Raw genomic sequence first — 288358 nt, 5'->3', positions numbered from 1 at the left:
AATAACTTACATCCTCAATTGTTTATACGCAGTATGTTATGATTAATACGATTTTTAGGTCCTACATGTTCCTGTGCCATTAATCAATTCTCCGCATAAATTTCTCCATTTCGCGTGCTGTCTTTTGGAATTGCAACAGTCCTACAGTCAGTAGATTTGCCTCTGTGTAGCCTCAAATAACATACGACGTTAACGACTAAGTTGATCAAGATCTGTGTTTTCAAGAGATTCTTTTTGAATTTTCTTTCTGCAAAAACTTCGTAATGCGTGAACATAAAACATGTTCCATTATTCTACAACAGAATGTCGTGACAATACAGGCATATAATTATGCCGACGATCCGTCTCGAAAACAGGAATGACCTGCGCTTCTTTTCCAGACCGCCGGTACCCTCAGTTGCTCCGGCGATCTACAATAAAGTGGCACTTTCAGGGTCGCAAGTTCTTCGCTTAGTCTGTATAGAATGTCTCAGCGACTCATCTGCTCCCGATGCGCAATTTTAGTTGATTTTCTTTTTTGTGATAACTTGTCTCGAAACTGCTAATTATCCGTTAGTGCAACGATTGAAAGGAGGGAACCGTATTACGATCATCCATGGTGAAACATATTCTGAAAATCGAATTCATTATTTTGGTTTTCTCCTTATAATTTGCCATTTAGATTTCAATATCGTCAACCCAACTACCGAATATAAGATTTCAATCATTTAAGGAGATTTTTGATGAACTCACACGTCTCCAAAGGAGTAACACTTGCGGCAGTCTTAACATGAGCCTGTTGGGTTCCACCAAACTGCCGATTTGAGCATCGTATGCTATTTGTGCTAATTCACGTGAAACTAGTTTTACAAGTACACAGATGCAGTAATTGGGAGTACAAGCTGCTAAATTTTAACTCTTATGTCTCCGTCTCTGGTGTGTTCATGTTTCTCCCAACAGTAGTGAACCTACATAGTCTGTTAAATAGTTCATCCGTAGTTCTCCGACCTACCGCCATCAGAGATAAGTTTTTTGCCGTATGTGCTACGCAAACAGATTGCCTTATCTCCGCTGTCAATCAAATTAAACTTTTGAAAATCAGGAATGACTGAATGCGATCCAAAGGTTCTCGAATCACATGTAATGTGAATGTCTCACTGCAGTAGTAAAAAGAGCATGCCAAAAGTTTTTTTTTATTACTACGAATAATTTGTATTAAATCCACAAGAAGGTAGGAGTGAATAGAAAACACAAAATATCACTGCTTTAAATCATCATTCTTAACTCAAAATACCAGAATTTTGTGTTTCCGCTGTTTAGAAAAACTGGTTCAAATGACTCTGAGCACTATAGGACTTAACAGCTGAGGTCATCAGTCCCCTAGGACTTAGAACTACTTAAACCTAACTAACCTAAGGACATCCCACACATCCATGCCCGAGGCAGGATTCGAACCTGCGACCGTAGCGGTAGCGCGGTTCCAGACTAAAGCGCTTACAACCGCTCGGCCACCTCGGCCGGCTCCGCTGCTTAGAATCATATATCGTGGGAGACACAACTGAAGCGTTACGCAGTAACTACGTTCATACTGATGTCACGATCAGCTTAGCAATAAGATTGTCATTTACTTGAAGTGCTTCGAAATACAGACACTAAAAAAAAAGTTTCCATCACCGCGATTCCCAGAACTCCTGAAGATAGACGATGACTGTGGATGCTGTATCGCAGACACAGGCCGTTTGACTGTTCAGAGGTGTCACTAAATCCGCACAAAGATGTAAACAACCGGGCATGAGCAGCGCCAATTACATGGAGGGGGTCCGATAGCCGATCAGTTCCAGTCATTCCTCCAGGAAGGAGGTACACGGCTCGTGTTGTGTGTAGTTCAGCCATGCCTAGATGGTCAATACCACGGTTCGATCGCGTCCGCATTGTTACTTTGAGGCAGGAAGCGCTCTCAACAGGTGTCTCGGAGTGAACCAAAGCGATATTGTTCGGATATGGAGGAGATATGGAGAGACGGGAGCTGTCGATGACATGCCTCGTTCAGGTCGCCCAAGGGCTACTAGTGCTGTGGATGACCGCTACCTACGGATTATGGCTCGCAGGAACCATGACAGCAACGCCACCATGTTGAGTAACGCTTTTCGTGCAGCCACAGGACGTCGTGTTACGACTCAAACTGTGCAAAATAGGCTGAATGATGTGCAATTTCACTCCCGACGTCTATGGTGAGGTCCATCTTTGCAACCAGTACACCATGGAGAGCGGTACAGATGGGCCCAACAACATGCCGAATCGACCGCTCAGGATTGGCATCCAGTTCTCTTCACCGATGAGTGTCGCATAAGCCTTCAACCAGACAACCGTCGGAGACGTGTTTCGAGGCAACCCGGTCAGGCTGAACACCTTAGACACACTGTCCAACGATTGCAGCAAGGTGGTCTCCTGGTGTTTTGGGGTGGCATTATGTGGGGCCAACGTACGCCGCTGGTGGTCATGGAAGGCGCCGTAACGGCTGTACGATACGTGAATGCCGTCCTCCGATCGATTGTGCAACCATATCGGCAGCATATTGGCACATGGAGGACAATTCACGCCCCCATCGTGCACGTCTTGTGAATGACTTCCTTCAGGATAACGACATCGCTTGACAATTGTGGCCAGTATGTTCTCCAGACATCCAGACATGAACCCTATCGAACATGCGTGGGATAGATTGGAAAGGGCTGCTTATGTACGACGTGACCCACCAGCCACTCTGAGGGATCTACGTTGCTGAGGAGTGGGACAATCAGGACCAACAGTGCCTTGATGAACTTGTGGAGAGTATGCCACGACGAGTACAGGGATGCAACAATGCAAGAGGACGTGCTACTGGTACTGAAGTGTACAGCAGTTTCGACCACCACCTCTGAAGGTCTCGCTGTATGGTGGTAAAACAAGCAGTGTTTGGTTTTCATGAGCAATAAAAAGGGCGGAAATGATGTTTATGTTGATCTATATTCCAATTTTCTGTACAGGTTCCGGAACGCTCGGAACCGAGGTAAGGCAAAACTTTTTTTAATTTGTGTATTTTATACAGGTTGACATGCTCAGTGAAATAATTTAAATGTAATCTTCCTTTCATAGTATTTTCTAGCTAAGTACTACGAATAACTACACAGTTTAGATTTTCCTTTAGTTTTATGTTCCTGAAATTCGATATTTATTGATTTGTTCGGACACAACGAAGCATCAGTAACAAAACAGGTATATATGGAACACAATCAGTTAAATGCGTTTAAGTCTCTTGTACATGTATATTAAAAGATCTACGGCCATAAAAAGCGCGTGGCAACGCCACCGTATTCTGCTTCTGCAGCATTCCATGCTCAGGTGCACATTGTTTGTTCCCTATGTATTTATCGTTGAAAAATTAATCGAAATTTGTGAGTAATGTAGTGAAGGTAGCTGTTTAGCGTTTTGATAATAGAATACGTTCACTCTTTAGGGAGACGTCATAAACTGAAATAAAAGGGCGGAAATGGATGTTACCTGTGAAAGATTTATTGTATGCGGCATTACTAACATACTTCAGTCTACGTTTCCAATTAAAATACTTGGTGATTTTCGTAAGATTTAGGTACGAATTAGGAAGATTTAGACTTGATAACAAGGACGCAAAACTATCGATTAAGAATCCTAAATTTTGTCAGCAGATTAAAAGGATATCTAGAGCTGCGTTGGAACTTCAGCCTATGCGGTGAATCGCAAGGTAGCAGAAACTAAAAGATGGCATTGACATCTCGTTGACGATGAGATCGGACTAAGATGTGCCACAAAATGGATGATACGCGTCTCAGGTGCATCATTCTGAAATCCGCCTGAGGTGACTGAAGGAAGTGAAATAAATCTCAGTTGAGTTCGCTGAAGAGCTCGAATCATAAGAAACTCCAGCACGTTAACCTGTCAACACGTCCTGTTCTTCCTATTCGTCCACATTAAGAATATACGTCGTAGCTAATTAGTTCCAGGTAGTCCTCTCTTATGAAGTTTATTCCTTTATTAAGATCTGCGAGGTCTGCGAAGTCTAAACCACAGCGGAAATCCGGGGAAACCTTGGTCAGATGTCTGAGGCAGTGTCCCGGCTATGCGCGTCGATCGCATCATGTCGCTGCTTTTAGTTCTGAGCCCAGAGAGAGCATAAAAATGCATAGAAAATAGCGTCTCCCGTCAAGTATAAGTGCTTGCAGAGTGATCTCGTCTGATTACATGCTGCTCACCTAACGCAACTGTCAGGCATTTCCTATTTCATGACACTTCTAGCCACACACTGCAGGAGCAATGGAGATACTCCTGCAGTGTTTTCGATGGAAAGCGTTTGATCAGCCCCACTTCTCCCCCCCCCCCCCCCCACCTCCTAGGGCCCGAAATGGCTCCCTCTTAAGTTTCATTTCTGCTCACATCAACCGCTGTCCACGAAGGCCACATTCTGGTACAGACAACGACTGCAGATAAGAGTATAGAATTTTCGGGAAACGCAGGCAGTTGCCTTCTATGTCGAGGGTATTGGAAATTCAGTACAACGCTATGACAATTGACTAAGGCTGAACGAAGACTACGTAGACAAGTACCTGGAAGGTCTAGCCAACTGTTGCAAATAATTTATTTTTGAGTATCACCGTGGGTTTCATTTCATGACCCAACGGATCTTCATAAAAGAACAGTAATCGAATATTAAGCTGCCAAACAGGCTGAAAAGATCTGGGGCGGAGGGTGGGCAAATGTGGATTTATTTGAAAAAGGCGCGAATAGAACAGCCAACACGCACCGTGGCTTTACTTTGTATGAGTTTTATTACTAATGTTATTTGTCTTGGGTTTATTGAGTCATGCTGCTAAAAGCTTGGTACAAATGCAAAATAATACGTCCTGAGAAAGCAGATTGTAAGTAGTGGGTACAACGATATTAAATTATTTTACAATTTTCACTTACGGCGAATGTTTATAGATGTAGAATCTTCACCTACCAACTACGGACAGAATATACAAAACAGAACTCAGGAGAGAATGAGAAGCATACACACGATATTATCATGATTTCTTAACCACAGATAATCCACCAAGTTTCATAAAAACACGTTATTACCTCACGCAAATACAAAAAAAGTTGTATATCGTCTTCAGAGCTAAGTTTTGAGTTTGTGAGTGAAAATTTTATATTGGTGCCCAACGTTGTGTTCTGGGATGAAATAAGACTGAAATACTAAACTACAAAGATTCTTGTGATTAACCAAAATATTAGGAAGCTTAGGGTATACACTACATCAGGGCTCGCACACGTTTTTCATCCTAGTAACGACATGTTTCTGCGGACATGTTGCTGCAATTTATTTATAAACTGACGACTGAAATACATTGATTTATTTGTGTCTGTACCACAAAATATTAGCTTATTATCACATCTGAAAACAGGATGAGAAAATATTTCGTACCAGGAGCACTCAAAATGCAAGTTGCGTATTTTTATGATAGGTCAAGTAACTTTTATTGAAAGCTCCCTTACACTTCAAACTGACACAAGTACACGAGACAGTTTTGCTACATCCTCACAAAGTCTCTGTAAACAACCCTCGGAGCCTTCTCTCAGTCGTTCAATTACTCGATGATAGAAATCCCCTCGTTACCACAACCGCCATGTCAATGTCTTCATCACCGAAAAATTACGACTGCTTAGTAAGTCGATAGCCTGGATATTGGGGCGTGTGGCTGATGTCGACATCGATGGCCTTCCTTTTTAATGAGAGCTGCCTACGTCTGATCAGCACTGGTCAAATTGATGAAAACATTTCAATAAGGCGTGGCGCGACATCGCAATTTGTCTACATACCTCCAGAATTCAACGTCAGCTTGTGCGCAATTTAGGCGTCTTGCTCACACGGCTCGTACTGTTCCGCGCAGCTCAACTTTGGAGCACCTCTCCAGTGGGCGCGCCATTTCACTCTCACACTGTGACTCAGCTATTGTACTTTACGCAGCGGATCTGTGCCTGCAGGATAGCCAGAACATGCACTCTGCTCTGGCAATTCGGCACTGTTGTTGCGTAGTTGTCTTATCGTGGGACGACTAGTGTAGCTTCCTTTCTGAAGTCGATGCGTATACGGTGCACTCTGCTATTTTTTATGGAACTTCAAGAAGCAGGTCCTTTCTTCTGTGAACGAAATTTATTTAAATCACTGCATAATTTGAAACCCCTACATCCAAGTAACGCACATCTGAATCCATTTTTCCCGGTTTTATTCAGTATCTCAGGTGGACACGAAACATTGCATGGAACACCTTTACTGTTACTGTTGGCTCAGGGTTTGGTATTCTGGGGCATTTCCTCATTCGAAATGCACCACTTTTGTCATCACACTCCACCACTTCTTCCTCACTCTCTTCTCTATTCTAAATATGAATGTATAGGTCGTTGCCGAATGTGTACCCAATGCTAGGGGAGCTTGCAGAAACGTAATGACTCCGAAATTTTTATCTGAAACTCTTAAAGCTTCTTAAATAAGATGTACGTTATTAACGTTCTACATCTTTATTCTTCATGCCTACATATTTATTTCTCTTCATTGTCACTGTAGTGACGAACGTATTTATCGCAACGAGACATTTGTTTGTTGTTACCGTCACTGCAGAATATTTCGCTTTGCTGACGGAGCCACAACCTCACCTCTGCTTGCACCTTCCCATTACTATCAAAGTGAAGTTCTCGAAGGTAATATTTAAGTTTCGGAAACAGATGGAAATCTTATGGGACCCAGTCGTGACTGTAGGCAGACTGTTGCAGATATCGCATCGTTCTTCTGTGTTCCATCCTCTTTGAATAAGTACTTCACGTTTTCTGCGATCCTGTTTCTCAGGCATCGACATAGTTACTTTACACACAGCCATGTTACACGATAGAATTTAGAGTACTGTAGCGTCAGACTATTGCAACTTGTCAGTGAAGCGGAAAAGTCAACCGATATTGAGAACAGTATAAAAAATACGGAAGCATTACTTTTCAGAACGCTCTGGTACCTCGAAAAAATGTATCTTTTTATTGTTGTCAGCAAATAAACAATCTCTTATTCTATAGCTTAGGGCATATACACAAATACAAGCTGGAATTACTTTACTCCTCCATACCATGGTAACACTGCGATAAACAGCTTTCTTCAGTCAGGCACCGAAACTTACTGGGACATTTCAGAGACGGAAATGAGTGATGAACCGAAAATGCATGGTGTAAAGTACGTCCTAAAGTTAGGCACAGCTAGTTCGGTTAATTCCCATACCTGGAAAAAATAAATAAACCTTGGATGCAGAGGATATGCTTCGTGGCAATTGAGAAGGATATTTTAAGATTTTCATGATACAATAAAACCGGAGCACTTTAAGGAAGGGACACCTTCAAGATTTTCCAGTAAATGGTTAGGCTGTGTTTCGATGAAATTGTAGGAAAATAGCAAATTGCTTACATCTCCTGCTTCTATTTTCTGCCAGTCACTGGAAGGGTAACACTTGAACCTAGCCGACGTACGTTTGAATGCATTGAAAGATGGTTGATACGGTTATCGGCTTCATGCTTTCGTGAAATTTTCGAAACCAGATGAAGCTTGTCATTAGTGCTTGTATGGCGGTGTAGTATTGACCTCTATGGTATACTGAGAGGCCCCAAAGCCCTGTGAATTCTTCCTTGGCCAGTTTCCTCAAACGTAGCATGAAATCTGAGCCACCTGTTCTGCCTTGTCATTGTAAACTAATCCGAAATGATCTTGGGACCACAGGAAGGAGATTCTCGTACCTCTTCCCTTATGTTGTCACATAATTTCCAGTACCTCAATAGTCGTTCTACTGATCCGTAGTCAGTGTTGACTACGTCAGTATATGATTTTGGAGCGTGAAGCAACAGAACGTTCCGGAGCCCTGAAGGACGACCAGATTTGAGAGTCTCCCGAATCTATATCGTCTCCGCCCTAAAAATTGAAAAACATTGAGGCAGACGAAACTGGTTGCAATATTTCAGCTTCGGGACAAGAAATGCATGTCGTACTGCTGAAATCTCCTGGAATCACAAGCCATCAGTGTACACACGAACAATATGCGTCCAGTAAGGACACTTGAACTGATTGTAAAAAGCTATTTCTGTATAACTGTAATAGAGAATTTCGAGGTATACGAACTGGTATAGGTGTTCTATTTCAAATGGGCCTATGTATGTATCAGTTTGAATCCAACGGTAGATGACGCACACCGAGTCTAATGCTTAAACTAATAGAGAGCAAAAACGCCACATTTCGGATGCGGATATTAGAAGCAGAAGAATCTCTATTATTCTCCTGAGAAGGGTGATTAATCTACTGTTTTACTGCCTTCGCTCTATGCCAATAAATTTTCTCGCCAAGTACTTAGTGGTCAAGCACAACATCTAACAAGGTCTCCCTGATCCGAGTTCCAGTTACGATTTCTGAGTTTCCTTGTTGTTTGTCACACATCAGACATCATAATATCTCTATTTATCGTTTCACAATTATCTTGTTAAGTAGTTTTTACTTTTTTTACAACTCGTTAGTTCTAGGATCTGTCTTCCAGCAGTACAGATTGTCTATCCAAGGTAAGGAGACCTCGTATTGCTTAAGCGCTGGTCGACGTTGCGGAATCACTTGTAAACATTCCGTATTCTACCTTGTCACACAGTTGTCAAGCTGTAATGAAGAGACATGTCGATTTTGGAATAGAGAGGTCGGTCACATTCAATACCCTGAAGAACGTCTGGTGAGATAGTGCGCTAGACCCGACCCGATTGTATCACCACGGCTACTGTATTTTCCACTATTTTCTGAAAGGCTCTCTGTTTCCTTTGTTGGTGTTCCAGTGACTGTTAGGAAAGAATTTCACGTCTCTTGCTGTCGGTTTTTTGTGAGAACAATGGGGAAATGATCTGATCCTAAAGCGTAATGCAGTGTTAAGCAGAAACATTGGTATATGGTGACGAGCATACTGTGAGGGCCTCAACAGAGCCGCCTTTGTGGGGAAGAGACATCGGGATAGGACAGCCATAGTTGAGAGTTAAGAATATGTAAACAACAAAATCAGCAGCAGCGGTCGTATGAGGTTCGAAGTCATCTATTACGGCAAATCGATTTTAGTCACTGTGTGACCATCTTCAGTGGAAACATTAAACTCTTGAATATTCGTATGATAAGGGCACAATTACAACTTCAGCATGTCGTCATTATATAAGTACAAAGAAGTTAACGAACAGATTTGTTCGTTAAGAGCTATGTTCTTCTATATTGTTTACTCAGCACTACCATCGTCTTAGTGTCGCAATGCTAAATACGAGGTCAAAATACGAATATTACACACTTCGTCTTACAGAGACAAATGGAGTAAATCGTTTGGTCTATTTTGCGTTTGATTTGGTTTACGGTGAGCATTAAGGTGCTTATGGAGACACCATTAATTCATGGGTTGTTTGTCAGAAAACTCCCCAAAAATGTTTTTTCCACATTTTTTTTATATCAAACCCGAGCTGCGGATTCCAAGATGGATATGCACAGCAGATGACTGAATTCTTTAAGATATAGTCCCAAGATATGATCTCAGACAACTTTGCAAGGTGTTTTCATATCTCAATCATTTTCCGAGATACAGAGGCCCAAAGTCATCCTACTTGTACATGTAAGATTCGCATATGTAACACGGTGTGTGGCGAAAATGTTGTTTCTACAGCCGAGATTCAACAGCTTGCACTAGTAAGTTATTTGTCACAATCGATCGCACTGCTCCAAAGCATAGCCGCAGGCAACAGAACTGTACTAGGTCAAGTTCCCGAAGTGCACCTTTGGCTGTGTTGTGATAGAAGTAGTATCCATAATCGATGGCTGAGTGGAGGAGTCCTAGTACATGTTCAAGAGAATGCCGAGTCTGCACCGCACAAATTTCCAGCTACAGATCTCATTGTGCTAATGTTGTTTCCTGGTTACAACAGATATGTGATAGCCCATTTTAAGCGCCTTCCAAATATCACACGTAACAATCTCACTTCAGTCACATTCGCGAATGAGAGACTTCCTAATAAAATGACTAATTAGGCAGTCGTAATCCTCTGCGGTTGAAGAGAACTACCGAACAATTCTCAGTTGACACTGTTAGGTCATTGTATTAAACCAGCGTGTCAATGCTTAAACGGCTCTGTTTACTGTTAGCCACAGAGATTCAAGATCCTGGTGTATAGAAAAAAGGTATAAATCATCTGTAAAGCGGAGAGTTTCAACAACTGGTGGAATGAAGTTGTCTGTATTCGATATCTCGTGTGTGGTTTGAAACAGATGAAGGCTGGGTATATAAAACTAAGGCAGTCCTCATGAGGTTGTACGAGCAATGTGTTCTGAAATCCTACACACATAGTATTGTATTTTAGGAAGGTCTGAATACCAAACAAACTTCTTTGGAATACACATATCACTTAAATTTTGTAGTAGAAGCGGAATTTAGACACTGTCGTACGCACTATTAGTGTCGATAAATGCTGCTGCAAAATGATGCTTATTGTGGAACGCTAGAAAAATTTCAGGGTGTGTAATATAAACATTGTTAGTGTTTCTTTACCGTATGGAAACCCATACTAGTTTTCTGAAAGCAAATACTCCGATCGCAACCACCACCCTCAACGGGTTTTAAAAGAAATTACGATGGTTCTTGTGGCTCAAGCCGACGTTGTACTTCCGGTCATTGCTTTAGGACACGGGGCTGGAATCTTTGTTGAATTGTTCAATGAGGGAGAAAGGTCTCATCCAGATACCGTTGAAAGATCGTAGAGATGTGTCAGTGCACGATTTGGCGTGTTACACAGCGTAGGATAGTGAATATGATCCACTCCAAGGACAGTTTGTAACCTTTCCGTATAAAAATAAAAATGATAATTTTTTTTAATATCTTAACTCACGAAAACTGATAAATTTTGACGTAAGCAGCGCTACGCCATGGCCCTCTGAAATCAATCTGAATAAACTAAAAAATTATTACCTCATGATGGTGTCGCCGGATAACGCTGTCTATATATCTCCTGGAGAATGGAACAGCTCAGTGCAATGCTGGCCTATCTACTAATACTGGACAACTGGAGCTTGGATGGCGTGTACAGTTACAGCTGCTCATGCAGCTTCAACACGATACCACAGTTCATCAAGAGTAGTGACTGGCGTATTGTGACGAGCCAGCTGCTCGGCCACCATTGACCAGACGTCAATTCGTGAGAGATCTGGAGAATGTGCTGGCCAGGGCAGCCGGGTGATACGCCAGTTCAAATGGTTCAAATGGCTCTGAGCACTATGGGACTTAACATCTGTGGTCATCAGTCCCCTAGAACTTAGAACTACTTAAACCTAACTAACCTAAGGACATCACACACATCCATGCCCGAGGCAGGATTCGAACCTGCGACCGCAACAGTCGCGTGGTTCCAGACTGAGCGCCTAGAACCGCTAGACCACCGCGGCCGGCGATACGCCAGTATGGCGATGATGAATACACGCTTCCAGTGTGCGTTCACCGCGATGTCGCCAAACACGGATGCGACCATCATGATGCTGTAAACAGAACCTGGATTCATCCGAAAAAATGACGTTTTGCCATTCTTGCACCCAGGTTCGTTGTTGAGTACACCATCACAGGCGCTCCTGTCTGTGATGCAGCGTCGGGGGTAACCACAGCCATGGTCTCCGAGCTGATAGTCCATGCTGCTGCAAACGTCGTCGAACTGTTCGTGCAGATGGTTGTTGTCTTGCAAACGTCCCCATCTGTTGACTCAGGGATCGAGACGTGGCTGCTCGATCCGTTACAGACATGCAGATAAGATGCATGTCATACGAGGCCGTTCGGATCCAGCACGGCGTTCCGTATTACCCTCCTGAACACACCCATTCCATATTCTGCTAACAGTCATTGGATCTAGACCAACGCGAGCAGCAATGTCCCGATACAATAAACCGCAATCGCGATAGGCAACAATCCGATCTTTATCAAAGTCGGAAACGTGATGGTACGCATTTCTCCTCCTTACACGAGGCATCACAACAACGTCTCACCGGGCAACGCCGGTCAACTGCTGTTTGTGTATGATTGGTTCAAATGGCTCTGAGCACTATGGGACTTAACATCTGTGGTGATCAGTCCCCTAGAACTTAGAACTACTTAAACCTAACTAACCTAAGGACATCACACATATCCATGCCTGAGACAGGATTCGAACCTGCTACCGTAGCAGTTTGTGTATGATAAATCGATTGGAAACTTTCCTCATGTCAGCACGTTGTAGGTGTCGCCACCGGCGCCAACCTTGTGTGAATGCTCTGAAAAGCTGATCATTTGCTTATCACAGCATCTTCTTCCTGGCGGTTAAATTTCGCGTCTATAGCACGTCATCTTCTTGGTGTAGCAATTTTAATGGCCAGTAGTGTAAATGACTGGATCGGGACTGGTAATGACTTCAGGCAAAATTATTGCTTCCTTTTTTTGTTAACTGGTAAATATTATATTCTGAAAATCTTTTGCATTATTGATAAAGATCTGCAATCCTTTATATGAAAAATTGAATATTACAAATCTGGGCCAACTGGTGCTGACGAATCGCAAAAAGATTGAAACAAATTCATATTAACATCCCAGACAAGTGAATAACTACACGTATGATAATAAAAATAATAAAATTTACCTTACAATACGTGGCTATGAACTGCGCTGTACCAGCGACAGACTACAACTTCACTGTATCAGCCATCGACTGCAACTACTGCCGAGACTGCTCTGACCTGCCACTCTATTGTAGCAAAAATATTTTCTGTCGCAGGCAGCGCGTGAGCAATACATCGAAATTACATTTGCTCCAGCAGTGCGGTGAACCTCTTACAAGTTCATCGAAGATTTCAACATTTTCTCTTGCTCTTTCAGCTGAAACGTAGATCACAGGATATGGCCAGACTACTATAGCGGGACCGTAGTGGTAAGAAAAAATTAGTTGACAAGCACATCTAACATCTGGTCAGAGATCTAGTTACGATTTCTGAGTTTTCTTATTGTACTCGGCAAATCGGACATCTTAATATCTCTATTCATCTTCCAGCAGTGCATGCTGTCCTCTCAAGATAAGGAGATCTTACACTGCTTGGGCGCTAGTTGACGCTGCGCAGTCACTTGTGAGGACTACGTATTCCACTTCATCACAGAGTTGTTAATCTGTAACTAAGGTGCATAATTCGTTGTGAGCCGAAAACGTAGTTTGTAAAATGGCATAGGACGGATGAACATGCTGTAACGTGTCTTCATTAGCATCAGAGGAATTCTGGGAACCCCATGTTGTAGTACCGAAGCACACGGGAATTTTTGTGCACATTACATTCTGTTGAGGTGTAAAATCAGATGTGCGTTGTTTCAGTGTCATATAAGTAATCTACCAAAATATTACTGACATTAAAATAACTGACATTAAAATTCTCTTCATACGAATGACGTGCCCAGCTGTGGCAGGCGGAAATAGCGGAACATTGTTGATGGACAAAAATGGCGAACATGCTACTGTCTAAGATACTCGGACTCAAAAGTGGAGCTCCAGCTGCATCATTCTACCTTCCTCAGCACCTTCAAAAATTTTCCCAAAATTTTTCGACTGAGAACATATTCGCGCGCGCCTCTTTTATGCATAGAGAGAATGATACAGTGGGAAAGAAATAAATAAGTAATAAATACTGCAAGATAGTGAAATGTGGTTGTGGTATAGAAAGAGCGAAGGAGACAATTGTAGTGTGAGAGAAAGAGAGTGAAACAGAGGCACTGGAACATAGTTGACAGTGCTAGGAAAAGAATGAAGGAGTGGGGCAGGAGTAAAGTTGAAGTGGGTGATAGCCTGTGATAAAGAGAGACAGTTTCTATGACTATGACAACGAATAGGAGAGAGGTAGCGACAGTGAGAAGCGGCAGTAGCTGTCGAAAGGCATGAATGAGACGGTGGTAGTAAGAGAGAGCATGAAGGAGACAACGATAGTGAGGGAAAACAGTGGTAGCAAGGCAGAACGAAGGAGACTATGGCTGCGAGACGGGAGACAGTGGTAGAGAGACACAAAGAGATATTGACATTGAGTTGGGCTGTATCAATGAGTGAGAATGGGTAAGTGGAGCAGAAGTATATGAGTGCTTACGCCGATGGACTAGTGTATATGAGCGAGTTGCATTTAGTAGAGCGTGTGGAAATGTTAGATGAGTTGCATGTTAAAAATAGCGTAAATACGCTCGCATGCAAAATTCTTTGGGAAAATTTTAAAGATGCTCAGGAAAGTAGAATGAGGCACCTGGTACCCCAAAATTCAATTAGAGTCATTTAAAACAGGATCATATTTGACTTTTTGTGCACCGATAGGAGCTTTTTCTCTGGTACGAATTTCCCCAACTAGCGACGTGTGAGGGTTGAGATCCCCATAGAACACCAGAGGTTGTTCAAGTTGTACCAAGAGTCTATCGCACTCCAGTTCGCTTATGTAGCTTTGCGGAGAGTAATGCACTGATAACAGGGTAAACACAACGTAATATTATTCGTGCTTCCGATATCTACAATCTTACAACAGGGGAACTGATCTGTGCCTCCGAAAAGTTACTTCTTTCCATAATAGGACAGTGACACCGCCTTTCCACTCTGGTCTACTCGACCTGGTAACAAAGACCCTTCTACAGCTGATACGTCTGTCTAATGCGAACGTCGTTTCGGAAACACAATCTGCAGATATATTTGGATATAACTTCTCTTGGCAGGCTCTCTTTTTGTCTATAGTTGACCGAACGCTCCACCGGAGGACCTCGAAAACCGTGGTAGGTAGTAATGCTTGCAGTCCCATTTCTTAGATCTCTCGTCGCATCGATATTGAACTGTACCTCATTTGTTAAAATGATAATGCAGATGTCATGTGTGTATTTATTGCAGCTGTCATTCGTCGTGGACGGCCTGAACACAACTGGTGTTCCTTCCTTATGACAGTACAAGAATGACACCCTGTTCACCTGGGATAAAGGAAGCAGGGGTGCGGTCTGTGAGCCTCCATCACTCTCCATGTGACATTAACCGACAGATTTTGGGTACCTCCACTGTTCGACATTGTACTTATCCGTAGTCTCACCCAACATGCAGCATTACGCGCAGTTCATAATTTATTTACTTTACGTTCGGAAAATAAGTCATGTACTACGACATGTTTTATAGTTTTAGTGTATTTGTCCAACAAACTGAGAAATGGGTCAAGTCCTTGTTAGACACAGACCACAAAAAATTCCAAAGTCTCTGACTGCTCCGCAGTAAAAGGTTGAGCCGACATCATTTTCCCGTCTTAATGTGTAAACCCTGAATCACATGTGTTGTAATGTTCTTTTGTCTTCGCAGGTGCTATGTAGCATATTTTGCTGCCTGTGTCTACCCTGTAGGAAGAAGACACGTGATAGAAGGGACGAATCAAAGAAAAGACGTTCGAGGGATGTCTACGATGAAGGAGAAGTGGACATGGAGAAGGTGAGCATTGAGAAAATCCGAGGTGTACGACAAACGCCACAATGAGGATAACTACCAGTCACATCCAACTTAATACGGTCACTGCCATAACAACATACTGAATCCCACTGTATAAGCTTCTGGACTTGGCAAAACTGTCTTAACTACTCATTATTATAAACAAGCCATCATCAAACGATATCTCTGCGTTTAACGCACACTGACCGCACCGTTTTGTAATCGCATGTATAGCGACAGTGAAATAAATGTGGATCGAGACACGTTCCCAGCTTGCAAGCAGATGCCTCCGTATCCGTCAGCCCCATAAGCCCCATTAGGTTCCTTCATTTCCTTGTGGTCTTCAAATCAGCGTCATAACTATACCCGCTTACATAAGAACTCATAAAAATTGATAACAAACAGTAACAACACTAATGGTTGGAAGTAAGCTAGTAAACTGAAATGATGAAAACAGAATATTAACATTACGAAATAAATCACAGTATCGGAATACGGTTTGTCGTCAGCTGTATATTTTAGTAGAGACACATGAAAATCTGTGACCGATCAGGGCTCGATTCCAGATTTATCACTTATCGCGAGTGGCCGCCATAATAATCTCGGCTATACGTGTACGCAATCTGACCGACCAAAACTTCCATATATCAAGTAAAGTGCATATTTTCTATGTTCGTATTTTGTGATTCACGCAAAGGGAGACAAAAATTTCTGCAATCGACATGTTATCTCTTCGAGGCAAATATAACAATCATTTACATAATGTCTGTATTTACACAGTGTCTGTATATTACATTACAGTTTCCTTCAGACATGAACGCAGACATTAACGGTATGAGGAAAGAAGTTCGCTGTACTAGGAGGCAGTTTCTATACAGAATGTTACAATCGCTTACAACGACGTGGACAGCAGTATGCTGTCTTTGAGAAATAGTATAAGAAGGTACGTCAGAAGCCAACCGAAAATTACATTTAGTCCATATTGTTAAAGGTATTTGGGTCAAACCGTAAACATATCAGTCTACTAGGATTAAACGCCGCTCCTTTTGACAATATGTAGGAGTAGCAATTGACGAACGGCTCAGTTATTTAGGAAAATCTTATATCTTGTAACGGACACGTCCGTTTCCATTAGTGCGCGCAACCCAGACGAGTCACACCATTGCAAACTAAGCAGTCATAAAATAGGGGCGCAGTAGACTGTAATACGTCTACGCTTATTTACATCATCAGTAAACTTCCCAGCGTGGATCTGTGAAGAGTGTCACTTGTTTTACCATTTCTGAGACCATGACCTTAACCAGAGCTATGGGACAGAGCATTCAGTTCATGACGTCACTAATGAGGATCTGCGTTTACTGAACATTTAAACACAGATATGTGTTGTTCAAGGGTTGAGTGTGTTTCAGGGTAGCATTGGTGAACAACTGACAAAAACAGGGGAAAGTAATACAGCAGAAGAGGCATGGGTAGGTTTGAGAGATGAAAATAGTGAAGGCAGAAGAGGATGAACTGGATAAAAAGAGGAGGGCTAGTAGAGATCCTTGGGTAACACAAGAAATATTGAATTTTATTAATGAAAGGAGAAAATATAAACTGCAGCAACTGAAGCAGGCGAGAGGGAACACGAACGTCTAAAAAATGAGACTGACGCGAAGTGCTAAATGGCTAAGGAGGAATGGCTAAGGGACAAATGTATGGATGTAGAAGCATACATCCCTAAGAAATACACTCCTGGAAATTGAAATAAGAACACCGTGAATTCATTGTCCCAGGAAGGGGAAACTTTATTGACACATTCCTGGGGTCAGATACATCACATGATCACACTGACAGAACCACAGGCACATAGACACAGGCAACAGAGCATGCACAATGTCGGCACTAGTACAGTGTATATCCACCTTTCGCAGCAATGCAGGCTGCTATTCTCCCATGAAGACGATCGTAGAGATGCTGGATGTAGTCCTGTGGAACGACTTGCCATGCCATTTCCACCTGGCGCCTCAGTTGGACCAGCGTTCGTGCTGGACGTGCAGACCGCGTGAGACGACGCTTCATCCAGTCACAAACATGCTCAATGGGGGACAGATCCGGAGATCTTGCTGGCCAGGGTAATTGACTTACACCTTCTAGAGCACGTTGGGTGGCACGGGATACATGCGGACGTGCATTGTCCTGTTGGAACAGCAAGTTCCCTTGCCAGTCTAGGAATGGTAGAATGATGGGTTCGATGACGGTTTGGATGTACCGTGCACTATTCAGTGTCCCCTCGACGATCACCAGTGGTGTACGGCCAGTGTAGGAGATCGCTCCCCACACCATGATGCCGGGTGTTGGCCCTGTGTGCCTCGGTCGTATGCAGTCCTGATTGTGGCGCTCACCTGCACGGCGCCAAACACGCATACGACCATCATTGGCACCAAGGCAGAAGCGACTCTCATCGCTGAAGACGACACGTCTCCATTCGTCCCTCCATTCACGCCTGTCGCGACACCACTGGAGGCGGGCTGCACGATGTTGGGGCGTGAGCGGAAGACGGCCTAACGGTGTGCGAGACCGTAGCCCAGCTTCATGGAGACGGTTGCGAATGGTCCTCGCCGATACCCCAGGAGCAACAGTGTCCCTAATTTGCTGGGAAGTGGCGGTGCGGTCCCCTACGGCACTGCGTAGGATCCTACGGTCTTGGCGTGCATCCGTGCGTCGCTGCAGTCCGGTCCCAGGTCGACGGGCACGTGCACCTTCCGCCGACCACTGGCGACAACATCGATGTACTGTGGAGACCTCACGCCGCACGTGTTGAGCAATTCGGCGATACGTCCACCCGGCCTCCCGCATGCCCACTATACGCCCTCGCTCAAAGTCCGTCAACTGCACATACGGTTCACGTCCACGCTGTCGCGGCATGCTACCAGTGTTAAAGACTGCGATGGAGCTCCGTATGCCACGGCAAACTGGCTGACACTGACGGCGGCGGTGCACAAATGCTGCGCAGCTAGCTCCATTCGACGGCCAACACCGCGGTTCCTGGTGTGTCCGCTGTGCCGTGCGTGTGATCATTGCTTGTACAGGCCTCTCGCAGTGTCCGGAGCAAGTATGGTGGGTCTGACACACCGGTGTCAATGTGATCTTTTTTCCATTTCCAGGAGTGTAGATAGACGTCGCCTACAGGAAAATTAGAGAGATCTTTGGAGAAAAGAGAACGACCTGTATGAATATCAAGAGCTCAGATGGAAAACCAGTCCTAAACAAAGAAGAGAAAGCAGAAACTTAGGAGTATACAGTTGATCTATACAAGGGGGATGCACTTGAGGGTGATTTTATGGATATGGAAGAGGATGTAAATGAAGATGTGACGGGAAATCTGATACTGCGTGAAGAATTTGTCAGAGCACTGAAACACCTATGTCTAAAGAAGACTATAGGAGTAGACAACATTCCATTACAACTACTGATAGCCTTGATAGAGCAAATCGTGATAAAACTGTTCCATCTGGTGAGCAAGATGTATGACACAGACGAGACATCCTCAGACTTCAAGAAGAATATAATAATTACAATTGCAAAGAAAACAGGCGCTGACAGACGGGAAAATTTCCGAACTATCAGTTTAATAACTTTCGGTGGCAAAATACAAACACGAATTCATTACAGAAGAAAGGAAAAACTGGTAGAAGTCGACCTCGGGAAAGAGCAGTTAGGATTCCGGAGAAATATAGGAAGACGCAAGGCAATACTGACTATACGACTTCTCATAGAAAATAGGTTGAGGAAAGGCAAACCTACGTTTCTAGCATTTGTAGACTTAGGGAAAGCTTTCTCTCAAATTCTAAAGGCGATAGGGGTAAAATACAGGGATTGAGAAGCTATTTAAAGTTTGTGCAGAAAAAAGATGGCAGTTATAAGGGTCGAGGGGTATGAAAGGGAAGCAGCGGTTGACAAGGGATGAGACAGGGTTGTAGTCTATCCCCAACGTTATTCAATCTGTATATTGAGCAAGCAGTAAAGGAAACAAAAGAAAACATTGGAGTAGGAATTAAAATCGAGGGAGAAGAAGTAAAAACTTTGAGGTTTATCGATGACATTATAATTCTATCAGAGACAGCAAAGGATTTGGAAGACCAGTTGAACAGAATGGACAGTGTCCTGAAAGGAGGATCTAACATGAACTTCAACAAAAGCAAAACGAGGATAATGGAATGTACTCGAATTAAATCAAGTGATGCTGAGGGAATCAATTAGAAATTAGACACTTAAAGTAGCAGATGAGGTTTACTATTTGGGAAGCAAAATAATTGATGATGGTCGAAGCAGAGAGGATATAAAATGTAGACTGCCAACGGCAAGAAAACCGTTTCTGAAGAAGACGTATTTGTCAACATCGAGTATAGATTTATGTGTCAGGAAGTCTATTCCGAAAGTATTTGTATGAACCGTGGACAACAAACAATTTAGACATGAAGATAACAGAAGCTTTTGAAATGTGGTGCTACAGAGGATTGTTGAAGATTAGATACGTAGATCACGTAACTAATGAGGTGGTACTGAATAGAACTGGGGAGAAAAGAAGTTTGTGGCACAAACTGTGTAGAAGAAGGGATTAGTTGGCAGGACTCTTTTTGAGACATTTAGGGATCACCAAATTACTACTGGAGGGAAGCGTGGGGGAGACCAACAGATGAATACAGTAAGCAGATTCAGAAGGAAGTACGTTGCAGTAGTTACTCGGAGATGAAGAGGATGGAGTAGCATGGAGAGCTGCATCAAACCAATATGAGGACTGAAGACCACAACAGCAACAACAACATATTTTGCTTACATAATGTTTGACATAGCAGGCGTTTTCTGGCTTGCAATGTGTATGTTCCTAAAGAGCCTTCGGTTTCACCTCATTCGCCAATACCATACGGTATCACAGTGGGACGATGGCAGCAGAATCAATGTAGAAAATGTTGTGACGTAACAAGCTAGCTACGCCACACTGAGAAGGGAGCCGAAAGGCACGCGTACACACACGCCGACTGGCGTCAAGTCTGGAACAGGATAAGTATTGAATTCTCATAAGAAAAGTATGCAGCTCCTCGAATACTTATCTTTTAATATTCCTTGATGATACAAGCGTTCTTGATGAGACATTTCATATGATAGCTATCAAACTATGTAAGGCTAATGGCGCCTTGCTAGGTCGTAGCCATGGACTTAGCTGAAGGCTATTCTAACAGTCTCTCGGCAAATGAGAGAAAGGCTTCGTCAGTGTAATCGCTAGCAAAGTCGTCGTACAACTGGGGCGAGTGCTATCCCGTATCTCGAGACCTGCCTTGTGGTGGCGCTCGGTCTGCGATCACACAGTGGCGACACGTGGGTCCGACATGTACTAAATGGACCGCGGCCGATTTAAGCTACCATCTAGCAAGTGTGGTGTCTGGCGGTGACACCACAGAAAACTGTAAGGAAATTATAATCTTAAAGGGATGGTGTCCTCAAGGATTGATATGTGGGCTCATTTATCAGATTTTTGCGTAAAAGCGTCTCCTCACGATTACTGGCGACGATGACATCCGTTATACCCTGGGGGCATAGGCTGAGAACTGATAGTGATTTCTAGCTATTCAACTGTTGGGCGGGGGATGAAGCAAATACTTTCTTTGGTGAGGTGAAACTGAGGCAGTAAAGGGAAATGAACAATTAGCAAAATATCTTCCAAGCTCCTTACAGTCATCTTCTAAAGACTATACCACGCCACTGTTATCATTCTTCCCTATTTTGTGTTGTCCCTTTCATTTATTGATAACTTTGGCGCTTTATTATAACCTTTGAATTTTCGTCTACTTGATTTTTTTTTTTTACCTCCACTCGAATTTCTTTCCAGTTCGTTCCTTCCAACATGTTGAAAACTTGTTTTGTCTCATAAAATGACCTACAACATTTGGTTTTCTGTCTTGGGTAGTTGCTATGAGTTTTCTCTGGTCAGTGATTCTTTCAGAACATCTTGACTCATTTGTCTACCTGTCTAGCAGTTCATCAGTCTTCTACAGACATTTCCCCGTCACATCAGTTATAAATGCCTTCTGTATGTCTTCCAGAATAGAAAGCCTGAACAGCTGTATAGGAGCACACACTAGTGACCGCCTTAACAAAGAGTTTCTATTCCTTTTGTTCCTCTTCTATCCTAATCGGCTACAGAGGAACGCCTTGACTTAATTTTCTTTTCTCTTCGATAGTAAACAAGTTTTTTTCTAGAACTTGCTTTGTTCAGCGAATGTACTTTTTATCGAAAACCGTTCGTGGGATGCCTTCAGCTATTAAGATCACTAAATAACATTCATGCAATATATTTGTTTTCTTTATTTAATTTACGATGTGAGGCGTCCTCTCTTCTGGCTTGTCTTTTCAATATTTTCGCTTTTTGACTATTTATTCATCTTCAACCTCTCTTATAATTGTTGAAAAGTTAAAAAGTGTATTTTCCACATGGTTTTCACTACTTGCCTTTGATGAAATATCATCTGTAAATCCTCTGCAGGGCAGGAGTTCCCTCTACTTTAACTCAAGATGTTCTTCCCTTGACATTGCACAGAGTTTTGTGATGAAATGGTTAAATAATTACAGAAATAATGGTCACCTCTTCTTACCACATCTTGAATTTGGGATATACATCAATTTCCATTACTATCTGTCTTTGTTTTTTGTATATGTTTGATAATGATCATTTGACTTACATGTCCAAGTGTGTATCTTAAAAGATCTTGCAGAATTTGTTCCAGCTAACACTGTGAAGTGCCTTTTCTCGGCAAATAATGATTACACGAAAATTCCTACATCATTTAAACCTTCTCTGCAGGATGGCTCCTGACTACTATGATGGCTTCTCTTGTCCCTGTATTTGGCCTAAATTTTGTTTAATTTAAGACCTTGTTCTACTTCGTATTTTAGTCCATTTGTTTTAAATCATGTAGACGAATCTTTTTTCAGCGTTTGAAATTAGCTCCCCATTGACGTGGCAGTTGTTGTTGTTGTGGGCCTCTGTCCGACGACTGATTTCATGCAGCTCTCCGCGCTACTCTATCCTGCGCCAGCCTCTTCATCATCTAATCGCTGCTGCAACTTACTTCCATTTGAACCGTCTTACTGTATTCATCACTTGGTCTCCCTCTACCATTTTTACTCCTTCGCGCATCCCTACATTATAATACTGAGTATTCGTTGATTTCTTGGAATGTGTCCTATCAACCGATTCCTTCCAATAATCAAGTCGTACCGTAAATTTTTCTCTTCAAATTGGTTCACAACCTCACCATTAGTTATGCGATCTACTTACCTAATCTTCAGAATTCTTCTGTAACACCAAAATTTCAAAAGATAGTGCTCTATTCTTGTCTGAACTGCTTTTTGTTCCCATAACTGTGCCAGATATTATCTGGCAGCTCATCCGGTCCAGAAGCTGTATTTGGTCTGAGGTCGATCAGTACGTAGTAAATCTGGTTTCATCATTCGTGGACCTTCTTCGTCAGCTCGACAGCACTTCTTGTCTTTCTTCGGTGTGTTCTTCAACCTTGGTGAACTCTTTCCCTTCGTTGAGTTCGTCGAGATATTCCCTCCACCTGCTGCCCATCCACATCCCACTCTGTAACGTTTTCTTTGTCTATCTCTTATCAGAGATATTCTCTTCCCTGGTTTGAATGTAGTTTCTTAACATTTCTATATGCTTTTTCAGTTATTCCATTTTTTTACACCTGTTCCTAATTCGTACGTAATACTTATTCACGAATCCTTAGCCTCTCTGCATTTTTGTTTGACGGTGTTCTTTATGACTTGTATATTTGATACCAACAACGGAGAACAATGAGTTTTCTGTATCTACCCAGATTTATTTAACAATTGCGCACATGAATTAATGCACATCTGGAGATCAGTGTTTCAAAAAGGTTTGTATTTAGAGAATATGACTCTTTTAAATACACTCCTGGAAATGGAAAAAAGAACACATTGACACCGGTGTGTCAGACCCACCATACTTGCTCCGGACACTGCGAGAGGGCTGTACAAGCAATGATCACACGCACGGCACAGCGGACACACCAGGAACCGCGGTGTTGGCCGTCGAATGGCGCTAGCTGCGCAGCATTTGTGCACCGCCGCCGTCAGTGTCAGCCAGTTTGCCGTGGCATACGGAGCTCCATCGCAGTCTTTAACAGACGTAGCATGCCGCGACAGCGTGGACGTGAACCGTATGTGCAGTTGACGGACTTTGAGCGATGGCGTATAGTGGGCATGCGGGAGGCCGGGTGGACGTACCGCCGAATTGCTCAACACGTGGGGCGTGAGGTCTCCACAGTACATCGATGTTGTCGCCAGTGGTCGGCGGAAGGTGCACGTGCCCGTCGACCTGGGACCGGACCGCAGCGACGCACGGATGCACGCCAAGACCGTAGGATCCTACGCAGTGCCGTAGGGGACCGCACCGCCACTTCCCAGCAAATTAGGGACACTGTTGCTCCTGGGGTATCGGCGAGGACCATTCGCAACCGTCTCCATGAAGCTGGGATACGGTCCCGCACACCGTTAGGCCGTCTTCCGCTCACGCCCCAACATCGTGCAGCCCGCCTCCAGTGGTGTCGCGACAGGCGTGAATGGAGGGACGAATGGAGACGTGTCGTCTTCAGGGATGAGAGTCGCTTCTGCCTTGGTGCCAATGATGGTCGTATGCGTGTTTGGCGCCGTGCAGGTGAGCGCCACAATCAGGACTGCATACGACCGAGGCACACAGGGCCAACACCCGGCATCATGGTGTGGGGAGCGATCTCCTACACTGGCCGTACACCACTGGTGATCGTCGAGGGGACACTGAATAGTGCACGGTACATCCAAACCGTCATCGAACCCATCGTTCTACCATTCCTAGACCGGCAAGGGAACTTGCTGTCCCAACAGGACAATGCACGTCCGCATGTATCCCGTGCCAACCAACGTGCTCTAGAAGGTGTAAGTCAACTACCCTGGCCAGCAAGATCTCCGGATCTGTCCCCCATTGAGCATGTTTGGGACTGGATGAAGCGTCGTCTCACGCGGTCTGCACGTCCAGCACGAACGCTGGTCCAACTGAGGCGCCAGGTGGAAATGGCATGGCAAGCCGTTCCACAGGACTACATCCAGCATCTCTACGATCGCCTCCATGGGAGAATAGCAGCCTGCATTGCTGCGAAAGGTGGATATACACTGTACTAGTGCCGACATTGTGCATGCTCTGTTGCCTGTGTCTATGTGCCTGTGGTTCTGTCAGTGTGATCATGTGATGTATCTGACCCCAGGAATGTGTCAATAAAGTTTCCCCTTCCTGGGACAATGAATTCACGGTGTTCTTATTTCAATTTCCAGGAGTGTAACTTACTGCGAGCCGACGATGGAGTGATCCTAGGATATAAGGAAAATGACCTTCCGAAAGGAACTTACTTACTGAAACACGTGATTCCGATATTTGACATGGCGATCTCAACAGGAAAAGTGCGGCAGTGGCCTTAATGCGAAAAAATCCCATTAGAACCAAAGTAGTGATTGATCGGAAGATTTTTAGAACAAGTAAACTACTTCAACTACCTAGGACGTGAGGAGGCATACAGGTATAACAAACATACAGAAATTAAGCTTATTAAATTCAGGCGAATATGTGGAAAAATCGTGAGAAACATTTTAAAAAATCTAGGAAAGGCTTTGAAATTAAATTGTAGTAAAATGTAGTAGTCTCCACACTGCTCTACGGTTTCGAGACTTGGGCGATTACCAAAGAGCAAGGAATCCGTATTTATGCTCAAGAATTGAAGTTCAAATGGTTCAAATGGTTCTAAGCACTATGGGGCTTAACATCTGAGGTCATCAGTCCCCTAGACTTAGAACTAATTAAACCTAACTAACTGAAATACATCACACACATCCATGCCCGAGGCAGGATTCGAACCTGCGACCATAGTGGTCGCGCGGTTCCAGACTGAAGCGCCTAGAACCGCTCGGCCACTGCGGCCGAGGCATCTGCCCCTCAAGTTATTAGAGAGGGAAGTGCCTAAAATTTTTTGGTCTTGGTGATAAAATTTTAGATTATAGAAGAAAGTGGAACAAATACCTAGAAAGAAAGGAGAGTGGAAGACTCCCCTGAAATGCTAGAAATTATGAACGCGAAGGAAGAAGACTTGTAGGAAGACCAAGGCAAAGACGGGTTCACCAACACCAGTTTTGGCTAATACCCGAGGAGATGAGGAGGAAGTAATAAGAGCTAATGGTAGCAGACACGAACTGTATGGGGTAAATCGAGAGAGCTGCAGTCGGAAATCATTCGAGTGAATGAAATGTAGCGCTTGCTTCTTTGTACATGTTCTGGTCGAGTTAAAGTGTGGTCCAAACGAGATCCAATCCCTGTTCTGGCATCAGGAATACCGACGTTACTCAATTAAGAAAAATGGCCATCATATGGAGAAATCAGTATCGGATAGCAAACTGTAACGAGACGTATGGAATTTTCTTTCTCTGCTCACTACTGTAGGAAGCTGCCTTCGACACAGAATTGTTTAATGGGAGACTGTAGGTAGCATTAGGTGAATTCTCTTGTCAGGCTGAGACAGATCTGTGAGGCGACCCGGAAATCTGATGACGTTGCTTACAGTAGAGTTCCTTTTTTCGACATTAGTCAAGGGGAACGATGGGGCGATGATGACTCAAGGATGAAAATAAGCAGGAAACCTTGTGCAAATGGCGCTCATTCCTAACGACGCGCATCAAACAGTGAGGCACGAATTTCAAAGCACGAAGTCTGAAGACAGCGAATCAGCGCTGTGCAAGGTTTATAGGCGTTTACCCACGATGAACGGCTTAACTACGTCTCAGACAACCATTTCTTGTATGCCGTTTCGACATCAGCATCGTAAACAGTGCAAGTGTGTCATTTAACAATTTTGACGAAGCGGTCAGTTTTCAGAATTGCCGTATCTTACCTTAGGGTGGTAGACACGACACGAGTGTTTTATCGCAAATAAGACATTGACTGTTTCAATCAACATGTATCCCCACACCTACTTTGTGGATTTTGTATGATGGCATCGTCAACTCATCAGCAAATGGGGCCTTCGGGAGAAGTGGGTGAGTGAAATTGAATTACTGCCTAGCCTTAGAGTTTACCGATGGGGAGGACGGGAGGAGGGGGGGGGGGGGGGGGCAGAACATAGATTATACGAAATCCTATGGAAATTAAAAGTTTCTATTGGCTAACTGTTCGTAGCATATAGATAAGAACGCTCCTTCGGCTTATGAATAGGGATGATTTAGCAGAATGAACCGGCGCTTACCAATACGTGGAAGTTGTTTCATCTGATATAGCGGGTACATAGTTCGATGGACAAATACAGAATTTTTTCACTGAGGCTCAATAACTGGAACTATATCCAAACGTCCGCCTCCGTAGCGTAGCGATGGCGTTACTGTCTATCACGCAAGGGGCCCGGGTTTGATTCCCGGCAGGGGACTAGGTGTTGTGTGTCCATCATCATTTTCATCATCATTGACCCGCAAATCGCCGAAGTGGCGTCAACTAAAATGGACTTGCAATACGGCGGCCGAGCTCCCCCGAATGGCATCCCGGCCAACAATGCCATACGATCATTTCCATTTTTATAACGAAACAAGAAGAATCAACTTTGGAACAAAGATTTTACTCACAACCTGATAACGAGTTACTCGTGAGAAAGCAATTCTGTAACTGAGAGGAAAGTATGCATGCTTATGGAGGCACCAAGACTAAGGAAACGGCATATAACAGAACAGTCACTAAAAATATTAATAAAGTGTTAGGGATAAGAAAGCAGTTCTGTAACTAGCAGAAAAGTGCGCATGCTTAGGGAGGCACCAAGTCTAAAGAAACGACGCATCACAGAACAATTATAAAAATGACAATGTACATAGAGAGATAATATTAAGGGTCTGAACTGATAAACGAAAGCTGGAATCAATAAATTTGGAGCAACTACTCACTTTCAGATACCTATATAGAACGGCGTGTAATGAGTCTCAGTGTATCATATGTGGCTACATACAGATTGTACATAAAGTCTAGGAAAACTTACAGTTATTTATTGCACAAGAACCAAACACTGTACAGATATCATACATATGTCATTTTCTCCCAGGGGGCACACGGTCCTTTCGTGAGTACGTGTGTGGCGAGCAGGGGGCCCCGACCTATTGCAGCCTTCCTTCTTTCCCGGGCTGCATTTCCTTTCCCTTCCCCTCCTTTCCTGCCCTTGCTCCTTCCCCTTCGCCCTCTCCTCTACCTCTCTTGGTGTCCTTGTTTATGTTGGCCCCGCTATCCTCCTGGTTATGTTGGCTTTGCAGTTTGGTTTTGTTGCGTAATTACCTCATGCTTTTGGAGTTCTCTAGTCCCCCTCTGAGGTTTGACTTCCATTACTAAATTTCTATTCTGTAGTGTGAGCCATTTGGGAAGAGCACCTTACCTAGTGTCTCCAGCGTGTGCCCTCTTAGTTCCTTGCACCTTTTCGTTCCCAGCACGGTAGCCAGCCCGTGTAGTGGGGTCGCTATGTAACCTTTTGGTTGAGCCCCCTGAAAACACAGGGATCACACTTCTGATACCTGAGCTGTGACCTCTTCATGTAAGCCTAGGAGTGGCTGCTTGTCGTCGTGGAGCATCGGGACTCCCAGCAATAGCCACTGTACCAGACGGCCCTTGCTGTGGTTGGGTGGCGCCCTGGAGAGAGTCCCTGATCGGAGTGGGTGGTATCAGGGCGGATGCTATGCAAATGAAACGCTTACCGATCTAGAACTCCTACCATTCTTCTACGGCCGTCTCTTTGAATGAAAAGGATTCTTTTCGCGCTGCTTCCTCTGCCTCTCTGGCCTTCCCTTCCATGGCTATCCTCCTGGGAGGAGGGTCAGGCTCGTCAGCTAGGGGCGAAACCTTTCCCCCGCTATCTGGTTTGCACTAGGACTGATGTGGATACTTTTACCAATACCAAACCTTTGTTTTTTGTGGAAGACATTGAGGACAAGTTTGGCAAAGTGGACTCTATGAGCAAGATGCGGTCGGGTTTGTTGTTGATCAAAACTGCCTATGAGATGTTTGAAGTGCCTGCATTTTGGACACGTCTTCCCATTGTTCGCAGACCCTTCTCTGTGGTGACTGTGGACAACCCCTCCATGAGGGGAGGTCCTGTGTTCCCCCTCCTGTGTGTGTTAATTGTCATGACAATCATTCTCCACGTTCACCAGATTGCACAGTTTATAAGAAGGAAAAGGAGATAGAGGAGTATATGTCCCTTGATCGTCTGATCTACACTGAGCCTCATAAGAAGTACACGCATCTGCATCCTGTGTCAATGACATCAAGCTATGCTTTAGATACATCTTCACCCCTTCCTCCCCCTTTATTACCCCAGTCCTGCACCCCTCTCCTCCCCCTCCCCTGTGGTGCCCCCCCTCTGGGCGCCGCTCCCCCTCCCCTATGGAGAAGTGTCCCACTTCTTCGGTGTCTGCTGGTCAAGGGCGCCCCTCCAGGGACTCCAGCACCTTCCAGGCCAAAGGTCTGCTGTCACACGGCGACCACAAGAACCACAGTCGGGCCCCCAGGTCGCCCGCTCTCTTTCTGTTCCAGATCTTGCTGCAGCTGGCTCCTTTTTGCAGCATAGCCCTCCTCGATCTCAAACAGAAAAGAAGAAGAAACGTAAGTCCAGGGACGAGGAGCCACTGGTGTAGCCAGAGGTTCTGTCCCCATCTTCGCAACCTGTCTCTGACCTGCTTTTCATGGATGTCACCCCCTCCTTGTTGGTGACGGATGGTGACCCGGCGGCATGACTGCTTTAGCCTGTTATCCTCCAATTTGAATCATCGTTCTGTAGCTATCGAATGGAATTGTAATGGATATTACCCTCACATTCCGGAGTCGACATCCCGTATTTCGTTTTACTCTGCAGATTGTGTGGTTTTGCAGGAATATCATATTACTGATGATCGCTCACCGACCTGCCATGTGTTCCGTGATTTCAGTCGGAATCAGGTTGGCCCCTGCGGGCCTCTAGTGGAATTTGTACGTTGGTCTGTACGGACGTTGCTAGTACATGGATTCCTCTTCAAAATACAATGGAAGCAGTTCCTGTTAGGGTCCACCTGGACTCTTGGGTCATAATTTGCAATCTATATCTCCCTCATGACAAGACTCTTACACCTGCTGCCCTAACTGCCCTTCTTCAGCAACTTCCTCCTTCTCGGGGTTTTTAATGCTCATCATCCCTTGTGGGGCTGTGCATTTCCATCTAGTCGGGATCTTCTCATAGACCACTTTCTTGCAGACCACGACTTGTGCCTTCTTAATGATGGCTCCCCTACTCATTTCAGTGCCGGTCATGGTACCTTTTCTGCCATTGATCTTTCTCTTTCTTCTCCCTCTCTCCTCCCTTCATTACACTGGTCACCAGACGACGACTTTTGCGATAGTGACCATTTCCCGTTGATTTTCTCGCTCCCTTCCCGCTCGCTGATGGACAAGATACCTCATTGGTCTTTCCAAAGCGCCGATTGGCCTCTATATACTGCACAGGTCGTTTTTTCTCTCTCTTTGTCTGGCTGTATTGATGACGTCCTACGTGACGTGTCTGACGCGATTGTTTGTGCTGCTAGCCTTGCTATAACGCGCTGTTCTGGACCATTTCACCGCCGGCAAGTCCCGTGGTGGAGTACGGCCATTGCCTTTGCCATCCGTGATCGCCGTCGAGCGTTGCAACACCTTAAGAGGCACCCATCCGTTGCCTGTCTTATTATCTTTAAACGCCTTCACGCTAATGCCCGCTACTTAATCAAACAGAGCAAACGGATGTGTTGGGAACGCTTTGTTTCTTCCCTCGGTTCTACTGTCCCTCTGTCAAGGGTATGGGCTACACTTCGCTCTCTCCAAGGTTGCCATCAGCAGTCTACCGTTCCGGGCATTCACCTCCTGGATTGTCTTTACACGGACCCGTTGATTCTCGCGGAACATCTTGCGACACATTTTGCAACAGCATCATCATCAGCCTGCTATCCAGCTGGTTTCCTTCACCAGAAACAGTGGGCCGAAGCTTCCGCCTTACGTTTTACCCCTTGTCAGTCAGAATCTCACAACGAACCTTTTACTGAATGGGAACTTCTTTCCGCACTTTCTTCTTCTCGTGATACGGCCTCTGGCCGTATATATTTGTGCACATTTGCTTCACATGTTCTTAACTCTCTGCATACATACAATTTTTGCTTTCAAGTGCCATGTTACCTATTATAAGACGCCTTAGCAGTAGCCACATTTTCCATAAAAATCTTCTCCCACCTTGTCATTCTTGTAGCTCTCAGATCTCTACCTTTTTTGATGTCTTAATTTATAAATGCCATCTGTAGCACCATACTTCACACTCTTTAAACGCTACAGTTATGGACTGCTTATGTTATATAACATCTGTTCCAGGATGGTAAGTCAAGTGTCTAGACTATTCGCATGTTACATTTATGCTACAGAAACCAGATGGCAGTTATAAAAGTCGAGGGACATGAAAGGGAAGCAGTGGTTGGGAAGGGAGTAAGACAGGGTTGTAGCCTCTCCCCGATGTTATTCAATCTGTATATTGAGCAAGCAGTAAAGGAAACAAAAGAAAAATTCGGAGTAGGTATTAAAATCCATGGAGAAGAAATAAAAACTTTGAGGTTCGCCGATGACATTGTAATTCTGTCAGAGACATCAAAGGACTTGGAAGAGCAGTTGAACGGAATGGATGGTGTCTTGAAGGGAGGATATAAGATGAACATCAACAAAGGCAAAACGAGGATAATGGAATGTAGTCGAATTAAGTCGGGTGATGTTGAGGGTATTAGATTAGGAAATGAGACACTTAAAGTAGTAAAGGAGTTTTGCTATTTGGGGAGCAAAATAACTGATGATGGTCGAAGTAGAGAGGATATAAAATGTAGACTGGCAATGGCAAGGAAAGCGTTTCTGAAGAAGAGAAATTTGTTAACATCGAGTATAGATTTAAGTGTGAGGAAGTCATTTCTGAAAGTATTTGTATGGAGTGTAGCCATGTATGGAAGTGAAACATGGACGGTAAATAGTTTGGACAAGAAGAGAATAGAAGCTTTCGAAATGTGGTGCTACAGAAGAATGCTGAAGATTAGATGGGTAGATCACATAACTAATGAGGAGGTACTGAATAGGATTGGGGAGAAGAGGAGTTTGTGGCACAACTTGACCAGAAGAAGGGATCGGTTGGTAGGACATGTTCTGAGGCATCAAGGTATCACCAATTTAGTATTGGAGGGCAGCGTGGAGGGTAAAAATCGTAGGGGGAGACCAAGAGATGAATACACTAAGCAGATTCAGAAGGATGTAGGTTGCAGTAGGTACTGGGAGATGAAGAAGCTTGCACAGGATAGAACAGCATGGAGAGCTGCATCAAACCAGTCTCAGGACTGAAGACCACAACAACAACAACATTTATGCCATCCCACGTGAATCGTAATGGTAAAAATAAACCACCCCACATCTTCCGGTGTATGGTCGCTTGAGAAAGAGGAGGGTGAGAGATGTTCCGTCTGTCTTCGAGATATTTCCTTGCCAATGGACTCCTGAATCCGCCAGTCTCATCAAGTATGGAGGGAAGACTGTGGACTTTACGCCGAAGGACGGCTGTGCCGAGGTAAGACGTTATCGGTAGTACCACGTAAAGTAAGCACGAAAAAAGGGTAGGAAAGAGTGAGAGCGATGAACGACCAAATAAATTTCAAAATGTATGCTTTACATATCATTACCTCTGCCGGATAACCCTTTCATTTTTACTCGTACACGAAGGACTAATTAAGAAATGCATTTTATTACAATTCAGTAATAGTACCGTGCACTTGTCACAAGAACCTAAGCTAAATGCGAGGTGAAACGCAGTGATAGTACTAGGGTAGTAAGCTTCCCCTGTAAAATTGTCGGGGGGTTCGGAATATATCACTCGTCTGACGCGCAATACTTCTCTACGGCGTTCGTCCTTCGCCAAATAAAAAACCAAGGTTAAATTAGAATCAGTCCTCCAATTTCTCGCTTTCGAAGTGCTAGCTCAGTGTCCAGTACACAAGATACGGGCGTAGTGTTAGTTTGAATACCTATGCAAAAAACTAAGCACCTATAAACCGGCAAAAGCGCATGCCATCAGCTTAAAAAAGAAGACGAAATATGACTTTTAATTGGTATGCAGTAATTTGAGGAAGTAGTACGAATCCGCTGTGGAAAAATGTACAGGATGCCAGAGCGATGTGACGTAGATTACAGTTCCAGTGTGAGTGGCTCTTACCAAGACCCCATGCAGGAGAAGGTTTAGAAACTTGAAGAATAGCTGATAAGGAAATAAATAACTGGAACGAAGATTCTTAGTGTGACGAGTCTTAAACAAAAGACTGACCATGCTGTCGTAGAGTCCCTCTGCAGTATTCCAGAATCGGAATTAGAAGTTGACTGGGCGGCATCAAAGAACTTTAAACGTGAATTTTTACATTTTTGTTTGTAAATACTCTTCCTTGAACTTCCCTGCGTAATTTCTTATTACTTGCACTTCATATTTTGTTTCTGTACTGTGGTAAGTAATAAAAAAAAGCTCCACAGACGATACATACCAAACGAACTATAGACAATTCATCGCGTTTTTAGATCATAAGTTTCTTCTTGTGGTTTAGTCATGTCGTACGTCACACTATATCGACAGTAATCTACTTCATCTATTTTAAACTTAGCATATTTTCACAGTTATCTGTTTAATTGTTATAGGTCAGATATGTAAACTATTATATCTGACAGATACATGACTTCTTGCCTGAATCAGTGAAGGTAAAAATAAAACATACACAGGTACGCGTTGTCGGGCGTTTCGAGGTGAAAAATGTGGCCGAAGAAATTCCACCTTCTGCTGCCCACGACTGCAAGCTGAATGGAGCACCTCGCAATCGACGGAAGAGACGAGAGAAGAAACAGGAGGATATCCTTGACGTAAGTCCATATCATTAATACCTGGAAAAGTAAGCAGGAAGGAACAACCAGACAGGGCGAGAGGGAAGAACGCCTAGTTTGTATCTTAGATGGCTCACATTTCAGAATCAGCCATTATACAAACAATATTATCGAGAAACGCTCAAGCTCCATAAATGTTTTCAAGATAAGAGAGACCGCAATTGACACTCTTATTTACATGAAGGACAGTGAAAGGGATTCATTCTGTTACAGACCAATAATACTACCCTCTATTAGTTGCAAGACCCTAAGGTAAATCTAAGGTTGTACGCAAGCATATTACTGTGGAAAGGAAAGACTAGACATAAAGGAAGATGAATAACAATATGTGTATGACGAAGTGACTCTAATATAACTGGCTTAAATTAATCAAAAATACGGTATTAATAAGTTTAGAGGAATTGTACAACCTCTTATAATATAGTAGGAGAGCACGAAACGAGTATGAAGTAATAATATAACATTATATACAATACTGACTACACATAATGCATTATGTTTTCAGATCATCATACTGCTTAATGGTTTCATTCTTCTGCATGGCGTAATCGTTTTATATCATCATGTGCCCTACCCACTGCAAGGGCAATGATCTGCTTCTTTTATTCAAACCTGCCCATATCTGCACAATTTCAACATACATTAAAAGGACTGTACTTCCTGTTCATTACAGCCTACAATTAAGACTTGATTGCTTAATAAACTCAAACCTCTCACAGATTGACTTCAATTGGGACTTCGGTGAGGAAGATGTGGCTGAAGAGATTCCACTTGCTGAGGACCACACTTGCCAACTGAGTGTTCAACCTGAAATATTCCCGAAGAAACCAGAGATAGAATTGCTCGATGCGCCGCAGGAGGGCCGTACTGAGGTAAGTCAGTATCATTACTAACATGAGTAGCTAGCAAGTAGACACTGCCTCACAGGGAGACAGCGGAGAAAAGCCAGTTACACCTCTGATAACATGCATTGAACCCACTCTACGAGATTTATTTATTTATGTATTTTCGGGTCTCTCGCTCTCCAGACATGCCTTCAAGACCCTAAAATTCAGCTGACTGTCAGGTCTAACTGAAGAACTATACAAAAGATTCACTTTATTACAATCCAGTAATACTACGTCCATTGGTTACAAGACTGTAAGGTAAACTTAAGAACAAACGCAATAGTACTACTGAGAGACAATAAGCTTCAGTTGTAAAATTGCCATGAGTTCGTACTGCCACTAGCGCGACATGCGGCAGTCTAATAGCACTTGCGATGCACCGATCACAGACGATGGTCTTGTCGAGTCACAACTGAAGGAGCTTTATTTCTGGTCAGACCCTCATCTGCCCATCGGGGTCGTAAGTTCAGGGCGAACGTGTAAAATTAACAACTGACTTTAGGTCTGCGACGAAGGCGTTATACTCTAATCCGATTTAGAATTGCGGGCCGAGGGAGACTGAAACCGGTTGCCTCATTTTTAACGTAACTACGAAGATAACAGTGTTAAGATAACAGTGGAAGACTTACATCCGGGTGGCAAAAGTGAAATTAACAGAGTATGTACTGATTTGAGGTCCTTTGTCTTAACCAACTCACCACATCTCCACGTTGCAGCATCTTTCGAAATTAAATCTTTGTTTAGCTTGCCTCTTTCAGAAGGATCTAAGACTTTACTGAAGCATACGACTGCATCAAAGATAATTGTTTTGTTGCTTGCATGTGAGCTTAAGATGACCTGTGAATCGCTCCTTTAGGCATTTTCTGGCAAGAATAGGCGACGTCGGCTATATGTCTAACTGTATTGTAAATATAGCCCGCAGATGCACGAACTCATCTCAACAACACACACTAAACAGAGATATTATTGCGAAGACGTATCAGCATTAGAGGGAAAAACTGCGATGCACTTCTATAATTGTGTAAATGACGTTAGGTACATCTGTCATGTGAGCAGATCCCTTAAATCGGTTATAGAGATGTCAGGGGATGTGAAAGCAAGAGCTGGAAATAAATGATTATTAATACCATAAAGTAACATGTTTTGCAGCAGTTGAGGAGAGATATAGCAGACGGAAACAAATACAACACAACAACGATTGTCTGACTATACGGTGAACGTGCCACCGAACATACACGACAGAAGCGTAACGACTGTTACATGAGTTCAGTATGCTTGTAACGGATACGATAAACCATCGTACCCGTTACAAGCATACTGAACTCGTGCCTCGTAAAAATTCAGCAGGATAAATGTGACGTCAAAAAGGTTCCAAATGAAGTTATAAAACTTTCTATGAAATACTCAAAGGCATTCCACGGGAACGATTTCATCTACCTTCGAACATACCACATACACTAAATGCTTCAGTTACACTTTCGTGGAGTCTGTTTTGCCCTATTATGATACTGTCAAAGATGTTTTCATGTTGAGACTCACGTGATTTTGTAATTAGGTTCTTAATGCAGACTATGTGGACGAGTAGACTGCAAGAGTATAAAAGACTGTAAGAGCATAAGAGCAGTTGGCAAAGGCCACGTGTATTTAATGGCACAAGCCAGAAGGAAAGAGCGAATGAAGGATGGCGCAGACATCTCGGTACAGTTTCTGACAGTTACCAGGAGAACTGAATCAGATGCCATCCCATCTGTATGCCCACACCGGCATCGATCATTATTAATACCGAAAGTATGTTACGGTATCTTTATTGGATAGCAATTTATAAAAGAAATAAGACATAAATCACTACAGAACCTTCTGCATATTATGCTGCCTTTCGACAATTAGGCTGTTAGGTAGACGTCGGATAATACATTTTAGATTAACTACTCTCTGATTGATCGTGTTACATTGGTCATATGAACTCCTATAAGTAATTCTAAAACTTCATAGAATGAGGCGTTATGGGATAGTTCCGGTATATCTAAAAACGCTCCTCACACTTATCAGCTGGAATGACTTGACAATGACGCATATAAATGTATGCAAAATAGTTCCAGCTGACAACATAGGAATATTGCAAGATGAACAAGTACTAGAACTGGATTACTACAAAAATCGTGATATGAAATTAATTAGAAGACATTTATTACAAAAAAAATATTTATGAGATGTAAGTTATCGCAAGGTGAATACTAGTAATGCATTAGGAAGTAGTTCCGTTTCTTAGAGATGAAGCATAAGAGATCAGCCGTATAACAGAAAATCAATTAATAAGAACAACAACGTATGTAGGAAGAAGAGGATGTAAAGTTGTTGGAGTGAGTTAAGAAAAAAAAAAACATAAATAACTTCAGAGCAATAATACAAGTTCAGTACTATGATACGACAGCGTGAAAGGCGCATGAACGTTTTATATGTGACTAAATACTTATATTGTAAAGAATAATTAATTACCAGGGTAAATGACAAATGTCTCATAACTAACTCCAAACTATATAACGAATATTGTACGTCTCATGTAACTTTATCGCATGATTCAGAGTAGTAATAAAAACGTGAATCAATTTTTTTGATAGCAAGCTCCCTTGTTGACATTTGACTGCGTACTATAGTATGTATTTGCTGTACATCTATTTGTCCTATATTGTAGTAAACGAAAAACCATGACAATCATTACATATCAGATAGACCACTGACAATGCGTCACATTTTTTATCATCATTCTATTAACTGGTTTCATTCATGCGCGTGGTCCAATTATTTTGTATCATCGTGTGCACCAAGCACTGCATGAGCAATAACCGTTTACATTGTAACTCGAGCATATCTTAACAATTTTTAGTTTCTAGTGCCCGAATAATTATTCCTTGTTGTCTTCCCAGTAGTGACTTCAACCTACACATTATTCTGATGTTTGAGCCCCCTAAAAACTTTCTATGCCTATACATTTCTGTACCTCTCAGTTTTCTTGCTTATGTGATATCTCACTGTAACACCGTTCTTCACCTTTATTACAATCTATACCTAGGGATGCTTACTTCACATATAATATGTTTAAGAAAGTTAAGTCTATGTCTAAGGCTATCTATGTGTTAGAAAGATGCCTTTATAGCTGAGTCGGTAATGCTAAGGTCAAACCATTCACAGGTCACTGGGAGCCTAAACGTGGCAAATGTTCCGGAAGAAATTACCCCGTTTCTCGACGACTCCTGTGAACTGAAGTTCCAACGCGATTCTATTCCCAGGAATCCAGAGATGGAATTCGTTGATTCGCTGATACAGGATCCAGCTAGGTAAGTTAGTATTATTAGTAGAATGAAGGGCTAGCAGGAAGAAACAGCCACTCAGTTTAGAGCAAAGGCAGTTACATCTCAGATTGTCCGTATTGCAGGACCGGTCACTCTGCCGGTCGATAATTTTCTCGAACCTCTCACATTCCGGACTTCTTCCGTGAGTGTAAAATGTGGGCTACTGTCTTGATGACATTGAGGCCTAAAATAAGGATTGACTATTGTATCCTCTCCTCCTCTTGTCTTCTTCGTCGTCGCCGTCGGTAGTGGTTGTGGTTTGTTTGGTTCTCTCTTCTTTCTTCTTTACGCGCTCGGCAAATTCTCAGGGTCATATTTCGAGGAAGTGGGGAAGGGAAAAATCCTTTTATCTTTTCGAAATCATGATATAAAACAAAACATTAAGAACTTCCAATTTATATATGAAGGTAGTATCTGTTCCCGAAAGAATAGTTACCGTTGATGATCATGCAGCTTCGCTAGAATGAAATGATAATTAGGTGGACACCCTAGCGGCAAACAGGCGTTGATATACTCCATACGGGACATTTTGAAAATGTGTGCCCCGACCTGGACTCGAACACGGGATCTCCTGCTTACATGGCAAACGTCTATTAGGCGCACTACGAATGTTGGGAATGTGGGTCTCACGGGGAACGTGCAAGGGATAAGTCCCTGCAGGCGCACTATCCTCTGTGCCCTCGGTGGCTCATATGGATAGAACGTCTGCCATTTAAGCAGGAGATCCCGGGTTCGAATAGAGGTCGGGGCACACATTTTAAACATGTCCTCAAAGGAGTATATCAACGCTTGTTTGCAGCTAGGGTGTCCATATAATTAACATTTCACTTCCAATTTATAGCCCTCTTTCGAGTACGGCAGGAAACAAAAAAAAATGTCACTCTTTTGGAAAAAAGTGATAAAATCGATGTGAAACTGTAGTTTCTACAGTTGGTCTTCTACTGAAATGAGACGCAACACATGAATTGTCTTTTCATGTAACTTTTTTACTGAGCTCCCGATAAGGCAAAAAAAAAGATCACATTCATTCGGAACTCAATCATAATTAATGCCAATTTTTATAGTGTTTACCTGTATGTGTATGGGATTTTCAACTTATAACTCCGTTCCAGCTACACGTAACCCAAAACTGTTGATACGTTGCTATGCAACCATACAAACAAATCTAATTCCCGAAATTTGTCTTTTCTCACGCGAACTGATTATCTTTCGTAATAGTTAATTAAAAGTCAGTTCAGAATCATATGCTTTCTCAAAACAACTTCCGATCTAATTATTATCGGTAATAATTCTTCGTTTTAAACGAAGTCTACATTGATGCTGTAGCGCGACCCCTTGTAAAACATATCGCGCCTCGCTGATAGTCCGCAAGATGTGACCTTTATTTGGACAGCTAGCGTATTCCTTTTTGTTTCCCTCTCTCTCTTCCTTTTACCACTCAAAGGACGCAATAATTAATTAGAATTGCCCTCTACGCAATCAATTAGAAACAAAACACGAAATTCACTTTTGGCGCACCGGAGTAACTTGATAGAGTGCTAACATCTCCGTCTTTATCAAAGAAATAATATATTCCTTCATTGTAAAGTCTATTTCAAATCACTATTATATCACTCTGAATACGATATAATAGTCATATGATTCTTACACATATTATACACAATTATTTCAATAGCTTTTCAAATAAATAATCAAATTAAAAACCACAAATATTACTATCGGGGTATATAGAATACGTTTCGATATATCAAAAACATTTCGAGTCAGCGTGACGTCACGCATTAAAACTTGGTGTTACTTTACCAACCCAACTTGAAACTACGCATTTCCCGGAATCGTAACTTCGCTGTTAAATTACTTTCGGAGCATTTCCTACTTTTACCACGATTGACACCTTATGTAACATTACACTATACAGGGTGTTACAAAAAGGTACGGCAAAACTTTCAGGAAACATTCCTCACACACAAATAAAGAAAATATGTTATGTGGACATGTGTCCGGAAACGCTTACTTTCCATGTTAGAGCTCATTTTATTACTTCTCTTCAAATCACATTAATCATGGAATGGAAACACACAGCAACAGAACGTACCAGCGTGACTTCAAACACTTTGTTACAGGAAATGATCAAAATGTCCTCCGTTAGCGAAGATACATGCATCCACCCTCCGTCGCATGGAATCCCTGATGCGCTGATGCAGCCCTGGAGAATGGCGTATTGTATCACAGCCGTCCACAATACGAGCACGAAGAGACTCTACATTTGGTACCGGGGTTGCGTAGACAAGAGCTTTCAAATGCCACCATAAATGAAAGTCAAGAGGGTTGAGGTCAGGAGAGCGTGGAGTCCGAATCTGTTGTTGAGAAGCGTACGAACACTTCGACTGAAATGTGCAGGAGCTCCATCGTGCATGAACCACATGTTGTGTCGTGCTTGTAAAGGCACATGTTCTAGCAGCACAGGTAGAGTATCACGTATGAAATCATGATAACGTGCTCCATTGAGCGTAGGTGGAAGAACATGGGGCCCAATGAAAACATCACCAACAATGCCTGCCCAAACGTTCACAGAAAATCTGTGTTGATGACGTGATTGCACAATTGCGTGCGGATTCTCGTCAGCCCACACATGTTGATTGTGAAAATTTACAATTTGATCACGTTGGAATGAAGCCTCATCCGTAAAGAGAACATTTGCACTAAAATGAGGGTTGACACATTGTTGGATGAACCATTCGCAGAAGTGTACCCGTGGAGGCCAATCAGCTGCGGATAGTGCCTGCACACGCTGTACATGGTACGGAAACAACTGGTTCTCCCGTAGCACTCTCCATACAGTGACGTGGTCAACGTTACCTTGTACAGCAGCAACTTCTCTGACGCTGACGTTAGGGTTATCGTTAACTGCACGAAGAATTGCCTCGTTCATTGCAGGTGTCCTCATCGTTCTAGGTCTTCCCTAGTCGCGAGTCATAGGCCGGAATGTTCCGTGCTCCCTAAGACGCCGATCAATTCCGTGCTCCCTAAGACGCCGATCAATTGCTTCGAACGTCTTCCTGTCGGGACACCTTCGCTCTGGAAATCTGTCTCGATACAAACGTACCGCGTCACGGCTATTGCCCCGTGCTAATCCATACATCAAATGGGCATCTGCCAACTCCGCATTTGTAAACATTGCACTGACTGCAAAACCACGTTAGTGATGAACACTAACATATTGATGCTACGTACTGATGTGCTTGATGCTAGTACTGTAGAGCAATGAGTCGCATGTCAACACAAGCACCGAAGTCAACATTACCTTCCTTCAATTGGGCTAACTGGCGGTGAATCGAGGAAGTACAGTACATACTGACGAAACTAAAATGAGCTCTAACATGGAAATTAAGCGTTTCCGGACACATGTTCACATAACATCTTTTCTTTATTTGTGTGTGAGGAATGTTTCCTGAAAGTTTGGCCGTACCTATTTGTAACAGCCTGTAGATGATAGTCCTTGTGAGTCACAACTGGCAGTATACTACTGCTGGCTGGAATCATATCCATCCATTTACATGACAGGTTAGAGGTAATGGGATAAGGTGACCAATTATCATTTAGCTTGCGAAGAAGACGTTATCTACGCGGTGTGAGTTTTATTTGGAAAATGACATTACTCAAACCGGTTAGCTCATTTGCAACTATTGCGATAAATGTGTTATGCAATTTATGGAAACGTAAAATCTGAATCCGGATGGCCGATGTAAATTTAAATGAGCGCATATTGATTTCGGGTACTGTGCTTAGACTTCTGTGTAATACCATATATGTCTGGCTTCTCTCCTACAGAGATGTAAGACATCGTCGAAGCCGACTCCATTAGACCTTCGCTATTGCAAGTCACTTAAGTACCTCTCGCTTCAATGAGATTGTGTCCTTAGCCATTTGCTGGCAAGAAGAGAGTAATGTTATTATAGACCCCAGTAGCATAGGCTCGTCTGCTGAACTGCGCACTAAACAGAAATATTAATGCGAAGACGGTTTCACTATCAAACGAAAAGATTGCGATTCACTCACAAATATAAGCGACGTAAGGAAAACTATTAGCGGAACTGAACGACTGAGTGGAATATGCTGGTGTAATGGGATATTGAACCAAGAGCTAGAAGTAAATGTAGCTATTAATACTACCAATGAAAGTTATGAAGCAGAATGTCACGCATAAAGCAGCCAGCAACAATTACAACACTCCTAAGACTGATGCTCAGGAGAATGTAACGTCCAATTTAACACAGATGGTAGGAACTGACAGACTTACATGAATGCAGTACTCGTGGTAACGAGGACTTTGGCTTCATCCAAAGTTACGTGTGAGTCGGGCGTCAGATGGAAAATTCATTGATATGTTTATGACCGACCATGATACTGAGTCCTTCTGATATAATCTCCCATGCAGCTTCAGTTTCTTTCCTCTCATATTTGGTATTTGGCAGCTGCAACAGAGTGACAATCCTCTAAATGTTACCAAAAAACGGGTAACGTAACACGCTAAATTAGGGTAAACGCGTTATCATGTAATATACCTAAAAGGAATGACAATATGAATTTAAAGAAGAATGAGATGATGAAAGTGCATTGAGATAATGAAAGTGAAAAGCTTAATGAAGCTATTGTATGTGGAGTTTTAAGAAAGGCTCCTATAGCACTTAATTTCATTCGCCGATGGTACCAGAATAGAGCGTGACAGATTTTTTTTCTTACAAGGGTATGTCTGTTAAGCCTTACCCACTTTCTGGCTATGTATAGCATCAGCATGGCCTTAAGTAAGGACCAAGGAACTGTTAGAGAGTCAATCCGTGGTACTACTGTTGTTCTTGTCGCCTCTTGTCTAAAGAATGGTGTCATGCAGCTTCCCACAGTAGTCTTATGAGAGCTTTATTGTTTCTTCGTAACCACAAGAAGCGACATTCATTTGAGTCCACTTATTGTGATCATACCTTGATCTACCTGCACGATTTTATAATCCGCGCTCCACTTTAACACTCACTCATTCCTCTTTTACTTATCTGATGATGCCTTGACGATTCATGATGCATACTTTAACAGATCCCACCTTTTATTCGCTTTTTATTATAAAATTGTTATTCACTCCCCAGTTCGATTGAGTTCCCCTATGCAAGCCACGCACTCTCCTCGAGAACCAGAATTCAAAATCATCCATTCTCTACCGTCCAGAACTCTTAATCGTCCGCATTTCATTACTGTACAAGGCTAGGCTACAGACAAATAGCTTCAACTAAGACCACCTGGCAATAAAATTTATTTTCTTTGTTAGCAAATTTTTGCTTTTGGCTTTCTCAGTTTTATTTCTTCTGTTCTTCACCACCCATACTTTTCTGCTCAAACAGCAAAACTCACTTCTTACTTTCAGTGTCATTTCCTTATCCATTTCTCTCCGTAACTCTTGATTTAATTTTACTGCATTTTATTACCTTACTTTTACTTTTATTAATATTCACCTAACAGTGTCTTTTCAAGACATAGCCCATTTCGTTCAACTGACAGTCCAAATAAAGTGCCGTCTCTGACAGAACTGCACTGTCATCAAATAAACTTAAAGTTTTATTTTTTTCTCCCTCAACTAAAATCTCCATTCCAAGTTTCTCTTTCTTTTCCGTATTGCTTTCTGAATGCACACACTGAATAACATGTGGAATAGGCTAAAAACCTCCGATTCCCGTCTCGTATGTTATCCCTGATACCTACAGAAATTCAAATGCTATGAATGTACGTTTGCTTTGCTCCTGTCTGTCTCCTAAGTTGTAGTGTCAGTAATGGTTCGTGCGCCTCTACATTTCTCCTGAACCTAAGCTGATCTTCTGCCAGCCTTATCACTAATTCGTGTTAGTTATTTTCCAACCATTCACACTTCTTTGACATTTTCCCACTTTGGAAGAGGGATGATTATATGTTTCTTTAAGTCTGAGAGTATGTATCGGGCCTTGTACGTCTTACTTATCAGCTGAACAGTCGTTTTCATGCTTCTCACAATGATCCCAATAACTCTAAAGAAGTATTGTCTGCTCCAGGTGTCCTTTTTCGACGTATGTCTTTCATTGCACTGTGAAATACACAGTATAATGTGCCCTTGTTATCCTCATCTAATTCCTCTTTCCCTTCGATAATATTAAAGTTGATATCCTTTATTGAACACATCTATACCGTTTACACCGGTTTCAGTCGTTCCTCCTTTGCTTCATACTGTCTCGCAATCTAAATTCTAGATATTCATACTGACGGTTATATGGGTGTTGGATTCGTGTTTATCTGACTACATTACGTTCAATAAGTTGTTCTCCCACGTTCCTATTTTCTTAGTTATAATTACGCCACCTCCTGAGAAATTTCTTCTAGCTTTCAGCTGTTGAAAGAACCCATACAAAAAACTCTACTCCCTGATCACACTAATTCACATGTGCAGGAATACATGTTTCAGAGGGCAGTACCTAATCAGGACTCACCAGCCCACCTAGCTAGTCCCCCTCCAAGTGACATGGGGCTCTGTGGCTGAGGAGTGTGGCAGCTGCATACAGTGACGTAGATGTGTGTGGGCTTTTTTGGTTGCCACGTACATAATTTCATTACACCAGATTCCCTCACATTCTGATACCCAGCATAATAACACATATTTCCGCACTGGTTTTAAATGATGTTGGGCATCCTGACTGGACTGGACAATGTGTGCAAAATCTGGTCGCCGTCTTTTGACAAGCGGAAGGCATACGACACAACATGGCGACATCACATCCTCTCTACGTTTCATGGTTGGGGTCTTTGGGGTCGCTTCGTTCCTTCCGTGTGCAAGTTGCGGCCTCCCATAGTTCCTCCCGAGTTCAGGAGAACTGGATACTGTAAGGATCTGTCTTAAGTGTCTGCCTCTTTTTCATTGCAGTTAATGGGCTCGCTGCGGCGGTGGGAACGTCTGTCTCATCTTCCTTGTATGCTGACGACTTCTGCCTAATACTATAGCTCCACTGGCATTACAGCTGCTGAACGGCAACTGCAGGGCGCTATCCGAAAGGTGCAGTCTTGGGCTGTAGCGCATGGCTTCCAGTTTTCGACTGCCAAGACCTGCGTTATGCATTTCTGCCGGCGACGCACTGTTCACCCCGAGCCATGGCTTTATCTTGACGGCGAACCTCTTGCTGTGATGGAGATGCATCGGTTTTTGGGACTGGTTTTCGATACCTGGTTGACTTAGTTGCCTCATATTCGGCAGCATAAACAAACATGCTGGCGGCATCTTAACGCTCTTCGTTGCTTGTGTCACACCAGCTGGTGTACCGATTGGTCTACCTTTCTACAGCTGTACCAAGCGTTAATTCAGTCCCATCTAGATTGTGGGAGCCTGGCTTACGGTTTTGCATCCCCTTCCTCATTGCGGTTGCTGGACCCCATTCTTCACAGCGGGATCTGACTCGCCACTGGAGCTTTCCGGACAAGCCCTGTCAGCAGCATACTTGTGGAGGCAGGTGTCCCGTCATTGCGGTTCCGGCGCCAACGATTATTGGCAGCTTATGCTACACACGTTTGTAGCTTGCCCAGGCATCCCAATTTTCATCTTCTGTTCCCTCAGTTGGTCGTCCATCATCTGGAATAGCGACCCTGGTCAGGGCGTACGATCGCGTTTCGCGTCACAGCTCTTCTCTCTGGACTTGAGGTTTTCCATCATCCACCTCTTTTCTAGGCCCCTCTGCGTATACCCCCGTGGTGCGTGCCCCGCCCGTGCCTTCGGCTCGATTTGGCACAGGGCCCAAAGGACCCAGTCCCTCCTGAGGCCCACCGCCGCTGCTTTCTTTCAATCCTTGCCGCGTTTCAAGGCTCTGACAATGTCTTTAATGATGTTTCAATGGTTGCTGGTCGTGTCGGTTATGTTTTTAATCTAGGGGGTCATTATGAACAACACTCATTGCCAGCTGGCTGCAGTGTTTTCAATGCCGAGCTAGTCGCCATGTCTCGCGCCCTAGAGTATATCCGCTCCTGCTCAGGTGAGTCCTTCGTTATCTGTATCGACTCCCTGAGCGGTTTACGAGCTATCGATCAGTGTTTCCCTCGATCTCGTCTGGTGATGGCTATCCAGGATTACCTCCCTACTCTTTCCCATTGCGGCCGCTCTGTGGTCTTTGTGTGGACCCCACGTCATTTAGGCATCCCGGAAAATGAACGTGTTGACACGCTGACCAAACAGGCTGTCAGTGCACCAGCCTTGGAAATTGGCTTTTCGGAGAGTGACCTTAGTTCAGGTCTATGGCATAAGGTACTTCGCACCTGTGGTGAAGAATGACGCGCCCTTCCTTCACCCAACAAACTTCGTTCCATCAAGGAGGCTACCGGTGCGTGGCGCTCCTCCTTGCGGGTCTCTCACAAGGACTCTGTTGTCCTCTGCCGGCTGCGCATTGGCCACGCCTGAATAACGCACAGGTGTTTATTGCGCCGCGAGGACCCACCTTTATGCTCTGCGGGTCAGCTTTGAGTGTGGTCCACATCTTGCTCGACTGCCCGCTTTTAACTCCGCTCAGGCAGACGCTTGCGCTGCCTGATACGCTTCCTGCACTTTTATCGGATGACCTTGCGATGGCAGGCTTAGTTTTGAGTTTTATTCGTGCAGGGGGTTTTTATCGCTTGATCTAAGTGTTTGTCCTTTTTTTGTGTTGAGTCTGGCCTTTGGCCTACGATTTTAGACTGGGGTTTTTAGTGCGTTTCTTGTTGGTGGGCTTTTCCTTTTTTTGTTTCTATGTTCGGCCAACCAGTGTCACACTCGGTGTGATTTTAATTCCTTTCTTGTCCTGCGTCGTCTCTATTCATCTCCATTGTTTGCCTTTATTCCTTGTGGGTGTTTCAGGTCCATGGAAAACGGGACCGATGGCCCTAGTAGTCTGGTCCCTTCAGTCCCACAAACCAACGAACCAACCTAATTTACAACACACCAGAAATTATTTCATCGCGTTCTGGTTACAGCCTCATTACCAATAGGAATATCTTCTGCGGTATCACATTGTACCATATACCGTAACAGCAGCCTCTTCTTTTCAAACCAATTTTTTTTAAAAAAATTTAATGTTACTACGAAGTGCTGCATTCTTTAAAGGATGGACATACACTGCTGGAAATAGAAAAAAGAACACCGTGAATTCATTGTCCCAGGAAGGGGAAACTTTATTGACACATTCCTGGGGTCAGATACATCACATGATCACACTGACAGAACCACAGGCACATAGACACAGGCAACAGAGCATGCACAATGTCGGCACTAGTACAGTGTATATCCACCTTTCGCAGCAATGCAGGCTGCTATTGTCCCATGGAGACGATCGTAGAGATGCTGGATGTAGTCCTGTGGAACGGCTTGCCATGCCATTTCCACCTGGCGCCTCAGTTGGACCAGCGTTCGTGCTGGACGTGCAGACCGCGTGAGACGACGCTTCATCCAGTCCCAAACATGCTCAACGGGGGGACAGATCCGGAGATCTTGCTGGCCAGGGTGGTTGACTTACACCTTCTAGAGCACGTTGGGTGGCACGGGATACATGCGGACGTGCATTGTCCTGTTGGAACAGCAAGTTCCCTTGCCGGTCTAGGAATGGTAGAACGATGGGTTCGATGACGGTTTGGATGTACCGTGCACTATTCAGTGTCCCCTCGACGATCACCAGTGGTGTACGGTCAGTGTAGGAGATCGCTCCCCACATCATGGTGCCGGGTGTTGGCCCTGTGTGCCTCGGTCGTATGCAGTCCTGATTGTGGCGCTCACCTGCACGGCGCCAAACACGCATACGACCATCATTGGCACCAAGGCAGAAGCGACTCTCATCGCTGAATCACGGCAAATAGTGGGAAAAGCAGGCGCCAGGTTGAGATTCATAGGAAGAATTCTAAGAAAATGTGACTCATCGACGAAAGAAGTAGCTTACAAAACGCTTGTTCATCCGATTCTTGAGTATTGCTCATCAGTATGGGACCCTTACCAGGTTGGATTAATAGAAGAGATAGACATGATCCAGCGAAAAGCAGCGCGATTCGTCATGGGGACATTTAGTCAGCGCGAGAGCGTTACGGAGATGCTGAACAAGCTCCAGTGGCGGACACTTCAAAAAAGGCGTTACGCAATACGGAGAGGTTTATTATCGAAATTACGAGAGAGCACATTCCGGGAAGAGATGGGCAACATATTACTACCGCCCACATATATCTCGCGTAATGATCACAACGAAAAGATCCGAGAAATTAGAGCAAATATGGAGACTTACAAGCAGTCGTTCTTCCCACGCACAATTCGTGAATGGAACAGGGAAGGGGGGATCAGATAGTGGTACAATAAGTACCCTCCGCCACACACCGTAAGGTGGCTCGCGGAGTATAGATGTAGATGTAGATGTAGAAGACGACACGTCTCCATTCGTCCCTCCATTCACGCCTGTCGCGACACCACTGGAGGCGGGCTGCACGATGTTGGGGCGTGAGCGGAAGACGGCCTAACGGTGTGCGAGACCGTAGCCCAGCTTCATGGAGACGGTTGCGAATGGTCCTCGCCGATACCCCAGGAGCAACAGTGTCCCTAATTTGCTGGGAAGTGGCGGTGCGGTCCCCTACGGCACTGCGTAGGATCCTACGGTCTTGGCGTGCATCCGTGCGTCGCTGCGGTCCGGTCCCAGGTCAACGGGCACGTGCACCTTCCGCCGACCACTGGCGACAACATCGATGTACTGTGGAGACCTCACGCCCCACGTGTTGAGCAATTCGGCGGTACGTCCACCCGGCCTCCCGCATGCCCACTATACGCCATCGCTCAAAGTCCGTCAACTGCACATACGGTTCACGTCCACGCTGTCGCGGCATGCTACCACTGTTAAAGACTGCGATGGAGCTCCGTATGCCACGGCAAACTGGCTGACACTGACGGCGGCGGTGCACAAATGCTGCGCAGCTAGCGCCATTCGACGGCCAACACCGCGGTTCCTGGTGTGTCCGCTGTGCCGTGCGTGTGATCATTGCTTGTACAGCCCTCTCGCAGTGTCCGGAGCAAGTATGGTGGGTCTGACACACCGGTGTCAATGTGTTCTTTTTTCCATTTCCAGGAGTGTATTTTTGTTACGTCTCACGAACATTTTATCACTTGTCGTGCGTTAACGGACACTGGGATCTAGCCCTATTGCCGTGATCTGTATTGGTTATAGTTCATTGCCATAACTTAAAACCTTCTATCACTGCTCGTGGAACACTTAAGCGATGCCATCTTTTGGAATTGACTGTTCTTGTATATGACTTTAGGCTGGTCTAAGATTTTCAAATTTCTCAAGCGGTCTACAGCTATGTTGTTCAATCAACTCGCCTATCATGATTATATTAAGTTCATTATGCTGGTCTCTGTTTCTAGTCGTTCGGCGTTTTTTCAAAATGGGTCTCATTGTATGACTTGAAGTGTTTTTATATTTGTCTGTCATACTATGGCACAGGACGAACTTCTGTATGTCATGGCCTTAATCATGAGAGCTTTATAAAGTATTATTTTCGTGCTTACGTTGCATGAATTAGTATGATCGTAGCAATGGGTATAGGACATGAATAAGTCTGATCAATTTCTCTCTTTTCGCTTGTACGCGTGACATGAATATAAATTTACTGTCTAATAAGACACTTAGGTATCTGACCTGGATGGCCAACTGTTTCTCTGTGTTACTGATTCGCAGTCTGTGCCACAAGTGTGGTCTTCTTCTGGTAAACATGACTGAGCTGTTCTTATACTCAGGTAGATGTACCACGTTACATTCTGTCCAGTGCTCGTATGGTCTTCTTCTGGTAAACATGACTGAGCTATTCTTATACTCAGGTAGATGTACCACGTTACATTCTGTCCAGTGCTCTGTGGTAGTTAGTTTCCTCTGAAGGCGGTGTATCGCTGCGTTCAGTGTCCCAGAAACGACTTACTAAATGCTTTAGCTTTCATGTTTACGTTTTGCTAACAGTCCTGTAAAAGAGTCTGATTTATTAGCTACCAGGTATTGTGAATGTGGTTCAAGTTCTTTTTATTTTTTCTCTTTGTTACACCACACACAAAATAATGGCGATGGTAGTCACTATTAATTCTTTATTCATCACAGTGTGTGGATATAGTCAGCTACTATTATTTTATTATGTAAGATCTAGGCGACGAATGTTTTTGTCGCAACTACAGCAATTATGGTTGCCTAGGTGGACGCTGCCGTTGAGGACTGCGTCTATGCAGAAATGGAGGAGAGGGCAGCCGAGGGCCTCAGGAGCCGTGCCTTTACCTCTGCTTCCTCTTTATGAAGAGAGCGTCTCTTTGATATTTGAGTTATAGTTTTCATGTTTTTCGTACAGTTTTGTCTTATGTTCCAGTTGTATTTGTCAAGTTCTCTTTGTTCTTTTTCTCCAATTTTTATTTCAGTTCACAATTTAATTAACAGCATTTGGTCGCACAAAAAAAAATAAATCTTCGTTTTTCATCAACTGCTGTCACGTTTTTTGAATGTTGCTGAAAAATTACATGTTACTGAAAAATTACATTTGACGAATGTACTTGCTAAGATATTCCTATTCCTGTCTTTACAAGCAATCAACAACTGACGCTACACAGTTCCAAAAGTAATCTAAGGTAGCAATTCTAAATAAGATAGCCTCTGGCTACAAGGATAGTAGCTCTTATCCTCGTTACATGATCGATTTAGTAACTGCTAGTCCCACATACTTCCCCCATGAACCATGGACCTTGCCGTTGGTGGGGAGGCTTGCGTGCCTCAGCGATACAGATGGCCGTATCGTAGGTGCAACCACAACGGAGGGGTATCTGTTGAGAGGCCAGACAAACATGTGGTTCCTGAAGAGGGGCAGCAGCCTTTTCAGTAGTTGCAGGGGCAACAGTCTGGATGATTGACTTATCTGGCCTTGTAACATTAACCAAAACGGCCTTGCTGTGCTGGTACTGCGAACGGCTGAAAGCAAGGGGAAACTACGGCCGTAATTTTTCCCGAGGGCATGCAGCTTTAATGTATGATTAAATGATGATGGCGTCCTCTTGGATAAAATATTCCGGAGGTAAAATAGTCCCCCATTCGGATCTCCGGGCGAGGACTACTCAAGAGGACGTCGTTATCAGGAGAAAGAAAACTGGCATTGTACGGATCAGAGCGTGGAATGTCAGATCCCTTAATCGGGCAGGTAGGTTAGAAAATTTAAAAAGGGAAATGGATAGGTTAAAGTTAGATATAGTGGGAATTAGTGAAGTTCGGTGGCAGGAGGAACAAGACTTTTGGTCAGGTGATTACAGGGTTATAAATACAAAATCAAATAGAGGTAATGCAGGAGTAGGTTTAATAATGAATAAAAAAATAGGAGTGCGGGTTAGCTACTACAAACAGCATAGTGAACGCATTATTGTGGCCAAGATAGACACAAAGCCCATGCCTACTACAGTAGTACAAGTTTATATGCCAACTAGCTCTGCAGATGATGAAGAAATTGATGAAATGTATGACGAGATAAAAGAAATTATTCAGGTAGTGAAGGGAGACGAAAATTTAATAGTCATGGGTGACTGGAATTCGTCAGTAGGAAAAGGGAGAGAGGGAAACATAGTAGGTGAATATGGATTGGGGGGAAGAAATGAAAGAGGAAGCCGCCTTGTAGAATTTTGCAGAGAGCATAACTTAATCATAGCTAACACTTGGTTCAAGAATCATAAAAGAAGGTTGTATACCTGGAAGAATCCTGGAGATACTAATAGGTATCAGATAGATTATATAATGGTAAGACAGAGATTTAGGAACCAGGTTTTAAATTGTAAGACATTTCCAGGGGCAGATGTGGATTCTGACCACAATCTATTGGTTATGAACTGCAGATTGAAACTGAAGAAACTGCAAAAAGGTGGGAATTTAAGGAGATGGGACCTGGATAAACTGAAAGAACCAGAGGTCGTAGAGAGTTTCAGGGAGAGCATAAGGGAACAATTGACAGGAATGGGGGAAAGAAATACAGTAGAAGAAGAATGGGTAGCTCTGAGGGATGAAGTAGTGAAGGCAGCAGAGGATCAAGTAGGTAAAAAGACGAGGGCTAATAGAAATCCTTGGGTAACAGAAGAAATATTGAATTCAATTGATGAAAGGAGAAAATATAAAAATGCAGTAAATGAAGCAGGCAAAAGGGAATACAAACGTCTCAAAAATGAGATCGACAGAAAGTGCAAAATGGCTAAGCAGGGATGGCTAGAGGACAAATGTAAGGATGTAGAGGCTTGTCTCACTAGGGGTAAGATAGATACTGCCTACAGGAAAATTAAAGAGACCTTTGGAGAGAAGAGAATCACTTGTATGAATATCAAGAGCTCAGATGGCAACCCAGTTCTAACCAAAGAAGGGAAGGCAGAAAGGTGGAAGGAGTATATAGAGGGTTTGTACAAGGGCGATGTACTTGAGGACAGTATTATGGAAATGGAAGAGGATGTAGATGAAGATGAAATGGGAGTGAAGAGTTTCACAGAGCACTGAAAGACCTGATTCGAAACAAGGCCCCGGGAGTAGACAAAATTCCATTAGAACTACTGATGGCCTTGGGAGAGCCAGTCATGACAAAACTCTACCATCTGGTGAGCAGGATGTATGAGACAGGCGAAATACCCACAGACTTCAAGAAGAATATAATAATTCCAATACCAAAGAAAGCAGGTGTTGACAGATGTGAAAATTACCGAACTATCTGTTTAATAAGTCACAGCTGCAAAATACTAACGCGAATTCTTTACAGACGAATGGAAAAACTGGTAGAAGCGGACCTCGGGGAAGATCAGTTTGGATTCCGTAGAAATGTTGGAACACGTGAGGCAATACTAACCTTACGACTTACCTTAGAAGAAAGATTAAGAAAAGGCAAACCTACGTTTCTAGCATTTGTAGACTTAGAGAAAGCTTTTGACAATGTTAACTGGAATACTCTCTTTCAAATTCTGAAGGTGGCAGGGGTAAAATACAGGGAGCGAAAGGCTATTTACAATTTGTACAGAAACCAGATGGCAGTTATAAGAGTCGAGGGACATGAAAGGGAAGCAGTGGTTGGGAAAGGAGTGAGACAGGGTTGTAGCCTCTCCCCGATGTTATTCAATCTGTATATTGAGCAAGCAGTAAAGGAAACAATAGAAAAATTCGGAGTAGGTATTAAAATTAATGGAGAAGAAGTAAAAACTTTGAGGTTCGCCGATGACATTGTAATTCTGTCAGAGACAGCAAAGGACTTGGAAGAGCAGTTGAACGGAATGGACAGTGTCTTGAAAGGAGGATATAAGATGAACATCAACAAAAGCAAAACGAGGATAATGGAATGTAGTCAAATTAAATCGCGTGATGCTGAGGGGATTAGATTAGGAAAGGAGACATAAAGTAGTAAAGGAGTTTTGCTATTTAGGGAGTAAAATAACTGATGATGGTCGAAGTAGAGAGGATATAAAATGTAGACTGGCAATGGCAATGAAATCGTTTCTGAAGAAGAGAAATTTGTTAACATCGAGTATAGATTTAAGTGTCAGGAAGTCATTTCTGAAAGTATTTGTATGGAGTGTAGCCATGTATGAAGTGAAACATGGACGATAACTAGTTTGGACAAGAAGAGAATAGAAGCTTTCGAAATGTGGTGCTACAGCAGAATGCTGAAGATAAGGTGGGTAGATCGCGTAACTAATGAGGAGGTATTGAATAGGATTGGGGAGAAGAGAAGTTTGTGGCACAACTTGACTAGAAGAAGGGATCGGTTGGTAGGACATGTTTTGAGGCATCAAGGGATCACAAATTTAGCATTGGAGGGCAGCGTGGAGGGTAAAAATCGTAGAGGGAGACCAAGAGATCAATACACTAAGCAGATTCAGAAGGATGTAGGTTGCAGTAGGTACTGGGAGATGAAGAAGCTTGCACAGGATAGAGTAGCATGGAGAGCTGCATCAAACCAGTCTCAGGACTGAAGACCACAACAACAACAACAGTCCCACATACACCTAAAGTACACATCTAATCGATGTTAGGCATTACTTTTTCACATCACAGCTGGCCGTCAACCGAATTGCAAACATGCAATCCCCGCGTCTCCAGCGATACACGCAACGACACCTCACTGGTGGGACATTTTGCGTGGTGTTGTGGATGTGTGTCTTGTGCACTTGTCATTCTGTTGACAGCCAGCCGCGATTCAGAAAAATAATACCCAACATCGATTCGATGTGTACTTGAGGCGCTGTCATAAAATCGATCATGTAATGGAAAATATAGATATATTCACACTGGACACTGGTGTCGAAAATTAAAGCAACAAACCGCTGCTTCACCGTCCTGTGTCTGATTCACGATATAATCATACAAACTGTCAACCAGATGTCTGTACGATCTTTTTTTTGCACGGAAGATGACATTCCTGTCAATGGACAACCATGCCACCGACTTCGTCAGGGCACGCATGAAACGGAGTAATGTTTGCCGGGTAGCCCCACATCCGCAATCGCTATGTACACAGTCACAGACAGTGCAGTATGGCACAGAGAAGATGTCTACCAGACTCTCTGTGCGGTGGAGAGCCGTAGAAAGAAAGGAAGCAGAACAGTAACAAACTGATTTGCCTCGATGGCTTAATGTCAATCGTTCTATTGTTTCTCGGATGTGGCGACAGTCTATACACTGATCCCAAAGACCAGGCCAGGCCAGACCACGTGTGACGTCAGAGGAAAGGACCGTAGTATGGCTGTAAGCGGACGACACTACCGTCTTAGTACTGCAAAGCAACTGGCGTGTGAGCTCGCAGCATTCACTGACGTGTTGTATCGAGGCAAACAGTGCCCAGAAGGCTTCGGCAGAGTGGCCTTTACTGTCGGAGACATGCTGTATGTCTATCTCTGACCCGTCTTCACAGAAGGGAACGTCTAGAGTGGAGTCATCAACTTGCCACCTGGACAGTCTAACAGTAGACCAATGTCGTTTCCTCAGATGAGTCCCGATTTAGTCTGGAGAGTGATTCTCGACGGATTCGCATCTGGAGAGAACGTGGAAAGGTCGACGAGGATCCCTAACTAAGTGGGCAGCTATTATGTTTGCCGCACGAACCCCTATTCATGAAATAGTACAGGTGAATAGGCAAAGTTTAACAGCTGTCATTTATCGTGACGAGTTTGAGACCTCATCTGCAGTTGCTGAGAGGTCTTTTGGGCCCAGACGTCGTAGTGATGGATGATAATGCCCGGCCCCGTATAGCATGGATGTTTGATGTTTTCTTGGAAACGGAAGATATTGCGCGCATGGCGTGGCCTGCTCGCTCTCCCGATTTGAATTCCTTAAGAGTTGTCTGGAATGCACTAGTTAGATGGCTTGCATTACGTCAGCATTCACCAACCACTAGCCAGCAGTGCGAGCAGTTCTGCAGGAAGAATTGGTGTTACTGCCTCAACATGAGACTGACATCATTCAAAGCATGCCCCGTCATTGTCAGACATGTAATGCTGCCAGAGGTGGTTACACCTCATACTGAATAAAATAACCACTGGTGGGAATGTGTGTGCACATCCGTTAAGTTGGAAAAAAAAACGAAGAACATTTTTGTCTACCGTTATGCATCTCGCAGTTGTTTGCGTTCTGTATGTTTTACATTGTTTCTGCTTTACTTTGACCTGTTTATAATGTTTTGTGATGTAATATTAGTAATTTTCTCCTCACAAACATTAATATACGCTCAATATTAAACGCCTGATGGCCTAAAGTTATCGAACAACTCTAAAGTAAAAGAAATGAACCATCGCATAGCAGCGACAGAGTCTATTATTCTTTATCTTTGCCGTTCTTGCGCGGTGCCTGTAAATCTCTATGCACATGTATTGATTAATGGTATAAAAAAGAATTCTGTTGATTCAAGACAAATGAGGCTTTTGGCGCCTCACCTTTTACTGTTTGTATTCTATGAAAGGCGGACGCGGACTTGCTGCGTTCCGCAACCGTATTTTATATTTTATGTGAAAATATTGAGTGAATATGCTAATTGTTATATTTTTTTCAATCAGAGAACATGTAGTTTCTTGTAACTGATTACGAACAGACAGCATCAAGAGGACATTTTGACTGTTATGTATAAAGTATTTAACCTCAATGGTCATCTATTGTAATTTAATATGAAAAGGTACGTAGCATTAATTCATCACCAGAAATTACGATCACGCTGATAGGGCGAACGCAGCATGAGGCAGAAGGAACATTATCGTTTTCCTGTTATTTCTGAGCCAATTTTTTTTCAATTGTGTAGTGATGCATTTCTTTTAAAGTCCATAAATCTTCCGGTCCCTTAGCGTTATTTCGGGTATGACTACATCGCGAATATAAAAAACCACAGCAACGATAATGTTTCTCTTATTCAGGTATTTAATGCTCAACGTATGTTATTATAATAGTGTAATCAATCCCTGATTCTGTTGCCAAGTGGCCCACGAAAATATTCGCTTTTTCGACATTTTTTCAAAAAAAAAATAAAAAAAAAATAACAAATCTTTTTTTTTTGCCCCCCCCCTCCAAGAGCAACGCTACAGTGACTAAATAATCGCAAACTTGCAAAATTTCCTTTTATTGCTTTAATTATGGACACCAGTATATGTATATTTTAGCCACAGGGTACACTATTATAATTAATCACCATATACAGTTGCCTTCCCGACATCCGCAACTACACTCCTGGAAATTGAAATAAGAACACCGTGAATTCATTGTCCCAGGAAGGGGAAACTTTATTGACACATTCCTGGGGTCAGATACATCACATGATCACACTGACAGAACCACAGGCACATAGACACAGGCAACAGAGCATGCACAATGTCGGCACTAGTACAGTGTATATCCACCTTTCGCAGCAATGCAGGCTGCTATTCTCCCATGGAGACGATCGTAGAGATGCTGGATGTAGTCCTGTGGAACGGCTTGCCATGCCATTTCCACCTGGCGCCTCAGTTGGACCAGCGTTCGTGCTGGACGTGCAGACCGCGTGAGACGACGCTTCATCCAGTCCCAAACATGCTCAATGGGGGACAGATCCGGAGATCTTGCTGGCCAGGGTAGTTGACTTACACCTTCTACAGCACGTTGGGTGGCACGGGATACATGCGGACGTGCATTGTCCTGTTGGAACAGCAAGTTCCCTTGCCGGTCTAGGAATGGTAGAACGATGGGTTCGATGACGGTTTGGATGTACCGTGCACTATTCAGTGTCCCCTCGACGATCACCAGTGGTGTACGGCCAGTGTAGGAGATCGCTCCCCACACCATGATGCCGGGTGTTGGCCCTGTGTGCCTCGGTCGTATGCAGTCCTGATTGTGGCGCTCACCTGCACGGCGCCAAACACGCATACGACCATCATTGGCACCAAGGCAGAAGCGACTCTCATCGCTGAAGACGACACGTCTCCATTCGTCCCTCCATTCACGCCTGTCGCGACACCACTGGAGGCGGGCTGCCCGATGTTGGGGCGTGAGCGGAAGACGGCCTAACGGTGTGCGGGACCGTAGCCCAGCTTCATGGAGACGGTTGCGAATGGTCCTCGCCGATACCCCAGGAGCAACAGTGTCCCTAATTTGCTGGGAAGTGGCGGTGCGGTCCCCTACGGCACTGCGTAGGATCCTACGGTCTTGGCGTGCATCCGTGCGTCGCTGCGGTCCGGTCCCAGGTCGACGGGCACGTGCACCTTCCGCCGACCACTGGCGACAACATCGATGTACTGTGGAGGCCTCACGCCCCACGTGTTGAGCAATTCGGCGGTACGTCCACCCGGCCTCCCGCATGCCCACTATACGCCCTCGCTCAAAGTCCGTCAACTGCACATACGGTTCACGTCCACGCTGTCGCGGCATGCTACCACTGTTAAAGACTGCGATGGAGCTCCGTATGCCACGGCAAACTGGCTGACACTGACGGCGGCGGTGCACAAATGCTGCGCAGCTAGCGCCATTCGACGGCCAACACCGCGGTTCCTGGTGTGTCCGCTGTGCCGTGCGTGTGATCATTGCTTGTACAGCCCTCTCGCAGTGTCCGGAGCAAGTATGGTGGGTCTGACACACCGGTGTCAATGTGTTCTTTTTTCCATTTCCAGGAGTGTATTTACGAGCAAGATAGGCTAAGGAACATGGAATCTTCATTACAATGGCTTAGAGATGGTTACCAGAGATCCTGTCTGTGGCACATAGTTGAGGTTATGTGCAATTCATGAACTATGTGATCAAAAGTATTCGGACACATGGCTGAAAATGACTTACAAGTTCGTGGCGCCTTCCATCGGTAGTGCTGGAATTCAACAATATGGTGTTGCCCCCCCCCCCCCTTAGCCTTGATGACAACTTCCACTCTCGTAGGCCTACAATCAATCAAGTGCTAGAAGATTTCTAGGCGAATGATAGCCCTTTCTTCATGGAGTGCTGCATTGAGGAGAGGCATCGATGTCGGTTGGTGAGGCTTAGCACGAAGTCGGCGTTCCGAAACATCCTAAAGGTGTTCCATAGGATTCAGGTCAGGACTCTGTGCAGGCAAGTCCATTGCAGGGATGTTACTGTCATGTAACCACTCCGCCACAGACCGTGCACTATGAACAGGTGCTCGATCGTGTTGAAAGATGCAATCGTCATCCCAGAATTGCTCTTCAACAGTGGGAAACAAGAAGGTGCTTAAAACATCAATGTAGGCCTGTGCTGTGTTAGTGCCACGCAATTCCATGAAGAACTCGACCACACCATAACACCACCGCCTCCGAATTTTACTGTTAGCACTACACACGCTGGCAGATGACGTTCACCAGGCATTCGCCATACCCACACCCTGCCATCGGATCGCCAAATTGTGTACCGTGTTTCGTTACTCCACACAACGTTTTTGCACTGTTCAATCGTCCAATGTTTACGCTCCTTACACCAAGCGAGGTGTCGTTTGGCAATTACCGGCGTGATGTGTGGCTTATGAGCAGCCGCTTGACCATGAAATCCAAGTTTTCTCACATACCGCCTAACTGTCATAGTACTTGCAGTGAATCCTTGTGCAGTTTGGAATTTCTGTGTGATAGTCTGAATAGATGTCTGCCTATTACACGTTACGACCCTCTTCAACTGTCGGCGGTCTCTGTCAGTCAACAGAGGAGGTCGGCCTGTAAGCTTTTGTGCTGTACATGTCTCTTGACGGCCGGCCGGTGTGGCCGAGCGGTTCTAGGCGCGCCAGTCTGGAACCGCGAAACCGCTACGAGCACAGGTTCGAATCCTGCCTCGGGCATGGATGTGTGTGATGTCCTTAGGTTAGTTAGGTTTAAGTAGTTCTAAGTTCTAGGGGACTGATGACCTCAGATGTTACGTCCCATAGTGCTCAGAGCCATTTTTTTGTCCCTTGACGTTTCCACTTCACTATCACGTAGGAAACAGTGGACCTAGGGATGTTTAGGAGTGTGGAAGTCTTGCGTACAGACGTATGACACAAGTGACACCCAATCACCTGACCACGTTCGATGTCCATGAGTTCCGCAGAGCGCCCCATTCTGCTCTAATGTCTAATGACTACTGAGTTTGCTGGTATGGGGTACCCGGCAGTAGGTGGCAGCACAATGCACCTAATATGAAAAACGTATGTTTCTGGGGGTGTCCGGCTACTTTTGATCACATAGTGCACCTCATTCACTTCAAAATTGCAAAATACATATAATACTGTGGTGCTCAACTTAACTTTATAGTTCTTATACTGCATTAGGTATGAAGTGACATGAAGCCCAATACCTGGAATGAATTTGGATAAAATTATAGCTTGAAGATTTGTTCATACTTGTGAACAATTTGTGTGACTTAATGACCATTAGACTTTTATTAGTGCGTTGGATAAAGTATCGATGGAAATTTGAGAAAGACTCCCGTAATCTTTCTCTTCCCATGAAGCTTCTTTCTATCTAGTACATGCGTACATATTTGTAAACTGTGCACTCTCTACCCATATAAATCAGCGAGCTTGTATATGAGGATAGGTTTGAAACATATTTCTTGTGATGTTCCCAGAGTCTCATTGAGTATCGTTATTTGTTTGGGAATATTGTTATGCAGTACTGTATTGTATTGTATTGAACTGGGAACCTAGAAATGACGCAGAGGCTTCGTCCCCGCCGTAGCCTCAGTGGTACACAACAACACAACAGGCTACTGCAGTCCACTCTCCCCCCGCCACCGCTCCACACCTAACCCAGGGGTATTGTGCTGTTGGGCCTCCAGTGGACCCCCACCCCCCACCCCCCGTGTGAACGTCTCACACCAGACGAGCGTAACCTCAATGTTTGCGTGGTAGAGTAATTTTGGTGTACGCGTACGCGAAGCAATCGCTGACATAGTGTAACCGAGGCGGAATAAGGGGAACCAGCCCGCATTCTCCGGGGGAGTTGGAAATCCGCCTTGAAAACCATCCACAGACTGGCCGGCACACCGTACCTCGACTCTAATCCGCAAGGCGAATTCGTGCCGGGGACCGGCACGCCTTCCTGACGGGAAAGCAGTGCGTTAGACGGCACGGCTAACCAGGCGGGCTCGTCACGCAGTATTAGAATTTCTCAAGCCTAACCTCTCTTGGCGCACGGGGTGGCTAGGTTGAGGAACGAAAATTACAACGAATTAAAACCGCGAATGGCAGTCAGCTTGCCACGAAAGGTATTTGTTGTTCTTGTGGTCTTCAGTCCTGAGACTGGTTTGATGCAGCTCTCCATGATACTCTATCCTGTGCAAGCTTCTTCAACTCCCAGTACCTACTGCAACCTACATCCTTCTGAATCTGCTTGGTGTATTCAGCTCTCGGTCTCCCTCTACGATTTTTACCCTCCATGCTGCCCTCCAATACTAAATTGGTGATCCCTTGATACCTCAGAACATGTCCTACCAACCGATCCCTTCTTCTAGTCAAATTGTGCCACAAACTTCTCTTCTCCCAAATCCTATTCAATACCTCCTCATTAGTTATGTGATCTACCCATCTAATCTAGAGCATTCTTCTGTAGCACCACATTTAGAAAGCTTCTATTCTCTTCTTGTGAAACTATTTATCGTCCATGTTTCAATTCCATACATGGCTACACTCCATACAAATACTTTTAGAAATGACTTCCTGACACTTAAATCTATACTCGATGTTAACAAATTTCTCTTCTTCAGAAACGCTTTCCTTGCCATTGCCAGTCTACATTTTATATACTCTCTATTTCGACCATCATCAGTTATTTTGCTCCCCAAATAGCAAAACTCATTTACTACTTTAAGTGTCTCATTTTCACTATGCTGTTTGTAGTAGGTTACCCGCACTCCTATTTTTTATTCATTATTAAACCGACTCCTGCATTACCCCTAATTGATTTTGTATTTATAACCCTGTATTCGCCTGACCAAAAGTCTTGTTCCTCCTGCCACCGAACTTCACTAAATCCCACTATATCTAACTTTAACCTATCCATTTCCCTTTTTAAATTTTCTAACCTCTCTGCCCGGTTAAGGGATCTGACATTGCACGCTCCGATCCGTAGAACGCCAGTTTTCTTTCTCCTGATAACGACGTCCTCTAGAGTAGTCCCCGCCCGGAGATCCGAATGGGGGACTATTTTACCTCCGGAATATTTTACCCAAGAGGACGCCATCATCATTTATCCATACAGTAAAGCTGCATGCCCTCGGGAAAAATTACGGCCTTAGTTTCCCATTGCTTTCAGCCGTTCGCAGTACCAGCACAGCAAGGCCGTTTTGTTAAGTGTTACAAGGCCAGATCAGTCAATCATCCAGACTGTTGCCCCTGTAACTACTGAAAAGGCTGCTGCCCCTCTTCAGGAACCACGCGTTTGTCTGACCTCTCAACAGATACCCCTCTGTTGTGGTTGCACCTACGGTACGGCTATCTGTATCGTTGAGGCACGCGAGCCCCCCACCGACGGCAAGGTCCATGGTTCATGGGGGGGGGGGGGGGGGGGGGAGGAGGAGGAGGTGTTTATCTCGCATTATTTTCAGGTATGGATAGCTGCATGATTCAGTGTGGATAATACATATCGATTAATGTAAAATTGCTACGTTTATCCCATCTAAACTTTGAAAGTTTTGGCTCTTTAAAGTCGTTTTGACTGACGTACCTCCTCTTTCCGAGATTATTCCCAAATAGTGATTTTAAACCTCTGTATACAGCCGCAGGTGTCGCGGAAATGCAGGATTGGACCACAGGCCAACACAAAATGATTTATCTATGTTATGCCTGGCTCTGATAATTTTTTTGGTATTCACTGAGTATGGCAGCTGTACTAATCCGATTTTGTTCATAATTTTAAATTAGACTGAGGCCATTTGCATACATCTCTTCTGCAATCTTGACGCAACAGATACACCATATACTGAATGCGATCAGAAACTCTAGGAGTACAAGTTGCTTGGCACAAATGGCATCCGACCACCGCCAACCCAAGAGACCCAAATAGGGGGAAGTAGTGGCTAACTCCGTTTTGGCGTTCGCCCAACTGCCGCGGAAAATACGAATGGACGATAGCACAATCCAAAGTTCACAGAAATATATCTGTCATTGAATCAAAAATACAAGATGAAATGGGGAGAAAAACTGTAGTAAATGTTCTTTGAACTACTGGTACTTTGCTAGGCTAACAACACATCTCCCTTGTGCTACTCAGAGTACACGGATGGCATAAACTGAAGCCTCTTCTGATGTAAAGCTTGTTCAGGGAACAAAGTACTACTTTAAGAAGAACACAGACTACACATTTAGTAGTTGTAAGATTTATCTTCCACGTCAAGTGTAAAAAAGAAACACATTACGCTAGATAAGACAAAATCGTAAGCAGCTGTCCGTTACTAACGATCAAGTGTTTGAAGCGACTAGGTAATATGGTAATAACATATCCATGAAAAATCATTCATAGAATCTTCTTGGATAACTTACGAGCTTTCTGAAAGCTCATAATGCTTAACCACAATAACAAAATTAAAAAAAAACAACAAATATGAAAAGTAAACTGTCTTACTTTAGTCAAGAAACTTCAGGTACGGTATGTAATGGGACTATTAGGCGATTTGTTCTTACAGTGAACAGTGCTTCAGCAACCAACTGCAAAAAGGAAAATAACTGTGCCAACATCCGCGCCAACAGGTAGTGGTAATATTGGCACCGAATCAAACTGGCCTCTTCTGCAACATAAAAAAAGAGACAAACATCATATTTTCGGACAACCACGGCAAATAAATTGTCGGAACGTTACAAATAAATATTACAAACAATTCCTGGTGGTCGTATGTATTTAATTTCAAAGAAATGTAATGTGTTAAAGGAAAAACAGTACTTTGCAGTACTTGGTGGAGTGTACGATGTTAACAGGAATAAATTAAAACAGTCATCCAAAACTCTGAGAGTCAATATGAATAAAGTGAAGCAAACAATTTTAGTGAGAGACATTCCTTAAAGTTATCATCTACTAGATTCTTTCTGTGTAGAAGACATTCAAAAAGCATCGCAATATCTACAGAAATATCTTCCAGTCAACTGCAAATGTAGTTTTTCCTGCATGTTTTGTATCTCTTGTGTTTACTACAAAAGCCCAATGATTTCTTCTGTCATAATTACGTGGTAATACTGTAATGGAGGTCCACTCTGCCACGAAACGCACCGCATTTTCAGTGATTGACTACATATGTAATGATCTTGGTATATAATTTGTACAGAACTAATTCTGTATTTAGTTTGCATTAAAGTGTAAATAATATCTGATGTAATTTACTTGCAAAGTTTTGAGTAATTTGGACTATATGTAGTTTATATGTATAGAAAACGCTTAGGTATAGCAAGAAAGTTTCATCTGCGTAAAATTTTGTTGAGGAGGAAGCGCCAAAAAACGAGGTTACTCTATGATGGGACTCTCTAATGCAATTACTAACAGACAGCATGCGTCGTTTGATTAGTAAAAAGATAATAATTCCAGGATAAGGAAGAGTTTCCTGGTGGTGAAAGTCAGGAGATTTTATGTAGAAAGAATGACTGTAACGAGGAAAGTAAGAAGTACCGATTGAAACTTCCTGGAAGATTAACCTTTTTTCTTTTCACATGAATAAAGTAAATGACAATCCTAGTCACGGGCGGCAGTGAAAACGAAGTTATCATCTGCATCACAATCCCCGCAGCACGCGGTGTCGCATCATGAATCTGGCATCAAACCATGTAATCTTCATCATATCTGCCATTGTGGGCGGCATGTATTTCTTCTTCGTCGACCATTCGAAGGACCATTATCTGAGGCGGTTTCGGTGTTTACCATCGTCTTTTTTATTTTTTTATTTCTCTTATTTTTTTATATCACGTTAACATAATCCAGCCATAACTGGCGCCAAGAGGTGGGGGCCAGTTGTCTTCTCAGTGTGCAATATGTCAATGTGTTTGAACCGTGCAGTACTGCCTCTAGTCCTTCTGGTGCAGGAGTCTTCCCATTTCGGGAACACCCCAGCTGTCGGTCGTATTGTGAAAAACACTTCCTAAAAAATTCGAAAAGTAAGTCCTGTATTCGTATTACTCTGTATGAGCTGGTGTTGTTCTTGTAAATACATCCAATAATCCATCATGGACTTAATATCGTACGAAAACAAATATTTCGTCGCATGTCCAGCGATCCAGTTGACCGCATACGTCTTTCGTTTGGGAATAAAGTCTTGTTCCGTAGAAAAAGTACATACGATGTGATTTCTGTGTAGTTAGTGCGCCGAAGGAAGGCCAGTATTCGACGCGTCAGCATCCAGACGTCCCTCGCTGCGCCACACACTAAACCATGTTCTTCCGTTGCTAACAGTCCACAGTTTGCGCAAAGAGGAGTATCGACCATATTGATTGTATGTAATCGACTTTTGGCCACAAGTTTACGGTCTATAAAAATATACCACATCGACCTCGCTGCTGTTGACAGTAATGGAGTATGCACTGCACACCAAATGTGCTTCCAAGTTCTCGTCGGGTATTTGAATTCCATTATGTTGTGGCCATCGTGATCCATAAAGCACCGATAGATCTCCCGAGTCGTGGGTATTCTCGTAGAAGGTACTTTCAGACAAACATAACTATAATCAACAAGAAATGAGGCAATGTCTGCAAGAGAAGGCGAAATGTTGCCCACCGCTATCGGGGGGTTCGTACGAAGGCGGAACAAGCACTTCTATCAGAGCTGATATTATGGTATGCTTTCGTTGATGCCAATTTCGTATCATCGCTCGCATGTAAAGCGCCAAAGCTTTGTTTCGCACGTTTGTGCGGTTGAGGCCACCGTTTCGGAACTATAGGGTTAACGTGTCATATTTGACCTTAAATAAAATCCCAGTACTAAGATAATAACCAAAGGCAGCCATGAGACGGTCTGCAATACCCTTCGGTAATGGTAGGATCTGCGCTAAATGGGGCAGTCGTGACGCTAGGTGAACGTTGGTGTACGCCACACATTGGATCATTTCAAAGGCTCTCGGTGAGTTGTTGCGTATCGTCAAACGAACATTCTGCAGAAGCAGCCGACAACTCGCCGCATCTGACCGCCGTAGTGAACGGGTAACTGTGATCCGCAGACATCTCAGCGATTCCACCGTCTGAAACGGTCCCGGTACGTCTTCTAGACCTCATCCAATGTGCATAATTTCGAAGTTCGTCATGTTCACGACACTGCCTGCCACTGTCCCGTAAGAGTCTAGATGTTCGACAGCCTGACGCACTTCATGTCCTGATCTGACAAGAAGGATCAGGTCACCCGCATATGCGCGACAAACGAAAGAGTTATCATTAAGCTATATCCCAGTAAGTGAACCCCTCATAACACAAATCAACGGCTCGAGTGCTATCGCAAACAGCATCATGGAGAGTGGGCACCCTTGTCGAACTGAACTGTTAATGGGAAACGAGCCCGCTTCCCGACCGTTTACAATCACATTCGATGTAGCCCCTCGAATAAGACTCATAACGATGGAGATGAAAACAGGTGGAACCGCCATTCTGCTCATGACTGACGCTAAGAAGTCATGGTTTATCCTGTCGAACGCACGATCGAAGTCCAAAGATACCATCGCTGCTCGCATTCTACACGTTTCCGCAAGGGCGATAACGTCACGGTATTCACTTAACGCCGAGGAGATGTTGCTTCGCACCCCTAGGCAAGCCTGATCCAGGGATATTGTCCTGGATATCGCCAGTCTGAGACAAGACGCTAGTAGTCGTGCAAAGATTTTATATTCGGTGTTTAGTATAGTGAGAGGCCGATATTGATTAACACTGCGACTCCCCGCCATCTTCGGGATGGGGAAAAGAAAGCCCGTCACAAAATCCGACGGTAGGCGCATGTCAGAACGCATCGCCTCATTGTACATCGGTACCCACTGTGGCATCATCATGTCTCGATAAAACTCTAACGTAATCCCATCTGGCTCTGGTGATTTATGGGCCGCTCCTTTTTTTGAGTTCCACCTTTATATCGTCTTCTGTGAGTGGCTCCATAAGTGCTGCCTTATCCGCCTCTGTCAGTGTCGTTTGAAGATGTTGCAATATGTGATCCCCCACTCGACGGGCCGTCGGTGTACCGGCATAGAGGTGGCGGAAATGCTCTAAACATTCATTTGCAATGTCCTGTTGTGTTGTCAGTTGACGGCCATCTAAACCATGGAGCACTGTTACCAATGCCCGGCGGTAACGCTTATGTTCCCGCGACACATGGTGCATCGAGGTACGTTCCCCAGTGATGGTGTCGAGACATCTTGCCCGTATTGGGATGCCACCCAGTCGTCGTCGCGTGATCGAGAGTATTTGTGCCTTGACACGATGAACTTCTGCATGATGTTCTGCAGACGGCACCTGGCATGACAGCTCACAAAGCATGGTGTAATAATAATCAAAATTGTCTCTTTGTGATCTCGTCTTATCCCGACCATACTGTATTAGAGCTCTTCTTATTGCTGGCTTAGTACACTCGAGCCACCATTGAAGCACGGAGGCATATGATGGTAGACGGCGTTGACAAGTGGGCCATACCTCCTCGGCTCTCTCTGACGTCATTCGGGGTCCACCAAAAGTGACGAATTGGGCTTCCATTTCCCGCGGCTTCTCCACACACTTTGCCGAGGGGGTGATCAGTAAATGCCGCAGCCATCGTTCCGCGTCGACCACCTTATCCCGTAGGCCAACCAAAACATGTATTCGATCAAGTCTGCTCGCCGAGTGACTGGTGAAAAAAGTATATCCCTCATGGTTCCTATGAATCCTGTCCCGGGTGTCGCATAACTCCAGGTCCCGGCATAGCACTTCCAGTTCACGACAGGTATTGTAATGTGGAGTCTGGTCTTTTTGGGCTAAAACACAATTGAAGTCACCACCACTTAAAATGAAATGATCGAATCTGCTGGTAAATAAGGGCACAATCTCTTCCGAATAATATCTCGCACGCGCCTGTCTGTTGTCTGTGCCTGAAGGGGCAAAAACATTGAGAATACAAATTCCATTATCAGTTATCGCCAGTCCTCGTGCCGAAGGGAGATAAACCAGGTCGCGAACCGGAATCCCGTCCCGGAACAATATCGCCGTTCCACTGTCGTTGTGCGAGTGAGGCGAGGTGTAAGAGATTTACAGTGTGTAAACTTTTAGGTGGCAGACCTCTCCCTAGTCCTGAATCGGTAGAAGTCGGTAAACGTCGGGACTGCTGCCAACATTACGTAGCTGACTGTGTTGTACAAGGTAGCCATTGTCGTCTGCTTCGTTATTGTTTTGCGCTGTACTGTTCTGCGTGTTTTTATTGTGCAGTTATGCTAAACATTATCAAAATGAGTGAAGAGGCAGCTGCTGGTCCATCTCGGGAGTCGCCAGCAACCCCTACCGGTAGGCCTACGGTTAGAAGGAAACCAGTATTACGTAGCGGTGCTCGCAAAATTATATTGCGTGTGATTGAATGCTGCGAAAGGGAAAGGGAGCAGAAAAAATTGCTTCACCCCATTTACAAATCTTCAGTGAGAGCTGCTACATACTCAGGACAAAGCATGCGTAGCATTGGAAGACTCAAACAGTTTTCCAAGAATCATCCTGGCGTATCACCACAAACGCCTGGCAAGAAAAGGTGAGTTTCCATTTCAGATATTTTGTTCGCGATCACTTTGTAGGAGCCCCCTATTTCGCCCGAATTACCTTATATTTCATTTTTCCTTGCTACCGTATTGCTTTGTATGGAAACACCACTCTTTACTGTATTATTTCGAAACACATTCATATTACAGTACATTTCCAAATTCAAAAAAATACTTGCAGTGCAGAAGGCATTTTCTTATAAATCTTTCTCTCTCTTTTAACTTAAGAAAAGAAGTGGAGAAATCGATGATTTCAACCAGGGTGTCATTCGCGACACGATAGCGGAATTTTATTCAGTGCGGAAGATTGCGCCGAGCCTGCGAACACTGCTTCCAGTTTTGCACGACAAAATAGGCTGGAAGTGGAGTATTGTCTCGCTGAGAAAAGTACTTTTGTCTATGGGATTCATATGGCGTAAAGTGGAAAACAAGAGGAACGTGTTGTTAGAACGTCCAGACATTGTGCACTGAAAAAAAACAAAATTGCGAGCAGTGGGAATCGAACCCGCGTCCGGTGTATGACAAGCCTTTACCTAATCAATTGCCCTACGGATCCTACAGTGACCTAACTGTCGAAACATTGTCCATTACTCTTTTCGGGAGTTCGGAGAACAACTCACCAAAGTTTCATTGCAATCGGATGAATGGTTTGTGAGCGTATAGTAGAAGGATTTTAATGTACATGACGATTTCAGCTTCGTTTACGAACAACATTTAAAGCGAGTTTTACTTCCAAGCCTTTCGTCTGCTTTCGTGTAAGCATGACGCGCAATTTGTAGTGCCAGCACTGAAACTGGTAGGCGTGCCTTGTCCCCCCCAACGGCTCCTCTCCCCTCGCCAGCCAATGCTTGCTTCCTCCTCTCCCCGCACTCCCCTCACAACTCTGCTGTCTTACAGTTAACACACTGGGGTGACCATGTACTTCCTGGAACTCAGGAATGTAAATTTCCTGCACCATCAATATATCCACATCCGACGTTGTAGTGTCCCTTTTGCAATATTCACCATTATCGAGGTGAAACATAAATAAAAATGACTGTATGTGATTTCAAAATGAACTGCAAACATCGATTTATCTGCGAAAGGTAATGACACTAACTGTAAAAATATACAATATAGATCGATAGATGCAGAAAAGACATTATTTTTATTGTATGTGATTGTAATGTGTAAGTAATTAAAAGAAGTATTATTATCTTTGTAAGAGTATAAAACACAATGCAATGCTCATTCTTCTGTCTAGTCTGTTTTGTTCTGTTCGTTCTGGTGTTATCTGGAATAAGGTACGCAAGCTATTGGGCTGCGCTAGCACTTGTTTCTGTCGTAACGTAATTGCAAATATTTAATGGTGTAAACTGTGTCCTAGTAACAATATATTAGTATAAAGCGATCTCCGTGTGTTATTTCAAGAACCTACGCCACATTTATCTTATGAAAAGAATATTTAATGAAAATTATTTAGCATGTTTCCAGCTGCCGCGGAGCGCGTAACAGTGATCTCTGACTGCTAACAAGTAGCCGCCATTACGCGGTAAATTTAAAAATATTTTTTCACAGCACAATGTTTGATAGCCGGAGCGGAAGAAATTATGTAAAAATATTCAGTGAGATTAATTGAAGGAATCCAGTGAAATAACTTTATTAAAACTTGTCTATTTTCTGTGATAGTAATAATTTCAGATCAGTGAACTGGAGCTGAGTAATACTACGCTATTGCATTTACAGTAATTTGTAGGGAGCCTGGCGCTCGATAAAACCAGATATAATACGTAATTGGCAACCTACGAAATTCATTATTTTGCTTATTATATCTCTTTTGTATCTTTTTGAAAGCTAAACGTAAAAACTAACTTCACTAAAAATCAGTAACAGATCACGATAAATCAAAGGACAAACAAATTTACTAGGAGAGTGCTTCCTCTAAAAATATATTAGTTACACATTTTTTAAGAGATATAATAACGCGTATATTCTGTCAAACAATTGCTATTTCATGGGCGATTTAATGGTATTTACGTTAACTGTCCCTATTCTGTATGCCTAGGTTCGAGTAACTGTCATCTCTGCACGATGTTAAAAAGACGAAATTTCACCGTATCAACTGTCCCTTTTCACGTCCACGAGGGTCGCCCGACGGACATCGCCCTGCGGCATTAGGTTTCTTGAGATGCGGACGGATGCGAGTTCCCACCAATGGAAGCCCCTGTTCGGTGATTTCTTCGTCCTGCGCATCCCAGTTGATATTATTGGGGTGCTCCAAACTGCCCTGTGCGGCACTGATGTGTGGCATCTGTGGATCTTTCGCAGCTTTAGACTCCGCCGCAGAATGGGTGTCGGGCCCCTTAGCATCAGCGGATGCGTCGTCTGAACTACATGATATCTTTTCACCGTCCGAATTCATATGGTCAGGGACATCCGAAGCTTGTGGTTCCACGCCAGACAGGTCCATAGTGTTAGACTCATCAGGGCTCCCAAGAAGAGAAGGGAGCGTCTCCGCAGAGTTTAGTCGGCGCTTCTTGCGGCGCTGTGCCGAGCGCTGTTTTCGGGCCCTAACCTCGGCCTCTGGTGTCGGCGAATCTTGCATCTCCTGCGTTCTCGCCGCCGCCATAACGCCCTGGTGCCGTTCCACTGCAGCTTCCATGCCTTGCGTGATGCTGTCATCCTCTTTCTCCACCACCTGCAGTGTGTGGAATTGGAGGTTGGTCGGAGCCATGCGTTCTTCAGCGGTGCCCGAAGGCATCTCAATCAACGGCGCCGTTGGTTCGATAGTGCGCTCCGACCTCGGCGTCACCTCCCCGCGAAGCGCCGTCACGTAAGTCAGCGGCAGTGACGTTGGTGTAGCCGGATTGTTGAAGTAGCCGATGGTTATGTACGATGGCACATGTTTCGTACAGGCAATTCGCACCTGACTGGCACCACTGAGCACTGGATACGTGCTAAAACTTGCCCAACGTTCGGCCGTATGACGTGATTCAGTGACCAATTATTCGGGTACCTCGAAAGGCAGCTCGAAGATTCGAATCGTACCCACGCCCAGGCTTGAATGAGCTATTAAAGTTAGCCAATATGACCATCGGAGTGTCGTAACTGGAATCCTCATTTGGCGGCTTCAATGATTCTATCGCATGCTGCGTCGTCAATCATCTTTACGTAAAGAGTGCTGCTCACGATTGATAAGTTAATTCCAATAATCTCTGTGTAATTAAGATACACTTCGTTCCGTAAGAAACGTTCGATTTCGAAAACCTTCGGTCTTGTATACTCGTTACAGAACGTGAACTGTGTCGTGGTTTTTCGGAAATTGTGTGCCGTTGCGTTCGATTCAAACAGTAACACACGCGAGTAAGGACGGTGTTAACACACGCGAATATCGACGGTGTAAACAAAGCTTCTTTCGCGAACGTTCGCAGCTGGGACATAAACAATTCCGAGCTACAACGCTGCCAAAGGCAGACTGCCACCTCAGCTACCCAAGCACGACTCACGCCCCGTCCTCACAGCTTTACTTCTGCCAGTATCTCGTCTCCTACCTTCCAAACTTTACAGAAGCTCTCGTGCGAAGCAGTCTGATTATTCACAGAATGCAGAGTACAGAAGTTTGCATAAAGCTATCACAGCCATATTGTTGCAGTAAAATACTAAGTTTCAAGGAGAGACGCAGGTGTTAGTGTTATCAGCGAAAAAACAGGCGATACAATATATCGAGACTGCAAGCAAGATGACAGCAAGAAAGAAGATAGCAAGAAAGAATTTTGAAGACCGTAAAATTTTACAGTAAATCGATGCAGAAGAATAGAATAAGCAAGACATCGAAAGTAAAAAGCTTCACAAAACAATAGTATACAGTGAATTCGCTGAGGCTGAGTGTTCTGCACAATTAGCAGATTTATTTTGATTGAGGAGAGACTGTGAAATTCAACAGTAAGATGGACGGTGTTAGGGAAAATAATATTTTGCGGCCTCTCGGATTTAGAGACTCTGCACTGTGAAACGACTGTCCATTAAAAAATTACATGTGGTGAAGACGAGAGCACTCATTATTTGAAGAGTGAAAGTACAGATAAAATTGTAAATATTCCTTTGCAGACATTAACTATAGTAAGAAAAATTTAAAAGAAAGACCAGTAGTTGTGCTATATACGTTTTCACTTTCATTCAGGCGTAGAAGTACTCTTATTTTTGTTTCCACTCGGACATAGGTTTGTTCTGAAATTAAATTATCTGACGCTATTAAAGCCTGTACAGTGTATGTATGGTGAAGATATACCTCGTACCTAAAAGTGCAATACTTGGACCGGCCGCTGTGGCCGAGTGTTTGCTGGCACGGTGACTCAGCGTGTTCGGTCAGAGGGTTAGCTGCCATCTGTAGTATAAAAAACTGAGTTAATGGATCAACGACGAACTGAAACAGGTGTCTTGCGACGTGCGCACCGAGCAGATGAAACGAATGAAAAACGAACAAAATGAGATAAAAAAAAACGGTTCTAGGCGCTTCAGTCCGGAACCGCGGGGCTGCTACGATCGCAGGTTCGAATCCTGCCTCGGGCAGTTAGTTAGGTTTAAGTAGTTCTAAATCCAGGGGACTGATGACCTCAGATGTTAAGTCCCATAGTGCTTAGAGCCATTTGAACCACTTTTTTGCAACACTTGGTGGTGATTACGTACTACATAAAGTTTGCTCTTCCTACACAATTGAAAAAAAACTCAGTTGATATAACAGAGATTTACAATACTGTTATTTTTCTCAGTCCCAAATACTTAAATGCTGCAACAGTTTAACTGAAACAATTTAATATTTTCCCACTGCTTAGTTTTTGTTTAAATGAAACCAGATTGAATCTTCGTAGCATCGAGCTTTCATCTCATTAGTACGTTTTAGGTTCAAGTCGGTAAAATTACACATAACACGATTAACTTTTACTGTGGCGAGCTCCTAAAACCAGAAAACATATAATCACAGTATACGAGAAACGTTTTGTAGTTACTAATATATATATTATCTCACAAGAATTTTACTTTTTTTAACTCAATCTGTGATTGGTATAGATTTCACATAAAACGTATAAGATTTATAATTTCAACTGTTATTGTGCCTCATTCACCGACAGAAAAATCTCAACACCAAAAAATGATTAATGTAGAGTAAGAAAATAACAGGAATATATTTGTCTAGATAACATATTTATGCGATTAACTTTGCAAGATCACAAGTCAGTGCAAGCACGAGGAAAGCCATTGAAAATATGAAATGCTGGTACGTTAATAACAGGTGTAGCTGCCAGAATGTTGAATGCAAACCTGCAAACGTCCATGCATTGTGTTGTACAGCTGCTGTATGTCAGTTTGTGGTTCCACGCCTGTTGCACTTGGTCGGTCAGCACAGGGACGGCTAACGCTGTTTGTGGATGGCGCATGAGTTGTCGTCCAACGATGTCACAAATATGATCAACTAGAGACAGATTAAATTAGAATTATATATTAATACCGTCAGCTGCTGACGGGCGTTGATATATATCAACGGGGACAGGTGAAAATGTGTGCCCTAGACTCGAACCCGGGACCTCCTGCTTAGATGGCAGACGCTCTATCCATCTGAGCCATCGAGGGCACAGAGGATAGTGCGACTGCAGGGACTATGTCGCGCACCCCTCCCGCGAGACCCACATTCTCACCATATATGTCCACACACTACATACGTGGTGCCCTACCCAACACACTCATTACTCGTGGAAGACAACCTTACCAAGTCCCGCAAGAATTCGGGTAATATGTGTACATCTGCACAGAAGAAGAAGGTCATGGCTGGTATTGCTGGAACTATATACTTATATGGATATGATGTCTGTTCTTCCGGACATGTCCGAATGAACAGACGCCATATCCATATAAGTATAGAGACAGATTAGGTGATCGAGCAGGCCAAGACTAATCTCAACATTCTGTAGAGTATGTTTGATTACAACAGCGGTATGTGAGCGAGCTTTCCTGGAATGCTGTTCATGAATGGCAGCACAACACATCAAATCACGATTGACGTATAAATTTGCAGTCAGAGTGCGTGGGATAGCCATGAGAGTGCTCTTGCTGTCATACGAAATCACAACCCAAACAATAGCTCCGGCAGTAGGTCCGATGTTTCGAGCACACAGACAGGTTGTTTTCAGCCCCAACAAGCCTCCTTCTATTCAACACGCGGCCCTCGCTGGCGCCGAGGCAGATGGTGCGCCTCGGTACCAGAAATGGCCGTGTGTTGAATAGAAAATACAACATACTTCCACCCTACCCTCCATTCAGCTCTCGCTCGACACCATCGAAGTCGCAAACGGCGGTGGTTTGGGGTCAGTGGAGTGAACACTACAGGGTATCAGGCTCGGAGCTGTCCTTGAAGTAATGATTTGTAACAGCTGATTCTGTCACTGTGGTGCCAACTACTGCTCAGATTGCTCCTGCAGATGCAGTACGATGCTCCAGAGTCAGACGCCGAACGCGATGGTCTTCCCTCTCGGTAGTGCCACGTGGCCGTCCGAAGTACGGTCTTCTTTCGACCATAAATTCTTGGGACCACCGCTGTCAGCAGTCATGTATAGTGACTGCATTGGTGCCTAGTCTTTCTGCAGTATCGCAGGTGGAACATTCAGCTTCTCATAGGCCTGCTACACGACCTCGTTCAAACTTAGTGAGGTGTTAATAAAGGCGTCTTTGTCGCCTTAAAGGCATTCTACACCTACATTTACATTCACGTCTACATCTATATCTACATACATGCTCTGAAGATCACACATAATTGCCTGCCAGAGAGTTCGTCGAATCACATTCACACTAATTCTCTACTATTCCACACTCGAACAGCGCGCGGAAGAAACGAACACCTATACCTTTCCGTGCGAGCTACGATTTCCCTTATTTTGTTATGATGATCGTTTCTCCGTATTTAGATCGGCGTCAACAAAATGTTTTCGCATTCGGAAGAGAAAGTCGATGATTGAAATTTCGTGAGGTGACCCCGCCGCAACGAGGAATGCATTTGTTTAATGAGGTCCACCCCGAATACTGTATCATGTTCGTGACACATTCTCCTCTATTTCCCGATGATACAAAACGTGCTGCTCTTATTTCATGTATTCCGTTAATCCTATCTGGTAAGGTTCCCAGACCGCGCAGCAGTACTCCAAAAGGTCTCTTGCACCTGCTAAGTGTTCTGCCAATAATTGCAGTCTTTGGGTCGCCTTCCCCCCACTACATTTTCTATTATCTTTCCAGTTTAAGTTGTTCGTAATTCTAATCGTAGGTGTTTAGTGTAATATATGGCCTTCAGCTGTGATTGACGTATCGTGCAACCGAAATTAACCGGATTCCTTTTAGCACTCATGTGGAAGATCTCACACTTTTCATTATTTAGGGTCAATTTCTAGTTTTCGCACTATCGAGATGTTTTATCTAGATCGTTTTTCAATTGGTTTTTGTCTTACGATGACTTTACTAGACGATAACCGACAGTCTCCTAACTATATAGCTAAGAAACAGCAGAGGGCCTGTAACACTACCGCTGGACGGGGTGGCCGAGCGATTCTAGGCGCTACAGTTTGGAACCACGCGACCGCTACGGTAGCAGGTTCGAATCCTGCCTCGGGCATGGATGTATGTGATGTCCTTAGGTTACTTAGGTTTAAGTAATTCTAAGTTCTAGGGGACTGATGACCTTGGAAGTTAAGCCCCATAGTGCTCAGAGCCATTTTTTTGTAACACTACCTTGGGGAACGCCAGAAATCACTTTTGTTTCACTTAATGACCTTCTGTCAATTACTATGAACTGTGACCTCTCTGACAGCAAATGACGATCCAGTGGCATAACTGCTGTAATATAACAAAAAAATAATTAAAAAATTAAAAGGAAAGGCATGGAAGAAATTGATTGGTAATTGTCCTTTCGCTTGCAATGAAGAGAAAATGTTAGTACAATTGCATTGTTATGAAATGTTCTGCGTGTACAAAACTATGCTATTGTTCATTCACTTTACCTTGCGTCTTTTCTTTTTCTGTGTCCATCACTATATGCATATTAATTATATTTCTCGTCTTCTGAAAGCATCTTCTTCTGTTAATTTTACGAAAATATGACCATGGACTTCTTTTCCTCCATTTCAATTGTAGACTCAGACAGCCGACTCCAGGGAACACCAGTGACTCCCAAGATGATGCACTCCTGGAAATTGAAATACGAACACCGTGAATTCATTGTCCCAGGAAGGGGAAACTTTATTGACACATTCCTGGGGTCAGATACATCACATGATCACACTGACAGAACCACAGGCACATAGACACAGGCAACAGAGCATGCACAATGTCTGCACTAGTATAGTGTATATCCACCTTTCGCAGCAATGCAGGCTGCTATTCTCCCATGAAGACGATCGTAGAGATGCTGGATGTAGTCCTGTAGAACGGCTTGCCATGCCATTTCCACCTGGCGCCTCAGTTGGACCAGCGTTCGTGCTGGACGTGCAGACCGCGTGAGACGACGCTTCATCCAGTCCCAAACATGCTCAATGGGGGACAGATCCGGGGATCTTGCTGGCCAGGGTAGTTGACTTACACCTTCTAGAGCACGTTGGGTGGCACGGGATACATGCGGACGTGCATTGTCCTGTTGGAACAGCAAGTTCCCTTGCCGGTCTAGGAATGGTAGAACGATGGGTTCGATGACGGTTTGGATGTACCGTGCACTATTCAGTGTCCCCTCGACGATCACCAGTGGTGTACGGCCAGTGTAGGAGATCGCTCCCAACACCATGATGCCGGGTGTTGGCCCTGTGTGCCTCGGTCGTATGCAGTCCTGATTGTGGCGCTCACCTGCACGGCGCCAAACACGCATACGACCATCATTGGCACCAAGGCAGAAGCGACTCTCATCGCTGAAGACGACACGTCTCCATTCGTCCCTCCATTCACGCCTGTCGCGACACCACTGGAGGCGGGCTGCACGATGTTGGGGCGTGAGCGGAAGACGGCCTAACGGTGTGCGGGACCGTAGCCCAGCTTCATGGAGACGGTTGCGAATGGTCCTCGCCGATACCCCAGGAGCAACAGTGTCCCTAATTTGCTGGGAAGTGGCGGTGCGGTCCCCTACGGCACTGCGTAGGATCCTACGGTCTTGGCGTGCATCCGTGCGTCGCTGCGGTCCGGTCCCAGGTCGACGGGCACGTGCACCTTCCGCCGACCACTGGCGACAACATCGATGTACTGTGGAGACCTCACGCCCCACGTGTTGAGCAATTCGGCGGTACGTCCACCCGGCCTCCCGCATGCCCACTATACGCCCTCGCTCAAAGTCCGTCAACTGCACATACGGTTCACGTCCACGCTGTCGCGGCATGCTACCAGTGTTAAAGACTGCGATGGAGCTCCGTATGCCACGGCAAACTGGCTGACACTGACGGCGGCGGTGCACAAATGCTGCGCAGCTAGCGCCATTCGACGGCCAACACCGCGGTTCCTGGTGTGTCCGCTGTGCCGTGCGTGTGATCATTGCTTGTACAGCCCTCTCGCAGTGTCCGGAGCAAGTATGGTGGGTCTGACACACCGGTGTCAATGTGTTCTTTTTTCCATTTCCAGGAGTGTATGAAAGGAGTTTCTTGACTTGGTTCTATTTCACTTTAATAAATATGCTTAACACTGTTATTATGTCTTCTCTTCTTTGGAAAGACATATGGTACAAAAGACTCGTATCCCGTCATACTCCAAGCAGTACAGCGTAACAAAACTTCTACATACGAGAGAGCCCGACCGAGACTGTCTAAAACAAAATAGTGTAAAAATAATTGAATGAAAGTCCTTTCATTTGTCTGCGCCCCACCGCGTATTCACATTTAACGTCTTTGCCAATGCTTAAGATCGATCGGTGTTTCAAATTTTTTAAAATAAACATTAATTTTACGGTATCCTGGGGGTCTTTCATCATGTACCTACACACTGTGACGATATTCCGGAAGCACGCAATTTGATTACATGTCGCTTGTGTGGTAAAGTGTCGAACGCCTTCAGAAATTCTAGGAATACAAATAAATTTTAAAACTTTGTCAATAGCCCTCATCACTTCGAGTGAGTAAAGAACTATTTTCTAATTCCGTGTTGACCATGTGTCAGTAGATCATTCTCTTCGACGTGATTCATAATGTTCAAACAATACTCATTCCAATATCCTGCTGCATATCGACATTAATGATCTGAGGCTGTAACTTATTGGATTACTCCTATTGTCTCTCTTGACCTGTGACCTGAGCAACTTTCCAGTCTTTGGTTACGAATCTTTCGTCGAGCCAGCTGTTTTATATGATTTTTAAGTATGGAGCTATTGTATCGACATACTCTGAAAGCAGCCTAATTTGTATACAGTCTAGAACGGAAAACTCGCTTTACTAAGTGATTTAAGTTGCTTCACTGATTCAAGGATATCTATTCTACGTTACTCGTGTTGACAGCTATGCATCATTGGAATTCTGTAATTTTTCGTCGTCTTCTTTGATAAAGTGTATCGAAAGGGTATGTTTAGTAACTGTGGTTCACAGCACTGTCAGCGATAATACTTCCCTTGCTAACATGCAGAGAAGGCATTGACTGTGTCGTGCCGCTAGCATACTTCACATACGACCTTAATCTCTTTGGTTTTTCTGACAGGTTTCGAGACAAAATTTCTTTGTGGACACTGCTATAAGCATCTCGCATTTCAGTCCGCGTTAAATTTCGAGCTTCTGTAAAAGATCGCAAATCTTGTGAATTTTGCACTCGATTAAATTTGGCATTCTTTTTTGTTGTTTCTGCAACTGTGTTCTCACGTGGTTTTAGTACCAAAAAGGATCAGCTCCGATGTTTATAAAATTATTGGGTATAAATCTCTCAATTGCTGTCGAATTAATGCCTCATCCGGTCTACAGCTACATCCTTTATTTCAAACGAGTGGAGATTGTCTCTGAGGGAGGCATCAAACGAAATTTTATCTGCTATTTTGAATAGATATATTTTTCGTCTATTTTTGGAGGATTTTGGAGTTACGATATTCAGCTTCCCTACTACAACTCTGTGTTCGCTAATCCCTAACCTTTTACAGTTCGAGTGGGCTCATGAAGTAATTACTCGAAATAATTTTCAGAGAATGTGTTAAGCACTATTTGGATGATGTGTTATCCGTACCTCCGGATTTAAACAAGTATTTTCGCTAACTTGTCGAGGGTAAATTGAAGTCACCACCAACTATAACAGTATGATTTGGTTACGTGTTTGAAAATAGATTCAAGTTTTCTTTGAACCTTTCAGCAATTGTATCATGTGAGATGGGACGTCGGTAAAAGGATCCGATAATTATATTATTCCTGTTGCCAAGAATAACTTCTCCATACTACCTCACAGCAACTATCTACTTCCGTTTCGCTACGAGTTAAACTACTGCTAGCAGCAACAAACACTCCACCGCCAACTGTATTTAGCTAATCGTTTCTGAACAACGTTACGTTCTTCGCAAAAATGTCGGCTGAACTTATCTCCAGCTTTAGCCAGTTTTCAGTGCCTACAACGATTTGAGCATCAGTGCTTAATACACTACTGGCCATTAAAATTGCATTACCAAGAAGAAATGCAGATGATAAACGGGTATTCATTGGACAAATGTATTATACTAGAACCGACATGTGATTACATTTGATCAAATTGTTTGGATGCATAGATGCTGAGAAATAAGTACCCAGAACAACACCCTCTGCCCGTCATCACGGACTTGATAGCCTGGGAATTGAGTCAAACAGAGCTAGGATGGCGTGTACAGGTACAGCTGCCCATGCAGCTTCAACACGATGCCACAGTTCATCAAGAGTAGTGACTGGCGTATTGTGACGAGCCAGTTGCTCGGCCACCGTTGACCAGACGCTTTCAATTGGTGAGAGATCTGGAGAATGTGCTGGCCGGGGCAACAGTCGAACATTTTCTGTATCCAGAAAGGCCCGTACAGGACCTGCAACATGGGGTCGTGCATTATCCTGCTAAAATGCAGGGTTTGGCAGGGATCGAATGAAGGGTAGAACCACGGGTCGTAACACATCTGAAATGTAACGTCCACTGTACAAAGTGCCGTCAATGCGAACAAGAGGTGACCGAGACGTGTGACCAATGGCACCCCATACCATCACGGCGGGTGATACGCCAGTATGGCGATGACGAAACAAGCTTCCAATGTGCGTTCACCGCGATGTTGCCAAACACGGATGCGACCATTATGATGCTGTAAACAGAACCTGGATTCACCGAAAAAATGACGTTTTGCCATTCGTGCACTCAGGTTCGTCGTTGAGTACACCATCGCAGGCGCTTCTGTCTGTGACGCAGCGTCAAGGGTAACCGCAGCCATGGTCTCCGAGCTGATAGTCCATGCTGCTGCAAACGTCGTCGAACTGTTCGTGCAGATGGTTGTTGTCTTGCAAACGTCCCCATCTGTTGACACAGGGATCGAGACGTGGCTGTACGATCCGTTACAACCACGCGGATAAGATGCCTGTCATCTCGACTGCTAGTAATACGAGGCCGTTGGCATCCAGCTCGGCGTTCCGTATTACCATCCTGAGCCCACCGATTCCATATTCTGCTAACAGTTATTGGATCTCGACCAACGCGAGCAACAAGGTTGCGATACGATAAACCGAAATCGCGATAGGCTACAATCCGACCTTTATCAATGTCAGAAACGTGATGGTACGCATTTCTCCTCGTTACACGAGGCTTCACAACAACGTTTCACCAGGCAACGCCGGTCAACTGCTTTTTGTGCATGAGAAATCGGTTGGAAACTTTCGTCATCTCAGCACGTTGTAGGTGTCGCCACCGGCGCCAACCTTGTGTGAATGTTCTGAAAAGCTACTCATTTGCTTATCACAGCATATTCTTCCTGTCGGTTAAATTTCGCGTCTGCAGCAAGTCATCTTCGTGGTGTAGCAATTTCAATGGCCAGTAGTGTATTAGCGATTGGAGCTCTGGTACTTTCCCAACACAGATACGAAAATTTATAGCTGTTATACCGATGGTTACTAGGTCTTCGTTCTTCCTGTCTTCGACCTGCCCCTTCTAAGACTGAAGCCCTTTTTGTCTTCTCTTCCAATCGAATGCGACACTCATCATTGGTACCGAGGTGAGTCACCATCTGCAATTTGCTGCACTCTATGCTCTTAATGACATGTGGAAGGACCCGCTCCACCCCTCGAATGAGTCCACCCATTACGCACATGGAGTGCAAACTGACTTTCACTCCTGGGCAGCCATCTTGTAAGGGGCCCCATAACGCGCCTAGCATTGGAGCTCCCAACTACCAATAATCCCACCCTCTGTGACTGCCCGGATCTTGCAGGCTGAGAGACTTCCTCTGAAACAGGGGAAACGACTGCATCTCGCTGAAGGACAGTGTCAACCACAGACAGCACCTGTTTGTCGGACTAACTGATGAGGCCATACGTGCGGCCCCCTGGGAAGTCTTTCGCAGCCTGCCACCCCCCGAGGCGACCTCTCACTCGAGCACGGGTGAGGGGTCAATCTCATTACGAATAATAACTCGTCTGGCCACCTGTGCGGACAGATCTGAGGACTCAGATGTGCTGGACGTCCATTGGATCTCCACGGCCGACCCACAACAGTGATGCCCGTCCGCTGCAGCTTCAAAGTGTGTAACCGAAACCGTCACAGCCTGGAGCTGAGAGGGAAGCGTCAGCAACTCGCATTTCGTCTCGCATCCGCACACAACAATCACACTCCTCATCCACACTAAAGACCGTGGGAAGCTACTCAACTAAGACAAGCGGACTATCGACACGTGCTGTGGAACTCTGCTGTAGACCCTGAAGAAAATGCAAGAACTGTGTCTCAGGAATTACATTAATATTCAAAAACCGAACTACCGTAGCTCTCAGCTGAAACTATATAATTCGCTCCTGATTCGGAACTGGTAATATGTCGTAAAATCGGTTTACTTTCCGACGCAAACAAAAAGGCGAGTACTGTGTCTATTACATATATGAAGTTAACACGCAGAAACTGAATAAAATAGACTATCGAAGCACACAGATGAGGTTATATAATTCACTCCTGATTAAGAACTCCTAATAGTCTATTCTATAAGTTAACGATTTACCTGTCAAGGTAAAGGAAACGCAGTTTTGTTTGTAATAGGGTACTATTCACCTGCAATGATCCACAGTCTTTCTTTAAATTTGTAGAACCTGATGCAGCTGTAGTACAAGCCACCACGCCGTCAGTAAACAAAATACAGCAAGTAATAAGGAAATTAAAGAATAAAAAGGCTTTCGGTGGAGACTTCATATACACTGTGCTATTAAAAAGTGGAGAACTACAACTGGAATTAGAACTACAGTCTTCAATAGAAACAAACTGCAAGACGAAATCAATACCTGCAGAATGGAAAACTGCAATTATACACTGATGAGCCAAACCTTATGACCACCTGCATAATAGCTTCTCTGTCCATCTTTGGAACGAAGTACATCACTGATTCTGCGTACCAGGAATGTGGCGGGTTGTTGATACGTTTGTGGAGGTATGTGGCATTAAATGTCTACCCACAGGTCATGTAATTCGTGTAAATAATGGGCATAATGGGCCGCCGATTTGAGTACGCGGTGATGGCGCCCGATAGTGACCCAGATGGGATCCTTAAGATTTACGTCAGGCGAATTTGGTCACCGAGACATCAACATGAGTTCACTGTAACGCTCTTCAAACCACTGTAGCACGGTTGATACTCCGAGACACGGACAATCATACTACTGAAAGATGACATCACCGTTGGGGTAGACATCAAGCATGAAGAAATGCGTGAAGTTCGCAGCTCTCAGCGTGTCTTCGGTTACTACAACAGGTCCGATTCAAGCTCAATATAATGTCTCCCATAGTATAATACTGCTCCCACCAATCTGCATCCGTGGTGCACTGAACGTTTCAAGCCGCCGTTAACTCGATGACGGCGTTCGTGGAGACGACCATCGAACTATTGCTGCAAAAATGTGGTTCATCCGAATAGCCGACACGTTTCTATTGATCGACGGCCGAATCCTGATGGTCCCATGCCCACTGAAATCGTAACTGACGATGTCGTTCGCTCAACATGTGAACACATAGGGGGGATCTGCTGCGGAGCTCTATGTTAAACAATGTACGATGAACGGCTTGCTCCAAAACTCTTGTGTGTGCACTAGCATTGTGCTCTTTCGGCAGATACAACAGTCCACCATCTATCCAACTTTACGGACCAAACAAGCCTCCGAACCCCACGTTCTGTGAAGAGTCGTCGATATAGAACCATTTAGTGCCTAGTGGTAGTTTCACTGTCCTTTTACCTCTTTCCGTAGATTCTCATGGCAGTAGAAGTGAACATTTGGCCAACTTCGCCATGTTCGAGATACTAGTTCACAGGCTCTCCGTAATAATAATCTCCCTTCCTTAAAGTCGCTTATCTCAATGAATTACCCCATTTGCAGCCTATATCATCGCTAGGGTGATTCCCACCTCCGCGTCTGCTCCGCTTATAAACACTACTGGCCATTAAAATTGCTACGCCACGAAGATGACGTGCTACAGACGCGAAATTTAACCAACAAGAAGAAGATGCTGTGATATGCAAATGAGTAGCTTTTCAGAGCATTCACACAAGGTTGGCGCCAGTGGCGACACCTACAGCGTGCTGACATGAGGAAAGTTTCCAACCGATTTCTCATACACAAACAGCAGTTGACCGGCGTTGCCTGGTGAAACGTTGTTGTGATGGCTCCTATAAGGAGGAGAAATGCGTACCATCACGTTTCCGACTTTGATAAAGGTCTGATTGTAGCCTATCGCGATTGCGGTTTATCGTATCGCGACATGGCTGCTCGCACTGACCGAGGTCCAATGACTGTTAGCAGAATATGGAATCGGTGGGTTCAGGAGGGTAACACGGAACGCCGTGCTGGCTCCCAACTGCCTCGTATCACTAGCAATCGAGATGACAGGCATCTTACCGCATGGCTGTAACGAATCGTGCAGCCACGTCTCGATCCCTGAGTCAACAGATGGGGACGTTTGCAAGACAACAACCATCTGCACTAACAGTTCGGCGACGTTTGCAGCAGCATGGACTATCGGCTCGGAGACCATGGCTGCGGTTACTCTTGACGCTGCATCACAGAGAGGAGCACCTGCGATGGTGTACTCAACGACGAACCTGGGTGCACGAATGGCAACACGTCATTTTTCCGTATGAATCCAGGTTCTGTTTACAGCATCATGATGGTCGCATCCGTGTTTGGCAACATCGCGGTGAACGCACATTGGAAGCGTGTATTCGTCATCGCCATACTGGCGTAGCACCCGGCGTGATGGTATGGGGTGCCATTGGTTACACGTCTCGGTCACCTCTTATTCGCATTGACGGCACTTTGAACAGTGGACGTTACATTTCAGGTGTGTTACGACCCGTGGCCCTACCCTTCATTCGATCCCTGCGAAACCCTACATTTCAGCAGGATAATTTAATACCCCATGTTGCAGGTCCTGTACGGGCCTTTCTGGATACAGAAAATGTTCGACTGCTGCCCTGGCCAGTACATTCTCCAGATCTCTCACCAATTGAAAACGTCAATCGTGGCCGAGTAACTGGCTCGTCACAATTCGCCAGTCACTACTGTTGATGAACTGTGGTATCGTGTTGAAGCTGCATGGGCGGCTGTGCCTGTACACGCCATCCAAGCTCTGTTTGACTCAATTCCCAGGCGTATCAAGGCCGTGATGACGGGCAGAGGTGGTTGTTCTGGCTACTGATTTCTCAGGATGTATGCACCCTAATTGCGTGAAAATGTAATCACATGTCAGTTGTAGTATAATATATTTGTCGAATGAATGCCCGTTTATCATGTGCATTTCTTCTTGGTGTAGCAGTTTTAATGTCCAGTAGTGTACTTTTGCTACCTCGTCGCTACCCCGCTACCCCGCTACACCACCAGGCGGCATCCACGTCGCGGTGGGCAGTGGTCACAATGTTTCGGCTGATCAGTGTACGTACCACATTTAAGAAGCATGATCCCCTTTTGTGCGAGAACTATAAAACAATTGCTTTACTAGATGTCACTTATGAAGTCCTTTCGATCTGTGTATTAAATAGGCTCATCCCCATAGCTGAGGGACTAATTGGGTTTATCAAGCCTGTTTCCACAGAAACAGATCCACATTAGATCATTACAAATATTTTAACTTCAGTGCTTTTCACGGGATGACTAGTAACCTATTATATATTTGGCAACTACCGATATGCCGTAGTAGCCAGTCTAAAACCGTCTACTTGTTCCTTATAACTTGCGGAAACTTCAAACATATTAGTGTTAAATTATTCGCTCACACGATGTTCTTTGTCTGGTCAGATTTATTTATCCTGTTGCTAACTTCTTGTTTTAAACCACATAGCTTTACTTTTGGAGAAAAGCATGTTTGTGCCACCAGCTGTGCAATTTTATGTTCATTATCTGCCGATTTCAGCTATCACAGTCATCTTAAAGGAGAAAAACAGTGTACATCAGTGTATCAACAGACAGTTCCGTCATGTATGAGCCATACATGTGTAGAAAATACGTAACTGTCGTAATAGTCTCTCTCAACACAGTCCATATTAACGCACTGTACCTTGTCACAATTACTATAGTGCACACTTAATTCACAGGTGAACACAGTCGGGTGTTCGACTTCGGGTCATATACCTATGGGCCAAAATTCTGATGGGAGTTTTTACATATTACAAAAGATAAGTTCTTCCAGTCTGACTCCTACAGTATGTTCTGATTATTCTAGGCCTATATTCACATTTTCTACAAATTTTTGTTGGACCAGGGTGGCACGCCAAGTTCGTCATGTCGCCTGTATTGAACCAAAGTAAAATGAGGGATTTTAAGTTTGTAAATCGTTTCCTTTGTCATATGGGTTTCTAGTAACAAACATATAAATAAAAATTCTCCTCCCTTCACTTCACTTTGCTTGTTAAATTAAGAAAATAAAACAGTTACCTCACGAACTTAATACAACTTGGTCAGTACTGGTAAAATGAAGCTTCAGAACGCAAATCATCATAAAAGCTCACTTTATGTCATCCACTAGGTCATCATGATAAATTGCAACCGAGGAAAGGCTCGTGTTACTTAACGCTGCGTAACAATATGGTGATAAATCAGTCACACGCAGGGCTTTCTGCTGCTAAATGCAAACACTCGACTGTGGTCTATTTTCTTTGCGTATCTGCGTGACATGTTTGGAAAGTTTGTAACATCGACCACATGTACGCTTATCGCAATGACGTGCGACTTGCACATTTTCAGGTGCGGCAGTTACAAGTTTAATCGTTTATCTCTCCTCGACCTTAACGATGTTGTCTAAACAACATGGCAAAAAATCCCGCTCCCTTCAGACCAAAATCCTTTCAGTCCCTCTCCAACGTTCAGCCGCTTTTTCTTTCTCAGTAGCAGGAACCCGACTCAGGAATAACCTCCAACATCACATCAGAGAAGTGAATAACATCTCTAGAATCTGAAGACAGTTAATGACATATATAATGAAACAACAATAATGCCTACCATTGTTCCTTTACATACTCGTTACTCCTGTACATCCTTGTTTCCAACCAGATCTTCCTCATACACCATTATTCTTACCTCGCACATTTCCCCAGAACTCGGTGTATCAGAAAACATCTACCTTGTACACCTAAAATTATTTTCATATCTTCAGCTATCATTGTTGTTATTATTGTCTTTATTATTATTATTATACTATTAGTGGCAGCAGCTGTAGCAGCACAAGCACTGCCGGTATTAACTACATTAGTTCATACTATTATTTATTCACATTATCTCTGGACACTCAAGTCATTTTAATACCATTGACCATATTAATATGGCCACTTCTTAGGTAACTATTATGTGAAAAAGATACTGTATATCTGAAACCCTGACCCGATGTGAGAAAGGGCTTGATGGCACTAAATAGATCATTAAATGAAACAACAAGTTTACTGTTACCAGTCACTGTTTATTTGTCTCTACGACGCGTTTCAAAGGTTTTAACCTCCATCATCAGGTAGATTCCACCAGTCACTGTTTATTTATCTACACGACGCGTTTCAAAGGTTTAAACCTCCATCATCACCTGATGATGGAGGTTTAAACCTTTGAAACGCGTCGTGGAGATGAATAATCAGTGACTGGTAACAGTAAACGTGTTGTTTCATTTAGTGTCAGTAACAGTCACGGTAAAGCCTAACCCAAAATGTTCGCATTTAAAGCTAAACAGATCAGTTTGAGCAAATAATTAAAATAAAACGAAGAGAGGAATATATTGAGGACATTAATGAACATATTGTTATACATTTCATTACTCATATCACAGCATTCTAGGTACTATATGAGCGACAGTGAACCTTTAAATCCTTCGGTCCACTTTTGTATCTTTGTTAGTAATAAAATATTCTAGACGCCCACTCGTTTCGCAGCAATGGTGATTTATAAAGTAGGGGAGTGTCTTTAGAAGCCCTGTGTCAAGCACTTAATTGTGAATTACAGATTGATCTTGTAGATTTAGACGTAGATGCAGATATAGATGAATTTCAGCCGTAAACAAGATCAAAACCAACTCACAAAACGATAGGATGTTTCCACAACTTGGCCAAGACGTAATGAAGACTTTATCAGGTTACATTTGCACTACCGAGATATTCGCTAAGTGAAGAACTGCACGTGATTCCGGCGAATACGCTAAAACAGTCTGTGGTGACGTGCCTCTCGCATAATGGACGTTTTGCAATATGCCCCTTCCGACAGTTTGCTTTCTGCACAGGGCGCTCTGTATTCGTCGGCAAGTTAGCTGAAGACACATGGAGTGAGAGAAAACTTTCCCACCCTATTGTCGTGAAAGCTACAACTCGAGTGTTCTAAAAAAGACCGTTAAGAAATGGAGAGTACTGACCGGTTTCCAAACTTTTTTGAGAGGAGATCAGAGACTGGTAGTTAAAGACACTAGACTCTAACATAGGCCTGCTTCCCTGTGGTTATCGGAATGGTGCGAGTGGGAGAACGAACCATCAGAGGACGATTTTAAGGCAGTCCACTGTGGGAGGATTTAAATACATAAAAATTACGTGATTGGCTAGCGCCACGCGATGAAGTTCGTGCTCATTGGTGGGAGATATTTTTGCGATGAAAACTCTGGGCAAAGCCAAAACGGGAGAGGTATTCCCTGATGATTCTGGTAGCATTCGGATTCTCACGCAAGTAGCTCTCTGGCATTCACTCACGTGGCATCCTGGTGTTCTTTGTAGTGGCATTCACTCTCGGGGCAGTCCCGCGGCAGGTTTCATTCGAGTAGTAGCTTTTCTCTCTGGTGGTGCACTTCAGCTCTGGTAGCAGGTGACTCGAGGATGGCAGACACAGAAGTAGAGAGACGGAGTTCGCTCGAAGAGCAGACTGGGACAGGACATCCATCTGCAACACTCAGTTTGCATGACCACACACACATAATGATGAGAATATCTAGCAGCATTGGCTGGTTAGGGCGAAACGGAAATAAATATTTTCTAACGTGTCAGTAAATTCACGCTGGATCTTCTGACTCGGTGGACAGGCAAGTTGCATGTAATTTCGCGTCCTCTTACCTGCCCGACCGTACAATCACTAGCTTCACTTCGTATCTGTGTTGTACAATATTAAAAGGTCAAGAAGTTGATTTGTAAGAGCCAAGTTTCTCTGTCAAATTATCTTTCGTGACTGTACTATTGCTTATTATAATTTAATCAAACGAAAATCGTATTGGATCTAGGGACATTTCCAAGTCTCAAGCATCTATGATGTTTATTTGTATACTGAAGTGACGGATAGAACTTTGTACCAAGGGTAGGATTCGAACCCCAGTGCCCTGCTCAGTAGACAGATGCACTAACCACTACGCAACCATGGCCCAACTGCATGGATTAGCCTACCACATCTCCCTCCGCAGTCCAAATCAACTTCACGCCTCATCCCACTTTGTATTCCCACTAAACTCCAGTAGCATTACAGAGGCGCTCAAAATGTAATAGAATACCACATCCGCATTGGAAGAAATGAGGAATCCCGCCTAACACATGCATTCGTACAAATTTTCATTCATTGTTCTGTCTGCATATATACACTACTGGCCATTAAAATTGCTACAACACGAACATGACGCGCTACATACGCGAAATTTAACCGACAGGAATAAGGTGCTGTGATATGCAAAGGATTAGCTTTTCCGAGCATTCACACAAGGTTGGCGCCGGTGGCGACACCTACAACGTGCTGACATGAGGAAAGTTTCCAACCGATTTCTCATACACAAACAGCAGTTTACCGGCGTTGCCTGGTGAAACGATGTTGTGATGCCACGTGTAAGGAAGAGAAATGCGTACCATCACGTTTCCGACTTCGATAAAGGTCGGATTGTAGCCTATCGCGATTGTGGTTTATCGTATCGCAACATTGCTGCTCGCGTTGGTCGAGATCCAATGACTGTTAGCAGAATGTGGAATCGGTGGGTTCAGGAGCGTAATACGGAACGCCGTACTGGATCCCAACGGCCTCGTATCACTAGCAGTCGAGAAGACAGGCATCTTATCCGCATGGCTGTAACGGATCGTGCAGCCACGTCTCGACCCCTGAGTCAACAGATGGGGACGTTTGCAAGACGACAACCATCTGCACAAAAAGTTCAATGACATTTGCAGCAGCATGGACTATCAGCTTGGAGACCATGGCTGCGGTTACCCTTGACGCTGCATCACAGACAGGAGCGCCTATGACGGTGCACTCAATGACGAACCTGGGTGCACGAATGGCAAAACGTCATTTTTTCGGATGAATCTAGGTTCTGTTTACAGCATCATGATGGTCGCATCCGTGTTTGGCAACATCGCGATGAACGCACATTGGAAGCGTGTATTCGTCATCGCCATACTGGCGTATCATCCGGCGTGATGGTATGGAGTGCCATTGGTTACACGTCTCGGTCACCTCTTGTTCGCATTGACGGCACTTTGAACAGTGGACGTTACATTTCAGGTGTGTTACGACCCGTGGCTCTACTCGTCATTCGATCCCGGCGAAACCCTACATTTCAGCAGGACAATGCACGACCCCATGTTGCAGGTCCTGTACGGGCCTTTCTGGATACAGAAAATGTTCGACTGCTGCCGTGGCCAGCACATTCGCGAGATCTCTCACCAATTGAAAACGTCTGGTCAACGGTGGCCGAGCAAATCGGTTCGTCACAGTAAGTCACTACTCTTGATGAACTGTGGTATCGTGTTGAAGCTGCATGGGCAGCTGTACCTGTACACGCCATCCAAACTCTGTTTGACTTAATGCCCAGGCGTACCAAGGCTGTTTTTACGGCCAGAGGTGGTTGTTCTGGCTACTGATTTCTCATTATGTGTGCACCCAAAATGCGTGAAAATGTAATCACATGTCACTTCTAGTATAATATATTTGTCCAATGAATACCCGTTTATCATGTGCATTTATTATTGGTGTAGCAATTTTAATGGCCAGTAGTGTGCATCGCGGGCGTTTGAGACATGAAAAGGTCTCTTGAAGCATATTTTTTTCATTTGATTAAAAGCACCTATGGCTAGGTTCCGGGCAGAACGTCCTTTAATTCGATACTGGCGTGCTATTCCAATACAGTTGGAGAGTCTCTACAATATCGTTCGAGTTTAGAAGGAATACCAAGAGGTCTGATTGGAGATTGGGAATTTGGGTTGAGGAGGGAGTTGTACTAGGGCATTCCATGCAAGTGTGCAAAGCTACAGTGCCAGTGGGGTGCAGTGGTTAGCGCATGTGAACTGTGGACACGAAACGCAGGTTCGAATCACGACCTTGGTGCAAATTTTCGTCGCCGCTTCAGTGTGCATAGATTGCAGTTTAACTGCATGTCTCATTTATGATGTTGTTGCCGTGTTCTCTATTAGAAATCTTGTAATGTCCTTTCTGAATTTGTGCACACTTAGAAGTTTAGTAAATATTCGGGTTTACTTGAACCAAGCTTTTAGTATGTAATTAGTAAATACCTTCCAAGAAGTTGGTTAACAGTAAATTATAGAAATACCAGCATCTGGAATTTAGTTCTAGGGCCACCCTTTTGCATTAGTTATGTTAGTCGGATACGTTGCACAGTTTATATTAAGCATTGAGTTTTGGTGCTCAGCAAAAACAAATGGTTCAAATGGCTCTGAGCACTATGGGACTTAACATCTGAGGTCATCTCTCCCCTAGACTTACAACTAGTTAAACCTAACTAACCTAAGGACATCACTCACATCCATGCCTGAGGCAGGAGTCGAACCTGCGACCGCAGCAGCAGCGCGGTTCCGGACTGAAGCGCCTAACACCGCTCGGCCACAGCGGCCGGCGCTGCTTAGCAGGCCGGAACTGATGCAGATCGACTGCAGACTCACAGCATTATTTAGCACTGTCTCTGCTTGCTAAATTGTACAAACTGACTAACGTAACTTAGACGTCGTTACAGAACAATTTACACCACTTTTAAATAAAACAAAAATGACATAATTAATTGTGATGTATTCTTTCTTTGACGGTTTAACGACACTCGGTTTTGTTATACAGTGAAGGTGTGTTACAATGACTCAGATTGATGAGCTGGATTTTTGCCCAACTAGCATTATTACTTAGCTGTTCACTGAAGTTCGTTGTGTATGCCTGGTAAAAGTTCTAAGCTAATGTGATGTAACAGTCATACTTGTTATCGATGCTGCTGAGAGGATGGTGCCTCCCTCTGCGACGATGCTTCATCAGCTCTTGTTATTACGAGAACAATCTGGTTAATTGTGGTTGATTGCTGACGATGTTAGGACAGGATCTTGATGTTGTTTGGGGCTTAAATCATCTGCCAACATACTTCGCTCCCATTGTAGCTCGTAAAATATGACTTGGTCTCAAATATGATTTGGCCTCACGGTGGATTAGTTTCTTTTCTTGCATGAGATAGGCGCGCGGTCGCACGCACACACACACACACACACACACACACACACACACACACACATCCGCTCAGTACCGTTGCAGCTACTGGAGGGCGAAGCGCATGCACTGTGATGTAATAAGGCAAGGCCCAGAAGCGTCGCTACCGTTACAGCTTACTCTCTGAAAAACATAAGAAACACGCAACATTTGCCGACCTCGGTGGCGGAGCAGTTCTAGGCGCTTCAGTCCGGAACCGCGCTGCTGCTGAGGTCGCAGATTTGTATCCTGCCTCGGGCATGGATGTGTGTGCTGTCCTTAGGTTAGTTAGGTTTAAGCAGTTCTAAGTTCTAGGGGGCTGATGACCTCAGCTGTTAAGTCCCATAGTGCTCAGAGCCATTTGAACCATTTTTGAACGAAACGTTTCATAACATTTCGCCACTGACAGTGGTCCAGTGTAATAATAATTTAGATAAAATTGCAAAGATTGTTTAAATTCGTGTTACTAAATGCAGATAAAATACAAAAAAGAGGGTTCTGTAGGTAGGCGGTTTATACATCCCGGAAATCAAGAATATCTACGGTTTTTTGCCCTGTATCGACACTGATATTAGTAAGATGTCGGTCCTGGGAATTGTAAGAGTTTCGACAATGTTTTAATTTAAGTTTGAAGTCGGATAACAAATGACAAAAAGAAATACTTTTTCGTATTCTGTAATTACAAATTAACAGGTGTCGAATTTTTTCCTTTAATTGTACTGTGAAACCTCGCTTCTTGCCAAATTTCATGATTCTAGGCCAATGAAAAGTACCCTATAGGTTTTGCTGAGTGAATTTGCGAGTATCTAAATATGTGTCATACATGGTCGTACCTTTTGACCACACTGACTTAGAATCTTCAGCTTTTTACACCGCCAAGTGGCCTTAGGTGTTAGTATTATGAGACAAATTACAATTTCATTTGTCTACTTGTTCCTGAGAAAAAGGGTTTTTAGCAGTCGGACAGACAACAAAATGATCTCCTAAGAGTTCCGTTTTTACCAATTGAGATAAAAAAAAATATTTTGCTCTAGTGACAGATGAAGTTTCGAAGCTACGAATACACCATATTTTTACCACTACAAAATTAGATAATATTTACGGAAATTAGTGACGAAAACACGCCTGTGCCTTAGTGTTATATGGTCTCCATGACAGTGAGGATTTCTTCGTCTCAGGCGTCATATCTTGCGTCAACGTGGTTTCCTTCCCTGTGTTAATACGACGTAGGAAGGGAACATTCTCCGACTGATTACGCAGTAGGTGACAGGGAGACGAGCACATTCGCTTGGCTTTATTCTCGTCTGAGAATTGCCGCGGTGAACAACGAGTACACGTCTCCCGACGGTCCGCTGCATTGCGCACGGCATCCACTACGCAAACAACTGAGATGCTGGTCCGTGTGCATTGCGTACCATGTATATGCGGCGGTCGACTTCGATGCAGCATATATTTCCATCTGATGTGGACATTCTTGGCCACCGTAACCATTTCCTTGCCTCCCACACGTTCAGTTTTTATCAGGTTCCTGTGTTTTCGTCACATTACACTCCAGATACGTTGTCAGTAAATGGTTCAAATGGCTCTGAGCACTATGGGTCTTAACTGCTGAGATCACCAGTCCCCTAGAACTTAGAACTACTTAAACCTAACTAACCTAAGGACATCATACACATCCATGCCCGAGGCAGGATTCGAACCTGCGACCGTAGTGGTCGCGCGGTTCGAGACTGTAGCGCCTAGAACCACTCGGCCACTCCGGCCGGCCATTGTCAGTAAAAAACACCAGTAAGCGGAAGAGGTAACGAGGTGAAACTTCGTGACAGGTTGTCAGGGTATGTGATGTTATATCATTGATTACGAACACGAGCCAGATTTATAAAGAACTTGGTAGTATGAGCCCACTTGTTAATAAACGTTGCACCCCCTGTGGCATGCACTGATTCTGTTGTGACCTCTCCCCAGGCAACCTGGTCCATAACAGTTGTACCTCATCCTAGATATCCCGGATACTGGCACTCCGACGGAGCTGACATCGAACCTCTTACTGCACATGTTCTGTCGGAGACATATGTGGGGATCCTGTTGGCCATGGAAGCACCTCATTATCCAGCAGACTGTTCATAGAGACACCCACAATTTATGTACGAGTATTGAGAGCCAACGGCCTTGCCGCAGTGGTAACACCGATTCCCGTCATATCACCGAAATTAAGCGCTGTTGGGCTGGGCTAGCACGTGGATGGGTGACCATCCGGTCTGCAGAGCGCTGTTGGCAAGCGGGGTGTGCTCAGCCCTTGTGAGGCGAACTGAGGAGCTATTTGATTGAGAAGTAGCAGCTCCAGTCTCGTAAACTTACATACGGCCGGGAGAGCGGTGTGCTGACCACATGCCCCTCCATATCCGCATCCAGTGACGCCTGTGGGCTGAGGATTACACGGCGGCCGGTCGGTACCGTTGGACCTTCATGGCCTGTTCGGACGGAGTTTAGTTTAGTTTTATTGATATATTGTAAAATAGCACCACGTTACTGTCGCTTGGGAGTTAACACATGAGGACGCAGGGTGTTGATGACGAACCATTGTGCTCCCAGATCTCCCGCAATTACTGCAAGGTGCGACACAACGTCGATAAGAGAACATCCACTGTGCCCCTCCAAAACATTGGAAGAACGGAACCTCTCCCCATTGGCCGCTATGCCCACTGAGAGTTCAAAACCACGGTTCATTCTAAAACAGTCCGACGCCATTTATCCGGAGTCCATGCTTTCTGGACGTGACAGCTCCAAAGCCAATCGTCTCAGTTGTGGTGTTAACGGTAGTCTATGCATGGGACGGGTACGTCTCTAGTCTGGCCGCTGCTAATCTGTTGAGTATACCTGGCATCACGTTCCCATGCAGTTCGACATCAGGTCAGTGTCACAACCTAATGCCCCACAAACATATGTATTGTACGATTCGACCAGCTGCCCAAATGGAGACCCACAACGAAGCCCGTTTTAATCGATGTGAAAGGCTGATAACGCTGTTTAACACTGGTAAATGGCATCTCCGTTTATTTCTTGAGTACAACTTTAACAAAATATTCAATGTATTATGGAAGTAAAATGCCTTCAAGTCAGAAATTAAACGAACTCCTTCCGCAAATGAATAATAAACAATCGTTATCCAATGGCAAACAAAATTAAAGTTCCTGATCCAAAAAATAATTAAGTTCTCAGAAATGAATATAATCTGTTGACGAGAACACAACACTCCTGACGTTTCATTAAAGTTCAACATAAAACAAGTTCCTCAATTCCTTGGTATGAAAATAAAGTCCACATTCTAACGTAACTCTTTGGGGGGCAGGTAAACGCCATAAAAATTTACACTAGAGGGGCACGATAATAACGTACATATTTCAGATTTGATCCACTTTTGACGCTATAGTGGTATTGTGGTACGTTTTCCTACAGTAAACGCCATAAAAATTTACACTAGAGGGGCACGACAATAACGTGCATATTTCAGACTTGATTCACTTTTGACACTATGGCTTTATTATTGTGGTACGTTTTCCTACAGTATCTTTGTAAAAACTCTCCTCGCCAACAACAAATTATTGGCATTAAATGTGGTCACTGCAGTTAACCACCACCCCATTATGGTATACAAGTTCGATAGGTGGTAGTTCAACTTCGGTATAACTTTATTTTAATTGTCGCGGTATCTCTTGGAACTGTTGTTGCCTGCTCTCAGGCACTGCACACATCTACACAGTTCGTACCGGGTTCTTTTCCTTTTTTTTAACTCCAAGCTTCAATCTTCTATTGGAGAAGTGCTTCATCTCAATCTCCTTGTGCATACTGAATGCATTAATTACACGATAGTCCATAAAGTGAAGGAACAATTTTATCCATTATTTCTTGCTTTTTCTGTCTGTAGCATAGGCTGACTTCAGTCGATCAAAATTATCCACATAGTTGATACTGGAATTTTAATCTTTCAGCACAACAGGGCAAGTGGGATTTGTTATTGTTCCGTCTTTCATCATGCGACTTATCGTGGACGCATCTGATGGCATGACGAGAAATGATGTTAACTGGCCTGTTATCTTTCCATCTGTTGATAAGTACTTCATCATTGCTAATTCTGTAATAGAGTTATAGTCTCTCAACTTATTTTTCCTTTGTAAGTATTGACATTTTCCCTTTCGGGATTTATTGTTTCACAAGCATGAAGACCATCGAACAATAGGTTCTTGAACAGATCATATAATGTAATATAATGCACCATAAAATAATGTTTCTTTCCATGAAGGTCAGTGGTTGTATTTATAACCAATCTGGGCCCTAATCTTCTTACTGGAGGCTGTAAAACTTTTTCTGTATAAATAGCAAATTCAAAGTTGCATGACGATTCATCACGTAACATCTATAGTTAGTACCCTCTCTTTATGAGTTTGTCTCTCATGTGCTGCTTGAGAGATGTTCGGCATTAGAACTTAACGAGTGCTTCATCAGTATCGAGATTCAGATGTAGTGTGTAGCAAACCTGAAATTTCCTGTTCAACTGATCTAGCAACGAATGTAGTTGGTGTAGTTTTTCATAATTCTCACTGTTTCTGTCAGCAGCCACAGATTTGTCACTGAGGTGCAACTTACTCAGTAACTAACTAACTCCTTTTACTGGCATTAGTATCGATGTTCAACTTTCATCAAGATCTGGCTCCGTACTGCAGTAATCTCTGTAACTAGATTTTTAAGTGATTCCCATGTAATGATTTACTCCGATAGAAGTTTTTATTTCATATTCGTTGGTGGGGACGAAAGGTCTGGCTGTCTGTGTTACATAGAAATTGGATTTAAACACTATGTGGTTCATAAGCGTTTCATCAAAAAACTCGCAAAATAAGCCAATTAGCTTTAGGTTTAGTTTGTTCTTTATTCCTGCAGCAACACCACCTTTCCCAATAAATAGGGATACTTGATCAGCACTTGTTTCTTGGCTCCAGTTTGTCGTGACTGTCGATGTAACAGCGAAAAGCACCGCGTTGCTTCCACTTGTCTCACATCACTTTCATTGTTACCCTCAGATCACTACTGCTCAGACGACTGTAAACAAACCTAGAAGTTGCAAAATTTGAAGTGAAAGGCGGATCATTGTCATGTCTTTCATCATTGTCAACACAGTGGTCAGTAGAAGGAATTACGTCAAATAATATGCGGTAACATTCTTCCTCTGATATTCTTTTTCGGCGAGACATACTGGGTGGAGGAGAGAATGTACTGGATTGAGAAGAAAGGTGTGGTTAGTGCCACTGACCACACAGAAATCCGTCTGCGAAGTATAGAAAGTTCTATTTGACTAAAAAGTAATACTACTTGCAGATTTGTGGAAGGTCTAAAGAGTTACTTACAAAGAATAGCAAAACAAAGAAGAGTTAGAGAGAGAAATGCACAACACATCCACGTACATGTATGAAATATCAGCTTGTGTCTTAGATACGCGGCAGAAATACTTCATTGTGATTTACATGTCTCTAATCAAACTTTAATCAACAATTAGTTGGGTAATTGACAACAGAGCTCTTGAGTAGTGAGCTGAAAAATTAATGTCATAGGCCATAGTGAAGCCCGCCCTTCAAAGCGTTAAACCGTGGAAGCAAACACTTCCAAAATATCTTATAGTCGTATTTCACAAGAGAAGTTCCTACGGTCAAATCGTGTAGGAACTTTCTTAGACCACGAGAACAGATGGACAAAGTAAAGTCTTGGGGCCGGCCGGTGTGGCCGTGCGGTCTAGGCGCTTCAGTCTGGAACCGCGTGACCGCTCCGGTCGCAGGTTCGAATCCTGCCTCGGGCATGGATGTGTGTGATGTCCTTAGGTTAGGTAGGTTTAAGTAGTTCTAAGTTCTAGGGGACTGATGACCACAGATGTTTAGTCCCATAGTGCTCAGAGCCAAAGTCTTGGGGCAGTATCTTGTCAGAAGTAAAACCAGTGCGAATCGTACAAAGTCCCAGCTAGCACGTAGCTGATCACAGAGTCAAGATGGAGGAGGCGCAATGCTGTCCCGAAAGATAGTAGCAGAGTCCATAGCAAGGCGTTGCTGAAATATTCTTGTCGGTTAGTCGCAGCCTCGCTGTAGGATACATGCGGGCTTATTTTTGGCTCGAGACACCGCAGAAGCAGGAAGAGGTGCATTACACAACCGACCTCTATCATTGCCGTGCATGAACTCAGTCTTTCCCCAGTGTTCGTTTCGTAGGAGAGAACCTCATTGTAAGCCTACATACTTGGACGTTGTGCATGGTGCAGTCGGTGCCTGATGTCTCCCCCTCTCCCTTGGGCAAGGGAGGAGATATCGAGGCAGACGTCAGCATCTTCAGCGATGTCGGAGGCCAACGACCTGTGGAGGGGAGGGAGGAGGTGGGGGTGGGGTCGAAGCTGGGTATGGGTTTACATTCATGCGTTTATCATGATGTCACGCCTGAAATCGTGCTGATGTGCGTCGTCCAGAGGAGGCACTGGATAGGTGGCACCTCCAGGAGGGTCCATGATGGTAGCATTTATGGAACACAGAGTAGTGTAAGATATCCTGAAGGAGGCGTCGGATCCCACCGTAGCCGAACTTGATTTACATGGTTCCTGCACTGGGTGCCATCCTGTAATTCATCTTCAAGCATGGGTTGGTCAAGGAGGTGTGTGACTGTAGCAGGGAGCCACCATGGACGATCCCGGGAGAAGGTGAGGGCCCAGCAGGGTCTTGGAAGGAAGCGCGATATTAGCGAGCCTGCTGAGGGTGTGGTGAGCCTACTTGAATTTGTATAATGGAGAACTGTGAACGGTGTGGACCCTTCGCAGTTTTTCTGCAAAGCGAGGAGCCAGCTTGCAGAGTGGCTTGCTAGGGAGATAGAAAAACGGTGAGAGCATCGTCGACTGAATAATGTGGTAGGGTTTCACCATGTGTGTTTCTAAAGTTCAGTCAAATCTCTCGACTAACAAGCGGAATGAAAATGTGCTGTGTGTGAAAATGACATGCCGTTGGTGCGTCAAACGGAGGTTTGTGGGCATAAATTGGATCTATTGTCAGTGGCGAAGAGCTATATAGCACAGGCAGAAGATGCGGAAGTCATCTTGATGGCAAAGGAGAGGACAACAAGTCATTATTAGCATGGTGTGTTGTGAACCTGTATTTTACATCAGTTCAAGTGTGAACTGCCACAAGCCATATGGCCTCTAAAAAGCAACTGGCAAATTCTAAGTGACCATGGAGACGAAGCCGTTGGCCAGGGAAAGTAATGCCTAGCTGGGGCAGAGCTGGATGTGGACATATTTGTTATGTCTGAGTCCATAACTCACCATTAGGCACGACAGCTTCTTTGTAAGTACCATGCTCCAGTTGGCCTAGTGAAGCAGTTCGAGGACTCAGAACTGCAGTGCATTGGAGAATGAGAACTCTTGTCCGCTCATTGTCTCCTTGTACTAGGATGAACCTCTGTAGAGTGCAATGCTACTGCCGTTGGGACTAGAAAGCCTGGAAATCTGATTGACTCAAGGCCTATTTATTGGAGGGCAAGCGCTGATGGATATAGCACAGCATATCCAACAGCACTGGATATCCAGCAATTTGATGCCAGACAAGATGAACGCCAAGTGGAGCTTGGCGGTAGATTCTTCTACATCTGAGTGCATGCGGAAACATACTTCAGAGTCTGCGCTGAAACCTGGGTCCTGACCTAGGGGCAGCCGTGACAACAAGTCATCATTAGCATGGTGTGTTGTGAACCTGTATTTTACATCATAACCACAGCTGGAAAGCAACAATGACAGCACTGAAGCCAACACGCCATTTTGGTTGGGACGGACGCAGAGGACTCTTAACATTGGCAGCAGAGGCTTGTGGTCTCTTAGCGGTGTGAAATTTCAGCCATATACATACTCTTGAAATTTCTTGATGGTTAAGATAATGGCAAGAGCTTCCGTTTCTATTTGGCTGCAATTTCTTTGAGCTGCATTTAGAATCTTTGGCATGAAGACAGTGGTACATTCCACGCCATCAACCAAGTGAGACAACACCGCACCTGAACTTTAGCGCAATGCATCGGTGGCAACGTGAGACGCTTTTTGGTGTCATGGCCAGTCAGACATGTGGTTCATCCAGAGCTGCAGCATGTGGTATGAACCAACGATAGTAGCTGAATAGCCCAAGGATGGAGTTCAGGTGAGGACTATCTTTAGGTCCTGGGCGTTTCTGAATGGCTGCAACATATTGTGGAAAGAGGTGAATAGTAGAGGCACTGAGGGTGTGTGCAAGGTATTCCGCTTGATACACAAAGAATTCTCATTTATTGCATTTTAAGTTGGCGCATCCAAAGATGGAGAATGGTATATCTAGATTTTTGGTGAGGTCTGTGGTGTCTTTGCTGGCCGTCAGAGTGTGCTCAAGGTAGTGCGCCGTTCTGAGAACATCCAAGATAAATGTTCAAGCTGCTGCTGGAAGATCGTTAGGGCACTTATGATTCGAAATGGAACTCTGTTACACCATTAAGGTCCAAATTAGTATTAATGACTAAGGAAAGCAACATGAAAATCCTACTGCCTTGAATACGTTACCCCCGCTAGCTTCTACATAATTTTCTTCACTTTAAGAATAGGATAAGTGTCTGTCACTAACTGAGCATTAACCGTTGCTTTGAAATCACCACAAATTCTGATTAGACCTGTAGGTTCTTTGACCACTACGTGGACATCACTCATCAGATGTTGAAGACAAGTGTCAAGAACCCTTTATCTTGGAGACAAAACTCGTCTTGAAGACCAAATAGCAAATTTAGTACTTTACAAAATTTAGGGACAACTGTGGGCAACAGTGTGACATGTGCCTTGAAACTCTGGTGGAGGGCTGAGAATATACGAATGGAAACTGAAAAGAGATTTGACGTATATGAGCGATTGCGGTTTATCGTATCGCGACATTGCTGCTCGCATTGGTCGAGATCCAATGACTGTTAGCAGAATATGGAATCGGTGGGTTCAGGATGGTAATACGGAACGCCGTGCTGGATCCCAACGGCCTCATATCACTAGCAGTTGAGATGACAGGCATCTTATCCGCATGGCTGTAACGGATCGTGCAGCCACGTCTCGATCCCTGAGTCAACAGATGGGGACGTTTGCAAGACAACAACCATCTGCACGAACAGTTCGACGACGTTTGCAGCAGCATGGACTATCAGCTCGGAGACCATGGCTGCGGTTATCCTTGACGCTGCGTCACAGGAGCGCCTGCGATGGTGTACTCAACTACGAACCTCGGTGCACGAATGGCAAAATGTCATTTTTTCGGATGAATCCAAGTTCTGTTTACAGCATCATGATGGTCTCATCCGTGTTTGGCGACATCACGGTAAACGCACATTGGAAGCGTGTATTCGTCATCGCCATACTGGCGTATCACCTGGCGTGATGGTATGGGGTGCCATTTGTTACACGTCTCGGTCACCTCTTGTTCGCATTGACGGCACTTTGAACAGTGGACGTTACATTTCAGATGCGTTACGGCCCGTGGCTCTACCCTTCATTCGATCCCTGTGAGACCCTACATTTCAGCAGGATAATGCACGACCGTATGTTTCAGGTCCTGTGCGGGCCTCTCTGGATACAGAAAATGTTCGACTGCTGCCGTGGCCAGCACATTCTCCAGATCTCTCACCAATTGAAGTCGTCTGGTCAATGGTGGCCGAGCAACTGGCTCGTCACAATACGCCAGTCACTACTCTTGATGAACTGTGGTATCGTGTTGAAGCTGCATGAGCAGCTCTACCTGTACTCGCCATCCAAACTCTGTTTGACTCAATGCCCAGGCGTATCAAGGCCGTTATTATGGCCAGAGGTGGTTGTTCTGGGTATTGATTTCTCAGGATCTATGCACCCAGATTGCGTGAAAATGTTATCTGATGTCAGTTCTAGTATAATATATTTGTCCAATGGATACCCGTTTATCATCTGCATTTCTTCTTGGTGTAGCAATTTTAATTGCCAGTAGTGTATTTCGCGTGAAGCGCTGTTGCGACACAGCCAAAGATCAATTGTGGAAACTAAGCAACTGAATATTACAAATAATGTTATTAAAGAATACGGCCGACCGACTACATCAATTAAGAGGGCACGTATCTTCACGAATGAGTGGTCAAAAATAAAATAAGCGTCAATACTGTGTTGAAAATGAGTCTTAAATATAGTTACGCTTGTACACACTGAATTGTATGCAAACACACGAACGGGATAGAGGCACGTACATTTCGAGTGCAATCATCCCCCATGGCCTGGATAAAAAGAATTACAGTTAAATGCCTTTATTCATCTTAGAACGTAAATGCGTGGACTTCTAAATTAAGTGAAAAGAAAGACTGCAGGTTATGAATTTCGCGGCAAATGTAATAAAATTGATGGTAGCGGCCACGAAAGGAAAAAGATGAACACATTCACGTACCTCTACTGTTGAGCAGCGCCGCCCTGAAGAGCGTCGTCTCCATCTAAATTCTCTGCATAAAATTAAAATAATAGTAAAAATTTTCCAGAATTTCAGGATCTGGGACCCATGGTATCACAAAAGATGAAATCGCTCTGCTTCAAAATCACTTTCATTATTTAACCCAATTTTATCAGTAAGAAATGGCACAAGTCTTAACACAAGGACAGGATAACAGCGAAAGGTAACTTATTCTAAAACTATTAAACGAAGAGCGTAAAGCTTCTTTTGTGCAGCAAATGCTTTACGCATTAATCTCTGGTAGTTGAACTAATGTCTATATATTCATAAAAAAAATTTTTAATGTAATTCCTTTACAGCGTGAAGCAGACAGTGATTGCTGTGAGATTATTGATGGGCATGTCAAATGGTTGCAGCAGAGGTGATCCTACCTTTTGCTACGTGTGCTGGTCTATATAGTTTGTTCGATGTATTTGAACACTGAAACAAATGATATAGTTTATATTATGGGTCATCGAAAATTTTCAGCCGGTAATGTAAATTAAATAACAATCCGCAGATGCCTCTCCACAGGTGAGGCATCTGGCACGAAGCACAATTTTTTGTTTATTTGTTATTCAATTTTACAACGATGGTTTTGGGAGGATAGGATAGGTGGTTGGCTGTGGCCTTGCCGAAGGAACCATCCTGACATTTTTCTGAAATGCTTTAAAAAGCAAACTTCATTCTCCCGAATACGCAGTCAGTGTCCTAGCAACTGCACTGCCTCATCAGGTTGGTCCCAATGTACAATGCTCTTTTGAACACAAACAATTTTCAACAGATAACTCATAATACTGCACTGTATCACAGGATCCACTGTCGACACTGGCTGGCGTTATCTAACGTTTTGATTGCTTGGGTCTGCGTACAAAACAGAAGCGGTTCCTTCCGTGCAAAAGACATGGCATAACGACTGTGAACTAACCGAACAAAACACGCTCGGAGGAACGTAAAACAATAAACTAGTGAAGGAAGTATGATGGCCAGTTAATTTGGTAGCGGTTGGAGCGTTAGGTAAGTAAGTAAAAGACAATGGCAGGCTCTGTTTAAACATAGTCTATCACGATTTTTGTACGCACTGTGACGTAAAGAGAAAAAGCATACCTTCAACAACTTGTGACGCGCACTGGAATGTGTCTTATCTATCAAATGCAAGCGTACAAATTCTCGTAGCACCGTGAGTTGCGGCTCCTTGTGGTGGGGACACTGATTAAGAGAGGGAGCAGCCGGCAGGGGAGGCGCGCAGCAGCAGTTGAGGTCTGGACGGCGGCCCGGAGCCATGCGGATGTAGCCGTGGGCAGCTGACGGACGAACCAGGGCAGCCAGCCGCACTTCGACACCGCAGTGGCCGTCCAGGTATGGACAGCAACGCCGTACGGACTTCCCGTCACTAAAAGTTGGTCAGGCGCTAGTCGGACTCGCGCTCCGGGGGTTATGTAAAAACTTAATTCTGTATACAGGGTGGTCCATTGATTGTGGCCGGGCCTAATATCTCACGAAATAAGAGTCAAACGAAAAAACTACAAAGAACGAAACTCGTCTAGCTTGAAGGGGGAAACCAGATGGCGCTATGTTTGGCCCGCTAGATGGCGCTGCCATAGGTCAAACGGAGATCAACTGCGTTTTTTCAAATAGGAACCCCCATTTTTTGTTACTTATTCGTGTAGTACGTAAAGAAATACGAATGTTTCACTTGTACCGCTTTTTTCGCTTTGTGACAGATGGCGCTGTAATTGTTACAAACATATGGCTCACAATTTTAGACGAACAGTTGGTAATAGGTAGGTTTTTTTAAATTAAAATACAGAACGTAGGTACGTTTGAACATTTTATTTCGGTTCTTCCAATGTGATACATGCACCTTTGTGAACTTATCATTTCTTAGAACGCATGCTTTTACAGCGTTATTACCTGTAAATTCCACATTAATGCAATAAATGCTCAAAATGATGTCCGTCAAATGCATTTGGTAATACGTGTAACGACATTCCTCTCAACAGCGAGTAGTTGGCCTTCCGCAATGATCGCACATGCATTGACAATGCGCTGACGTATGTTGTCAGGCGCTGTCGGTGGATCACGATAGCAAATGTCCTTCAACTTTCCCCACAGAAAGAAATCCGGGGACGTCAGATCCGGTGAACTTGCGGGCCATGGTATGGTGCTTCGACGACCAATCCACCTGTCATGAAATATGCTATTCAATACCGCTTCAACTGCACGCGAGCTATGTGCCGGACATCCATCATGTTGGAAGTACATCGCCATTCTGTCATGGCAGCGAAACATCTTGTAGTAACATCGGTAGAACATTACGTATGAAATCAGCATACATTGCAACATTTAGATTGCCATCGATAAAATGGGGGCCAATTATCCTTCCTCCCATAATGCCTTCCCGGGTTCGATTCCCGGCGGGGTCAGGGATTTTCTCTGCTTCGTGATGACTGGGTGTTGTGTGGTGTCCTTAGGTTAGTTAGGTTTAAGTAGTTCTAAGTTCTAGGGGACTGATGACCATAGCTGTTAAGTCCCATAGTGCTCAGAGCCATTTGAACATTTGAACCCATAATGCCGCACCATACATTAACCCGCCAAGGTCGCTGATGTTCCACTTGTCGCAGCCATCGTCGATTTTCCGTTGCCCAATAGTGCATATTATGCCGGTTTACGTTACCGCTGTTGGTGAATGACGCTTCGTCGCTAAATAGAACGCGTGCAAAAATTTTGTCATCGTCCCGTAATTTCTCTTGTGCCCAGTGGCAGAACTGTACACTACATTCAAAGTCGTCGCCGTGCAATTCCTGGTGCATAGAAATATGGTACGAGTGCAATCGATGTTGATGGAGCATTCTCAACACCGACGTTTTTGAGATTCCCGATTCTCGCGCAATTTGTCTGCTACTGATGTGCGGATCAGCCGCGACAGCAGCTGAAACACTTACCTGGGCATCATCATTTGTTGGAGGTCGTGGTTAACGTTTCACATATGGCTGAAAAATTCCTGGCTCCTTAAATAACGCAACTATCCGGCGAACGGTCTGGACACTTGGATGATGTCGTCCAGGATACCGAGCAGCATACATAGCACACGCCCGTTGGGCATTTTCATCACAATAGCCATACATCAACAAGATATCGACCTTTTCCGCAATTGGTAAATGGTCCATTTTAACACGGGTAATGTATCACGAAGCAAATACCGTCCGCACTGGCGGAATGTTACGTGATACCACGTACTCATACGTTTGCGACTATTACAGCGACATCTATCACAACGCGAAAAAAGTGGTCCAACTAAAACATTCATATTTCTTTACGTGCTACACGAATATGTAATAAAAATGGGGGTTGATGGCCAACCATAGCGACATCTGGTTTCCCCCTTCAAGCTAGACAAGTTTCGTTCTTTGTAGTTTTTTCGTTTCATGCTTATTTCGTGAGATATTTGGCCCGGTCGCTATCAATGAACCACCCTGTAAAAACAGTGCATCCATTCCAGGAATCGAGAATCTCGACGATTTTTGTCCATTATCGCCATTGATACTGGTAAGATATCAGTCCCAGCGACTCCACGACTTCCGAGAATGTGCTAATTTCAAGTCTGAAATCGGATAGCAAATGACAAAAGAAAACTTTTCTCGTGTGTGATGTAATTAAACATTCACAGTTGTCGAATATTTTCATTTATTTTTACTTCTAAACCTTCCTTCCTGCCAAATTTCTTGAGACTAGGTCAACGAGAATTTCCCTACAGGTCTTAATGTGCAAGTTTGCAAGTATCAAAATCTATGAGATAAAAGGCCGCACTTTTTGATAGCTTCGACTTAGAAGATTATACAGGGTAAGTCACCTAACATTACCACTGGAAACACCTCCCAAACCACAACAAACACTCAATAACCAATACCGCAGTCAGAAAGTGAGGAGAGGGACTGGTGTAACTGGTTAATACAAACCATTGAGAAATACACAGAAGTATGATTTTCAACGCATACTTACATTTTTTAAGTGGAAACCTGTTATTATTTTTAGCACAACTGAAAATAGAAAAAAATACTTAATCAATCCCGTTTCTTACATCGTAAAATGTTAATACATCTAGAGTAATGTGTAACGTAAAGTTGAGGCTTGAGTAACTTATAACGTAGGTACAGATGAGCCATGTTACGTCCACATGTTAACATTTTTATCAGTGTTTTTCTCTGAAGAACACTGTATGTCACTGATTCGTTGGAAGAAAATATGCATTAACATGAGAAAGTAGTTAAACTTACAAATTTGTTTTTTCTTTTCAATTACAGAATGTAAAAGAGTGTGTCCGAACATTTCAGGCCAATAAATGTTCAAAGTGGTGTCCATCATTTGCTGCACAGATTTGCAATCTACCGCGTGATGAATGTCTTACACGACGCAGTACATCTGGTCTAATGCTGCCTCAATACGATGTTTCATATCCTCTGTGGTTGGAGGCACATCACGGTACACGTTCTCCTTTAACATACCGCACAGAAAGAAGTCAAAAGGTGTAAGATAAGAAGAACGGGCTGGCCAATTTATGCGTTCACGTCCTATTACAGGCCCGTCGACCATTCTATCAATGGTCAGCCTAGTGTTCGTTGCAGACTGTGCATGAGCACCACCATGTTGATGCCACACACGTCTACACGTTTCCAGCCGGACATTTTCTAGCAATGTTGGCAGATCATTTTGTGGAAACTCGATGTATTTTATAGCTGTTTGGGTGCCTTCAATGAAGTGAGGACCAATCAAATGGTAGACAATTACTCCGCACCATACATTTACATTCCACGGTCGCTGTCGCTCTACCTGTCGAAGCCAGCGATCTTGTCCATCGACCAGTAATGCATGTTTCGTAAATTCACTGCACTGTGGTTCGTGGTTTGTGAAACCTGCTTCATCGGTAAAGAGGTAGAACTGCAACGCATTCTCTGTTAATGCCCATTGAGAGATATTCACTCGATTATTAAACTGATCTCTATGTAATGGCTGGTGCAGCGACACATGATACGGGTGAAATTTGTGACGAAGTATGCGCATTACACTACTTTGACTCATTGCACTTCCTCTAGCGATGTCACGTGAACTCATGTGTGAGTTCACGGCAACAGCAGCTAACAAATCAACTGCACATACCTCTCCTGCGATGGGTTTGTTACGGAACCGTCTGCATGTTACGACCATACCTATTGTTTGTAGATGTTTTCAAATGTGCGACGCGTTGGATGGTCTCTGTCCGGGTACCTTTCTGCATACAACCTTCAGGCTGCAGCTGCATTTTGGCTACACTCGCCATAGATGAGTTTCATCTCTGCCTTTTCAGAGTTAGAATAAAACATTTTCACAGTTCTTACAACACTGTACACACTGTTATAATTGCGACCTTCTCACATTCCTACTGTGCATACGTCTGTTCCTACTTGTGTACGGTATAATATCACAGACATCCGGCAACACAGTGTATTACAGTTATTCTGAGTACAAGGACTAATTCAGCAAGCGCTACATGCAGACACTGAGAAAGCCAAACTCGTGAACATTGTAGTCCTCGTAAACATACCCCTGCACATCATGCTTGTTACAACACGTGACTGAACGTTTGAGGTTTCAAGCGTCAACTTTACGTTACAAAGTACTCCGTATGTACTTAACATTTTACAATGTAACAAACGACACTGATTAAGTATTTGTTTCTATTTTCAATTGTCCTAAAAATAATAACAGGTTTCCATCTAAAAAACCATTAGTAAGTGACAAAAATCATACTACCGCACATTTCCCTCTCCTCACTTTCGGTCTGTGGTATTGGTAATTCAGTGTTTGTTGTGGTTTGGGAGGTGTTTCCAGTGGTAATGTTAGATAACTCACACTGAATTTATTACAGAACCAATGAACCATAGATTCCTGTATGTAACATAAATGTCAACTTGATACGTCTACGCGTTCTTGAGAAAAAGGGGTCTTTACAGACATACAGTCAGATAAAAAATGATTTTTTTCATGTCATATAATTATAATTTAAAATTGGAAATTTTCTCTTTTACTGTGAAACTTTTCTTCTTGGCAAATTTCATTATTCTAGGCCTACGGGAAGTACCCCTTAGGATTTGACGAGTGAGTTTGCTAGTATTAAAATATGTAACAAATAGCCGTGTCATTTGACTGCTTAGAAGCTTCAGTTTCTTACACCACCAAGGGACCACAGATCTTAACACGTCACATAAATTTCAGCATGATAAATCTAACCATTCCTGAAAAAGTCGGATAGAGAGACAGATGGACAACAAAGTGATCCCATAAGGGTTCCGTTTTTACCGACTGAAGTACGGAGCATCGTAAAAATCACTATAATAATCGTGCAATTATGCAATCACTCGACGAGCGCTAGCACAAAGTTGTAATTATCATGTCCAAAAAATGCGTCAGGACGATGATATTTGGTGATGCTGTTACCTATTCTCTACAGTGCGTCGGATATTTCCCAACGATGGATGCCTTGCTGCAGACCTTCCACTAAGAAAATAAAATGTCCTCATTATAGAAATGCCAGTCCATTTGTGCCATGTTAGCAGAAGACGGATCGGGGGGGGGGGGGGGGGGGGGGGAGAGCAGGAGAGGAACAGGGGAGGGGGGGGGAGGGTGCTCGCGTTCCGCATTCTAAAAATAAAATTAAAGATTGAATCTCGACCGCTGAAGTTCATATACAAGTTATTCGGAAAGTAAGATCCAATTATTTATAAAACATACCACCATCACAATCTTATTCAAACCCCTTTTTTTAATATTTAATTTCTCATATGTTCCTCCGTTTTTACAGACTTTCCAAACCTGTTTAAACATTTGTCACAACGCTCTACAAGCTTATTTATGGATTCTTCCGTCGCTTCTTGTTAGAACAATTCCATATTGAGGATTGAATAACACTTTGGCGGTTTTTTTGTTCTACTGATTTTTATTTGTATGAATTAGTTTTCGGCTATTAGGCCATCTTCAGATAACTACTGGCTATTGTGCACAAGGAGTTTGTGTTCTTACGAACCAAAAATTCTGCACTAAGATACAACTCACTTACATACGATCTTTAGTTGTGGTATTGTCTTTGGAATTGTCAAACGGGTCTTTTGACTTTTTTTCTGTAAAACTGTTCCTCAACATAATAAATCACATTTTATGGTTTGTCAGTACCATGCATGATAACAATTAGAATTATTTAGAATACACATTATTACAAAATTACAATTTTTTGTATTTGTTGTGAACAGTTTGCACTGGACACTAATTGTTGGTTGTACAACAGCGATGTTTTCTTTGGGAGTTACATTTTGTTATTAGAAAAATTGTGCATTAGTATATATCAAATATTACATTGTTACAGTTGAGTTACAGTTAGGAATGTAAAGACATAAGGGATATTACATTATATTGGGGTGTGAATTTGTTTACTATTGGGACGCTTTGTGGTTAGTAGCAGGTTTACTGTACAGCGTAAATTTTAAGAGTTGTGATGTGCTCAGTTGCAATTGGTCATTTAGAACCAGCTGGGGATTTAGGGCTAAGTGTTTGTTAATTTCAAGTGCTTCTAGTAGGCTGAGTTTTCTGCCTTTGTTGGGTATATGTAGCACTTCTGTGTGTGTTAGATACTTGTTTCCTTCTTTGAGCACATGTTCAGCAATGGTGAAGTCTGATTTATTTAATCTTCACCTGCGTTCATGTTCAGTCAGCCTTGTTGATATGGACCGGCCCGTTTGACCAATGTACAGTTTATTGCAGTCAGTGCAGGTTATTTTGTAGACCCCACTGTTGCTTAGTTCATCTGTTTTGTCCTTTCTGCTGAGTAGGAGATTAGCTGTAGTGCCTCTTACATAAAATGATGTTTAATAGTTTTGGGATTTCAGTGTTTTGGCTAGTTTGTCTGATAGCTTACCTAGATATGGAATAGTACACCAGTTGATTTTTGGTGTGGTTTTTATTGCAGAGGTGGCATAAATGTAGGGCAAGATTTTCCTTCTTTGTTTCTTGTGTAGGAGTTTGTCAACTAATTCAGGGTTATAGCCATTGTTATGGCTTTTGTATCCCTACGCATAGACGTCTGCTGCCTGTGACGGTAATCAGTTTATAATTGCTTCTGTTGCGATGTGCTCGCGGCCGAGAAACTATTTTAGAAAAACTGCTCGGTGCCAAGTCAGGAATCTACGGTGGGTGGACAATATGTTTCCATCCAAAAGATGTGATCAGATTCTGGGTTTAAGGCAGAAAGGTTTCTGGCATTTCATGCAGCAACAAAACTCCACACATCAGGAGGCCACATCGCTTTTTCCATATTACAGGACGAAGTTCAGTCAGCGTAGCGCAGTAAGCGGCTGCGTTTATTTCAGTCTCTTGCTGCGTAAACTCGACTAACAAGACCCCATGAATGTCCCAAAACACGGTTTCCATTACCTTGCGTGTTGACGTTGTCTGCTTGGTCTTCATTTTGACTGCTGATGTCGTCTGACGTCATTCCATCGACTGACGTTTCAACTCTGGGGTCAGAAACCCACATCTCGTCCCCTGTTACAGTGTTCTCTAAAAACCGATCACGTTCCTTACGGCATCTATCCAAAAAATCAAGAACGCAAGCCACTGCTTCCATTTCGTATTTCTCAGTAAGTAGCTTGGCAACACAATGTGTGCATAGTTTGCGAATTTACAAATTTTTAGAGACAATTTTGTGCCGAGTTGTTCTACTCACAATCCGAAATTTCTATGCTAAAGCCGAAATGGTGTGCCGCCGGTCTTCACGAATCATTTCGTACACGGCTTTGATCAAATCTTCTAAGATCACTGATTGTCGCCCTGATCGCGGTTCATCACGGACATTTTCATGTCCACCCATTTACGTAAGCACTTCGCTGTCACTCATAGCACGCCATACACCTCATTTATCTGGCGATGAATTTGCGCTGTTTGAGTGTTCCTTGGTGTCAAAAACCTAACCATTTATCGTATTTCACAGTCGTCGGGCTGATCGAATGTTTCAAATATTTTGGACACTGTAAACCGCACCCTACGACAAAACCAACGTAAACGGCGTCTTTGGCATACCGGGTGTCTGTGCACTTGCACGTTTCTATGTTTGTGTAACATTCGATTAGTTACGGCGATTCTGACTTTACTTTCCGAATAACCCTCGTAATTTGGGTTGTCTTTCCCGGGCGTATCACCGCTGTGACGAGCCTAAAATAAAAATCCCCCGAAAAAAGTAATTTTCCAGTACAAAAAATCGTATAAAGCGGTCATAGAATTCGTATCTGACTGCCTTCAATGACGTTTCGCCGCTTCGAGCGACGATAATCGCCAAAGAAGTGGGGTGAGTCTTTGGATCACTGTTTTAGAATTTCAGCTCTAGCTAGCTCTGTAACAGAAGTACACTTTTATTTCGTGATGATGTTACAACGTTTCAAGAATGATGGAGAAGGGAAATGTGTCAATTTAAGGTAAGGGACCCTGGACCGGAAGCGACCGAGACGAAACTTATAACCGAAAACCGTTCTGATACCTCTGACAATGGAAATACATGTATTGGTACTATTATTACTACGAGTGTAGGGATATAATATGGACAAAAACAACAAGAATGTCTAATTAACATCGACTCTCAACCGCCTAACTTACTAAACATGCGCACTTGTTCATCTTCGATACTGTAAAACACATCTCATCTACTGCAAGATATTTGGTTTTCATGTATTTGGAGAAGCCTAAAAGAAGAAACAAACGTCTAGTAAACGTGGGTTCAAAAATGAATACATTAAGAACTACGAGCGCCTGTTCATCTTCGCTGCTGTGTAACAGCTCTTCTATTGTATAAGTTCTAATAGCTCTTGGTGTTTGCATTTTCGACTCCATGTTTACTGGACATCTTTCCTTCTTTTGGTCCAAGCTACCTCCTCCAAATACGTGAAAACCTAAGAGTCTGCAGTAGAGAACATGTGGTTTATAGTATCGAAGAGGAAAAAGTGCTCATAGTTCTTAATGTATGGAATTTAGGCCTATGTTTACTAGACTTTTTCTTGTTTTCGTCCACACTGCCATTTCAACAAGTTTCCTACCCTACAATCTTAACAACATCAGTATCAGTACATGAATTCCACTGCCAGAGACATCAGGACGATTTTCGCTAATAACTTCCGATTCTGTAGGGTCTGAACCAGGGTCCCTTACATCCAATTGATACATTTTCACTTCTCCACCATCCCTGAAAGTTTGTAACATCATCAAGAAATTACCAAGTATTTTCTTATCCAATACGAAACGATAGCGCTAGCATTATTTGTGCTGCAGTCTTTTTCCAAAACTGTAAGTTACTCCAGGAAAGTATGGTTTTTCCAGATGTGAAAAACTGTTAAATTATTATGTCATTAGAAAAGTGGTGCGGTCGAGAAAATCTTATCAGTACTGTATTTAACGGTGTCTGTGCTACACTATTACTTTACTGTACACCAATAATCTGCAAGCTAAATCAAATTAATAAGAAGTACTATCAAAAACCAGTTACAAGTTAAAATGATTCTGAAGTAATAGCTATTGGCAATTAACGCAAATTTCTATTTTCACGACAGGTAAAGTTGTTAAGATAATGTAGAAACTAAGTTCATTTGCAAATATCACGTGTTGCACTGTAGGATCTCTCTTTCAAGGTATAAGATGGTGCGCGCCTGACGAGCTTTAACATCTACACATTATGTAACTAGTTTTAACAATATACACAGTTTTACTCACCATGAAACTCTGTAACTGAAGAATTAACAACATACTCCAAATAGTTTTAATATATTATACAGCAGTTAAACATGTAGAGCTCGTAATGTTTACAAAATCCGCACAAAACATAATCTCATTTCTCACAGCGACAGAAACAGCAGAAAACTGCCGGAAACTGCTTATGGTGATCTGTAGAGTGCTTTCCTTCACATGATTCTAAAATCGGTTATTATACTGAAACACTAGTCGGGAAAAGCCATGTGTTCCTCGGTGCAGTAAGCTCCAGCAGTTAATCACTTCACCTACTAAATGACAGACAAAGAATAAATAATGGTCCCAGCTCCACGCAGCAATTAAAAAACTTCACATTCGGCAATTGATTGAATATTAGTACCCACAGAGTCATACATATTCACTAAGTAAAGTAAACGATTAATCACTAAACTATAAACTCTCAGTATATTCTGCAAATAATAATACAGATGCCCCTCAAAATAATAACTGCATGTGAGTCTTTGAAAATAATCATACAAAACTGCAGTATCTCTACACAAGTATATGCCAGTCAAGAATAGATACAATTATACATTAACTTGGTTTTGCACTGCCGGGAACTCTGCTTGTGCACGTCACAACTTTATGTTGTTGATTGTGTCCCAGTATCTCACAATGGTTGACAGTGACTACGGCCATGGAGTTTCAACGGTAATAAATAATATTTTAACAGCCTAAAGTGTAATGACTTCACGAATAAACGTCACTAAGGTTGTGGACCGAAACCTCATCAAAATTCTGTATCTGAAATTATTATTTCCACATCTTAAGGCTCTAAGCAATATGGCACTTAACATCTGAGGTCATCAGTCCTATATCTTACGTTTGCAATTAATATTTAGTGGGGAATAAGTGCGTAACTCGAGCTTTATAAGGGAGACGCAAATTTTGATAGCCAAAATAAGCAGCATGCTTGATTGTGTCGTTTGCAGAATGAGCTAGGGCGTTGTATCGGAGCAAAAAGACCCGCTTGGACAGCACCCCATGCAGCTTCGCCTTGACAGCATCCAGTAACCTTTTCAGAGGAATTTGGTGGTATGCTCCTGTGACAATTTGGATACGAACATATTCTGTTAGAACCACTTCACGGAAGTCCCACTAACATCGAATTGCCTAATCCAGGGTTGGTACATCCACATTTTTCCACTGCTTGCTCCTTGCTCATTTCTCTGTGGGTCACAGTGCTACACCCAACAATCGTTCATTGTGAGGCAGTGGCTGAAGAAGTCATCTGGCCCGGTCTTACGCAGCCACAACATTTCCTTTACCCCTTCGGTTCGATGGTGTTTTTAAATGCATGTAACTGAGGCGCCTTGCCACGGTTCGCGCGGAGGTTCGAGTCCTCCCTCGGGCAAGGGGGCTATGTTGTCATTAGCGTAAGTTAGTTGAAGTTAGGTTAAAGAAGTGTGTAAGCCTAGGGACCGATGACCTCAGCAGTTTGGTCCCATAGGAACTTACTACAACATTTGAAACATCCCCTTAGAAAAATTTATGAATTACTGTGCTGGTAAACCTCTTACGTTATTTGATTCTCAAGCAGCTGAGCAAAACTGAACGTACTCACACATTTCTCTCTTTACTTATTCTGATCATCACTAAACTGACACACAATATTTTTAGAGCAATGCAAACTGTCTTTCAATAATCCCTACAAAAGAATGGCCGTGGCTAACTATAACCTATACCTTTCATGAATCACTTACCTCACAAAAATTTTCGTTACTCGAACTACAGCAATACAGCGAGCGCCAATACTGGCAGCTAAATAAAAGATTCTAACTACTGAAGGGACTAACTACTGATAGGCATAGTTAACAAATGAAAGATTTGGATAGAGAACAAACAATGTATTTACCTCAATAGTGTTCAAGAGTCACTGCACTTGGTCGTTAAGTGAAGGCCCGTGGCCTCTGCGTTGTCCATGATGAGGGTTAATGCCTAAAATTTGACATCCAGTCTTACAAATTTCGTTTTCCTGGCGGACACACGTCCAGATCATCCGCTCTCAAAACTCCGCCATCTCTCTCCCCACATCCACCACTGCTGGCGGCTCACCTCTAACTGCGCAATGCTACGCGCTGTTCACATCCAACTGCCCAACACTGCAATAGCAAATATTCCAACAATGCAAATCAGCCACAGACTGCACACGGCGCAGTCAGTGATTTTCATACAGAACGCTACGTGGCGTTACCAACATAAAAACCTAAACAGCCTACTTACACATTCTAAAATTTAAATTTTGAATGCATATAAACAGCCGAGGAACTTAGCGGGCGGTGATCTTTGCCGTGTTCAAAATGTCGTGCAGTCTGTTGACAACTGATACATGGCTGATTTTCATTACGTCTCTAGTGTAATACGCCAGTCTGGGAGGAGCAGTGACTCTACTTCTCTAGTGGTTCCGGCTCTTCACCGGGACATGATCTGCCGCTTCGTCCTTAGTCATTTAGACTTGTTTGAGCACACGGGAAGCTACTCATAATCTAACCACTGTGTCATACAGTGAGATGACAAAAATCATGGGACACCTCCTAATATCGTGTCGAACCTCTTTTCACCGGCCAAGCAATGATTGGTTCAGTTGCGCTAGAGGACCCACACCATTCCACACAAACACAGCTCACACAATTATGAAGCCACCAACAGCTTGAACAGTGCCTTGTTGAAAACTTGGTTCCACGGCTGTGTGTAGTCCACAACACACTCGAACCCTGCCGTTAGCTCTTACCACATGAAATCGAGACTCATGTGACGAGACTACGGTTTTACAGAAATCTAGGGCCCAACTGATCTGGTCACGAACTGATATGGTCACGAGCCCAGGAGAGGCGCTGCAGGCGGTGTCGTGCTGTTAGAAAAGGCACCCGTATCGGTCGTCTGCTGCCATAGCCCACTAGCGCCAAATTTCATAACTGAAACTTTCATCGTACTCCCAGTTTAATTGCTGCGGTTATTTCACTCAGTGTTGGTTGTCTCTCAGTACTGACAATTCTACGCAAACGGCGCCGCTCTTGGTCGTTAAGTGAAGGCCCGTGGCCTCTGCGTTGTCCATGATGAGGGGCAATGCCTGAAATTTGATACTCTCGGCACGCTCTTGACGCTGTGGACCTCGGAATATTGAATTCCTTTACGATTTCCGAACTAGAATATCCTATGCGTGTAGCTCCAACTACAATTCTGAGTTGAAAGTCTTTTAATTACCGTCGTGTCGCTATAATCACGACGGACACATTTTCAGATGACCCACCTGAGTACAAATGACAGCTCCGCCAACGTACGGTCAATTTATACCTTGTGGACGTGATACTACCGCCATATGTATGTGTACATATCGCTATCTTATGACTTTTGTCAACTCATTGTATGATGGTGCGTTGCAGTCCTACACTTCCTCTAACTTAGCAACAAGTGTTGCAATGTTGCTTCCCTTCAAATGCTGAAAGTGAATTACCGCACTTCATCAACGGACTACGTCGTTTTGCTTTGGCTCCTCAAGCGATGTGTTACGATGCCGTGTCGAGGGTCTTCAGTGTGGGCTGTGACTACAAACATGTAGCTGTAAACAGACAAAAAATACGAGTTTTTTTTTTTTTTTTTTTTTTTTTTGGAGTGGTCATTAAAACTTTGAGCAACCCTCGCCTATCATTTTAAGTTTAGAAGTGCCATTGGATTGTGTCCATACACTTTCAAATTGCGCTGCTATATGGGGCTTTGGAGAGTGGATACTATGAAACTGTTTGTGGTAGTGTTTTCCTTTGTGTCAATCTCTATATTATCACGTAAGAATCGTTTTACGTCTTTTATTAGGAACTTTAGTGGGCCCATGGTTAAATTTTGAGCTAGGGAGTGAGGCGAATTTGATCTTTCGAAATATGTGACTGATTAATTCTGAATTTGTAATTTAGATAAATCTTTTGCAATGTTGACTGGAAGTTGTAAGAAATTTTGAAGGTGGCAGGGATAAAATACAGTGAGTGAAAGGTTATCTACAACTTGTACAGAAACCAGACTGTAGTTGTGTTGAATTTTTTTCTGTTAAGAGCGACGTGTTGAGTTGCAGCTGCAAGGAAGTCTTTAATCCAGTCGCAAATCTGGTCCGATACTGGGTATGCTCGTATTTCTTTCCCTAAAGGACAGTGCGGGAGTGTCAAATGCCTTCCTGGAGGCAAGTAACACGGCTTCACCCAATGAAATGGAAGCAGTACTTGAGGAGGAAGTGAGATTGGGTTGTAGCGTATCCCCGATGTTATTCAATCTCTACACTGCGCAGGCTACGAAAGACATCAGCGAGAAACTTGAAAAGGTAATTAAACTGTAGAAAGAAGAAACTAAAACTTTGAACTTTTCCGGTAACATTTTATCCTATCAGAGAGCGGAATAGACCATGTCTTGAAAAGAGGTTAGAAAAGTAACACGAACAAAATTAAGGCAACGTAATGGAATGTATTCGAATTAAATCAGGTGGTAGTGATGGAATTAGACTAGGAAATGAGACCACTAAAAGCAGCAGATCAGCATTGTCATCTGTGCATCAAGAAGTAGAGAGTATATAAAATGCAAACTGCCAAAAAATGGTTCAAATCACTCTGAGCACTAAGGGACATAACTGCTGAGGTCATCAGTCGCCTATAACTTAGAACTACTTAAACATAACTAACCTAAGGACATCACACACATCCATGCCCGAAGCAGGATTCGAAGCTGCGACCGTAGCGGTCGCGCGGTTCCAGACTGTAGCGCCTGGAACCGCTCGGCCACACCGACCGGCTGCAAACTGCCAACAGCAAGGAAAACATTTATGAAAAAAGAGATATTTGCTAACATAAATGTTATAAAGTTTTTTCTGAAGGCCTATAGAGAGCTTAACACCGAACTTCTTGGTGCTCCTGTCTAAAGAGGTGGTGAAAGCGTATCGTTTCCACGAAAAAACTGCCGTTTCTTGGTGATAAGCAGTAAAATGCCAGAGATATGTACTAATGTTATGAAGATATCAATACTCCCATCGTCTTGATCTATGGCAATCCACGTTCAGTTGTCAGAAGAGGGTAAAACTTAATGCTTAAACTATATGCGAGAAATTTTAAACTCAGGTTTACTATCACATCATAAATTAATTCTTTCTTAATTTTGGCAACAGCTGCCTCCCATTCTTTTCATCGGTTCCCATTACCGCACCAATAAACGTCAAAGAACTTGGGTACAATTGAATGAGCAGTTGAAATGATAAAAAATACTGTGCTGTGTAGGACATACTGTAGGTACATATTTCAAAATTTTCCCTTTCCCTCTTTGCACTCTAAAACTTTCGGATCACATTTGCACAGGATGTGAAACATGAACGTCTGAAACCATATGTTCCTGCCGAACCTTCACTTCTGTGATGCAAACTAATACGCCACAGGTAACAAAAACTGTAGACGGTTAGAATTAATCGTGAATGCTTGTGTGCATTACCTCTGCAACGTCCTTATATTTGACCATGTCAGTGTTCCACACGCCCAGTTAGATGGGTTGCAAACCAGACACGTTACGTGGCACTACCTCTACTTCATCAGCCCCTCAGTTCACTGGCACTCCAGTGCCTTGCATCACAGCCGATTCCTGTCATGTCATCACAATCGAAACACATATTTGTTACAACAGTGGTATGTGGGCGAATGTTATCCAGTTGGAAAACATCCCTGGGATGCTGCTCATGAATGGCATCAGACTGATGTACAGATTTGTTGGCAGGGTGCTTGGGATAGTGACGAGAGTGCTCTTGCTGTCATACGAAATCGCACCGCACACCGTAACTCCAGATGTAGGTCCGGTGTGTCTAGGCACGCAGACAGACTGCTTGCAGGTCCTCATCTGTCCTTATAACCAACACCACGGCCACCACTGTCACCGAGGCAGAGCCAGATTCCATCAGAAAACACAATAGACCTCCACCCTGCCCTCCAATGAGCTCTCGTTTGACACCATTGAAGTCGCAAATGGCGGTGGTTTGGCCTCAGTGGGACGCACGCTACAGGGGGTCTGGCTCGGAGCCGTCCTTGAAGTAACCGATTTCTAACAGTCCGTTGTGCCACTGTGGCTGCTCAGACTGCTGCTTCAGATGCAGTGTGATGCGCCAGAGCCTTACGCTGAACACGGTTGTCTTTCCTCTAGGCCGTGCCAGGTGGCCGTCCGAAGCCCGTTCTTCTTGCGACCGTACATTCTCGCGACAATAGCAGCCAGCAATCATGGACTGTGGCTACATTCCTGCCAAGTCTTTCTACATTACGTAGAAGGAGCATCCAGCCTCTCGTAGCTTTATTACACGACCTCGTTCAAACTCGATGAGGTGCTGATAATGGCTTCTTTGTCGCCTTAAAGGCATTCTTTACTAATACTCACCACGTCCAATCTCTAAGGGTAACTAACACTCACGCTGTTGCAGCGTGTATTTAAAGCAAATCTGCTGTGCATCCTCATACGATGCCACAACTGCCGCTGTTATGCGACTGGGGTGATATCTGAATAGACATCATTGTCAGATGTATAAACACGCCTACCAATTTTTGTTTACGTCGCATAACTCCTTCTTGGTGATGCGACTTTTTTCCGTCAGTGTATAATATAAGAACAGTCCATCATCCATAAATTATCTTTACTCTTGTACAGAAAAGAACAAAGTATTCAGCCATAATAGTATCTGATTATCTCTCTTGTGAATTAAAGATGCTGGCAGGCAATGACAGTTTTAGAAATACATTGAAATCCTTTCTGAGGAAGAGCTGCTTCCAGTTCATAGATGATTTCCTGTATAGACAGTAAGTATGTGGTTGGACGGCATTTAACAAATTTTGTTGTAGGCTACAATTTAAAAAAAAAGGCAGAGAAAAATCGAGATATGTAATTGACTAGTGTACAGTCATTTTTCCACAAAGAAAATATATCTTACTCAGCACGACTCGGTCTATTGCTCATGAAAGATACCTATATTGCTAGTCGCTCTGTGGTAGAACTTGTTCTGATTTCCGTTATCTGGCCAGGCTACTTGATAATCTAATTCTCACTGAATACTGCTGTGCCTCTATAAAAAGGTGTTTTTCTTTCCTCTATCACTTCTTTAAAGTTCATTCATATTAATTTGCACATCTCCATTACTTTATCTTTCCTCAGTAAATTGTGGATTGTGCAAGTAAATTGTATTACACTGAGGTGATAGCAGTAATGAGATACCGATCTGCACATATACAGATGGCGTTGGTATCGCAAAAGGTACAAAAGAGCAGAGCATTGTCGGAGACGTCATTTGTCCTCAGGTGACTAACGTGAAAAGTTTCCGACGTGGTTGTGGCGTCACGACTTTCAACGCGGGTTGGTAGTTGGAGCATTTGGGAAACCTTTAGTGAATTCGGAATTCCGAGCTCCAAAGTGTCAAGAGTTTGCCGAGAATACGAAATATCAGGCATTCACTTAACGAATGATAGAAGCGTTGTTTGCATACAGTTGTCATTGCAAACAGAGTCATTCCATGTCAAATCAACACACTTTAAATAAAAGTTTTACCTCACCCTCTTAGATTTTGCTGAAAGTTGGCATACTTATAGTGGGTGTTGAAACTAAGAAAAATACCAAATTTCAACTTTTTACCTCAAACCATTCCTGAAATATGGTAATGTAAACTTTTCAAAAACTGGCCAAAAATGTGTGAACGGACTTTTTTTAAACTGCCCTAGGAGCTGCCCTAATCGAGCTAGAGAACTGAGAAAGGAGTCATTTTGCACCATTTTTCATGCTCTTTCCAGTGATAGACAAAAAACATAGCTTCTAATTAATAACCTTTTTCAAAATAGTAATTAATATTTTGATTTAATTTTTTTTGAAAAAGTACATAATTGAAAATTTTCAAAATATTTCCATAACTACTTCGTACTGTCGTACATCACATGGCAAAATATAAATGTGGGATGATGATGGGTTCATTGTTAAAAAAAAAATTCTGGACTCTTGTTTTTTCACTAATGGCCCTATTTTGACCAAACTGACCTTTAAGGTAGTATGTCAGTAGAGGACCATATACATAGGCCTTGATGGCTGTACAATAATTCAGAGACTAGAGCCATTGTTGAGATGATGTAGTCTGCATTGTTACCTTCTAAGGCTTTGTGTGCCTACAGCATTATTGTGCACTGCGGTTTTAGTGCAAATCAGTTGTTACCTCTGTGTTGACCAGCCTGTATCTATTATATTTAATAGTTCATTTTCAAGTAAATCTACACATTGAAGGGCAGTTTATAAGTGGTTTTTGTATAAATATGGAACCAAGTAAAAAGTGCAGTGGTGTAAGAGTGCAGTATTGTAATCCATTGAAGAAGTCAAATCATTTTATTAGAGACAGAAAAAATTGAGAAATGTCACAACATGGATGCCCAAATAATTTCCTTAAATACCAAGTGGTGCCAAGATTTGCGATAAATGTAGGAAAGATGTAACCAAATTGAAAAAAACACCAGAGCCCATCAGTTATGAAAGTGTTGAAGAAGAATCTTCTGGATCAGAGATAATCATCCGAGACCAAGACCCTGAATTCACTCCAACTTCAGTACCTGTTAAAACATTTAACACAACACTTCAAGAACTAGGTGAGTCCCCAATTGACAAGAGAAAACTAACATCTAGGCATTACGCCAAATCAAAAGTGAAGAAAATCTCATCAGTGACATGTAAACTTCTTCTTGCTCCTGAAACTTCTTCGTCAGATACTGATAATGATGAACCCGTTCTTGAAAATCTTAAAAGAAACTTTAAACATTCTATAAGTAGAGCAAAAAAACCAATGATTCTTACAAGTTTACCTGAAAAGTGGAGTGTCAGGGAAATAATGAGGGAATTTAATGCCCCTAATTACATTGTTCAGCAGTCCAGAAAGATTTTGAAAGAGAGAGGATTTATGGAAGGTCCAAACCAAAACCAGGGAAGTGTTTACCAACAGAAACTGTCAAAACCGTACATTCATTTTATGAAAATGATGATGTTAGCAGGGCAATGCCAGGTATTAAAGATTGTGTGACAGTTACAGAAACAAGTGGAAATAAAACAAAAACATCAAAAAGACTTATTTTGTGTAACCTTAAAGAAGCTTACAAACATTTTAAAGACAAGTTTCCTGACACAAAAATAGGATTCTCTAAATTTGCTGCGTTGAGACCAAAACATAGTGTATTAGCTGACCAGAGTGGCGCACACACACTATCTGTGTGTGCACAACTCACCAAAACATAACATTAATGATAGAGAATGCCAAACTAAATACAGTAACAAACAGCACCTTAAACAATTATAAGCAGTGCATTGCAAAAATGCTTTGCAACCCATCATCAATTGATTGCAACATGGGAAACTGTGAATATTGCCCAGGAGAAACTGTCATACGTAAAATTTTAAAAGACTCTTTTCGTGAAAACTTAATTGAAGAAGTTCAGTTCTGACAGAAGATGTCAGTTGACCGATGTAATCTGGAAATTGTTCAGAAAACTTCTGAAGAATTCATAGATTTATTTTGTAGTAAGATGTCAACTTTGATTCGGCATGACTTCATTGCCAAGCAACAACGAACATTCTTTAACTCCACAAGAGAAAACCTTATGGAATCTGAATTTGTTGTCATATGTGATTTTTCAGAAAATTATAGTATAGTTCTGCAGGATGAAGCTCAGAGTTTCCACTGGACAAGACAACAGATTACCATTCATCCTTTTGTTATATATTACAAAAAATTGAGCATATGAGCATTGTCATTGTTTCTGATTGCCTGGAGCACAATACAACTGCGGTTTACACCTTTCAAAAGAAGCTAATTTCATATCTAACAAATAACATTTCAAAAGATTCCAAAAAAGAAATACTATTATTCTGACGGTTCTGCCGCTCAGTATAAAAATAAGAAAAACTTCCTGACCCTTTGCCTTCACGAGGAAGACTTCAACATAAAAGCAAAGTGGCACTTTTCAGCCACAGTACATGGGAAAGGGCCTTGTGATGGAGTAGGGGGTTCAGTAAAGAGACTGGCATCTCGTGCAAGATTGCAAAGGCCATACCAAAATCAGATCCAAACCGCACGAGATCTATTTGAGTGGGCAGTGGATAATATCACAAATGTTGATTTTCCATATTCCTCTCAAGAAGACTACGCTGCTTCAGAAATATTCTTAAAAAGCCGACTTGAAGAGGCATTGACAATCAAAGGAACACAACAATTTCACGCTTTCATTCCCAACACTACATCAAAATTAATAGTAAAATACTTCTCAGGTGATATGCAGAGTTGGGAGAGGGAAGTAACTACATCACCAGACAAACTGAAGTTACAAGATGTATCAGGCTATGTCACCACCGTATGTGGCAGAAACTGGTGGCTTGGATACATTTTAGAAAAAAACGAAGAACTTGATGAAGTGAAAATAACTTTTCTTCATCCATGTGGACCAGCTAAGTCATTCTCTTATCCTGCACATGCAAATGTCCTGTGGGTGTCAGTTGTGGATGTTCTCACAAAAGTGAATCCATTTACTCCGACAGGGATAACATACATTCTTCATGAAAGTGATGTAAACCAAACCCAGTCAGCTTTATTAGAATGTAATATGTGAAGTTCCAAGACAATTTATTGGGAAACTGCTTTCAACTCAAAACTTAATTTTTGTCTCAGGTTAGTGTTAATGTATATTTTATAGAAAGTTGTTTCAAAATTATTGTTAGTACCTATCGTGTTAAATTTAGCTATGTACAGATACCTGTTACTCAAAAACAAGCATTACGTATTTAATTTGTTTAATAGTTCCATTTCAAACATCATGGACCAGAACTATTATGTAAATACTTGTACTTATTCATACTTTATTTCAGTTTGTAGTTAAAGGCTCAATTTCTTGTTTTTGTTATATCGGTTAATATACTCTTAGTGAAGTTGTATGAAATTAAAATAAGCAATCAACTTAATTATAAAATATGCTGATTAGGTTTGGTTTTCTAATACTTTTTTTTACTTACCTTTCAGTATATTTTAAAGAAATTCCTGTTTGTTAAAGGTCAATTTGGTCAAACTAGGGCCGTTAGTGAAAAACAAGAGTCCGGAATAATTTTTTTAAACAATGAACCCATCATCATCCCACATTTATATTTTGCCATGTGATTTACGATGGTATGAAGCATTTATGGAAATATTTTGAAAATTTTAAATTATGCACTTTTTGTAAAAAAATTAAATCAAAGTATTAATCAGTATTTTGAAAAAGGTTATTAATTAGAAGCTATGTTTTGTTGTATATCCCTGGAAAGAGCATGCAAAATGCTGCAAAATGACACCTTTCCCAGTTCTCTAGTTCAATTAGGGCAGCTCCTAGGACAATTTTAAAAAAAGTCCATTCACACAGTTTTGGCTGGTTTTTGAAAAGTTTACATAGCCATATTTCTGGAATGGTTTGAGATAAAAAATTGAAATTTGGTATTTTTCTTAGGTTCAGTGCCCACTATAAGTATACCAACTTTCAACAAAATCTAAGAGGGTGAGGTAAAATAGGTGTGTTGATTTGACATGGACTGACTCAACAGACAACCAACACTGCGTGAAATAACCCCAGCAATCAACAAGAGTCGTACGAAATTCGGCGTTAATTGGCTATGGCAGCAAACAATCGACTTGAATACCTTTGCTAACAGAACGGCATCGCCTACAGCGCCTCTCCTGGGCTCTAGACTATATCGACTGGACCCTAGAAGACGGGAAAACCGTGGCCTGGTGAGATGACTAACGATTTCACCCGGTAACAGCTAGGATAGGATTCTAGTGTTGCAAGTTGTCAACAAGGCACTGTGCAAGGTGGTAGTCGTTGCATAATGGTGGGGCTGTTTTTACATGGAATGGATTTGGACCTATGGTCCAACTGAACTGTTCATTGACTGAAAATTGTTATGTTCGGCTAGTTGGAGACCATTTGAAGTCATTCATGGACTTCATGATCCCAAACAACGATGTCGTGACACCGGGCCGCAATTGTTCGCGATTGGTTGGAAGAACATTCTCGACAATTCGAGCGAATCATTTGGTACCCAGATCGCCCGACATGAATCCCATCAAAAATTTATGAGACATAATCGAAAGGTCAGTTCGTGCACAAAATCCTGCACCGGCAATACTTTTGCAACAGCTGCTGGTGCACGCACAGCGGTTTCGGAGCATACCGTTCATCGTACGTTTTTGAACATGGAGCACCGCAGCAGACCACCACTATGTGCTCGAAAAGTTCAGTGCGCCACGGACAAAGGCTGGTGTGAGCACTGTTATGCTATGGGAGACATTCTCTGCGACTGCATGGGATCTGAGGCAGTAATGGAAGACACACTGATAGCTGCGAACTACCTGCATGCCTTCATGATTGATGTCTTGCCCGACAGCAATGCCATCTTTCAGCAATATAATTGCCCGTGTCTCGGAGCCAGAACCAAGCTGTAGTGGTTTGAGGAGCATTACAGTGAACTCACGTTGATGTCTCGGCGACCAAATGCGCCTGATGTAAATCCTGTGGAAGGCAAAACAGTGGCCCGTTATTTACGCGAATTACGTGACCTCTCCGTAGAAGTCTAATCCCACATATCTCCACAAACATACCAACAACCTGTCGGGTCACTGCCACGCAGAATCGTAGAATCAGTGATGTATTGGAACAATAGCACAGCGGTCAATGCCGTCACGGGACGCTCAAGTTACACGCACCTTCAGACGACACGTGTATTGTTGCCCACAGGCGAGAGCCGACCGAAAACAATGGCTCTAAGCACTATTCGACTTGTCATCAGTCCCCTAGACTTAGAACTACTTAAACCTAACTAACCTAAGGACATCACACACATCCATGCCCGAGGCAGGATTCGAACCTGCGACCGTAGCAGCAGCTCGGTTCCGGACTTAAGGGCCTATAATCGCTCGGTCACAACGGCCGGCAGAACCGACTCAGACGCTGTATTTGGGATGCAGGCAGTTAATCCGCATTCATTTGCCAAAATGCGTTCGATAACCTAAACCTGCAAGTTACCGATACTTGGCCTTTGGCAGAATATGCATTCGAATCTTCTATGGCGCCCACGCCTCGTCGATTTGTGCGTTTCAAGCGAAATAGCGCATACAAAAACTTTCATTCTAGGCTCAATCCTTTCTAGAAATTGCATAGCTTCACGAAAAATGCGACGGTGCGCAAGAATGTGTAGATATATCAAAATACCAAACACACAGTGGACGCACCCCTCTGCAGAGAAGATGATATTCCTGTAAACCATCTAATGTAGCGGATCACTACTGGAAAACAGTCGACAGCGCACTGCTGATTCGAATTTCTCTGTCTCTGCCATCCTTTCCCTCTAATCTCGGATGTATTGTCAGTGGATGCGTTTTAGCTAAACACTCAACCACTACGTTAATTGGCTGGTCGGTGTGGCCGAGAGGTTCTAGGCGCTTCAATATGGAACCGCGCGACCGCTACGGTAGCATGTTCGAATCTTGCCTCGGGCATGGATGTGTGTAATGTCCTTAGGTTAGTTAGGTTTAAGTAGTTCTAAGTTCTAGGGGACTGATGACCTCAGCTGTTAAGTCCCATAGCGCTCAGAGTCATTTGAACCATTTGAAATACGCTCATTAATCTAGCTGTTGAGAAGCCGAATAATGACGCTATACGTGGCTCTTGGCACATCGAATAGATCGGAACCAGCACCGATCACGAACGATCAATGGATGGGAAAGGGTCAGCGGTATTGAAAGAATTTCTTGCAACGTACATGCTTGCAAACCAGCGACGAGTAGCTCGCCTCCTTCGAGAATCCGCTATCGTTCTACCCAACAACTTTCACAGAGCCGAGAGGCGTTTAGATGCCTTACAGATAAAACTATGCAGAATGATCACCAAAGATGCGTTTACGGCCATTTAATTTTGGAATCTATTGAAAACGACCACGTGGAATTGACTCCTGCAGAGGAATCCGCATCCATTTTACTTGAGTTGCCTCATCACTTGGTCATTAGAGACAGACTGGGGAACACATAGCGGGAAAACATCAGGCTTCGCTACAAATTAGTGTTACAATTAATTTAATCACCTTTGCTGTAACTAAAGCTGTCCACTTGGAACTAATCGCCAACTCAAAAACCGACCGATTCCTGCTAGCCCTTCAAAGGGCGTCGCGTTCCACACATTATTTACAGTGATAACTCCAAAACTTTCCATGCAGGTGACGGGTTGGTAACAGAAGTATGGTGCGCTATCTCTACTGACAAGACACGCCAGTTCGTCGCACAACAGATTATCACATGGAAATTTATAACACCACGAGCGTCTTGATGGGGAAGCTGTCGCAAACGGATGATTGACTCGACAAAACGATGCCTCCACAAAGCGCTAGGGCGCAGCAGCATGGATGAGGAATGTCTACAAACAATACTCGAGCACACAGACGCCGCCCTTAATTCAAGACCTGTCACACAAACTGACGACAAAGTGCTCACCCCAGCACACTCGTTGGAGGAAGGCTGACCACCTTACTCACGGTCGCTGAGCCACCAAAAGCAACAGAGTTGGTAAGGCAATTTAGGCTTCAGCAGAAGATATCCGAAGACTTTTGGAGGTGCTGGAGCAAAGAATGCTTATTGATCTTTCGGACTTTCTGTCAAGTCAAGAACACTGGCAAAGCACTGAAGGTCTGGGTTGGCGATATTGTACTTCTAAAAGGGGACGTTCTTCCCTCACATGTGGAAGAGAGCGAGAGGAAAAGAAGTACGAGCAGGTACAGCCGCACTATCTCTGTCATCCTCGTTACCCCAACTGGAAGGCATGTTACCAGCCCAGTCCATCTGGTCGCCCCACTGGAAGTCGACCACAGTGTGGAGGACGTGGAATATCAGCGACACTGTACATCGTTGTCCTGAATATTTTCTCTTTGTATATAAGTCATGTAATATCGCTTCTGTTATGTTGATACAGCTCAGTTAATAAACATTTTAGATCAAGTGTACGGTCTTCTACTTCCTTCTATTCAATAGTTGTCAGCGACGTGTCCCTTATACAGAAGTTCTCATTACAGGCATCGCTGGCAACATACATACTTCAACAGAGATTTTTATCAACCACTGTAATCACTAATTACGGAAACTTTTCTGAAAAAAAAAATCCGCTGCTAGAAAGTGCCAGTGGTTCAAATCAAAATGGTCCAAATGGCTCTGAGCACTATGGGACTTAACTTCTGTGGTCATCAGTCCCCTAGAACTTAGAACTACTTAAACCTAACTAACCTAAGGACATCACACACATCCATGCCCGAGGCAGGATTCGAACCTACGACCATAACAGAAACGCGGTTCCGGATTGAAGTGCCTAGAACCGCTCGGCCACAGTGGCCGGCAGTGCTAGCGGTGGCCTAGAAACATCGTATTTGGTAATTTAAATAAATCTACCTCTTGATGGAGGTAGAATACAAGGTACCTCGCTGAGGAAGGCGTTTCCAAAAGCATGACCTGTTTTCAAAACTCCATGTTTATTGATAAAAACATACTACAAACATGGAATATATTGCAATATACTCAAAAACATAATGTTTTAGCAATGCTATTACAAATTTTCTACAAGACCACTAACAGCAGCACGAACATCTTTCTACATTTTTATCACTGGTAATTTTCAGGGATGAAACAACATTTCATGCTAGCGGTAGCGTGCAAATATGGGGACTCCACAATCCTCATGACGTTATTGAGCACGAAAGAGACTCACTTAAAGCGAACGTATTTTGTTCCATTTGTCGTGAAAAAGTGTACAGTCTCTTCTTTTTTCAGGAAAACATAGTGATTGGAATGAGCTATCTTCAAATGCTGCAGAATTGGCTTTTTCCATAACTTCATGACCACTCCGATGACTTCATTTTCCAGAAGAATGGAGCTCCACCACGCTGGCAGAACATATGTCAGTTTCTCAATGACACCCTGCCTCAACACTGCATAGGGCCCACGGGACTCCTAGATTCTGCCTTGCTTTCTTGGCCTCCAAGATAGCCAGATACGTTCCCATGCGATTGTTTTTTGTGGGTATATGTGAAGGATAGTGTTTTCATTTCCCCTTTACCTCGAACCATAGAAGAAATGAAGAACAGGATAGCAGCCGCTATAGCTTCTGTAATAGCAGATACCTTGTCTAAAGTTTGTAACAAATTTAGCTGTCGTCTAGATGTTGTTCCTGCAGCAGTTAGTGGACACACAGAGCATTTGTAACAACACTGCTAAACGTTTAAGATTTTTGGGTATTATGCATTTCATTCCATGTTTGTAGTATGTTTGTATCAATAATTACCGAGTTTTAAGATCAGGTAGTTCTTTTTGAAACATGCTGTATAATAAATGTGCCTAATTATAGTTATATCGGTGCAGTTCAGTTAAAACGTACATATTGTACCGGAATCTTAAGTTTCAGTTAAATGTGGCTTTCTTTTTGTCTCAAAAGACAGGTTGTGGGACACGGAAAAGGAGGGGAGGGGGGGGGGAGGGGGGGGGGGGGAGGGCAGCAAGGGTGTGAGCGCATACACCATTATATACAAAATTCTCGTGTTACAGTGTTAGTTGCCATACTCCTCCGAAACGGCTCGATCGATTCTGATGAAGTTTTACATGTATATTCGGTACGACTGAGAATCGGTTGTAATCCATTTTTCATACCCCTAAGTGATAAGGGTGGTCCACCGCAAAATTTTTTCTTATTTTTTGGACAGAACTTTTTTTATGATGTGGCATTAAAAAATACACGCAACCCTAAATTTTCACCCTTCTACCACCATCCCATATTTTTAATACCGATTTTAGTAATTTAATAATTTTCAACCCTGGTCGATAACTGATCAATTATCACTTGATCAACGGCTCGATCGATTCTGATGAAATTTTACATGTATATTCGGTACGTCTGATAATCGGTCGTAATCTATTTTTCCTATCCCTAAGTAATAAGGGTGGTGCATCCCAAAAATTTTTTTCTTTTTTGTTTTGGACAGAACTTTTTATTTTTATTTATGATGTGGCATTACAAAATACACGCAATTCTAAATTTTCACCCTTCTACCACCAACCTCTATTTTTTAATATCGTTTTTAGTAATTTAATAAGTTTCAATCCCAATCGATAACTGATCAATTATCACTTGATCAGTTATCCCCGTCAGTTGTCTATTCGATATATAAGTAATTGAAGAAAACGTGCCAGAAGCAACGACTCGAATATCCCTCTTTGAATCGACTAACTAGACCGAGAAGTTTAAGTAGGTAGCATGCGAAATTCGCCAAACCGACATTTAAGCCTAGTGAACACGCATCGATTTTTACCGTGCGGAAATATATCGTACGATCAAATTCCTTTAGTGGACCAAAGAAGTTCCTATGCTCTCCTTTGTTCCTCTAAAAGAATTTAATCGTACAATATTTTACGTACGATAAAAATCGATGTGTGTGAATTTGGCCTTATTCATAATGCTGGCGAACACGTTTCGACACGAAATAGCCGCTATGTTTGTATGCTCATTGACGAGCCGTGTATCGGCTGCAGTTGTTAAATCCGCGCGATCTACCGTAGAAACGCTAGAACTAATAGTGGCCGATACTGCCAGACTTCCCCCTAACCCTTTTCTCACACCCTACACAGTTTTCGGCCATTGTTATTGTTTGTGTCACGAGCTCCCGCCAACAACGGCTCTTGTGTTACAAAAAAAAAAAATGGTTCTGAGCACTATGGGACTTAACATCTTAGGTCATCAGTCCCCCAGAACTTAGAACTACTTAAACCTAACTAACCTAAAGACATCACACACATCCATGCCCGAGGCAGGATTCGAACCTGCGACCGTAGCAGTCGCACGGTTCCGGACTGAGCGCCTAGAACCGCGAGACCACCGCGGCCGGCTCTTGTGTTACATATATACATTGTGTTACTCGTATACATTATTCTTATAGACTAGAGATAATTTATATGGCAGAACAACGTTTGCCGGGTCAGCTATAACATATAAGGACTTTCAGAGGTGGAACGAAGTTCGCCGGGTATGCTAGTTAGAAATAAAGTTCTGGCCACTAGCTACTGCCATTTGGAGAACTCGTTGAATGGCGGATGGCGTGCCGATAGCACGTACGTGTCCTTAAGTGGCGCTCCTGCGTCGACATCGTGGTGCCTCATTAGGTCTCCATTATCCAATAGACGCCACGTTAGCCTACTGAATTGCCACAAGGTCGCACCAGTAGCTGCACAAGAACGGGCGTGCGGAATCTGCCTCAGACACGAACAGTTCCGCTTAAGATGTGATGCATTTTGAATCGAACTGACGGATATCGTGAATGTTAGGCTCCTCTGGGCCAAGGTGGCACTAAGCATGATTCACTCTGAGGTGAGAAAAGTCATGGGAGAGCTGCGTTTGCCCGACGTAGTGCAGCAACACGGCGTAACATGGACTCAACAAATTGTTGGAAGTGCCTTGCAGAAATATTCAGGCATTGTGCCTCAATAACAGTCCATAATTACGGAAGTGCTGCCGATGTAGGATTTTGTGGTGTAGGTTTTCCAGTGTGTAGGCTCTAACAGTCTAATCGATACTGTCACGAGCCCAGGAGAGGGTTCAAATGGTTCAAATGGCTCTGAGCACTATGGGACTTAACACCTGAGATCATCAGTCCCCTAGTACTTAGAACTATTTAAACCTAACTAACGTGAGGACATCATACACATCCATGCCCGAGGCAGGATTCGAACCAGCGACCGTAGCGGTCGCGCGGTTCCAGACTGAAGCGCCTAGAACCTCTCGGCCACCAAGGTCGGCCCAGGAGAGGGGCTGCAGGGGATGTCGCGCGATTAGCAAAGGCACACGCGTCGGTCGTCTGCTGTCATAGTCCAATAACGCCAAATTTTGCCGCACTCTTCGTCCCACATTGACTACTGCGGTTATGTTGATTCTCTGTTAGCACTGTCAATTTAACGCAAACCCAGCTGCCCTCGGTCTTAAAGCGAAGGCCGTCGGCCACTGGGTTATCCGTGGTGAAAAATAATGCCTGAAATTGTATATTACCGTCACACTCTACACTGTGACTCTGGGAATATTGATTTCTCTAACGATTTCCGAAATGGAATGTCCCATGCGTCTAGCCCCAACTACCATTCCGCGTTCAAAATCTGTTACTTCCCGTCGTCCGGCCGTAATCACATCTGAAACCATTTCACATGAATCATCAGAGTACAAATGACATTTCCGCCAATGCACTTTCCTTTTATACCTTGTGTACGCGGTACAATCCATCTGTATACGTGCGTGTCGCTATCCTATGACTTTTGCTACCTCAGTGTAAAGTACTCGGCTGCTAAGCCGCGTCAATTCAGTGATTTTTCCTGATATCGGACTGTCCGCCACGGAAACTACGCCGGCCGAAATTGGTCGAGCGGTTCTAGGCGCTTCAACCACGAGACCGCTACGGTCGCAGGTTCGAATCCTGCCACTGGCATAGATGTGTGCGATGTCCTTAGGTTAGTGAGATTTGAGTAGTTCTAAGTTCTAGGGGACTGATGACCTCACAAGTTAAGTCCCATAGTGCTCAGAGCCATTTGAACCATTTGAACGGAAACTACATGCTCATACTGCCCCTGATTTATGTATACAATACCCTACTTCCCGTACAGAGACGTATGACTATGAAAGATAGCTACGAGAGACTGAGTTTGATGGGGCTGCGCGCGGTGTGTACGCGCGGTTCGAGGCGCCATGTTGCGGATTGCGCGGCACCTCCCGCTGGAGGCTCGAGTCCTCCCTCAGGCATGGCTGTGTGTGTTGTTCTTAGCCAGAGTTAATTTAAGTAGTGTGTAAGTCTAGCGACCGATGACCTTAGCAGTTTGGTCCCTTAGGAATTCACACATATTTGAGCATTTTGATGGGGCTGCACAAATATTATTTCACATCTTATACTGTAGTTCCCATCAACAAAAGCAAAACAAGGATAATGGAATGTAGTCGAATTACGTCGGGTGATGCTGAAGGAATTAGATTAGGAAATGAGACACTTAAAGTACTAAAGGAGTTTTGCTATTTGGGGAGCAAATTAACTGATGATGGTCGAAGTAGAGAGGATATAAAATGCAGACTGGCAATGGCAAGGAAAGCGTTTCTGAAGAAGAGAAATTTGTTAAAATCGAGTATAGATTTAAGTGTCAGGAAGTCATTTCTGAAAGTATTTGTATGGAGTGTAGACATGTACGGAAGTGAAACATGGACGATAAATAGTTTGGACAAGAAGAGAATAGAAGCTTTCGAAATGTGCTGCTACAGAAGAATGTTGAAGATTAGATGGGTAGATCACATAAGTAATGAGGAGGTATTGAATAGGACTGGGGAGAAGAGAAGTTTGTGGCACAACTTGACTAGAAGGAGGGATCGGTTGGTAGGACATGTTCTGAGGCATCAAGGGATCACAAATTTAGCATTGGAGGGCAGCGTGGAGGGTAAAAATCGTAGAGGGAGACCAAGAGATGAATACACTAAGCAGATTCAGAAGGATGTAGGTTGCGGTAGGTACTGGGAGATGAAGAAGCTTGCACAGTATAGAGTAGCGTGGAGAGCAACATCAAACCAGTCTCAGGACTGAAGACCACAACAACAACAACTGTAGTTCCATACTTGTGTTTGATTTAGAAGCAGTCACAAGACGCAACGTTTCTTTTTATAATGAAATATGTTACTTGACTTTCATTAACGTTAATTACCTACAAATTTATTCCAACAAGGGTAAGAATTATCGAAAGTAGCAGTTTGTTTGTCAACCCGAGAATGAAAGCAACAACATAGAAAATAGCACACTTTTTTTGCAAAAAATTATTTAATGGTTTTACATAAATAGCCAAACATCAAGCTTAATAAACTGTTAATCTTTTTTTGAACTATAAGAAATACCCCTCCTGCATTGATGTGGTGTGCCAGTAACTAAAAATAAACCGTGTACATCGATGAAATCAAATTGGAAATATAAAATTATAAAACTAGTAACTAAGTTCAAAATAATTCTTAACTTACGAGTCACAGACATTAGTACGAGAGTGAATCAAATGAAAACCTTAAATATTTTTTAAAATATTATTTATTGTGCAGGAGTGGTACAAAGCTGTATTGCTTTTCAACATAATCTCCCCCACGCTCAATGTAAGTCCCCCATCGCTTACAAAGTGCGTAAATTCTTTCAGAAAAAAATTCTTTTGATAGTCTGCGCATCCACTCGCGCACCGCGCGGCGCACCTCTTCATCAGAACGGAACTTCTTTCCTCCCATTGCGTTTTTGAGTGGTCCAAACATGGAAATCACTTGAGGCGAGGTCTGGTGAGTATGGTGGATGAGGAAGACACTCAAAATGCAAGTCTGTAATTGTTGCAACTGTTGTACGGGCAGTGTGGGGCCTTGCATTGTCATGTTGCAGAAGGACGCATGCTGACGGCAATCCACGTCGCTTTGATTTGATTGCAGGCCGCAGATGATTTTTTAGTAGATCTGTGTAAGATGCACTGGTGACAGTGGTCCCTCTAGGCATGTAATGCTCCAACATGGCGTTTTTTTTTTGTCCCAAAAGAGAGTCAGAATAACCTTCCCTGCTGATGGCTCTGTCCGAAACGTCTTTGGTTTTGGTGCTGAGGAATGGCGCCATTACTTGCTCGCTCTCTTCATTTCCGATTGGTGGAAGTGAACCCACGTTTCGTCCCCAGTAACGATTCTTGCAAGGAAGCCTTATGGCATTCTCGTTCAAAGCGCCGAAGAAGTTCTCCATAAACAGCAACACGTCGTTCTCTCATTTCAGGAGTCAGCTGTCGTGGCACCCATCTTGCAGACACTTTGTGAAACTGGAGCAGATCATGCACAATGTGGTGTGCTGACCCATGACTAATCTGTAAACATGAGCTGCAATGTCATTCACTGTCACTAGGCGGTTTTCCTTCACTATGGCTTCAACTGCTGCAATGTTCTGTGGAGTCACAACTCGTTGTGCCTGACCTGGACGAGGAGCATCTTCCACTGAAGCCACACCATTTGCGAACTTCCTACTCGATTCGTAGACTTGCTGTTGTGACAAACATGCATCACCGTACTGAACCTTCATTCGTCGATGAATTTCAATAGGTTTCACACCTTCACTACGCAAAAACGGAATAACAGAACACTGTTCTTCCCTGGTGCAAGTCGCAAGTGGGGCGGCCATCTTAATACTGATACTGCGACGGCATGTGTGCATCTGCACTATGCTGCCACCTACAGGCCATTCTGCGCACTGTTTGTAGCACTCTTACAACTTACAGGATAAGGGCGCGAAATTTCGATTTGTTATTACAAATTTAAGGTTTTCATTTGACTCAACCTCGTAATATATTTTCATTTTTTTGGTATCCTACCAAGGCAATCCTATTAGGACAAAACCTTACTTTGGCATAAAATAATCTTGAAGAAAAGTAAACTTAATAGAATTTTGTGTGAGATTTCTTTATTTCCGTCTTACAGACATATGCTTAAAGAGTTGTCAGAATTAATTAGATACTAACAATTCCTTAGGTTTCTTACTACAAATCTGAGTTTAACATTAACTTTCCCACAGCTACCTTTATGCAGTTGTCCTACCTTAAATCGCTCCGGGCAGATATTCTTAGATAGGAAAGAATTGTGGTGGATTGCAGTGACTAATCATTAATATATGCTCATCGGTTGCATTACATTTTCCTGTGTCACATTTTACTGTTCACCCCAAAGATAGGGCCACAGTTACTACATATCGATAACGCCGCTGCTGCCACTAGCGGACAGGCAACGCTTGCGGAACCAAGTGGCGCCAGTCAACACAAGAAGAATACAAACAACGGAAACCATGTCAACTAAACGATACAGTCTCGCCACCAACAGAGGACCGAAACCTACAACAGCACCAACGCGAGCTGCAGCACGGCTCAAAAGCTTTGTGTCGGAATGAGACAGTAACTCGGGGCCTTATCCTTTCGCGGGCAAAAGCTCTGCCGACTGAGCTAACCAAGCACGCCTCACGACCACACCTCACAGCTTTACTTCCGCCAGTACTTCATCTCCCACCTTCCAAACTTAACAGAAGCTCTCCGGTTTTGCAGGAGACCACGAAGTAGGCAAAGTGGAGGATTTTTGCTGCCTTAAAAGCAAAAGAAGACATGAAGACATGACGAAAGAAGCAAGGAGTAATGTGCCATGGACTAAGGGGAAAATGAAAAATAATATCCATGCAGCTGAGATATGATCGTATAGCAGTATTTCTAATATTAGATGGTCTGACAAGATAAGCAATGAGGATGTTCCCCGTAGAATCAACGAGGAAAGTAGCAGGCTACGTGACAAGGTGCTAGAGGGACCAGTAGAGGTTACAACTGTGAGGGTAGACATAGATATGACAATATCCCGCCAATACCTGAGGACGCTGAGTGCAAATGATACCCTGGGGTGAACAGGTTGCAACAGAATACGAAGTCAAAAGGCTGATGATCGTCCCAAAATTCGTCTTTCGCGAGGTTTAAAACTCCGATAACGTGTCTGGCCAAGTTTTTAGCAGGTCTCCACACAGTGCTGTTCGTCCTTATTAAAATCAACACGTGCGTTGCAGCTAAGGAGACTATCCTGACAGAGATCCAGGCATCAGCTTGCTCTCGTACTCTCAGGCTGCTACGGCACAGATTAGTAAAGGGGTGGTAAATCTCATTCAAATTGCCTCAAGCAAACACAAGTCATGCCAGAGAAAGAGGTCAAGGCAGGAAGCGAGCCAGTCTGTCGCAAGTGGGACACATTACGACACCGTATGCCGAGGAGGATACGAATTCAGTAGAAAGGAGACTGCGGCAGAAAACCAAAGAAGCGAGACAAGCATATTCGTTGGCTCGTGAGATGTTGCAAGAGACTGACACCAGTTAATAGCCTGTTAAGTGAATATAGCAGAATAAGAGGAGACATGCGGTTATTACGAATCGATTCTCGCGCCATGGCGCCCAGCTCGTGACTTCTTAAGGCTTCTTGCCATGTTTCATCGTAAGTAAAGCGGCCTACACTGCTGTTCCTCAGCTGCCTATGTGTTTTCTTCCTTCTCTTTTCTGAACTGTCCTCTTGGTGTCACTAGTGAGGTCTTCTTCTTTGCTGCTGGTGCGTAGTCACTACTCGGGCAGCAGGTCCGGCTATCGTGTGGTTCAAATGGTTCAATTGGCTCTGAGCACTATGGGACTTAACATCTTAGGTCATCAGTCCCCTAGAACTTAGAACTACTCAAACCTAACTAACTAAGGACATCACACACATCCATGCCCGAGGCAGGATTCGAACCTGCGACCGACCGTAGCAGTCCCGCGGTTCCGGACTGTAGCGCCTAGAACCGCACGGCCACCGCGGCCGGCTATCGTGTGGTCGGTCGCCAGTGGACTTGGTTCCCAAGTCCTCGCATGATAGCCGGCCGCGGTGGCCAAACGGTTTTAGGCGCTTCAGTCCTGAACCTCGCGACTGCTACGGTCGCAGGTTCGAATCTTGCCTCGGGCATGGATGTTTGTGATGTCAAAAAATGGCTCTGAGCACTATGGGACTTAACTGCTGTGGACATCACACACATCCATGCCCGAGGCAGGATTCGAACCTGCGAGCGTATCGGTCGCGCGGCTCCAGACTGTGGCGCCTAGAACCGCTCGATGTCCTTAGATTAGTAAGGTTTAAGTAGTTCTAAGTTCTAGGGGGCTGATGACCTCAGATGTTCCATAGTGCTCCGAGCCATTTGAACCATTCCTCGCATGATAGCCTCACGTTAGCTCCCTTTAAATACTCCACCTCTGCAGCTCTCGTAGTGAGTTGATCATTGGGATCGATGGCATTCACAGTAATAGCACACTCGATTCCGTGATTGCAATGCTGTAGTGAGTCTAGGTCTTAGATGCTCCAGCACAGTCTACGAACTAGACGAAGATGTACTCTAGATAATGGCCTTCACCTGATGAACTTCATGCTGCTTGCAGCCTGCCATCTACCGATGAAGAAAGTGATTGTTTTCCGACAACACAACATCGCAGAGTGCTGCCTGTACGTGTCAATGCAAAAGCTAGCAACAAGACAGCTTCGGGTCCACTTCCCTGTTCTACACATAGGCACCTTCTGGTGCTGACACCCTTCCAGGGGTAGGGAGGAGATCAACCGAAGACGCGACTACCAACACCACGTACATCGCGAATGGGTCATCAAGTGTCGTAGAATTCGGAGTGAGCAGACCTCAGCAGCCCATCCGAGACCACTTCGCGCTGGGCAACGGCAGCGCTTGCTCGCCGACAGTCAGCCGCGGTGCCAATGTCGCTGACATCTCCTGGGCGTGCTACCACTGAGCTGACTCAACAGATGACAGCTGGAATCCAACACGCAGCTGAATAATCAACAAATGAAGTTTGTGCGGAGAACGACGACTTGTAAACACAGAATAAAAGACTGAACTCTAATAATATTATACAGCTATCCTGACTTCACGTAGAAGCGCCTCCGCTCGGCCCTCTGTAAGACATAATTAAGCATAGCTTCTCGTTCAGTCACTCTGATTATGATCAAACAAGTAACAGAAACAAAACAGAAATGGGAAGATCACAAAGCTACTTAAACGACAAAAGAAGGACGCGCAAGTAACGTTGAAATATACATGAACATGAAAGCGGGTGAGAAAGAGAGATTTCGTCAGATGATGACACGGCAGTAATAGATGTGCAGATGCAGCCTATCGCCATCTTAAGCACTTCGAGCAAAGGAGAATCATTGGTATGAGGGAGACGGGAGCATTATACGACCCGCCAGGATAGCCGAGAGCGCTAACGCACTGCTTCCTGGACTCGGGTAGGCGCACCGGCCCCGGATCGAATCCGCTCGGCGGATTAACGACGAGTGCCGGTGTGCCGGTGTGCCGGCCAGCCTGGATGTGGTTTTTAGGCGGTTTTCCACATCCCGTTAGGTGAATACAGTGCTGGTCCCCATGTTCCGCCTCAGTTACACGAGTCGCCGACATCTGAACACGTTCGCACTATTCCATGAATTACACTAGACGCAGACAGCTGGGGTTCACTAATTCTGTCCCGGGGGGTACGGGGTGGCGGCAGGAAGGGCATCCAGCCACCCCTTCATCCTAACCTTACCAAATCCGTTCCTAACAATACCGATCCTGCGTCAGTGCGGGACATGGCACCAGTGAAAGAAAGAAAGAAACACGGGAGCATTATACATCAGTGAAGCTGCACAGTTAGTGCTGACGAGATACTCTCAGTGTAGCGAGCAGAGCAGGCGCGAGACCTTCCGGAAGGACTACACCACGAGAAGCTCGTGCCACTGTTCGGCTGGCTCATGTGAATAGCCGGATGACAATCCAGACGGAGTTGACAACAGAGTGTTACCAAGAACCATCCGGAACAGATTATTGAAAGCCTACTAGGGATCTCATCGTAATGCGTCGTTTAAAAGAGAAGTCACATCATAGATAACAGAGAGTTTGAAAGTTGTAGAGGGAAACTGACTTGGGCACTGAATGGCATTATGAGGCGTTCTTTGATGAGTCTCTCTTCCGTTTATTATGGTCAGATCGACACTAATGTGTCCGTGGATGATCTGGTAAAGGTCACAGGAAGCAACGATTCTGTCTGAGAGTAGTGCCTCAGGGTTGTCAACTGTCAAAAAATAATCAGCTTGTATAGTCTAATAAGAGATTCTCTCGTCGCATTTCTTAAATACAGCCAGAATTATTTGCTAAACACGTCATGCAGTGCTACCACATAGTGGTAGCCAACCTTCTGTCCAGGAAGAGACCCATAAATGTTCACTGCGAGAAGTTATAATGGATTCGTTGCGTGGTGTAATAATTCCCCAACGTAACATTTGGTTTATTTATTTCGTAACAGCGGATCTCTTTGCCCGTAGGATGCAGTATAACAGCAGACTGGTTGGCAACGTACACCTTAGACTTCAGGCCTTTCCTAAAAATGACGCTGTATTTAGTCAGGACTCCATGCAGATTGACTCACTAATGTTCACTAGCAGCACTCGATTCAGATACTTCATTCTCAATGGCTGTCATTGCACCACTGAAACTGCAAGTGTTTAAGGTGTTAACAAGAAGACCTGTGGACGGAATTGGCCTTTGCCTTACCTCTAAGGTACGGTCACCTAATCGTAAAACTAATGTTCCCAAAGAAATGTCGATCATTGCGTACTTCCCTGCAAGATAATCGGCATCTAGGATGCAATCAGTCACCAGGACAATATAGAAGGTGCGACACACTACTGGTTTTACTTCAAGATAGGTCTGCAGCTTAACATCTTGCCTCCGTGTGCCTACAACACCTAGGATTCCACATGTGCTAACAGATAATATTGGCATCTTCTTGATTTCAGAAATTATTCTGAACAGGGTTGTAGAGATAAATGTTATTTTAGCCCTTTTATAAATAAGTGCCACTGTATCAATTCTTTCAGTTTCAACGGTGATAACTCAACGTTTCTCTGTAGGTTATAAGTTGGGATGGCTTTCAAGGATAGCTTGTAATTCATCCCTAATGTCCACGCCATCATTTTAGCACATGTGGACATTAAGATCTGCACCTCTCAAACACCCATCGACCAGCATACTGGGGATAATTTGTCTGGTCAGAATTAGGCATTACCATTACTTGATCTACGTGAGATCAGTTCATCATTATTATGGCACTTTCCATGAGTGTTTTCAGGCATCAGTGGAGCCTGTAACTCTCGTGAATTCTCATGCAAGCATAGCCCATTCTGTTTGTTCATGTGTCCCCAGTTGTTATTGAAAAACCATTGTTCGTGTTGCTATGCCTGTTTTCCACTAGCAGATCGATGTTATCGATTGTGGATAAAAATTCGTGCACTTTATCGTCAGAAACAGTCACAAATTTTTCCTGGATGTTGAACGGGAGTTTTCCCTTTAATGTTTTTAATACATTAGCCGTTGCAATCTCTTCCCGCTAGTACATTGTATTATTTAAATATTTCTCGACGTAAGAACACAGAATTAAACACATCTTAACGCAATGCTTCTTAATGTTCTTTTGACCAGTACTTCGAAAAAATGCTTTGTTGAAGTCATCATAAGGTGAGTATCTCGTAGCCCATATCGCAGAGTTTACCTGCATGTATCCGGCCATTAACTTAATTTTCTGTGTGTGATTCTAGCTATTAGAAATGACACCTCAGAATGATTTTACGAAGACAATATGATGGATCTCTCATTATCCCAGTGAAAATGCATAAATTTCCATTGTCTGAACTTATTTTCCTCCATGAAATATGCACCGCCCCCCTCCCTCCTGACGTTGCTTTTGTTTCATTAGGAGCACACATATTGCCTTGTTACCTCTGTTGATGTGGCCACCTACACTAGATTAATCGAAAATAGACTCACCGACTTTCAAAAATTTCAAGTTATTTTTTAATTCTGTTATTTTGTGATTCACTAATTTCATTTCTCGACCAAGATTGTTCATTTGATCGGTGTGGCTGACATTAAAGTTTTTTAATCCCCTTTATGTGACCTCGGAAATGCACAGCCCATGTCTCGTAGATCATTTTGGAGTGCTGTAATGACTTTGCTTTTAACATTTAACAAGTTTGCTTTGATCGCAGAAAATATATGGGTTCCTATCTTTACTTTTTTGTGCAGACTAATTGGACATTTATTTTCGTAGTGAGGAATCTTGCTCTTCAAGCTTACTTCCAACGTGCTTTTCTATCTCGTCGGAAATGTTGTTCGCTCAGCAAGACAGTTATTTATCGGTTTCTTTAATTGTAGCTTCCTCACTATTTAAGCAGATTTGCTCAGCTATGAGTAGGTAAGTCTTTTGTAGTTCTGACTCTGTTGTGTTCATGTGTTCCACAATTGAATCTATTGTGTTGACTTTTTCTGCAATTGAATCTATTCTATTGACTTTTTCTGTTATTCGTTTTTTTTTGTTCATACAGATTTGTTCTTTGCCCATGCTGGTTTATTATGTTGAAATGTTGTTGAAAATGCCTAGAGTTGGTTCATTTTTCCGTAGGTAATCTGCACAGTTGTACTATCACACGAAGCTTCAGATTCGGTAACTGACGAGTCATCATCCATCCTGCACGCAATACGACTATGTATTCCATGTTAAAATCAGTATATGACTCATGTCAAAAAAATTGAAAATAATCACTTTACTCTGTATCACAAACTTATTTAGGGTGACTCCAATTAAGCTGGGGCTCATAGGTTAATAGTGTACAACAATGGCTGACCAAATTATGGAAACAATTTCATTGTGTTATGTCGAACAATGGAACATATAAAGAACAAAACACTATCAAACTTATCTAAATTTAATAAAAAATCCAAATTACTTCTACACATCACAGGCATTCCTATTTCTCAGTTTTATTGTTATGAAACCTGAACAGCTATGTCTCAGTAGAGAATTTGGTACTACAAAGTTCAAGATACGCATAAAAAAATTTCAACTTACACTTTTGTAGCCATACAAGGTTATTTTTTTATTTTTAGCTCGTTGAAGTGGATGTTTGTTCCTCTTGTCCCGGACCGTATCAGTATAGTCCATGTAACAAAATTTGCAAACCGAATTAGTTAATTTTGACAAATATTTACTCACATAAAATTCAAATAACAAAATTACTTCATTAGTTCAGTTCAGTTTCATAACATCCATCAGTCGTGAGTTTACAATTGTTCATCAGTTCAAAGCTCGCTAATACTTTTGACTTACCGTAATAAAAATGTTTTAGTAATTAACTGTGTTGCTTACCTCATGGGTCTGAGAATGTCATAAAATAGATCATTCATACTTTGGTCCTCTTTGTGCAGGACTGTGGGAACACGAAAATCCCTTGTGATTAGTAAAATACAGAAGACACAAAAGTAACTTTGTTTATTCAAGTTCGAGCATAGTATTATTTCCCCAAGAACGTACTCTTTATATTTTTCTTCGTGAAATTATTCATAACAATTACTCCACGCTAGTTAATGCTAGTTACACCACATATAATGGCATATATCAGTTAACGGCGGACTTCATCACAAAAATCGTCTGTTTCTTACTGCTGATGGACATGGACTGGTATCGCCTCCCCTTTCGAAAAGAGGGAGACAAAAGAAAACGCGAAGAGTAATGTAAACCTTACCCTATTTCATCGTAGGTGATAAAATCAATTCAATATTACGTAGTGATATGAGTTTTTATTACGATGTATGTACAAAATAAAATTGAGATACTACACGTCTACCAGTTTGGAGAGGCGTAGCAGTGTTACGTCTTGTGCTATGGTGTGGTGAACCATCCGGTACGAATTTGGATAAGTCGTGGCTGGTAGTCATTGAGGGTACTACGAGACAACAGACCGTCACGGACACCCCACATGCTCATATGTTACCTCTCATGCGAAAAAGTCATAGAGCCATTTTTCAATAGAACAACGCTCATTCACACTTGGCACTTGTCTGTGTGATCTGTCGGCGTGATACTGAGGCCAGCAAGATTCCCAGATCTCCCTCCAATACAATATCTGTCTGACATCAACGCCCTCCCAGCTACAGTATTAAGAATACCGAGGACCAGTTGTAGTAGTTGTAGGCGAGCTTGTCACTGAAGAGGATACATGGGCTTTGTAAACTCTTAACGTAATCAGTACCTGCATCCAGGGCAGAAGGGTTGCCACGTCATACTGATAAGTGGGCTCATACTGCTCACTTCTTCGTAAATCTGATTCGAGTATGTAATTACTGGAATAACATGGGGTAACCTCTCAGTCTGCGAAGTTTCACTTCGATCTTCCTTCCCTTCTAATTTCTCTACTTTTCTCCAGGCAATACATATCATTCATCTTTGCAGTTCTGCCAGAAGAAAATTGAACCACTACTCATAGAATTTCCTGTTTAAAGGAACATTTGAAACAGAGTTCTACATTTGTGCTTTTGATCTTTTTTTGTCACAGCACTGCCTGACACGTAGGGGTCGCCGCCACGACTGGAGCCCAGGATGGACTCATCCACGGGAGCTGCGCCACTGATGGGCGCGGTGGACTACGCCGTGTTCGCTGGCATGCTGGGAGTGAGCGCCGCCATCGGCGTCTACTACGGCTTCTGCGCGCCAGCTGCCAATGTCGAGGAATACCTCATGGGGGGCCGCTCCATGAGCACCATTCCCATATCCATGTCTCTAATTTCCAGGTGAGTGCGCTGCTCCTTTCTGCAGTTTCTATGTGACCACTGCCTACACTGGAGGGTCGAGTCATCATCATCTACACTACTGGCCATTAAAATTGCTACACCAAGACGAAATGCAGATGATAAACGGATATTCATTGGACAAATATATTATAGTAGAACTGACATGTGATTATATTTTCACTCAGTTTGGGTGCATAGATCCTGAGAAATCAGTACTCAGAACAACCACGTCTGGCCGTAATAACGGCTTGGATACGCCTGGACATTGAGTCAAGTGCAGTTTGGATGGTGTGTACAGGTACAGCTGCCCATGCAGCTTCAACACGATACCACAGTTCACCAAGAGTAGTGACTGGCGTATTGCGATGACCCAGTTGCTCGGCCACCATTGACCAGAGATCTGGAGAATGTGCTGGCCAGGGCAGCAGTCGAACATTTTCTGTATCCAGAAAGGCCCGTACAGAACCTGCAACATGCGGTCGTGCATTATCCTGCTGAAACTTAGGGTTTCGCAGGGATCGAATGAAGGGTAGAGGCCAGCCGGAATGGCCGAGCTGTTCTAGGCGCTACAGTCTGCAACCGCGCGACCGCTACGGTCGCAGGTTCGAATCCTGCCTTGGGCATGGGTGTGTGTGATGTCCTTAGGTTAGTTAGGATTAAGTAGTTCTAAGTTCTAGGGGACTGATGACCTCAGAAGTTAAGTTCCATAGTTCTCAGAGCCATTTGAATCATTCTTTGAAGGGTTGAGCCACGAATCGTAACACATCTGAAATGTAACGTCCACTGTTCAAAGTGCCGTCAATGCGAACAAGAGGTGACCGAGACGTGTAACCATTGGACCCCATACCATCACGCCGGGTGATACGCCAGTATGGCGATGACGAATACACGCTTCCAATGTGCGTTCACCGCGATGTCGCTAAACACGGATGCGACCATCTTGATGGTGTAAACAGAACCTGGATTCGTCCGAAAAATTGACATTGTGCCATTCGTGCACCCAGGTTCGTCGTTGAGTACACCATCGCAGGCGCTCCTGTCTGTGATGCAGCGTCAAGGGTAGCCGCAGCCACCGTCTCCGAGCTGATAGTCCATGCTGCTGCATGCGTCGTCGAACTGTTCGTGCAGATCGTTGTTGTCTTGCAAACGTCCCATCTGTTGACTCAGGGATCGAGACGTGGCTGCACGATACGTTACAGCTATGCGGATAAGATGTCTGTTATCTCGACTGCTATTGATACGAGGCCGGTAGGACACAGCACGGCGATCCGTATTACCCTCCGGAACCCACCCATTCCATATTCTGCTAACAGTCATTGGATGTCGAGCAACGCGAGCAGAAATGTCGCGATACGATAAACCGCAATCGCGATAGGCTACAACCCGACCTTTATCAAAGCCGGAAACGTGATGGTACGCATTTCTCCTCCTTACACGAGGCATCACAGCAACGTTTCACCAGGCAACGCCGGTCAACTGCTGTTTGTGTATGAGAAATCGGTTGGAAACTTTCCTCATGTCCGCAGGTTGTAGGTGTCGCCACCGGCGCCAATCTTGTGTGAATGCTCTGAAAAGCTAATCATTTGCATATCACAGCATCTTCTTCCTGTCGGTTAAATTTCGCGTCTGTAGCACGTCGTCTTCGTGGTGTAGCAATTTTAATGGTCAGTAGTGTATATCTACGAGGAGCGTTCAATAAGTAATGCAACAAATTTTTTTCTCGATCTATTTCGGATCAGAAAGTGGGGAATTTGTTGTGCGACATCATGAAATATTACCACTTCGGCCACTGTAATTTCATTAAGTTCCGGAGGGTGGCAGCCTTATACGTAGCCTTCAAAATGTCGTCTGCAACAGAGGTGCGTTCCAACCAAAGAACTGTCACTGAGTTTCTTTCGTCGCATAACTAGAACATCGCAGATATTCATAGACACTGGCAGAATATCTGCGGAGATCTGGCAGTGAACTTAAACATTGTGAGTTGAAACTTATTGTCAAATTAAAACTGTGTACCGGACCGAGACTCGAACTCGGAACCTTTCGCAGGCAAGTGCTCTGCCATCTGAGCTACCCAAGCACGACTCACGACAGGTCGTCACAGCTTCAGTTCCACCATTACCTGGTCTCCTACATTCCAAACATTACGGAAGCTCTCCTGCAGACCTTCCAGAACTGGGGGATGTTTGCAGGATGATATTTTCACTCTGCAGCCGGGTGTGCGCTGATATGCCTGACACATTTCAGCGCACACTCCGCTGCAGAATGCAAATTTCATTCTGGAAACGTAGTGCGTTGTTGGGCGAGGCGTCTGTCATCATCGCAACAGGGTCAAGCAAACCTGTTCGATCTCCCGCAAGGCGGCCAGCCGCACACAGCTCTGGCTCGCCCAGTGTTGGAACGCTTGGACACTGCCATTTGAGGTCAAATACCTCGTTGTTCAGCTGGGAGTCTTCGTTGGTAGTGCTGACACACTCGTCCACCAACTGGGGAGTTCAAAGGTGTGTGCCCACTGGATTCTCCGCAGCATAACATAAGACTGTAAAGAGAAACGAAGGACCATCTGCGCAAGGTTTCTTGCGCGTTACTAGGATGATCACGATAACTGTTTGTCAAACATCGTCACAGGTGATGAAAAATGGATTGTGCTACCCTCAGAAAATCTAAGAAATGGCTTCAGCGAGTTAGTCGACACAAAAATGTAAACGAACTTCCCCCTCTCCATGATAACGCAAGGCTTACACAAGCCTGCCCACCCGAGAGCAGCACACAAAACTTCGTTGGACTGTTCTGCTTCTTCATCCACCCTACAGCCCAGATCTCACACCTTCCGACTTCCATCTTTTTAGCCCAATGACGGATGCATTCTACAGGAAGCAGTACGTGGGTGTAGGGGAGGTTGTTGATGCAGCAAGACACTGGCTCCGACCTCAGCCAGTAGAGTAGTATCATACAGAAATACAGGCCCTTCCAGTAAGATGGTGTACGGCTGTCTCATTGAGTGGAGATTATGTTGAAAAACTGGATTTTGTAGTCTCGTGTACTGGACTCCAGTAAGACAAACGTGCTTCCAGGTAAAAAGTGTTGCATGACTTATTGAACGCTTCTCAGACATTTACAGCTAGATGATAACTTTGCAGCTCGCACTTAGTTGTTGGGAAGAGGCCGCATAGGACAACTTTCAAACTACACTACCGCCCATTAAAATTGCTACACCACAAAGATGACGTGTTACAGATGCGAAATTTAACTGACAGGAAGAAGATGCTGTGATATGCAAATGATTAGCTTTTCAGAGCATTCACACAAGGTTGGCGCCGGTGGCGACACCTACAACGTGCTAACATAAGGAAAGTTACCAACCGATTTCTCGTACACAAACAGCAGTTGACCAACGTTGCCTGGTGAAACGTTGTTGTGATGCCTCGTGTAAGGAGGAGAAATACGTACCATCACGTTTCCAACTTTGATAAAGGTCGGATTGTAGCCTATCGCGACTGCGGTTTATCGTATCGCGACATTGCTGCTCGCGTTGGTCGAGATCCAATACGCAACGCCGTGCTGGATCCCAACGGCCACGTATCACTAGCAGTCGAGATGACAGGCATCTTATCCGTATGGCTGTAACGGATCGTGCAGCAACGTCTCGATCCCTGAGTCAACAGGTGGGGACGTTTGCAAGACAACAACCATCTACCATCTGCACGAACAGTTCGACGACGTTTGCAGCAGCATGGTCTATCAGCTCGGAGACGATGGCTGTGGTTACCCTTGACGCTGCATCACAGACAGGAGCGCCTGCGATGGTGTATTCAACGACGAACCTGAGTGGACGAATGGCAAAACGTCATTTTTTTGGACGAATCCAGGTTCTGTTTACAGCATCATGATGGTCGCATTCGCGTTTGGCGACATCGCGGTGAACGCACATTGGAAAGTGTGTATTCGTCATCGCCATACTGGCGTATCACCCGGCGTGATGGTATGGGGTGCCATTGGTTACACGTCTCGGTCTCCTCTTGTCTCCATTGAAGGCACTTTGATCAGTGAACGTTACATTTCAGATGTGTTACGACCCGTGGCTCTAGCCTTCTTTCGATCCCTTCGAAGCCCTACATTTCAGCAGGATAATGCACGACCGCATGTTGCAGGTCCCGTACGGGCCTTTCTGGATACTGAAAATGTTCGACTGCTGTCCTGGCCAGCACATTATCCAGATCTCTCACCAATTGAAAACGTCTGGACAATGGTGGCCGAGCAACTGGCTCGTCACAATACGCCAGTCACTGCTCTTGATGAACTGTGGTGTGATGTTGAAGCTGCATGGACAGCTGTACCTGTACACGCCATCCAAGCTCTGTTTGACTCAATGCCCAGGCGTATCAAGGCCGTTATTGCGGCCAGAGGTGGTTGTTCAGGGTACTGATTTCTCAGGATCTGTGCACCCAAATTGCGTGAATATGTAACCACATGTCAGACCTAGTATAATATATTTGTTCAATGAATACCTGTTTATCATTTGCATTTCTTCTTGGTGTAGCAATTTTAATGGCCAGTAGTGTACGTCCGTACAGTGCTTGGGGAAAACGAACTCCTGAAATTTTCCGTGTTAGTCCCGATTTCCTTGATCATGATAGTCATTCCTCCCTATGTAGGTGGCAGTCGACAAAATATTTTAGAATTCATAGGAGAAAGTTTTCCTTTTTATTTTTACATCTTCTGTCTTGCCAATAAAACGCAGTACTTGTTTCGCCCAACCCACATTTTCTGAGCGATGGTTGCAGTTCAAACGGAAGTCCGCTTGCTTAGCTGAGCGGTAACGTGCTTGCCTCCCATGCAGCAGGCCGGGATTAGTTTCCCGGCCGGGTCGGAGATTTTTGCGTTCGTGGACTGTGTGTTGTGTTGTCCTCATCATCATTTCATCCTCATCATCGACACCCAAGTCGTCCAAAGTGGCATCGACTGAAATAATACTTGCACTTGGCGGCTGAACCCGAATGGGAGCTCCCGGCCAACAAAGCCATACGATCATTTCATTTCGAGTTCAAGTGCTTCGTTTTTGTAACCGCCAGATATTTAGCTAAACCGGCACTCTTTAAGTTTTTGTGATTAATCGTGTAACTTAAAGTTCACAGAACTTTTTTAGTACTCGTGTGAAGGACCTCACACTTCTTATTCTTCAGGATCAACTCTCATTTTTCACAGTTAGCAGGTCTTTTCTAAATCATTTCGTAATTTAATCCTTTGATGACTTCCCTCAGCTGTAAAAGATAGCATCATTTGTAAGAAAAATCTTAGAGGACTTCTCAGATTGTTACCTAAATCGTTAATATAGGTTGTGAACAGGAGAGAGCCTATTGCACTTCCCCGTTGAACTACAGACATAGCCTTCGATTCGCTAGATGATTTCCTGTCAACTACTAAGCGCTGTAGAGCTCGAAATACTATCCGTACTATTGTTGTACACTTGATAAACATGTGGGAAAGCTTGGTAACCAATGAACGGTGTGTCCAAAGAGATGACCTTCACTTGTAAATCAAAATAATTTCGAAACTTTGAAATAACTGAAGCGATTTACATTAACTGCTTAAACTAAAAGAAATGCTTGGAGTGGATAAACATTTGGAATCACCAAAAACACAACACATTACTATGCCCATTACGGTTGAAACCTTCCCGTCTCCTCTATATCTCTTTTTTGTTGCACAACCTTCCCTTTTACAATAATCTATGAAACTTTTCCTTAGGATTTCTATCTCTTGCTTAATAACAACAAACGAAATCTTCCCTTTGAAATTAATTCTCTTTCTCAATCTTCGCATACAAATTTAAATGCTGCTTATTAAAAGTTATTTTCTGATTATTTCGACGGAACATAGAATGTGTCGTCGTCGTGGTCCTCAGTCGTTACCTGCAATAACCGAAAACTGTTCCTTACCTTTTTTACTGTTACTGGATCGCCATCTCACTGATACATCGAACTGCGACATGAATATACTTACTCTATTTTACTATACTCTATTAGCTGCTGGTGGGCTTTCATAATAAGTGGCTGTATTTATTACCAAAGCTGAGGTTATTCTTTAATAGGAAAGCTGACGTTATTCTTTAATTAATTGACTGAAGTTACGTAACTCATAGTTAAACTTTTTTTCTTGACAACAATAAAATTTTGCAAAGTTTTGCATTGATGGTTTTTGGGATGGATCATAATCAGTAATGCAATATTTCTGGCAAAAATTTATTACATTCTGAAAACGTTTCTTCTGGTTTCTGCTGGTAATGAAGTAATTTTACAAACGTTCAAATGGGACTTACTTTTTACAGTAATCTTACAACTAGCATTGCGCAAACATACCTTCAGTAACTTCCTGGCAGATTAAAACTGTGTGCCCGACCGAGACTCGAACTCGGGACCCTTGCCTTTCGCGGGCAAGTGCTCTACCATCTGAGCTACCGAAGCACGAATCCCGCCCGGTCTCACAATTGTACTTCTGCCAGTATCTCGTCTCCTACCTTCCAAACTTTACAGAAGCTCTCCTGCAGAGTGAAAATCTCATTCTGGAAACATCCCCCAGGCTGTGGCTAAGCCATGTCTCCGCAATATCCTTTCTTTCAGGAGTGCTAGTCCTGTTAGGTTCGCAGGAGAGCTTCTGTAAAGTTTGGAAGGTAGGAGACGAGATACTGGCAGAAGTAAAGCTGAGAGACCGGGCGTGAGTCGTGCTTCGGTAGCTCAGATGGTAGAGCACTTGCCCGCGAAAGGCAAGGGTCCCGAGTTCGAGTCTCGGTCGGGCACACAGTTTTAATTTGCCAGGAAGTTTCATATCAGCGCACACTCCGCTGCAGAGTGAAAATCTCATTCTGGATACCTTCAGTAGTCTTAAGTTGCGCAAAGAAAATAATTCAATAATATTAGTTCCTCTAATGATAATAATTAGCTAATGTCTCTCTACATCCGTTTATAATCTCTTGTAAATCATAGCTGGTGGCTGGCAAGCACACTGCTCCTCTCAACGTCTCGCTTCAGACCTGCTACCAACTCGCTTCACATCTCGCTTACTACTGACTTCCTACGAACGCTAAAGTGCGGTCTCTCCTGCCAACAATGCTTTCTGGTGCAGACAATGCCTGCTACCATTACAAAATGTATCAATGCGCGGTCTTTCCCGCTCTTTTCTTAAAATGTATCCATACGCGGTCTCTCCCGCCCTTTTTAAAATTATATCAATGTGCGGTCTCTCTTGCCAACAATACTTTGGTGAAGACATTCCCTGCTACCACAATTATTTCCAACATGACAAATATTAATTATTGCTACTTAATCCTATTAATAAAATATAAACATCTTTCATAAATTGTGGATTGACAATAGACAATTGAAATACACACGTCTTACACGGTGCAAGGAAACCTTTAGCATTCAAAACAACTTCAGTCGTCTCGGATTTGCCAAGTACAGGTCCTGTACGGTTTTCAAGAGAATCTTACACCATTCTTCCTGCAAAATGATGACAAGTTCAGATAACGATGATTGAGGTGGATAGCGATCACGCACTGTTCTTTGCAAGTAGACCACAAATATTCAATATGGCGGCGATATGGTGACTTTGGTGGCCAGAGGAGATGAAACAATTCATCCTCGTGTTCACAAAACCACTCCTTGACGATGCGAGCTGTCTCAGCAGGGGCCTCGTCTTGGAACACAGCACCAGTATCGAGGAACAACTACTGTACCATGGGATGGACTTGATTGGCCAAAATGGTCACGTAATTCTCGGCAGTAATACTACCTTGATAGTCCCCATGATGCCAGAAAAATAAAACGATGTGGCTGGCCAAATCATCATCGATACTTCGGCATGTTTGACTCTTCGAACGTTAACTCGGACAGAAGTTGCAGCTGGCCGCTGTGGCCAAGCGGTTCTAGGCGCTTCAGTCCAGAACCGCGCTGTTGCTACGGTCGCTGGTTCGAATCCTGCCTCGGACATGGATGTGTTTGATGTCCGTAGGTTAGTTAGGTTTAAGTAGTTCTACGTCTGATGACTTCAGAATTTAAGTCCCATAGTGCTTAGAACCATTTTCACAGAAGTTTCAAACAGTGTGCAACAATACTCACCCGATCAAATTACTTCCTCGCCTCTCTCCATAGTCAAGGTTCTATAGCTTCGGCTCTACGTTTTCCTGTTTTGGGCATTTGCATCACTGATGAGTGATTTTCGAATTCCAGCTCGGTCTGCAGTTCCATGCTTATGGGGCTCCCATCGTGTTGTTTTAGTGCTGACAGCATTCACGAGTGCGACCTTTAGTTATGTATCTTATTTTTCGTCACGATCTTCTTTAATGCCCGGCTGTCACATTCACTCGACACTCTATTTCGTCCGCGTTGTGACTTAGAGGATGATGTTTTTCCCCTTTCTTTGTGTGACGTATAAATCTTCGATACAGTACTCCTTGAAACACTATACGCTTCGACTATCTTTGTTACGGAAGCACCCACCAAAGGAGCACCAACAATTTTCCCACGTTCAAATTCATTTAACTCCGACGTAATCCTCCAACAGCTCGTCAGGACACATTTCTGACCACGTATTGAGGCCACTGCACTGGTGCTGTTTATGATCAAATTGAAAAGAGCAACCTGCAGGCTCGGCTAGCATCTGCATTTACGTCCAAGCATGCATTTCTCGCGGTGTTTCCATGTTTTTGTCCAACCCCTGCATGAATTATAAGAGGCGAAGGCCATGAAGTCCAGAATCGATATGCCAATCGCCTGGATCATTCCACCAATGCACGAGGTTGAAGATATCCGTTTGGTAAAACATCATGTCCTGCTGCGTGAAGAGGTCCGTAACTACCTGCTACACATCCTCGTCCGTCAGGAATCGTCGACCGTTCAAGAGCTTCTTTGACGAGACAAAAGGCGTGATAATCACGTGCAGAGGAATCAGAACTATAGGGCGGGTGCTCGAGTGTCACCCACTTGGACTGTTGTGACTTCTGCGTTACGGCATTTGCGTTATCACGAAGCAGCAGCACCCCTTGTCGCAGTTCTCCTGGACGGTGGTTTTCGGCAGACGTGCTGCCCCGCACACAATCTTCATTCTCCAATGAATGTTTAACTGTGGCCGAGCGGTTCTAGGCGCTACATTCGGGAACCGGGCGACCGCTACGTCGCAAGTTCGAATCCTGCCTCGGGCATGGATTTGTATGATGTCCTTAGGTTAGTTAGGTTTAAGTAGTTCTACGTTCTAGGGGACTGATGACCTCCGAAGTTTAAGTCCCATAGCGGTCAGTGCCATTTGAACCATTTGAATGTGTAACGGCGCCTGCCCTTTGGCAGCCAAGAAAAGAATAACAATACATTGGTCCTGTTTGGACGCATTCGGTAATGACGTCACCGTAGTTCACGTTTCCGTATATATCACACGCCATTCGGAAAGACACGGATGCTTCACTAACCCTTTACCTACATGTCAGTCCTTGTATAAACTCTTCAGAGTCGCGCTACGTTGCGTATATGCTGCAGCAACACCCTCAATTCAAAACTTTTTGATCGCCTCCTATAAATGTAACTGAATACAGCCGTTTTTTCGGAAAGCCCAAGTGAAAACGCATGTGATTAAATTATTTACCAACAAAAGTTAGCCTTCGCTAACTCAATTGAAATAATGAATCTTAGAAAGAAATGATTAGTTAGTACTGCAGGGGGAAAAAGCGGAACTTAGGATGTGCAAAGATTATGAAATTTTAAAGTAATACAATCGCCTTATTTTTAGACGCTCTTTCGTGCAGTGCACATGTTTATGAAACAGCTCTAAAACTGACGTACAGTGTGCAAGAACTGTGTTCACAATAAAATAGATTTTCTCTCAACACTTACTGAGAGTTGGTCTGTAGCGTGTGGTGTTTGTACTGCCGCATTTATCACCAGTCTGAAATAGGAGTACTAAACAAAAAGACTAAGGAACACGTAATATGTAAAAATATTTCTAGCATAGTGGAATCTGTAAGATATCTATGTGGAATGTCTCTTGCAGCGGTCTCTCCGCGATATTATCAGAAATTTTATAAATTATATTACTCAGTACATATCTCGAAATATCTCTTCTTATCTTACCGATTCCTAAACTTTAATATACGATGATTATCAATGCAAAGTAGTTTCAAGCCCTATTATTCCTTGGAGCGTCCATTTACTCCATGGAATAGCTTCTCTGCTATCTATGTTTTTCTTATGAAAGAATGAAGGAGTGTCTTGCCGATTAGCCGTGAAAAGAAGGAGGATGTTTATGTATGTATTGTTGAGCTAGTCGCCATCTTGATGAGATTCTGTATGAGAAGGAATTTAATACATGAACTAAACTAAAGTAAGTGTGTTCGCGTATTATTTAACTGATTATTATTGGCAGTGTCTGCTTACTACGCTGTGTTGCACGGGATCAGTGGGGAACGTCTGATTTACACTGGACGAACCTGCCGTTTTGTATGCTCAAGATATCCAGTTACTTCAAATAAATAGGCTAACACGGTCTTACCAGCAGATCTCCGGTCTTCCCCATGTGATCACCGAAAGTTAATAATTATTACAAATGTTTTCAGGAGATCGACTGACAATTTTCGTCGCACCGAGACTTCGAAATTGCTTCACTGACTTATGGAATTTAAGTTAAGCTCAATTTAATCAGGATAGAACAGTATTGAACTGTGTGAATGTGATAAGCCTGCTTTGTGAATGAAAATTCCCTTAACATACGCATGTTTTTACTATCCTGATCAGTGGAGCTAAATCAGGCCGGTGTGAGAGAGGTTTTTAAATTTTTTTAATACCACAAAAAAATATTAAATGTGTGTGGTGGTGCTGTTGAAGAAGGCTAGGAATCATTGTGTGGCCTGCATCCCGTAATGTTGCGTAAGCAGGTGGCTATGGAAAAAGAGAAGATTTGGAAAAAATTGGTGACATTGACACCGTATTTCTTAATAACTTGCTACATTAGAAAATCATTTACAAACTGTGCTGACGTTCCTTTAACCTCGTTATTCAAGACCCACCGAAATTCAAAGAGACCATACAAGAAGTGAATCACTTTACAGAATACACTCATATATTTATATCAGATAATCGAATAGACTTGTTACTCAAAGAGAGATGGGGGGGAGGGGGCTTCCAAAGTGTGGCGTACAGAACACCGACCCCGAGTACAGACAATTACGCACGAATTGGCCCGCCACTAACATATACAACAACAAATAGACAAACATGTAAAAACCAGATAATAAAGAAATATAAAGAAATAACAAATAATGTCACGTAAGGTCTTTATTTACTGAATTTATCTTGTCTTTTCCATTATGTTGCAGTAGGTGCTGAAAATGACCTCCCTCTGCTTCAATACAATTTTAGCGCGCCATAACATATTAATATACACATTGCACAACTCTGTCGCATCGTCTTCCAAAATTTCATTACGAATATTGCCCTTCAAATCTTCTAGCGTTATTGAGTTATTTGCGTACACTTTTCTCTTTAGACTGCCCCACACAAAACTCACGAACGGTTAGGTCCGGCTAACGCGGTGGCCACAGTCCTTTGCTAACGGTCCTTTCTTCTGTTAATCTTTCAAGATTTCATGAGATTTACTCGAGTGAAGTGTGACAGGCCGCTTCATCCTGTTCAAAGACAACATACGTATCGGGTATCAACGGTGCGTAAAATTCCTCAACGATTCGCATAAAGACAGCAGTGCTTACTGTTGTTTCAAAAAATATGGAACCCACAATCCGACTTGCTGACGCGGTGCACTACACTCTGATTTTTTCAGCGTGAAGATATTCCTCAGTAAATGAATAAGATTGTTTGTTGACCAGGCTTCATCAGGCATGTAATACTGCAGTGGATCCAACATTCCATTCTCAGCTGTTTGAAATAGCGACGTACAGTCAGTCACAAGTATTGCTTTATTTTTCTCATTCAGATATTAGACACATTGAATTTTGTAGGACTTCATCCCCATGTGGTGTAAAACATCTTGTGAAGACCTATGCGAAACGTTCAGTTGTTGCGACAATTTAGGTATCAGTTTGTTTGGACTATCGGACATCTGTGCTCGAATATTGGCGATCACAGGACTTGTACGAACGAATGGGTCTCGATTCTATTTGGGTTTTCTACTGACCCTGTAGTACACCACTTTGTCAAAAAAATCCTGTATACTGCTCTTTACTGGTATGGAAACACTAGGAAACTTCTTTGCAAGAATGTCCCACGGTTCCTTAAATAAACCTGTAGGCACCTCCACTATTGCGATTCTTTCTTGAAGAGGATAATGATTTCTCGCTGAGATATTTATTTCACACGTCTTAATCAATCCGCAATGGCTTCGTACTGACAATACAAAATGTAATCGTAACAGCTTAGAAACAATAGATAACAACTGACAGGCAACAGTGAGCAGTCTGGTACTCGGAACAAGTTTTTCGTGCGCCATCCTGTAGTGTCTAGCATGATGGGGACAGTATATTTAGATATTCCGCCGAATGTTCTTTGTGAACGTGTTCCAGTCGTGTATCTCGAACCTGTTCACAAAGAACTCACTTCAGTTTTCAATCAGAATGCCGAGTAACGACAGGAAGTTTACCTGCTTAACCATGAAGTCAGAAAAAAGCAAGCTATTCCTTCACTAATACAGCTAATTACATTTGCAGTCCGTTGCTTAGGCCAGTATCATGTGGCAGCCGCATCAACGGACTTGCAGCAATGTGCTGTGACCTCGTGACCGAGTAGAACCAAGAACAGAATAAGGGTATGTAAGACTTACGAGTAACTGGGACCCACATCACTCGAGTGCTCAATGAATTCTCGCAACAGGCTGTCTGCTGGGAAACCTAGAAACAATAATACGCATTGACTACACACGGACTATAAGACCCCACGGACTATGAGACACACTGTAATTTTAAAGCATTTTTTTTTAAAGAAACGTCTTTCTTGGTGATTCTCATTTGATGTTTGTTCTGTGCGCAGGTGAAGTTTCGAACCGTTCTGGCAGATGGCAGAGACCTAGTACAATGTCAAAAGGGCCTCTACATACCACTTAGGTTACAAGCAGAGTGCTGTTATTGCATTTTTGTGTGCAGAAATAGAAACCGTCGTGAACATCCATAACCGTTTGTGTGCAGTGTATGGCGATGCTGCAGTTGATGGGAGTACAGTTGGGCGATGGGTAAAGAAAGTTACAGTCTCAGGAAATACAGAAAAAGGGCTCCATGGCCGGCTGCTGTGGCCGAGCGGTTCTAGGCGCTTCAGTCTGCAACCTCGTGCTGCTACGGTCGCAGGTTCGAATCCTGCCTCGGGCATGGATGTGTGTGATGTCCTTAGGTTAGTTAGGTTTAAGTAAAAAATGGTTCAAATGGCTCTGACCACTATGGGACTTAACTTGTGAGGTCATCAGTCCCCTAGAACTTAGAACTACTTAAACCTAACTAACCTAAAGACAGGACACACATCCATGCTCGACGCATGATTCGAACCTGTGACCGTAGCGGTCGCTCGGTTCCAGACTGTATCGCCTAGAACCGCTCCGCCACTCCGGCCAGCTATGTTTAGGTAGTTCTAAGTCTAGGGGACTGATGACCTCAGATGTTAAGTCCCATAGCGCTTAGAGCCATTTGAACCATTTTGAGAGCTCCATGATCAGCCACGCTCGTGACGTGAGGATGCCAATATTCGTGCCGACCGGCGTATTACAACTCGCCAATTGGCTCTACAGTTGTCGGTCAGCATTGGAAGAGCACCTGCAATGAACGAGACTCTCGGATATTCAAAGAGGTGCTCATGATGGGTTCCACGAATGCTCACTGCGGACCACAAGATGCAAAGAAACGCCGTTTCATCTGAATTGTTGGAGCGTTTTGAGACCGAGCGAGAAGCCTTTCTGTCAGAGATAGTTACGGAGGACGAATGCTGGGTGCACCACTTTGCGCCGGAAACAAAAAGGCTGTCCATGGAGTGGCTTCATCCTCATTCACCACAAAAGAAGAAATTCAAGACAACACCCTCTGTCGGAAAAGTCATGGGGACAGTCTTGTGGGATTGTGATGGCGTGGATGTGATGCCAAGACGGTCAACCATCAATTCTGAGGTATGCGTGAAGACTCTGAATAAACTCAAGAACCGTTTCCGGCTTGTTCTATCGGACAAGAATCTAGCAGAAATCTTGCTCCAAGACGGTCATGCACGCCCACACACAAGTCTGAGAACACATCGCCAAATTGCGTTCGACATCATTGCCTGATCCACCCTACGGTCCAGACCTGGCACCCTCAGACCTCCATCTCTTTGGGGCGCTTAAAGATTCTCTACGGGGAACACACTTTGAGGATGACGAGAGTGTCAATCATGCAGTGGAAACATGGCTGCGCCTACAGGACAAGAGCTTTTACCGGCCGGGAATACATGCCCTTACACAACGCTGGCGTACTGCCATAGAACGTGATGGAGACTACGTAGAAAAATAGGACATGGACAAGACATTTTGGTGTTCATTGTCACCAAATTCTAACTCTTAACAATACATATGTCTTGAAAAAAAATGTCGGATATTACTTATTGAACGACCCTCGTACTTGAGAAATATTCTAGGATGGGTCATATGAGTGTTTGATTATATAACTTCTTTATAGACTGATGGTATTTCCCTAGTATTCTACAACAATAAACCAACGTCTGTCTACTGTAAAAATTTTTTGTAAAAATGTTTCATGTACGACTCTGCCAATGTGATCGTTCCATTTCATATCCCTACAGATTATGACATCCATGCATTTGTGTGATTTAACAGATATCGCCTGTGACTGAGCCGGCCGCGGTGGTCTAGCGGTTGAGGCGCTCAGTCCGGAACCGCGCGACTACTACGGTCGCAGGTTCGAATCCTGCCTCGGGCATGGGTGTGTGTGATGTCCTTAGGTTAGTTAGGTTTAAGTAGTTCTAAGTTCTAGGGGACTCATGACCACACATGTTAAGTCCCATAGTGCTCAGAGCCATTTGAACCATTTGAGCCTGCGACTGAAACAGTCTGTTATGTTAATTAGAAACCACTTTTATCTTGTAGATTTATCGATTTGATGTGAATTCAGAGACATCAATCGAAATTGACGAAAAGAGCGGAGAAGCCAGCAGAATTATATCACAGACTCTTGCTTTTCGCGAATAGACCTTGTAATGTCTAAGTACTATTACGAGTGACTGTGCTCAGCCCAGTTAAGATGATTGAGGGCTGTGTTTGCGCCCACAGCTTCATATCCGGCATCACGCTCCTGGGCATGGCCACGGAGGCGTACCTGTACGGCGCCGAGTACGGCTACATCGCCATCGGTGTGCTAGTCAGCGCCATCATTAATGCGGTCGCCTTCCTGCCCGTCTTCTACGATCTGCAGATCACCTCCACGTACGAGGTATGTTCGTAAATATCTCTCTTAGAGGTCCGACATAGTTTTACTGACTGAATCGAGTGTCATGGTAATGGTCATAAATTAAGGATGATTTCAGAATGTGGTGCCACACAACGTGGCACTACACAAAACTGGAGCTAATAGCATTGTCACATAGGGAACACTCACGACACAGATCTCTAAGTCCACGGTATTGGTGTTGAGAAAACCGTCCCGAAACACATGTGCTACAAAACGCCACTGCTTCCTACGCATGCACTCCAACATCAATGTGGGATATGATCACCATGCACACATACACAGGCAGCACAACGGGTTGGCATACTCTGGATTAGATGGTCGAGCAGCTGCTGGGGTATAGCCTTCCATTCTTGCACCAGTACCTGTCGGAGCTCCTGAATTGTCCAAGGGATTTGAGGACGTGCAGAGATACGTCGACCTAGAGCATCCCAGACGTGCTCTGGAGAACAGGTCACTCCATTCGCCTGATATCTTCTGTTTCAAGGTACTCCTCCACGATGGCACCTCGGTGGGGCCGTGCGTTGTAATCCATCAGGAGGAAGGTGGGACCCACTGCACCGCTGAAAAGGCGGACATACTGGTTGCTAATGACATCCCGGTACACCTGACGTGTTACAGTTCCTCTGTCAAAGGCATGCAGGGTTGTACGTGCACCAGTCATAGTCCCACCCCACACCATCAAACCACGACCTCCATACAGGTTCCTTTCAAAGAAACTGTTGGTATCTGGTTCATGCCAGATGAAAACCCGGCGAGAATCACTGTTCAGATTATACCTGGACTCGTCCGTGAACATAGCCTGGGACCAAAGTTCCAGTGACCATGTACTGTGTTCTTGACACTAGGCTCTACGGGCTCTCCTGTGACCAGGGGTCAGTGGAATGCACCTTGCAGCTGTCCGGGAGAATAAACCATGTCTGTCCAGTCGTCTGTAGACTGTGTGTCTGGAGACAACTGTTCCAGTGGCTGCGGTAAGGTCCCGAGCAAGGCTACCTGCAGTACTCTGTAGCCGCCTGCTGGCACTGATGGTGAGATATCGGTGTTCTTGTGGTATTTTACACTGTGGACGTCCCGTACTGTAGCGCCTGGACACGTTTCCTGTCTGCTGGAATCGTTGCCATAATCTTGAGATCACACTTTGTGGTACACAGAGGGCCCGTGCTACGACCTGCTGTGTTTGACCAGCCTACAATCGCCCTAGTATTCTAGCCCTCATAATGTCAACAATATGTGTTCTTTGAGCCATTTTCAACACACAGTCACCATTAGCACGTCTGGAAACGTCTGCACACTTACTCGCTGCACTGTACTCTGACATGCACCAACACACCTCTGCGTATGTGGACTGCTGCCAGCGCCACCGTGCGACGACCGCAGGTTAAATGCACCGCATGGTCATACCCCGAGGTGATTTAAACCCGCAATCCGCCCACGAGAGCATTGTTTCACCATGTATCAGCAGTATCCTTAATTTATGAGCATGAGTGTAGGTAAAATTCGACTGCTAGAATTTGACGACACACACTGTTCTGTCACATTAATGTGACCAGCTGTCAGTAGTCTGAATAACCACCTTTTGTAGCACGGACAGCTGTGACACCTGCAGGAAGAAAGTCATTGAGGCTCTGGAAGGAACCGACAGTTAAGTGGAGCCATGCCGACTGCGGTTCGGAGACCGTTTGCGCTACGTGTTTCGGTGGAGTACAGCCCTACGAAGGTGATCGAACGAATTCTCTATTGGCTTTAAATACGGGAAATTTGGTGTCTGGGAAGAACGGTAGATTCATTCTGGTGCTCTTAGAACCACACACGTACAATGCAAGCTGTGTGACACGTTGCATTGTCCTGCTGGTAGATTCCATCATGCTGAGGAAAAAAAAAACCTGCATGTAGGGGTAGACATGGTCCCGAACGATAGATGTGTACTTTTGTCGATCCACTGTGCCTTTCACAATGATAAAAAGACTCTAAAGTCCATAACACTGCCTCCTCCTGCCTGGACCTTTCCAGCGATTGTAACAGGGTCTTTGCTTTCAGGAGTTTCACCCCGTACACACCAACGGCCATGTGACCAATGGAACACAAAATGTGATCTCAACAGGCCATATGTCACCACTCAGTGGACATCTGTTTGCGATACTGGCGTGCAAATTCCACCCTCCATCTCTGACGAACAGCAGTCAGCATGGGTGCCTGAGTAAGCGCCTACTGCGCGGGCCCATGTGCAGCAACGTTCACTTAACGATCGTTGAGGAGGCAATGTTGTAGCCCATTGGTTTATCAGGGTTGTCAATCGCACAACAGTAGCTTATCTATTCTCCTGTACACATCTTCGAAGCCGTCATTCATCCCTGTGATGTGTGGCCTGTGGTGCTCCACAGTTTCCTCAAATCCGGTTTTGGAAAGCGCCATTTTGCCACGCGCCGTATACTTTAATCACAGCAACACACGAATAGTTTAGAAAATTAGCTATTTCAGAAATGTGGCATTTGGCTGCGATCATTACCATTGTGGCGCACGGTCAATCAATGGACATCTACAGTTAAGTGGGCCTCAGGCCCTTGATGAAGAGTTCCAGAGGCATGCCGATGAGTGCTCGGCATCCTGTGTGGCAATTGATGAAGATTATTTATTTTTATCAAATACGTTACAGGAGTTTTAGCAACGTACTTGGATCCAACTGAATCTGGTAAGCTTGAACTTCTAAGACTTCAGTTATACATGAATGATTCGCTAAAGACCCATTACGGCTTATGGCTGGGCTTTGGGTAAATGAAATAAAAGTAACAGTGCCTTTGATATATGTGCCTTTTTTAATATGGTGCTAATCTTATTTTAGATAAGCTGTTTTAACGTCTTATTCTCCAGAAGCCTGTAGTTTTGTTTAGGGCCACAGGACCACTCCCCCTTTGGTACGATTTTTTTCCCGGGTATTTACCTTTTAATATACATAACGATACACATGTAACATGCTGGATATTGTTTCGGCTGTATTATTTTTGGCACAATTTCTCATTTTTATCGGTAATCCGTTTGGTGTAATCATGTATATTATTTGTGCAACTCCGCTCTCTTAATGTGAGAACAGAAAGAAAGCTGATAGTCTTCGTGCCAACTCACTGCACTGTCCAGAGCAACTATCCGTGCCTGCGGGTGCACACAGAGAACACTGGATAGTCTCCTAGTCAAGGTGCGACAGTGCCACTACATACAGAACGTCATGCGCGCTCCATTAGCTCTGTAATCTTTCTCTTATGATTGCACAGAAACTGTTAATCAAAAAGATTTGGTTTTTATGTTGCGTACAGCTTTAAATGTGAGCTTCATGGTGAAGTGTCTCTCGAATGGTCATACCTTTGGTGGCGTTCGCATCTAAGTAATAGTAATACATCACGTGAAATTCGAAAAAGTTTGCAATGAAAAATATGGGTCCCTATTTTTTTTGCATTTGGTGCATTTTACACCGTATGTCACTGCAAATGAAATTTAGCTAAGATAATGAATTTTTCTTTATAATTGGGAGGAGGTCTCTATCTGTTTCCAGTCTCGAGAAAATGGAATTTATGTAGCACATTGACTTACGAAAGCAAGCGTACGAGAATGAACTGCTGAACCGTTCGAGATAGCGAAACTAGACTTTTTTCAAATGATAGCACACATATGGAACAATCTTATCTGCATCGATATAGCAGAAGCTACAGTTTGTATTTAACTCTTTGAATCCAGCACTTTAATTTTTAAAAACTCGTTGATAGCTACCTAAAAAACTGCTGCTTTCAAAATAAACGTGAAATCTCTTATGTAATAGGTTTTCTGTAAGACATTTACCTGTCTGGTCTCCTGTTGCTTGTTTAATAACACACTCCATTTCTAGATTCTGCTGTAATAGGTATTACAAGATGAGTTTGCGCAATTTATACTGTGTTTCTGCAAAAAAAGTAAAATTTAATGTGGCGGTGACATAAATGTATGTGTTACTCAAAACTCATCACTGATGACACTTCTCTGAAGAAAAATGTTTAACAATTCACATGAAAGTAAATCGCTTATTCTGTAGCAATTTAAGGGGAATCCTGTAACCCAATATATGATTAATAATGAACAGCAAGGCCTTAAAGGGATTTAGAACGGAATAAAAACTTTTTCAAATTTTTCGCTTGTATCTCATTGTAAAATTTGCAATTTTCCGAATAAAATAATATATCACTCATAAACTCACATGGGAAGGATTTTATTTTAGTTTTTTAAATATAATCTACACGAGTTGAAATTGTTAAAATTTTTACTTGTATTATTTCAAGATCTAATAAGATCGGTAGTTTTTTATATAGCAGGCTTTGGATTGCTGTTTTATAAAGGTCATGTCCAGAAGAGGATGGGCACGACGTTGACGAACTTGAAACAAAGTTTGAGAGACAAGAAACTTTCTGATGGTAAAACCACATGAGACAAGCTGACAGACAAAATGATTGACGAACTACAGCATTATTATGGAATGAACGTTAGAAATAATACTGAAGATTCGTTGAAAATGAAGCAGGCAGTATGGGCTAACTTCTTGCACAGACTGTCAACTGATGAAAAACCAGTACACTACCTTTGCCCTCCTGGAACTGGTACATGGTGCAATTACCGCAATGCCCAGTGCTCAAACAGTCATACAGCCATAAACATTCCTTCCCAGCAGCAGTCATGGATTCATAAAACTTATTTATAGAGACCTGACAAATCCTGAATTATTGAATAAGTGTCTGCATGGTTAGACTCAAAATCCCAATGAATCGTTCAATAATCTTATATGAACTCGCTTACCAAAAAAGTTTCTGTTGGAATGAAGGCACTAAAGTGGGGGTCAGTGATGCTGTTATTGCTTTTAATGATGGCAACATTGGTAGGGTGAAAGTGACAAGCATATGAGAATTAATTCTGGTGTAAACTGCATTAGAGAACTTGAACCGATGGACAAGGTTCGCACTGATAAAGCAGAGTATGCAGCACAGTTGGCCACTAAGGAGTCCAGAAAGAAGACAAGACGTAAAAACTTGGAAAAAGATCAAGAGGATGATATACAGTATGAAACAGGGTGCTTCTGAGTGACTAAAAATAAAAAATTAAGCATACATTAAGTGAGTTACAGTCTTTTGAAACTTAAGAAGCCGTTTCTGAAAATTTACATTTTCTGTTGCATTTTTCCCTAAATCTCAGAAACCCCTTCGAGCAGAGTATTCAGATTTTCAGGGAGTAATAACATACATATCTTCAGTCTACTGAACTAAAGGAAGAACGTAATGTATTTTGCATGCTATCACTTGCCAAAATCTCATATCCATATCTCGAGCAGTTTAGGATATGTGAAGAATGCTATGAAATTTTAATTCTCGTATGCATTTGGTCATCAGTGAACATACTACAAAAATTCCATTTTATTGACAGTGGAGGCGGATAGAGACCTCCTCCCAAGTCGAAACAAAAATTCATTGTTCATAATTTCAGGTAACATTATTGGGAAACAGCAATCCATCAGTTAAGTAAAATTAGTTAAAAGCATTCTCGATCACACAGTCATTTATTAAAAATATGACCGGTTCCGGCCACTATTACGTAGAAGGCCATCTTCAGGTAATACACCACCCCGCTATGCTGACCCGACCTGTTCCACGTGTCATCAGTGTCAATCAGATGCAGCATTATGTGAAAATGGCCTACTACTAAAGGCTAAAACTGGTCATATTTGTAGCAAATTACCCTGCTATCACGATTATTTTTAACTAATTTATCTTAGCTATATTTCGTTCGCTGCAACATATGGTATAATATGCACCAAACGCAAAATCGTATCGACCTCCATTTTCATTGCAAATTTCTATAATATTACGCAAAGTCACACTAAAACGCGAATATCACATTAGATATTACCATTATCGAAATTTTGGTCACTTCACCATGAAGATGACATATGAAGCTAACAGGAATGTCGTGTTAATTTTTTTTTTTTTTTTTTTTTGCCGATTAGTTTCTACAAAATCGTTTGAAAAAGACTGAAGGGCGTGCGCCTCGATTCTGTCAGTACAGCGCATTGCCAACCGGCGCGTCGAAAGTGGGCAAGGAATGTCTCGTTCATTCTTTCCCGCAAGGAGGCATGGGGCTACGTCAGTCAGCGTCGCCAGCCGGCTGCCATTGTGTGCTGCCTCATTAGATAATATGGGGATATTTTCCGAGCTGCGTCCAACCACCATTGACTGGGTGTGCAGGTAGCTCTCTTTCCTTCTTTGCGCTCTCTTATGTTGTAGTACAGTAGGCTGCCAGTGTGGTTTTCGTAACTGAACAAGTAGAAGGTTGTTGTGAATGAGCTATCAAGTACTGCGCGCCGTGTTTACCACAGAGACTGTTTAGAAATTTGTTTCCATTTACAAATTCTAAAGCTTGTAAAAGGGCAATTTGAAATTATTCATATGGGTGATTATTTCTTAATTTGTGCAAAATCTCCTTTCTTAATACTTCTAGGAATAATATAAAATTTGTGACAGAATTTTATAATTTGTGGCCTATTTCGCATGCTTCCTGTGTTGTTAACATTTCATTATTGTTTCGATGTCAAACAATTTGTGGATTCATTAGTGTAAGTTCTACTCCCAACTTCTTTGCCCTGAAACTATAAGATTCACCGTAGTATTTTTGTAACGAATAGTTCTTTATAACTATTAAACTCTCATTTATTTAAAATTAAGTTGTGCAGCTGATTGAGGACGTTCTTGCCTGTACCCTTGGTTTGCGATTGTATTCTTATTTTGTTGGCATCTTTCCCTGTTTTACTACCGGCATTCTTTAGAAAATATCAACGCCACTTGTATGTTCCAACGTTATCCTTCCGTTCCATAAATTTTTTCATCATTATTGGGCTTTACAAGCCATGAAGACTCTTCGCTGGCAAATAAATGATACTAAACCACGCTTCCCTGCTCTCGCAAGTAATTCTGCAGTCCTCCACTGTATAGTAAGGTCACAGGGAAAGATGGCCCAGACACCAATTATGACAAGAGGTGGCTGGATGTGGTCGGTTGTTCTCTGCCAAAGAGGGTACACCTGCAGTAACAGATGGTTCCGGTGAGATTACAGAAACCTTCCTTACTGCTGTTTCTTTAGAATCATGGGACTTGGGAACAGCAAATAACACTGGTGAGCAAGGTGGATACAACCTCCAGTATGACAGCTTGTGGCTGCTGATCATGTGACCCACTGCTGCTGCTACTGCATTGCTAGAAGCTCTTATACCCCAATCGAATTATGAGTGGCACGGCAACGGTAGAGGAGTGTAGATGTAGCTACATCACACTCCATTACCTCAGAGCATGCAAGTCCTCTGTTGACACCGTAGAGGAGGCAGGGAATATTTGTGTTGTACTTCCAAAAAGGCTGGTAGGTATGGCGGCGTTATCAGCACGTTGCTGACTGTCCTAGAATGGGCGTCAGCCCCAGTTATCCAATGATGATGAGCTGGATCAGTAAGCCATTAAGGTTTAAATCCTGCTGCTACAGCTAACTTCACAGCAGTGGCTGCGTATGTGCATCACGCCAAATGATCTGGATCAGAGGCAATGAACAGCTTTTGTAACTGTGATTGCATCAGGCTGTAGCACTTCCTGGCAACCGGACTGGTGTCAGCCCGTGTGGTCTGGCGACACTGGTGGCTGAGTGCATCAACCTCAGTCAGAAAACAAGATAACCAGGGTTCCGTGACAATGGTTAAAGGAAAGCACGTTTAAAATATATCTGCAGTGCACCAATGTTAATCATGTCAGTAAGCCGTCATCAGCTGACCGCAGTTAACTCTGTGTATTGTACTGGAAGGCACTCTGGAGATGCAGAGCTGTTAATAGAGATATAAATTTGCACACGGCCGCCTATATGCATACGTTTTATAGACAATCGCTGGTGAGTGACGTCATTGTCACATCCTCGAACTTCTGTCAACAAGTAGAAGTGTGGTTACATCTCTATTCTAGTCCATTTTTTATGTTTGACAAAATGAAAAACAAAAGGACACTAAATTTTTGAGATAGGAGATGGATGCACTTCTCGAATTGGTCGGTGCTTATGCATGAGCTTTTGAAAATACAAGAACTGATGGCTGTAGTACAAAAGGAGAAATGTACAGAGTCTTGTGTTGGTCATTGTTTCTAAATACATAAACTGCATGGTAATTAACACATCTAATTGTCATTTTTATTAAAAGTGTGCGTCTTCTTATTTCTAAACACGTATTTCTCACAAAAATACATTTTACAGTGCAAACAAAAATCCCTAATTACCGACTTTTTAAAAAAACATTGTTAATAAAGCTCGTGTGGGTAAAAAAACTACAAACTATTTTTTTTATCTTTTTGCATTTTATGCTTCATGTAAATGCTCATACAACATGCAACTTTGTTCAGAAATTTGTGTCCACCTGGAAATGAACCAACACTCCCCATGCAATGAGCGTGTGCCCTGCCACACAACCAAGCTACTTCTCGAAAAGAATTCTACTTGATTGTAGTATATAATGCTTGGTAGAAAACATAGAAGTCGGTTTTCTCATGAATTTTTTAAGTTCCACCGACTGCTTTGGGAGAGGTATTTTTGTGATTCGAACTTCAGTTTATATATATATATATATATATATATATATATATATATATATATATATATATATATATATATATATAAGGGGTAGGGATGGATTTGAAAAAGAAGCGTACCCGCCGCAAGTACGACTTTATTCATCCAGTATTTCAGACTGAAAGCACTTACTAACTTGTAGTAAACTTAACGAATATTTTTTTCTCTCGCTGAGAGCTTCTACAAAATGATGAAACAAAAAAGATTGGTTTGTTGGTTTAGAGGGATTCCACAGCTATTTTTAAATTTCATGATTTTATTCAACTGCACTCACTTATTAATTTAGGCCATACAGTGTCTGGATATTCTTAAAACTGTAGAAAATTATGAGAAAATCATTATTTTTGTCTGTTAGAGACTTTTTCGTTCAAATATGCACCAGGCCACTTAATGGACGGTACAGTCGTCAAAATAATAGTTTCGTTCAAATCTGTAGAATTCCAGGGAAAAGTCAGCATCACAATACTTTAATGAGTTCTTCTTTCTTTCCACAGTACTTGGAAATGAGATTCGGCAAAAGCGTGAGAATTCTGGGCTCTTTCTTCTTCATAATTGGTGTGGTAAGTAATAGTTTTGTAAATTGATCTTATGTATCTTAGCATGATGACAGTCTAGTGTGTGACTGTGTTTCATTTGAAATGTGAGGAAAAGGGAAGGGCTAAGGATTTTCTTTCCTAGCAAATTATGTTGTTTCACGTTAACTGTGTATGTTGTCTTATCTATAAGAGCAGAAGGGGGAAGGTGCGTTCTTAAGGACAGTGAAACAAGAAATTCTTCGCATATCCATGTAATTTTAAGCTTTTCTTAGAAAAGTTATTGAATGTATGAGTTCCTAAAAAAACAATGACGTATGTAGAACACCTAATATAAAGGAGTGTCTACATTACAAGAATAAGAAATGGAACATCTGATAACCCTATGGATATTGAATTCTTCATTTTCACTTCAAGTTTGGTTGTCATGGGTATGCTGGCATGGGTATGCTGGCGTTGACATTCCTCTCCTGGGGCAAGCTCGGCCACAACTGTTGTAACTGATCCTTGATGTCCTTGATATTCACAGTGAAGCCATGACCTTGATGCCACTGAATGCAGTCCATGAGGGTGTTGCATTTGAGTCAAATTTTCATAGAACTTAGTAGTATGAGCTCACTTATTAGTATGACCCGGCCTGGCCTGGATGGATACACTGAGTTGGTTTGGAAGTATGTCGTAAAAAAGGTGTGTCACAGATTCCAGCTTCCTCATGTGTCACTTCCTATGCAACAGTATCGTAATGCCATTTTTCCACAGGACAACGCTTCCTCACACATGCCAAGTGCCTCTATGAACTGTTTGCATGATGTTCTGGAACTTCCATGGCCAGCAAGATCCATAACCTGTCGCCAGTAGGACATTTGTGGGACCAGCTCAGACATGGTCTTCCCACCGTGAATATCAGGGACATCAAGGATCAGTTACAACAGTTGGCCCAGTTCGCCCCATGAGAGGCCACAAGAGTGGAATACTGTTACATGAGAGGCGACACATGAGGGTGCAGGATGTCTGTGACACACCCCTGTGCTTCAGAATTCCCTCAGTACGAACCATGACCTGAAGTCATATCTAGTGACTCCAGCGATGGTGGTCTGGCTTAGTGCTTAACCCTGATTGATTGCTGGAGAGGGTGTGACACGATTCATTGGCACTCCATGCTTGCTGACCACCCTACCACTAACAACTCAGTCATTTGTGTTGCAGTGTTTGCGGTAGCCTACGCTTGGGGTAGTCTGGCTGCTGCAAGACTACGATCAGTGGTATGGGACGATAGAGAGTTTTGAGGCTGTTCATAACTTGTTCTTGTACATCAGGCACAATGTTAAGGGGATACGATGCGATGGTGTACATTACAGCGATTCTCCATTCTGTTGGTTGGGTGGTCTACCAAAAACTTGAAGATGGGTATGCTGGCGTTGACATTCCAGTTCACTTCAACAAAGGATACTGCCACATTGAATGCTCCACGAATCTTTATACTGCATGATTCAACCTGCTAGCCAAATGGAGATCTACAACAAGGTCCTTTTCATATTCACTCAGGTGCCGATAACACTATCTCACTCGAGTACATGGTGCATATGTATATCATGGGGGAACATGCAAGACCTTTGTCTTAGTATCTTCAATGGAACACTAATGCGCAATGCCCAAGTTCCAAATATTTCTTTGTATCTTGAATGTTTCATCTAAAAATGTCTGTGTGTTGGATTGTCTCTGTTTCAGATATGCTGGATTCCCCTGGTCATTTTCATGCCTGCCATAGCTTTAAACCAAGGTGAGAATTACCTGTTCATTTATGCTCCAGTTCTTTTTCTATAAAGAGAAAAGTATAATGAACATGCTCAATTCGACAAAACTTTATGATGGAAATTATAATTTTATTAATGTAATTAAGTCCTAGGTATCCTACAATTATCCATAACTATATTCAGACTGCACATTTTGAAAAAGAATTAATTATGTATGAGATTTACAACAGATGTCCTAAACACATGATATATCTGCCTAATATAATTTATTATCTAATACAGACAATCGAGGAGTAGCAAGTGATACAGTCAGTGATGTATTTTGTAGCACATTTTGAGCCACGTTAAGCCCTGTTTTTCTGACAAATACCAATAATTTTGTCCTTGTTAAGATTGAAGGATTTAGTGTACTAACGTTCGTTTGTCTACAGATTCTCGACAAAGTTCATGGCTGCTTGCACGAAATTTACTCAGAATTGTACACCTTCTTTACGTAAACGGTTTTATAGGCTAAATTTAGTTATGAATATTACGTGACGAATTAGAGGTCGGAATACTCGTCAATACTACAGCCAGAGCGGAAAAATGTGATTCGCAAATTCGTTCAGAGTGGTCTACTTGCAAGTCACTTGTAAATGTAACAGTGACATGAAAATGATATATTTGGCGGAAAATATGGAGTTTCTGATCACCTACAACGTCATGAATCGTTCACATGTTTTCGAAGACCCAAATACATTTCATGAAAATGATCCTTCGCAGCGAGATGACAAAACTGAAACATTACTGATAGAATGATAACTTGAAACTGTTTGACAGCCTGCAAAATAATATCCAAGACTCCGGTATTTTCATATTTTTAATTTGATGAGATCAGATTAAAGTCTTCGTTCCCACTCACACATAGGACATGATTTTACACATGCAAAACTTTTTGCCTTACAATTTAATTAAATAATAATGGTGATGCTCACACATTGAAGATGTCATAACCCAAATCTGAATATCTGTAGTGAAGCGTACATGTTGAATAAAGTGTATGCACACTGTAGTTTGCAACTATTTTACGTTTTTCCATATAGTTCAACAATTTTCACTCTGACGAAGAGAAGGCTCAGGATGGTGGCTCGATACCGAAGAACGGCCTGAATAACGTGGTGTACAACCTTGTGGTTTAATGGAGATGAATTTACACCGCCAAGACAACTGCGTTTGTGTGATGATAGACTGGTACGCTTAGCTGTCTTCTGTTCGTTACAAGACATGTAAAATTTTTATTTTTCTATCTTCTTTGACGTCAAAATGTGTCGTTGTTGAAATGGTCTTCACTCTGAAGATTGTTTTGATGCAGCTCTTTCAATGTTACCCCATCTCGTGTAAGTCTCTTCATCTCCGAATAACTACTGAAACGTACATTCTTGTGACCCAGCATGCTGTATTCATCTCTTGGTTTACACTTACCACTTTTATCACTAAATGATAATTAATCGAAACCCTCAGCTGCCGACAGGTGTCGTTGATAGACCTCAGTTGGGACAGCTGAAAATGTGTGCCCCTACCGGTACTCGAACCCGGGGGTCTCTTGCTTACATAGCAGACGCTCTATCCATCCGAGCCACCGAGGACACATATGAACAGCGTGACTGCAGGGACTTATCCCTTGCACCCTTCCCGTGAGACCACATTCCCAACAGCCCACAATCTACATACGTAATGTTCCTAATAGATATTGGAGAAGTTGCACGGCCATCAATGGTTTCTGTTCTTTCGAGAACAGTTACTATCTTCATATATACATAAAGGCTACCTGGCCATTGACCTTCGTCTGTGCGAATGCGGACAGGTTGCCCGAACTCTTACGGGAGTCGTCACCTTAGTGCGCGCGAGTAATGAGTGGATGGGCAAATATCTATTGGGAACAGTACGTATGTAGATTGTGGACAGTTGGGAATGTGGGTCTCACGGGAAGCGTGCAAGGGATAAGTCCCTGCACTCGCGCTATTCGTCTGTGCCGTCGGTTGCTCAGCTGGATAGAGCGTCTGCCTTGTAAGCAGGAGATCTCGAGTTCGCGTCCCAGTCGGGACACACATTTTCAGCTGTCCCCATTGATGTATATCAACAACACCTTTCGGCAGATGAGGGTTTAGATAAAGAATCATTTATTCTAGAGTAGCTGCACGGTCATCAATGGTTTCTGTTCTTTCGAGAACAGTTACTATCACTTCCCTACAGTACTAAACTGGTGATCAATTGACGTCTCAGAATGTGTCCTTGCAATCGATCCATTCTTTTTGTCAAACTGTGTCACAAATTTATTATCTGTCAAGTTCCGTTCCATACTTCCTCGTTAGTTGCACGACCTTCGCATCTAATCTTCAGCGTTCTTCTGTGGCACCACAATCAAAAAGATTCTATTCTCTTCTTGCCTCAACTGTCTCACTTCCAGACAGACCTACACTCCAGACAAATACCTTCAAAAAAGACTTCCTAACGCTTAAATCTACACTCCTGGAAATGGAAAAAAGAACACATTGACACCGGTGTGTCAGACCCACCATACTTGCTCTGGACACTGCGAGAGGGCTGTACAAGCAATGATCACACACACGGCACAGCAGACACACCAGGAACCGCGGTGTTGGCCGTCGAATGGCGCTAGCTGCGCAGCATTTGTGCACCGCCGCCGTCAGTGTCAGCCAGTTTGCCGTGGCATACGGAGCTCCATCGCAGTCTTTAACATTGGTAGCATGCCGCGACAGCGTGGACGTGAACCGTATGTGCAGTTGACGGACTTTGAGTGAGGGCGTATAGTGGGCATGCGGGAGGCCGGGTGGACGTACCGCCGAATTGCTCAACACGTGGGGCGTGAGGTCTCCACAGTACATCGATGTTGTCGCCAGTGGTCGGCGGAAGGTGCACGTGCCCGTCGACCTGGGACCGGACCGCAGCGACGCACGGATGCACGCCAAGACCGTAGGATCCTACGCAGTGCCGTAGGGGACCGCACCGCCACTTCCCAGCAAATTAGGGACACTGTTGCTCCTGGGGTATCGGCGAGGACCATTCGCAACCGTCTCCATGAAGCTGGGCTACGGTCCCGCACACCGTTAGGCCGTCTTCCGCTCACGCCCCAACATCGTGCAGCCCGCCTCCAGTGGTGTCGCGACAGGCGTGAATGGAGGGACGAATGGAGACGTGTCGTCTTCAGCGATGAGAGTCGCTTCTGCCTTGGTGCCAGTGATGGTCGTATGCGTGTTTGGCGCCGTGCAGGTGAGCGCCACAATCAGGACTGCATACGACCGAGGCACACAGGGCCAAGACCCGGCATCATGGTGTGGGGAGCGATCTCCTACAGTGGTCGTACACCACTGGTGATCGTCGAGGGGACACTGAATAGTGCATGGTACATCCAAACCGTCATCGAACCCATCGTTCTACCATTCCTAGACCGGCAAGGGAACTTGCTGTTCCAACAGGACAATGCACGTCCGCATGTATCCCGTGCCACCCAACGTGCTCTAGAAGGTGTAAGTCAACTACCCTGGCCAGCAAGATCTCCGGATCTGTCCCCCATTGAGCATGTTTGGGACTGGATGAAGCGTCGTCTCACGCGGTCTGCACGTCCAGCACGAACGCTGGTCCAACTGAGGCTCCAGGTGGAAATGGCATGGCAAGCCGTTCCACAGGACTACATCCAGCATCTCTACGATCGTCTCCATGGGAGAATAGCAGCCTGCATTGCTGCGAAAGGTGGATATACACTGTACTAGTGCCGACATTGTGCATGCTCTGTTGCCTGTGTCTATGTGCCTGTGGTTCTGTCAGTGTGATCATGTGATGTATCTGACCCCAGGAATGTGTCAATAAAGTTTCCCCTTCCTGGGACAATGAATTCATGGTGTTCTTATTTCAATTTCCAGGAGTGTATATTCGATGTTAACTAATTTCTCTTTTTCAGAAACGCTTTTCTTGTCATTCCCAATCTACATCTTACACCCTCTGTACTTCAGCCCAAATAGCAAAACATAACTACTACTTAAAGGTTATCTTTCCTAGTCTAATGACCTTAACATCGGCTGTTGTAATTCGACTTAATTCCATTACCCTTGTTTCGCTTTTGTTGATCCTCACCTTACATAGTCTGTTGAAGACACAGTACATTCCGTTTAACTACTCTTCCAGGTCCTTTGCTGTCTCTGAGAGAATTACATTGTCACTGAAAACCTTCAAAATTTTTATTTTTTCCATAAATTTTAATTTCTTCAAATTTTTTTCCTTGATTTCCTTTACTGCTTGCTCTATGTACAGATTTAATAACTTCCTTCTCAACCACTGCTTCTCTTTCATGCCCCTCGACTCTTATAAATACTGTATAGTTTCTGTACAATTTGTAAATAGGATTTTGCTCTTTGTAATACCCTCAGGCTTCAAGAAGGATGTAATAATGCCGTTTCAAAGTAGGCAGGTGCTGACATGTGTGAATATTACCGAAATAACAGTTTAACAAATTATGTTTACAAAATACTGACCCTAATTCTTTACAGAAGACTGCCACCTTCAGAATTACAAAGGTTGTATTCAAGTTAACGTTGTAAAAAGTTTTCTTGAAGTTTATAAATGCTTTAAACGTGGGTTTGCCTTTGCTTAACCTATCAGATAAGGTAAGTTGCAGGGACAGTATTGCTTCATGTCTTCGAACACATCTCCAGAATCCAAACTGATCTTCCCCAAGTTCAGCTTCTTTCCAGTTTCTCCAGTCTTCTGTAAAGAATTAGGGTCAGTATTTTGTAAACATAATTTGTTAAACTGTTATTTCGGTAATATTCACACATGTCAGCACCTGCCTACTTTGAAACGGCATTATTACATCCTTCTTGAAGCCTGAGGGTATTTCCCCTGACTCATACATCTTGCACACCAGGCGAAATACTTCTGTCACAGTAGGCTCTTCCAAGAATATCAATAATTCTGACGGAATGTCGTCTACTCTAGTGGCCTTGTTTCGACTTAGGCCTTTCAGTGTTCTGTCAAATTCAATATAATTAAAACAGTTGCTCATTATAATGGATATAAACCCATAATAAAACAACCCCACAACAAAATGCAGACAAAAACCATAGATCCACTTCACAGCCGTCACTTCAAGCCAAATCGGTGTACCACAGAAGCCAAACCTAAATATGTTACTCTCCCATACATAGGCCCACTATCATACCAAATAGCAGACTTATATAAAAAGAAAAAATATCACAATCAGCTTTACCACAAATAATAAATTATATTAAAAAGCAGTCCATGATGTAAATACCACCAAGAGTCCCTACCATAAATCAGGAATATACGAACTCAACTGCGATACATGCCCAAAATTCTACATTGGACAGACAGGCAGAAGCTTTGAAATTAGATACAAAGAACACATTGATGCTTTAAGACTTGGAAACTTGAACAAATCTGCATCTGCAGCCCATATTGCTGAAGAAAACCATTCAGTGGGAAACATTGAGAACAACTGTCTTCCATTTTCCTGTTTCAGTCAATCGTTGCCTAGTCCTCACTCTGACTCCATCCAAAGTCTCGTATTTCACATAAGCGTCTGTTCCCTTTGGGTAACTATCCAACCAACAGTCACAAAACACGTTGTGATACACGTTTCATCATCACATAAGCTGAACGCTAAATACTTGCAGAAATAGGGCCAACACACTCCAAAACCGATGACGTTCAGCTGTGATATACTCGATGACTCAACAATAGCAATTTAATATCTGCTCACCAACGGCTACATTGCAAGACGCCACAGAAGCGACCTCATTCTATGACTCACAAAGTGGGACTGTAATCTATTCTTCGCCCATAGGTAATTCTCCTCACTGACGTAACTGCTATCCCTATAGCCGTTACTATCTCAAATGGTTCAAATGGCTCTGAGTACTATGGGACTTAACATCTGACGTCATCAGTCCCCCTAGAACTTAGAACTACTTAAACCTAACTAAGGACATCACACACATCCATGCCCGAGGCAGGATTCGAACCTGCGATCGTAGCGGTCGCGCGGTTCCAGACTGTAGCGCCTAGAACGGCTCGGCCACTCCGGCCGGCTCGTTACTATCTCATCATTAATAATGGTATATTTACAATTACATTTACTTATTTATTTCACACACAACAACATTTAAGTATTTAACATATTAATGATGAACAAAAAGTCTTTAAAAACCTTGTAAAGTAAGTAGTTGATTATTTACAATCTTTGTCGCTACGTAGAGGCACGTTACCGTATCGTACATTCGCAGCTTATCACCTTTCGTTAACGCTTACTATTGTCGCTAAATGGTTTAAGCGTCTACAAAACGAACAGTCGTACTAACGTCTGTATCAAGACAGAACCTCGAGCTACTGATACGTATAGCCAACACAACGAAAAGAAACTTGACCTTTAAGAACTTATGTAACGGTTAACACGAGCATCGTTAAATCCCTCCCCCCACCCTCCTTCACCCTGCATCTCCCGACAAGTCAAGCGCCCAAAGACAGTTAATTGTGCTTGCAGAGCAACTGACAAATTGCTGATTCCAATCATGCTACAAGGACAGAACAAGTGACACTGTTAGAGCTCCTGGCTGTTTCGTAAGTGTAGTGTGTTATATACAGGGTGTTACAAAAAGGTACGGCCAAACTTTCAGGAAACATTCTCACACACAAATAAAGAAAAGATGTTATGTGGACATGTGTCCAGAAACGCTTAATTTCCATGTTAGAGCTCATTTTAGTTTCGTCAGTATGTACTGTGCTTCCTCGATTCACCGCCATGATTTCATACGGAATACTCTACCTGTGCTGCTAGAACATGTGCCTTTACAAGTACGACACAGCATGTGGTTCATGCACGATGGAGCTCCTGCACATTTCAGTCGAAGTGTTGGTACGCTTCTCAACAACAGATTCGGTGACCGATGGATTGGTAGAGGCGGACCAATTCCATGTCCTCCACGCTCTCCTGACCTCAACCCTCTTGTCTTTCATTTATGGGGGCATTTCAAAGCTCTTGTCTACGCAACCCCGGTACCAAATGTAGAGACTCTTCGTGCTCGTATTGTGGACAGCTGTGATACAATACGCCATTCTCCAGGGCTGCATCAGCGGATCAGGGATTCCATGCGACGGAGGGTGGATGCATGTATCCTCGCTAACGGAGGACATTTTGAACATTTCCTGTAACAAAGTGTTTGAAGTCACGATGGTATGGCAGGTACGTTCTGTTGCTGTTTCCATTCCGTGATTAATGTGATTTGAAGAGAAGTAATTAAATGAGTTCTAACATGGAAAGTAAGCGTTTCCACCTAACATACACTCCTGGAAATTGAAATAAGAACACCGTGAATTCATTGTCCCAGGAAGGGGAAACTTTATTGACACATTCCTGGGGTCAGATACATCACATGATCACACTGACAGAACCACAGGCACATAGACACAGGCAACAGAGCATGCACAATGTCGGCACTAGTACAGTGTATATCCACCTTTCGCAGCAATGCAGGCTGCTATTCTCCCATGGAGACGATCGTAGAGATGCTGGATGTAGTCCTGTGGAACGGCTTGCCATGCCATTTCCACCTGGCGCCTCAGTTGGACCAGCGTTCGTGCTGGACGTGCAGACCGCGTGAGACGACGCTTCATCCAGTCCCAAACATGCTCAATGGGGGACAGATCCGGAGATCTTGCTGGCCAGGGTAGTTGACTTACACCTTCTAGAGCACGTTGGGTGGCATGGGATACATGCGGACGTGCATTGTCCTGTTGGAACAGCAAGTTCCCTTGCCGGTCTAGAAATGGTAGAATGATGGGTTCGATGACGGTTTGGATGTACCGTGCACTATTCAGTGTCCCCTCGACGATCACCAGTGGTGTACGGCCAGTGTAGGAGATCGCTCCCCACACCATGATGCCGGTTGTTGGCCCTGTGTGCCTCGGTCGTATGCAGTCCTGATTGTGGCGCTCACCTGCACGGCGCCAAACACGCATACGACCATCATTGGCACCAAGGCAGAAGCGACTCTCATCGCTGAAGACGACACGTCTCCATTCGTCCCTCCATTCACGCCTGTCGCGACACCACTGGAGGCGGGCTGCACGATGTTGGGGCGTGAGCGGAAGACGGCCTAACGGTGTGCGGGACCGTAGCCCAGCTTCATGGAGACGGTTACGAATGGTCCTCGCCGATACCCCAGGAGCAACAGTGTCCCTAATTTGCTGGGAAGTGGCGGTGCGGTCCCCTACGGCACTGCGTAGGATCCTACGGTCTTGGCGTGCATCCGTGCGTCGCTGCGGTCCGGTCCCAGGTCGACGGGCACGTGCACCTTCCGCCGACCACTGGCGACAACATCGATGTACTGTGGATACCTCACGTCCCACGTGTTGAGCAATTCGGCGGTACGTCCACCCGGCCTCCCGCATGCCCACTATACGCCCTCGCTCAAAGGCCGTCAACTGCACATACGGTTCACGTCCACGCTGTCGCGGCATGCTACCAGTGTTAATGACTGCGATGGAGCTCCGTATGCCACAGCAAACTGGCTGACACTGACGGCGGCGGTGCACAAATGCTGCGCAGCTAGCGCCATTCGACGGCCAACACCGCGGTTCCTGGTGTGTCCGCTGTGCCGTGCGTGTGATCATTGCTTGTACAGCCCTCTCGCAGTGTCCGGAGCAAGTATGGTGGGTCTGACACACCGGTGTCAATGTGTTCTTTTTTCCATTTCCAGGAGTGTATTTTCTTTCTTTGTGTGTGAGGAATGTTTCCTGAAAGTTTGCCCGTACCTTTTTGTAACACCCTGTATAATAAATATTCCACACCCAATATGGCCAGGATGAGGATTCACCGCTTCTCAAAATCATGAAATGCAGTGAAGATGATAAACTGTGAATGCCTAATGTTAGGAAAGCGATCGTGGTAGACACGATAGTGCGACTCTTGCGTTGTTCCTTCCCTCACCTTGATATGTAATCGTTTTAGTGAGCTGAAAGAATTCGTAATCCATGATAGATTCAAAAAAATAGCTGCTGTAAAGCATAACAAAGTCTTAGAAGCAGAACAACAACGAACCTCGAACTGGCTATTCCGTAACTTGTAAATAAGAATTCGAAATAATAAGTATATTAAAAAAATCCTCTCCTCGTAAAGTTTGTCAGTGACGGCTTAATAAACAGTGTAGAAACGATCAGGGCATCACTGTAGTCACATTGGAGGATATACCCTTATCTGTATAGTATACTAGCTTTGTAATTTCTCTTTTTCTTTCTAAACAGGTACACATACATGAAGCAGACCCATTTACATATAAAAAATAAATGACAGACAATGATTTTTAGGATTAATTTACCTAGCTTTCCCCCTGCAGCGTTGTCCACTTACACATTTGTCACATATATGTAAAACAAACGTATATTTTACGCATATTTAGCATATCTCACATACATTTGTACATATGTTTCATCCCAAACAAACTTCGCTCTGCAGTTAGATATAAATTCTGGGGAAACTTACACTGAAGTGACAAACATCATAGGATGCCTCCTAATGTCGTGTTGGACTTCCTTTTGACCAGTGTAGTGCAGCGACTAGACGTGACATAAACTCAACAAGTCGCTGAAAGTCCCGGCAGAAATACTGAGCCATGCTGCCTATACAGCTGGCCACAAATGGGAAAGTATTGCCGGTGCAGGATAGTGTGCAGGAACTGACATCTCGATTATGTCCCACAAATGTTCGGTGGGTGGAGAAATCATAGCCACGGACTGTCCAGAATGTTCTCCAAACTAATCGTGAACGATTGAGGCCAGGTGACATGGCGTATTGTCATCCACAAGAATTTAGTCGTTGTTTGGGAACATGAAGTCCATGAACGGCTTCCCATGGTTTTCAAGTAGACCATTTCTAGTCAACGATCGGTTCAGTTGGACACACAGTCCACACCATTAAGGAACCACCACCAGCCCCCACAACACGGTCCATGGCTTCGTGGGGTTTGCTTCGCATTCAAATGCTACCATCAGCTCTTTTTTATCAACTGAAATCGTGACTCATCTGACCAGGCCACGGTTTACCAGTCGTCTGTGGTCCAACCGATGCGGTCGCGAGCCCAGAAGTGCCGCTGCAGGCGATGTCATATTGTTCACAAAGGCACTCACGTCGGTCCTCTGCTGCCATAGCTCGACAAACTTTTGACACTGTGGATCATTAAATGTTGAATTCTCCAACAATTTCCGAAGTGCAAAGTCTCATGCGTCTAGCTCCAGCTACCATTCCGGGTTCAAAGTCTGATAATTCCCGTCGTGCGACCACAAACGCGTCAGAAATATTTTCACATGAATCACCCGAGTACAAATGATAGCTCCACCAACGCGCTCTCCTTTTATACTTCGTGTACGCGGTACTACCACCATCTGTATATGTGTATATAGCTATATCATGACTTTTGTCACCTCAATGTTTAATTGTGCCAGTAATTGATGGTCGTTTCGTGAATAACTATCGCTGGCATCCGTCTAATTCTCCGCTGTTTTACACCATGCGACTCTAGAGAGAACGTCAAATATATCTGTGGTGTTGAGCCATGTGGCATGATCTTTCGCCCCGAAACATGGTGGTAAAATTAATAGTTCCTTACACGCCACTCCTTCTATCCTCACCCCAGCTCTAGCATTACTAGAGGTACTTTAATCCCACTGTACTTTTATCCATGTATGTGCAAAGTTTGGTGGAAGTTACTGAGTTATCCCACACCCTCAGCCTTAGGGTTGTGAGGCAGCGTAATTGCCACAATAAATTTTTGCAGTTAGCATGTGATATATGTGCAAATGATGGTAGAAATTGCTTCAGCCGTGGCAGAGATATGCTGATATGTAACTAATCTTTGCACCCCGCCCCCCACCTACCTACAAATGTGGGTTGAAATGTCATCCTGACTGTCAGCAGGAAGTCAAGCGACACTGAGAACTATGGTTTCATACCAGTATTGGTATTTATGGAATACTTTTAAGTGTCACATCTTGCGGTTGGGGTATATTATCCACTCATTATCTTTATAAAAATAATTATACAAATAATAAGTCATGTATATAAATAATTTGACTGACATTGATGTAGACATTCCTGAGTTAAGCTTATATGTCACGCCCCTTTTCGCCCTTGTCCCTATGAATGGTACGGGGTTCTTACTCCCTTCGAAATCTTCGCGGTCTTATGCGAAAGGACTCACCAACATTTCATCATAATCGGATGAATGGCATCAGAACACACAGAAGACGAACAAACAAACACTCATTTTTATATATAAGATTATTTGCGCATATGCTGTGTTCCTCAGTGAACCGGTTCCAACTAGACCGCGTCTTACGAGAATGTTCTCCTGCGTTCGCTTGCTGATATGTAAACCATACTTTACATATCATCCACAACTATTCCTTCTAAAGAGACTAGCAAAGTGCTTCCTGTCCTCAGTTTTGACTGTATTATGTTGAATTTTGTCATCAGTAAATAATAGCTTGTGATGTTTCCATGTGGTTAATTTGTCTTCATTATTTCTTTCCAGTTACTGGCGTGAACTTGCACATCATATCCCCTGTGGTGTGCATTGTGTGCATCTTCTACACATGTGTGGTGAGCTATATTGTCCTTTCAGTCGATACTGAATTGAATGCATTTTAGAAAAGCATCTTCATAAGACATCTTTCATTTTTGACTTAACACAATTTATTTTGTTACTAATACAACGTAAGTTATTGTGTACAACGTAGATACGATTTTCATTCGTAAGGCCGCATAAGCGATCTTACCATAACTGTACATGAGGATTAAATCTATGTAGGGATGAGACTTGGGCTCAACACAGTAGTGAAAGAATTCTCCACTCTAGGAAATGAGGTCATATAAGATGTCTGAAACAAGGAGAGTACCAGAAGTAGAATTACACGGGCCAAGAAAGCATTCTTGAATGAAAAGGTCTTTGGTATTAGATGTGGAAAAATTTAAGAAGTTCTAAAGAGCTCACGTTTGAGTCAGCATTGTGTGGAAGTGAAACTTGGACTATCGGAAATCCGAATGAAGCAAAAAATCTAGAAGCGTTTGAAATGAAGTGCTATCGCCAGTGGTTTGTTGGCTCGGAGCTAGCGACTTACAGCTTTCTTGATGTGTTCCAACAAGTGCCTGTCAGACCAATTTGGTGGCCTAGATATTAAGGTGAGTTCACTACCATGTTGCACAATCACCGAAGCACGATTCTGGCCTTGTGGTATGGACTATTGCCCTTGTGGAAGGTGACATTGTCATCAGGGAAGACATCAACCATGAGGGAATGATGATTCGTATTAATGTTCACATACTTCACAGCTGTTAAAGTGCCCTCGATTACAGCGACAGGTCTTATGGACCAACTGCAAGCCGATTTTGACTTAAAAAATAAATGTTATGCTCACTGTGCCTTATTGCTGTTCCTACACAGATTTATCTATTTATCTTCCTGATGTATTCCTTTTCACAAGTCTTTTAATCCATGATCCTCTTTTGCAATCCTTGGTTGCTGTACTTAATAAAATCCTTTTCAATTTTCCCAAGGTTATTGCCTCCTCTACCTTCAACTCGGTGTCGATGTCGGCAGTTGAACAGAAACCCGCCAAGGACGTTCAGTTTTAAGTCAATCATAGCTTACTTCTACATTTAGTTAGATTTTTCTACTAATAAGTCATTTTCAGCCAGCTTCCAAGGCTCTTGTTGAATCCCTTACTACATCAGACGTTATATTATTCGGAGGGTATCCTTTCGGATCGAGATGTTGACATGTCACACATATCCATCGAGCCTTCTCCCCTTAAAAAAAGGAAAATCCTTAATACTCACACAACTAGAGGGCAAGCGTTCTCTTGATGCGCAGGTCATTCTCACAAAAAGCCTCCCTTTCACATCAAAATTTCTCTCGACATCGACGAATTGAGGCTCCAAGCGTTCCCTTGAGGCTGGTCACATAAATATACACGACGCAGAATCGCACACACACACACACACACACACACACACACACACACACACACATACACACACGCACACACACACACATACACACACACTCAACATATATATATTTGACAACTTCACTATCGCCCTACAAAACAAAGCCACCGTCTCAAACAAACCTCATCCTTATCCAACCTGTTTAATTCGACTGCCTGTACATAACACACTTTGAGTGTACTCAGGTAATTATAACCTGAAGAACTTCACATTTTCCAGAGCAACAAATTCACGCAAAAGTACAAGCAAAGCAAAAATTGACCAATCTACAACCATTAAATATAGTCTGAAGATCACAGTCCTCCAACACATATTGGGCGCTCACCTATACAAATTAGTAATCAAAACAATGCGTTCTTCAGTCAGCAAACACAAGCTTCACAGAACCAGAATATCATACAGGATAACACATCTAAACTCAAAAGAGGACACATCAAAGACACTACGACAATGACGTTACGGACATTTTCAAGGTATACAAAGGAACCAGATGGCACATCTTATTTGGTGAACTAAATTGAATACATGCTGACAAAATTCTCATACTTATGCAAAAAATATAATTCTGCTGAGGACCCTCGTATTATGCTGACTGACTGCATTCGATTACACTGATCTCAATGGATATACAACAAACTTCAGTCAAAATCAGATTTATCTTGCCACACAGTCACCTTCTGCCTGCTCTACGAAATCGGATACCAGAGGATGAAGAAACCCCACAATTATCGCTAACTTAACTGTAGAAAATAATTACAGAAAAGTAACACACACATCGACTATCAGATACAATACCAGAACACAACCAAACAACAGGAAAGCACTCATTATTATACGAAACATGGTGTTTCAAAGTATTTGCATCAAATGTGCCAGGTGCCCATTTGTATTCGTCCGCCCTGGGACGGTGAGATTTCATTGAACTCCTACGATCTACTAAGTGTGCTGCATTCTGTCTACCTCAGAAAACTGATAATAGTTTTCAACAAGAATACCTTAAGAAAGGGTGTCTATAAGATATTTTACAAAAGGAATCAGGAAGTTTAATTGAATCTATCTACCCCATTTCATGTTGAACGATCAACTGAATTATAGGAAACATACACTGCATACATGCACGTCGTAGTGTGCCTGCCCCCTGCCGTCTCTAAGCGCCATAACCAAAACCAAATAATGTCGCCGCGAAGCGTCAGTAAACATTTTATCTCTAACAAATTTTGTTCCCCAAGACGTGATGTTGCAGCCCTAGATGTTTGATGCAAAATCTTTGGAACATGATATATACACAAGCTTTTCAAAATTTTCGAGTGCTAAACATTAGTTCTGTTTCGGTCTCATGTATCTGCAATTGGATACGGCTCCCACTTCACGCAAATATGTTCATGTCTTTGCACATTAAGAACCACCATCATTTCTCCACACCAGAATTTTCTCTTACGACTATCATCAACCTCGACTCCTGTCCTCATAAACAATTCCCTGCCGGATACTACATACCATATAAATGCAGACATTTGAAGGGCTTATTTCAATAGTGGTAGAAGTCCATTACTTTCACTTTTCTGTCTATATTGCTTCTGAAAGTAATGAGCCAAACAAACAGAAAGGAAGGTTCATCTCTAGCGAGAAGCCATATGCTTGAATATTTCTTGTATCTCAACTGCAGATTTTTCAGCGCTCATTTAACTTTAGGACTCTGTATCTCAATATGAACAAAAATGGACTTGTACCACTATTGAAATAAGCCCTTCATTTGCTCATCTGGTAGCCCTGCCAGGTAAAACTGCACGATTCAGCAATCGGCACGATCTTGCTGCGAGGAAACAAGGTTTCCCCACTGGTCATCATTATTATGTAAGAGATACATTTCATTAGTTTATTCGGTATCTACTCGGTGTCATCATTCATTACCACAATTTCCCTCTTACCTAGAACATCCACCTCACCTGCATGGTCCAAAAGATTCGTCACAGTCGCAGCTTTTATTTCATCTGATTATCATCGGTAGCAACAGTTGTGTCACAGTTGGCTACTAGAATTACATCATTTTGGTCAACAGCTACCTCTTGAGTCCCTGTTCGACTTAAAAGGAGGAAGGGTGGAGCACTTGCACGCGAACGGAAAGGTCCCGAACTCGAGTCTCGGTCCGGCATCAAGTTTTCATCTGCCGGGGGCTTCATTTCAGGTCATACTACGCTGAAGAGTGAAAATCTCATTCTACAGGCAACCGACTTTTCTCCTATACAGCTGCGAGAGCAACGGTCCGCTGCGACATTGTAACTCCTTCAGTGTGGAGTACCTCACCGCCAGTCTGATTCTGTACTATCTCCTCGTCTGCTGTTTCCTCAATACTCTCGCTTTCCGATGTAGGGGTCGCTAACATGATTACCGTTATTACATGATAGCTATGGCCAGAAACCTCAGAATTTGAGTGGTCAGCTGGCTTTGTTCCTCTCCTCGAAAGACTTTCCACATTCCTTTAGGGGATAGGCGAGGTATTATTACATTTCACCTGGTACTGTGCTATTTCAGTATCAGTCTAACTATCGGATAGAACTTACCTCAGATGTTTCCTTACACCTCTCACGAAACTACCGTCTTAGTAGCTTCCACTCTTATTTCGTTATCATCTCGTTTTGCTGATAGCGCTTCAGTTCCTTCAGAACCATCATATTTGATAGGACTGCCAAACATTCACATTGTTTAGAATTAAGCACTGGTGCGATGAAGCAGTCAATACGCAGCGTCCACGTAGGCAGTAGCCATCACAGGGGACCTCGTGTTAGGCTCTATGTTGGCGAAAGTCTGACTCTAAGGTCTCACGCACTTACAGGAGTAGGAAGAGGAAAGTCGAGTATGACGTTTACTGTTTTGGAGCCGTAAATGATCTTCGTGATTCACGTGATGGGAAGAAAACCGCCGTCTGCCATCTGCATAACATGACAGGATCCTACATCTTCCAACTATCATGCTCCACCGTTGCTCCTTACTGCCAGTATTTCTCTGTCTCTCGCTCTTATAAATACTACAGTGGCTTCCTTGATTTTATCTTGTAAATTTAACGGCTGTTCAAACTGACTGCTTGATTCAAGCCTATATGTAGGACTGTGAAAGATAATCCCAAGATCACAGAGTATGGAATCACCTTCTGTGGTTTCCACTAGTTAGAGGGAGTGGGGAAAGTAAGTAGTACTAAATTATCTTCGTTCAGGCCCTGATGAGCACATTGAACCAGACCTGTCATCCTTTTCCAGTGGCATCATCGGATGTGGTATAGAGGGGAATGGGGTCAGCATACCGCTCTCCTTGTCGTTGTCGCGTTTCTTGAGCTTGGAACCATTACTAATCGGTCGAGTACCTTCCCAGTTGCCGGCCGCTGTGACCGAGCGATTCTAGGGGCTTCAGTCTGGAACCGCGCTGCTGCTACGGTCGCAGGTTCGCATCCAGCCTTGGGCATGGATGTGTGTGATGTCCTTAGGTTTAAGTAGTTCTAAGTCTAGGGGACTGATGACCTCAGATGTTAAGTCCCATAATGCTTAGAACCATTTGAACCTCCCCAGTTGGCCCCATGATGCTGACTGCACGCCGTTCCAATCCTCTCACGAAGGAAAAATCCCTGGAAGCACTGGGTATTGAAGCCTTGTCCCCCAGATGGCAGTTAGCTGCGCTGACCACTCAACTACAGACAAGTGGAGCGAGGTGATGTGCAATACGAGATGCTGTTTGTAGGTACCCAATATATAGTAACCAGAACTGGACACTGCCAGGAGGCGCCGGCCGACTGTCTGAGAAGGTCGACGCCACGAAACGCAACAACAGCAACTGGCGAACAACAAAGACAACACGACAAAATGGCAAGTCTGGAGAGTGGAACAAATAGGGTCTATACATAGCAATATCGGGAACCATGCAACGCTGAGTACAATGGACAATACGAGAGCGCAGTCGGATCACGACTGAGGACCGGGCCCCTGCTCTGCTAGCTCCACAGGCGGCCGCAGGCGCCGATATGCTGCCGCGTAGGTATTGTAGAGGGTGGGGAGGGGGGGGGCGTGTCCAACGATGATGCAGCGACATCCGTGCTCACAAATATTATAGTGCGATTAAAACTACTTTGTACTTGACAGCTAGCAGAGCGCGTGACCGTGAGACAGTGCAGGCCAATCGCAGGCTGACGTTTAGCACCCCTCCCCTGCATAGTTGCCGCTGCTTATGCGTCGTGGTACAGTACCTGCTAACACCTGGTCTTGTGCGCGTCGTGTTGTGTGAACTGCATTATCTCAGTGTCTGCTTCTCCTTTGTTTCCACTACGAGTGTGTGATAAATTATTGTAGTGACCTCTGTGAACAAAATGTCCGAAAATAAAAAGCGTGGTCGTCCTAGCGTTCGTAGGCCGAAATCATCTTTGAAGAAAGTTGGGCAAGGAATAGCATTGAGAGGACAATCGCGCGAATACGTCTGCAACGAAAGACAATATTTTGAGGTGGAAAGGGAGAAGGGAGGGCCTCTTCTTTCCGTTAATAAGGTAGTCGAGAGGCCTGCGGCAGCATTAAGAATAAGCAGAACAACCGCTATAAACATAGGCAAAGAGCAAAATGAAAAACTGAATACACATTCCGGGCCATCAAATCTTAACTCCGAACCGCCAAGTGTGGAAACTCTGGGGAAAAAAACGACGCGTCGAGAAACGTGTGACGAATGTTAATTCTTTCGGACAGGATGCGATTAGCAGACATTTGTATGCATATTATCACCGTAGAGAGCATCCAATGTTACAAAAACTGCATGTAACGCTTAAAGAAGCTGGTCTTTTCGTTGGTAGTAAGTCATCTCTTCGGCTGGTTTTATTAAACCTGGGATTTAATTACGAAAAATTAAGTGGTCGTACAGTTCTCTTGGAACGGTAAGATATTGCTGCTTGGCGATGCCGATTTTTGCGGCAGGTAAAGGACGTTGAATTCGATGATTTAGTGTGGCTAGATGAAACATGGGTGAATTCTGGTCATACACTGAAGATACATGTTTTCAGGTCAAAGAAAACCTCAGATTTTCACGAGGAAATGAACCACGCCATCTTTGTATGATGGTTTGAAAATTCAGTGTTACCGAATTTGGAGAAACCGTCGTACATCATTATTGACAATGCGCCATACCACACTGTTGTAAAGGGCAAAGCCCCAACGCTAAGACGAAATTATACTGTGGTTACGGCGAAATAATATACAATTCGATGACGGAATGAAGAAAGTGGAACTATTGGAACTTGTGTCACAACATAAGCCACGACACCCGACATACGTTTTAGAAGTTGCCAATAAACATGGACAGTCTGTAATTAGATTACGTCCCTATCATTGTCACTTTAATGCTATAGAGCTAATATGGGCCCAAATCAAGGGGTACATAGCACGTGGAAACAAGAAATTCAGGCTTTCAGAAGTGGAAAGACTAAAGTAACTGTGGAAAACTGGAGTAATGTTGTAGTACATACAAAAGCTGTCATTCAGGAGGCATGGAAGAACGAATCCTTATTGGAAGATAGTGTTTTCAAATTAATTATTGCCATCTGGGAGTCATCTGAAAGTTCTAGCGACACAGATATAAGCGGCGCTTTCCAGCTGTCGGACATAGAACGTCGAGTGATGGTAAGTTGCAAAGAAAAAAAAAAAAAAAAAAAAAATTGAACCTTTTGATGGTGTTGGTCTCGTTGTATTGGTATTTTGAGTTTTGTGATATGTTGCGAAATTCATGCACAAGACTAACGGCGGTATATGTGCTGCTTTCTCCCACCCCGCGTAAGTTATATCAGCACTTCAACGGTACGCACAATGCTATTCTCGTCTTGGCGAAACTGTAGCACCCACCCACTTCCAACGTGCTCTAAAAATAAATTCAAACCTTTCCGAAACTTTTTCTCGCTTTGACGCCCCACGAAAAATGTAAAGGGAAAAAGTTTGTTGCTTACTACATTTCTGATGTTGATTTGGAAAACGTTCCGCGTCAGGCGTGAAATTTTAGTTTACTACTTCACTATTACTGGCTGTATTGCTCAGAAAGTTTGCAAACATTATCGAAATATGCCACTGAAGACAAGATCAAAATTTTGTTGTTGTACGACACATTGTCTAGGAGATAGGGAATGATTAATACTGAGTAGCGTGAAAAATGGTTCAAATGGCTCTGAGCACTATGGGACTTAACAGCTATGGTCTAGAACTACTTAAACCTAACTAACCTAAGGACAGCACACAACACCCAGTCATCACGAGGCAGAGAAAATCCCTGACCAGTTAAATATTTCTCTATTTCAGTAGCACAAAATTTTCACTGAGTTAAAAAAGTGTCAGTCCTCATATCACTACCATGTACAGTTCCCAAATTATAAAAAACACGACTTCCATTTTTTACAAGGGCAGCTGGCAACGTTGCACGGCCGCTCAGCAAACTGTCAAGTACAAAGTAGTTTTAATAGCACTATAGGAGCGCCGCCTAGCAGCTGTCGTCTACGTCCATGCGTTCTGACGGGCTTTCGAGCTCGTCGATTCAGGATACCAGACAATAGATGCTGATACTTAGCTCGCATGCGCAGATCGCTTACTACAGTGGCCGTAATCAAAAATGTTACCAACTTGAAAAAACAAGCCTCACATTTCTCGAGCACTACGTAGCTGAATGGTCAGCTCGGCTGGCTGCCATGCAGCAGACCCGGGTTAGATTTCCTTGGTGAGAGGACTGGTGCAGGATGTACTCAGCCTTGTGGGGCCAACTGAGGAGCTGCTCGACCGATTAGTGGCAGTTCCAACGACTCTTCAAACCGCCCTGGGTGAAGCTATTGGCAGAGGATGACACGGCGGTCGATCGTGCCCGATTGGCCCTTCTAGGGCCAGAACGAGAAACGTAACTTAGTTTTACCTTAGTTTCGTGTCTATCCGTAAGTCCCTATTTGTTTTTCTTTCTCTTGTCCAATCATAGGGTAAAAATGATGTTTAGGAGGAATTAATTTAATGTGGTGCTCCTCTTAATGTCGTAGGGCGGCATCAGGGCAGTGGTGTGGACGGACGTGGTGCAGACAGTGATGATGTTCGGGGCAGTGCTGCTGGTCGTCATCAAGGGCACCATCGACGTCGGAGGGCTGTCCGTCGTCTGGAGCCGCAATGTTGAGTCGGGCCGCCTTGATCCACCAGGGTAGGTGTCACGTCCTCAAATGCTTGGCCTCACTGGCACTACACAATCACTAACACTCCAGTTAAATCTCAACATTTTCATGTTGTTCTACAACTGTCTAACAATGATTTTATGTTGGAATTCTTCCTTTTGGACCGTGTTCGCATGGAGAAACAACAATATGGGATATATATATGAAGATGGTATATGTTGTTTCGCACATGTCCGAAAGATCAGATAACATTGGTGACCATGCAGCGCGTTAGAATGAAATTACAATGAAATGAATACCCCTAGCTGCATACAGACGTTGATAGAAGTCAACGGGGACAGTTGAAAATGTGTGCCCCGACCTAGACTCGAAACCGGGATCTCCTGCTTACATGGCATACGCTCTATCCATCTGAGCCACCGAGGACACAGAGGACAGTGCGACTGCAGGGACTTATCTTTGGCACCCCTCCCCCCCCCCTGTAGACCCACATTCGCAACTTAAAGTCCCGCACTATATTCATAGTGCCCCTCTGCCCATTATACTCATTACTTGCGGCTTTACTGCCGATTCCCGTAAGAGTTCGGGCACTGTTTGTGCATCCGCACAGAAGAAGATGGTCAAATGGCCGGTGAGCCTTAACTATATATATATGAAGATCTTCTGTGGGGACGCACAGCCGGCCGCGGTGGCCGAGCGGTTCTAAGCGCTTTAGTCCGGAACCGCGCGACTGCTACGGTCGCAGGTTCGAATCCTGCCTCGCGCATGGATGTGTGTGATGACCTCAGGTTAGTCAGGTTTAAGCAGTTCTAAGTTCTAGGGGACTGATGACCTCAGATGTTGTCCCATAGTGCTCAGAGCCATTTGAACCATTTTGCAGATGCACAAACAGTTCTCGAACTCTTACGGGAATCGGCAGTAAAGCCGCGAGTAATGAATATAATGGGCAGTCGTACGGTAGTTCAGCGTGTTCGGTCAGAGAGCCGGTTGGTCTCTGTAATAAAAAAAAACTGAGTGGAAGGATCAACCACCGAACTTGAACACGATGTCTTGCGACATCCGCAACGACCAAACACAACGAAAAAAAAAAAAAAGATGATAAGGCGTCTGCCATGTAAGCAGGAGATCCCGGGTTCGAGTCCGGGTCGGGGCACACATTTTCACCTGTCCCCGTTGATATATATCAACGCCTGTATGCAGCTAGGGGTATTCATTCCATTGCAATAACAATATGGGAATTGTGAGTCCGGCTTGACGCAAAATACTTTACGTTATTTGTTTACTTGTTTATTCCCCAAACTAGTTTCGGCGATAAATATCGTCATCATCAGTGTTTTTAAGAATGCTACAACATAAACGAAGAAAGTAGTATGAAAGTATCCACAGAGAACTATATTCAAAAAACAAACAGTAAATATATGTAATAATGTGTTACAATGTTTGTATAACTACACTATTTTCTGCACGGCAGAGGGTTCTTCGAACCACTTCTAGAATATTTCTCTAGCGTTCCGTTCTCTAACAGCGCTTTGGATATACGAACACTTAAATCTCTCTATGTGGTATCTGTTCTTTCGGACTTACCTGAAAGAACAGATACTGTTTGATCCTGAAGCCAGTATGGATCAAGACACAAAGTAATTAATGACATTTAGCTGCTAGTGGACATTGATTTACAGAGCATCTGCCTAGTGAGAAGGAGATCCGAGTTTGTATCCCGGTATGGCATAAATTTTCAGCTAGGACGTGTAACCACCTCCTCCACTTTCCAGAAATGCTGATCATACTCTAAGAATTTTATGGTGTATTGTAGTGTGTGTATCATTATGTTGAAAATAAAACAGTCACGGTTGCAAAGTTATTTTTATTTAAAAATAACGTGCCCCGTAGCGGTTAGTCATCATCAGGTCATCTAATAGGAAAACGAACTCTAATTAAATAACTATCATACATTATAAGACATTGTTCCAAGTGAGCCAATAGCTTAATTAAAACCGCAAACAACGCTCACGTAAGACCATCATACGAAGTTCACTGCGCCGACTACCAAAGCTCAATGTCAGCCACATACACATAAAATCGTCTGGACGAAAATTCGGCCATCATAGTAAGAAAAAGGAACAGTCAGAAACTAGACGAAAAAATTTCGAAAATTAACCCACAGCTTTAACGGAAACGTGGTCTGACAAACCAATAAAGGAAACTGTAAGTAGGCTGTTTAGGTTTTTATGCTGGTAACTTCACGTAGCACTCTGTATGAAAATCACTGGCTGTGCTGTGTGCAGTCTGTGTCTGGTTGGCACTGTTAGAATACTCGCTATTGTAGTGTTGGGCAGTTGGATGTGAACAGCACGTAGCGCTGCGCAGTTGGAGGTGAGCCGCCAGCAGTGGTGGATGTGGGGAGAGAGATGGCAGAATTTTGAGAGCGGACGATCTGGGCGTGTGTCCATCAGAAAGAGTAAATTTGTAATACTGGATATCATGAACTGATATATATACAGGGTGTTACAAAAAGGTACGGCCAATCTTTCAGGAAACATTCCTCACACACAAATAAAGAAAAGATGTTATGTGAACATGTGTCCGGAAACGCTTAATTTCCATGTTAGAGCTCATTTTAGTTTCGTCAGTATGTACTGTACTTCTCGATTCACCGCCAGTTGGCCCAATTGAAGGAAGGTAATGTTGACTTCGGTGCTTGTGTTGACATGCGACTCATTGCTCTACAGTACTAGCATCAAGCACATCAGCACGTAGCATCAACAGGTTAGTGTTCATCACGAACGTGGTTTTGCAGTCAGTGCAATGTTTACAAATGCGGAGTTGGGAGATGCCCATTAGATGTATGGATTAGCACGGGGCAATAGCCGTAGCGCGGTACGTTTGTATCGAGACAGGTTTCCAGAACGAAGGTGTCCCGACAGGAAGACGTTCGAAGCAATTGATCGGCGTCTTAGGGAGCACGGAACATTCCAGCCTATGACTCGCGACTGGGGAAGACCTAGAACGACGAGGACATCTGCAATGAACGAGGCAATTCTTCGTGCAGTTGACGATAACCCTAATGTCAGCGTCAGAGAAGTTGCTGCTGTACAAGGTAACGTTGACCACGTCACTGTATGGAGAGTGCTCGGGAGAACCAGTTTGTTTCCGTACCATGTACAGCGTGTGCAGGCAGCTGATTGGCCTCCACGGGTACACTTCTGCGAATGGTTCATCCAACAATGTGTCAATCCTCATTTCAGTGCAAACGTTCTCTTTACGGATGAGGCTTCATTCCAACGTGATCAAATTGTAAATTTTCACAATCAACATGTGTGGGCTGACGAGAATCCGCACGCAATTGTGCAATCACGTCATCAACACAGATTTTCTGTGAACGTTTGGGCAGGCATTGTTGGTGATGTTTTCATTGGGCCCCATGTTCTTCCACCTACGCTCAATGAAGCACGTTATCATGATTTCATACGGGATACTCTACCTGTGCTGCTAGAACATGTGCCTTTACAAGTACGACAAAACATGTGGTTCATGCACGATGGAGCTCCTGCACATTTCAGTCGAAGTGTTCGTACGGTTCTCAACAACAGATTCGGTGACCGATGGATTGGTAGAGGCGGACCAATTCCATGGCTCCACGCTCTCCTGACCTCAACCCTCTTGACTTTCATTTATGGGGCCATTTGAAAGCTCTTGTCTACGCAACCCCGGTACCAAATGTAGAGACTCTTCGTGCTCGTATTATGGACGGCTGTGATACAATATGCCATTCTCCAGGGCTGCATCAGGGCATCAGGGTTTCCATGCGACGGAGGGTGGATGCATGTATCCTCGCTAACGGAGGACATTTTGAACATTTCCTGTAACAATGTGTTTGAAGTCACGCTGGTACGTTCTGTTGCTGTGTGTTTCCATTCCATGATTAATGTGATTTGAAGAGAAGTAATAAAATGAGCTCTAACATGGAAAGTAAGCGTTTCCGGACACATGTCCACATAACATACTTTCTTTCTTTGTGTGTGAGAAATGATTCCTGAAAGTTTGGCCGAACCTTTTTGTAACACCCTGTGTATGATTTTTGAACACTATTAAGGTAAATACATTGTTTGTTCTCTATCAAAATCTTTCATTTGCTATCTGTGCCTATCAGTAGTTAGTGCCTTCAGTAGTTAGAATCTTTTATTTAGCTGGCAGTATTGGCGCTCGCTGTATTGCAGTAGTTCGAGTAACGAAGATTTTTGTGAGGTAAGTGATTCATGAAAGGTATAGGTTATTGTTAGTCAGCGCCATTCTTTTGTAGGGATTATTGAAAGTCAGATTGCGTTGCGCTAAAAATATTGTCTGTCAGTTTAGTGTTGATCAGATTAAGTAAAGATAGAAATGTCTGAGTACGTTCAGGTCTGCTCAGTTGTTTGAAAATCAAATAACGTAAGAGGTTTACCAGCACAGTAATTCATAAATTTCTAAGGGGAGGTTTCAAAACCACGAATAATTACAAATACCTCTGAACTGTTACAGCAACAAGCAGACCACAACGTAGAGTCATGCGTACATCACATTGGCCTGGATGCGAAACAGCTGGGTGATCTAACCGGCAGCGGTGCTTAAAATTACCAAATGGCGAATGGCCACATATATCCGCGCTATTACAACGAAAGCAAGACAGTTGCGGGTGTGGCTAATATGAAGCTGATTAACCTATACTTGATAAGAAGGATCGAAGTAGAGTAAAATTAAGATGTAATGAAAATTAAAGTTACTGAACACGTAGTATTGGCCATCCAGATTACGTGCAATATTATGATGCATACTGTACATACTAGGTAAACAGTATTGTGGTAAACGACTATAATATAAAATTATATGAATACGTGGTGTCTGCTCCTTCGAAAGCACAGGCACCATGCAGATCCCTCAGGTGTGAAACACTGGGATCACTGGCTGTCAGCTGCAGCGGGACATTAAGCGGTAGCAGCGGCTTCCAGCGAAGATGTGTGCTGGACTGGGATTCGAACCCTGGATTTTCTGCTTACTATGCACGTGTGGCACTCACAGCACCATCCACGACGCAGCGTTACCGCAACTGCACGGACTATCTCGGTATGCCTCACGGCCGGTCAACATTCCTTCATTTATTTATAACAATGTCTCCTGACACTGTCATTGGTGACGATTCTGCAACTGTAAAAGATTTATGAACTTTACTCTCAATTGAACGACAGAGCGAGGTGGCGCAGTGGTTAGCACACTGGACTCGAATTCGGGAGTACGACGGTTCAATCCCGCGTCCGGACATCCTTTTGTAGGTTTTCCGAAACTTAAATCGCTCCAGGCAAATGCCGGGATGGTTTCTCTGAAAGGGCACGGGCGACTTCCTTCCCCGTCCTTCCCTAATCCACTGAGACTGATGACCTCGATGTTTGGTCTCTTCCTCCAAACAACCCAACCCAACCCTCAACTGAACGATCTTTCTGACGTTAGCTGCATTAAGAATGAAGTTTTTATCTGTTAGTGGAATATGAGAGTTTGTGCGGAACTGGGACCCGAACTCGGGTTTCCCGCATTTTGAGCGATCGCCGTAACCAATTCGGCTATCCGAATTCGCTTCCAGGGCCGAACCAAATTTCTATATGTAGTCTATTTACGACCCCATCATTTGCAACTATTCTTGAATTCCCACCCTAAGGTTTTAACTATGTCTGAAGAAACAGATATTGGTGACGATCTTGAAGCTGTAGCAAATTTATGAAATTTATTCAGAATTGCAGGATATTTCTGACATTAACCAATTATATAAAAAGATGTCCTCCACTCGTGGTCTCGTGGTAGCTTTCTCGCTTACCGAGCACGCGATCCCGGGTTCGATTCCCGGCGGGATCAGGGAATTTCACCTGCCCCGAGATGACTGGGTGTTGTTGTGTCGTCTTCATCATCATCATTCATCCACATTACGGTCGGAGGAAGGCAACGGCGAACCATCTCCATTAGGATCTTGCCTAGTACGGCGGTGCGGGTCTCCCGCATCGTTCCCCTACGCTCTGTCAAGAAGCATGGGACTTCATTTCCATTTCCATATATAAGGATATCTCTACTCGTGACATATGAAAATTTGTGCCGGACCGGAACTCGAACACAGATTTCTCAATTATTTTGAGTGGTCACATTAACCAATTTGGCTATTCGAGCACGCTTCCATGGCCGGCGCAAATTTCCATATTTAATACTGTCTACGACACAATCTGCAAGTTGCAGAAGAACGAAGGAAAGCAAAAATCAAGGGAGAAGGATCAGCTATGTTTGAATTAAATAAACATTTTCAGAAATTAGCTAGAAGAGATAAAAATATATTCTTTAATGAACAGTGCAAGGAAGCTGAAGATAGTAACGGAATGGGGAAGACCTTTATAAGAAAATTAGAGAAATTAAAGGAAAATTCCAGGCAAAAATTGGAATGATAAAAGACAGAAACGGGAAAGATCTGAGTGAAGCAGGGGATGTTAAACAAAGTTGGGTAGAAGACCTAAACAAAAGAACTGCATAATGACAGGGCTCCTACTGCTGATGTTAATGTTAATTTAGAACCAGCGCCAGATATTTTGGAGAGTGAAATCCAGTGGGCCCTTGAAAATATGGCTGATAGCAAAACTAATGGACATGATGAAATACCAGCAGAATTGTTTAAAGTCACTGGAAAGGATGCAGTGAAAGTGATCCACTCAATATTTCAAAAAATATGGATCACACAGCAGTGGCCAGAAGACTGGAAAAGATCAGTATTCATCCCCATTCCAAAGAAGAGAAGTTCTAAAGAATGCACAGATTACCGAACAATCGCACTTATCTCACATGCTAGCAAAGTCATGTTGAAAATCTTACAAAATAGACTTCGCCAATATCTAGATCGAGAGCAACCAGATGAACAAGCTGGATTTAGGAAAGGAAGAGGAACTAGAGATCAAATTGCTAACATTCGGTGGATTATGGAAAAAGCAAGAGAATTCCAGAGAGATGTGTACCTCTGCTTTATTGACTACGCCAAAGCCTTTGACTGCGTCGACCACAACAAATTATGGAACGTACTGAAAAACATGGGTGTACCTCATTCATCTGATACGGAGTTTATACCTTGACCAAGAAGCCACGGTGAGAACTATGTATGGAACAACGAAATGGATAAAGATTCAGAAAGGGGTCCGGCAAGGCTGCATACTGTCACCGTACTTATTCAGTCTGTATGCAGAACATGTTATGAGGAATGCGAGGCTAGATGAAGGAGAAGCAGGAATTAAAATAGCTGGAATAAATGTAAACAACCTCAGGTACGCGGATGATACGATCCTGTTGGCAGAAAGTGAAGAAGCATTGAGAACACTCTTGCTGAAGGCGAAAGACGAAAGTGAAAAGGCCGGTCTTAGGCTGAATGTGAAGAAAACGAAAATTATGGCAACTACACCTACCAATTCGTGGGATATAGCAGGAGAAACCATGGAGGTAGTGGCCACATTCAGTTATCTCGGTTCTGCTGATGGCGACTGCAGCCATGAAATCCGGAGACGCCTGTTGCTCGGTAGACAGGCGATGTCAAACCTTGACAAGGTTATAAGGTCCAGAGATATAACACTAGCAACAAAGATCCGTATTGTGAGGGCTATGGTCTCTCCAGTTGTGATGTATGAATGTGAGACCTGGACCAATAGAAAGGCTGAACGGCGTAGAATTGACTCCTTCGAATTATGGTGTTGGAGGAAACTTCTTAGAGTTCCATGGACTGCAAAGAGAACCAACAGATCAATATTGGAGCAAATAAAACCAGATTTCTCCCTGGAAGGTCTAATGTTAAAACAAAAGCTGACCTACTTTGAACACACAATGCGAAGGCATGCCTCGCTGGAAAAAACGTTAATGCTGGGGAAGATTGAAGGAACTAGAAGAAGAGGACGTCAGAGGATGAGATGGATCGATGGCATCACAGAAGCAATGTGTTCCAACCTGGAAGGTCTACGGGAGAAAGTGCAAGACAGGAAAAAGTGGCGTGATTTGGTTCATGGGGGTCACGAAGAGTCGGAACCGACTAAACGAATAGAGAGAGGGTGACGACACAATTACTCGCACCTTTACTTGGATTACCTCTATAGATATTTGTTAATATAGGCCGACTGGTATTACTTTTCTGGTCTGTGATGCAAGGGCTTCTTTTTGAGAGGTGTTTGGCTCTGCTCCGTCACCTAGATATTTAACCTACTCCATCCGTATGATTTCCCGTCCCACCTGTAGTAGTGATGTTTGTACAGGCTGACGATTATAGAACTATATGAAATAAAATCGTTATAACTTCTGAACGGTTTGCGCTAGGAAGTTCAAACCCCACGATTGGCCGCGGGCATGTTGGATATTAGTACCCGCATGAATGGTTTGGTTTAGCGACGAAGCCCACTTTCATTTGGATGGGTTCGTCAATTAGCAGAACAGGCGCATTTGGGGGACTGAGGATCCGCATATTGCGATCGAGAAATCTCTTCACCGTCAACGAGTGACTGTGGTTTGCAATGTCCAGTCACAGAATAATCGGTGCGATATTCCTTGATGGAACCGCGACTACCAAAAGGTACGTGAAGGTTTTGGAAGGTGATTTCTTCCCCATTATCCAAAGTGACACTGATTTCGATAATATGTGGCTCATACAAGACGGACCTCAACCCCATCGAAGCAGGAAAGTGAAAATGGCTCTAAGCACTATCGGACTTAACATCTGAGGTCATCAGTCCCCTAGACTTAGAACTACTTAAACGTAACTAACCTAAGGACATAACACACATCCATGCCACAGGCAGGATTCGAACCTGCGACCGTAGCAGTAGCGCGGTTCCAGGCTGAAGCGCCTAGAACCGCTCGGTCACAACTACCGGCCAGGAAAGTGATTGATGTCCTGGAGGAGCACTTTGGGGGACGCATTCTGGCTGTGGGGTGCCCAGAGGCGACTGGAATGGGCCTAGATTGGCCACCATATTCTGTGGATATGAACACATACGACTCCTTTTTGTGGGGCTATATTAAAGACAAGGTGTACAGCAATAACCCCAAAAAAACTGCTCAGCAGAAAATAGCCATTCAGGAGGTCATCGACAGCATCGATATTCCGAGACTTGAGTGGGCCATTCAGAATTTCACTCTCCATGTGCGCCACATCATCGCCAATGATGGCAGGCATATCGAACATGTCATAACCTAAATCCGAATATCTGTAGTGACCTTTTTTTTTTGGGGGGGGGGGGGGGGGGTCATCAGTGTGCCGACTGGTTTGATGTGGCCCGCCCAAATTCCTCTTCAGCGCCAACCCCTTCATCTTATAGCAGCACTTGGAACCTATATCCTGCTCAGTCACCCAGCTATTCGACGTACTCCATCAGCTTCCTCTCCCGTCCTACCTGTAGTAATGATGTTTGTTCAACGTTTCTTGTGTCGAATTAAGTGTCTGAAAGCCGCAGTTTGTAACTAATTTACGTTTCTTTTCATATAGTTCAATAACTGACAGCCTGTAATAAATTCAGTTTTCTCGAAGAAGACGTGAAGTTCCACCTTTGGCGATCCTTTTATATTTGTATTTGTTTTCTTCTTATTGCAAGCTCAGCGACAGAGAGCAGTCAGTTTAGCTTACTTACAGACTGGACCTGGACCCCACGGTGCGCCAGGCGCTACCCAGCCTGCTGCTGGGAGGCGCCATACACTGGCTCTTCATAGCGGGCGTCCACCAGATCATGATGCAGCGCTACCTCGCGCTGCCCACGCTCACCAAGGCTAACATGTGAGTATGTGTGACTGTCTCACAGAATATTTGACTAATCGATCCCAGTCATTCCATTATCTGCGGGCCGAACCGCACAATAACCCTGGGCTCGGTATGGGGCGGTGGTGGGGTGGGTGGACTGCTGTGGCCTGTTGTGGGGTTGTGAACCACTGAGGGCTACGGTGGGACGAAGCCTCTCCGTCACTTCTAGATCCCCGATTTCAATACACACAACACACAATACAATATGTACACTGCTGGCCATTAAAATAGCAACACCAAGGAAATATGCAGATAATAAAGAGGTATTCATTGGACAAATAAATTATACTAGAACTGACATGTGACTACATTTTCACGCAATTTGGGTGCATAGATCCTGAGAAATCAGTACCCAGAGCAACCACCTCTGGCCTTAATAACGGCCTTGATAGCCTGGGCATTGAGTCAAACAGAGCATGGATAGTGTGTACAGGTACAGCTGCCTATGCAGCTTCAGCACGATACCACAGTTCATCAAGGGTAGTGACTGGCTTATTGTGACGAGAGAAAGCTGTGGGCAAAGAAATGATTAATGCAAAAGAAGAAATTTACACACGCTCTGCTACTTAAAAAGCTACGCTGGAGTTATTTAACAACTACTGAAACGATAACTGTGTGAAGATCACTAGAAGAGCTTCTTGTTAGATGACCAGACCAGACATTTTCAGTTGGTGAGAGATCTGGAGAATGTGCTGGCCAGGGCAGCAGTCGAACATTTTCTGTATCCACAAAGGCCCGTACAGGACCTGCAACCTGCGGTCGTGCATTATCCTGCTAAAATGTAGGGTTTCGCAGGGATCGAATAAAGGGTAGAGTCACGGGTCGTAACACATCTGAAATGTAAAGTCCGCTGTTCAAAGTGCCGTCAGTGCGAACAAGAGGTGACCGGTACGTGTAACCAATGGCACCTCATATCATCACGCCGGGTGATACGCCAGTATGGCGATGACGAATACACGCTTCCAATGTGAGTTCACCGCGATGTCGCCAAACACGGATGCAACCATCATGATTCTGTAAACGGAACCTTGCTTCATCCGAAAAAATGACATTTTGCCATTCGTGCACCCAGGTTCGTCGCAGGCGCTCCTGTCTGTGATGCAGCGTCAAGGGTAACCGCAGCCATGGTCTCCGAGCTGACAGTCCATGCTGCTGCAAACGTCGTCGAACTGGTCGTGCAGATGGTTGTTGTCTTGCAAACGTCCCTATCTGTTGACTAAGGGATCGAGACGTGGCTGCACGATCCTTTACAGCCATGCGGATAAGATGCCTGTCATCTCGACTGCTAGTGATACGAGGCCGTTGGGATCCAGTACGGCGTTCCGTATTACCCTCCTGAACCCACCGATTCCATATTCTGCTAACAGTCATTGGATCTCGACCAACGCGAGCAGCAATGTCGCGATACGATAAACCGCAATCGCGATAGGCTGCAATCCGACCTTTATCAAAGTCGGAAACGTGATGGTACGCATTTCTCCTCCTTTCACGAGGCATCAGAACAACGTTTCACCAGGCAACACCGGTCAACTGCTGTTTGTGCATGAGAAATCAGTTGGAAACTTTCCTCACGTCAGCAAGTTGTAAGTGTCGCCACCGGCGCCAACCTTGTGTGAATGCTCTGAAAAGCTAATCATTAGCATATCGCAGTATATTCTTCCTGTCGGTTACATTTATCGTCTGTAGCACGTCATCTTCGTGGTGTAGCAATTTTAATGGCCAGTAGTGTATTTGTCACTTGACAGAGCATTTCCAGAAACGGGATGTTTGACTTCAAATGTTACAAAATAGCCTAAAGCGCAGGTGAATGAAGAGCCCATGAATTGTGTGCTTTTGGTAGATATCCTGTGAAGATGGTCCACGATTGAAACCGGCAGACAGTAAGGTAGAAATATAAGCAGCTGATGGTGAAAATGCATTTAACAATAATATAATACAGTCTGGGTATTTTGCACACTGTGAGTTAAGCTGCCTCAAGACATACACACACTTTATAACTTCAATATTTGAATTATTGTGGTAAATCTTTCACGTAAGATCATCCTATGATATAATACAACAAAACAAATTTCATTTTTTACAATTTTTGGGATGGGGCCCACCTTGGTAATGCGCGTTATGGAAGATGCCTTGGTACTGTTAGCTCTTTATGAGTAAGTTGTGACAGCCTTTTTAATTTTTAAAATCGGTCAAAAATTATATGAAATTCTGAAAATTAACATTTCGTTGATCCTGGAAGCCGTTAGACAGACAACCTGTAACGGGACCTGGTTACCTTTTTATCCATTTAGTGATACAGATATGGAGAGGGTCAGTGAGAGTATTGGAGAAGAAAAAGGGTATGATTTGTAAGCCTCCTCTCTTCACGTCTTGTGAAACACCATGTGTGTGCTCTAGCAACTGTTTGTAATTTCTGTGCAGAGCTGTGTGCATCTTCACTGTGGGGGCGATATCCCTCGTCCTGATGAGCATCTACAGCGGCCTACTCATCTTCGCCAAATATTTCGACTGTGATCCACTCACCACCAAGGTATTTGCCAGATTCTGTGTCTTGCTTTGTCGCCTATACCAGTAGTTGCTTTGGGCTCATGAGAGGGTCATATTTAGAGACAGAAAGTGCAAATAGTAAAAAACACGTTTTGTAAACTGACACTGTCCTGTAACTGAGTAGCTCCTGTAAAGCAGCAGCAACCCTCCCAGTATTACTTCTACGAGAAAACTTTACTGACAAAAATAGCTCATGTTTCACGTTTTAGCAGAATTTATCAAGCTATGTGATAAGTGAATTAAACCTGACACTGAAACCTGTTAGTCAATGGAAAGCAGGATTCGGTTACGATTGTGGACGGGGCCGTAATCAGTTTGTATTGTTGCCTTTTACAGTTACACACATTTATTTTTAAAACATTAATTCCAGACTCAACAATAAATAAGAAATTATCACACATTATTAATGAAGGAATAATCAACTGTGTAAATAATAGTGTTTTCAGTGCGTTACAGTTTAGAAAATCACTAAAAAAGATACAGATATTATTTAAAAAAAAAAAGCCAATTTGATCATGGCTGAAGGCTTTACACGCCAAGAATGGCAATAAATTAAGGATATTTAAGAACTCACTGCAATTACAAAAATGGCTCTGAGGACTATGGGACTTAACTTCTGAGGTCATCACTCCCCTAGAACTTAGAACTACTTAAACCTAACTAACCTAAGGACATCACACACATTCATGCCCGAGGCAGGATTCGAACCTGCGACCGTAGCCTTTGCGCGGTTCCAGACTGTAGCGCCTAGTACAGCTCGGCCACCCTGGCCGGCACTGCAATTACAACTTACAGGTATCGTAACATTAAAAAGTAAGTGGCCACAAACACAGCAGAAGGTATCAGATGTCAGGAATGGCAGTAAATAAGGTTTTAAGGCTTACTGCTAAAATAGAAGTATCGAATTATTTTTTTCAAAGCAAGTGACCACAATCACGGCTGAAGGCCTTTCACGCCAGTAACGGCAATTATATAAAAATTTTAGAAACCTGCTGTTAAACAGAAATACATGCAAAGGTTAATTAAAAGAAACAAGCAACTGACCACTAAATGGGTGAAATAAGATGATGATGATAACCTTGTAACACAAACCTTACACTGCTACATTTATTCCAGAAGGTGACTGTAACTGTTAACCAGACATACATAACCTTTAATGTAGTCATTACAAGGACCAGTCACAGATGGTGCTCCAGGAATCGACCTCTGAGAAGACCCGGCAACAAACACTTCCGCAGCGATGAGATAGGCAGCCAAGAGTTGCATTTCCTTCACACAATGGTAACTCAGACTAGTGGCAGTCTAACGAATCACTAATGACAATCTTGCTAAAGCTACCTGACGTCCAATAAATCAGATGCAAGAATGGAACAACACGCCAAAGCCGGAACCAGCGGACTGCACTACGCCCCCATATTACTGTGCTTAGAGCGCTCGAACGAGAAAGGAGTCACTACCACCAGAGTAGAAGAATCACAAACGGCCTAGAATCAAGAATGCAGCGGCAAGGCGAGGAAACACACATTTCCATTACATACACTAACCCCCAGGGCAGGAAACGGGGCCGCTGGCAGCCACCAGGCAGGGACAAATACCGCTGGCTGTACTTAACAAATTGTAACAGACTGAACGCAGTAAATAGTAATAAAAAGGCGAGGAAAGCTAATCAGATCAGCTTTCCCCAAGCACTCCTCTCGCTGCTCTTCGCCTCGGCGACACTCGAGCAGCAACCCGAACCCAAGTCACTGGAGAATCGCGAGATGTCACAATGGTGGAGGTTTCTCTACTTGAATTGAAATGCACTCATCTTAAAGCCTGCAGGACTTGGTTTACGATGAGGTCGTGCATCCACGTGACCACAGCTCTTCCATTCAGCAATCCATGAGCGTCGCCAGCGGTCCCGGCGTGTTATCGCACTGCGCAGACCTGTCTCCTCTTGAGTCCCCAACCGAACTGAAACAACACAGAAAAACAACGACGTCGCCCTAAAGATAGGGCAACAGTTACTACATATCGATAACCGCCGCTGCTGCCACCAGCGGACAGGCAACGCTTGCGAAACGAGTGGCGCCAGTCAAGAGGAGAAGAAGACAAACAACCGCAACCATGCCAACTAAAGGATACGGAATGGCCTCCAACAGAGGGCGGAAACCTATAAACGGCACCAACCCGAGCTGCGGCACGGCTCATACATGTTTCAAGTGAAATATCTCTAATATACAAGGGGTTTCAGTAAGTAATGAAACGCATTTTTTTCTGAAAGCATGTTGGTTTCATTTGATATTCCAGTACACCTCATTGTTCCCCACTATTTTGGGTACAAAATCCTAATTTTAAACAACCCCTATTCAATGCGACGACCTTCGCCACCTTACTGGCAAGCCTGTATGTCTGCATGGCACAACTCCATTGGCCGACGTTGGAACCAACGTCTTGCTGCATCAGTAACGTCCCTATTGTCCATGTACTCCTTCCACAGAGTGCTTCCTTTATTGGGCCAAACAAATGGAAGTCAGAAGGAGCGAGATGCCTTCAGACAAACACCTTTGAATATCCCAAATGCCGGCCGAGTGTGGATGAGGCAGCACTTCTAACAGAGACGTCCTGTTGTGCAGCGTGGTGATCGTGATTCGACGATCACCTTGATCGAGAGCGTCCGCACGTTCCAGCGTTACAGGAGTCACAACTGTGTGCGGGCGACAGGCACGCTGGAGATCGGACAGGTTTGCACGACCTTGGTACGATGGGGTCTGCGTAGACATTCTGAAAGCGCCTAAGAATATCTGCAATGCTCTGTTTGGAGCACACCTCCGTTACAGACGCTATTTTGAAGCCTACGTATAGCGCCGCAACCTATCGGAAGCTCATGAAACTACAGGGGCTGAAGCGGAATGTCTCACAAAAAATTCCCCAATTTTCAACTGGAACTGGTCGAAAAAAAAAAGTGTTGTATTGCTCAATGAACGCCCCTCGTATAACCTTGGAATAACAAAAAAGGTAAAACTTTTATTGTTCCCAGAATTCACTGAATAATGCACTCACTTAGGATGAAACAATTATTGATAATCATAAAAAGACGTAAGAAAGGTCTCACAAAAGCTCTGGATTATTTTACTATGATGGGATCTAAACAAAAGCCCGCCAACACGCATCTGTCAGATTTAAAATTTTCTCGCAGTCTAAAGCCGCTTCCACAGCCGACGTTCCGCATGGCGTCGCACAAGAAAGCACGAAGCAGAGAAGTGCAAAATAGCGCTGAGCGGAGCAGAACTACGGAGAAGGAACAAGAGCGTCCGTAACTGTGCAGCAAACTTGCGGTGTGCACCGCCCTCTTGAATAACAGTGGAAAACGAGAAATGCTGTCCAAACAGAGCTTCACACGAATGAACGATTTCCTTTGACGTACCGACACTGTACATTGTTGCGCAGAGCAGCACGATTTGACGTACAAGCGGGGTCGGTGTGTATACGGCCTTACCGGACCGGCCTATACATGCACCAATTTATCGGCCGACCGACCAACCGATTAATTTCGTGGCAGGCTACCCACGTCCCGATCGATTGCACTGACAAGGGAACCTCCCCATCGCACCCCCCTCAGATTTAGTTATAAGTTGGCACAGTGGATAGGCTTTGAAAAACTGAACACAGATCAATCGAGAAAACAGGAAGAAGTTGTGTGGAACTATGAAAAAATAAGCAAAATATACAAACTTAATAGTCCATGTGCAATATAGGCAATATTAAGGGCAGTGTGAGACGAGGAGAGCCGTGGTTCCGTGGTTAGCGTGAACAGCTGTGGAACTAGACGTCTTTGGTTCTAATCTTCCCTCGACCGAAAATTTTAACTTTTTATTTTCAGTTTATGTGACAAACCCTTATGTTTTCATCACTTTTTTTGGAGTGATTATTACATCCACGAGAAAACCTAAATCGGGCAAGGTAGAAGAATCTTTTTACCCATTCGCCAAGTGTACTAGTTAGGTGGGTCGACAACATATTCCTGTCATGTGACGCACATGCTGTCACCAGTGTCGTATAGAATATATCAGACGTGTTTTCCTGTGGAGGAATCGGTTGACCTATGACCTTGCGATCAAATGTTTTCGGTTTCCATTGGAGAGACACGTCCTTTCGTCAACTAATCGCACGGTTTTGCGGTGCTGTCGCAAAACACAGACACTAAACTTATTACAGTGAACAGAGACGTCAATGAACGAACGGACAGATCATAACTTTGCGAAAATAAAGAAAGCAAAGTCTTCAGCCGAGGGCAGATTCGAACTAAAGACCTCTCGTTCCGCAGCTGTTCACGCTAACCACGGGACCACGGCGCTCCTCGGCTCATAACGCCCTTAATATTGCCTATCTTAGGCATGGACGACCCAGTTTGTATATTTTGCTTATTTTTCATAGTTCCACATAACTTCTTCCTGTTTTCTCGATTGATCTGTGTTCAGTTTTTCAAGGCCTATCCACTGTGCCAACAGATAACTAAATCTGAGGGGGGGTGCGATGGGGATGTTCCCTTGTGAGCTATTCCAGCGCCGTCCCGTTCCCAATGCTCGTTGTGATTTGTATATAGTTAAGTTCAGTAAGGTTATGTTCTACGAGAATCCACTTGGAATTACACAAACACTAAAACAGCGAGTTACCTTGGCTGTTTTAGAGCTAACAAGACGAAAACAAGACGAGAAAAGCTGTGGGCAAAGAAATGATTAATGCAAAAGAAGAAATTTACACACGCTCTGCTACTTAAAAAGCTACGCTGGAGTTATTTAACAATGACTGAAACGATAACTGTGTGAAGATCGCTAGAAGAGCTTCTTATTAGATGGCCAGTTTATTTTATATGTGACATGTCGATGTTTAGTGATCTTCATGGTACTGGGAAGGGCATTTCCGATGTGGACCTCTTGCAACCCCGACGGACAATATGTTGTACAAAATTTTAAAGCATAAGATCCAATGATGACATTATAGCTCTGTCGAAACCGGTCACCCAGCAAAATGCTTTCTTTAGCGTTCTCAGCTTATGATGTTTTCTTCAGTTTTCATATTTTCAGATCACCCCAAGGCTGACAATGTCAGGAACACGTAACTGAAACATGCATTTCGGACCTGCTGAACATCATTAAACCATATTTGACGAAAAATAATACAGGATCATTCCGTATAAAATCATTGGTGGATCATAAGATGACAATTTCAGATTTTGGTCATATTTGGTTCATGAACACCTACATGTTTAAATAGTAGAACTACCAAATAGCACTGTCCTATCTTTAACCGCTGTTGACAGATTCATCTTTGAAAACTTAAGGGTGTGTACCCAGTCATTAGTCAGGCACCAGTCTCGCCATTTTCGGAGATGTGCTGCTCAGTAATGAGTTGACCTACAAACATAACTGTTTTTTTGAACTTCTAGCATGTAGGCCATTAAGCTGGTATAATGTATAACAAGATGAATATACCATTCAGATTTTTAGTGAAAAATGCTGAAAGACACTTTTTCCATGTTGTTCTTTAAATTGGTGATTTTTTTAAAAATCAGAACTTCCCACAGGGAAACAATAGAGATCTCATCTTGTGTATGTAGCTCTTCAGTCCTGATATTAAGTATGAATAACAATGAAAAGGATTTAGCATTGTATTCTTATCTCCACATGAAGATGATTCCATAGAAAAAAAACTGCATTTGTTTAATTACGAATTTCAAAGTCCTGGGGTGGGGGGGATGGAGGGAGGACGAGATACGTCGAGATACGTAGACAGTTGAATCTCAGGTTGAAATGTTTATACATCTGGTAGCAATGTGAGATGCAAAGATGAATATCCCAACTATCTTTATTCGTTAGAATAGAATGAAAACGCCACTTACGCATGCCATCCACATTCAACACTACAGGGCACTGGTAAATGAAAACCATGTATATTCTTTGAAAAACAGTTCCTAAAATATTTGTGGTTGGTCTGTAGGTCATACGAGGTGCGGCTAGAAAAAAACCGGACTGATGCTGGAAAAAACATTTATTTACAATTATTTACAATTTCTTGTTATCTCCTTCAATGTACTCTCCTCCTCGGTCTCTACACCGCTCCATACGAATTTTCCACTGTTCATAGCAATGCTGCAGATCATTTTCGGTAAGTCCATACATTACTTCCGTCGCTTTTTCTTTTACTGCTTCAACAGTCTCAAATCTAGTTCCTTTCAAAGCTGACTTGACTTTAGGGAAAAGAAAAAAGTCACAGGGGGCCAAATCAGGTGAGTAGGGTGGATGATCTAAGATGGGAATGTTGTGTTTTGCCAAAAACGTCTTCACTGACAACGCACTGTGAGCTGGGGCATTGTCTTGGTGAAGGATCCATGACTTGTTTCTCCACAAATCGTTCCGTTTTCTCTGTACTCGGTCACGTAGGGTAGCCAGGACGCTAATGTAGTAATGCTGATTCACTGTTTGTCCCTCTGGTACCCAATCAATGTGCACAATACTTTTGATGTCAAAGAAAAACAATCATCATTGCCTTGAATTTCGATTTTGACATTCGTGCTTTTTTTTGTCGTGGAGAACCAGGAGTTTTCCAATGCATCGATTGGCGTTTAGTTTCGGGATCGTAAGTAAAAAACCACGATTCATCGCAAGTAATAACATTTTGTAAGAAGGTGGGATCACTTTCAATGTTTTCCAGGATGTCAGAACAAATCATTCTTCGGCGTTCCTTCTGTTCAATTGTGAGACACTTTGGAACCATTTTTGAACACACTTTGTTCATGTTGAAACTTTCATGAAGAATCTGCCTAACACTTTCCTTGTCAACTCCTGTTAACTCAGACACTGCTCTGATTGTTAAACGGCGATCTTGTCGAACAAGTTTACCGATTTTTTCAATGTTTGCATCAGTTTTTGCTGACAATGGTCTGCCTGTGCGAGTGTCATCACTGGTGTCTTCGCGGCCATCTTTAAATCGTTTAAACCACTGAAAACTTGTGTTCGCGATAAACAATCATCGCCGTACACTTGTTGTAACATTACAAACGTTTCACTTGCAGATTTTCCTAGTTTGAAACAAAATTTGATGTTAACACGCTGTTCCTTCTGTACACTCAACATTTTCCGACGCACAGACAAAACGTCAACTACTTAAAACAGACGCCACGGGCAGACTGAGTGCAGGAGGCAGATGAAACTTGAGCAGTAGGCGGAGCGAGAGTCACGTGACAGGCCACGCGACTTTCGGCCTTATTGCATTCGTTTTATTGTTTCACCAGTACTAGTCCGGTTTTTTTCTAGCCACACCTCGTAAATGTAAACATGTGAGAGCTGAAAAGTTAGCAATCATTTTTCTCAATATATATGTTGTATTTCACTGTTAATTATCTTTTCAATGTAAAAATTGAAAAAAAGGCTTGGGTGCACAGATGAGTTGATATATCCTTATTCTGTTACTGTAAATTAAAAGATACTCCAACAAAAGATAAGAAAATGTGCAAGTTATAATGAGAGACATTAGTAGCTTTTTAAATTTATACCACTATGTACAGCTAAGAAATTTTTTTCAAAGGACGGTTCCATAAATAAATTCAAATATAAAGAAGGAAATTGTACTTTTAAACTCTTCCACCTTGCATGTAACTTTGTTTTCCTCGACATCTTGATGCAAAAACGAAATAAGTTCACTTAAGAGCAAGAGATATGATTTTTTCATAGCATTTATTACCAAGTTTATAGAACCACACACTGCGTCTTTGTTATTAAAGGACATACGCATAATATTAGAGAAGAGGTCCGAAACAGCGTAATTCCTGAAAGAAACTGTTATTCAGCGGTAGCCATGTAGTTAATCTCAACACTTTAAATTCATGTGATGCCTGGGAAATGTGTCCTATGAACCAGATTTCGCCGAATTTGAAAGCCACATTCTGCCTGACTTTGAGCTGTTCTCACAAAGCATTTTCATGAACTTCCACAGCAACAGTGCCCCCATTTGCATATCTTGGAACTCTTTTCATTAGAAAGGTATTAGCAGCAATGACCAGGAATGCATGATTTGAACTGTCTTTATTGTATTTGTAACTGTGTTTCAAGAAACCTTCACACGATTAACCTCCTGCAAAGAAACAAGGAACATACTAACGCCGTGGGTTTCGTTGTGCACGACTCTTTCAGATTAACTGAAATAAGTCTTTTCTGTATGTCAATCTTCTTGTTATTTACCATTGCGGAAGCATAATCTTTTCTTCCTAGCACAAAGCCTAGAAAAATTATTGTTTTTGTAAAATATCTCTCTGTCTTGTTTCACGCTTTCAGGTAACATATTTTGACCACTTATGCCTTCTGGTGCAGCAATTGCACCACTACTCTCCTTAACGTTTCTCGCTATACATACCATGTGATCTGTGACAGCAACAGAAGATGCTACTCTGAAAATGCTCCATGAAGTTAGAGAAACTGATAACTTGAATCTATTCACTGCGACCTGAACTTCTAAATTTGTGAGGCGGGAGTTCCGTTACATCGGGAACATGGTTGCACTGTTCACATGGGCAATGTACACAATATGGTTTCTTCCCAGGTCAAATCACATTAATGTTTCTTAGTAAGTGCAGGTCCAGGAATACGATCACACCGTGCACTTCTAGTCACGTCTACGATCACCTTTCAAATGAAGAGACCTCCAACAAATGCCAATGGGAACACTCTCGCTATGAAAACTGATGAAAATACTTTGTGGGAACAGTTGCATATCGGACAGTACGTAGCTTTCAAATACGCTGAAAACTGGTACAAAGAACACATTTCCCCGGCATCACATGAATTTAATCATGACGAAAGTAACTGCATGCCTACTACTGAATCACAATTCTTTCAGGAATGATGCTATTTGAATCCTATTCTCCAATGTTACACTCGGAAGTATGCTGGATGTCCGATAGTTTCAAAGACACAGAATATGGTTCTATAAACTTGACAGTAAGCGCTATGGAAAAATCATATCTCTCACTCTTAAGGGAACTCGTTTGGCTCCAAGAAGATTTCAAGGAAAACGAAATTATATGTAAGGTGGAAGAAACCTAAAAATACAATTTCCTTTTTTACATTTGAATTTGTTCATGTAAATGCTTCTTGCAGATTTTTTTGTTTATTTGTTTATTTACTCGTCAGGTTCCGTATGATTAAAATGAGGAGCAAATCTCCAAGGTCGTGGAATGAGTCAGTACATGAAATTACGAGACAAAAGTAATAACACAGAAAAATAAAATATTTATGAACCTAAAAAACTCAAGCTATTAGTTTAAGTAAACGCAACGAACAATATAACATAAGAATCAGCTTAATTTTTGAAGGAACTTCTCTACAGAATAGAAGGTTTGACCAATGAGGAAACTCTCCAGTTTCGATTTGAAAGCGCGTGGATTACTGCTAAGATTTTTGAATTCTTGGGTTACCTTACTAATAATGGATGCAGCAATATCCTGCACACCTTTCTGCGCAAGAGTTAAGGAAGTCCGATCCAAATTCAGGTTTGATTTCTGCCGAGTATTAACTGAGAGAATGTTGCTTATTCTTGGGAATAAGCTGATATTGATAACAAGAAAAGACAGTAAGGAATATATATATATATATATATATATATATATATATATATATATATATATATATATATATATACAGAGAGAGAGAGAGAGAGAGAGAGAGAGGCCAATGTTAAAATACCCAGACTAGTGAACAGTGATCGACAAGATGTTCGCGAACATACACCACTTATTCCCTGAACCGCCCATTTCTGAGCCAAAAATATCCTTTTAGAACGGGAAGAGTTACCCCAAAATATAATACCATACGACATAAGCAAAGGAGACAACTTTTCGTGTCGAACGACAACTTGCTTCAGATACCGTTCGAATAGTAAAATTGGCAGCATTTAACATGATCCTGAACATGGGTTTTTCACGACAATTTTCTATCTATTTGAACATATAGAAATTTGAACTGTTCAGTTTCACTAATCACATGCCCATTCTATAAAATTAAAACATCAGGTTTTGTTGAATTGTGTGGTATAAACTGTCAAACTGAACCTTAGGTTGTTTTCTAGAAAGCGAGAACTTATGTCAAGAACTGCACTATTTCAAACCGAGCCAATGTTGCACACAACATGCTTTACTACCAAGCTACTGTCATCAGCAAACAGAAATATTTTAGAGTTACCTGTAATACTAGAGGGCATATCATATATACAAATAAGGAACAGGAGTGCCCCCAACACTGATCCCTGGGACACACCCCATTTGACCATACCCCAGTCAGACCCTCACATCACAGCCATTCTCAACACTGTGAATAATGCTGTTTGTTGTTAAAGTAAGAGGTGAACCAATTGTGAGCTACTCCCCTTATTATGTAAAGGTCCAACCTCTGGAGCAACATTTTGTGATCAACACAATCACATGCCTTAGTTAAATCAAAAAATATGCCTAGGGTTGGGAACCTTTTGTTTAACCCATCCAATACCTCACAGAGAAAAGATAATTTAGCATTTTCAGTTGTTAAACGACTTCTAAAGCCGAACTGAACATTTGATAACAAATTATGTGATATAAAATGATCAATTATCCTTACATACACTGCATTTTCAGTAACTATAGCAGGGACCGATGACTGTAGCAGTCTTGTCCCTTTAATCCCACAAACCAACCAACCAACCAGTAACTATAGCAAACAGTGGTGGCATAGAAATAGGTCTAAAATTGTCTACATTATCAGTTTCTCCCTTTTTATAAAATGGCTTTTCCACTGAGTACTTTAACTCTTCAGGAAACCGATCATTCCTAAAGGAAAAATTACAAATATGGCTAAGTACAGGGCTCACATGTGCAACACACTACTTTAATATTCTGCTAGGCACCCTATCATAACCATGAGAGTCCTTAGTCAGTGATTTGATTATTGACTCAATATCCCCCTTGTCTGTGTCACAGAGGAGTATTTCAGACATCAATATCGGAAAGGCATTTGCCAAGAGAATTATATGATTCCCTACCAAAACTAAATTTTTATCTAATGCTCCAGCAATATTTAGAAAATGATTGTTAAATACTGTGTATATATCTGATTTATCAGTAACAGAAATATTTTTCCTACGAACTGACTTTGTATCGTCGACCTTGTGCTGCTGACCAGACACTTCCTTCACAACTGACTGTAGGGTTTTAATTTTATCCTGTGAATTAGTTATTCTATTTGCGTACCACATGCTCTTTTGCCTTCCAAATAGCATTATTAAGCACCTTACAATACTGTTTGTAATGGGCTACTGTAGCTTGATTGTCACTACTGCTAACATTTTCATATTATTCCTGCTTTGTTCTACATGAGATCCATATCCCACTACTCAGCCACCCAGGCTGCCTTTTTCTGCTAGTACCCCGTTTAGAGCGTTCTAATTGAAAGCAACTCTCGAAGAGCATGAGAAATGTTTTAAGAAAGGCATTATATTTGTCATCTATGTTATCAGCACTATAAACATCCTGCCATTCTTGTTCCTTTACGAGGTTTAAAAAACTTTCTATTGCCATTGGGTGAACTTTCCTACATGGTTTGTAATTATCTGTTTCGTTTGTTTGAGTACAAAGCCTTTCACTGTTAATATTTGTGAACCATGGTTTGAAAGGCCATTCACCCTTTTACTACCAGAATGCTCATCTACTAATGAAGAATGAGTAAAAAATATTGTCTATGGCTGTGCTACTTTTCCCCTGCATCCTAGTTGGAAAACATACAGCCTGCATCAGACCATATGAATTTAAGAGATCTACCAACATCTTTTGCTTGCACAATCATATACAAAAGTAATATTGAATCACCACATATAACTAGTTTCTGGTACTTCCTATAAAGTGAATCTAGAATCCTCTCTAGCTTGAGCAGAAATGCTCTGAAGTCAGAGTTAGGGGAACTATAAACAGCAATAATTACATGTTTAGTTTCACTGAATTCAAGTGCCCCTTCACAACATTCAACTATCTGTTCAGTACAGTGCCGTGATACGTCTGTGGACTCAAATGGAATACTCTTTTTTCGTACATGGCCACTTCCCCACTCCGCAAGGAACTTCTTGAAAAACAGCCAACTAATCTGTATCCTGGTAAAGGAAGCCTCTAAATTGTCAAATTATTTAAGTGGTGCTCCGATATACCAATAATTTCAGAGTCAACGTCTACAAGCAGTTCACTAACTTTATCTCTAATACCTCTTATATTTCGATGAAATATACTAATTCCTTCTCTACTTCGAAACATGACGTCCTCTGAAGGTGATTCGTTAGTCAGAGGGACTTCCTTTAAGCGGGTATATCTATAGCTGACTTCAATCTAAAAAATGTGTAGCTCTAACACCAACTACTACAGGAACTTTTCCATGATTGATCCCACGACCACCCACTACACTGTCGCTTTGCCAGCCTCCTCTTCCCATACCTACTGAGGTGCAGGCCATGCCGAGTGAGACCCGATCTACTCATAGACTCAACTGGCACCACTTCAATGTGACCCATGCCCTTTGCCATCAATGCCCTCTCCAGTCCCATGTTAATGTGTCTAACAGCCCCTTTAAGATGAGGCCGATCATGATGCTGAAACATTTGCGTGAAATGCACATTAGTGCCACCAGTTTGAGTAGATATCTTTACCAGGTCATCACCTACATCATATTCCCCGCCCCTATCAAGACTATACCCTGCTCCACTACCTGATCCTGTGCCAACCCTGCACTAGGCCTCATGATGCTGGTGACCTAGTACTCAAACCCCAAAACTTCCTGCGCCTGCTGGCCCACACTGCTACCATGTGAACTGCCTAGCAGCAGAACCTTCTTCTTTCTGTTTGGGCCGGCCGAAGTGGCCGTGCGGTTCAAGGCGCTGCAGTCTGGAACCGCAAGACCGCTACGGTCGCAGGTTCGAATCCTGCCTCAGGCATGGATGTTTGTGATGTCCTTAGGTTAGTTAGGTTTAACTAGTTCTAAGTTCTAGGGGACTAATGACCTCAGCAGTTGAGTCCCATAGTGCTCAGAGTCATTTGAACCATTTTTTTTCTGTTAGGCTTTGCAACTGACTCAGGCCTCCTAACTGCTGAGGACTGCTACATGTTTCCTACAACAACAGGTACAAGAGGCTCCTCTCCAATCAACTCTGACAGTCGGTCAAATTTACTGCATATACGCAAAGTATAACTGTCTGAATACCTCCTCCCCCTAGCTGCCTCCTTGCCAACTGCCAGTTCCCATTCTCCAGCACCCTTCACCCTCCTCAATCTATCTGGTTCCTCCTTTGCTTATTGTAACTAGACATGAAGGCCACAGATCTTACGCTCCAGCTCCTCTGTTAACTTATTTCTACTACAGATTCTACATTCCCAGGAGATGATCTCGCTAGAATGCCCACTGGCTTCCCCACTCCATTCCGTCCTACGAAAATACTTTGAACAAATTCCACACCGTAGCCTACTTCTCACAAACTTACGACACAGCCCACATTTCTCACTCATGGTAAAATTTTACAGTTACTGGAAGAAAACTAAACGTCTACATTACCTAAGTTCAGTTACACCAGTAAAAATATTTATATATCTAACAATAGCGGTCTCGAAATTCTCTACTTAGAAAGCAACAACATTTTGTAATACTACTAAACGACAACCAATACCAATACCAACAAAACTTCAAAAAATTTATTAGCTAAAACCAGAATTCAAGCGCCCACTGGAACACTCAACTAAATTAAAACAGTGAATGAAATTGTTACTGAAATATTTCACTAGAAACAATAAGAAACATCAGCCCAAAACTAAAGCACAAAATTTACTAAACAATTTCATCGCACAGAAAACTCTAAAAAACACAGCGAGCGAACTTTTACAAAAGTTTATTAAATCGTTATTTCGCCACCAACAGCACGAAGCACCATTGACAACTATTAAATTTAATAACTGTATAACAGTGCACAAGCAAGTTTGTCAGTACTTAGCTTTAAAAACCGCTACAACTGTAACCGCACGCCGCGAAATATAAACACATTAACGAGGCGTGAGACTATGTATACTCATATATATTTAAAAATTTATTAATATCTTTCGTTATTACTTGCACCTTCCCATATTTTTCACTGAAGTAACAGAATAAGGATATAACACCTCATTTGTGCACCCAAGCTTTCCCTTGAGATTTTTATACTGAAACGATACTTAACAGTGAAATAAACATATGCACTGAACAGCCAAAGAAACTGGTACACCTGCCTAATATCGTGATGGCCGTCGCGAGCAAGCAGAAGTGCAGAAACACTACGTGGTACGGAGGCATGGACTTGACTAATGTTTGAAGTAGTGTTGGAGGGAACTGACACCATAAATCGTGCAGGGTTGTCCGTAAATGCGGAAGAGTACGAGAGGCTGGAGATCTCTTCTGAACAGCAAGTTCCAGAGCATCCCAAATATGCTCAATAATGTTGATGTCTGGGGAGTTTGTTGACCAGCGGGAGTACTTAAGCTCAGAAGAGTGTTCCTGAAGGCACTCTGTAGCAATTCTGGATGTGTGGGGTGACGCATGGTCCTGCTGGAATTGCCCAAGTCAGTCGGCATGCACAATGGGCATGAATGGGTGCAGGTAATAGGGTTGCTTACGTACGTGTCACCTGTCAGAGTCGTATCTAGACGTATCAGGGGTCCCGTATCACACCAATTGCATCTGCCCCACACCATTAGAGAGTCTCCACCAGCTTGAACAGTCCCCTGCTGACCTGCAGGGTCCATGGATTCCTGAGGTTGTTTTCATACCCGTACACGTCCATTTGCTGTATATACACTCCTGGAAATGGAAAAAGAACACATTGACACCGGTGTGTCAGACCCACCATACTTGCTCCGGACACTGCGAGAGGGCTGTACAAGCAATTATCACACGCACGGCACAGCGGACACACCAGGAACCGCGGTGTTGGCCGTCGAATGGCGCTAGCTGCGCAGCATTTGTGCACCGCCGCCGTCAGTGTCAGCCAGTTTGCTGTGGCATACGGAACTCCATCGCAGTCTTTAACACTGGTAGCATGCCGCGACAGCGTGGACGTGAACCGTATGTGCAGTTGACGGACTTTGAGCGAGGGCGTATAGTGGGCATGCGGGAGGCCGGGTGGACGTACCGCTGAATTGCTCAACACGTGGGGCGTGAGGTCTCCACAGTACATCGATGTTGTCGCCAGTGGTCGGCGGAAGGTGCACGTGCCCGTCGACCTGGGACCGGACCGCAGCGACGCACGGATGCACGCCAAGACCGTAGGATCCTACGCAGTGCCGTAGGGGACCGCACCGCCATTTCCCAGCAAATTAGGGACACTGTTGCTCCTGGGGTATCGGCGAGGACCATTCGCAACCGTCTCCATGAAGCTGGGCTACGGTCCCGCACACTGTTAGGCCGTCTTCCGCTCACGCCCCAATATCATGCAGCCCGCCTCCAGTGGTGTCGCGACAGGCGTGAATGGAGGGACGAATGGAGACGTGTCGTCTTCAGCGATGAGAGTCGCTTCTGCCTTGGTGCCAATGATGGTCGTATGCGTGTTTGGCGCCGTGCAGGTGAGCGCCACAATCAGGACTGCATGCGACCGAGGCACACAGGGCCAAGACCCGGCATCATGGTGTGGGGAGCGATCTCCTACACTGGCCGTACACCACTGGTGATCGTCGAGGGGACACTGAATAGTGCACGGTACATCCAAACCGTCATCGAACCCATCGTTCTACCATTCCTAGACCGGCAAGGGAACTTGCTGTTCCAACAGGACAATGCACGTCTGCATGTATCCCGTGCCACCCAACGTGCTCTAGAAGGTGTAAGTCAACTACCCTGGCCAGCAAGATCTCCGGATCTGTCCCCCATTGAGCATGTTTGGGACTGGATGAAGCGTCGTCTCACGCGGTCTGCACGTCCAGCACGAACGCTGGTCCAACTGAGGCGCCAGGTGGAAATGGCATGGCAAGCCGTTCCACAGGACTACATCCAGCATCTCTACGATCGTCTCCATGGGAGAATAGCAGCCTGCATTGCTGCGAAAGGTGGATATACACTGTACTAGTGCCGACATTGTGCATGCTCTGTTGCCTGTGTCTATGTGCCTGTGGTTCTGTCAGTGTGATCATGTGATGTATCTGACCCCAGGAATGTGTCAATAAAGTTTCCCCTTCCTGGGACAATGAATTCACGGTGTTCTTATTTCAATTTCCAGGAGTGTAATTTCACTCGTCCAACCAGGCAACATGTTTCCAGTCATCAACAGTCCAATGTCGTTGTTGACGGGCCCAGACGAGGCGAGAAACTTTGTGTCATGCAGTTATCAAGGCTACACCAAGGGGGCCTTCGGCTCCGGAACCCGATATCGATGATGTTTCGTTGAATGGTTCGTGTGTTGACATTTGTAGATGGCCCAGAATTGAAACCTGCAGCAATTTGCGGAAGGGTTGCACTTCTGTCACGTTGGACAATTCTCTTCAGTCGTCGTTGTTTCCGTTCGTGAAGGATCTTTTTCCTGCCGCAGCGATGTCGGAGATTTGATGTTTTACCGGATACTTGGTATTTACGGTACACTCGTGAAATGGTCGAACGGGAAAATCCCCACTTCATCGCTACCTGGCAGATGTTGTGTCCCATTGCTCGTGCACCGACTATAACATCAAGTTCAAACTCACTTAACTCTTGATAAACTGCCATTGTAGCAGTAGTAACCGATTTAACAACTGCGCCAGACACTTGTCTTACATAGGGATTGCCGACCGCAGCGCCGTGTTCTGCCTGTTTACATACCTCTGTATTTGAATACGCATGCCTATACCAGTTTCCTTGGCGCTTGAGTGTATATTGATAAAATTGTTTGCTAACTGTTTTCAGCTCTCACCTTATTGCATTTCTGACTTACAGGTCAACCACAAATATTTTAGTAACAGGTATTTAAGGAATATACATGATTTTTGTTTACCAGTGCTGTGTAGCGTTAAATGTGGTTTACGTATGCAAGTGGTATTTTGATTCTATTCTTTGTCAATGAATAAAGATAGTTAGGTGATTAATCATTGTACCTAAAATTGCTACCAGATATATAAACATTTCAGCAAAAAAATCAAGTTGAGAACTCTCATGGATATGACGGGGTATCTAGCAGACTACTGAAGTATTGTTCTATGTATGTTAGCCCAGTACTTAGCCATATCTGTAACTTTTCCTTTAGGAGTGGTCGGTTTCCTGACCGATTGAAGTACTCGGTAGTGAAGCCACTTTATAAAAAGGGAGACAGTGATAATGTTGACAATTATAGACCTATTTCTATGCCATCGGTGTTTGCTAAAGTTATCAAGAGGGTTGTATTTACAAGGTTACTGGAGCATTTAAATTCACATAATTTGTTGTCAAATGTACAGGTTGGTTTTAGAAATGGTTTAACAACTGAAAATGCTATATTCTCTTTTCTCTGTGAGGTTTTGGACGGATTAAATAAAAGGTTGCAAACGCTAGGTGTTTTCTTTGATTATGGAGTAAGGGGAGTAGCTTACAATTGGTTCGCTTTAAGAACAGAAAGCAGAAGGTAATTCTCTGCAATATTGAGAGTGGTAGTGATGTTCAGTCTCCAATGGGGCACTGTTAAGCGGGGCGTTCCCCAAGGGTCAGTGCTGGGGCCACTGCTGTTTTCTTATTTATATAAATGATATGCCTTCTAGTATTACAGGTGATTCAAAAATATTTCTGTTTGCTGATGACACCAGCTTGGTAGTGAAGGATCTTGTGTGTAATATTGAAACAGTATCAAATAATGTAGTTCATGAAATAAGTTTGTGGCTTGTGGAAAATAATTTGATGCTAAATCACAGTAAGACTCAGGTTTTACAGTTTCTAACTCACAATTCGACAAGAACCGATATTTTGATCAGACAGAATGGGCATATTATAAGCGAGACGGAACAGTTCAAGTTCCTAGGCGTTCGGGTAGATAGTAAGCTGTTGTGGAAAGCCCATGTTCAGGATCTTGTTCAGAAACTAAATGCTGCTTTATTTACCATTAGAACAGTATCTGAAATAAGTGACAGTTCAACACGAAAAGTAGTCTACTTAGCATATTTTCATACGCTTATGTCATATGGTATTATTTTTGGGGTAATTCTTCTGATTCAAAAAGGGTATTTTTGGCTCAAAAACGGGCTGTTCGAGCCATGTGTGGTGTAAGTTCGAGAACCTCTTGTCGACCCTAGTCTGGGAATTCTGACATTGCCCTCACAGTATATATTTTCTTTAATGTCGTTTGTTGTTAGCAATATTAGCTTATTCCCAAGAGTTAGCAGCTTTCACTCAGTTAATACTAGGCAGAAATCAAGTCTGTGGTTAGAATTATATATTAATACGTTCAGCTGCTGACGGGCGTTGATATATATCAACGGGGACAGGTGAAAATGTGTGCCCCGACCGGGACTCGAACCCGGGATCTCCTGCTTACATCGCAGACGCTCTATCCATCTCATCCATACAAGTACATAGTTCTGGCAACACCGACCATGACCTTCCTCTTCTGTGCGGATACACACATACTACCCGAACTGTTACGGGACTTGGTACGAATGTAGTGAGTGGACAAGCGATAATGTGGGTCTCGCTCGCGGGAGGCGTGCGCGAGATAGCCCCTGCAGTCATACTATCCTTCGTGTCCTCGGTACCTCAGATGGATCGGTCAGAGGGCTGCTCGCCCTCTGAAAAAAAAAAAAAAAATCTGAGTAAAAGGCATCAACGATCAACTTGAACGGATGTCTTGCGACGTCCGCCCAGATCATAAGCAAGGAACAACATCGAACAAAAGAGGGGGAACAAAAAGAAAAAAGATGGATAGATCGTCTGCCATGTAAGCAGGAGATACAGGGTTCGAGTCCTGGTCGGGGCACACATTTTCACCTGTCCCCTTTGATATATATCAATGCCCGTCAGCAGCTGAAAGTTTAAATATATAATTCTAATTTCGTTCTAGACGGCTGTAGGTCATCAATGGTGTCATATAAGTATAAAGTGTGTAGTAGGTGGAATAAAACAATACGCAAAAAAGTTATGCATAATAATCATGTAGCAAATTACTCTCCTCTTTGCTTGTTATCATTTGTCAAAATCTCATTTCGATATCTCAAACCATTTATTAAATTTGAGTACTGTTGTGAATATTTCACTCTATGTCGCTGCCGAGGCACGATCGCAAACGAGTGTACTCCATCAGATCAGTTTTCTCGAGATCGGTGGCAGGTATAGACCTGCACCCAAGTCTAAAAAAAATTCAACTTGTTAGCTAAATTTCATACGATGCAACATATTATGCAATATGCACCAAACGCAAAACCATAGCGACTCCTTTTTTCCACTGCAAACTTTTTCGAATTTCGTGCAGTATCTTACTTCCACGTAATTATCACAATAACTATGTCCATTAACGAAATGTTGGGCGCATCATCATGAAGCTGACGTATGAATCTATAAATAACGTAAAATTAAATTTTTTGCTTAATAGTTTGTGTAAAATCGTTTGAGAAATATGGCAACATTTGCGCCTCTATTCTGTCATCGCAAAGCGTAGCCGGCGGGCCGAATGGCGACAAACACTGTCAACCTACCCTTCAGAACAAACAAATGAATTCGCCCAGCACTTTGGAGGAAAGCTGAGCATCGGCCACTGTATCCTGCGCGGGTTCTAACCAAGCGACCGCCCAACAAGGAAAGTTGGTCGGTCTCTTGGCCATAACATATGCCCACGTGTAGTACGACGGTCGGTCGGGCGGTTGGTTGGTGCGTGTGTGGGGCCATTAAATGCATCATCAACGAAAATCCACCTCTCTTGATTGGCGTATCCAACTGACTTAATGGCGGACACTATACGACAAACATATTTCTTTAGCACATTGCACAAAACAGCACATAATTCGGCTTACTATGTGGATAAACGTACAAGAGAAAGGAATAATACACACAAAACACTGCAAATACACATTTATATGTAGTAACAGATGAAGGGAACATGAAGTGAATAATTTTGTATTGCTTCAGAGGAATGTCACAAGAATGAAAGCAAGAAATGTAATATTTTCCTGTAAAGTAGCATTTAAATTAGGATAATTTAAGTTTAATCTGTTTAAATTATTAAAAGTATGATTTAAAGCGTCTGGGATTTAAAATGAATAAGACATGCGACAAAATTAAAATTTGTAAAAGCAACTTCAGCAAAATAAATATATATTTTCCACATAAATCACTTTGAAATTAACTTGCAAGAGAAGAGTTTGCTAAATCACAACGAGTCAAAACACTCTAAGCCATTTTCACTCTTCTCTTTATTCCTTGTATTCTGTCAATGTCTTCCACTTCCCTATAACGGATGGTCCATCGATCTTGACCGGACCAAATATCTCACGAAATAAGCTTCAAACGAAAAAACTACAAAGACGAAACTTGTATAGCTTGAAGGGGGGAAACCAGATGGCGATATGGTTGGCCCGCTAGATGGCTCTGCCATAGGTTAAACGGATATCAACTGCGTTTTTTTAAATAGGAACCCCCATTTTTTATTACATATTCATGTAGTACGTAAAGAAATATGAATGTTTTAGTTGGATCACTTTTTTCGCTTTGTGATAGATGGCGCTGTAATAGTCACAAACATATGGCTCACAATTTTAGACGAACAGTTGGTAACAGGTAGGTTTTTTAAATTAAAATACAGAACGTAAGCACGTTTGAACATTTTATTTCGGTTGTTCCAATGTGATACATGTACCTTTGTGAACTTATCATTTCTGAGAACGCATGCTGTTACAGCGTGATTACCTGTAAATAACACATTAATGCAATAAATGCTCAAAATGATGTCCGTCAACCTCAATGCATTTGGCAACACGTGTAACAACATTCCTCTCAACAGCGAGTAGTTCGCCTTCCGCAATGTTCGCACATGCATTGACAATGAACTGACGCATGTTGTCAGGCGTTGTAGGTGGATCATGATAGCAAATATCCTTCAACTTCTTCAACTTTCCCCACAGAAAGAAATTCGGGGACGTCAGATCCGGTGAACGTGCGGGCCATGGTATGGTGCTTCGACGACCAATCCACCTGTCATGAAATATGCTATTCAATCCAGTTTCAACCGCACGCGAGCTATGTGCTGGACATCCACCACGTTGGAAGTACATCGTCATTCTGTCATGCAGTGAAACATCTTGTAGTATCATCGGTACAACATTACGTAGAAAATCAGCATACATTGCACAATTTAGATTGCAATCGATAAAATGGGGACCAATTATCCTTCTTCCCATAATGCTGCACCATACATTAACCCGACAAGGTCGCTGATGTTCCACTTGTCGCAGCCATCGTGGATTTTCCGTTGCCCAATAGAGAATATTATGCAGGTTTACGTTACCGCTGTTGGAGAATGACGCTTCGTCGCTAAATAGAACGAGTGCAAAAAATCTGTAATCGTCCCGTAATTTCTCTTGTGCCCAGTAACAGAACTGTACACGGCGTTCAAAGTCGTCGCCATGCAATTCCTGGTGCATAGAAATATGGTGCGGGTGCCATCGATGTTGATGTAGCATTCTCAACACCGACGTTTTTGAGATTCCCGGTTCTCGCGCAATTTGTCTGCTACTGATGTGCGGATCAGCCGCGACAGCAGCTGAAACACTTACCTGGGCATCATCATTTGTTGGAGGTCGTGGTTGACGTTTCACATATGGCTGAAAACTTCCTGGCTCCTTAAATAACGTAACAATCCGGCGAACGGTCGGACACTTGGATGATGTCGTCCAGGATACCGAGCAGCGTTCATAGCACACGCCCGTTGGGCATTTTGATCACAATAGCCATACATCAACACGCAATCGATCTTTTCCGCAATTGGTAAACGGTCCATTTTAACACGGGTAATGTATCACGAAGCAATTACCGTCCGCACTGGCGGGATGTTACGTGATATCACATACTTATACGTTTGTGACTATTACAGCGCCATTCATCAGAAAGCGAAGAAAGTGGGCCAACTAAAACATTCATATTTCTTTGCGTACTACATGAATATTTAATAAAAAATGGTTGTTCCTATTTTTTTAAAAAAACGCAGTTGATATCCGTTTGATCAATGGCAGCGCCATCTAGCGGGCCAACCATATCGCCATCTGGTTTCCCCCTTCAAGCTAGACGAGTTTCGTTCTATGTAGTTTTTTCGTTTGATGCTTATTTCGTGAGATATTTGGCCCGGTCACTATCAATGGACCACCATGTATACAAGGACTTGTCAGCAAGTTTTTTTGACACTCTGCCTCTGCTGCTCAGTAACATTGCGTAATAATACTGAGGTTCGGAATGTTGTGTGATAAAGACGCTGCTGATACAATTGCTCTAATTTGTTGCAAGCAGGGAAAAGGTGGGTGAAAAAATGGTTCAAGGAGCATGAAAGATCACTCACAAAAACTTGTTAAGTTAATGCTGTGGCTGGACGAAAACAGAAAGGTTGTCATAACTTTCTCTGTGTTTATGGTCCAACATTTGATACATTACTGGAAGTGGTTCCCCACATACATTGACTGTCCCCATACATAGGCACTCGCCCCCCCCCCCCCTCCTCCACTCTCCTCCCTTCGCGCCGGCCGCGGTGGCCAAGCGGTTCTAGGCGCTTCAGTCCGGAACCGCGCGACTGCTGTGGTCGCAGGTTCGAATCCTGCCTCGGGCATGGATGTGTGTGATGTCCTTAGGTTAGTTAGGTTTAAGTAGTTCTACGTTCTAGGGGACTGATGACCTCAGATGTTAAGTCCTATAGTGCTCAGAGCTATTTGAACCATTTTTGAACCTCCCTTCGCGAATTAGTAGCTGCAGACGCCAATGTTCCCATCATTAATAAAAATATTACAATAACAAACGCAGTTCCATCAAGTCAGCTCATATCTATTACGCTGCGATATCTTGCTACTGGCAATTTTTTCGGCGACTTGAAATTTATAACCTATTTCACCTTACATTAATTGACTATAAAGTGTTTGAAACGTTATGGAAACTGTTCTGGAATAATACGAGCACTAAGTAAGTAATATATCCACAGAGATAAATATCTGTACGTAAGTTCGCAGTAACTAATTCAAAAAAAAAAAAAAAAAAAAAAAAAAAAAAAAAAAAAAAAAAAAAAAAAAAAAACATCTTCCGTATATTTTGTGAGCAAATGTCATACGATGTCATTCTTAACACTTCTGCTTCCGCACTCATCTGCCCTTACATCCCAAAAACCTGGCAATGTTTACAATTTCGATCTAATAACAATGCTATTTCGTCTTGTTTTGAACTCATTTTCCACACAACAGTAGCAAACGTAATCTAATCAACTTTCCTTGGTCTCTACAACACGCGAGAGACTGTCAAGGATAGTGTTAACAGTGACGACAGACGACCCAATATTTCCAAGTAGCGCAATATATTTCCAACGTTTTTGATGTTCACGATACTATTGCGCAACCTCTCAACTTCATCCCTACACGTTCAATATTATTGTGCATCATAAAATATCACTCACCGTCTAAGTGGCGCATTACGTATCTATGATAATGTGAATTTCTAAAGTCCGTTACAACATCAGAATCCGACTTAGGCTTTATACGCTAATTGCTTGTTGAAGCCGGCTGGTGTGGCCGTGCGGTTCTAGGCACTTCAGTCTGGAACCGCGTGACCGCTACGGTCGCAGGTTCGAATCCTGCCTCGGGCATGGATGTGTGTGATGTCCTTAGGTTAGTTAGGTTTAAGTAGTTCTAAGTTCTAGGGGACTGATGACCACAGATGTTAAGTCCCATAGTGTTCAGAGCCATTTGAACTATTTTTTTTTTTTTTTTTTTTTTTTTTGGACGTATGTGGATAGGCTGAAGCACATAGGAATGCATAAACACGTTAGTCGGTTGTGAGTTACTGCGATTACATAAAAACTGTTGATTTGGTGTGGCACAGGTGGCACGGGCCAAGGACCAGATGCTGCCTCTGCTGGTGGTGGACTCGCTCAGAGGTCTCCCTGGACTGACGGGGCTCTTCGTGGCTGGTATCTTCAGCGCCGCTCTCAGGTACGCCAGTGGGCTTCAATCGCAATTTGTTTATTTCTTTATTTATTTTTGTTAGAGGTCTCGCTAGTTGTAATTTTGAAACATGTTTACGAACACAGATCACAAAGCAGTAAGTCTGTGCAATCACATTCTATCACATGTGAAGATAACAAATTAAAAACTGAATACAAAAGTGACAATCATGACAAGTGCTACTGGTCTGGGCTTGAAAAATTTTGGTGTGTCTTCTGTCTTGAATTTCAGGGCTGCCTTGAAGGTTTTGCACCAGCCTTTTGGTTGCTTCAGTGTATCTGAGCTGTTTTTCGTAAACTGACAGCCCTCAATGGAAACCTTGTGGTTGCAATGCATCTGAGCACAGCCATTACACTGACGAGCCAAAACATTACACCATCGGTTAATAGCTTGTTGGTCTATCTTTGGAACGCAATGCAGCACCGAGCTGCGTACCATCTATTCTACCATTTTTTTGTCGGTTCGTAGGGGCATGCCGCATCAGATGACTGCACACAGGTCGTATAATTCCGTTAAATAAAAGGGCCCCTGATTTATTACGTGGTGACAGCGCCCGATAGCGACCCAGAAGGGTTTCATAGGATTCATATCAGGCGAATTGGGCGGACAAGGGGTCAACGTGGTTTGACTATCATGATCTTCAAACGACTTTAGCACTATTCTGGCTTCGATACACGGACAGTTATAACTGCTGAAAGATGTGCGTTGTCAGGGAATACCTCCAACATGAAGAGATGCAGGTGATCCGCTGCTGAAATGATATCTTCGATTGCCACCACAGGTCCCATGCAAGCGCAGGAGAACGTTTTCCATACCATAATACTGGTCCCACCAGCCTGAGACCGCGGAGCGGTGCGTGTTTGGAGCCGCCGTTCGCCTCCATGGCGGAGTTTGTGGAGACGAACATCGACCTGGTGTAGCAGGAAATATGATTCATCCGAAGATTCGACACGTTTCCAATAATCCACGATCCAATCCCAATGGTCTCGTGCCGACTGCAGTCATAATTGTCGATGTCGTTGCGTCAACATGCAATACATAGGAGTGGTCTGCTACGCAGCTCCACCATCAACAGTGCATGATGAACGGTGTGCTACGGAAGACTTGTGCGTGCACCAGCATCGTGTCATTCCGGCCGAGATACCACAGATCACCATCTATCCTGCCTCCGAACCCCACGTTCTGTGAAGAGAGATAGACGTCTAACCACTCAGCACTTAGTGGTAGTTTTACTGTCCTTCTATCACTTTTCAAAGATTCTCACGACAGTAGCTCTTGAACACTCGATTAGCTCCGCTGCTTTCGAGATATTCGTTCACAGGCTCTGCCTAACAATAATCTGCGCTACGTAAGAGTCTCTTATCCCAATGGATTTCACCATTTGCAGCCCATATCTTCGCTAGAGTGATTCGCTACGTGTCTCTGCTCCTCTTAGATACTTTCCTTACAGTGTCCCGTGCCTGCAACGCCAGCAGGTGGCATCCAACGTCGCGGTGAGCAATGTTTTAGCTGTTCAGTGTACTTTTCCCCTTGAATTGAAAAAATACACTCCTGGAAATGGAAAAAAGAACACATTGACACCGGTGTGTCAGACCCACCATACTTGCTCCGGACACTGCGAGAGGCCTGTACAAGCAATGATCACACGCACGGCACAGCGGACACACCAGGAACCGCGGTGTTGGCCGTCGAATGGCGCTAGCTGCGCAGCATTTGTGCACCGCCGCCGTCAGTGTCAGCCAGTTTGCCGTGGCATACGGAGCTCCATCGCAGTCTTTGACACTGGTAGCATGCCGCGACAGCGTGGACGTGAACCGTATGTGCAGTTGACGGACTTTGAGCGAGGGCGTATAGTGGGCATGCGGGAGGCCGGGTGGACGTACCGCCGAATTGCTCAACACGTGGGGCGTGAGGTCTCCACAGTACATCGATGTTGTCGCCAGTGGTCGGCGGAAGGTGCACGTGCCCGTCGACCTGGGACCGGACCGCAGCGACGCACGGATGCACGCCAAGACCGTAGGATCCCACGCAGTGCCGTAGGGGACCGCACCGCCACTTCCCAGCAAATTAGGGACACTGTTGCTCCTGGGGTATCGGCGAGGACCATTCGCAACCGTCTCCATGAAGCTGGGCTACGGTCCCGCACACCGTTAGGCCGTCTTCCGCTCACGCCCCAACATCGTGCAGCCCGCCTCCAGTGGTGTCGCGACAGGCGTGAATGGAGGGACGAATGGAGACGTGTCGTCTTCAGCAATGAGAGTCGCTTCTGCCTTGGTGCCAATGATGGTCGTATGCGTGTTTGGCGCCGTGCAGGTGAGCGCCACAATCAGGACTGCATACGACCGAGGCACACAGGGCCAACACCCGGCATCATGGTGTGGGGAGCGATCTCCTACACTGGCCGTACACCACTGGTGATCGTCGAGAGGACACTGAATAGTGCACGGTACATCCAAACCGTCATCGAACCCATCGTTCTACCATTCCTAGACCGGCAAGGGAACTTGCTGTTCCAACAGGACAATGCACGTCCGCATGTATCCCGTGCCACCCAACGTGCTCTAGAAGGTGTAAGTCAACTACCCTGGCCAGCAAGATCTCCGGATCTGTCCCCCATTGAGCATGTTTGGGACTGGATGAAGCGTCGTCTCACGCGGTCTGCACGTCCAGCACGAACGCTGGTCCAACTGAGGCGCCAGGTGGAAATGGCATGGCAAGCCGTTCCACAGGACTACATCCAGCATCTCTACGATCGTCTCCATGGGAGAATAGCAGCCTGCATTGATGCGAAAGGTGGATATACACTGTACTAGTGCCGACATTGTGCATGCTCTGTTGCCTGTGTCTATGTGCCTGTGGTTCTGTCAGTGTGATCATGTGATGTATCTGACCCCAGGAATGTGTCAATAAAGTTTCCCCTTCCTGGGACAATGAATTCGCGGTGTTCTTATTTCAATTTCCAGGAGTGTACTTGTGTCTAATGACTTCGATGTCGACGGTATGTCAAGCCCAAATCATTCTTCGTTCCTACCCCTGAAATAGCACTTTCAGTTCACTCGCACATTTGTTTTCTTTAGACAACGAAATAATCTTTGCATGCATTTCGCATGCAGTACCGAGAAGTCGTGCAAGCTCTTTGAGCCGTATCTTTGTGAAGACTCCTGTAGTTGAATGTTTCCACAGCAGGTCCGCAAATGGGGTGTTTTGGTCGCTCATATTCGCTCGAGCCCACAGCGCATGCGCACGACTTGCCCGAGTACGAATGCTCGAAGCGCGCAGGCTGTGGTCGAACGAGGCATCGTGGGGAGTGTATAGCTCGCCCGGTCTGGCGCGCCGGCCACGCTGCTGCTGCGACAGTTTTAGTAGCAGCACTCTCTGTTTGCTGGCTGGCGTCGCTCGAGACACAGTCCCACCAGCTGATGGGCTGCACTCAGGTAAGTTGGTTTCCGCTGTAGACGCGTACTCCTGAGTTTCCAATCGTGACGTCACTGTAATCTATAAGAAAAATAGCTAGCTTTATGCAATAACGAAAATTTGGAAACAGTCTGGAGATTTACAGGAAAACTACGTAACTATCAAATTTTGTAATGGTGTTCGATCTGATTTAAGCAAACATATATGAACTTGGTCATCCAAGAAATTAGAAATTTTGTATCCCGCCTGGAAGGCGGCGCATGGGTCTGCTCCTGTAAACTGAAGGGTAGGCTGAATGTAGGAAGTGAGTAGGAGCAGGAAAAGGTAGAACACTCGGTACTGCAATTAGGTTATAATTTACTAAACTTTGCGTACAGATGAGCAGGTAGGTGCGAAGCCGTTCATCCAGTTACAAAGCTACAAGTAGTGGTTCGCCCACTATGAAATAGAAACAATGTTGCTTGGTCGTCTCCTTGGAATCAAATGAGTAGAATCTGGAGCGGAGCTCGTAGATCTCCACAGCGTCGGCTAGAGGGCGCTGTCGTCGGTGTAGGTGTTGTAGTGCCAACCTAAAAACTTGCACCTACGCCGTGGCATCGTAGCTACCGATACCACAAGAAATTTATCAGGAACAAAATTCTCAAAATTAATCCCTATCCATACACTTACAATGAATCGACTCATCTCGGATCAACTTTGCTTCCTCCATCCGTACAGAAATTTCTTTCGCTAGTCACATTTGAGGCTTCTCGCTAAATTAGTCAGCTTAGGAAAGAGGCTATGGATACGATTTCACCTCTCAAGCGGATGATCGTCGTCACTGCTATGAATTCGTGTTAAGTAAAAGTCAAAAACATCGCTAGCATGCGTGTGACATAACCAAGTTTAGTTACTTCGGAGAAAGACTTAATTTTTTTCTTGGCTACTGAGCGCAGCTGAGATTCTGTTTACAGATATCACATAAACAGATATTATTTCCAGATTATAATTTTGTTCTAGCTTATTAGGAGCCGATATTTCATCACCTATTTGACACGCAATATTTAACGTCTCGTCTCCGTCAGAAACAGACATTTCCAATAACTGGGAGGCACTTCGTCTTCAGGCCACAAGTGGCCCATCGGAACCATCCGAAATAATCGGGAGGGCGACCACAGAATTTGGGCGCAGCCCCGAATCCTCCCGAAACTAGGTAGGCAATCAGGTAACAGAACCGAATCCTCCCAAACTGACACATTGTTTGTTGTGATATAGACAATAATATAATTATCTCTGCCATGTTACTTATCTCGTTCCCCTACCCCTCCCATGTTTTAAACAAAAAATATTGATTCACTTATGCGCGCTTTGTGCTTGAGCAGGACAGTCGCTGGTGCTGTCTCTGCTAGACTTTATCTCAATAAGATAAAATATAAAACTTTTAAACATACAATACACGTGAAAAATTTTTACATCTTCTACTGTAATTTCATATGCATTCCTTTGCCTGCTTGGAGTATTCATAACGTTTAGAGCTGCTACCTGCTTCAAGCGGGAGGATTCGGTCCCATCGTTTTTCAGAGCCTTGCGGGCTTGGGAGGATTCGGTACCATTTTTCCGACCGCGGGAGGATTCGGGGCTGCTCCCCAGAATTGTTACAATTCTGTGCAACGTCCGAATTTCGACTTCTTCACCTGTGAGAAGGAGGCAACGAACTTTCAGCACTCCTAGTATCTTCAGCTAGTAGGCCAAAATAAGACAGTTGTGTTTTACAACCAAGATACCGGCAACAAAGAACCGGTGTTTTGCAATTAAGGGCCATTTTCATTGCTGAATACGGAGCGCGTATTAAACAAGAAAACTGGGTCTACAGTGATTTAAAAGATCACTGCAATTTCTGCCCATATATTACTATGACTCTTCACTTTGTGCACCCGTAACAAAGCAAACTGAATCGTTGTAAGCGTTTCTCCTTCCAACACGCTTATTGCGTATGTGAGTCGTCTAAAATGCGACTTATTTTGCAGTGTACTTCTCGTAATCAGTAAATTTTTCAGAGACAAATTTCTATGGAAGTATTTCAACGATTTTATTGTACTTCCTATTTACAGACTGTAGCATCCTAAACAAGCTGTCCATCTACTGTCCGTTTCTTGTTTCACGTTTCCCTGTATGGCATTCTCGTCACCGGTTTTCGTCGTGAAACGAAATGGACAGTATTTGTGGCATCGTAATTCGTGCAATAAAGCACTAGAATCTCATTTATCAAATAATCGTCTTCGAACATGTATTTCTGCAATGCCTGGCTCATTGACAAAGAAATGTTTCTAAATGCTGGGGATTTACTCTCAGTAATTTGAATAATGTTTCCTCGATATATTTATTAATAAATTCCCCACAGTTTTATTAGAAAAGTGAGTTGCCATAAATACCACATTTTTCAGCGCCTAATATTGATAAAAAAATGCACAGCAAAAGATATGTAACATATTTCCCGATAAGTATCAGTCCATCAAGCCTACGGCCTGCATAATGCTCGGCATTATACTCTCTCTTATTTCATCGGCATGCGTTTCAATGTTTAGTGCTAATGTCGTAGGATGAGCCAAAATGATGAAGACGTCTACTCGTACATGTCCCAATTTTGAACCATTGTACCTTCAGATTTATGGTGGCTGATCTGTAAGACAGCATTTGCCACATTACATATAACCGACATCCTTATTATTCACCAATGACAGTCTCTGCCAAACTTTTTACGACCGTCTTTCGAATTCAGGATATATTCTGTCGAATCGAGCTACGCTTTCGCACTACATCAGTTTACGGCTTGAACATTTAGCTATCTTTCGACATAATCACCATTTCTGTCGACGCATTCTTGTTGACGCTGTGGCAGTTTTCGTATGCCATGTTCAGAAAGTTATGAACCTCTTCTTTCATCTCGTCGTCATAGCTGAATCGCTTTCCGGCCAAATGTTCTTTTAACCTAGAGAAGAGGTGATAGTCACTGGGCGCCAAGTCAGGACTATAGGGTGTGTGGGGTGATTATGTTCCACTGAAACTGTTGCAGAATGTGCACTTCCTTGGTCAACATTACTCTTCTCCGTTTCTGAATTGCCCGTTTGAGTTTTTTCAGAGTCTCACAGTACCTGTCAGCGTTAATTGTGTACATTCTCCATGACAACGCTCGCCCACACATCTCTCGGCAAACTGTTGCTCTCCTGCAACAGTGTCAGTGGAACATAATCACCCACCCACCCTATAGTTCCGACTTGGCACCCAGTGACTATCAGCTGTTCCCTAGGTTAAGAGAACATTTCGCCGGAAAGCGATTCACCTCCCACGAGGAGATGAAAGAAGAGGTTCATAACTTTCTGAACAGCATGGCGGCGAGTTGGTATGACATGTGCATACAAAAACTGCCACAGCGTCTACAAAAATGCATCGACAGAAATGGCGATTTTGTCGAAAAATAGCTAAATGTTCAAGCTGTAAACTGATGTAAACCATTGTAGAAACAAACAGGTCTATGTACTAATAATAAAATAGGAGACCTTACTTTTGGGATTACCCTCGTAGTTTGCATATTCGTCTCTCTTGAGTTGGAGTAGGTAGACAGATGTTAATACTTCTGGTCAAAATTTCTGTCTGAAGTTGTAATTCAGTTGTGGATTGTCTCCGTTGCTTAGGCATCCAACTATAATACCTACTGCTGCGCTCCTCTGAAATCACTGAAAGTACCATGCAAGTATGAAATCAAATAGTTTCTACCTAAATCTTCTTTGTTCTAATTTTCAGTCCACTGGACTTAAATAACTTTATTTAATATCTCACTTCGTCTTTAGGAAACATCGGTCACCAGCTAGTAATTTTGAAATATGTCTCTGCGAATTATTTCAAAACTAGAGATATCACGTCTTACTGTTCGTGGAAATGAAGTCCCATGCTTCTTTACAGAGCGTAGGGGAACGATTCGGGAGACCCGCACCGCCTTACTAGGCAAGGTCCTAATGGAGGTGGTTTGCCGTTGCCTTCCTCCGACCGTAATGGGAATGAATGATGATGATGAAGATGACACAACAACACCCAGTCATCTCGAGGCAGGAAAAATTCCTGACCCCGCCGGGAATCGAACCCCGGACACTGTGCTCGGGAAGCGAGAACGCTACCGCGAGTTCACGAGGGGCGGACCTTACTATCCGTACTGCACCATTTATTTTTTAAATATATTTATACTCAATTGATTTTATTTTCATGAAGATACATTTTGAAAATAAACTTCAGCATATATAATTTAGGAAGTATGTATAACACGGCCGTTATTAGTTATGTTCCCAATAGCTTTAACTTGGTTTGCTCACCAATAAAGAACGCAATACCATGCCGCACATGAAAAAACTTCAGGCAAAGTAGCAACATAGTAGTTCGCTAAGTCGTGACCAAATCAAGAACTGCTTACAACGCTGACATTCAATCAATCGTGTATTATTCATGTTGTTTCCTTGTGTACATAGTCGCTGCAGGAGGTTTCGCACAGCTTCGGATTCCTTCTTGCGGTGGACGTTCACTGACCATGTCAGCTGCATCTGGTGAAGTGAATTTTCACTGTTGTGCGAAGTACAGGGATAACAATCATTTCACAAGACTTTCTGCAAACGTGAAGTCATTTTGACACGCACTATCGGCAACCGCAGCAACTGCAATCGATATTGGTTAGCGTTCGATGCGGGCATTTCTCAAACGGGCAACTGCTCACAAGACTTCGTGCACGCTTGACGTCATTTTGACGCCACGAATGGTAGCAAAGATTTAGAAAAACACGTCGTTTTTGGTACGATTCAGTATAAAAATGGTTCAAATGGCTCTGAGCACTATGGGACTTACAATCTATGGTCATCAGTCCCCTAGAACTTAGAACTACTTAAACCTAACTAACCTAAGGACAGCACACAACACCCAGTCATCACGAGGCAGAGAAAATCCCTGACCCCGCCGGGAATCGAACCCGGGAACCCGGGCGCGGCGATTCAGTATAATTATTGTTGTAATTAAAGGTCACGTAATGACTTATCGGTGGTCCGCCGTGATCTTATCGTGGTGTAGCGTTATGAGTGTGAAGTCGTGAATTATATATGAAACACACAAATGAGAGTAAATATTCAAAATACTTTGGTCATCTGGTAAAAAAAGACTACCACTATGAACGAAAAGCTTAGAAAAGACCGACACATTTGCAAAAGAATTAAAAAGTAACTTAGTCTCAGGCATATATAATGTTTAAAAGAAAATTTACGAGTTGGTTCTTTTAGGTCACTTCTTTGCTGTACAAGGATGCCCGTCTATTAAATTACATCCTTAACCATCAATGCGACGTTTCTCGTTATTTTAGTACAACAAACTGTACCAGTGCCGACACGTTTTCGAGAGGTCCTCAATGGGACGGTGCTTTGAAATAGCATTTATCCGTATAACATAAGTTAAATGAGATGCCGCTTTCAACGGTTTGCTTGAATCCCCATTCACCCTTTTTAATTATATGCCTACTCCTGAAATTAGCTTTCAGAGTTTCTAAAAATAATCTGATATTGTTGAGACTCCTTAACGGACAATGTTGAACATACACGTATGTTTTTTGCATGTCTCACATTGGGGATTGATGAAGACGTAAGTTTCGGAATTAACTCTTGCAAATCCTTTAATCTTTCTCTTATCTACAGTACATTCCACACGAATACAGAAATTTACACATTTATAAACAATGTAACTTCGAAGTTAACATACCAAGCATTAAATAAAAACCTCTAGATGTCTCTAACTGAGGACAATGTTATTGTATTGAACGTCATGTTCGCCTCACGTGTTGTGAAACGTACGGACACGACAGTCAATCGATAGCTCTTTTCGACTTCAATATTGCGTGTGACGACAGAACGACTTCACGTTTGCAGGAAGTCTTGTGTGATGAGGCTTAACCGAAGTACAAATGTCAGCATTCGCTTCATCTCTGCGACGTACATTCAACAAAGTAAAACCCAAACATATACTTTGTAATTTCACTTTAAACAATTATTACTATGAAAAATCATTAAAATATACATACAATATACCGTGAGTCATATTTTACCACATACTTCCTAGACAACCAATCCTCCATTGGTACAGCACAAAAATCTGTATCACTACGAACCTCACTTTAAAGAGTTCGTTACTGGGCTAAGCGTAGTGATGCTGGGTTGACATTCCGTCTAGTGTAAACACACCACCTTTTGAGGCTGGCGTCATCGCCTGACATTCCGTTGATGTTCACCATGAATCGATATATATACAAAACTCTTCTCTTCTGGCAGTGAGTTTGCATAGGATACTCCAGTGAGTTACATACCAAGTTAATGAATGATAAAGAGAACATTTTATTGTGTCACGCAGCTCCATGTCGACGGCGCTGAACTCTACGGCAGCCGTGGTGTTTGAAGACTTCTTCAAGACGTTCTTCCCGAAGTGGCGGCTGTCGGACAGAAAGGCGGACCTGCTGATGAAGGCCGTCGTTGTCATCTCGGGCGCCACCTGCACCGCCCTGGTCTTCGTCGTCGAGGGGCTCGGCTCGGCAGTTCTGCAGGTACTCTGCCTGCTCTTTCCCTAAACCAAACCTACGAAGACAAACGGCGTTCACTACTTGTCAATATGCCTCTGTGAGCTGAAACTAATACCATGTTGCGTATTTGCAGACTGAAGCGACGAATGGAAATTTGCACCAAGGACGGGACTCGAACCCAGGTCTCCCGCTCACTAGGCATATGCGCTAACCACTATGCCACAGTGGCTTTGCACAAATGCGCGGAATATCTTAGCACACCTTCCCTCTCAATCCAAATTCCCAATCACGCCTCAGCTTACTTGTATTGAGGAAGGAGACGTGTTAGGGGTGTCCGTGGAGTTGTACAAAGCCCCTGTGTCAGGGTGATGTAAGGTTAGTGCATCTCTCTGGTGATCAGGAAACCCTTGCTCAAATCATGTCCTTGGCACAAATTTCCATTTGTCATTTCATTCTGCGTATATACATCATAGATGTTCGAGACTTATCAAGATTTCTGAAACGATATAGTTTCATTTAATTAAAGCCTCTGTGCCGACATTTCCGGCAAGATCCCCCGTTTCGTTCCATGCTGAGGTGCTATTCCAATAGAACTGGCAAACCTCTGCAGTGCTTTTCGAGTTTAGGTCGAATACCAACTGGGCTGACGCGTGAATGGGAATTTGGACTGAGGAGGAGGTGAACTAGAGTAGCCTCTGCAGTGGTGCAAAACCTCTGTGTCAGGTGACGTAGTGGTTAGTGCACCTGTCTTGTGAGCAGGATACGTGGGTTCGAATCCCGGACTTGGTACAAAATTTCATTCGTTGCTTCATTCTGTGTATATACATCATAGATGTTTCAGACTTGAAAATGTCTTGGAACCATAGTGTCATTCAATACTATGGTCATCATGGAAGACGTAAGGATAATATCCGTCTTCGTGGTAAACCTCATCACGAATCTGTATTAGACTTTATTATCTGGAGCTGAGTTGCATTGATCGAATCATCCTGAGACAGCCGACAGTCCGTCTATATTATAAAGTACGCCTAACCGAAAAGGAGATCTCCGCTGTAGCGGTGTTGTATGTTATTCCAGTTGGTTAATGTATTTGTTGAGAAACGACAAAGATAACGGCTTCGCAGCATTTTCCTCATTTCTCGAGAGTAGTTTCCACAGTTCGTAGCACGATGGATTTCTCCCGACCAGCACGAAGACCGGATATCCAATTTCTTCACGCAGAAGGGGAGTATTCTTCACAAATTTATCGCAGGATGAAGTAGATGTAAGGTAAACAGTGTCTTGCACCGTGCACTACATTCCATTGGCATCAGGGTTATGTGACGAAAAGTGTAAACATCAAGGGTATGCCACGCCCTGGGCAGGCGCACGTTGTCACTACCAGTACCACGATTTCGGCCATGGAGTAGCTCTTATTGACGAATCGTCGTATCACAATACGTGACATTGCTGTTGAACTGTCGATAAGCACAGGAACTGCGCATCACATAACCCACGAGAAGCTTCATTATGGCAACGTCTGAACACAGTGGGTACCCAACGATCTTTCATAGAATCAGAAGACAGCGAGAATGGATATTTGCCTAACCCATCTGTTGAGCTACGGGGCGCAAGGATCAATTTTCGTCGTTCAGACTCCGGCATCTGATAAACATTGTGTCACCGAGTCGACCCTGCCTCCAAACGGATGAGCATGGAGTGGCAGCATCCCGGCTCAGCTCGTCCAGAAAAAATCCATTCTGCATCGAAGGCGGGAAACGTTATGCTCAGTGTATCTTTCGACAAGGAATGACCTCTACTCATCGACTGGCTACCATGAGGTGCTACATTAAATGCTGAGCAGTACTAAAATATACAGGACAAGCGCAGGTGCTATCTCCATAATGGTATAGTGCTTCTCCAGGATAACGCTAGTCAACATTTGCCCAAGAAGACTCCCGAACCGCTTCTGTAGGAGGTCCTAGAACATCTTTCTTACATCCCGACATCTCACTATCCTACTCCCATAGCTTTGGTCCTTAAGACAATCTCTGAAAGAGGATATAGCGGAGACATGGCTTAGCCACAGCCTGGGGGATGTTTCCAGAATGAGATTTTCACTCTGCAGCGGAGTGTGCGCTGATATGAAACTTCCTGGCAGATTAAAACTGTGTGCCCGACCGAGACTCGAACTCGGGACCTTTGCCTTTCGCGGGCAAGTGCTCTACCAACTGAGATACCGAAGCAGGAGTCACGCCCGGTACCCACAGCAGGAGTGCTAGTTCTGCAAGGTTCGCAGGAGAGCTTCTGTAAAGTTTGGAAGGTAGGAGACGAGATACTGGCAGAAGTAAAGCTGTGAGTACCGGGCGTGAGTCGTGCTTCGGTATCTCAGTTGGTAGAGCACTTGCCCGCGAAAGGCAAAGGTCCCGAGTTCGAGTCTCGGTCGGGCATACAGTTTTAATCTGCCAGGAAGTTTCATATCAGCGCACACTCCGCTGCAGAGTGAAAATATCATTCTGGAAAGAATTGAGATTGTGGCTCCGTCCACTAAGTCAAATATTCGATAGTGACGGTATCAACAGGTCTCTAGTTGAGAGAAATATATTCGTCGCCAAGCTGACTATGCTGAGAAATAAATATGTAGACATGAAGAAGAAAAATGTAGAAAGTTAATAAAATTTGTTTTATTTTGCAATCTTTAAGCGTTTTCAGATACAAAAATCGGATTATTTTTCAGCACGCCCTAGTACATGCCATTCAGCATCTTTCTTGTACCCTCCATATTACATCCCCAATGTTTATTTCATAAATACGTGTTGCACGCATTCCCATATCATTTGTCACCAAGTCTTTCAGCGCTACCCACGCGCCAACCCAGCCAGCTCTCTCTGTCCATGATATACCTTCAGCAGGGCCCGTCTCAGCCTGCGTCACACAGCCCACAGGCTTTGATAACAACACATGCGCATTTCACATAATCATCAGAGGAAGGCAGTACTATTCTGGGCAATTTCTTTTCTTTACAGTACTTTCATAATCAAACGGTTACATAAAAAGGTGTACTGAGTCCAGCAGCGAATTTAAAATTTCATCAATATATAAAACCTTTTAACTGTCTGTTCATTTATGAAAACGGTAGGTGATATCTGAGGTCTCAGAGGATATCGTCACTTTAAAGCGGTGCTAACCAAATTAACGAAGGCAAGCATGAAGTTGGTACATGCGTTACTCCTTCTGTTCTTTTCATCACACCTAAAAAAGTCATATCTTCATTCCCACAGTAGATTACATGATGGTTTGTGACATATCTGGTTCCACAGAGATATCCACTAAAGAGGGAGGTGGCCATAGTAACAAAAGTTTCTTCTTCTAACACAACGTTAACAAAGTCGTCAACCTGTTATGGAGGTAAACTTGCTTTAAGCCTGAAATTAAATAAAATTCTTCCACAGACAAACTTAATGTTCCAGAATGACATGGGAATGCGTGCAATCCTCAACACATGGAATTAATCACAAAACTCTTTAAAGTTGAGCCAGATCTCGAAATATGAGTAAAGTTAAGTTCAGCATGAAGGAAGTTCCTCGGTTCTGGGGTTCGAAAACGAAGTCTCCACTGTACCTTACTTAGCGGAAACAAAACACTAAAACACTTACAGTAGCACTGCAAAGGACAGTCAAAAAATTAAGAAAAGTTTCGAAGTCCGGCAAGGATAGAAGCGCAAAGGAAAGTCCTGGTACTATCTTGGCGATGAAGAAAACAAAGAGCAGATATATCAGGTCTCAGCTAGCACGCCGCTGTTTACAAAGTCCATATGGAGGAGGAGGCGTGCTGTCCCGGTGGTGGAGGCAGAGACCCCAGTGAGGCGTAGCAGAGATCTTCTGGTCGGTTACTCGCTGCGATGAAACTGCTCTGCTAAGCTCGCACGCTGGCCTAAATAGCTGTCTCTTGGAAGGTCTTGTTTTCGGCACGTGACCTTGCGAAGGCAGGGGAAGGTACGGTGCTTCACCGATCTACACCGCTGACATGCAGTCCGCCTGGTGGCCTGGCCAGAGCGCTGCCGGTCTGGTCACGGAATTCGCAGTTCAGAGTTCCTGCGGGCTCCTTTCCGTAGGGAAAGAGGTCGCGGCCACCCAAACTACTTAGAAGTTGTGTGGGGTACAGTCAACACCTGATGTCTATGGTGCCAAACGGTTTGTCCTTTATTTTCTCCAAGATATTTCTGTTCCCCTAGAAGCGGTTAATTTTTCAAATATCTTGTTATCAAGAAAACCCTTAGCTCAACGGAATTTCATAAGTTTTAGCGATCAATGGGGAAAACTTCTGGAAAAGTTTTCAACTGGCGCCTAAGAAGACGATTATCGCCAGCAATAAGACAGGATGGATGGCTCAGAAAGATAAAAAATGTGATCTAAGAGTACAAAAAGAGTTGGATCTTCCTTCGTGACTGTATCCTGTCTAGTTGGTGCCCATTGCAAGAACTATTTGAATGGGAAGCAGTGGTTCCAACTTCTGGAAAGCTGAAAACAGTTTCAGAATGACGACAGTGGAAGAGAATGACACGACAGTAGCTCGGCAATGAATGGTCCATCAAAGCCAAAATGGAGGGCTTGTACGTAATGACAAATGAAAATTTGCGCCACACAGGGACCCGATCACAGTTCTCTGCTTCTTGCAAACAATCACCTGAACCGTTACGCTATCTGAACACGCTTTCAAGCCTGATTCAAACTTTGATTTGTTTGTACTGATACTTACACTTATAATTTTAACACTACCACCAGTGGCTCTCCAGTAAGGTATGTGGAAATAGCACCACTCTTCCAAGTGCGACAATGATGGTCTGAGTTAGGCCTGCAGTAGACTACACGCTTTCAATACCATCCAGAGACAGTTACGACATCTGTTACAGTAATTTTTAAGAACATGCTTCCTGGATGAACTGACACACCTTTGTCGTCCACAAAACACGGTGCTCTCACATCTGCCATCCATCGCCAGCATACCGCGGTCGAAGATGATCTTTGTTTTCAACGATGTCGAGAATGTGCATTTCGTTAGTGTTTCCCACAGTCAAACCAAGGATCTGGACTTCCGATATTTTGTGAAATCGCTGCTGTCCACTGTGAGCTGAAGACTCTCCAAACATTGATCAGAACACGCTCTGTGTGACACTCGGCTATACATAGGTTGGAGTTCAAAAACAGTACGTCCCCCTTCCGTCCAGTGCAAGGTTTGAACCTAATAAGCAGTTACTTTGAATCCTGTCCATAATAGTCCACAAGCTGATTTATGTTGCCTGATGTGATACATTCAAAATTGCAATTTTGGTTGGTTCCAACGAGAGCGAAAAAGTTAATGTAAGGGAAAAAATGAGAAAATACATTGCAGTCTGAAGAATAGAGCACAGCCATCATCTCACCAAACGAGTTGTCTTGCGATCTGTCATATATATATGTATATTACAAGTATTTCGATCCTCCGTGAATGTGTAGCCACACAGACCAACAAATACTCGACTTCCATGGATATACTTATTTCTTCTTTCAGTTCATTGTCTCTTCTAGAGTTGCTTGCCCACAGCGTCTCTTCAGATTTAGCTTGCATCTTTTTCGTGTAGCCTATAAATAAAATAGATTATAAGCCTTAAACATATTCTGTTAATGTCTTTTATCCTCTGAAACCTTGAACTGTTGTAAGGTAAATGATTTATGAAGCTATACTGGCCCTGAACTGCCTTAAAATGCTTCATGAGTAAGTTATGTTCTGAAACTTCTCTTACTCAAAACTACGTCGCTTGTACCCTGAAATGAAAGTTTGCCCAACGTAAACTTTGTTTTCTCCGCTTTGCAGTTCATTGTCTTGGTCTATGACGAACTTTGATGGGAAACTAAAGCAAAGGGCGTTTATATTTCTATTAACCATCTGCTCCGCATAATATGTTGGATGCCGTTTTGACTGCGAACATGGTAACTCTGGACGGGAAATGCGGAAATAATTACTCAGATTGACCAAGTTGATCTACAACAGCTTTTCTTAAATTGTGGTGTATGTGAAAAAGAAGTAGAAGCAAAACAAGGTCCAACGTACATATATCGAAGTTCTTAAGATATATGGTCAATGTTTGAGTGCTCAGAAATTGAGACGTTAAGGGCAGTAAATTTGCTGAACCAGATCTGGGGGAGAGCGTGTTAACAGTCACTGGACAGTGAGGCAGCTGTTCAGTAAACATTTGTTGTGTTCCAACGAGAATTATCCTGTTTCCACAACACTATTAATCCCACGGGATTTATTTATTTATAAATTATTTCACTAACCTGCGTACTAAATTATAAGGAACTAAGAGTCACTTCTTTAGTAAATCCATGGACTTTACAGATCTGGTGTACGACAGTAAAGCGAACCAAGCTAAAAGTCTAAGTCGTACGTTACTCAAACCAAGAGTGGTTGTAAGACGTAAGGTTGCCACGTGTAATTTAAGCACATTCTTTTCAAAACCGGAAATTCACAGTTATTTAAATTACTGCAAATCTCAGATGAAGCAACTACCTAAATGACGTGGATAAGAAGAGAAGTAGGAATTGTCGCGCGGGCCAACACCTGAACTGAGTTATAAATCAACCGCTACTTAAATTTTGGCACAAACGCGTGGCACATCACCGTCAATTAACAACAGAACGAATATCAATAATTTGGTGAAATTTCGAACTTAATTTCTCTCTGCGATTAACGCACGAATAATCATAAAAGCTGTTGACATCATCAAGCACAGAATAACATTCAAACACACTCAACATGCTCGTCGAGAAGCAGCATGCTCAAAAATCAAGCAATTGCTAAGAAACATGGAAATTATTCGCGGCCATTATATTCGCATTCCATTTGCACGAAAAACAGACTGAAGGCCACTCACGTAATACAACTGAAAATTTTGCTACGAAGTCCGATACATATAATGGGCCTCCTGGCCCCCAGCCACAACGCGCGGCCCTTCCTTCTCTAGCCGCGGCAGCGAGAGTGGGTTTGATTCACGAAGTGTCTGGCTGAGAAGCGGTCAGCGAAATCTGACGTCAGGTCCCTGATCAATTTTACAGAACAAAGCGTAATCCACGCTCAGAGACCTTCTTGCTTCAGGAGGATCGACAGAAGATGTTCGTCCCTTTGTACTCGAGCGTATCGTCTGCTAAAGAACTAAGAGCAGCGATGTATGAATATATCAGTTGCCAATATTTTATTTTATGGCAAGTCTAAGAGTAATGATAGTTTATCAGTGCACGTTCAGCGACTTCTCAAGCTTGGCTTAATATATTTGTATATTTATCACTGAAAGTAATAGGCTATGATAGCGGCATCCTCTCGGAATTTTAATATGGCTGCCATAAGTATCGCCAATATATTGTATATTTCCTTGGGCTCAATTACCTATGGAACGACGTTGGGGCTGTTTACTATTGGAATGTTCTTCCCACGTGTCAACTCAAAGGTAAAACCAGTGTCACACGAAGTCAGTGTTAGTTAAAGAAGTGTCTGTATCTGTAACTGACACACACCTCTCGCCTTCAGACGACGCAGATCTTCTTTTAACCAATGGCTCATGACATTCGAGCTACACGTAATAATGAAAAAATTACTTTTGGTTAAATTTATGTTTTGTATAACGTTAATTTTGACCGAAGTTCAGTTTTCTGTCCGATTTAATGATTCGTACTAGAATGGTGTTTCTGTTTGCAAGGCAATCATATTTATAAGACATTGATGAAATAGGAATAATCTGAGAATGACAGCGGCACAAACGTAAATTTATACCACAAGAAACCTAAATAAAAACTAAAAATATTTTATTGTCGTCCATATCAAATAATAGCATTTGATCTGTTGTACGTGAATCTGTAAGAAGATTTTGTGTAGGTAATGTGTGTGAAAAATAATCCACCTGTCCGTGCTGATGTTCTAATTCGTTCATATAGATTTAAATAATATGTATTTAGGTGTGTGAATAGACGAATTTTTGACCTGTTTCAACTGAGATACTTCAGTTACTTCAAAAACCTATTTTTAAAATGCATCTAAAACCAGGAAGTTCAGTGCTTTCCTATCATAGCTCCTGAAGATTTAACTTAAGGAAGCTGTCCCTGACAAAAGTCACAGCGAACAGTTTCTGGTTCTGGCTGTTATAAGAGTTGTCAAGACGAGAAATAATTTGTAAGAAGGAAACAAAAAGAAAAAATTAAAAATATTATGATGACCGATGATAGGATAAAAGTATGTAATGTAATTGGTATGAAAATAAGTAGGAAGTTTCAAGCTACGTTTTGTTGTAGTCGACTTGTAGTGTACTTTACAGCAAAACCAACTTTTAATATGCGAAATTTCAGATCAGAGGACCAAAGAGCTTCTAGCTAGAATCAATCAGATATTGATCCAGTGGTCACTTTCGATCTTCGAATGTTAAGAGCAGTAGATTCACGAGTAATGTATAGCGAGTACAGTCAAGCTGTGTAGTAGAAAGACATTCATCCTCTTTGTAATTTTAAGTTTTACTACCACACCTTCAAATCGATGTATTACTTTGAGGTAACAGCTTTATTTATTCTTAGTTTGTGATATAACTTTAGTTGTTGTATTGTCTTTATTGCAGGTGTCGATTTCCTTGGGGTCAATTACCAATGGACCTACGCTGGGACTGTTTACTGTTGGAATGTTCTTCCCACGTGTCAACTCAAGGGTAAGTGAGAGGAGCACCGCGACAGAACAAACCACACTGATGTACGCACCTGCCTTAACTGTGGAGCAAATGACAGCTCAATAAGACTAATACAGGCTTGATAAAGGACTCGCAGTTGTTGACTCACTCCGTATTTGGGATGGGTTAGGGTGAAATTACCGCCCAGCTAACCCAGCTGTTTCCCGAGTCATACTACGTGAACCCTATGACAATTTCTTAAATAATACCACAAATGTCTTCCTTTCTCACGCTTGACCTTTCCAATATTGTACTCTGTCCCTCAAGCCCCCGACGTCGATAGGGTGGTAAGTTTCAATTTCCTTGTTTTTCAGTAGAAGGCTATGGATAACAACATCGTCCTTCCTTAATACACGAGAAGTCGTGTAGACACGGTTTTTGAGAATTTCTAAGTTACAATGAAATGTTATTTTCATCTCATTAGTTGTGTTTTACTAGTTTGAAGTCGCCAGAGGCAAACTGAAGTCTAATCCATTAGTGGGCGATTATTCGATGTGGTTGAACAGTAGGCCATGACCTTGAAGAAAAAAGCTCGCCAGTATACTGAAATAATTTAGAGAAAACACAGAAAACATAACTGAGGATGGACACGTGACAATTTGAATGTATTTCCACCCAAAAACGTGTGTAATGTCTTTCGCACTGTACCATCTTACTCGATTCATGGTATAATACTTCTATTGTGCCTATTTCCTAGATTCATCTTTCTTGTTTCTAGCGTACTAACGTATTCACATTTTTTGATTACTGAATTTTATTACCTTCTCTCGGTGTTATGAAATAGCAAACATAAACAGAAACTAATATAAAGGACACTATAAATTACCAAGTTCATAAATTAGATATTATTATTCTCGTTAATGACCTAAGCACTTGAACAGAATTGCAGGAAGAATTCGAAGTTTCAGCCAGCAGCATTATAGATCGTCTGAAATCTGCATACCGTCGGTCAGTGTACCGCAGTCTATGAAAAATGCCTAGGATAGTATGATGACCTCCATATTCTGTATGAATCCTACCATCTAAGCCATTTTCTGACTACACCTGAGATTGGTAAATGACACTCTTTAAATGGTACCAGAGAACAAGCGGCCTGCTTAAGGAATGCCCAGTTGACATAGGTGCCTGTACTTTTGATGTGTTCAGTAGTTGGCATACTATTACTGCCTGAATCTTGTGCATAGTTAACTGGAAGTCATTGTATAGTTAATGAACTGCACCATTTTATATGTTTGTTCTGTCGTATAAGAAGCGTCTGGTAAAATTTGTGACTCTGTAAATCTCAGTTCTCCCTTTTATTTGCACAATGCCTTTAATTTTGTATTATCTAATCTGACTGCAATAGGAGGTGTTAATGAAAGAAAGGCAGCAGATGATCGAGTAAGTACAAAGACGAGGGCTAGTAGAAATCCTTGGGTAACAGAAGAGATATAGAATTTAATTGATGAAAGGAGAAAATATAGAAATGTAGTAAATGAAGTAAGCAAAAAGGAATACAAACGTCTCAAAAATTAGGTAGGCAGGAAGTGCAAAATGGCTAAACAGGGATGGCTAGAAGACAAATGTAAGGATGTAGAGGCATTATTACCGGGCATAAGATAGATACTGCCTACAGGGAAATTAAAGAGACCTTTGGAAAAAAGAGAACCACTTGTATGAACATCAAGAACTCAGATGCAAAACCAGCACTAAGCAGAGAAGGGAAAGCAGAAAGGTGGAAGGAGGATATAGAGGGACTATACAAGGGCGATGTACTTGAAGGCAATATTGTGGAGATGGAAGAGGAAGTAGATGAAGATGAAATGGGAGATATGATATTACGTGAGAAGTTTGACAGAGCATTGAAAGACCTGAGTCGAAACAAGGCTCCGGGAGTAGACAACATTCCATTAGAACTACTGATAGCCTTGGGAGAGCCAGCCATGACAAAACTCTACCATCTGGTGAGCAAGATGTATGAGACAGGCGAAATACCCTCAGACTTCGAGAAGAATATAATAATTCCAGTTCCAAAGAAAGCAGATGTTGACAGGTGTGAAAGTTACCGAAATATCAGTTTAATAAGTCACGGTTGCAAAATACTAACACAAATTCTTTACAGACGAATGAAAAACTAGTAGAAGCCGACCTGGGGAATATCAGTTCGGATTCCGTAGAAATGTTGGAACACGTGACGCAAAACTGACCTTACGACTTATTTTAGAAGATAGATTAAGGAAAGGCAAACCTACGTTTCTGGTATTTGTAGACTTAGAGAAATCTTTTGGCAATGTTGACTGGGATATTCTTTAAAATTCTGAAGGCGTCATGAGTCAAATACAGGGAACGGAAGGCTATTTACCATTTGTGCAGAAATCAGATGGCAGTTATGAGTCGAGGGGCACGAAAGTGAAGCAGTGGTTGGGAAGGGAGTGAGACAGGGTTGTAGCCTATCCCCGATGTTATTCAATCTGTATATTGAGCAAGCAGTAAAGGCAGCAAAAGAAAAATTTGCAGTAGGAATTAAAATCCACGGAGAACAAAAAAAAAAAAAAAAAAAAATGTGAGGTTTGCCGATGACATTATAATTCTGCCAGACACATCAAAGGGTCTGGAACAGCAGTTGAACGGAATGGACTGTATCCTGAAAGGAGGATATAAGATGATCATAAACAAAAGCAAAACGAGGATAATGGAATGTAGTCGAATTAAATCAGATAATGCTGAGGGAATTAAATTGGGAAATAAGACACTTAAAGTAGTAAATGAGTTTTGCTATTTGGGGAGCAAAATAACTGATGATGATCAAAGTAGAGAGGATATAAAGTGTAGAATGGCAATGGCAAGGAAAGCGTTTCTGCAGGAGAGAAGTTTGTTAACATTGAGAATAAATTTAAGTGTCAGGAAGTCTGTTCCAGAAGTATTAGTATGGACTGTAGTCGTCTGTGGAAGTGAAACATGGACGATAAATAGTTTAGACAAGAAGAGAATAGAAGCTTTAGAAATGTGGTGCTACAGAAGAATGCTGAAGATTAGAAGGGTAGATCACGTAACTAATGAGAAGGTACTGAATAGAATTGGGGAGAAGTGGAATTTGTGCCGCAACTTGACTAGAAGAAGGGATCGGTTGGTAGGACATGTTCTGAGTCACCTATTTAGTATTGGAGGGCAGCGTGGAGGGTAAAATCGTAGAGGGAGACCAAGAGATGAATACACTAAGCAGATTCAGACGGATGTCAGTTGTAATAGGTACTTGGAGATGAAGAAACCTGCACAGGATAGAGTAGCATGGAGAGCTGCATCAAACCAGTCTCTGGACTGAAGACCATAACAACAATAACACAACAACAATAAAAGAGTCCGTACCACGTAATATTTATACTTCAGCAGTGACCTCCGCAGTCTTTATATTAATAATGTGACATGATCAGCCTTCTACAGCTGAAAAGTTTCCGGAGCATGGCAATAAAGTGTGCAGTTTTACCTGAAAGATCTCGGCGAGACCTGGTTGAGTGCGTCGCTCCTTGCTTGGTGTCGTTTTGTGGGAAAATGATTAGAAAAAGAAGACGTCCTCAGTTATTCTTTCTGATTTGTAAATCAATATTTTTTTCCTGTTTGTCTGTCGACACCAACTGTTAATATATAAACCTAGTACCATTTGCACCACTTTTGTTATTGGTCAGACACTTTGTCCTATACAATTGTTTCATTATTTCACTTTCAGTATTTGCATTTTTCTTGCTCCCTTGATATTCTAGCTTAAGCGTTAATTCTGTCAGTGTTTTCGTGCACACTCCCATGTCCTCCATAGTCAGTCCCTTCACTGCTACCGTCTGACTTACAATGAACTAGCGTCATTTCCCTCCAGTGCGTCCACCTATGTCTCGCTGCCTAATTACGTGAACAGCAAGCGGAGGCGGACAGCGAGAAAGCAACAAATCATGAACCCTTCGCGTGTTAGTCAGAAACGTGTAGTATTAATCTGGACAATTTCCTTTCTGTACGCTACTCATATAATCAAATAACTACATGAAAGTGGCACTGACTTTAAAGGTAAATTTAGATACTTGTAAAGGATGTTAATCGTCTGTGCATTAATAAAAATGTGAGGTGTCATTTGAGGTGTCTAAGGATTTGGTCAGTTTACAGCATAATCGGATGACGTGTCTCAAAAGTTCTTATTCAGCCTATTGACTTGGTGCTGTCCTACACCTTTCCCTATATTGTTCTAAAATTTTAATCACTGTGTAGCTACTACAACCGGTATCTTCTATAGCCTATTTCGCAAATTCTAGCCCTTACCTGCTCGTCCTATTCTCCTCTTCTACCAATTCTTCTAGAATGATGCTGTTACAGATGTCTCACGAACCTGCTCTTTCTTCTGATAAGGGTATTCCTTAATCTTGATTCAATTATTCGTTTTTGTCGTTATTCATTTTGTAGATTCCCTTAATTTTTCATATTCTTCAACAGCACCATATTTTTAATGCTTACAGTTTCTTCTCCTCCGGATTTGCGATGGTCCGTGCAGGCTGTACTCCAGATATAGACATAAAACACCTCCATCCTCATTTCCATACAAATGTTTTATACCAGTAGGAGCCTTTTACTGAAGAAAGTTTTTTCATCTGTCGCGATTCAGTTCTTACTAGCTTAGACTACCCCATTTAAACTTGCTTCCTATACTGCCTGATGAAAAGAGTGAAGAAGATGGGGAAATGAAATGGAACTTCACTGGTTGAGAGGGCATATAACGTTGTTTCAGTGATCGTAAAATCGAATGCGATTTACAAAGAAGGTGGCAGAATCAATCCCCTTATCACTATGACGTTCCACCATTCTGGCCTGTCTGCAAGTACTGATACAGTTGGGAAGGGTTTCTCTCCTGCGGCAAGCTGTCCCACAATTTTTGTAGCCAGTCCTCGATATTCTGTATTCCTGCAAAGGGGTGGCGTTGATGGCTGAGCGGCTTCCACACATGTTTGGGGAAGGATAGTTGGGGTTTCTTGCTGGCCACTGGAGTACCTGAACATCACGCACACAGTTCATAGAGTCATGTACTATGTATAGTCAAATATTGGGCTGTTCAAAAACCACATCATGATACCTTCACATGAGAGGTAACACATGACGATGCAGGTTGTCTATGAAACATCGATGCGTCGCCAGAGTTCCCTCAATATCAGTCGTATTCTGAAATCATACCCATTGGCTCCACACACCATAACGCCAGCATTAACACAGCTGTGCCTCTCTCTAACATTAGAATCGTGAGACCTCTCCCCAGGTCTCCGCCATATTAGCCGACAATGGGCATTTGGAATGTGCAAAACCGCAGTTCATCACTGAATTCCTTAGTAGTCCACGCTTTCCCGTCACGGCATCACGCCAAACGCAGCTATGTATGGGATGATAGTACCCTGGTCAATCTGCTGCTAATCTCCAGTTAATAGTGTCGGAAAAGAGAATATTTTAGGGAGACCATTATCTGTTCTCCGATGGTAGCCACAGATGTGATGCTGATACGATGTGCTTAATGCACTATATGACGATCCTTCCTTGTTGTGGTCAGACGTATTCGATCGCAATATTGACGACAGGTATACCTGCCCCGAGGTTGCCATGTAATCTAATATCTGGCCACTGCCACACACGAATTCCCCACAGTTTTGGATATTGTACGATTTGACCGATCAGCCAAATGAATACCCACAGTGTTGTCCGCTCCAAATTCTGTCAAGTGCATCTCTGTGTCCCTCACAGTAATCACTCGACAGGTGGCGCTTTTCACGCTCTTTACGCCAGGCTCGGTAACAATACTAAACACGACTAACACTAAAGCATTCTGGTAGCCATTCTAGCTGTCAAACACATTCGCAACTCTAATAACTTACATAGCCGCCAGTGGTGTGTACAACCACCAACAAGTTACACTGACGTCTGCCCCTGTTCTCCAGGTGCTTCCGTCTTTTCTTCAGGCAGTGAAACTTTGATGAGTTCCCCGTTTCAGCCATCCTGTGTAACTGTACTTACAATATAAGATACCTTTTTTCACTTGTGCCAATATGAGTCGTTCCCAGATTTGAGCGGTCGAGTGGTTCTAGGCGCTACAGTCTGGAAACGCGCAACCGCTACGGTAGCAAGTTCGAATCCTGCCTCGGGCATGGATGTTTGTGATGTCCTTGGGTTAAATAGGTTTAAGTAGTTCTCAGTTCTAGGGGGCTGATGACCTAAGAAGTTAAGTCCCATCGTGCACAGAGCCGTTTTTTAACCATATTTGACGTAAATCACGTTGTTACTCTCCTTTCCATTATTTTTCATCGCCTTCGTCTTAGCTTTGTTCATCCTCAAGTCATGTTCTGTGCTAACGATTATGTCCATTCCATTCTCTTGTTCATTTTAGAACATCACGTTTTCACAATGCAAGTTGGAAGAATTTGCCTTCCAAACATATCAACACTGAACAGATAACGGGCCTTAGTTAATCATGGAGGACAATTGTGAACACGTTTGATTTTCTGATAGTCGAAACCATTGTGTACACCGGTGACTGTTTAACTTGCTGAAAAAGTTGTCATTTATCTTGCATTAATAGCCTGCTTCGAACAGTAAACCATTTTCATATGACACTACTTTATCCAGCGTCAAAAAAAAATAATGAAATATTTTAAAGAGATTTTTTCGGCCTCTTCAATCTTCTGTACCAGTCTCTTCACATCCAAGTAGGACTTACACCCAATGACGGGGATATTCGATGAATATATTCCAGTTTCTCTCTTTCCCTACAGCTTTTACTCTTTACAGCTTCGTCCAGTATCAAAGAAGTTTTTTCTGATCTCTTAATACACACTCTCTCCACCCGCCCAGTTTTAACGTCAATGTTTTCCACATATTTCTCTCCTCGCCGAGACTGTGGAAAACCTCTTCTACCTAACTTACGACAGCCCTCTGCAGCACCTCATCTCAAACGCTTAGATTCCCTTGTTTTACGGTTTCGACACTGTCCATGACACTTTCGTACAGTTCTGTGTTCCAAACATAATAACTCAGAAACTTCTTCCTCAAATCAGTGTCAATGTTTGATACTAGTGGATGTTTTTATAGAATTCACCCTTTATCAGAGCTAGTCTGCACGTCCGCTTCATTTTCATGTGTCAAATCCCTCCCAAGATAGAAGAATTCCTTCGCTTCCCCTACTTCTGACCCCCAGCTGATGTTAATTTTATCACTAATCTCATTCCTGCTACTGCACATTACTTTCGTCTTTTTTTAATTACTGTCAATACTTGTTCCACGCTCATCTGACTGTTCTTTCTATTCAAGAGGTCTTGTAATTTTTCTTCACTGTCACTGAGGATAATAATTCCATCAGCGAATCTTATCACTGCTATCAGTACATTCTGAAGTGCAATACCACTCGTGAATCTTTGTTTCTTTTTATTTCCGGTATTGTTTCTTCGATCTACACACTGAATAGTAAGAGAGAAAGACATTATTCCTGTCTCGCATCCTTCCTAACCCAAGCACTTCGTCCTTGATCTACCATTCCTATTTCTCCTTTTTGATTCTTGTATACATATTGTGTTATTTCACTATAAAATTCGAGTCACAAATGGTTTTGTAACTACTTACATGTATATCAATGACGATTAGCGAAGCCTGCCAGTTGAGTTCATTATTCTGATCTGAAAACAAGTAGAGGGCTGATGATGCAAAGAGAGGAATGGAAAATACTTTGCACTGTGTTCTGTCCCACGTCCCACAACACATCCTCCGGGTGTTGTAAATCCTGGTAACATACAAACTTAACTTACAAACTGGAGTAAGCGCCATATTTGGCTTATGCTTCGGACCCTGCCTATAACAACTTATATCTTTGACAAAATAACTTTGTAACTTCTTAACCGTTTAAGCCCTAGTGGTTTCTGACTGAGACCACCATTTTGGTAATACTTTTGTAGTGCTGGTGCATTTCGTATGGAACTACCAGTGCAATTGCAAGACAGAGGCTTCTAATGGTACACTGAAGTACTTCTACGAATTTAGTGCATTATATCAGTCACTTATAGCCAATGGCTCTGAGCACTATGGGACTTAACATCTGAGGTCATCAGTCCCCTAGAACTTAGAACTACTTAAACCTAACCAACCTAAAGACATCACACACATACATGCCCGAGGCAGGATTCGAACCTGCGATCGTAGCAGTCGGGCGGTTCCGGACTGAAGCGCCTTGAACCGCTAGGGCACCGCAGCCGACGTCACTTACGGCGTTCAAAGCAACAGTGACAGCAACTGTGTTACGGGATTGCAGGAGACTCTGATATATGACTTTGTTGAGGAGATCACTAACAGTAAAAGCAACTATATCTAAGTTTTTATAACATAAATTTGAGTCTGTACTACGTCTTTTATCAGTATTATCTAAATGAAACCACTGGGTCAGTATGTTGTTATGATAAAAAATTTTGTCAAATTTTAGGCCCAGTTTTGCTTGTTATTCATGACTACAATTTGTTTTAGGCGTTATGAGTTTATGGAAGTTTTGAGATGTGGAATTTTGTCTAGGGAAAATGCGAATTTCTTTTCGAATATACCATATGAAATGTTGAATGGTTGAAAACAGCATTTCCCAGTGGTTCCATAGTGAAACCATCTCCTTAAAACAACTGATTGCTTACTTTTTGTCAATTTCATCTTACATTCGATGCTTACTATGAAAACAAGCATTAGCTTTGTGAAAAATGTCACTTTTATATTTCAAAGTACAACCGCCTCCTTAAAAATTGATAGTTTACTTTCTGCCAATTTCTTCTTGTATTCGTTGCTCATATGATGATGAAGTCGAATTATGTGAAATTTTTAATTTCTTTTTTTTTCATTTTGTTGAGACTCAAAGAGTTAATGGGATGGTTATCGTGCTTGCTTTACGCAACCCTTAATGAACATTGCGGTGGCTAAGTATCTTGATCATAGGTAAAGTAACATCAAAGTAGCTAAATGCTTCACACATCCAAAATGCACGATACAAACAGATGAAGAAGAATGATCTCCTTGCCACCAGACATTGTCTCAGCATCTGCCTCCTCTACAGTGTTGGGATGCTTTACTTGTGCCTGATGGTTTGTTTGCGCATGCGCAGGGTATGCTGGTGGGCGGGCTGACCAGCGTGGTCCTGATGGCGTGGTTGTCTCTGGGCGCCCAGACCTACCAGGCCAGGGGGGACATCCGCTTCGCCACCAAGCCATTCTCCACTGACGGGTGCCTCTACGAGTTTGACCGCGCAAACAACGGCTCTGTGGCTGTCACAGTTGACTACCACAACAGGTAAAACTAAAGTATACCTACTGCCTGCATGTCATCTATGGGATACATAATGAAATAATATATTCTGAGTTAAAACACAGTGAGCTATCTCGAACAGAACGACCTCCATGACAACCAGCAAGGATTTCTAAAATATGGATCATACGTGAACTCGCACTTGACATTCTGAAAGTCAAATGATCACGGTACTCGGGTAGGTGCAGTATTTCTCGATTTCTGAAAAGCATTTGATTTAGTGCCACAGCTACGCTTATTATAAAAATCGCGATCATATGGAGTATGAAACGAAATATGTGACTGGATTGCTGAGTTCGTGGGTGGGAGGCTGCAGCATTGGACTGAGAATTATCGTCAGATGTCGAAATAACTTCGGGTGTACGCCAAGGAACTATGCTGGGTCCCTCGCTGTTCACGATGTCTATTAATCATCTTGCGGACAATATTAAAAGTAACCCCAGACTTTTCGTAGATGATACACTTATCTGCAACGATGTACAATATGAACGAAGCTCAGCGAATGTTAAGCGAGTTCTTAATAAGATTTCAAAGTGGTGCGATGACAGGCAACTTTCTTTAAATGTTGAAAAATGTAAAACTGTGCATGTCACAAAACGAAAAATCATAGTATCCTATGTTTACGAATGTTTACAATGTTAGTGAGCCACAGTAAATCTGTAAACTCATACAAATACTTGGGTGTGAAGTGAAAACGATTAGATAGATTCAGTCATGATCAAAGCAGGCAACAGACTTCAGTTTATACTTGGGAAATGTAATCAATCTATAAAGGAGATTGCTCAAAAATCATTCGTGCGACCCATCGTAGAATATTGCTCATGTTTGTGAGACCTGTACCAAACAGGACTAACAGGGAATACCGAACATATACAGAGAAGGGCAGCATGAATGGTCACAGATTTGATTAATCCGTGAGAGAGTATCACAGAGATACTGAAGAAACTGAACTGGTAGACTCTTGAAGATAAATGGAAACCATCTTGAGAAACTCTACTAACTGAGTTTCAAGAACCGATTTTAAAAGGTGACCTTAGGAAAATACTCCCAACATATCATTTCCGTAAGGATAGTAATGATAAGATTAGATCAATTACCGCGTGAACAGAGGCATTTAAAGAATCATTTTTCCCGTGCTCCATACGTGAGTGGAACGGGAAAAAGCTCTTATAATTAGTACGGTGGAGATGTACCTTCTGCCTTGCACTTCACAGAGTTCTCAGAGTATATCGACGTAAAAATTGAAAATGTAGACCTGTTTGAAGTTTCCTATGATGCTACATCTGTCGCAAACAGTAAGTACACACCTACTAACATCTGTGTTCAAACAGTGCGATGCAGAATTTTTCCAGGTAGGCTCCTTTCTATCTCTAGTGTGGCTTCGTTTGGTGTATTTTCCACAACTGGTTTCGTTTGTGTCTCTGTCCCGTCCTCCAATGTATCACAGCTTCTCTCCATTCCATATTTTATAAATTTTTCACTCCACATTTTAGTTACTTTATCTCTAACAGCAGTAATTGCCTCAAAAAATATTTTTATTTTCTACTGAAACATTAGGATACATCACACAGATGTTCATACAACAAACTTCCACTCAGCTATCAACTCCATGTTACTGTCAGGAAAATGCCTCATCACGAGGGCACCAAGTGTCATACCTACCCTCCAACCCCTTTTTACAAAAATGTTCTTGGCTGATAACAATATTAGTTAGAGTTAAAGAAATAAATAAATAGCTGTCAGTAAATGGACACCTGAATATTACTCTTTATGAGACCCTGGATCTATACTTGGAATTCGCTCAAAATACATGAAAAATTTGTAATTATATGAATTTAGAACCACTTTATGAACACAAATACCAATGGTAGTAATGGATCATATGTAGCCTAATTTCTATTGAAATTGTAGGATTTGGTAGCATTACTAAGGTGCACACAGATCAATTAAGACTCAAAGGAAACGGTATGTTAGTAGCAAACATTGGAAAAACCAGTACAGCATGCACCTTTTACAACGATAGCTTCAAGTGTTGTTATATGATGAGCAAATGTTTAAGTACCCCTCTTTTGCACTGGGTTGTATCATTTATAATTCGGATGGTTAGCAAACTTCTAACACAGTTATTAAACCTGACGACATAATCCACAAGTATCCCAAACTATCTACACATACATAAAGGTATCAGCATACGACGCAAATAAGGGACGAAACAAGAAAAGACTTTCTTCTTCACAATTTGTTCATTCTCATACTAAATTGCTCATTATTTACACTTAGTGTAGAAACACAACTTTATAAGAATCTGTAAAACGGGAGTTTTTAGTGTAACTGTCAATGAGTAGCACTGTCGCTGAACATGAAGTCGCGTGAGATTTTACCCGTGCCCTTTATGTAGTGACAGATTTTGCAACACACAACTACTCAGAACAATTACTGGACGAGTCTTAATAACAGCAACAATCTTTATCTTAAATATCCTCGTTTTTGCCACGGCTCTTCAGTCGTACACTCTTCACGCTGTGACTAGATGTGAGTATCACAGTACTTGTAACTGTAGAGAAACGCATTCCACTTCTTGTCTTTCGTTATCTCACCACAACTGACCTTCCTTTAATTATGTTTAAATTACAACCATTTAACTTATGCAGATAAGCTGATGATAACTTCAGCTAGTATCTGAAAGATAAACCGTAGAAGTACGACCCTCAGTACGAATGTTTACTACTTGTGCATTTGACCAACACTAGGAGGAAAAATAAAAAACTGTCGTGTATGTGAAGTGCAGTAAGAGAAAACGAATCGTTTGTGAAACACTGTATACAGTTCGTATTGCTTTCTTTTTATGAATTACTATATCACACATATCGTTGCATCTCCAAAATTGCAAGTAATTTTTAACCACTAATTCCATGGACTGTGGTTGCGTTAATAGGTTTGTTTGGTCGGATTCTTCTTTTACCAAATTATGCCCATCTGTTTCCAGCCAAAACAGTGACTTCAAATACCCATTTATCCATTTATTGAACACTCATTATAACCGGAAAAATCCATTTTACACTCCAATTTACGGTAAGACTCCGTCTTTCTGCATCACCCACATGCCATGGAACCTCAGTGTTCTTAGTCATACGTGATAACGACACACACTAGTAACATTTTGCATTGGACACTTTTCCATATCCATTCATATAATAAGAAAATGCTTTAAAAGACGTTCTCTCTGTCAATCCATAAATACTTTACAAAATAAAATTATAATTTTAAAATTGGTACAACGATACTTACAATGTACTTCCACAAAACATGAGACAGTTAATTTTTCATACAGTTACGTAGATGTCATCTCTGGATGACATTAAATTAATACACTGGTAACGACTATCGGCTACCCCCTGGCAGCTCCTAGTGTCACTTAGACTGTGGTCACAGTGACATCGACTTCTGCGGCTTCCGACGAAGACCGACAACGGCCTAGAGTTTCAAATCTGTATTCCAGACCATGCGCTGTCAGAATACAGCCGATCTCAACGTCCGAACGTATAAATTTCGGACGACAATCAGTGAAACTCAAATCCGTTTTTTTTTCTTTTTTTGGGCTAGAATTGGCCGACGATCTCATAAACGAAATATGAACTATGAGAAACTGATGAGATAAGTTCAAGAAAAAACCTATTAATGAAATCCTGAGGATGAAAAACATCATAATCAGAGCAAAACTCGGAATTATGGACTGAAATCACAGCTTTATTGGAAACTACAATTCGGAAAAATTCGAAAATTTTAGCCGTAATATATATGGTCAACAAATAGTTCGTTGAAGTCAGGCGGATGGCGTGTCTTACGCTAAATGTTACTGTAGTAGATATCTTTGGGTTGTGCCATGTGGACGATAGCTCTCTACAAATTATTCTTACTAGTGACTGGCGGTTTTGTGAGGTGGCTTGAAAATGTGGTATGTTTTTCCACTTTTCAGTTCTTCAGGTGTTCAGAGAATCTCATTCTAAAATTTATGTTTGTCCTTCAACGTACCCTGAATGAAAGCCATTTAAGGTTAATTGACTTTTGTCTGTTTTGCTGGATTTGTATGAAGTTGTGGAGAGAGATTGTAATCTTGCTTTTCAGCGTCATCACCAATCGTCTTAAGTGTGTACAAGGTGACCCAAAAGTCTATTAACATTTGAAAATTCAATTCTTCACGGAATAATGAAGTAAAGAATTAAAAATTAACACACAGGCTTGCCATAACATGGTTTCTTAGTGAAACCAAAAAAGTGTACAAAATGACTATTGATGGCGATTCATAGGAGAAAAAAGCAATAATTAGCGTAACTATTGGTTTTTAGCAAAGACTATGTTCTTAATAGCACGTTGTCAATATGTCATCTGTAACTGAACAACAACTCCTGTTGCACAGGGACAATGTCGTGAACAGAATTTCAGTACGTATGGTGAGAAATTGCCGTCTGATGTTGTCTTTTAGCATCCCTAAAAAGATCAGACAGTCGTGGTGAACTTGCGATTTCAGCTAACACCACAACTAATAATCATACAGCCTTATGACGTAAGCAGTGTAATAACGACGCAACACCAAAATATCAGAAGTGCAAGACCCGTCTTACGACATGGAAAGTGGCGCGACAGTGAACTCCAGACAAGAGAGATAAATCCGTACTGTTGCTTTTCGAAATACGAGTACGAGTTCATAATATTGTTCATCTATACACTACTGGCCATTAAAATTGCTACACCACGAAGATGACGTGCTACAGACGATAAAAGTAACCGACAGGAAGAAGATGCTGTGATATGCAAATGATTAGCTTTTCAGAGCATTCACACAAGGCTGCCGCCGGTGGCGACACCTACAACGTGCTGACATAAGGAAAGCTTCTAACCGATTTCTCATACACAAACAGCAGTTGACCGGCGTTGCCTGGTGAAACGTTGTTGTGATGCCTCGTGTAGGGAGGAGAAATGCGTACCATCACGTTTCAGATTTCGATAAAGGTCGGATTCTAGCCTATCGCGATTGCGGTTTATCGTATCGCGACATTGCTGCTCGCGTTAATCGAGATCCAATGACTGTTAGCAGAATATGGAATCGGTGGGTTCAGGAGGGTAATACGGAACTCCTTGCTGGATCCCAACGGCTTCGTATCACTAGCAGTCGACATGACAGGCATCTTATCCGCATGGCTATAACGGATCGTGCAGCCACGTCTCGATCCCTTAGTCAACTGATGGGGACGTTTGCAAGATAACAACCATCTGCACGAACAGTTCGACGACGTTTGCAGCAGGACTATCAGCTCGGAGCCCATGGCTGCGGTTACCCTTGACGCTGCATCACAGACAGGAGCGCCTGCGATGGTGTACTCAACGACGAACCTGGGTGCACGAATGACAAAACGTCATTTTCTCGGATGAATCCAGGTTCTGTTTACAGCAACACGATGGTCCCATCCGTATTTGGAGACATCGCGGTGAACGCACATTGGAAGCGTGTATTCGTCATCGCCATAGTGGCGTATCACCCGGCGTGATGGTATGGGGTACCATTGGTTACACGTCTCGGTCACCTCTTGTTCGCATTGACGGCACTTTGAACAGTGGACGTTACATTTCAGATGTGTTACGACCCGTGGCTCTACCCTTCATTCGATCCCTGCGAAACCCTACGTTTCGGCAGGATAATGCACGACCGGATGTTGCAGGTCCTGTACGGACCTTTCTGGATACAGAAGATGTCCTCTATGGACCTTTCTAGATACAGAAAATGCTCGACTGCTGCCCTGGCTAGCACATTTTCCAGATCTCTCACCAATTGAAAACGTCTGGTCGATGGTGGCCGAGGAACTGGCTCGTCACAATACGCCAGTCACTACTCTTTATGAACTGTGGTATCGTGTTGAAGCTGCATGGGCAGCTGTACCTGTACACGCCATCCAATCTCTGTTTGACTCAATGCCCAGGCGTATCAAGGCCGTTATTACGGCCAGAGGTGGTTGTTCTGGGTACTGATATCTCAGGATCTATGCACCCAAATTGTGTGAAAATGCCATCACATGTCAGTTCTAGTATAATATATTTGTCCAATGAATACCCGTTTATCATGTGCATTTCTTCTTGGTGTAGCAATTTTAATGGCCAGTAGTGCATATAGGTGATTCTGGTACTCTGGTGGTAAAGTGTATTTGACTGTAAAACCAAATATTGCAATTTCGACCGTGTGACTGTTATCAACTAGAAATTCTGTTCCGTATTCCTTGAATTGCAACGTACATGTGTTGCTCGCGTTCTGGTTAAGTACGGACTGTGGAAAAACCGGGAGAGAATCGCAGCACTTAAGATGTGGTGCTACTGAAGAATGTTGAAGATTAAGTGGACAAATATGGTAAGAAGTGAGGAAGATCCCTGCAGAATTGGCGACGAAAGAAATATATGGAAGACAAGGAAGAAGGAACAGATGGTAAACATTTGCTACGACACCACAGAATAACTTCCATGGTACTAGAGGAAGCTGTAGAGAGTAGAAACTGTAGATGAAGATATAGATTGGAACACAGCCAGCAAATAATTGAGGATGAATGTTGCAAGTGCTACTCTGAGGTGAAGAGGTTGGCACATGAGAGGAATTCGTGCCGGGCTGCGTCAATCCAGTCACAAGACTGATGTATCAAAAAAAGAAAAAAAACTTACAACTGTCTTCAAAGTGATATATTAAATAAATTCGAAGTTGCGAATGAGGACAACCATCAACTGTAGAATGGAATGATGACAATGAAAATGTGCAGGGCTGGGACTCGAACCCGGATTTTCCGCTTATCACGAACCGTCGTTTTACACTCTGACTTCCCGTACACGACTTATGGCCACCTCAAAACTTCCATGTGTCGTCAACCACAAGTCTACGAGCTGTGCTCGTATATTCCCGTACAGGTCAGACGTTGTATGAAAGTCGCTTGCCTGGTATCGGCAGATATCCACAAACCTGTCAAACCCTGCTGACACGGAGTTCTCCATTAAATGAGAGAAAGTACTGATAATGGATGCAACAAAAATAACGTAGAATTTGAGCAACATACTTGCAATGCATTTAAGTCGAACAGTTCAACTCAGATTTTTAAGCAATAACAGATACACGTAAGTCCGCAGAACACCATGCAACGAAACCAGCTTCTGTTTTATATGAAACAAAAACGAATTTTGAATCATTTACCCCACCCAACATTACGTATATGAGAATAACGCAATCAGAATACGAGTAACATATTTACAACGCAATTCAGAAAGTGAAATACATACGGGGAGTCGTAATGAGATGTACACAGTGATGAAACCAACTTCTGTTAACTATGAAACGAAAACAAACAGGGAAGATTAAAAATCAGCCAATAAGAATGCGAGATGATGGTTTTATTAACTCACAACGCTGTAAGTGTCGTGGTAGCGAACCAAGGGCGTGTTACCAGAAGTCCCTATATAAGTTTCACCACGATGGCAGTAAACTTCTTACGCAGTTTCGTGGCAGGCGGTGAGGTCTGAATCAGCGATGATCTTGGACTATCGACCTATCTGTTTGACGGGAGAATTCTAACAGTATGCTCTTAAACTGGCCTACCTAGCCATTTTTGGGAGACCAAATTAGGTGCAACTATCGCATACTCAGTTTAACAGCTCATGCATCCAAGTTGCTGACAAGAATAATATACAGAAGAATTCAAAAGAAAATTGAGGACCCTTTAGATGACTCTCAGTTTGGTTTAGGGAAGGCAAAGGCACCAGTTCAGTCCTAGATACTGATAATGGAAGCAAAACTGAAGAAAAATCAAGACACATTAATGGGACTTGCCAATCTGAAGAAAGCGTTCGACAATGTAAAACGGTACAACCAGTTCGAAATTCTGAGAAAAATAGTGGTAATTTATGGAGAAAGATGGGTAACGTATAGTATGTACAAGGACTAATGGTTCAAATGGCTCTGAGGACTATGGGACTTAACATCTATGGTCATCAGTCCCCTAGAACTTAGAACTACTTAAACCTAACTAACCTAAGGACATCACACAACACCCAGCCATCACGAGGCAGGGAAAATCCCTGACCCCGCCGGGAATCGAACCCGGGAACACGGGCGTGGGAAGCGAGAACGCTACCGCACGACCACGAGATGCGGGCTACAAGGACTAAAAGGGAGCAATGAGGGTGCAAGATGAAGAACGAAGTGCTCGGATTAAAAAGAATATAAGACAGTGGGGTAGTCTTTTGCCCCTACTGTTCATTTCATACATCAAAGAAGCAATGACCTAAATAAAAGAAAGGTTCAAGAGAGTGATTAAAATTTAAGGTAAAAGGATACCGATGATAAGATTAGCTGATGACATTGCCATTCTCAGTGAAAGTAAAGAAAAATTACAGGATCCATTGAATGGAATGAACAGTCTACTAAGTGCAGAATATGGATGGGGAATACATCGAAGAAAGGTGAAAGTAATGAGAAGTATCAGAATTGGGGATGACGATGTAGACGGATTCTATTACCTACGCAGCAAAATAACTCATGATGTACGAAGCAAGGAGAACATAAAAAGCAGATTATCACTAGCAAATAGGACGTTCCTCGCCGAGAAAAGTTTACGTGTGTCAAACATAGGCCTTAATTTGAGGAAGAACTTTCTGATAATGTAAGTTTTAGTCCAAGTAATTTTCAACATCCCTCTACAGCAACACATCTCTTCTGTTCCGATTTTCCGACAGTCCATGATTCACTACCGTACCATACTGTGCTGAAAACGTACATTCTCAGAAATTTCTTCCTCAGATTAAGCCCAATGTTTGGTACTAGCACACTTCTCTCGACCAGGAATGCCCTTTTTGCCAGTGCTACTCCGCTTTCTATGTCCTGCTTGCTTCATCCGTCACGCATAATTTTGCTTCCAAGTTACCAGAATTCCTCAAATTCATGTACTTAGTGGTTATCAGTTTTGATGTTAAGCCTACCAATAATCTCATTTCTACTACCCTTCAATACTATCGTCTTTCTTCGGTTCATTCTCAAGCCACATTCTATACTCATAAGGCTGTTCATTCCATTCATCAGATGCTGTAATTCTTTTTCGCTTCCACTAAAGATAGGAATGGTGTCAGTGAATAGTATTATTGATACCCTTCCATCCTGAACTTTAAACACAGTGCTCAATCTTTCTTTTATGTCGGTCGTAGTTATCTTGATGTGTAGACTGAACAGTATGGGCGAAAGGCAGCATCCCTGTCTTACACACATTTTAATCCAAGCATTTCGTTTTTTATCTTTCATTCTTACTTTTTCGTCTTAGTTTTGTAGATATTGTACACGGTCTCAAAAGCCTCAGTATGGTCCCCAAGGATAAATGCATACTTGCATTGATCTACTTTGCCTCCCAGATGAAGTAGGGAACGCCACGAAAATATTCACCAGACCATAACGCTCCCTCCTCTGTCGTGGACCCTCCCGACGATTGTTGCAAGGCGTTTGGTTTCAGATGTCTCACGATGTACACGCCAATGGCCATTTGTCTGACGGAGCATAATGCATCTGAAACAGACACTCTGTGTGCGTTCATTTGCAGTCCGATTCTAGCCTTTGTTGCCGATAATCAGCAGTCAGCACGGGTGCATGAATCAGGCACCTGTTGCGGAGGACCATACGCAGCAACGTTCGCTGAACGGTCGTTGAGGAGACACTGTTGTTAGCCACTTGGATCAGTTGCTCAATAGTTGCACGTCTAGTCACTCGCATACATCCCCGGAGCGGTGGTTCATCCTGTCATGAGTGGCCCCTGGTACACCTACCTGCCTCGGCGCCGGTTTCGAATGGTACCATTTCGGCAATGCTTCCACCCTTTGCCGAAAGCCAGTGGTCATGCCCCTTTGGACGTCAACTCCGTTTCAGCATTATGACAGCTTCAGCGAGTTCCACCACCAACCGGCATGCCTTATATACTCTCCGTCCGGAACCGCGCGACTGCTACGTTCGCAGGTTCGAATCCTGCCTCAAGCATGGATGTGTGTGATGTCCTTAGGTTAGTTAGGTTTAAGTAGTTATAAGTTCTAGGGGACTGATGACCACAGATGTTAAGTCCCATAGTGCTCAGAGCCATTTCAACCATCTTATATACTGTCCACTGTTGATACAGCCACATGCCGTCTGTGAGTGGTCATTGCACGTTGACGTCAAACATTAATGACCACATTAATGTTAGTTGACCTTGTATATTACCCGCTTTTCCACACAACTCAGATCTGTTTTCCTGAGATTTTCGAACATGTTGCATTGTTCCATACTGTTGAACGCATTATCTTTGTCGACAAATCCTACGAACAAGTGTTCATTATCAAGTGCAGCACAATATTGCCTTCCGGCTGGCTTTACCTTCTCTAAATCCAAACTGATCGTTACGCAACAGACCCTCAGTTTTCTTTTCCATTCTTGAATATGTTCTTTCGGTGTGAACGCTATAATGTTGATTGGTTACAGCGATGTGTGGACGGTGTACCGGCTGTCACACCTGTGGTACACGGCGATGGGCTGGACCATCACGATGGTGGTGTCGCAGCTGGTGAGCCTCGTGGTGCGGCCTGGAGAAGACGAGCCGCGACCTGGGCCACACCTCTTCAGTCCGCTGGTGCGGCGCTGGCTGCCCAAAGAGCCACTCGACAAGGGCTACAAGGTAACGGTCCCGTCTGAACACTCTACGTCTACGTCTTCAGTATGTATACTCTACAAGCCCTTAAAGTATGTGGCAGAGGGTACTTCTGGTACCAATATCATTTTCTCCCCTTCCCTTTTTCATTCGATAATGGTGCGTGGGAAGAACGACTGTCGCTAAACTTCTGTATGAGTTGGAATTTCTCTCATTTTCTGGTGGTAATCGTTTCGCGGGACGTATATGAGAATAATTATGTTACCTGACTTGTCTTTGAATGTGCAGTATGCTCACAGAATTTCAACAGTAAAGTCTGTTACCCGTAATACCTCCCTCGTAAAGTCTGTCACTGGAGTTCCTTAAGGATCTCCATAACCCTCCCGAACATACTAAACCTTCACCTGAGAAACGCGCCACTCTTAACTGTATTTCCTCTGTCGCTTCTATTAATCCAATCTGTTTAAGGCCTCATACTGATGATGAGTACCGTATGAAGGGCACCCTAGAACCACCAAGTAAGGCCTAATATTGCCCATAAGTTTTTGGTATATTAAAATTAATCATAACAAATGTTCTTCTATGTTTATGGGCCTTTTCATTTTTGTCTTTCACCTAATAAAGTACTATACTGTACGTTTATAACGCTAAAATTTTGAAAACTGAAAATTAAAAAATCTAACTTTTATATTCAAAGGCATATTTTGCACTGGATTGGTACTACCTGTGTCAATAATTCAAACTGTGTCTACTTTTGTGTACTATCTCCATTTGTTTACTCATATTCGCAAAATCCTTCACATGTGGAGGTTGTCGCCACCTCTCTAACCCTCATTAAGAATTAACCGTTTTTAATGCAGGGGGAAAATGTCATCTGTAAATAACAATATCTTCTCAAACTGAAGAGCGTTTCTTGAAAGTTTGTGATATACGGTACCCTATATTTTTACATCGTCTCTATTGAAGGGCGTTTCTTGAAAGTTTGTGGTATACAGCACCCATTATTTTCCGGGCGGGGACTACTCAAGAGGACGTTGTTATCAGGAGAAAGAGAACTGGCATTCTACGGATCGGAGCGTGGAATGTTAGATCCCTTAATCGAGCAGATAGGTTAGAAAATTTAAAAAGGGAAATGGATAGGTTAAAGCTAGACATAGTGGGAATTAGTGAGGTTCGGGGGCAGGAGGAACAAGACTTTTGTTCAGGTGAATACAGGGTTATAAATACAAAATCAAATAGGGGTAATGCAGGAGTAGGTTTAATAATGAATAAAAAAAATAGGAGTGCCGGTAAGCTACTACAAACAGCATAGTGAACGCATTACTGTGGCCAAGATAGACACGAAGCCCACGCCTACTACAGTAGTACAAGTTTATATGCCAACTAGCTCTGCAGATAATGAAGAAATTGATGAAATGTATGATGAGATAAAAGAAATTATTCAGATAGTGAAGGGAGACGAAAATTTAATAGTCATGGGTGACTGGAATTCGATTGTAGGAAAAGGGAGAGAAGGAAACATAGTAGGTGAATATGGACTGGAGGTAAGAAATGAAAGAGGAAGCCGTCTGTTAGAATTTTGCACAGAGCATAACTTAATCATAGCTAACACTTGGTTCAAGAATCATAAAAGAAGGCTGTATACATGGAAGAATCCTGGAGATACTAGTAGTTATCAGATAGATTATATAATGGTAAGACAGAGATTTAGGAACCAGGTTTTAAATTGTAAGACATTTCCAGGGGCAGATGTGAACTCTGACCACAATCTATTGGTTATGAACTGTAGAATAAAACTGAAGAAATTACAAAAACGTGGGAATTTAAGGAGAGGGGACCTGGATAAACTGACTAAACCAGAGGTTGTGCAGACTTTCAGGGAGAGCATAAGGAAACAATTGACAGCAGTGGGGGGAAAGAGATACAGTTGAAGAAGAATGGGTAGCTCTGAGGGATGAAGTAGTGAAGGCAGCAGAGGATCAAGTAGGTAAAAAGACGAGGGCTAGTAGAAATCCTTGGGCAACAGAAGAAATATTGAATTTAATTGATGAGAGGAGGAAACATAAAAACGCAGTAAATGAAGTAGGCAAAAAGGAATATAAACGTCTCAGAAATGAGATCGACAGGAAGTGCAAAATTGCTAAGCAGGGATAGCTGGAGGACAAATGTAAGGATGTAAAGGTTTATCTCACTAGGGGTAAGATAGATACTGCCTACAGGAAAATTAAAGAGACCTTTGGAGAAAAGAGAACCACTTGTATGAATATCAAGAGCTCAGATGGAAACCAAGTCCTAACCAAAGAAGGGAAAGCAGAAAGGTGGAAGGAGTATATAGAGGGTCTATACAAGGGCGATGTACTTGAGGACAATCGAAGAGAATGTAGGTGAAGATGAAATGAGAGATACGATACTGCGTCAAGAGTTTGACAGAGCACTGAAAGACCTGAGCCGAAACAAGGCCCTGGGAGTAGACAACATTCCATTAGAACTACTGACAGCCTTGGAAGAGCCAGTCCTGAGAAAACTCTACCATCTGGTGAGCAAGATGTATGAGACAGGCGAAATACCCTCATACTTCAAAAAGAATATAATAATTCCAATCCCAGAGAAAGCAGGTGCTGACAGATGTGAAAATTACCGAACTATCAGTTTAATAAGTCACAGCTGCAAAATACTAACGCGAATTCTTCACATACAAATGGAAAAACTGGTAGAATCCGACCTAGGGGAAGATCAGTTTGGATTCCGTAGAAATATTGGAACACGTGAGGCAATACTGACCTTACGACTTATCTTAGAACAAAGATTAAGGAAAGGCAAACCTACGTTTCTAGCATTTGTAGACTTAGAGAAAGCTTTTGACAATGTTTACTGTAATACTCTCTTTCAAATTCTGAAGGTGGCAGGTGTAAAATACAGGGAGCGAAAGGCTATTTACAATTTGTACAGAAAGCAGATGGCAGTTATTAGAGTCGAGGGACATGAAAGGGAAACATTGGTTGGGAAAGGAGTGAGGCAGGGTTGTAGCCTCTCCCTGACGTTATTTAATCTGTATATTGAGCAAGCAGGAAAGGAAACAAAAGAAAAATTCGGAGTAGGTATTAAAATCCATGGAGAAGAAATAAAAACTTTGAGGTCCGCCGATGACATTGTAATTCTGTCAGAGACAGCAAAGGACTTGGAAGAGCAGTTGAACGGAATGGACAGTGTCTTGAAAGGAGGATATAAGATGAAAATAAACAAAAGCAAAATGAGGATAATGGAATGTAGTCGAATTAAGTCGGGTGATGCTGAGGAAATTAGATTAGGAAATGAGACACTTAAAGTAGTAAAGGAGTTTTGCTATTTGGGGAGCAAAATAATTGATGATGGTCGAAGTAGAGAAGATATAAAACGTAGATTGGTAATTGCAAGGAAAGCGTTTCTGAAGAAGAGAAATTTGTTAACATCGAGTATAGATTTAAGTGTCAGGAAGTCGTTTCTGAAAGTATTTGTATGGAGTGTAGCCATGTATGGAAGTGAAACATGGACAATAAATAGTTTGGACAGGAAGAGAATAGAAACTTTCGAAATGTGGTGCTACAGAAGAATGCTGAAGATTAGATGGGTAGATCACATAACTAATGAGGAAGTAGGACATGTTCTGAGGCATCAAGGGATCACAAATTTAGCATTGGAGGGCAGCGTGGAGGGTAAAAATCGTAGAGGGAGACCAAGAGATGAATACACTAAGCAGATTCAGAAGGATTTAGGTTGCAGTAGGTACTGGGAGATGAAGAAACTTGCACAGGATAGAGTAGCATGGAGAGCTGCATCAAACCAGTCTCAGGACTGAAGACCACAACAACACATTTTTACAAGTGTTTTGTTTCTGTTTTTGCAAGTTTTCGTTAAGAAGAAAAATGTATTATTCAGTTATTAGATCAAATATAGCCTATATATTCAAGTATGGAACTTATGTTTCTAGTTTATAGAAACTTTCTTTGACTAAGTTTTGAGCACTACTGCTTGATATGCCTTACACCAGAGAAAAATTGTGTATTAATTTCTACGTTTATGGACACACTACGAGTTCCAGATATTTATGTTTTAGCTATGTCACTGAATATTGACAAGCTCACCTCACTTCCCCAACACAAACACATAAAATAAATACTTGTTACAAGAATTATGGCCTACTATAACACGGGCAAATTTTTCCCTTGATTGGTACTCCATGTAACCTAAAACAACTTGGTGGTCCTAGGCTTAAAAGAAAAAACTAATAAATTTAGAAAATAAGATGAGAATCAAAATTGCCTCGAAATATGGATCTTGTGACTAGTTTTAAACTTAATTTCAGTTTTGTGACTTATATCATGATTTTATAAAATAAAAAAATAAAAACTTGGTGCTTCTACTCACGCTATAGGTGGGCATGAATAGCAACAGAAGTGTTAATGTGTTTATTGTTTCTATTTATTGGTCCTTTGGATGAAAAGTGATATGTTAAAATCGATTTTGGTTCTAGGACAATAAGAAACAAAATTATCAGCGTTTTACTCGTTGCGAAACTAAGAATAGTGGATGAATTCTTTTCATTTTAATTCTTTTTTCCGAGTAAACGTTGTTGCTCACTGTAAGAAAAAAAAACACGCGCTACGAAGGAATTATCCTAATGGGGCGAAAATCTGTAGATGTGATGTAATTGTATAGACGTACAAATGATTACAATTTAATTAAAATTGGATGATTTATTTAAGAGAACGAGCTTCACAAACTGACCAACTCAATAACGCGTTGGTCCAACTCTGGCCCTTATGCAAGCAAGTTATCTGGCTTCACATTGATTGACAGAGTTTTTGGGTGCCTCCTGGGGGATATCTTACCAATTTCAGTTCATATGTGACGTTAGATCGTCAAATCCGGAGATGGTTGCCCATGAAATTTCAAATGTTCTCAATTGTGAAGATATCCAGCGACCTTGTTGCCCAAGGTAGGGACTGGCAAGCAGAAAGACAAACATTAGAAACTCAAGCACTATGCGGGTGGGCATTATATTGCCGAAATGTAAGCCCAGAAAGGCTTGTCATGAACGGCATGAAAACGGTGTGTAGAATATCGTAGGCGTACCACTGTGCTCTATGGGTGCCACGGATGACAAGCATAGGAGTCCTGCTGTGGAATGAAATGGCAACCCAGATGATCACTCCTGGTTGGGTCATATGGCGGGTGACGCCCAGGTTGGTAACCCACCGCTGTCCAGGATGTCTCTGGACAAGTCTTCGCTGATCATCGGGACTCAGTTCGAAGCGAGACTCACCACTGAAGACAATTCCACTCCAGTCAATGAGATTCCAGACGTTCCTTGAGATCCCCAGGACAGAGGTGGGATACCAACCTGACTGTCGCCGGCCATACGGCCGACAACCACGAGTCAGGGGTGCCATTTCTTTCCATAATAGGGTCCTTCTGTTGTCATTAATGGTACCTTTACAGCATAGCACTACGTTGACTGTATTATACGCCCCGTTTTCTTGCTCTTCATGACGAGCCACCCTAGACTCGCATTCGGGAGGACGACGGTTCAATCCCGCGTCCGGCTATCCTGATTTAGGTTTTCCATGATTTCCCTAAATCGCTCCAGGCAAATGCCGAGATGGTTCCCTCGAAAGGGCACGGCCGACTTCCTTCCCCATCCTTCCCTGATCCGATGAGACCGATGACCTCACTGTTTGGTCTCTGCCCCCAAACGCATCAACCCAACCCAACGAGTCACCCTCGGCTTGCATTTAAGCAAGATAATACCCGCCCGCACACAGCGAGAGTTTCTACTGCTTGTCTTCGTGCTTACCGAACCCTTCTTTGGCCAGCAAGGTCGCTGAATCTCTCCCCAACTGAGAACATTTGGAGCATTATGGGCAGGTCCCTCCAACCATCTCGGGATTTTGACGGTCTAACTCTACAATTGGACATAATTTGGCACGATATTTCTCAGAAGAACATCCAACAACTCCGTCAATGAGGGCCAAGCAGAATAATATCTTGCGTAAGGGCCAAGAGGAGGACCATCACGTAACTAACTTGATCAATTTGTGAATCTCATTTCTTGAATAAATCATCCAATTTTTCTGTTTCATTTGTTTGTCTGTACGTTTATATCACATCTACGGGGTTCCGTCCCTTCCTTCGTCGTACGTCGATTTTTGCCTTAGAGTGCATCTCTAATTACGTTACAGTAACATTAAATTGAAGAATTTTGTTTGTTTGGTAAAACATTAAGTCAGTGACATGGTCTTTAAAAATTATCATGTCTTTGAATCTACAAGTCATAGATAAAACCAGATGAAGACCTTTCGAACAACATCTTTGTAATGCGGTAGGGAGCTGGTGTTGAGTGGTATGGTACTAAGCCGATGAATTTATTAACGTTTCTAAAAACACTAATTAATTAATTTAAAAAATCCAAGAATAACATCGACTGAAAAGACTAAATTTCAGTAACACAAGTGATAGCGAACATCTCATAACGGCAACAGTATAAAATCACTTCCTTCTAGTAAAGAATATTAAATAAAGTAAAAAAAAATAACATTACAAACAGCAAAACATATGATCAGTTGAATATGTCACACATATCAACCATCGGCTATTGCAACTAACTATCAAAATACCCTTGCCTTCGAAGTAGCCAAAATGACTGATTCAAATTTATGATGATAGAGGCAATAATTCCTCCTTCTCTACTAACATAGGACAGCGGTTGTCGCTACCAGGTACTAGAAACCTTCACTAAAAATTTCAATCATCGTACACACGCAGATCACAGTTAACAAGAGATCAACCACCTAATCTGTAACACAAAGACAATTCGTTAATTATTTAGAAAAACATTAAACACACTACAAATGCAGACATTCTTCTTTAGTTTTTTTTAATAAGGTAGCTAGATTCAACAATTTTCACTGAATATAAAGGACAATTCGTAAATCAGAAGAATTACATCTGCATTCAATACCCTTAGATTGTAAAATCAGTTTGGAGTAGTGACAGCCACAAGCCCACACACATTGACAGAACTGAACTCAAGTAGTACCAGACAAAATCTTCATAAATAACACATTTATATACATAACACCGGGCAACAATACAGACTCAAAATAGCCACCACACGACCAAGTGACGCGCACACTAATCAACGTTCACCGTAATTTCTCGTAAAATCTAGCACCCATTGACAAACGCTTGTTTATAGAGCGCCGAGAGAAGGATGTAACAAAGATTAGTCGTAATCGGAAACCCACGGGTATCATCTCGCAGACGCCACCGCGTCCAGTACTTGCAAAGGTCAGACTGGACTCCAACCCGGTACCATAATGGACACAAACTGCTTGCTACTTCAATAGCAGATGACACGCCGAATACTGTGCGTTTTACCGAAGTAGCCTTTAACGAGCAATGTTCACGGCTGCGACCATTACCCGGCCCCGCCAAACCCGCAGTGAGCGAAGGCGCCACTCTTGCCAACGGGCCACGGCAGACGCTTGGCCACAACACGCCGTCTCACTTGCGTTCCACGTCGCCCGTCACACTCTCCTCTCTCTCCAGGTTGCCGCAGCCCTTAACTACCTTCTGTTCCGACTTGCCCTCTATCGGCGACAGTCGGACTCCATGCGCTCCTGCGCCCAGAGGGACTCCAAACCGGAATTACACGAACTTAAATGCGGGTGCACTGCACAATCTTCTTGACTGTAAAATGACTTCTGACCTGTTTAAGTAACCGTGTTTAATTGACCTTGATTTTTTGAATAAACACCACCGTAACTTTTACCTTCTACATAACAAATCATACTCGCATACAATCTAAATGACTGGTTACTTTTTCCATGTACTTTAATCACAGCATAATCTCTTTGATTGAGAAGAGTGCCAGATGGTTCTTCATTTTCGTCAAATTATTGATCTCGTTCTGAAGAAACACTGACGATTGCTGTTTCTGTTCACCCCCAAAATTTCTAGCCCTAAGTTTTCATTCACCCGAAGCACAAGTCAAATTAAATTTTTAAAACTGAGTATTTGGTTAATGAATCGGAACTGCACACTTCCTTTCCAGATCCTTAAATTAAAACAATACAATTCTGGTTGGTACTTACAGATAAAATTCGAACTTAACAAATTCACTGCCACATCCGGCGTTGGTCGTAGAGTAAATAGAGTTTCAACTGACGATGTCGCCAACTTTGAAATTTATAATTGCCCTTTTAGACTGGTTCACTACCAACCTAGAGAATCATATCTTTGAATGATATCCCCATTTGTCGTCCGGCACGATATCATTTAATGCTTCTAGAAGTTTAATTTCATTCACTTCGTTGTTTCTGTTCACCCCATTTTTCGATACTCAACATTCTGTCGACCAAGTATTTTGCAAGCCACTTCTTTCTCGGATGAATTACATTTTCTTAAAAATTTTCCAGGGACTCTCAAGCTGTCATCTGCTTCTCCTACAATTGGCTTTACGTGATCATTCCATATTAGATCGTTCCAGGCCGTTACTTTCGGGTATTCTACTGTTTTTTCTGTTTACTGTTGTTTACTGCCGGTAGCGTAATCGAAGAGGAATGATGGATCTCTCCGTCTGTTTATATGCAAATGGTTCAAAATGGTTCAAATGGCTCTGAGAACTATGGGACTTAACATCTGAGATCATCAGTCCCCTAGAACATAGAACTACTTAAACGTAACTAACCTATCACATATCCATGCCCGAGGCAGGATTCTAACCTGTTCCAGACTGAAGCGCCTAGAACCGCTCGCCACACCGGCCGACGTTTATATGCAATACATTACATTAAAAGTTGTGTAATGGACGATCAAAAGTTACCATTGAAATGCTGTACACACGAGAATCGGGATGTCAATCAGGAAAAATCATCTTGAGAGTTGAGGCAATCCCAACGACGCATTAGGCTAGAGATACCCGTTTGATAAAACACCGTGCCCTGCTGCGTGAAGAAATCTGTAACTGTTTGCTCCACATCTTCCTCCAACAGGAATCATCGACTCCTGAAGGCCTTTTTAAGGGCGGAAGGCGTCATCATCGCGTGGGGAGAGATCAGGACTATAGGGCGGGTGCTCCAGAGCCTCCCACTTCATCTGGCGTAACTTCTGCATTACGGCATTTGCCATGGGGAAGTGCGTTATCATGAAGCAGCAGCAGCCCTTGTCGCAGTTTAACATCATCTGCAGGCCGTAATTTCTCCAGCGTTCATCCTTCATTCTCCGATAGTTGTGTACAGGTATTCGTCCTTCGACACCCAAGAAAAGGATAACTGCACGTTAGTTCTATTTGGACGCATTTAGTAATAACTTCGCCCTTGTTCACGCTTCTATATAAACGGTACGCACATTGACAATACACCAGTCCCATACTGATTCCTTGTCTACATGTCGGTGCTTATATACCCTCATCGCAGTAACGCTACGTTGCAGCAACACCCTCAGACGGAAAGAAACCTTCCCTTATATTTAACTTCAGTGGCAGATGCACCTATCATCTATCGTCTGCTGGTTATACTGCATTTAGCTACAGTTTTCTGGCATTACAGTCTTCTTGTATACAACAGCATCGTCTACAAAACGCCTCATGGCGTATCCACTAAATCATATACACTGGTGGAAAAAAAATCACAACACCAAAAAATAATTACTGTGGGCTAATGAAATTTAGAAAAGTATTTGTGTAGGTAACCTATTTAAGTGATTCACATTATAAGATCAAAAGTTAATTTAAGTACGAGATAAGCCATTGCAAACGTGAAATGTTGCTACATAAATAATCAGTGTAAACGTGAGAATGTTGAATTGAATAATATAAACGTGCTTGCACTGTGTTGTACAAGAGCCGGATGTCGGTTAGTGGGACAGGGTTCCACGGCTGTACAGGGACGGTTAATGCTGTTTCTGTATGACGCAGGAGTTGTCATCCGCTGTCGAATGGAGACAGATCTGGTGATCTGCAAGCCACTGCAATATGTCGACACACTTTAGAGCATGTTGGGTTACAACAGCTCTTTGTAGGCGTGCGTTATCCTGTTGGAAAACACCCACTGTAATAGTGCTTAACAATGACAGCACAACAGGTCGAATTACCAGACTGATGTATAGATTTGCAGTTAGGGTGCGTGGGATAACCACGAGAGTTCTCCTGCTGACATACGAAATCGCATCCCAGACCATAACTCCAGGTGCAGTTCCAGTCTGTGTAGCCCACAGACAGGTTGGCTGCAGACGCTCAGATGGTTCAAATGGCTCTAAGCACTATGGGACTTAACATCTGAGGTCATCAGTGCCCTAGACTTGGAAGTACTTAAACCTAACTAACCTAAGGACATCACACACACATCCATGCCCGAGACAGGATTCGAACTTGCGACCGTAGCAGCAGCGCGGTTCCGGACTGAAGCGCCGAGAACCGCTCAGCCACAGCGGCCAGCGCTGATGCTCAATTGGCCGCCTTCTAACCAACACTTGGCCATCCATTGCACCGAGGCAGAACCGGCTCTTGGCAGAAAACACAACAGACATCCACCCTGACCTCTAACGAGCTATCGCTTGACACCACTGAATTCGCACAGCCCTGTGAATTGTGTTCAGTGGAATACACGTCACAGGGTGCCTATCTCTGAGCTGTCTACATCTACATCTACATCTACATCCATACTCCGCAAGCCACCTGACGGTGTGTGGCGGAGGGTACCTTGAGTACCTCTATCGGTTCTCCCTTCTATTCCAGTCGCGTATTGTTCGTGGAAAGAAGGATTGTCGGTATGCCTCTGTGTGGGCTCTAATCTCTCTGATTTTATCCTCATGGTCTCTTCGCGAGATATACGTAGGAGGGAGCAATATACTGCTTGACTCTTCGGTGAAGGTATGTTCTCGAAACTTTGACAAAAGCCCGTACCGAGCTACTGAGCGTCTCTCCTGCAGAGTCTTCCACTGGAGTTTATCTATCATCTCCGTAACGCTTTCGCGATTACTAAATGATCCTGTAACGAAGCGCGCTGCTCTCCGTTGGATCTTCTCTATGTCTTCTATCAACCCTATCTGGTACGGATCCCACACTGCTGAGCAGTATTCAAGCAGTGGGCGAACAAGCGTATTGTAATCTACTTCCTTTGTTTTCGGATTGCATTTCCTTAGGATTCTTCCAATGAATCTCAGTCTGGCATCTGCTTTACCGACGATCAACATTATATGATCATTCCATTTTAAATCACTCCTAATGCGTACTCCCAGATAATTTATTGTATTAACTGCTTCCAGTTGCTGACCTGCTATTTTGTAGCTAAATGATAAAGGATCTATCTTTCTGTGTATTCGCAGCACATTACACTTGTCTACATTGAGATTCAATTGCCATTCCCTGCACCATGCGTCAATTCGCTGCAGATCCTCCTGCATTTCAGTACAATTTTCCATTGTTACAACCTCTCGATACACCACAGCATCATCCGCAAAAAGCCTCAGTGAACTTCTGATGTCATCCACAAGGTCATTTATGTATACTGTGAATAGCAACGGTCCTATGACACTCCCCTGCGGCACACCTGAAATCACTCTTACTTCGGAAGACTTCTCTCCATTGAGAATGACATGCTGCGTCCTGTTATCTAGGAACTCCTCAATCCAATCACACAATTGGTCTGATAGTCCATAAGCTCTTACTTTGTTCATTAAACGACTGTGGGGAACTGTATCGAACGCCTTGCGGAAGTCAAGAAACACGGCATCTACCTGTGAACCCGTGTCTATGGCCCTCTGAGTCTCGTGGACGAATAGCGCGAGCTGGGTTTCACATGACCGTCTTTTTCGAAACCCATGCTGATTCCTACAGAGTAGATTTCTTGTCTCCAGAAAAGTCATTATGGTTCAAATGGCTCTGAGCACTATGCGACTCAACTGCTGAGGTCATCAGTCGCCTAGAACTTAGAACTAATTAAACCTAACTAACCTAAGGACAGCACACAACACCCAGCCATCACGAGGCAGAGAAAATCCCTGACCCCGCCGGGAATCGAACCCGGGAACCCGGGCGTGGGAAGCGAGAACGCTACCGCACGACCACGAGATGCGGGCCAAAAGTCATTATACTCGAACACAATACGTGTTCCAAAATTCTACAGCTGATCGACGTTAGAGATATAGGTCTATAGTTCTGCACATCTGCTCGACGTCCCTTCTTGAAAACGGGGATGACCTGTGCCCTTTTCCAATCCTTTGGAACGCTACGCTCTTCTAGAGACCTACGGTACACCGCTGCAAGAAGGGGGGTAAGTTCCTTCGCGTACTCTGTGTAAAATTGAACTGGTATCCCATCAGGTCCAGAGGCCTTTCCTCTTTTGAGCGATTTTAATTGTTTCTCTATCCCTCTGTCATCTATTTCGATATCTACCATTTTGTCATCTGTGCGACAATCTAGAGAAGGAACTACAGTGCAATCTTCCTCTGTGAAACAACTTTGGAAAAAGACATTTAGTATTTCGGCCTTTAGTCTGTCATCCTCTGTTTCAGTACCATTTTGGTCACAGAGTGTCTGGACATTTTGTTTTGACCCACCTACCGCTTTGTCATAAGACCAAAATTTCTTAGGATTTTCTGCCAAGTCAGTACATAGAACTTTACTTTCGAATTCATTGAACGCCTCTCGCATAGCCCTCCTCACACTACATTTCGCTTCGCGTAATTTTTGTTTGTCTGCAAGGCTTTGGCTATGTTTATGTTAGCTGTGAAGTTCCCTTTGCTTCCGCAGCAGTTTTCTAACTCGGTTGTTGTACCACGGTGGCTCTTTTCCATCTCTTACGATCTTGCTTGGCACATACTCATCTAACGCATTATGTACGACGGTTTTGAACTTTGTCCACTGATCCTCAACACTATCTGTACTTGAGACAAAACTTTTGTGTTGAGCCAACAGGTACTCTGAAATCTGCTTTTTGTCACTTTTTCTAAACAGAAAAATCTTCCTACCCTTTTTAATATTCCTATTTACGGCTGAAATCATCGATGCCGTAACCGCATTATGATCGCTGATTCCCTGTTCTGCGTTAACTTTTTCAAATAGTTCTGGTCTGTTTGTCACCTGAAGGTCTAATATGTTATCGCCACGAGTCGGTTCTCTGTTTAACTGCTCAAGGTAGTTTTCAGATAAAGCACTTAAAAAAAATTTCACTGGATTCTTTGTCCCTGCCACCCGTTATGAACGTCTGAGTCTCCCAGTCTATATCCGGCAAATTAAAATCTCCACCCAGAACTATAACATGGTGGGGAAATCTACTCGAAATATTTTCCAAATTATCCTTTAGGTGATCAGCCACAACAGCTGCTGAGCCAGGGGGCCTATAGAGACATCCAATGACCATGTCTGAGCCTGCTTTAACCGTGACCTTCACCCAAATCATTTCACATTTCGGATCTCCGTCAATTTCCTTCGATACTATTGCACTTCTTATCGCTATAAACACGCCTCCCCCTTCACTGTCCAGCCTGTCTCTGCGGTATACATTCCAATCTGAGTTTAGGATTTCATTACTGTTTACGTCTGGTTTCAGCCAACTTTCTGTCCCTAGTATTATATGGGCGTTGTGACCGTTTATTAATGAAGTAACCAATTTGTAACAGTTAGTTGTGTCACTGTGGTGCCAACTGGTGCTCAGACTGCTGCTGCAGCTGCAGTACGATGCGCCAGAGCCATCACCAAACTCGATGGTCTCTCCGGTCGTTAGTGCCACGTGGCCGCTTGGAGCCCTGTCTTCTTGCGACCATACATTCTCGTGACCATCGCTACCAGTAATCTTGTACAGTGACTACATTCCTGCTAAGTCTTTCTGCAGTATCGAAGAAGGAACATCCACCTTCTCGTAGCCCTATTGCATGACCTCGTGCTATCTCAGTCAGGTTACACCAGTCAGGTTACATCAGTTACGAGCAGTTATGTAGGATCAACGTAATTGTAACGACACACATTCCAGAGTTAGACTGCAATATCTGTCGTTACAATTACGTTCATTCTACATTACTACATCTAACACACTGATGATTGCTGCACCGTCAGTTAAAATTTAGGTCTGCAGTGCAACAAAAAAGACAGATATCATTACGTCCGATGCTGACCTTCTTTCTGTCCTATATTGTAAATGCCACAGCCGAACTTCCGTGCAAGGTAACCTGCCCCAATGCTGCACGATCATCTACACATGCCAACAGCTCCGCCGCTGTCCAACAAGACTCACTCGCCCATATACTCGCTAAAGGTGACAAGACCATAAACTGTTCCGCGAACGGCGCTTTAAAGCCTCATCGTAGGACCCCGCCGCCGCCTAGAGGAATGCTTGGAAATGCATTACCAAGACATGCGGCCCCAACATCTTTGAATATTGTTAGTGGACCCGATCAGATTCTTTTTTTCTCCAATTTTTTTTATTTATTCGATCCACCCATATATTCTTCAGTATTCTCTGAAGCACCACATTTTAAAAGCTTCTACTCTCTTCTAATCTGAACTGTTTATTGTCCATGTTTCACTTATGTACTACACTACAATCCAGGTAAATACCTTCAAAAAGACCTAACATCTAAATTTATGTTCTATGTTAACAAAACTGTCTAGTTTGCATTTTGTGTACTCACCACTTCGATCATCATCAGTTATTTTACTATCCAAATATTTACACTCGACGCTACATATAGTCTCTTATTTCCTTATCACCTAACTTAATTCAGTTACATCCGATTACTTGTCTTTTAGGTTTGTTGGTGTTACTTTCATAACTTGTGTTCAATACATGAAATGTATTAGCAGTTGCGAATAAGAGGTCTCCTTAACCGCTTTGGCTATCCGCGCGCGGCTCGCGGCCAGACCAAACCTTCTGTATGTCGTCGTTCCTGCGTCAAACCTGTACTCGTACACACATTATGTAATTCCCGTATAGGGGAGCACTTTTAATTGAAATTCGCTGCCTAGTATCTGCGGATAAATACGATACTGCTGTGCCTGTGTTGTGAAGCACAATGATGTCATCTACCTTTCTACATGCATGCGTGTTTTAAATAAATTGTTTCACAAGTTCGTGAAGCCGATTTGTTATACCTACCTCATTTCTCAAAATCAATTTTTTCCGTTTTAACGACTTCAAAGTGGGCATTGCATCAGTTTCAAAACAAAGGCTGTATCTGGAAATAATAAGGGTGCTCTTTGTATGGAGAAAAGTGGCAGATACGTGTAAAACAGTTACCTTTATTTTTACTAGGCAAAATCAAATAACATTATGTTCACCATATGGTACATAAACGTTTCTGTTGGTGGAAATGCATTGCGCACACTGGTTTCAATTCAAAGCGTGTTCTGTGATTGTTTCTAGAAGAAAGAAAACTAATATATAACCAAGAAACTTGACTGTTCCATTCATAACACATTTAAATACACAAAAAATAAAATTGAAACGTAAAGTTGGAGAAAATTACGTTACTTTCAATTGTATCATTTCACACTGAAGCGCCTAAGAAGCTGGTATATGCATGTGTACTCAAATACAGAGATATGGAAACAAGCAGAACTCGGCGCTGCGGTCGGAAATGCCTATATAAGACAACAGGTTCTGGTGCAGTTATTAGATCAGTTACTGCTGCTAGAATGCCAGGTTATCAAGATTTAAGTGAGTTTGAATGTGGTGTTATAGTTGGCACACGAGCAATGCCACACAGCATCTCCGAGATAGCGATGAAGTGGGGATTTTCCCTTACGAGCATTTCACGAGTGAACCATGAATATCAGGAATAGGGTAAAATATCAAATCTCCGGCATCGCTGCGGCCCGAAAAAGATCCTGCAAGAACGGGACCAACTATGACTGAAGAGAACAGTTCAATGTGACAGAAGTGCAAAAAAAATGGGTCAAATGGCTCTGAGCTCTATGGGACTTAACATCTGTGGTCATCAGTCCCCTAGAACTTAGAACTACTTAAACCTAACTAACCTAAGGACATCACACACATCCATGCCCGAGGCAGGATTCGAACCTGTCACCGTAGCGGTCACACGGTTCCAGACTGAAGCGCCTAGAACCGCACGGCCACATAGGCAGGCCAGAAGTGCAACCCTTCCGCAAATTGCTACAGATTCCAATCCTAGGCCACCAAGAAGTCCCAGCGTGGGAACCATTCAACGAAACATCATCGACCTGGGCTTTCAAGGCCGAAGGCCCACTCGTGTAACCTTACTGACTGCATGACATAAAGCTTTACGCCTTGCCTGGACCAGACAACATCGACGTTGGACCGTTGATGACTGGAAACAGGTTGCCTGGTCGGACGAGTCTGTTTTCAAATTGTATCGAGCGGATGGACGCGTATGGGTATGGCGACAAACTCGTGAATCCATGGACCCTGCATGTCAGCTGGGCAAGGCTCTGTAATGGTGCGGGGCGTTGAAACACTCCCTATTAAACTCACCATTATTGACTAGTGGATTATAGCCTAACAGCCTAGAATAGTTTGAGCGTGTGTAACTTATAAAGGCTGATGGGTTAATATTTGCACGGGAGTTGTTTCGTATCAGATCCAGCAAAGCTAACTAGGATGTCAGATAGCAATAATCGGTACATAATTTGATGTTAATGTTCTATATCTATTGCCTAAACAACACGAATGAGGCAGTTACCCCCTTCGTCTGACAAAGTAATAACGGTTACCTCATCACAGGTCGCCTATTAATGTTGTCACACGCTGATCATCTTCATGTAGCACTGAATGCACAATTCTCACTGTAGTCCAAATCGTCGGTGTCCGGCATGGCTGTCGGTGCACAAATGAACACTTAAACACATCAACAAATCACTCAATTAATGCCATTTTCGTATTTGCTGGGTGTCAGGCCGACGAAGTTGGGGGACTCACACAGCCGTTAAACAGTTGTAAATGCGGTCGGCCGTTCTACCGAAATCCGCCTTGCTCGCTTACAGTTAACAACTTACTTGTCTGGAGTCCCAACACTACTCTGGCGCACCGTACACTGGACTATCGATAGCACCGACTGCGATCTGCGATTGTTCTCAATTCGTAAGGGGCGGTTGATCCCTTACAGCGTGTGCTTTTGGAGTGATATCGACCCCTGATGTGTCTAGATACGTCTGTGACAGGTGACACGTACGTAAGCATCCTCTCTGATCACTTGCAGCCATTCACGTCCATTGTACATTCCGACGGAAGTAGGCAATTCCAGCAGGACAATGCGACACCCCGCACGTCCATAATTGCTATAGAGTGTAGCCAGGAACACTCTTCTGACTTTAAACACTTACGCTGGCCACCAAACTCCAAAGAGATGAACATTATTGAGCATATTTGGGATACCTTGTAACGAGCTGTTCGGAAAAGAACTCCACCCCCTCGTGTTCTGACGGATTTATGGACGGCCCTGCAGGATTCATGGTGTCAGTTCGCCCCAGCACTACTTCAGACATTAGTTGAGTCCCTGCCACGTCATGTTGCGGCACTTCCGTATGCCCTCGGGGCCCCGACAAGATATTATGCAGTTGTACCAGTTTCTTTGTCTCTTCAGTGTAGAAGTCACAAGTTCTTTTGCAGAGAACGAAACCAGTGCCCTTCGCTATCGGCATCCTGATATTCGTAATGTGACTGTTTTTCTTCACATATTTTGCAATTACAACTGCACTGCAGTATTACTCAAGCAAGACTAGTAAGTGTTTCATCGGAAAAAGACAAAAATTAATTACTAAACCATGAATCAATGGAAAATAATTAACAATTGGTATAGTCATAAGTGATCCACGGTACTGAATTGCTATGTTTAAGCCTTTGATTAACGTAGCATTTAAACTCTATACACGACCACACTATCTACTGGTGTCTATGTACAACGAATTAATGATACCTTGTTACGATTTATGTTTCAGACGGTTGAGATGCGGGTAATCTCACAAGAAGAAGAGGACAGAAGAAAACTGAAAGACGTGGACTGACGCAGCACTTTCTAGTGTTTTCTTAATACATTATCAATTTTTAGGATGATAATGAATTCGGTGACGAGCTTTAATAATAATAAGATACTAAGGTGGAATCTTGTGATTAAGATACAACCTTTAAGGACTTGAGATATCCCACATCCATTAACCAACGATAAACGCAAATCTTCTTACGAAACGGATGTAAAATGACTGGAAGCCCTCTTTTTCTTTTCTGATAGGCAAAATGTTGATTTGCTGTGTCCTTGATTTTTTTCACTAGCTTTTGAAGTATTAAATCATCAAAGTGAAAAGGTATTCACATTGCTTGGTGCAAAATACAGAAAATAGCATAGGAATGAATCGTCCTGATACGACCTGACTACATGAGTGCAGTTTGATAGTCGAGTTTGGAACTTCATGACATTGATCCAGAGTGTACTTGCATAATTTCTTTTTACATGGTTTCGTGCAATGATACTTTATCTGAAGAAACAGTTTACATGTGTATTCGGGATACAGTACCCTCATGAATAGCTTAAGAACGCTACTGTCGCGAGTTTTAAGTAAGATGTGACCATTTCATAGAGTAGTTTCTTCCAAGCTGTAGCCGCTGATTTATTTTCAAAGTGCATAAAACATTCAAAATATGTCACACACAAAATCTCATTTCAGAAATAGTGATATATCATGTGTAACACATATAAAAATGTTCGTCTACGTTGGAGATAACGTAATATGACATTTCCTGTGCCGTTGTTACAAATAGGTTACGACGTATTTTTTAAGCAAGGTGCGAATTAATAAACAAACATTCACTGAACTGTATTTTGTCTATGTAACTGAAGTTTTATGTATTAAGTGTCATGTTTCTCCATTGTTTTACATCTCACACTGTTCGTTAACTTACTTAAGGAATAGTTTAGTGGACTTTTAATAAGCATTACCATGTACTTTGTGCTGGCACGATATTCATGGTTAGTGAAATTTACTTATTTTGGTGAAACTTTCTTCATTTAATGTGTTGCGTAGGTTTGGACCTTTCACATAAACGAAGACATTTTGTCATGTTTGCAGAAGGGTACTGACAGTATCAGTTCCTCATATTCACAGGGAATGACGAGAAATGTGAGTGAATAGGATAACCAGTGATTCAGCGAAAGCACTTTAAACGAAAATTTTTGTGACTTGCAGTTACACACAAATTTTCGTTACAAGTATGAAATGTTCCGTAAATCTGTTTTGTCTCTTAAAATGATTTACGTAAAAAAGTACATAATGTTTAACTTGGTTTACTAAATGTCAGAACGTTTCAATGTGTACAAAAAGTGATAATACAACGAAGTTAATTTTAAGAATTCTGTACGGTTTGTTTGTTTGAAAATCATCTCTAAATCCTTATAACCTATTCCCTGAGCAATCCTAGTACCAATTTTTAAAATATTTTTGCTCTCACGTTCTTGTACATTTCTGTTCGTCAACGTTTTTTATTTATCAATCATTTCTCATTCTGGTGACTTCAAAGCAGTAATGACGCTCCTACGACTCGGTTGTTAGCCGAATAACAGCAAGTGGTGCTGCCAATATTCGGCCCCTGGCCTGAACTTATGTTTCAGCGTTTCCTTTATTTCGAATAGAACGAATATACCATTATGGTTCGGTCACCAGAGCTTCGTCTGAGACCACGTATAGGTCAACCTACAGGTATATGAGGCACCTCACTACCATTTATTACTCTTAATTCGCAGTACAGATTTCAGAGAAAAAGTGTTATGCATGTTAATCTCATCAACAAAACAATATCACGCCCACAAAGGGGAAAATTCCTACCAGAATCAAATTTTATACAGATAATTCGATAATAGTGGAAACCAGTTTCTCAGCTCCTCCACTTTTGTCCTCTCGCCGGGTATTATATGGTCCTCGTCCTGACATGCGGGCTGCATAGGGAGTGATCTCACAAAACCCATACTACCAGGTTCAGGAAAGGTATGTGACTGTCGCAGGTCAACACATAAGTAATCAAAAACTGAAAGATTCCACAAAACATCCATCAAGAGAGCTATTAACTTATTTAATGAAAATGTTCCACTTTTATACATTTAGCTCCATATGTAATACAAATAATGTTACTCAGACAAGTGCGGTCTGCTAGAGACCGATCCACATAGCGATTCACCCTCAATTGTACTATTGCACAATATTCACGGCCCGTCGTAGCGTCAAACCAGGCCCACAGTTGAAACCAGAAACAAAGCGCGATGTACTGCCAAATCGACACTGTAAATTTACACGAAACTGTGACGCCTGAGCTACATCCCCCATATCATCGGTTAGAAAAAAATTTCGTTTTATATGTATTTATTGCCATGATATTAACATTACATTACCAATATAAACCAAAATCAAAAGAAAAAGAAACCCCTGAAAGTTACAAATAATTCAAAAATATCCCACAAAGATGCAAAAATATTCTGTAAGTGTATAACTACAAAATAAACCTAGTTACAGTGTCAAAATATTAAGAAAATGTCAAAATATTGGAAATATGTTATTGAAAACATCATAAAATCTATAGAACATTATATGTAATATGGATTTAGTACGAAAAAACAATGATGATAATAAATAAACAATGAGCATAAGTGTTCTACATTTCTCATACGTGTGTGTCCGACTATTCAATGCCATGAAGGCTTAATGCAACTTAATACGTGTATCCTCAACTGTTACTGTCACAATGGCCTGACGAAAAAAAAACTCAATTGAAAGTGCATCAAAGTATGAGAATGAAAACAATAACAGCAATCAATGTTCATTCGTTACAGCATATAACAGTAACGGATTATCTGACCATAATGCATCATGGCAAATAGAAACATTAAAACGGAAGGCAAAGAAATTTCTGCAGAATATTTACACTTACTCTTGCTTGCATAAATTCATGAAAATACTTAAAGGTTATCCTATTACAGTTCAGTAAAAAGACATGCCACTAACATGGAAAATATACCTACTGGACTCTGATAAAGTCTCAAGAAAAGAATGTTCTATATCTGCATAATGTGAACAAACGAAAAATCAGCATGTCGGTTATCGCTTAGCAAAGTTCACGAAAAACCTAAACATCATTATACTACCTCTAAATATGGATAGTGTGTCACAATACTTTACTCAAGCTGAAAATTAAAATTTTGTGCATCTGAGAAAAAATTATTAAAACTTTGTATATTTGACATGGTGTGCTGTGATGCGATGAGATGAGCGGCGGGAAGGTGGGACTCTAAACAAACTTCCTGATGGTGGGCAGGAATACGAACAGGCAATGATTTCCCCAGCTGCAATACTGGGCGAAGGGGTGATCGCCCGTCGACCAACAACATCCGTCACTTCGTCACATCTCATCAAAGTACATGTGGTGAATCCCATAACCACTTCTTCTGCTCTCTGCGACGCCATTCGGCCATGCCGGGCAACATGAAAGTAGACAACGTCAGTTACCGTTAAAAAACGTTTTGCGGCATGTTGAAACGTGCGTGCACCTTTGTCTTTCCATCCCCGTCTTTCCATTTCTGCGCTGTAAGATCACACACATACAGAAAACCTTCTTGCTGGTTCGTCTACTGAGTCTTCTTACTGTCAATAGAAAGTAGTGCATAAATTTCCAAGCAGAGTCATAAAACATGAGACATTTGTATAGGACAGTCTAGCAAACAAAAT

General features: G+C 43.1%; 1 protein-coding gene across 2 annotated transcripts; it reads left to right on the top strand.

Annotated features, from left to right (window-relative positions):
* Positions 1 to 103861: 103861 nt before the first annotated feature.
* On the top strand, positions 103862 to 285977 carry LOC126416411 (sodium-coupled monocarboxylate transporter 1-like). 2 transcript variants are annotated; one of them, XM_050084126.1, is made up of 15 exons: positions 103862 to 103985; positions 144503 to 144737; positions 160026 to 160185; positions 169356 to 169421; positions 171123 to 171174; positions 182749 to 182816; positions 191254 to 191408; positions 201041 to 201181; positions 203627 to 203735; positions 227803 to 227912; positions 237747 to 237936; positions 246530 to 246616; positions 255756 to 255940; positions 266475 to 266667; positions 284591 to 285977. In XM_050084126.1, exons 2-15 carry the CDS (start codon positions 144547 to 144549, stop codon positions 284654 to 284656), a joined length of 1773 nt encoding a protein of 590 aa, XP_049940083.1. In that variant the 5' UTR covers positions 103862 to 103985; positions 144503 to 144546; the 3' UTR covers positions 284657 to 285977. The 2 variants fall into 2 exon arrangements, with proteins under 2 accessions (XP_049940083.1, XP_049940084.1); XM_050084127.1 differs by lacking the exon at positions 103862 to 103985 and adding an exon at positions 106156 to 106175.
* The last annotated feature ends 2381 nt before the right edge of the window (positions 285978 to 288358 follow it).

The sequence above is a fragment of the Schistocerca serialis genome, chromosome 8, assembly GCF_023864345.2.
Source record: "Schistocerca serialis cubense isolate TAMUIC-IGC-003099 chromosome 8, iqSchSeri2.2, whole genome shotgun sequence".
Lineage (NCBI taxonomy): Eukaryota > Metazoa > Arthropoda > Insecta > Orthoptera > Acrididae > Schistocerca > Schistocerca serialis.
Note: the sequence above shows the minus strand (reverse complement) of the source record. Positions and strands in the feature narration are given on the sequence as shown.

Excerpts from the sequence above, each read along its gene's own strand:
- LOC126416411 (XM_050084126.1), top strand. The coding sequence starts at position 144,547 with ATGGACTCATCCACGGGAGCTGCGCCACTGATGGGCGCGGTGGACTAC. Across the intron at positions 201,182-203,626 it reads ACGCTCACCAAGGCTAACAT|AGCTGTGTGCATCTTCACTG; the intron begins GTGAGTATGTGT and ends ATTTCTGTGCAG. Across the intron at positions 227,913-237,746 it reads ATCTTCAGCGCCGCTCTCAG|CTCCATGTCGACGGCGCTGA; the intron begins GTACGCCAGTGG and ends TGTGTCACGCAG.